The sequence below is a fragment of the Aricia agestis genome, chromosome 9, assembly GCF_905147365.1.
Source record: "Aricia agestis chromosome 9, ilAriAges1.1, whole genome shotgun sequence".
Lineage (NCBI taxonomy): Eukaryota > Metazoa > Arthropoda > Insecta > Lepidoptera > Lycaenidae > Aricia > Aricia agestis.
In genome coordinates this window covers 7,223,096-7,451,509 of record NC_056414.1, presented here as the reverse complement: position 1 = coordinate 7,451,509, position 228,414 = coordinate 7,223,096, and the positions used below count along the sequence as shown (strand labels likewise).

At 36.4% G+C, this 228,414-nt stretch overlaps 12 protein-coding genes and 2 long non-coding RNA genes across 21 annotated transcripts; 7 read left to right on the top strand and 7 right to left on the bottom strand.

The window, feature by feature from the left end:
• The first annotated feature begins 40,930 nt into the window (after positions 1 to 40,930).
• LOC121730323 (rab11 family-interacting protein 2) lies at positions 40,931 to 44,498 on the top strand. The gene has a single exon (XM_042119322.1). It carries the CDS (start codon positions 41,049 to 41,051, stop codon positions 42,489 to 42,491), a length of 1,443 nt encoding a protein of 480 aa, XP_041975256.1. The 5' UTR covers positions 40,931 to 41,048; the 3' UTR covers positions 42,492 to 44,498.
• On the bottom strand, positions 44,497 to 45,489 carry LOC121730326 (keratinocyte-associated protein 2). The gene is made up of 4 exons (XM_042119327.1): positions 45,389 to 45,489; positions 45,163 to 45,317; positions 44,723 to 44,850; positions 44,497 to 44,648 (listed from the first exon to the last, which is right to left on the bottom strand). The coding sequence occupies exons 1-4, from the start codon at positions 45,390 to 45,392 to the stop codon at positions 44,540 to 44,542; spliced, it is 396 nt and encodes a 131-aa protein (XP_041975261.1). The 5' UTR covers positions 45,393 to 45,489; the 3' UTR covers positions 44,497 to 44,539.
• A 5,268-nt stretch (positions 45,490 to 50,757) lies between these two features.
• On the top strand, positions 50,758 to 58,392 carry LOC121730325 (hydroxymethylglutaryl-CoA lyase, mitochondrial). The gene is made up of 6 exons (XM_042119326.1): positions 50,758 to 51,131; positions 51,201 to 51,346; positions 51,421 to 51,544; positions 51,974 to 52,186; positions 52,556 to 52,744; positions 58,070 to 58,392. Exons 1-6 carry the CDS (start codon positions 51,078 to 51,080, stop codon positions 58,340 to 58,342), a joined length of 999 nt encoding a protein of 332 aa, XP_041975260.1. The 5' UTR covers positions 50,758 to 51,077; the 3' UTR covers positions 58,343 to 58,392.
• Positions 58,393 to 58,474: 82 nt separating this feature from the next.
• On the top strand, positions 58,475 to 67,043 carry LOC121730324 (sialic acid synthase). 2 transcript variants are annotated; one of them, XM_042119324.1, is made up of 6 exons: positions 58,475 to 58,723; positions 60,070 to 60,285; positions 60,962 to 61,309; positions 63,589 to 63,739; positions 64,768 to 64,986; positions 67,033 to 67,043. In XM_042119324.1, the coding sequence occupies exons 1-5, from the start codon at positions 58,595 to 58,597 to the stop codon at positions 64,971 to 64,973; spliced, it is 1,050 nt and encodes a 349-aa protein (XP_041975258.1). In that variant the 5' UTR covers positions 58,475 to 58,594; the 3' UTR covers positions 64,974 to 64,986; positions 67,033 to 67,043. The 2 variants fall into 2 exon arrangements, with proteins under 2 accessions (XP_041975258.1, XP_041975257.1); XM_042119323.1 differs by lacking the exon at positions 67,033 to 67,043 and having other exon boundaries at positions 64,768 to 65,176.
• Positions 66,831 to 95,382, top strand: LOC121730319 (nucleoprotein TPR). 5 transcript variants are annotated; one of them, XM_042119316.1, is made up of 43 exons: positions 66,831 to 67,402; positions 72,916 to 72,963; positions 73,769 to 73,878; positions 74,100 to 74,243; positions 75,385 to 75,491; positions 78,004 to 78,073; positions 78,113 to 78,252; positions 78,354 to 78,509; positions 78,585 to 78,839; positions 78,986 to 79,149; positions 79,250 to 79,403; positions 79,519 to 79,698; positions 79,855 to 79,983; positions 81,166 to 81,256; positions 81,652 to 81,779; positions 81,956 to 82,138; positions 82,217 to 82,341; positions 82,421 to 82,568; positions 82,695 to 82,937; positions 83,010 to 83,163; positions 83,257 to 83,580; positions 83,659 to 83,819; positions 83,903 to 84,028; positions 84,196 to 84,420; positions 84,626 to 84,943; positions 85,017 to 85,188; positions 85,277 to 85,403; positions 85,480 to 85,594; positions 85,844 to 86,002; positions 86,290 to 86,511; positions 86,991 to 87,110; positions 87,459 to 87,623; positions 88,297 to 88,452; positions 88,844 to 88,942; positions 89,444 to 89,596; positions 90,214 to 90,351; positions 90,823 to 90,971; positions 91,178 to 91,292; positions 91,933 to 92,033; positions 92,864 to 93,020; positions 93,977 to 94,077; positions 94,811 to 94,943; positions 95,114 to 95,382. In XM_042119316.1, exons 1-43 carry the CDS (start codon positions 67,212 to 67,214, stop codon positions 95,174 to 95,176), a joined length of 6,519 nt encoding a protein of 2,172 aa, XP_041975250.1. In that variant the 5' UTR covers positions 66,831 to 67,211; the 3' UTR covers positions 95,177 to 95,382. The 5 variants fall into 5 exon arrangements, with proteins under 5 accessions (XP_041975250.1, XP_041975249.1, XP_041975251.1 ...); XM_042119315.1 differs by having other exon boundaries at positions 78,004 to 78,252; XM_042119317.1 differs by lacking the exon at positions 72,916 to 72,963 and having other exon boundaries at positions 78,004 to 78,252.
• Positions 95,383 to 95,599: 217 nt separating this feature from the next.
• LOC121730320 (cullin-associated NEDD8-dissociated protein 1) lies at positions 95,600 to 111,532 on the bottom strand. Its single transcript, XM_042119320.1, has 24 exons — positions 111,314 to 111,532; positions 111,051 to 111,220; positions 110,216 to 110,429; positions 109,185 to 109,319; positions 108,458 to 108,615; positions 108,030 to 108,192; positions 107,556 to 107,726; positions 107,278 to 107,386; positions 107,070 to 107,203; positions 106,455 to 106,615; positions 105,697 to 105,902; positions 105,155 to 105,345; positions 104,630 to 104,758; positions 104,297 to 104,428; positions 101,916 to 102,087; positions 101,415 to 101,560; positions 100,570 to 100,727; positions 99,543 to 99,741; positions 98,754 to 98,873; positions 98,358 to 98,495; positions 97,848 to 98,036; positions 97,239 to 97,482; positions 96,671 to 96,817; positions 95,600 to 96,094 (listed from the first exon to the last, which is right to left on the bottom strand). Exons 1-24 carry the CDS (start codon positions 111,350 to 111,352, stop codon positions 95,967 to 95,969), a joined length of 3,753 nt encoding a protein of 1,250 aa, XP_041975254.1. The 5' UTR covers positions 111,353 to 111,532; the 3' UTR covers positions 95,600 to 95,966.
• A 2,845-nt stretch (positions 111,533 to 114,377) lies between these two features.
• Positions 114,378 to 117,044, top strand: LOC121730322 (probable ATP-dependent RNA helicase Dbp73D). The gene is made up of 7 exons (XM_042119321.1): positions 114,378 to 114,499; positions 114,582 to 114,897; positions 114,974 to 115,255; positions 115,416 to 115,593; positions 115,713 to 116,364; positions 116,487 to 116,667; positions 116,788 to 117,044. Exons 1-7 carry the CDS (start codon positions 114,477 to 114,479, stop codon positions 117,016 to 117,018), a joined length of 1,863 nt encoding a protein of 620 aa, XP_041975255.1. The 5' UTR covers positions 114,378 to 114,476; the 3' UTR covers positions 117,019 to 117,044.
• Positions 117,045 to 118,838: 1,794 nt separating this feature from the next.
• Positions 118,839 to 137,108, bottom strand: LOC121730578. The gene is made up of 7 exons (XM_042119686.1): positions 137,103 to 137,108; positions 127,668 to 127,672; positions 122,394 to 122,399; positions 122,159 to 122,294; positions 121,348 to 121,519; positions 121,099 to 121,246; positions 118,839 to 119,585 (listed from the first exon to the last, which is right to left on the bottom strand). Exons 4-7 carry the CDS (start codon positions 122,265 to 122,267, stop codon positions 118,986 to 118,988), a joined length of 1,029 nt encoding a protein of 342 aa, XP_041975620.1. The 5' UTR covers positions 122,268 to 122,294; positions 122,394 to 122,399; positions 127,668 to 127,672; positions 137,103 to 137,108; the 3' UTR covers positions 118,839 to 118,985.
• On the bottom strand, positions 132,028 to 166,161 carry LOC121730576 (histone-lysine N-methyltransferase, H3 lysine-79 specific). Of its 2 annotated transcripts, none has more exons than XM_042119684.1 (17): positions 165,941 to 166,161; positions 164,506 to 164,546; positions 157,063 to 157,201; positions 143,797 to 143,937; positions 142,827 to 143,012; positions 141,694 to 142,122; positions 140,729 to 140,883; positions 139,823 to 139,986; positions 139,380 to 139,534; positions 138,779 to 139,006; positions 138,188 to 138,394; positions 137,232 to 137,728; positions 136,856 to 137,078; positions 136,340 to 136,738; positions 135,784 to 136,024; positions 133,280 to 133,498; positions 132,028 to 132,949 (listed from the first exon to the last, which is right to left on the bottom strand). In XM_042119684.1, exons 1-17 carry the CDS (start codon positions 166,022 to 166,024, stop codon positions 132,639 to 132,641), a joined length of 3,819 nt encoding a protein of 1,272 aa, XP_041975618.1. In that variant the 5' UTR covers positions 166,025 to 166,161; the 3' UTR covers positions 132,028 to 132,638. The 2 variants fall into 2 exon arrangements, with proteins under 2 accessions (XP_041975618.1, XP_041975619.1); XM_042119685.1 differs by having other exon boundaries at positions 135,784 to 135,982.
• LOC121730582 lies at positions 164,308 to 189,857 on the top strand. The gene is made up of 3 exons (XR_006036131.1): positions 164,308 to 164,378; positions 189,598 to 189,602; positions 189,846 to 189,857. It is a non-coding gene; the product is annotated as an uncharacterized LOC121730582 (long non-coding RNA).
• On the top strand, positions 168,427 to 177,766 carry LOC121730580 (ankyrin repeat domain-containing protein 49). 2 transcript variants are annotated; one of them, XM_042119690.1, is made up of 6 exons: positions 168,427 to 168,483; positions 168,632 to 168,873; positions 168,955 to 169,260; positions 169,555 to 169,795; positions 172,264 to 172,273; positions 177,756 to 177,766. In XM_042119690.1, coding segments are annotated over exons 2-5 (705 nt in total). In that variant the 5' UTR covers positions 168,427 to 168,483; positions 168,632 to 168,716; the 3' UTR covers positions 172,265 to 172,273; positions 177,756 to 177,766. The 2 variants fall into 2 exon arrangements, with proteins under 2 accessions (XP_041975624.1, XP_041975622.1); XM_042119688.1 differs by lacking the exons at positions 172,264 to 172,273; positions 177,756 to 177,766 and having other exon boundaries at positions 169,555 to 169,937.
• LOC121730575 lies at positions 170,527 to 176,279 on the bottom strand. The gene is made up of 2 exons (XM_042119683.1): positions 175,431 to 176,279; positions 170,527 to 175,255 (listed from the first exon to the last, which is right to left on the bottom strand). The coding sequence occupies exons 1-2, from the start codon at positions 176,184 to 176,186 to the stop codon at positions 170,567 to 170,569; spliced, it is 5,445 nt and encodes a 1,814-aa protein (XP_041975617.1). The 5' UTR covers positions 176,187 to 176,279; the 3' UTR covers positions 170,527 to 170,566.
• Positions 181,375 to 182,994, bottom strand: LOC121730581. Its single transcript, XR_006036130.1, has 2 exons — positions 182,602 to 182,994; positions 181,375 to 182,432 (listed from the first exon to the last, which is right to left on the bottom strand). It is a non-coding gene; the product is annotated as an uncharacterized LOC121730581 (long non-coding RNA).
• LOC121730579 (carbonic anhydrase 2) lies at positions 183,968 to 216,908 on the bottom strand. Its single transcript, XM_042119687.1, has 5 exons — positions 216,698 to 216,908; positions 193,949 to 194,140; positions 190,044 to 190,261; positions 185,542 to 185,763; positions 183,968 to 184,615 (listed from the first exon to the last, which is right to left on the bottom strand). The coding sequence occupies exons 1-5, from the start codon at positions 216,732 to 216,734 to the stop codon at positions 184,487 to 184,489; spliced, it is 798 nt and encodes a 265-aa protein (XP_041975621.1). The 5' UTR covers positions 216,735 to 216,908; the 3' UTR covers positions 183,968 to 184,486.
• Positions 216,909 to 228,414: the final 11,506 nt, after the last annotated feature.

Sequence of the window (228,414 nt, the reverse complement as noted above, 5' to 3'; positions counted from 1 at the left end):
TAAGAAATGTTTAATAATCAAAATCATAATAACGTAGTTAAAAATATTATGCTAAGCATTCAAAACTACTTAAAGATTTTATCAACCACTTAACAGTAACTGTTTTAATAATCTTTTTTACTTTATTATAAATTTTGTACCTGCTTTAGTTGTAAAAGAATTTAAAGTTGTTATTATTTAACTAGCTGTTGCCCGCAACTTCATCCGCGTGAATGTATGTTATTAAAATCGAGATTTAGAAAATTGAACACCCATCTACGACTATTTTATTTGGATATATATTACATACGAAAAAAGACCCAGGGAACTTGAACCTCAGATAGTTATCGTTTTGAAAAATCCTTTCTTAGAAGACCGCTTGGCGTAGATAGGGGATGGGGCCACAGGACAGAGGAAAGGAACATGTGACGGAGATAAGATGATAGACTATAGAAGACGGGATTTAATGTAGGCATCTATCCCTCTTTAACCTACCTCTTATTCTCAGATTCATAATCTACAATTAAACCACAATTTCGAGGAGATTCTACAATTCCATTACTTATCAAGTCACTGTTTTTAGGGTTCTGTACCCAAAGGGTAAAAACGACCGGGACCCTATTACTAAGACTTCGTTGTCTGTCTGTCTGTCTGTCTCCAGGCTAAATCTCAAGAACAGTTATAGCTAAAGTTCAGATTTTTTTACAGATTATGTATATCTGTTGCCGCTATAACAACAAATACTGAAAACAAAATAAAATCAATATTTAAGGGGGCTCCCATACAACAAACATGATTTTTTTGGCCTTTTTTGCTCGATATCAATAATGACAACAGGCAGGGAGTTGAAATTTTCGCAGAATCCTTAATTATATGTGTACTTTAATAATTAATAATAAAATTAGAATATAAATAAAATTTAAGGGGAGCTCCCATACCAAAACACAATTTTTGGCCTATTTTTTCTCTATAACGGTACGGAACCCTTCGTGCGTGAGTCCGACTCGCACTTGGCCGATTTTATTGTAAATATGGTATCAAATTCGGGCAATCTATACAACAAAAAAAGAATTTTTAAATTCTGACCACAAACAGCAAAGTAAACATTAACTCCTCCTTTTTTGAAAGTCGGTTAAAAAAAAAGTATCTAAGATGTTGACCAGGGAGCTAAGGTATCCTCCTGCCAAATTTCATTGAAATCGGTCCAGCGGATTCAGAGATTAGCCTGTACAAACAGACAAACAGACAAACCGACAAACAGACAGAGAAACAAAAGTTACAAAAACAGTTAAAATGTGTTCTATTACTCTTCTGAAATCCCCCTGACTCGTTTTTTCAAGTTTATTTTCAATGTACAAAAATTTTACCTCTACGATTTTATTATAAGTATAGATAGATATGGTATCAAATTCGGGCAATCTATACAACAAAAAAAGAATTTTTAAATTCTGACCACAAACAGCAAAGTAAACATTAACTACTCCTTTTTTGAAAGTCGGTTAAAAAAAAGTATCTGAGATGTTGACCAGGGAGGTAAGGTATCCTCCTGCCAAATTTCATTGAAATCGGTCCAGCGGATTCAGAGATTAGCCTGTACAAACAGACAAACAGACAAACCGACAAACAGACAGAGAAACAAAAATTACAAAAACAGTTAAAATGTGTTCTATTACTCTTCTGAAATCCCCCTGACTCGTTTTTTCAAGTTTATTTTCAATGTACAAAAATTTTACCTCTACGATTTTATTATAAGTATAGATAAGATTACAAAATAATAAAAACATTTCAATATTGATTAGAAAATACATAAATAACAATGCTTTAATTGTAAAATAATATTTTACTTGTTTCTTGCAGCACCATTCCAATTTGATCCTAAGTATTTTCAAAAATTTTATCAATTACTCATGTCATAGCAAGTAGAAACTGTATTCTAGTTTTAAAGCCAGGAATGCCTTCTCCGCACTAAGCTAGTATTTTACCACAAACAAAATATCACGTAAGTATTTGTTAAATTTTTTATAAAATTGTATCACTTATCCGCGTGATTTTGATCATAGTAGTAACGAAATCGTTTAACGTCCGAACATCAAAGATATTCCATTAGCATGTACGCAATTAAGGCTCAACTCACAGAGTAGAAGCGTCGCGACGAGTCACCATTTTTGCCTATTTTACAGCATATTCATCTCTATTGTTCTAATATAAATATGTGTATATAATGTTCTAATAATAAGGTACAAATTTCTGCTACGAAAATATGGGAACGCGCGTCGACGTACGCTTTCGCATAGCAAATATTTGTACTTCGACTCTGCCCAGTGTGGATTGATTCTTAAGCCACACTCACGTGTAGGAGTCTGGGTTTCTTACCCCTATAGTTTTCGAATGCATCATACCTTCTCTTACATAAATATTGTTACATGCTAGGGTTCGAGGATTTGGAGAGAAAGACCTGCTGACTCTCTTTAAGACTTTATTCACTAAGTCCAGGTCACACAAGCACACACTAGGTCACAACACTTAGCACTAAGTCCAAACCACTAAGAACTATCACTGTCCTAGGTCGTAGCCAAGTCGCAGGTTTCACTAGTTCACTCACTATTGATCACTTGTGTTCACTCCGAAGTCCCCTTGATGATAGCTCGAAACGAACTGAACTGCCGGGCCGTCTACCTGCGGCTTTTTATATGGCGAGACGAATTCCAGAAAGTTCCCGATACACATAAACAAGTAAACAAGTGTGGGAACTTTCTAGGAGGCTCGAGCATGTACCACAATAAACGTAAACAACTAAGCACATAAACACGTAAACAAAATAAACCGGTAAACACGTAAACAAATGTTGGACTTTTCTAGAAGGTTCGAGTATGTATTTGTGCACCTCATGCCATCTAGTATTGAGTAGGGGGTTTATGTTGTCGGTGTTCCCTCGATAAGTTTCGCTGGTTTGACGCTAGATGGCACTATATGTCCGTGACAATATGAAGGACGAAAGAAACAACATGCTTTAGTTCCAGACTAGCATTACTTACAATGTAAAATACTATCTTAGTGCGAACTAGCCATTACAAACGCTCGATTTATACACCCATAGGTACCTAATTGTAAAACAGGATATTTATATAAATGCACTTATTAAAGTGAAGACTGTGATATACTCTAATTAATAGAAACAAATGTACCTAATAGAAAATTTAAATCGCTGAGTTGTTGTTTTTATTTACTCTCCTTTATATTTACTTTTCTTTTTGTGTAAAAGATTGGTTTGTTTCCAGAGCCTAAATTTTGCAAGTTTCGAATAACTTCAAAATTTCACACGAGCGGAAGCCACGACAATAAAACATTTCTAACGTGCCTCAACAAATATGTATCAACAGTAACCAAAGTTTGCGGAACAAGCCTCGCCGAGGATTGTTCAGTAAATTTTCCACCCCACAAACTTCATTTCCGCAGTTAGCGGCGCGGTCACATTGAAAAATCCTCACGATCCAACTAATTAGACCGGCGCAGACCGACCACAACCGCAACTACATTGACTAGCCGCAGCCCGCGACATGCAGCATGTCTATTTATAATGCATAAAAAAATAACAGAATAAAATTTTACAGTAAACGTGCGGCTCAACCCGCTTGAATACAGAATTCCGCGGATATTTCTGCAATTAAAATAAGCCTTTCCGTGTTATATTTTATAGTTGTTTTTGCTCAATTTTATAAAAATTACTTCAGTAGTTTTGGAGCCTATTCGATAGGTTCTTATCTAACCTTATTCTGATGAGGATACGAATAGATTTAAAGCTAGTTTAAGGTCAGAGTAATAATGAAATTATAGAATTAAAATAATTATTCAATAAAGTACACCGACTGTTAGCATCTCTATAAAACTTTCTCTATTTTGCTGTTCCCAATTCCCATTGCCTCCTTATCTGATTCTATAACTATTGGATCGGAATGAAATATAAAATATGGTGCCCAGTCATCCTGAAATTCTATTCTACAAGAATTATTGAAAAAATTTATGGAAAGAAGTTATTGAGTTTTAATTCTTTTATGGGTTGTTTATTATTTTATTTTACTGTATACTTTACTAAATCATCATCATCAGCTCGCTCAGAGCGTACAAAATCGGTAGGGTGATAACTGATTACGTCTCTTGCGATATCTGTGCAACAGTTGTATGTCAGCAGAATATAGGGCTTGATTACACCTACGGACTAGAGTGGCGAGATAGTGCTCTCGGCTAATTTGATTGGACGAGAGCACTACTAGCACTAGCACCGAGTGCTCGGCTGAGGCCACGTTGTCTCGCCACTTTACTCGGTAGGTGTAAACCAGGCCCATACTGTACAATATCTGCGACCGACAAGTCTTTGAATGAACGTGGCGAAAAAAAGGAACTAACGCCGCCATCATACACAAACCCTATTTTTACATGTTTTTGACAGTTCTCCTTTACCAGCAGCGCCCCTGCCCACGTTCATTTAAAGCCTTGTCGGTCTATGCATACAATTTTAAGCAGTGTCAAAGTGTTTGTTTTTCAGTAATAAAACGTTTACGTGCAACAAGTTTAGAGTGCATAATATCTGCTCTCTCAATATTATCTCTCTCCGTAGGGCTGCTGGAAGAGATTTCTTATTAGAAATAAGCAGATCATTTGTGTCGTCTTACTGTGTCTATTCTCATATTGTAATTGTTTCTTGTGCACAATAAATTATTAAATAAATAAATAAAAACATATTATATTACCGACGAGCGAACCCTACTAAATTGTATTGATGTTTGATAACCTGTCCTGGCCGCCATTAGTCAATATTTGGACGTGAAATAGGATTTTATATATGGTACAAATATAGTTTAACCATCAAGTAAATCGTTTCAGTATGTATCGGACAAAAATTAGTACTTCAAACTAGAAGCTGCTTGCAACTTTCTTTGAGCTGATATAATATCGCGCGGTAGTCGTACTATGTTTTTCCGCGTTAAAAACTATCTTATAGTCTTAAATAAATTTTCAGTTTTCACTCAAAAATTGGTTCAGCGCCATAGCGACAAGGGTGACAGTAATAATTTCAGTAATTCTTAATATCAAAAACATTTGAAAATGTGTTTGATTTAGAGTGGGTTGCACCAACTTACTTTAACTAAAACTTTAACTATAAATTTAACTTTAACTACAATAAAAAATGTCAAATCTTTGGTTAAAGTAAAAAATGGACGCCATATTTAACTATAACCTTGAACTCGACAAGGCTTTGAATTAACGTGGCGAAAAAAGGAATTAACGCTTTCATCATACAAAAACGCCATTTTTGACAGACGACAGTTCTCCTTTACCAGCAGCGCCCCCGCCCACGTTCATTTCAAGCCTTGTCGGACCAGCTGTCATCTGTCAAATCCTGTGGTCAAAATTAAGGTTAAAGTTAGCTTTAACTATAACCATAACTTTCACCATAGCTTTAACTTTAACCACACCTTTGGTGAAAAAATTAAAGTAAATTTAGGAAAAAAAATCTGAATTATTACTAGTCAATGTGAAAGTAACAAGGTACAAAATACCCTTTTGAGCCGGGCTCACCGTAGCAATGTATTTCAGTATTCCGTTGAAACTACACAGTTACTGAAATAGACAAAGATTAAAAATTAAAAATGTCTATCTGTACACGGGTTTCAGAGGGAATTTTAAACTGAATTTTTAGTGGAGCACCTCTCGTGCACGTATTTAAATAATTTAATCAAAACCAAGTTCGGAGTTTCGTGCAATCGTGAACTTCTCGTTAAGTGCTTATAAAAATTGTGGAATTTTTTTTTTCCAACTCCTAATCTAGAAACAGTTCCACGAAATAATGAATATTGTGCCGAGTGGCCATAAAACATATTCGCTTACTTAACACCGTACTCATACATACCCTTTAACCCATCAATCCCCAAGCGGCAGCCGGCCGCCGGATAGCAATTGAAAATCTATTGTGTCTGCGATACCCACAATCGAGGCATTAACAGGCATTTTGAAGTTAAGGTACAATTCCGTTAAGGTAAGATACAAGACACGCGTCTGTCCCGGGCCTCGGAAGCGGTGCCATACATTTTCATACACTGACTATTGTCGCGAGCGGCCGACCGAGTAGGCGTACTATCAGGGAAATTGGTTCATAGGCAGATAGGGTTCCTACGTAGTTTAGTCGAGTTATGTCAAGCCTAGCCAAAAGGCAAACGCTAAGACTAACATTAAGCTGTCTAACCCAACCGAAAAACGTAGACCTACGCCATTTTTCTATGCATCCATTTTTTTTGGTGGTACATAATATAGCATATCGAGCGTATCAAAGAGCGTGCCACTTGGCAAAAAATGGAGCCACTTCGGTGTTGAAGTTAATGGGGTTACTTTGTCATGCATGATTTTTTCTACTTGTTTTAATATCCTGAGTTTCGAAATATGTAATTGTATAGCGCAGCAGCCATTTTCTACAAAGTCTATATAAATGCCGTAGAAGTCATACACATGATAAATAAATAATTACTTAACTTTAATTCAATGAAAAGTTTGACAGAAAATGTATGAAGGATAGGAGTATATAATTAACGGATAGTTTAACCAGAGTAGACAGAAGTAGTTATGTCTATTGTGGTTTAACACAGGGGTTCCCAAACTGTGCGCCGCGGCGCCCTGGTGCCCCGTGGAAAGGCAAGAGAGGCGCCGTGAGTCGATCCTCCATCCTTATCCGAAACCACAAATATAAAAAAAATATTTAAAAATATTATAATATTAATTAGGTGAAGCAGGCAAATTATTAAATATTTGTTTATTATAATTTACCTACATATGTAACGTAACTATAATGATTAAAAGGTGTTTATTTATGTACTAGTTATATTAATTTTCTAATAGCTAGGTAGAGTAGGGCGCCATGACAAAATATTGACGTGCAACTGCGCCGCAGGCTGAAAAAGATTCGGAACCCCTGGTTTAACATTTCTAAAAGCAACTGCCTGCCCCTTTATTATATTAAAATAACTTCATAATAAATAATTATTTTAAATCAAGCGTTATACAAATTCAATCAAGCGTCCACGTGTAGAAAGTAAAACAATTATATTTTTAATTGAACGAGATAAAACTTTCGTTGGCTAACGAAGAGTGGAGATTATAATTACATCGTGTAGACCCATTTTATTGAATAACACTAATTAAATCAACTTCTAAAGCTCAGCGCAGACTGACCACAAGCCACCGCGGCTTTACAACTTTGATATTTTAGGGTTAGGGTTAAGGAATTTTAACATTATGCTAAGTACTCACATACGGTTTTGCTCGATAGTTTTACTCCAAATCGAGTCATAATTACTGTGTGGACCCCAAAACTGACAGCTCGAAGGCTCGCATCGAGCCAGTTCGAAGGCTCGCATCGAGCCGGCTCTATGGAATTAAATATATTATCGATTTGGAGTAAAATTATCGAGCAATAATGCATGTGTGGATGAAAGCCCGAGACGTGGTTTTTACTCTACGTGATTGCTCGATCGAGCAAAATCGTATGTGAGTACTTAGCGTTAGGGTTCCGTTGACAAATGGCAAAAAACCGAACTCTTATAGATTCTTCCTGTACATCTGTCTGTCTGTCCGTCCGTATATTACAGCCACTATTCTCCCACCTCGGTAAACCGAATACATCTAAAACCAAAACCGAACGTTGAAAGATTTTCTCACAAAAATAGAAAAAAAAACTGAAACACATATTTTTTCATCAGGTAAAGTTTTTATTTGAAAATGCTATTAATGCGAATAAGACTTTGGCTCCCCGTTTAAAGTATTGACAATTTCATATTTAATAAAAAAACAACAATCCATTTTTAATTTGACAACAGACTTCAACCATAAACAAAAGAGTATAATTTGTATGTATAGGCTGTCATTCAAAAAGATGTAAGTGTGGACATTGTAGTGTGTGTAATGTTTTATTTGTTAATAAAATGTATGATAAAAGCATAATTTCAAAATAATAATAGCTCGATGAACTCCTTCACCATATAAACTATAACTGTGCAAAATTTCATTCGTTCCCGCACTTTTTGTCAAAAGGGATCCAAAGTTTTTCGCTCGCATATAAATATAATATACTAGATGTCCCGCGCAGCTTCGCCCACGTAAATTAGGAATTTTACGTAAACCGTACATTTTCCCATAAAAAATAGCTTTTATGTCCCTACTCCCTCCACTTGGTTTACTCTATATATGTGGCAAATATTGCCATTAAAATTGCCCCAGTAGTTCGTAATTTCTAATACTTCCCCCGTTTTTCCCACATTTTCCTGAGTTTCTTCGGTCGTATAAGTCTTAGCGTGATAATATATAGCCTATAGTCTTACTCGATAAATTAGCTATCTAACACTGAAATAAGTTTTTAAATCGGACCAGTAGTTCCTGAGATTAGCGCGTTCAAGCAAACATACTCTTCAGGTTTATAATATTAAGTATAGATTTTTTTTAAATTATCGCTTGACAAACTCGAGTCTCATAAGTCATAACCATGGGACGATGTATGGTATAATATTATGGTAGTGATGATTATGATGATGATGAATGTAATTTGCATAGTAGCATATGCTTTCCGTTCCTAAAACAACGCCGAAACTCCCAAACTTGTATCTATAAAGAATCAGGAGTTCTCTCAGCACCTTCCGAACCACAGTATACCAGGTGCAAAATCTTACTTGTTGGTAGCATATGCTTAGAATACTTCTCACGAAACCGAAGTCACCACATGTTTCCATATAAAATTTGAGGAGTTCCCTCGATTACTTATGCATCCTTCATCAGATCACCACTTTTGTGAATATAATACCAAATTGGCATGATACCCTATATATCAAAAGAAAAATTTTGAAAATCGGTTTACAAACGGCGGAGTAATCGTTGAACATAAGAAAACGAACATAACACCTCCCCCATTTTGAAAGTCGGTTAAAATTGTAGCCTATGTGTTATTCTGATGTATAAGCTATATTATTGTAAAGTTTCATTAAAATCCGTTCGGTAGTTTTTGCGTGACAGAGTAACAAACATCCATACATCCACACATCCATACATCCAAACAAACTTTCGCCTTTATAATATTAGTAGGAATAGGATAGTAGGATAGATGTTTTTTAACAAACATGTCTTCTACAATTTTGTGATCGCCTATACTTGTCCATCTAAGGCCAATCTAGAGAAGCCAAACAAAGAAAGATTTCCATCTAACGCCTAATATAATAACAAAGCCTTTACTTAAATCCCCAAATTAGACGGGACTGCTAATTTTAGAGGATTAATTTCTTATCAGAAATACGTTGTTGTAATGGAATTAAAATCTTTCTTTGTTCAAATAATTTGATATTTCTAAACTTTGTTGAGTTACTTTAAAACGCATCAGTCTAAAGAAGTTTAGTTAGTCATTCGATTTTAGTTGCTATGTCGCTGCGTTGTTTGCAAACTACACGGTGACATAGCAACTAAAATGCAATGTCTAACTAAACTTCTTCTTTAGAAACATAGCAAACTACGTAGCAATGTCGCGACGTAGCTTGCTACGTTGCTACGCAGTTTGCTAAGTTGCTACGCAGTTTGCTACGTCGTGACGTAGTTTGCTACGTTGCTACGTAGTTTGCTACGAAGTTACGCAGCTTGCTACGTTGCTACGCAGTTTGCTACGAAGCTACGTAGCTTGCTACGTCGCTACGCAGTTTGCTACGAAGCTACGCAGCTTGCTACGTTGCTACGTAGCTTGCTACGTCGCTACGCAGTTTGCTACGAAGCTACGCAGCTTGCTACGTTGCTACGCAGTTTGCTACGAAGCTACGTAGCTTGCTACGTCGCTACGCAGTTTGCTACGAAGCTACGCAGCTTGCTACGTTGCTACGTAGCTTGCTACGTTGCTACGTAGCTTGCTACGTCGCTACGCAGTTTGCTACGAAGCTACGCAGCTTGCTACGTTGCTACGCAGTTTGCTACGAAGCTACGCAGCTTGCTACGTCGCTAAATAATTTGCTACGTTGTTACGTACTTTGTTAGTTTCTAAAGCCCCGCAATTTTTGCATCGAAATCAATCAACCTTGCTTATGCTTATTTTTAATAAGGTTTTACATTTAGAACACAATTATAGACGTTAGAGGAAGAACAGTAAAAAAAATGGTCTTTTTTTTTTTTTTACAGAAGTGGAGGCTTTAGGACCGGAAAAAATATTTGAAAAAAAACAGTCATTGTTTACGAACAATTCAACAAAAACTAATTTTTTTCGTGTTTTAATTTGAATTCGTATGTCATAAATTAATGTTAGTTATTGTGTTCTTCCACTCACGTATTCAATTATTACCTAAATTTCATCCAAAATGGGATTAGTAGGAGGATACACTAGGGCTAGAGAAAAGAAAAACAAGTATTTGTAAAATCTATTGCTATCTCCCTAACCTCAAGCCGCAGAGCGCGATAGAGACATCTGCAGCTTGATCTAATAAAAGAACGAAAAAACAACGATTCGTTGTCCCCTAATTTCTTCTCCAAAACTTAACCGATTTAAGTACTTTTTTATTTAAAAATTAAAGCTAGGCTTGAACTGTGTTCCCATGTTTTTTTTTTTTTTTTGTAAAATCAAGACAAATTTGTTTTCTGGATGTTTGAACACAGCGAAAACCTGGCTGTGGGAATATAAGTGTGGAGGCCGCAAAGGCAGATCTTCCGAGCGAGCGAGTATGCTCGGTCAGGCCGAAGCCCACGGGATGCATTTCAGTTGTCGTATATGTATACCGACGCGCTTAGAAAACTTCGATAGCGCGATGCAGGAATGTTAGGCTAATTGGCCATGTGGCAGTGGGTACTGCCACATGGCCATTTTTTTAGGTTTTTTTAACGTTCATATCTTTTTTAATAATTAAATTATAAAAAAAAAGAAAACATAGGGACATGTTTATAGTGGCTGATATATATTCTACATTACATTATCTATGAGCGGGAGTTGGATGGAGGTTGCCATGGTGATATACTTGTTACTTCACCTTATATAATATTCCTTACAAATAAAGCACTACGATACAAAATGCTATTTTAACTACACAACAGAGTTGGCGACGAGGATGACTACGAACTTGCAGAATTGGAAGAGGATTCGCGCCTCCATACGAGCACAATTTACGAGGTGGGAATCATACTTAAAGAAACATGAGAATCTTGATTACGCGGAGAATCATGTCAGACTACAGAACTTACACGAAGATTTCCAAATAATTCGACAACTACAAGAAAATATAGTATCTGAAGTACCAGATGAAGAACTGGACAATGAGATTGAAACGAGTTACAACATTGAAGAGGAATTTATTTCCATCAAAGTAAAACTACTGGATATGCAAAACCGAGCTCAATCACATGTTAAAACAGAGAACGAATCTACACGCTGCGATATTATAACGGAAGAGTCTGTTAACGAAAGGAGCTTACAAACTACGAATAATAATTTTGAAGATTCGCCTGCACCTTACCTTGAATCTATACTTACGAAGCCGAACATAGTTCAGGACCTGCTACATCCGAACGTACAGAATGAAATTCCTCCAGGCAAAGGACTTATTACACAAAATGAAAACAATTATACAATACATTTCTAGAAGTAAAAAACACGACAATGGACGCTTGGGACAAAAATGATATAGATTGGAACGAGAAGAAAGAAGAAATTACTTTCAAAGAAGGGTTGAAAAGAGAAAATAATAAATACGCTTTTCTGATCACTTTTCAATGCCTTACTGGAATGGAACCGAGATATTTGAGAGAAAAAAAACATAAATTAAATATACATAAGCACAAATGGAAAAACAAAGAAGAAGGCAATAGAAATAAGAGAATTTTTTTTACAATACATACACATTTCTGGATTTTAATAATATGAGATACCTACAAGAAGACAGTCGCTACAGTTACTATTACTACATGCATCGAGTAAGGGAGGAGGAGGCGGCTACCGACTATTTTACGCTGCCTGGGCCTACTATACTACGAGGTCCGCACAGGTTCAGGAACAGCCATTAGAGCGGCTTTTCTCTTTGCCTGACATTCAGGAATAGCGGGGGAGAGATGATATATATTCTACATTACATTATCTATGAGCGGGAGTTGGATGGAGGTTGCCATGGTGATATACTTGTTACTTCACTTCATATAATATTCCTTACAAATAAAGCACTACGATACAAAATGCTATTTTAACTACACAACAGTGGCCATAGATATTCAGGAAAAATTTATAACTCTACCGGCATTATCCAGGGAGGAAACAGAGGGCAAAGTTTGTATGGAAAAACGGCCCTAGTGTCTCCTCTAGGCTGAAAGATGTTTAGCAGGCAGATAGTTACAATTTTGAATGTTAAATATTTTTAACATGCAGTAAGTATGATACATGATTAAATTTACAATAAATCAGCTATATAAAATATATCTTCAGGCTAGTTGGCTGGTCGCCACGCGCCGGTTGTGGGCTTTAACATTATTCATGATTAACTACTACTATACGTATGTTATTATATGGATTAGTTTGAAACTGCATAAAAGCAACGGGTTGCACTCCTAGAGTGCCGACTGAAGTGAAAACAATGCAAGAAGGATCATTCATTTTCTTCGCGCAGTAGAAGGTTAGAAAGAGAAGGTGATATGCCTCTCCTATGCCGCATCTACGGTTCATCAGTCTTACGAATTTTCGGCCATGTTGTTGTATATGTAATTCAATATGTAATAAGCAAGCAAAGTTTTTTTATCCACTCCAAAAAAAATAAGCAGTGGCGTTGCGCTTAAACTTCTTTAGCGCTTAAAATCAGACATAAATCACTTAAATTTTGTTAAGTCTTGCTTATTTTAAAATGTTTCACTTCACAAGCTAGGTATTGTTATGTAAACACAGTAGTGACAACGAATTCATGCGATAAATAAATTCGGAAACAAACGAGCATAAAGTAAACTCACCGATGCGCTTGTACCTTGTATTTGCAGTACGTTCTGTTGTAGACGTATTATATGGTAGACAATATGGCAAATCGAGGCAAAAAGTGGGGACAAAAATGGTTACTTTAACGATCGTTGCCATTTTGACTTTTAAGGCATATGTATATCGTTACGGATACGGACTCACAGTGCCATCTATCGTCAAACCAGCGGAACTTATCGGGGAAACACAGACAACATAAATCGCCTACTCGATACTAGATGGCGTTAGGTGTACGATTACATACGCGTATTTTCTAGAAACGTTCCACCTATGTTTACGCGAGTCAGATACATTCTAGAAACGAATTCTCTGGAATATTCTGGCACTCGTTTCGGCCGCAGTCAGGCGGGCCAGTCAATCAGTGCAGTTTGAGCGATCTTCGAGGCGACTTTGGAATGAAAACAAGTGATCAAGAGTGATACCAATGAAACCTACGACTTGGCTATGACCTAGGAAAGTGTAGTGCTTAGTATTTTGGACCTAGTGCTTCTATCAGTGCTAGTGATTAAAGTCTTCATAAGAGTCAGCAGGTCTTTCTCTCCAATTCCTTCGAACCCTAGCACGTAACAGTATTTTATACCAAATTGAAAGCAAAATGTGAGGAAAAAAAATTGATTTGATATTATTATGACACGTCCTAAGTTATGTGTATCTGTTAGTGGGGCTATGGACCAATAGCCTGCGACGGCCAAACCTTCCTCAGTTTCGTTAAGCTGAAACTTTACCTGTTTGTGGCCTTTACAAAGCAAAAGCAAAAGTACGACCAGCAACTATGGAGTTTCGGTCGCGGTTACTTTAGGAGGTATCCAGTTCTGAAGGTCTACCTGACCTTCAAGAAAGAGTAAACCTTAATTTCATAGCTTCACGGTAAGTGGAGGGATCTCGTCTTGCAGTGCCGAACAATTTTGACAGTTGCTTCCCACTGCTAGATACCCACAAAGTCTAATATTTTAAGAAAGTTTAAGGGTGTCTGGCAGCTGTCAAAAATGTCCGGCTCTGGAAAATGAGATTCCTCCACTTACCGCGAAGAATAATATAAGCCAAAGTATAAGACCTTTCGCGTGCCATACAGATGAGTGTGTTCCAAAACTGTGACACTGCAATTTATCGCGCCATATCCTAAATCTTTAAATCTTCGACATTCTATGATAAAATTCACGTAGAATTTCGTCCACATTGCGCTATGATTGGGGGTTTCAAAAGGAAACCATTATTCCATTCATTCATTTAAATATTGCACCGATTTTCTAGAACATTCTGCAATGCAGATTCGTACGCTCAAAGAAGTTCAAAGTGATAGTTTGCTGATGTCGAAATACATTAGTGACGCATCAAAAATTCCTTATATTATGCTTACTGTAAGAATGTTATAACATTATCTGCATTGGGGAATCATATTTTGCGATTCCAGTTAAAATAAAAATAGGAATTCTAGTGAATAAAACTTTATTGGATGTAGACCAACGCGACTTTAAGATCGGTCTGTGGAACTAGAGAGGGTCGTCTTATAGGCTATCGCTAATCTACCAATATCCTTTCACCTCACCAAAAACACTGCACATTTTTAGGAATGATCGTAAACTTTTTTGCAGTCTAATATTATCTGTGTACTTTCTTGTAATCAGATAAAGGCGAACAGATAATTTCACTTACACTTAAAGGGTAAGAACAAAAGCTCTATTCAGACTTTATTCAATGCATAAGGACGAAATCATTATGCAAAGTGAAACAAAGTAACAAGACCCTTGCGTGTGTGTTTAATGGATTTCACTATATTTCATGTAACCGACCTTAAGCACGAAAAACTTGGCTACAAATAATACAGCTCGGAGCATTTACTACGAAGTAAATTAAACGTGTTATTAATTATTTCTTATCAGGTTTTTCAAACTATTTACTACGCTGCGGTTCAGCTTAGACCACTTTGAAGCAACCTCTAGAGGTTTCCCGAGGTTCATGACCCGAAATAACTTCGATAACTAGTCCGGATATGTGAAATTTATTCACGCGAAGATAATATGACACTTTTCTTAAATATTTTATCGTCGAAGAAAATCGAAAAGTTATAGAATGTTGATGACATATAGACACGCAATGACGAACACAACAATGAAAATATTAAGTTTTAATCACAAAGTTAATATACCTAGTATATGTATTAACTTTATGGTTTTTATCGAGTCAATCTTAATTCTAATAGGCAGGCAGACCAATTATTATAGGTCTACCAGAATGTGATGACAAATTTTCAAAAACTATCCTTGATCATTGGAATATATATTTGTATGTTTCACACACAGTATAAGCCGCTATAAGGAACAAAGGATCAAAATGTTTTATTCCAATTACCCCGGCATTGCCAGAGTCAATTTAATTTCTCATTTTTTGCCATCAGATTCTGGTAGACCTATAGCAAAAATATTAAAGTTTTAAACAATAAAGTGAAAACACATCGTACCATTTATTACAGTCTATAATATAATGTTCTATTTTAAAACATCTTATGCGATTAGAATAATTTTGGGCTAAAACATGTATTTATTAAACCCTAAACAGCTTTAAGCGGCTTAATCGACCGCAGGCGGTTTATTTCATGAACACATTTCTATTGCTCACCGCAGCGTCCAACGCCGCGCCACTGCGCGGTTATTCTTATTATAATATTATTTGTATGAAAACCCTCATATTGGGTAAAAATATATGAAATAATTTCGCCAGATTTGGTTATTATGCTTTTCTCTCGTAAATAATATTTCACGCCCAAGCCGCTGAATCGATTTTTCTGAAATTCGACGGCATGGAGATACCTTGAGACCCAGGACTTAGAACTTTTCATCCCAGAAATGGTACGGTTCCCGCGCGATAAACGAATTTTAGGCAATGGAGTTGCGGGCCTCATCTAGTGTTAAATATTTAATCAACTTTTTAGAATCCCTAAGAAATACGCAAAATTTTACAATATCAAAAACAAATTCATTAATTTCAAAAAATATTATTCATCAAATCGCTTCAAAACATAATATCTAAATGCAATGATATAATAATAAAAAAACTCTAAGCAGATATGTTACTACCGCGCGCGTTGTGAAGCTTCAAATACGACCCAATTGGGTCGTCTCTTATTTAGTCTGTCTCTTTTATGTAAATGGCATTTCGTATCTTTTGTTTCACTTATCTGTCAAATTTGTCAATGTTGTTCGGAAGAGATTTAAGCCGGAAAATAGTATGAACATAACAGATCTGTATAAGTAGAATATCATTGTCTAAATGTTAAAAGAATATGCATTAGCAAACTTTTTTCTGTTACAGGCTAAGTACTCTTAGTGATGTTCTTAGGGTGTTGGCAGTTTTCCAGACGCAAGGTAAGTTTTTGTGTCGAACGCTACATTAGCTGTAGGGCCAAGTACCATTAACCATTATAGTAATGTTAATACTAACAATAGTACTACCATGGCAGTTGAGGCAGATCTGCGGCAGACCTATGTAATTTGGTCGCTAACATACTAGGCCGAAAAAACGCGGCCGAAGTCGGCATGATCACGCCAGCATTATATTTTAAATTGCTGATGACACACCATGCCGAAATTACGTTGCGTTGTATTGTACCTATGCGTAGCGCATTGCAAGCGTAATCATGCCTAACTTCGGCCGCGTATTTTTGGCCTAGTGTGTTTAGACACTAACATTAAATTGGTATATAGCCTGATCAAATGACGTGGGTCTGCCATCTGCCTATGAAATTAATTTCTTCGATGGTACATATAATTATGTTTGCCTTTTACGATCCACTTGATGCTTTTTACATGGCTTATAATTTCGAAAACCATTCGTAGGTATCACGTTTTTCTCAAATATCTTTTTATTTTCTTTATTTTATTTATTTCTGAATCATTACATAACATAACATTTTTACAATATTTTTCAAAAGTAACTTTTGTTTACACACAAGTATCTAGGTAAATTGTTTTATTATACAGTTTTGTTTTAGTTATGTAGTAAGCCATACAAATTACAATGGACCCCAAACTAGGCAGAGCCTGTATCTTGGTGGTCCTTAGTCTTTCCAGTACATAATTTACTGATTAATGCAGCGCTTACGATTTGATCATAATTATTATCCACAGCTAGAATAAAAGTTTTTTTTTTTTTTTTAGTATTCATTTTACAAAAACTACCTACAATCTACACAGTAATACTAGATGCATACAAGGATAATCACTAAGAATGGAAACATATTATACAAATTGAAATTATTTAATTTAATGTGATGTGCTTGCGTGCGCGTGTGTGTTTGTGTGTGTGTGTGTGTGTGTGTGTGTGTGTGTGTGTGTGTGTGCGTGTGTGTGTGTGTGTGTGTGTGTGTGTGTGTGTGTGTGTCTCGCTCACACACATACACACAGTATGTGTGTGAGCGAGAGAGAGAGAGTGAGTGAATGAGTGAGTGTGATACGCCATTTAAGATCGTGTGCTATATTAATCATTGTTAGTATTTGAGATGCTACAATTATTTATGCCCTTTGAACGTACTTCCACTAGTAGCTCTGTTTCCGCATAAGATAGTGATGAAAGCCAGGTTTTTGTTTTGGATGTTATCGACAACCCCGGAGTATTATCGTTAGTGTTTACTTTCTTCATTACCGATCGGGTGACGAATGCATGGATATACGGCGGTAATCGCGACGCGAATACTGATCTTATAGTTGGTAGCACCACCTCGGATGGAAATTCATGACAACGTCTCAAGTATTTCTTTACGCTTTTTAGAACGAACAACTGTCTCACGCTGAGCACGTCAAATTCATGCAACAGTTCTGCAGTCGGGTAGCGACGTGGCTTACCAAGAGCAACTTTAATGACAGCGCGCTGCGCCCGTTCAAGCTCAATCATATAAGACTTTGCCGCACCACCCCATGCTCCGATGCAGTACTGCAACAGAGATTGACAGAGTGCACTGTAGACAAGTTTTTTTATATGAAGACTTGAAGCTGGTCTTAAGGATCTCATTAGGAATATAAGCTTTCGTGTTTTTTTAGCCACATTGGTGATATGTAGTCTGAATGAGAGATTTTGATCAATCTGGATGCCCAGGTATTTTACCGATGCAACTCTGCTTATGTTATCGCAAGGACATCTCTGCAAGAGGGGAAACGATAAAACCGGGCAATTCTTTTGGTGCATTTTTATTTTGTGGACTGTTGGCTTGGTGGCGGCGGTTATGTGAAAACCTACAAAGTTGGATTTTGACACGTTAAGCGTGAGAAGGTTCCGATTTAGCCATTCCTTGATTCGGAAAAGGCCGCTTTCGGCAGCGTGGGAAGCACTTCGCCAGCATTTGCCTTGAAATATTGCGACCGTGTCGTCAGCGTAGCATATAATTTCTGTGTTAGGTATTTCTTGCAGTAAAATGTCGTTCATGTAAATTATAAATAAAGTTGGAGAAATAATGCTACCTTGTGGAACTCCCATTGTGATTTTTTGTTCCTTACTCAAGTGGTTTCCGATTTTTAGCCTTTGCCGTCTATTACTTAAGTAGCTCTTGAACCACGAGCGGGCCTTTCCTCGAATCCCAACACTTTCAAGTTTATTCAAAAGGAGTGGAATGGATACAGTGTCGAAGGCCTTAGCGAGGTCTAAAAATACTCCTATAGACCGTTTACCTTCGTCTAGATTTTTAGAGATAATAGATGTTAGGAGTTCAACTGCGTCTTCGGTAGAGCGACCCTGCCTAAAACCAAACTGACGGTCCGATATCAGTCGATGGCTCTCTAAGAAGTTGACCAGACGCTTGTTTACGACCTTTTCTAGAATTTTCGACAGGGCCGGTAGCAGAGATATTGGTCTGTAGTTTTCAATATCTTTTTTTGAACCTGTTTTGTGTATAGGTCGCACTATAGCGGTTTTCCAGCAGTCTGGAAATTCACCCGTTTCGATACTCAAGTTACAGATGTACGTTAAAGGTAAAGTTATCTCTCTTTTTATGTGTTTTAGGAGGGAAGGTGAGAAGGAGTCTAAGCCAGGAGCGCTGTCAAGTTTCAAGTCTGAGATAAGACTGTCAATTTCGTTCATGTCGGTTGGGTATAAGAAAATAGATTCTTCGTAATGTTTGTCTAGTTGAAGTTTATTGTGTAGGGTCGCCATTGTTTTTGGGGTGTTTTGTTGTATATTCGCGGCTAGTTTAGGGGCTACCTCTGCAAAATACCTATTGAAGGAATCCACGGCCTCATGTGGTGATGTTTGATTTACCAAAAGTTCTGAATTATCCGATTTGGATTGGGGTATATCACATATTTCTTTTATGGTTCTCCATAATTTTTTAGGGTCGTGATGATTTTGGGTTAGTTTTTTATTGTCGTAGTCAGATTTGAGTTTCCGAAATAATTTGTTACAGAAGTTGCGGTATCTCGTATAAGTGACTTTTAGGGTAACGTTATTGGGGTCGTGCTTTACTTTTAGATGGAGGCGGTCTCTATGACGCATGCATCGTATAATACCCGGCGTGATCCAGGGTTTTAAATTGTGTTTATTTCTACTTAGCTTTATTTCAGTAGTAAACTTATTTATCACGGTGGAGAGTGTGTTATTTAGTGACGTGGTGGCAGCGTTAACGGTTTCTACATTAAGAACTTCACTCCAGTCTTTAGTACTTAGTTCTTCCTGTATAGCTCTGTAGTCTGTCTTGAGCCTTGTTCTTCTCTTATTATCTATTCTAGGTATTTTAACACTGTTAAGACAGATACCGGCTAACGTGAGGTTATGGTCGGTGACTGTGCAATTACATACAACACCCAGGGCTGTGTTAGGCGATTTGATAAATATGTGATCGAGACATGAATAGAACCGAGTTGGTAGAGTGATAGCTGGGAGAAAGCCATTTTCAGTCATCACGGATTGATACGCAATAGAAATGCCATCAGAAGAATCGTCTAATAGGTTTATGTTTATATCTCCTGCTAATATTATATTTTTGTCATTTTTTCTACTATCAAGAAGTGTTTCCAGGGATGTAAGGAACGGTTGTGTGCTAGCGGCAGATGGTGATCGGTAAATACCAATCATATTGAATTGGTCCTCAACATTAACCATAAGGCAATTCGCGTCATCAATTGTCGGTTCTTGCACATTTGCCCTCCAGCAATCTCTGATGTAGACAGCAACTCCACCACATTTATTTATGACTTTTCTAGTATGGAATGCGTTGTAGCCTGGTATAGCTGGGATATGCGGTTCAGAGGAGTGAAACCAGCATTCCGAAAAAATAATAGCATCGAAGGGGATGTCTAGGCGTTCTAAGGCAACGAACAGCTCACCTGTGGCTGCTTTGTGTCCCAGGCTTCTTATATTGCAGGAGAGGATTTTAAAATTCAGGTTCACCAATTCACCGTAACAGTCTTCGAGCTGGTCTACATAGCGACATTCGATAGAGATAGTACCATCAATTTCATTGTATAAATCTAAATTATCTATAATTTGAATTGTTATGGGAATTGAAATTATTTAAACAATACTGAAAGGTCGCTCTGTAGACATTAAGCTCTTGTCTGCCAGAAGAAAGTATGAAAATGAAAATTATATAGGGACCACGAAATTTCTTGTCCAAAAAATGAGTCAATTTTGAATAAGAATAAAAATTTTTTGATAACAATAATTTTTTAGGACTGTGTTTTTTGGGACTTTGCAGTGTAATAATGTGCGTGAAATATGAGTGAAATTTGAGTTTAATAAGTCTAAAGAATGTGTAACAATTTTGCAATATAATAATACTATTATTTCTGAATAGTTTAAAGTGATATAAAAGTTTTCTTATTCTGGACAAGTTTAAGATTAACCTGAGAAGAATCTTACTGTTACTATTTTTATTTATTAACTGTATGAGTTGATTTTTGGGAATTTTGGCAAGTTGAGCTAGTATCTTCCTGCTGTTGGCATCCGAGCTTCTCGTCCAGATCTGTTTGGGTACGAATAGGGATTGCTGGATGGTGTTCTGCTTTTCGAACGTAAATAATGCCATTTCGTGTCCAGCAGTATTGAAATCCGTATATTCGGGCACGTGTCCGAGCTTCACGAAATAATAATCTGTTGGCGGAAGTCAGGCGCTCGTTTAAGTAGATTTTGTTTAAGGTGCCGCTGACTATGCCTTCAGAAGAAAGCGGTCGTCTTGATTTTGCGGCTTTAAGAATGTTGTTCCGCGTCATACGTCGGGCGAGCCTCAGAACAATAGACCTAGGTTTACCTGGGTTGGTGTTGCGAGATCCCGCGCGGTAAACCTCGTCGATATCCGCTTCTGACATGTCTATACCAATTTTTTTCGCCACTAACATAGAGACATGGGCTAAATTTTCGTTGTTTTCTTCGTTGATTCCAATAATTTCGATTTCGTTTCTCATATTTCCCTGATCGTAAGTGTGTAATTTGTGATGTAGATCTTTAACTGTGTTTTTTAGTAAAATTATTTCCTTATCCTGTTCTTCAATTTTTTTATTAAGTTGTTCTAGGTTTTGATTAAGAGCCTCAGGAACTTTAGAAAGTTTGAGCCTGATGTCTTCGTTCTGTAATTGTAATTCACACATCTGTTGCCTCAGTAAACGCAACTCAGCCAGAACCAAAGCATTGTCTATCGGAGGCGTTGGCGAGTTTGGGGTCTCTGACTCTTGCAGACATGCGGTGCTAGTGTTGACAGGTGACAGGTCCATTCGAGGGCGCTTCTGGCGAAGTGAAATATTTGTATTGTCAGGCGTACCCAATAATACTCTTTGCAGGTCTGGTTCTGATTGAGTTAACTGGACTGCCATGTCTACAGACTGTGGAGGAGTGCGTATAATGGTCGCCATCCCGAGATTTGTCTTGTGTACACGACGTGACTTTTATAGTTTTTATGATGAAAAGTTACAACGATGTTAAAAAAGTCTGTTTGGCCTCCCGCTGGGCTCGATCCCAGAGCCTTTGGATTCTAACTATGTAAGTCTATGTCCTTGCCAATTGTGTTACTGCGATCACGATAGGAATGGCCAAAAATGGGTATTAGTGCGGATGTGGTTGACGTCAAAACGAGGTGTAGTGGCGTACCGTCCAATTTTGGTTTTTTCTCTACCGCACATTAATTGTAAAAATCGATTTTAAGTATTTTTGGAGAATAATTTTACTGATTTAAGCACTTTTTTCACAAAATTAGCACAAGTGTTATACACCGTTGTGAAGGTATCAGTTTTATAGTTTATTTGTGCACAACATTCACTATAATGAACACTATTTAACACTTTTTAGAATTAAAATTGCAGAGCTAGCGTAAACGTGTATGACTTGTAAGAGTGCAGCGCCAACTATCTTTTTAGTATGTAATTTATGAAATTCGCTTGTCTTTTTGAAAAGTATCTAAGATATTCGTTGTTAATAATTATTATGACATAAACACATAAATAATTTAGTTGTAATAATTTATACTTAATTATAATGCTATTATTACCAGTCTATTGATTATTGATTAAATAAATAAATAAATCTTTATTGCAACCCCACAACAGGTCATATTTTTAAATTACAATAAAATTAACTATTACTTTTTAAATTAAATTTAGAATTATCAAAACTAGACTGAGCATATGAACCACCGCTCAACGATTCATATGCGCAAAGTAGTGACTTTCCGTATATGAATCATCGAACAATGATTCATATACCCAAAGTCACCCTGCGCACCAGAGATGTGCACCGCTTCCGCATGGTTGTATAAAAACAATCCACGCGGGCGTCGGCAAACAACAAAAAGCGGTATTGTACTGTATGCGAAGAGCGTTGTACTGTCGTTGCGTATAATCAACCCACAAGCTACCTATGTAGAAGCTGGTGCAGAAAGCCCTGAATAGGGTTACTTTAACGTCTGTTGTGCAGCACGCGAACCTGCTCGTGATCATATTATTATCTCTCACAGACAACGCTCTTCGCTCTCGTTCTATGTCTACAGCAGCGTTGCCAGACGTCCCGATTTTGGCGGGACGTCTCGATTTTTTCATCAAAATTAAATGTCCCGCGCGGGACAAACTCAGTCCCGCTTTTCGGGGAAAGCCCGAACGTACGTGCAGCGTGCAGAGAAAGAAAGGTGCGTAATGAAGATAAGAGTGTGGGAGGTAAAGGGGTGGATTTTCTTTGGCTACTTTAGCTATCTATTGTCCCGTAAACGTCATTTAACGCAAATAAAAAGATAAAAATTAAAAAAACTTTCGATTTCATACCTTTTTTTTACATTGTCCCGCTTTTGACTGATGAAGCTTTTTCACTCAAAAAGTTCCAAAGTCCCGACTTGGCACAAAAAAATCTGGCAACGCTGGTCTACAGTGTCTTTCAGATCAACGGTTAGCCAGTGTCCAAGATATTTAAATTATTCCAATGATTGCGTGATTATTATTTAAACAAGTTAATATATTTAATTTACTTGGTATTATATAAAGCGTTAGGTTATAGGTAGTAAAGTGTTTAAATAATATGTCAGTTTGCTTTTTGTGATTAATGCAACTGTTATTATTATTGTTTTAAGTAGCTTTATCTTATTGTTTATGTTTTAAAACGACAGTGTAATGCTTAGATTTAATTTCGTTATTTTATTTTCATAAATTGTTTAGTTTGTTTGTATTGTTTAGTTTGTTTGTATTGTTTACCAAATAAAGTTTGTTTCTTTCTTTCTTTCTTTCTTTCTAAACTGCCTTTACTTTATTTTTCCACAAAATATCAGGTTTAAAGAGTAATATTTATTAAACCGTAGCGAAAATAGCGATATTTAATATTAAATATGTGAAATTTATATCAAGAGAATAATACGGAGTCATTACGAATTTCGCTGAGCTTGCCTTTCCAGACATTAAATCAAATGAGAAAATATTTTGCGAAACTTTTTATTCTTGTATAATGTGGTAATAAATTGAACTTTTTGTTTATGTGATTCAGCATATTAATGCTAAAAAGTCGCAATTTACCTGTTATATAATTACCCTAATTTTAAATACCTGTGTACCTTTGAGTATACCGCAGGCCCTCAAGAGTTTGAGAAGATAAAACATGATTTGCAGCCTTGCTTATACATATATCTGGCTACACACAAAATAAAATAAAAAGTGGATTTTTTGTGCAGCAGATGTATGTAAGCCATATTATGATGAAGAAGGTAAGTTACACGTTTTGTTTAAATTATTTGGAAAAGAATTAGTATTAATTCTCCTTCTATTATAAAATGTTACTTATCGACTTCATCTACTGCGGGGCTAAAATAGTCGCTTTGGAGAATCATAATATAATTCATTTTTATTAAATCGCAAAATGGTCACTCTGCTTGCAATTCATGTCTAGTAATTCACTACAAAGTAATTAGACCGTTCATTTTCTGAATTGATTGAGAGGAATTGCTAACTGTAACCAGTTTAGCCCGGCAGTTGTCTTCAATTACCAATTTAAAAAAGTTTTATAATTTCGCATTATTCCGAGAAAAAGAGTAGAATAAAACCTCGAATTACTGCAAAGCCGACTTTATCCCTCAAAGAGATTTTTGCTAACGAACCTCCGTGGTGATATATTACACAATAACCTCCGTAGACAGCGTAAACGGTTATTCTTACTTCCTTCTGCAGTACAATAACCGCAGTCCGTAGCGAAGTTAAAATGCTTATTGTTACTATAACTTTTTTATGCAAACACTAATGTTTTCTTTAGAAAAAGTATTAAGAATCAGCAGTATTATATTTCTGCAAATTAAGCGTAGTTTGCCTTGGCCCCGTATAAAAATTTATTTGGGGGCCCCATTTGAGAGGGGGGGGGGGGGGGTTTTATTATTTTTGCTGACGGACGTGACTTGATACGGCAGATACGGCGGTACTCTACGCCCCTGTCTGCAATATTTTAAATACAAGATATGCGTTTGAACTACGAAATTATAGCTTAAAAGCATCGTAATGCAATTATGACCCGGCTTTAATTTACACATCAGATACTCATTAGTATTATGATAATGTACGATGAGATATTTAAAAATAAAAATTGTACAATCGATCGTATTCTACAGTCAATAATCTCATAAATTACATTAATCTGATATTTTGAACACAGATTTTTTAGGAATTGTGCATTCCTAAAAAAGAGATTTTATGAGTGAAAAAATTCCCGTAGGACATATTATTACTGCATCGTTTTCACACTGGAGGCAGCACCAGCATAGACAGTAAACAAAAAGTTCTGTTCGACGTTTGACAACGTCTATCAATATTCTGATATGACGTGTCCAACATGATTTTGGTCGGATTGTGTACTGTATGTTTTTTTTCAAAGTATATAAGTATTTACCCTCCACCACTGAAGTTTGTCCGGAGTTATGCGCTCTCTGCTTCGACCTTTGCATAATATTTCCTATGGGCATACTTTTCGTAAACCCATTTTCCTTTGTTTCATTCTAAGGAAGTAAAATCGGTTTCTCGCTTCTATTCTACAATAGCTGTAGAATGCGGTCTATTCATCGCTGAACCAACAGGCCCATGGGTACGAAGTTATGCAATGAATAATAGATCGGCTACGGCATAATAAGAACCTGAATAAATATCCGACAGAAGGGCACTGGAAATCGCTTGAACTGAAATCCATTTAAAATACTATATTTTACTACGCTACAAAATGAATAGAAATATTTTTAAAGTACCACTATTATTCTGGCTGTAGTGGACAGAAAATAATTGTTTTTCTTAGGCATGTAATATTTGTAAAGCCAATGTAGATAGTGTCTAATGTATTGTATACTTGTATAGGTTACGATGGCACTGACATATTCACACTGTGAAAAAAGTCTCTTAAATAAAATAAAACAAAAAAAATGTAATAATATACCACTCTCATAGTCGTACTCAATGCCTGCCTTGGCATTACGATTTAAATATTCTCCGTTTTAACGCATTCAGCACCTTAATATGGTATTTGATTAATAATAGTTTTCATTCGCTTTCCGTTGATCAGCTTCACATGAGTTATTAACTTAAGTACGTACTAAATAATCGCATCCCAAGATGATCTTGATCATTATGTATCTTAGCGGCAAGAGCGGTTTATTAATGCGGGCCTTAGCTCTGCACTGTTTGTATTGGTATTTGCAGTTCCCTCTACAGTCTACTCAGTTTGCATTGGCGCTCCTTTACACAGTACAAATGCACTACATCTGTAACTTTAGCGCCCCAAGGTATGCCTAACTTAACATCAAGCTCAGGATTATTAAACCGCTATGATAGAATCAAGACTCCAAGTAGGCACTTCGTAGTATATATTTAGATTCTACTAAATCAAATACTTACATATTATATAGGTGATAACTGCTACGTAGGTAGCCTTGGAAACGAATAAATTCGTCGATGATGAAAAAAAATTTACCATCGACGCTAAATAGGGGGTCATATTAAGTAACTTAGCAAAGTTGGCTTGCAGGAGATGCTTTAAGTGTTGGAAAAGGAAAGATAATAGATAAACGGATTTAGGCAATATAATATCAAGCCTTGAGTTGAAATGAAAAACTGGCTAAGAGTGGTAAACCACGATTTTGTTTCTACCTACCCAGAAAATAATACCTATTGTAGAGCCTGCTCCTTATTGTTATAATTCAAATTTTTCCATTCTTCAATTTCTTCATCGTGAATAAGTTAAATAGTTCCTCCACTAATAGATCCTCAAAGCGTCCTCTGTCAATATTTCAAAAGGGTTAGAGCAGGCCCTCTCAGGGACTGGCGGAAAAATTATCAAAAGGACAGGAAAATTAGAGGAAAAATAGAGGTAAAATAGTTACGTACTTCAGGGTACCTCAGTCGTCAATACGTAGTGATTTATCTGGCATGTATAATACTTTGCTGTAACTATTAATGCTTTGCAATTTGCACAAAACTGTGGTTATAAGCATAATGTTGGGCAAATAAATTTTAAATACATAATATTCTAAGACTTCATGTGTAAATTATGTAATAAGTACTTAAGTACATAAAGTTATTGTTAAACAAAAAATATTAAATACCTACGTTTCATAAAAATTCGTGTCGATTATAACCAATAGCTATGTCCACACTGTGCACTTTCATGTTCAATTTTCGTCATCAACTTTCATATTGGCGCATTCAATTATAGAATGCGTCAAGGAACGCAACGCCAATATTGTCATTTTTGATGTTTTGGATACGTCGCGGGCATGCCTCACGTTTGCTGTTGACTGCGCTATAACGCATGCCCTTGACGAACAGAATAAGGCACAGTGTGGACAAAGCTAATAGGTTAATAACAATATAAATGCAAAAGTGTATCTCTGTTACCTCTTCACGCCTAAACCGCTGAACCGATTTTGCTGGGCATATTGAGTCCCGAGAAAGGACATAGGATACTTTTTATACCGGAAAAATGTCCGGTCCCCGAGCCATAAATAAACTTCGGCCAACGGAGTTTTGGATATCATATAGAAAGATTAATAAAAAGTCGTCATATACTACATTATAATCTATGTATTAAACATTATCTAAAGCTAATTTTAAGCGTAATCTATTAGTGCCTCGTACGCTTATAGCATTAATCATGTGAAGGGTCCTCTAAATATTTTCCATGAGCATGTGCCGTATAATCAAACTATGTTATAACGAGCGCGCCTTAACTTTATTGTTTATAACGCAGGCTGCACTCATTATGATGGTAACTAAGTCTTATATTATGCTTTATAGTAGCTTGATGTTGCTATTATAATGTAACATTGAAATAGCAGAGAATCAGACTTTAAAAGTATTTATACGTGGGAGAGCCATGCTTCGGCACGAATGGGCCGGCTCGACCGGAGAAATACCACGTTCTCAAAGAAAACCGGCGTGAAACAGCGCTAGCGCTGTGTTTCGCCGAGTGAGTGAGTTTACCGGAGGCCCAATCCCCTACCCTATTCCCATCCCTACCCTCCCCTATTACCCTATTCCCTCTTAAAAGGCCGGCAACGCGCCTGCAGCTCTTCTGATGCTGCGAGTGTCCATGGGCGACGGAAGTTGCTTTCCATCAGGTGACCCGTTTGCTCGTTTGCCCCCTTATTTCATAAAAAAAAAATTCAAGAAATTGTTACTTAGAGGTTTGTGTGGAAATGTAGATGTTTTAATATTTTTATTTATGAATACTGGCTACATCAAACTTATAACACCCCTCTTTTTTGTCGGGGGTTAAAAATGGACACGATCAATTTTGGTAAAATTTTTCACAAATATAGAGTCGAGAAGAATGAAAAAATGTACGATTCCTGCTCAATCTCCTTCACCTGTAAATTGTTATCAAACTTGCCACCCCTCTAAAGTCATGTGGTCTTTTAAATCATTATGTACGGTTATTTACGTTTAAATACTTTTTGCACAATTTAACAATTTAGACGTTTAAAAAGCGCCTCATACAAGAACAACCCTCCATGATAAAGCTACACCATTTAAATGCGTGCTTAGCAAAAATCCGACAGTGATTGATACATACAACTTGACGATACATTTTTACTTGTATGCTCCAAATTTCTTTTGATTTATTTCAATTTTTGCATTTTCTAAATGTGCAGTAAAAACAGAATACAGTTTATTTTATTCCATCGTTCTGAAAATCACAGTAGACAACATTTGAGTTTGAATACGGTGTATTTTGTTCTATGTAGAAAACTATATCAGTTGTTATTGTGATTTGTGTTCCTATATAATCTTTACTTAATATTATAAAGCGGAAGAGTTTGTTTGTTTCTTTGAACGCGCTAATCTCAAAAACTAATGGTCCGATTTGAAAAATTATTGCAGTGTTTCGATAACTTATTTATCGAGGAACGCTAAAGGCTATATATTATCACGCTAAGACTAATAGGAGCAAAGAAACGTGATGTTACGTGTATGACGTGGGAGCGCCACGCTTCGGCACGAATGGTCCGGCTCGCCCGGAGAAAAACCACAGGCTCACAGAATACCGGCGTGAAACAGCGCTTGCGCTGCGTTACGCCGAGTGAGTGAGTTTACCGGAGGCCCAATCCACTACCCTTTTCCCTTCCCCTCTCCTATTTCCTTCCCTACCCTCCCCTATTCCCATATTCCCTACTGCTATTACCCTATTCCCTATTATACACTAAAAAAAATATTTAAAAAACGCCATCTATTGACGCCCAGGAATACTAAAAACGCGACGCTGTTTATTTAAAAAACGCCATCTAGTTGACGCACAGGAATACTTACTATCAACGCCCTCTACCCCTAACATGCAGGTACTATCGTTCTGTCTAGCCTTCAGATTTACGCCGAACGCGCGATAAGGAACTTCGTTCCAAATATAAATCCGGCCCTGGTATAGGTAGGTACTTATTTAATTTAAGCATTTCCTGTATTCATAATTATATAATAATATTTATATTGGAAAATAAAGTTCAAACGCGTTAAACAATTTTAAGTCTTCCAAAGTTTCATCAATTAAATCCAATCGCGGATAGAATTCGTTTTGGAGCCTGCACCGATATCTTATGTTCCAGCCGACTAACAATGAAAAGCTTTTGTTTGAACACAATTGAATGTCATTTCAAAGTAGATTTTACCCGGCCTAAACTTAATTAATAAAGTTTCCCACGGGAACGGTACGTTTTTGGAATAAAAGTAGCCTATAAGGTAATCCAGCTTAGATTAAACGCGTTTGCTATATTATGGGAATCCGTAAATATTTAATCGCAGAATTCGCAGACAATACGTGTTTAGTGTTTTAGTGTTAGTGTTACTTTTTAGTATAATTGTATGTATGTTAGTCTATAAGGTATTTATAATATGGGCCAAGATGCCTGAGTTAAGTAAATAAATAAATTTATTTATTTATTTATTTTCTTTGGTTGGCATAGAAATTAATAACTGTAATATTAATACGTGAGCGAAAAACTTTGTGTCCTTTTTTAGGAAAAATGCGGAAACGTGGAGGAGCATGAAATTTTGCACAGTTATAGTTTATATGGAGAAGGAGTGCATCGAGACAATATTGTTTTAAAATTATGCTTTTATCATACATCATTTTAATAAATAAAAGATTACTCACCCTACAATACTTACTCACACTACCATCTCTTTGATTGACAGGCCTATACACACGAATTATACTCTTTTGTTTATGTTTGAAGTATGTTGTCAAATTAAAATGGATTGTCATTTTTTTTAATTCTCAAATAGTCAATATTGTAAACAGGGAGCCAAAAGAAGAAGATACTTAATTAAATTTAAGGTCGAATTTCGACCATTGGCCAATCTCTACTCTCTAGTTTGTGTAAATTACCTCTAAAACAGCGGTTCTGAAGGTACACTCTGTTTGTCAAGACATACGGATGGACAATCAAACGGACAGTGAAATCTTAGAAATAGTTTTTACCCCTTGGGTATGGAACCCTAACCTCCTCCTCCAAAACCGCAAAATGTAATGAATTTGTAACCGCAAAATTGATAACGAAATTTTCGATAATTACTCAACTTTCTGAGATGATCTTGTAAAACAATCTCGGCTTAAAATTAATCAAATATGGAAGTTTTATTCCTAAGTATTTCGGTAATTAGTCCAGGCGGACAAAGTTTACTTTATCGGATCACGTGCCTCAGTAATGACGTTTTAATGACGTCAGCTATCCTGTAGCCTGTACCACAGAATATATATTAGTGGTACCAACCTGTACTACAGAAATGTACACTTACTGATAACTGATAAGGCTTTGTAATTAAGCACGAGAGATGAAAGCGATTTTGTGTAACTGTTTTGTATGGATAATGTGATAGTATTTAATTCCTTTGTCTTGGTATAACACGGAAAAAGAATTTGTTATAAACGTCACAAAATAATAGTCATTGTCATAATACTTATCATAACTACAGGGTGTAGTGAACATAACTAAATGATATTAATTTAGGGTGTGTCCGTGTTCCTTGTAGGGAGTGACTGTGAAAGTAGCAGCGCTGAAAGACCAAATTTTTTTTCACTTTTGCATGGGTAAGCGCCCCAGCGTCAAGTCAAGTTTCCCCATGCAAAAGTTAAAAAAAAATGTTTGTCTTTCAGCGCTGCTACTTTCACAGTGAACTCTCTGCAGGGAACACGTACACACCCTAAAGTATTATCACTTAGTTTTGCACCTAAAGTATTATCATGTGGCGGTACCCACAATTCGCCTAACATTCCTGCATCGCGCTATCGAAGTATTCTGAGCCCGTCGGTATATATACGACAGCTGAGATGTATCACGTGGGCTTCGGCCTGACTGGGCATACCACCTCGCTCGGTCGGAAGATCTTCCTTTGGCCGCCACGCTCATATCCCACAATCACATTGTTACTGTATTATGTATAGCAATCGTCCCAACTTCCAGTCTTTGTTTTTCTGTTGTAAAACAAAATAAGCGATGAAAATAACGAGGACGTGATTCTCTGAAATGGGTGAGGTCGTGTTGTCTAGTGGTAAAGTAAATTAGGTGTTTGGGTACGGTGTCTGCAATGCGAGGTCAGAACTCATTCAGCTTGCATCATCTTCATGTGCGCTGAATGAAAATTGTCAAAACCTTAACATTTAGCCATAATTAATCTGTGGTAAATGAAATCTTCAAAAGCGGTAAAAATGTAGCGCGACCGAAACGAGACCTCGTTTCGCGTGAAATCGTTTAATATGAATGTTCAAAAAATATAAAGCCCTCACCTAATTACCTTCTGCTGTGTTTTTCCCGCTTCCTCAGCTTAAAATTGAAAAAAAAAAACATTTTTGAAAATTTTACCTTTTCATATTATATTATCTTAGTTTTGTTACTGTATTTCTATACTGTACTCGGCGAAACGAGGCGGTAGCGGTCATTGTTCTTTTTAGTTTAGACTCTAGGCGCTAAATGAAAAATGCTCGCACTGTATTTAGAATATTTAAAATAAAATTGACCTCTTATAAAGACACAGATTATTATTACAGATTCATCGGAAAACCTCTTGGTAACTCTTAGAATGATAATCTCCAATTATCATGAGTTCGACCGACCCGAGTACACCTTAATAGTCAATAAACCTAACTGGCAGCCATACCTTTAACAAAAAGTTGAGGGAAAAAACAGACATTGTTTGTAAAATGTATGTATGTTTTGTGGTTCTTATCCTCGTCGCTTGACGTTACAATTTATGCCCTAGCGTCATGTAAAAAAATCATTCGTATCATAATATTATATTGTAGTATTTTCAAGTAAGCCGTATCTAAAATATTTAAAGGCTTTGGGGTTTCAAGTTCGTAAGGCAAAAACGATACCCTTATAATTCCTCCGATTGGTACCTACCTACATCTGACAGAGGCTTACAACCGAATATCTACGCGTTAATTTAATGGAAAACCCTACTAAATAACATGATAATGTCTAAATCCTAGCAAACACTGTAAATATGGATATCAAATAGCAAGTTTCGGCAATCTTTCTTGTTCTATCAGAGAAATCAGTTTATAAGCAGATGGCGGACAAGCGTGATTTGGTCAACTCAATATTAATCGTGATGTGTCGGTTAGATTTGCTAAATAGTAGGTCTACTCAATATAGGTAGAGTGCCTACTTTTTATAAGGCAAAGGGCAACATCTGGAAAAAAACAAAACCCTCCGACTCCTTCACAATTTACACGATTAACAAACTATGGAGAGTCCTCTATTTTTGTCCCGATAAAGCCAGACACAGTCAGGCTCTCTGGTTGCGTGTCCGGCCAAAATTAATAGGTGTCCGGCTTTTGTACAGCTTTGAATCTATAATTTTATATGAAAATCCTACTAATTTTAGAAGGTTTTACACCTCACGAGATATAATATTCAAATCAAAATATCAATCAGATGTTAAATTGTTTAAATAAAACAGAAAATTTAACGTGAAAATGTCCGGCTTTTAGGTTTAACGACCTGGGCCTCTATCATGAGCTCTTAAATCCATTCTCTTTACGTCCTTATACTGACTGTATAAGGACGTAAAGTGAATGGATTTAAGAGCTCATGATAGAGGCCCTGGCAACCCTAACCGTGAATATCCGCAGTGTGCATATCCCTATTAGTACCAACTACCAAGTACCAACTACCAAGTAAAGTTATTTCTCATTACATAAAGATAACGTGAGCTCATTAGTAGTTTCATAATAATAAACAAGAAAAGAACCTTTGTTCCCCGCCGGCTAACTAATGACCCATTTCACTCATTGTTAGCAGCCCGTCTGTTAATTTTAAGTTTCGCTACAGCTACATTTTATAGCGCAATTTTCATAGAAAATATAATACTACGTTTAAAGTTAATTGTGACAGAAAAAACTTCATAAAATTAATGTTATGTAATCGATAAATGTTCCTGAGTAATGTTAATAATAAAATTTTAGTACTTACAGCGACTTTTATGCTCATCGTTGTAGTTACTTCTACTACTAGTTCTTTATATTTCCACCAGTAGTAAGTTTTGCGTTTAGACGCATAGAAAATAAGCTTATCGACTATCGACTGCAATGGTTGAACTTACTATCGGAGAAGTTTATTCATAGACAGATGGCGTTTATGTCAAACCCAGCCAGCGCCCAGCCTACAGATCGTGTACAGATCAAAACATTAAATTGACGTCTGACCAAATGACGTAGGTCCGTCAACTTTACTGTTGTTCTGTGCGGATACTAGACTAGGGATATGTCATATTGCTATACTGTGACTAGACAACGGAAATATATTTAATACTCTTATACTATACATATTATATTTAAGATTTTTATTATATGATACACATATTTAATACACATCCATGACCCAGGAACTTTGAAAACTTTTTGTTCCGTCGGCGGGATTCGAACCCGCGACCCCGGGGGTCGCGCTTGAGCTACCAACAGCCCACCAACTCAGCTGAGCCACAGAGGTCGTCAAATTATTGAACATTGTTCGTCTGGTTGAGCGACAACTTTGCGTTTAGAACATTAGGTACTTACCTACATGTTGGTTACATTTCCATATCGACGTTAGGTAGGTACATAGTGACAAACCTAGGTACGTACCTGACTCGGTCAGGTATGCCATTTGCTGTTAAATCTTGAAACTATCAACTTAGCCACAAAAATCTGTACCTAGCTAATTGATACAATCGTGGTCAACACAAACAATTAGGTACCTATTGGGTCAAAAACGCTCATCCGTGTTTGATCCTGGTGCCCCAAAGCCCGCCGTAGATAAATCCAATGTTCAATCGGCCTCCAATAAATTTAATCCTCAATCAAAATTTCCATTTAGTTCCATTTTAGTTTCCATTTTGCCCGAAGGCACGGTTTACTTTAAATTCCGAATGCTTTGTATTTGTAAAAGCTTTGTCCGGCGAAATTTGTGTGCATATCGTACGCTTCACGTATTTCAATTTTATCATCTTTTTAGGCAGGTTAAAAGTTCGCAATAATCACATATCGACGGTGGAAAGGCAAAAGTTACCAAGCGACATATAGCTATTTTTACAGGAGAGCCGTTTAAAGATTCACTTTTTCTTTAAAAAATCGTAGAAAATTAGCTATTAGAGATATTTTAAAAAATCCAACGGATTTTTAAAGTATTTTAATGCCTTTATTAATTGGTTTATTAAAAAAAAGGTATTTCTGTATACTTAGCGTAGAAGTGGCGTTTGGTTACAATTTACCTAAATTTAGAAGCAGGTAAAAGTTACCAACCGACAAAAACGTTTTATCTTTCAATCTGGTAAAGATATACTAAATATATATTTTTTTCCAAATGGTTCGAAGCAAAAAGGGTTAAGTAGAGATTTTCTTTTATTAATTGAACAAGCAAAGGGGTCTAAATTTCATAATATTCCATTATTATAACAAGCAATGTTTACTATACGACAAATAAAATTCTGTTAGTGTAAGTAATTATTTACCTGCCGCCAAATAAATTTGAGCTAGAACTCAAAAGTTTTTACTTTTTAGAGTCAGTGAGGAAATTTGCTCAGTATAGTTATGCTGCAATCGAAAATAACTGAAGTTAAACTGTTGAAGAAAAACCTGTCAAGTATACAATATTTGAAATATGCCTTTGAATAAATAATTTTCAAACAAATATAATTGAAGCCGAGTTCCTCGGTAAAAACAATATTCAGTATTCCAATGAACCGTAACTTACTTACCGACTTCTAAAATGTATGAAGATTGAGTACAGATAATATAGTTTAGGCTTAGTCCAATCGTAAAAATCGGCCAAGTGTGAGTTTGACTCGTGCACAACTCGAAGGGTTCCGTACCATTATAGAGCAAAAATAGGCTAAAATAGGTTTTTTTGTATGGGATTATTTATCTATTTTATTTTAATTTTATTATTAATAATTATAAAAGTATAAATACAATTGAGTATTTTGTGAACATTTCAAGTGCCCTAGCTGTTGCCATTATTGATACAGATATCAGCAAAAAAGGCCAAAAAATCGGGTTTGTTGTATGGGAAAATTATTTTTTTTAGAATTTGTTGTTACAGCGGCAACGGAAATACACTATCTGTAAAAATTACAGATGTCTAGCTGTAGCCGTTCTTGAGATACAGACTGGAGACAGACAGACAGACATCGAAGTTTTAGTAATAGGGTCCCGTTTTTACCCTTTGTAAGGTAAGGAACCCTAAAAAGGCACTACTATAAAATAAGAATTATGTAACACTTTTTAATTTATTCATAAGAATATTAATTTTGTTTTTGCCAAGGAAGTCAGTTCCAATTTTTTGTTTGAAAATAATTTATTTTTCTCTTTTTTACGGCTAGTCAATAAGGAATATAGTTTCGGTCTGTCCATCTGTCTATCCATCTGTCTGTCCGTCTGTCTGTCCGTCTGTCTGTCCGCGGTTTTTCTCAGAGACTATAAGGCCTACAAACCTGTAATTCGGCATGAATGTACATCTTAATCAAACCGACAAAATGGTAAGTATATAAAACCTTTAATTTTTTTTGTGGTACCTCGTCCACCCCACCGTGTGGAGTGTCGTTGGATAGGTTTTTTAAAAATATTATGAGTATTCAAAGACAATTTTCCGATTTAGGGATCCATTTGTGAAATATGAAGTTTTAAAGTGGAACAAATCGTAAGAGTCTAGTCTAAGATGGTCCCGTGCGAGTTTCTTACGCCGGTTCTTCTCGGCGGGGTAGTTCCCGAACCGGTGGTAGGCGACGTAGTTTCTTCGTTCGACTTTCAAAAAGTGTATCGTGATACACATTTTGAATAAAAAGATATTTTATTTATTTATTTATTTAGTGTCCCCCCCTTCTACCAGCTAAACGGTTGCTTCTGAAAATGTGAAAAAATTCACGGGGGTAAGAAATATGCTGAATTTAAAAGGAAAACTATCACGGCTAAGAAGACATTCATGAGTTATTGAGTAATAGTCGATCAACTAAAAAATTGTATTCGTAGAAGTACAAAGGAAATTTTCGTTCAAACTTCAAATTCCTTTGAATGTAACTGAGATGATGTTGTTAGTAATGTAAAACACATTATAAATGTACATTCATTAACTATACAAAAATTATCAAAAACTAGCGGTACTACGGAACCCTCATCGCCCGATACGCACTTGGCCGGTTTTTTTTTTCGTGTCCATGCCAAACATTTTCATTTCAAAAATCATTTTCCGATTTCGGGGTCCATTTGTGAAATATGTAAAAAGGGGAAAAATAACGAGTCCAGTGCCACCCCAATCTACTGTGGATGTGTCTAATGGAAATGTGAAAAGTTCACGGGAGTAGCAAAGATGCTGCATTTAAAAGGAAAACACTCACGACTAATAAGACTTAACAAGTTATTTATTAATAGTCGATGACATTTTAAACAAAATGTGTGAAAAATATAAAGGAATTTTTCGTTCAAATTCCTTTATATGTTACTGAGATAGTGAAAAATTATCAAAAACTAGCGTTACTACGGAACCCTATATTGCGCGTGGCCCGATACGCACTTGGCCGGTTTTTTTTAGTTATCTAGATGTCTATTACGTATATTGTACGCAGTCAGTGGTGGATAATTTTATCTAAGTGTATATAACTACCACAAAAGTAACTGTACCTGGGTGTATTTAAAAATAATACACATTATTTTAATGTGATTGACCATGAGAAGTACCAATAATAGGGTCATGATTGACGGTGCGTGCAGCGTGGTATAATAACTTTATGGTGATGATGATGACAATTGATATATTGGCATATTATTATGCTTAAATAAGTTGTTTAAATGCTGAAATCCCTGAACATCTATCTATGAGGATTGAAAAATTCTGGAGGGAGGTTAGGGAGGGGACACATTTTACCACTTTGGAAGAGTCTCTCTCGCAAACTATTCAAGTTAGAAAAAAATGATATTAAAAACCTCAATATGGTTTTTAAAGACCTATCCATAGATACCCCACATGCATAGGTTAGATGAAAAAAAATTTTTGTTTCAATTACCTACCTATGGGGACCCCTAAATTTTTTATTTCCATTTTTGTATCAAAATCTTAATGCGGTTCACAGATTACATCTACTTACCAAGTTTCAATAGTATAGCTCCTATAGTTTCGGAGAAAAGTGGCTGTGACATACGGACGGACAGATAGACAGTCAGACAGACAGACAGACATGACGAATCTATAACGGTTCCGTTTTTTGCCATTTGGCTACGGAACCCTAAAAATGGTTATTGCTTATACCTCTAAGTGAAGTTGTGTATTTTTTATTTTTTTTATTTTTGATAAATGTTTTGTATGTATGTAAGTATGTATGTTCGGGTAAAATTTTGCAACTCATTTTTGAAGTAGATATATTTAACCGATTGAGCTGAAATTTTGCATACACGTTTAGTTTAGATGACAATGCACGATATGGTATGTGACATCACTCTAAATCCAATATGGCTGATCATCCAAGATGGCGAAATAATTATTTTCTATGCAGTTCTACAATATGGATATTAAATGGAAGGGCTTTTTGAGAGTAACTCGAAAACTAATGTAATGTCATTGTGCATCCAATATGGCGGCTCATCCAAGATATTTTTATATAATTTTTATATATTTTTATATAATAGTTATTTTTAATGCACTACTGCAATATGGGTATGATATGAAAGGGTTCATTGAGAGTAACATGGAAACGAATGTAATGTCACTCTACATCCAATATGGCGGCTCATCCAAGACACGGGAATAGTTAATTTATATTCTTAAAATGCCCAATTTTAACGAAAAAAAATATAAAAAGTACATGTGATTTTTTTTGGACAATGCCCATTCCCGGGAGCATGGAAGAAAGGTCGACTCGTCCTTATTCCTAAGGGCGGGCGACCACCGGACTGTGCGTCGGCGGTGCGGCCGATTGTGTTGCTGAACGAGGTGGGCAAGGCTTTTGAGCGTATTCTTGCCTTCCGCCTCGTTCAGCTCTTGGAGGAAGGCCCTGGACCCGGACTGTCTGATAATCAGTTTGGGCGGTCGGTAGACCGTCGACGCCATTAGGCTTCTTAAATCGGTGACGAAGAGGCGGAGCGCTGAGGGGAGGTGGTTGTGGCGGTGTCATTCGACATCGCCAACGCCTTCAACAGCCTCCCTCACAGCGTAATACGGGAGGCACTTGAATATTTAACAGCCTCCTCACAGGATATAGAATATTTCGAGGTGCCCCCGTATCTCGAGAGGCTGTTGAACGAGTATCTCTCCGATAGGAAGGTCGAGTACGAGGACGGGTCGGGGTCTCTAAAGAGGCGGAGCGTCGAGTGCGGCATCCCTCAGGGCTCAAATGTGGGCCCGGATTTATGGGACGTCGGCTACGACTGGGTCCTCCGAAGCGGTCTCCTCCCTTGCTATGGTGCTACTCTGCTATTGCGACGACACTTATGCACTATTTCACCACTTTCGAAGAGTCTCTCTCGCAAACTATTCAGGTTAGAAAAAATATATATTAGAACCTACCAATATACAAAAAATCAGCTCGTTAGGGTTCCGTAGTCAACCAAGTTTTGTTGATTGCAGAACCCTAAAACGGAACCCTTACCAGCAGATTTTTTATAAGTATATTGGTAGGTTAATAGTTACATAATTTAAGAGTAACATTGTCCTACAAATAGAACAATCCATATTTTAGGACCATCAAATCAAACTATTAAATCCTTTCTATCTTTGTTAGCTACCACTTTCAAGATTTTTCGCAAATAAAATTGTTGTTCGTCATATTTTGATGTCGATCAAAACGCTAAAAATTCCTCCTATTTTGAGCGTTTTGATCGTTTTTAATTGGTTTTTATATCATCAAATGGAACGCGGGGATAGTTTAGTCTTTGTTAAAAACACGTTTCAAATATTATAGTATTTTAAAGCAAGCAACACTCTTAGTGTTGATGTTGATCATAAAGTCAATACAGCTATGATATTCTATTAAAAAAAAAACAATACGGTATATTATGTATATTAACTTTATGGTTTTGATGTAATATTTTATTTAATACCTACGTGTATTAATTATTAACCTTTACGATTTTATTTTGAAATAAAATCGATTTTATACCTATTCGATTGGTGATGTCATTGTCAGTTTCGTGAGTGTTCGGAAGCCACGATGAATCATTACAGATTTGACAGTTCGTAATTTGTGTCTACGCCAGTGTTGCCAACTATGGGGATTTCCCACTAAATTTAGTGGAAAAAAAATAATTTTGTGGGTTTTTTAGGGAGTAAAATATTTTGGAGATATTTTTGGGGATAAAAATTTTGAAGAATGGAATATTTTTTTAATAACAACCTTAAAGTGGTTTTTTTGTGTGTTTAAAGTGGCTTTAAAGTGGCCAACTTTGCCGCGAGCGACCGCGACGGACGAAAATTCAAACGAAATACCACTTTATGACATAGGCTAAAGGTTTAATTTTACTCAACCACTAGCTTTTACGCCGCCGCCGCGCCGGTGGCAGCATGGGTCGCCACTCGCCACGTAAATGTCAGAAGAAAATGATACCTATATTCTATGTCATAAAGTAGCATTTTATTTGATTTTTTACCGGTCGCGGTCGCTCGTGGCATAGATCCGAAAGCCACCTTAAGCCCGGCAGCACATTGTACGAATTCTGATCAAAAGCAGATGAATCTCGCCGGACCGCCACCCCGCACACTATCTGAAATATCCTTCCGGCGAGTTCGAGCTCACTCGGCTCAGTACAAAATGTAATAGACAACGCGGACGTTCAACTGTTTCTGATCAGAAATTTCGGACAATGTGCGGCCGGGCTTAAGATGGAACTGCCGCACAAAGCACATGTCGTATAGTCTTTTGAGTCGTACCAACTGACAGTAGTAATGGGAATTATTGCTATTTTCTATTAATTTCATTAACATGCTAATTTTGATGTCACAGCATGCTAAGTATTATTGCTTTGCTATTTGCTAAAAACGCGTCATCGTGAATTATCGGTTCGCATCGCACCGCCCGCGTCGAGTATTATTTCGCATCGAGTGAAAAATAGCAATTCATTAACAGTTAACACTGCGGTGCGTAACAGCGCGGACGTGATTTTTATCATGATCGCAGACCATTACTTCGCACGATAATATTAGCAATCGTATTTTTTAGCAAGTACGATTAATTTAATTATTGCTAATGGGCATTTAACAATTAATTATTATTGCTAATGCTATTTTTACCAACACTAGCTGACAGTAGGCTGACAGATTATTATATTTGTTGTCATTGTATGTAATGAAAAAAAGAAAGATTGAAGTATTTAAAAACTGCCGGCCTGTTTGTTTGTTTGGCCTGTTGAAGGCGTATTTCAGCGTTTTTAGCGCTTAGTAGAACATACCGAAAGAAATTTTAAATATTTTGATTTTTTGGGGAGTTTTTATTGAAATTTAGTGGGTTTTGAAGTTGCTTTAGGGGGAAAACGTTTTGAATAGTTAGCAACACTGGTCTACGCCTTGTTTCGGAATTCGGATTTCGGATTTTTGTTTGAGTGTCAGTGTACAATAGTATCTAGTTTTTGTTCATATTTTGCCGTTTAATGTGATTTGTTATTGTTAAATCCTCACAAAATACAGAAAAATATGTGGGATCCAACTCACGTCCAAGTTATTGTCCAAAGAGCTAAAGGATTACTCATAAAAGGTAAAAACGGTACAAATAACTGTTTCGTTACAATATCACTCGGTAAAGATAAATTCCAAACTTCTGTTAAACATAAGGCCACAGAAAACGTAGATTGGTTTGAGGAATGCGAATTGCGGATACCTTCACAGGGAAACACTGCAGAAATCGTTTTGAAAGTATACGATGAAGACTTTGTCAAAGATCATTTACTAGGTCAAGTATCTATTCCGTTAAAAGACCTCGATATATACGAAACACCGAGAAACCGATCGTATCCCTTGCGTGGGAAAACTGGCAAGGAGAATGATAAAAATAGAGGTGAGCTAGAGGTTAAAATAGCATTCACTGTTAAAGAAGGAAGTTTGTCTGACCTCAGCAAGAAAGATAAACACAAGTCGTCTTTGTCGAGCATCGCCCAAAACGTCGGCGGCAGTCTCATGAGCATAGGAAGCATAGAAAAACGTAAGGGCCTCAAAAAGTTTGCTAAAAACCTGGGATCAAAAATCAATCTCAACAAAAAAGATAAGAAAAGTGATTCATCTTCTCTAGGTGGTAGTGTGGGTAACTTAAGAAATTCTGTTCTGTCTACTCCTGACACATCTACACCAAAGAGGTTGCCAACTGATCAAGCAGATCCCGGGGTCATCAGCGAGGATGAGGACGAATTTGCATTTGATGATCTGTCCCACAAAAGTTCAGGCAGCTCTCTGAATGTAAATAACAATTCATTTTTACCAAGAAACGTAAAAAATTATACACCATCTCCTGTAAATGCCTCGCTGGAGAATTTGGGTGGTGGAGAATTTCTCAGAAGATCTACGAGCAGCAATTTGGTGGCCTCAGAGAAACAAGCCCCGCTTAAACCAGTACGATTAAGTCTTGATACATTCACTGCGCCACAACTGCCCGCACAGGCTCTGAATAAAGATGATGAATGGTCACAAAAACTGTATTCCAGAAAATCAATTAGCCAAACTATGATTGACAGAGAAAAGTCATCAAGCCTGGAAAGGAACAAAAAACTTGATAGCCCCAATTCCCTTAAAGAAAAACCGAGCCCTAAGTTTTTCAAAAAATTTGGTAACAGCAAACCTAAGAAGCTCCTCGAAGAACGCATAATAGTTGGAGAAGAGAACATAGTGGAGGAAGATTATGTTAATCCAGCCTTTAACAATTTACCCAAAACGGTTTTACAGCAATTTGAGGATATGTCACGAGAAGATTTAATTGTAACAATTTACAACTTACAAAAAGATGTTGAATCTGAGAAGAAAAAGAACAAGGATCTCGAAAACTATTTAGATGATCTTCTATTGAGAGTTATGGAGACTACTCCAAGAATCTTGCAGAATCCATATGTGAGAAACAATAGTATGCATATTAGAAACAAGCAAGTATAGGTTGTTTATTAGGCCCCAACCTATATTAAGAGTTTAATGTACCTTAAGTATTAAATAAATCAAATTATTTAAATAGATTCATAAGATTGATTTCGTATTAGAAACCAAAAAGGAAGATAATTTATTTATTGATTAAAATTAAATAGTAAATGAATGTCAATTACTCAGTAGAGTGAAGTGTAAAGTGCCTTACTTTGCAACAAAAGATGTGATGAATAATTACTCTCAGATTTAAGCTTAGACAAAAATTGTACTGCTCGTATTATAAATATTTATAGCAGGGCTTTCTGAAGTACATTGTTATTGCATGTCAGATAAACTTAAGTTTGATTCAATTAAGATATAATCAAGAAGAGCTCTGCTAAAGCACTCTGAACCATATTAACAATTCAAAAAATCTTTAACTCTTAAGTGCCAAATTAAAGATGATTATAATTGTTTTTGAGATTTGTACTATGGCTAAAAGTTTATAAAGGCATGTTTTGTTTAAAGTTTACTTTATTGTCCATTATTATTTAAGATAGTGTAACAATATAATATTTTAACAGAATTAAGCAATTCATGAACAAATATGCTACATATTATAGTTAGGTGATATTCCATCCTTTATTTTTATCTTCAATGTGTAAAATTAGTATATGGAAAAATATTTTTAGTCATCACTCATGCCTTCAGAACAAAAGAGGCTGCACTGACTAATTATTATAAATTTTAATAAAATGTATGTATAGTGTGTTCCTTATTATAATAAAGACACACGTTAAAATAATTTAGCCTCTTTTGGACTGTTACTTTTTTAATATTATATAAGAAGAATATAGAGTTCAAATATTTGGAAGCAAAGAAACCTTGTGCAATATCATTATAAGTCAATAGTTAAAACATATTTTTGTACAGGGACTTGTTGAATTTCTCATTTAAAAAAATATTCTAAAGTTATTTTAAAATGTGTAAGATAACAATTAAAATCAGTTGAGTTATAATATTATTCTATTTCATAAACATTATCTTAGATAGGTACTTTGTAGATTGAAATAAGCAATACTTTCAAATGTAGATTAGATAATGGAGTTGTGATTTAAGATATAAATAGTTGGGTTGTCTTTAATATAATCAATAAACAATAATATATTAATAAATTAGAGGCACTGATTCCACGATCATAGAAATCCTGCAGAATGTACAATATAATGATTAATGGCCAAGTGATTTTTGTATAACAAAAAAAAAAAAGAATGTAACATTTGTTTTTACATCCGTCCTTAATATTATAATGACAAAAATATTTTCCTTTCTCTTTTGTTGATGGTTGTATAGAATAAGTTGTACAATATAATACTTATATAAATGCAAAATTATTATAATGCTGAATTCAATATCACACTCATCTTTGTCTACATCAGAGGTTCCCAAACTTATTTTGTATACTGCCCACTTTGAGAACAAATTATGCTACTTGTAGCGCCCCCCATTCTTTGAATTTAAAATGCATTCAGATGAAATTAAGTTACAAATCACCGCCCCAATGCCTCTACCCAATGCCCCCATTTTTATTCTGGGTCCCACACCGCCTTCCTTAGACCTTCAGCGCCCACACAGGGGCATTATCGCCCACTTTGGGAAAGGCTGGTCTACACGTTGAAGAAAATTCCTTAAATGATTGCCTTTAACATTCCTTGCATGTTTGATTACAATGTTTTTGTGGTTCATTTATTTTAAGTATTTCATGGAACTATTGCATGCCTTCTTCATGGAGCATGTAAAGTTATTCAAATGACTTAATTTTTTTTTTTAATTTATAAGGACTACTTACTCTTATGTTTTGTTTGTCTAACAGATAAGAGAAAAGTATGTTTATGTTTAAAAGTGATTTCACTTTTAAGAATTTCATTTAATCATAGGTAAAATATGTTCACCATACACGTGAATATGGTTATTCTGATTATTACTGTACTCATGTTAGAGATACTGTACTGATACTGTACTCATAAATAAAATGTGAAAGTTAATAAGATTTGTTTTATTTATAAAAAGATTATGTATTGAAATTATTTGTGACGTCTGCCTTTGACTTGTACTGGCGCAGCGACTGTGGTGGCATAAGTCTTCTGGGATAACTTATTCATGTAGTATATGGTGATCAGCGAAAAGATTAAGCTGAAAAATACAAAAGTATGTTATAATTTTGAAAACAGAAAATAAAACTCTGCAACAGATCTAAACAAACTTACCAGGTTGTAAAACAAATTCTGTGTACCATTCCAGCAGCTATAAGTGAAATAGCCATAGAAAGGATGATTTCTGGCAACTTCAGTTGGAAATTTTTACCGAACAAGGTGGCTTCTAAATTTCCAACAGCCTGTGGTAGTTTCAGGATATCATTGTGTTATAACAGTGTAAGTAAAAACCACTACAGAGATTTTGTTCTTAAACTAAATAATATACATTTCCTTTCGATCGCGGAAAAACGAGACACAATAGCTTATCTATTGTTACCGCGGCCGGATGTGGCCGGTTGGGGCTTCATGAAACTACAGGTTCCTTTCAAATCACTAATATTTAAATAAGCATGTGGTAAGTTGTAACAGGTTAATTTTTGGGTGTTCTACCTATACTTATCTATAAATTGGCTGTTTAGAAATAAAAGGCATCGCTGGATAATAAAGGATACAGTAACGATAAACATAAACAATAGTGATCCAAGGTATCCTCCAAGTATGATTGTTGCTGGTGAGCTTACTAAAATGGGTTTGTACATCTGCATTCCAGAAAATATTAACAAAGTTAATATGGATGATAACACGAAGGACGTGGCACTGTTTACAGCTGAAATATAACACATAAAGATTAAATTAAGAACTCTCAAGTTCACTTCAAAAGTTAAACTATTTTCCTACCCATTTTAAATATTGAGTGTAGTAATTATAATATAATATAAATATTTATAGCCGGTAAATGGTATTCATCTACAACAACTAACAAGAACAACGCTTTTTTCTTGCTTTTTTCTTTGACAACACAGATTAATTTAAGTTGTTTGACAATTTGCTAATTTGACATTCAGACGACAGACAATTTTCTACTCTGAAATTTGACAACTTGTTTTTTTAATATCCTGAAACGTAAGGTCAAAACAACTATATATTAAGCATAGACTTAATATATACTGTCGTAAAGACCACCTGACAACCCGAAAATGCGTGACTATTTTCGATCTGTCAATGTGTGCGTGTGCTAGTGATGTATATTTTACTATCGAGAGTATAGTATTTTGCTATCGATAGTATAGTCCGTTCGAGTTATTTTACCTGAGTTTCTAGAAATAAATAATATGCAACTTTGACAGATTTGTATTTCAAATTAGGTATCATAAATTTTAATTGGCAAAAAAAGGTGACGATTGAAAAGTAGATACACATTTTCTTTTGGAATGATTTTTCAATCGTCGGATATGTTAAGACGTGAGGTTCTTATAGGGGTAAATAATGTACACATAACACATTATAAAGTTACTTATTTATTACTCAGGTAAAATCTATCTGGTAAATCAGTCCTTATATTGAAAGTAAACGTTGAAAGTAAACAACACACATAGTATATTATATTTTATTCTTAAATTAAATACATATCATAAAATATCATATTTTTTATTATAATTATTTCCAACTGACTTCCAAACAGGAGGAGTCTAGACGTTCGGCTGTGGATATATTTTTTATGTATGTTCAACGATTACTCCGCCGTTTATGAACCGATTTTCAAATTTTTTCTTTTGTTGTACATTGTATTGTTCCGAGTAGGTATTATGTTCACAAAAGTGGTGGTCTGGTGATGGAAACCATGAGAAATCGAGGTGACTCCTTGATATTCAAATGGGAACATATTATGGTCCCAGAAAACGTTCAAAATCTTTCGATTAATAAATTTAAAAAAGTAGTCAAAGAACGTTTTGTGCCAAAGCCTATTATAAGGTCAATGATTTCATAAACGATGGCACATCTTGGGAATGCTGAATTACTGCTTGCAAGGCTACTTCTACATGACTTACAATTATTATGTATCTATCTATGTTTACATTGTATAATTTTTAGTTACAGCATTGTAAATTTTATTTTAAAAGATTATTTTTTTCTCACTTTTTTTGGTAAAAAGTGGGCCCCGTGCGAGTTTCTTACGCCGGTTCTTATCGTCAGCTTAGTTCCCGAACCGGTGGTAGGCACCATGTATTCTGAAAATATATTTTATTTTAGATTTGTTTCTGAACAAATCTAAAATAAAATATATTTTCAGAAATTTTCAGAATAAATTTTCAGAAATTTTCAGAATAAAGCAATTTTGATTTTGATTTTTTAAAACACCAACTGTAGGTATAGAAAACCTTAAGGACAGCTAAAAAGAGTAAAATTATCATTTTTTAAACACAAAATTAAAACCGACTACCAAGTTAATGACAATTCTTATTCTGTACTCAGTATTAATTCTATTCTCAATCTTCATTATTTTGCAATCGGTACCAGCTAACCTAATCGCCAGTTCTCTGACAGAATAGGTATAACTGCAACTTATATACTTAGGACTGGTACCGACTTCAAAATTATGAAGATTGAGTACAGAATAAGGATTATTTAATACTTTTTAGTTCATTTAAGTATAATCTTAAATGAACTAAAAAGCAATAATTGCTTATAATTGCTTATATTTAATAATTGCTTCAGTAACAAGTGCAACAGTATGTCAAACTTACTGGCACAAATAAAGTTGGGATAGCTCCTTTAACCAAAATAGTATTTATTCTACTTTTTCTTTAAAAATTTTCAATGAAATGTTTGCTACATATTGTTGAATTTTTCTTGGGATTCCAACCAACACGCCCAATTAATTTCAGCCATTTTCCTCTTATTAGAGGATCTTGAGGGAATCTGTAAAACAAATGATTATGATATATAAATATAAACCTTCCTCTAGTTTTAGAGTCACTCTATATTATAGTAGTTATATTATATTAGCTATATTATAATATACTATATTATAGTTAAAATAAGATAATATGTCCTTTTTAGTCCGGCCGCACATTTTCCGAATTTGTGATCACTAAAATTCGGACGCCCCGTCCCGCTCATACATAGTATGATGTATGAACAGAGTGCGTTCCGCCGGGCGTCCGAATTTTTCTGATCAGATGTGCGACCGGGCTTAAGGTGATAAATATAAAATTAAATGATTTTTAATTTTAGTTTTATGTTATTGTAAAATATCGATAAGCATATCGATAAATTTGATTCAAGCACTAGCGTATATGTAAATTTTTTTTATGAAAAATGTTTCTTCAAAATTTGTGTAATATAAGAACAATAGTACCTTTAGTTACGCAAAATATGAAAGTAAAAGGGACGATACATAATATTTTATTTGAAATAGAGAACTAAAGACAGAATAGAGCGAAAATAAACACATCGTAGCAATTAGGACTTAGGACATGAAGATTAATTACCTGTGAAACACGGACGTAAGAAAAAGTGAAATGTATATTTTTCAGGATTATTCTTATGATTTACACTGCAAACAATTACAGCACAAGTCAACATTTTTAAATATAATAATATTTATTAAAAATAACAAACAAATTGAACAATATATTGGAAATACCGAAAGGGCATAAAAACGACTGACGACTTTTGACGACCTGTCAAATAAAAGTGGTTACAATTTTCATTAGACTGCCTCTCTCTTTTCATCTTGTTATAATTCCATAAAGGATTTTCTTCTCTCTCGCACTCTTTGTTGGTCTTTAGCATTATAGGTTTATGATATTAAGCGCTTATTCCATTTATCCTAGCTAGGAAGTCCTAGCTAGGACCCTAAAAAATTTAGTCAAGTGGAATAACATTTAGAAAGCTAGGATCCAAAATCGGAAAAAATGTGGCTTCTAAGTGACTAAATCAGTGTCGCCAGATGGTTTCAACCTTTTATCTGTAGTGGGAACTGCAAAATCTGTATTAAAGTCAATTTATATTATGTTATAAGATCTGGAATCCATTCGTAGGTATTTTCTTAAGTCTGCTGGTTCCAAGTAGTTCAGAAAGTTCATAATTCATAATTTTTCGTGGAGCAAAAATTTTTTCAACCATCTTTTTCGCCTTTTGAAATGAATGGATGGACAACATTGAAATGACACTTGACTCTTGACGTAAATAGTTTATCTGCCGATCCACACTCGCGCGCGACAGCACGCCGCGGACCGCGGCCCGCTGTCGCGCGCGAGCTATCCCCCATTATTAGATATAGGAACTAAATTTGACGTAAAAATGACGTTTGGAAGTCGCCATCATGTCGCCATATTGGCGCTGATAGCAGCAGTGGGAGTATTTGGAACTAATACTAGTGATGTACAACTGTCTTTTTATTATCGATGAAATATTTCCAGATTCAGATAATGTAGACCATTAGGACAAAAATATTAAATTGAATAATACAAACGCTACGTATTTGTATTAAATATTACAGACTTCCTCTCCGTAATTTAGATTATAAATTAACAACGATTTCATACGTAGATAACGTGAAGTAGCAGTACCTACCTATCTATAATCCATTTATTTTTACCCGTTAGCACTACGAAAAACTAAAAATAAAACTGAAGATAAGCTTCTAACGAAAACTTTGTTGAATTGTATTTTCTAATTTTATTTCTAATATTATCAAAGTAGTGCTACAGTGTATCGTATTAAAGCTGAACAAAGCTGAATAAGTGTTCTGTGTGATTAGACCCTAACTAATCTCATCATATAACATTATAAAGCGGAAGAGTTTGTTTGTTTAAACGCTCTAATCTCAGGAACTGCTGGTCCAATTTGAACAATTATTTCAGTGTCAGACAGCCCATTTTATATATTTTATTACGCTGAGACTAATAGGAGCTAAGAAATAGAGGAAAATGTGGAAAAAGCGGGGGAATGTATAACGTGAAGGATTATATAGGCTATTTTTTGTGGACCAATTTGTCTGTGTAATTAAATATTCACGTGGGAGAAACCGCGCGGAAAGTCTAGTAATAATATAAAAGTTCCCTATTTAGTTATGGATCTAGCAAGCCAATTTTTATCGATTTACTTTATCTCATTTGATTTTCGCCATTTTGTCGCTGATTGCAGAAGTGTGAGGGAAATTAACTAATTGGATAATGCGATCCATAAATAAATATGGAACGTTTGAATACATTTTTTTATTGGGGTGGAGTAGACCACATAAGGTATTTATAAATAATAAAAATATATGTGCGATACTTTAACATTATATTTTATTAGTTACCGTTACACAGTTACAGTCTGTCAAGAAAGAGTAGACGCTGAAATAAATTTTCCAAACATAATCACGATCAAATGGTAGTTTTGCGCCTTGTATTTTCACAGAGAACGTTTGTAGTTTGTACACTTCAAATAGTAACGGCAAGCGGTAGTAGCAATTATCGGACGCCAACCAGGCTTTTCAATTTTTTTCAACCATAATTCCAGTCTTCCTTCGTCAGACGGAAACCTGTCTGTATAAAAATCGGTTATCGGAGATTTCAATACAATTATTATAGATATCGATAAGTTTTATCGACAGAAAACTCCAACACTATTGAATTTTATTGTTTATCAAAAATCGGTAAAACAAAGGTAAATATGTGGTGAATACGGTATAATAAGATTAGTGCCACATTTTTAAGTGCCTAAAATCACTTACTTGTGAAATGTAACCCCACATCCCTTTTTGTACCGTGTTTTACATAACATACACCCTTTCATTTAACTATGAACTACCACCACTTATATATTTGTGTTTTAAAAGGTTTTACGCGATTAAGTAATATATATAATGTATATACATATATATATATATATATATATATATATATATATATATATATATATATATATATGTTTCGAATGTCACAAAAAAAAAGTGGGTATCATAGATCCAGCGTATACGTAGTATCCCTAAGTAGTCTGTGATCCAGCGTACTTGTATGATGGAGATCAGTGGTGGTTGGACAGAACTTCTGACTTCACACTTCACAGCACTGGCAAATGCCAACTGTAATTTACAAACAAAAAGTAGGTACAGTGCCAAATCCCAAAAAAAAAAAAAAGTAGGTAATAATGTCAGTAGACAGTGACATTTGGTGGAGCAAGCTGCAAGACTGAAAAACGCGGGACTTATAAAAATTAAAATGCACAGTTTGTACCTACCTACCATTTCATGTTTTTCTAGAAAAAAACTGAAGTATCTAATTCCTATTCTAATGAATCAAATCATATAATTAATACATATTATTTAAGGTGGTCAAATTGAGAAATACCAACGTAATTCATATAGCAACCAAAAGCATTGTACTTTATCTGACGCCCAAACAGAAATGATTTCAATTATTTCTTATTGACCTTCTAGACTCTTTTTATACTGATAAGAAATGCAAACTAGTAATGATAAGTGTTTTGTTTAATTTGTGAATCTTCATTGTTATATCTGATCTTTTCGGTTGACTATTACATATACTTAAGTATTATCAGTTATCACTATCTTTAGAAACAAGTGAACAACAAAATGAAATTGTTAGAGAAGAAATTTACGAAACTTATATCCCACACCAGATCAATTGTAAGAAAACTGTTTGTGTAACATTTATAAGGTTAAAGTAATTTTATAAAATTGTGTTTTTCTTTACAGAGTGTAAAAGTACCAGAAATTCGCATTTACGAAGTAGGACCAAGAGATGGTCTTCAAAATGAAGCTAAATTCGTACCAACAGAGATAAAAGTTGAGCTGATCCACAGATTAGCAGATGCAGGTATAAAAGACATAGAGAGTGCCAGGTATGTTATACATATATTTTATTTAAATACAAAAAATACTGTAAAATAGTTTTATTAATTAATGTTTTCTTCAGTTTTGTCAGTCCAAAATGGGTTAAACAAATGAGTGACGGTTTAGATGTAATGAAGACAATTAAGAGGACCCCTGGTGTTAATTATCCTGTATTAATGCCCAATATTAAAGGCTATGAAATCGCTGTAAGTATTATTTGAATGTTTTTATAACCTTGAAATGAGTATGGTAATTGCTTTATGATCTTGGTATTTGCAATAACATATTTTGTTTTAAAATAAGCTAACTAATATGACAAACAACAAAATAATATATAATTATGATAACAGAGTGAAGTTTTATATATGAATAGAATTCTGTGTATTACTAAGTTTATAATGTAACTAGATGACACCTGCAACTCCGTTGCGCCAAAATCGTTTATCGCGCGAGAACCGTACATTTTTCTGGGATCAAAACTATCCTATGTCCTTTCCTAGGACTCAAAGTATCTCCATACCAAATTTCAGCAAAATCGGTTCCGCGGTTTGGACGTGAAGAGGTAACAGACAGACAGACACACTTTTGCATTTGTAATATTAAAGTATAGGTGTTAAAACAAACCTTATTTACAGAAAAAGTGCAATATTGAAGAGATTGCTATATTTCCAGCCGGTTCCGAAGGTTTTTCTCAGAAGAACCTCAATTGTTCTGTAGCAGAAGGACTGAAAAGGTTCAAGGATGTGGCTGATGTAGCAATAAAAGATGGTGTGCGGGTACGAGGGTACGTCTCATGTGTTGTTGGCTGTCCTTATGATGGCCCAATTAGCCCAAAAACCATAGCTAAGGCAAGTTAACATGTTTATTATAATAAAAAAACTCAAGATCTGGTTGGTAAGAAGTGGCCTTCCTACCAACTAAACAAGTTAATACTATAAATTTAGTTAATACGACCTCTGTGGCTCAGTGATGAGCTCATTGGTAGCTCAAGCCAGGGTTCGCGGGTTCGAATACCCCCGACCGAACAAAAAGTTTTCAAAGTTCCTGGGTCATGGATGTGTATTAACCCTGACTGACGTGGTGTGAAGCGTCCATAGATTAAAAAAACCACTTGAACTTTTAAAAGTGTTAGATATACATAGAAATGATTTTTATTATATAAAAATGCCCAATTTTATGTACTAAATTTAAATTAAAAGTATTTTGTATTAAAACAGATAACTGAGGAGTTGCTGTCAATGGGATGCTACGAGATATCCCTGGGTGACACCATTGGTGTGGGTACCGCTGGCTCTGTACAGAAGCTGATGAGGGAAGTTCTCACTGTAACCACTCCTGATAAGTTAGCTTTACACTTCCATGATACGTATGGCCAGGGACTGAGTAACCTACTAGCTGGATTGGAGGTATGTATTTTCCTGCAAAATAATTATAAAAATGGTCATACTGCCGCACTCAGAGTGGAACATTAATTACTTAATTATTGTAATTAATTCAAAATTTTGACATTAGCCCCATACATTATCTGTCAAACTCTTCATTAAATTGAAGGTTAGTCGTAATTAAATGTCTCTGAGTACGGCGGTTAGAGACCTAATTTACTGTCAGGAAATAATATAATATGGTTTGGATGCCCCAAGGGATTCCATGGCCCCTTATAAAACTTGGTGGGCGGTGGCTTCAGGCAATGTTATAATTTTCTTTAATTACCAATCTTCAAATAACAAAGTTTCTGTAGGTTGAGTGAGATTTAATGCTCTAATAATAATCACTTGGATTATATTGTGTGAGTATTCTAATTTTCTTCGATACACTTTCTTACAAAAATAATGTGGTTCATTTTGGACTGATCATATTGGTCAGATGGCAGGCCTATTCAATTTGGCTGGGTTATGTCACTTCAAAATTGGTCGTGATCAGTGATTGACTCTTACGCGAACAAATTACGTAGTACGAACCTACCACTATACATGAATAAATTTCCTTCAGTACAAACATGGTTGTGATGCCTTCAGGTAATCGACTTTCGGGCATCCAGAACCATAGACGTGGGAGAGCCATGCTTCGGCATGAATAGGCGTGAAACAGCGCTTGCGCTGTGTTTCGCCGAGTGAGTGGGTTTACCGGAGGCCCAACCCCCTACCCTATTCCCTTCCCTTACCATCCCTACCCTCCCCTATTACCCTATATTATTTTAAGAGGGTAAAAGGCCGGCAACGCACCTGCAGCTCTTCTGATGCTGCGAGTGTCCATGGGCGACGGAAGTTGCTTTCCATCAAGTGACCCGTTTGCTCGTTTGCCCTTATTTCATTAAAAAAAAACCTACGATTCCTATGCCGTTTCTATTGAAACACGACAAAGTACAGTTTTTAATCTTTACCTTGATTATGCTGGGTCGCTAGACGTTGCGTGTTTTAATCATAAGACTGACTTATTAGTCGACGTCTTATTATGCTGTAATGAGCAATTAAATAACCTTCTTAATTATTGGCTTACTTGGTGTTACATAAGACATCAAGGCTCAAACTAATGTTAGTAATCTTATAAGTACATATTATAAAACAAAGTCGCTTTTTTTCCCTCATGTCCCGTTGTTCCCTTTAATCTTTAAAACTATGCAACGGATTTGAATGATTATATTTTCAGTGTTAGATAGCCCATTTATCGAGAAAGGCTATAGGCTATATTTTATCACGCTAAGACTAATAGGAGCGAAGAAATAGAGGAAAATGTGGAAAAAATATTCGAAAGGGCTAACTTGAAGGCCCTAATCTCAGGAACTACTGGTCCGATTTGAAAAATTATTCCAGTGTTAGATAGCCCATTTATTGAGAAAGGCTATATTTTATCACGTTAAGACTAATAGGAGAATGTGGAAAAAAACGGGGAAAATTATTTGAAAGGGCTTATCTCGCGAACTAGGTACTGGAGCAATTTTTAAGTTATTTGGCACAGATAAGAAGTAGACCACGTGAAGGATCATAGGCTATCGATTTTAATCATTTTTTCAGTGGCTATATATTTTATACCCGTGCAACGCCGGGGCGGGTCGCTAGTTAACTATAAGTAAAAGTCATTGTTTATTTTTTCTCAGGAGAATATTTCGCTTATTAGAAGACTAGTTACTATCCATTTTCACCAACCCTCTTATAACGCTAAAGTGTCCCCTAATAGTATATTAGGGTCATGTAACTCTACAAGCCAAAAAGTTTTTAACAATAATAAGCATTGGATCAAACGCACCCTCTTAGGACCTAAGAGACTCAACTTAAGGGTATAGTACTTGAAAAAATCGGTTTAGAATTTGAAAATACCTTTATAGTATTTGTTAGCCTATAAAGAGTCAAATAATTTGAATCACAAAATTTAGTCAAATGAGTATTAAATATTCATAGTTCAAAAGGCAACTGGAGACTATCCTACGCGGTTTGTCACCTAACATACCTATTTTGCATTCATGGTCAATGGTCATAGGTACTGTGTGAATGGCCCTTATTTTAGAAGGTTCGCGAACGATTACAATGTAAATTGTAAACAACTTCATAATGAAGTGCAAACGAAAGGACATTGACTTCGCTGTCAACAGCGATATCGCAGTAACAGCCCCAAATAAGTACCGTATATTCATTTGCGTAGAAGTTGAAAACAGATATAACCCATCAATCCCCAAGCGGCACCCGGCTGCCGCATGACAATTGAAAATTTAAAAAAAATATAAAATTTGTGCGGTGCGGTATTGTGTCTGCGATTCACATGATCGAGGTATTGATAACTTTTTACCTTTTTGGATTCATTAAAGAATGAATTTGAATAAAATGAATTATGAAACACGTTAAATCAAGGCGAATATTCGTTTATCGCGCGGGAACCGTACATTTTCCGGATTAAAAAGTATCCTATGTCCTTTCCCGGGACTTGAAGTATTTACGGTTTTGGGCGTGAAGAGGTAACAGACCACACAGACAGACAGACACATTTTCGAATTATAATATTAGTATAGAAGTGTGGATGTCTCTCATCAATAATTTTCGAAAATTTATATACCTACTTACAAAGTGGATTTAGGGCCGATTTATACCGGGATGGCAGCGGAGAGGCGAGCACTTTCAGCGTCATATGATTTTAAACTTTATCTTCATTATTGTAATATATAGTATCGCTTGAGAAGTCTACGGCCGCCCGTGGCCGCCCGTGGCCGCTCGTGGCCTTTCTCAAGCGATACTATGTATTACAATAATGAAGATAAAGTTTAAAATCATATGATGCTGAAAGTGCTTGCCTCGCCGCTGCCATTCCGATTTCCGGTGTGAATCGGCCCTTAGAAAGTTAGAACTCCCGTTCTCGTCGTCTGACTTTGTACGCCATTTTCCTCTTAGGAATGTCCCCTTTTGCCCAGTGGCGGATTTACCAATAGGCTAAGTAGGCTGAAGCCTAGGGCGGCAGATTTAGAGGGGCGGCAAATTAAGCCCCATTTTTTTATCTTACAGAAGTAAAAAATCCCACCAAAAACATTTCTTGTAAAATATTGCCGAGACGACCACATATTAAGTTTACGGATTACCCTGTGAAAAAGATAATATGTGATCTCATGTAGAGCCAAGCTTCTGAATCTACACGGCCTAGCTCTACTGACCCTAACTTGAACAAATTCTACATACCAGTAATAATGTATGGCACACAGTAATAAATCAAGATAGAACGGCTAAGCTGGTGGAGTACGCGTGTTTCAATCTTGCACAAGTGAGCAAGATTTATTGAACGTTCATTTAGCCAGCGCGCACGTCTCGACTTGATTACACCGGAGCGGTTGTGCAAAAATGCCTCTTTGTGCAATGTCTAATTATTGTAAAAACAGAAGTACGAAAGTGAATCGGTCAAAAGGAGGTATTTCTTGTCACGGGTAAGTTATTTGTTCTAACTAAAAGCAAAGCAAAAGTTGACACGATCGATTCCATAACAACGCACGCGTGTCGCCGTTCTATCTTGATTTATTTCTGTGGTATGGCATCGCCGCGCCGTTTCGCTACCGCACAGGGTGAAACCTTACGTGGTCGTCTCAGCAAAAATTTTCAAAAAATGTTTTTGGTGGGATATGAATTATGATTGTGAACTAAACTAACGTATTAAATTTCGAAGGTCAGTTATAGGGGCGGCAAAAATTGAACAGCCTACAGGCGGCAAATTTGTAAATCCGCCACTGCTTTTGCCTAATGGTAAACCGTGATACGTGGACCACCAGTGGTCCGCAAGAGCCAAAATGTGATCTGCTAATTATTTAGACTAGGTACTCACTCAACAATATTAGTGTTCTGTATTTAGTTTATGTAGTAGTGTGAAGAAGATGCAAGCAGACATCACGTCATATATTTATCTACATAATATTATACAATACCAGTTTTTTGGTAATTTTTGATGTAGATATTAATTTCTACTGAGTTTTTAGTCAAGTTAAAGATTTAAGTATCATAGTTTATTTTTAATATGCCTTTATCGTGTTCCCCGACAAAGAAAAGGTTGGGATCCCCTGTGCTAGATAGTGCAGGGCTTTCTAAAGTTATAAGATGACTCCACGCAACCCCTGGGTTTTAGGAAACCCTTGTAGTTTAAATAGCGAGTCATCAATAATTTCTTAACTATCCGGATCTGTATAAGATTCTGTATTAGCCCGCATGTCACTCTTCATATTTTCAATTTGCTCAAGCGATTGCTTCTTCCCCTATAGTAGGTACTCTACACCGTACAATCTTTTGTACGATGTTGTTAAAGCTTACTACTTCTGCAGCACTAAAGAATTCATGGGGCCTTCCAAGGAAGACTTTTCTATACCTGTCCTTTATTTCCAAGTGGACGTGACCGTCCTAATTTACCTATGTTGGGTAGGTACTAGGTACTATTGTATTTCGAATTACTAATAAATTGCCTTTGCTGTTGGATTAACATTGTAAACTTTACTCGTATTATATCTGAATAAGAATGAATAATGATGTACAAAGGTCGTCCTTGGTTAACACTTAACACATGTGTATATTCTAGACTCTAGAACTAGTCTGCGACGCGTGACTTGCTCGCATAAATTATAGGCCCCATACGTTTTACGCCTGGCCTTTTCGTGGCAAAAGTGAAAGGTTATAATAGGCAATAGCTGGTCAGGGGTCTCAAACTGGGATCTTTTAAATATTTGCCTATTCATATCATGATTCATGAATTAGGTACTCTTGAGTCTTGACTGCTAGCTGGTAGCTAGGTACTTAAAAATGGGATAGATCAATAATTTGTGTGATAGGTTTACATAGAATAAAAGATAGGTAGATGTTCAAGTCATTAGTATTGCGTCCATGCTCAAAACTTGATTACCTTTGATATAAGTAAAGTTGTTCGTGATTTTAAATACTTACTTATTCATTTTGATATCATTGTTGTTATATACCGATGTTCTCTCTTATGTACGAAAATGTCAAGTGTTTGCGTAATATTATTTGAAGATTGCGCTATCGGATTGAGCAGATAACGGCCAACATAAAAACTAATAAAAATAGATACCATTTCATATCTGCGAACATTTCGAAACGACCTTCACAAAAAATATGCTGGTGCGAATGCGAACACGCCTACAACAGCCGTTAATTGTCGTTGACGTCACAGTCTGTTTAGTTATTTTACCGCTGACAGGACCTTTATATTAACGATTTAAGGACTATATAAACTCCATGATAAATTTATGTTTTTTTTAGTTCGGCGTGAGGACAGTGGACTCATCAATTTCCGGGCTGGGCGGGTGTCCGTACGCGCGGGGAGCGAGCGGGAATCTCGCGACGGAGGACCTCGTCTACTTCCTCTACGGCCTAGGGGTCAACACCGATATAGACTTGCTCAAGCTGGTCGAAGCCGGCCGATTCATTTCCAACTTCCTCGCCAAGCCCCCGGAGTCCCGAGTCAATCGCGCCCTCGGCGACAAGTTCAAGGACAACCGCGCAATCGTCGACACGGCCGCCTGCAACGTTTAAACGACGAGCATGTAAACACTATCGAAAATAAAATGTATGATTAAAGCGTGTTTGTTGTTTTTTATCGGCCGCGCCTTGCGTAAGGTCGTAAGTGCCATACTGGTTTTTATCAAGTGTGGAGCGGGTACGAGCGAGCGGCATTACCGCGCCGCCCGGCGATTACCGCGGACCGAGTATATTCAATTGGCCGTGTTCAGTCCGGCCGGCTAGGTCGATAAACCCCGTGGTACGTGTTCGTATGGCAGAGTGAAAATGGTCGAGGTGAAGATAACCGAGGACATCCGAGTCGGCGGGACCAACCCCTGCTTCATAATCGCCGAAGTCGGCCAGAACCACCAAGGTGACATTGAATTAGCGAAAAAACTAATCAAAGCGGCAAAGGTTAGTATCGTTTGTGTTTTTACGAGAATTTAAGGTTATAAAGCGCTTGTTTTGAAAGGAAGCAAAACAAAGAGTGACGGAAGCGTCGAACTTATTTTAAGTTTGCTTTTGTTTGCTCTGTTTTACATTGAATTGTAGCTCTTGAACAATAAAATAATATAGGAAACATTCACAATGAAAGACACTAACTACCGGTACCTATCTGCTACCAATTCCAATAAGAAACAATATGTAGGTAGTAATAGATAAAGACAAAAACATAATCCTTAATAGGCATTCGGTTTAGTCTTGAAGTACACACGAAAATATGAAATGAAGTTAAATCTTGAGCAAAGGAATCAACACCAAGAATGTTTTTTGCTATTAATAAACAAGCTTGTTATTATTTTGATACAAAGGCCAAGACATTCCAGAATAAATTAAGTATGTATTTCGTAATGTTTGCATACATTTAAATATCCTATTAGAACTATTGCTTATTAAGTTTAAATGTTTATTATTTTTGGTCCTACAGGATCGTGTATAGGTAGTCACTTCTCAGTTCTCTCTATTAGAGAATGACTGCTTTTTATTATTCTACCCCTTAAAGGTAACGAAGTATGGTATAAATATATCCTCAAAGATTATTGTACTTTGTAGTTCAAAACACGCTCTTTAAGGAAAAGTATGTAAAGAGATAAACCTAACACTACATGTCAAAGCACATCATAATGTTTAGTCTTGCCAATAAACGATGAAGACTCCTCCAAAAGCGACTACAATGAAGCAGACTGTTTAAGCAACTTATTTATCGCTGACCTTAATGTTGGCAATTATTTCAAATGAATCGTAAAAGGAGCGTAACAGAGACGCTACAGAATACAGATATCACCGGAGTCAGAATTACATTGTCTAATTAGCTTTTGATAAAACCAAAGCAAATATAAGTGGAGCGTGATCGAACTGTGATCCAAATACAGGACAGAACCAGTATAATTTACTTCATTAAGCTTATCACAAGGTACTGGAAAATCTGGCCAAACAAAAACGATATTTTTGTTGGTTCCATACTCTATGTTAACTAATAGTGGGTCCATAACTTAATAAATTTTGTTTTTTTTTAAGTATTTTTAGTAACGCACCTTTTAATGTAAATTCTTAGTTATTATTGCAGTACTTGCTACTGCAAGTACCTACAATGAATTTAGCTGGATAGCTATGCTTCATTTATTTTGTTTTGTTTCTGAGCTGTGAACAATAATAAAATTTCGCCACTCTTTGTTGCAGCGATGAATCATGAATATACTTAGGTTCTAGAGTATTTTTATACTTCTTCTAAACCACCAAATCGTATATTTATTTTTCAGGAAGCAGGAGCTAGTTGTGTTAAATTTCAGAAGACATGCCTCAAAGAGAAATTCACAAAGAAGTATTTGGAGAGGCCCTACGATAGCTCTAATTCCTGGGGAAAGACGTATGGAGACCACAAACAACATTTGGAATTCTCAGAGAGTCAATACAGAGAACTGTTCAAATATGCGCATGAAGTCGGAATACTGTTTACCGCGTCTGCTATGGACATGGTAAGCTTTTCTTAATCACACAATTTGTCTATAGCATGCACAATCGACGCTGATAATAGGAAATCGTAGATGTTGACGACCAATGTGCTCGTTGATTCATCATGGACTAGCGCGGCAGCTTGGGGAGACTTTTGGACAATAAGTATTAACTCTATCTTGTCAATCGACCAGATTTTTTGGAAATTTTAAAATACATACGCCATTCTGTCATTGACCAGCTGCTGGTAGTAAATTTTTCTTGAATATTCCACTGTATTTACCCCTATAAAGAAAATAAACGAGCGGTTAAGACAAAATAGTAGAGGATAGATTCAAACAGTATCTAAACCTGATTAGCGTAATATTTAATCAAATAAAAATGATTCAGAATTTTTGCAACATAAGCAAAAATGTCCCCTAGAGATTCTAAAAAAGTTGCCAAATATATATAATGCAAACAACGACCACTATAATATTAAAACCTGGTAATAGATGTAAGGCTCGTAGAACAAGTGAAAAGCTTAATGTGCTGTCGACTTTACCTACAATAATTCATACCTACTTTTCTCATATAATATAGAGAATGAGAAAAGTATGAATTATAGTTATAGGTAAAGTCAACTTGCCCCCTCCCCCTGCGCCATCGGCTGGCGACGCCCTTGATAAAATTTATAATAAAAATTCAATTCAATTTCAGGTATCATTCGACTTCCTAGTAAACATGAAGGTGCCATTCATAAAAATCGGATCAGGCGATTCCAACAACCTCCTCTTCCTGAAATACGCCGCATCCAAGAACGTTCCTCTGATCATTTCAACGGGGATGGTCGACAAGCAGGCAGTGAAAACTATCTACGACATAATATCGGCTCAGCACAAGAACTTCTGCCTGCTACATTGCATATCGGCGTACCCTGTGCCATTTGAGGACTGCAATCTGACAGTTCTGCAGGATTACAAAAACACTTTCGATATTCCTGTCGGTTATTCTGGTCAGGAAGTTGGTACGGCGGTGGCTTTGGGCGCAGTGGCTTTGGGTGCTAAGGTAACTGACTCTTTAAAGGATTTTTAAAGGATGTTGTTTCTTTTATAAATATTGTGGAGTCTAGAAGTACGGTACGGTAAGTTACGGTAGAAGAAACGGTTCGTTAGGTAAATACTAAATAATGATCTGACTTCTATTTTAAAGAATTTTCTTTTGTTAGATCTAGTTTGAAGTTTCTTCCATTCAATTCAATTCTCCACACCGACAGGTTTCAAAAAATTGTTGTTCAAAAAATGAGGTCTGATTGGATCAATTTAAAAGTAATCGTCCGTCTTCATTTCGTTATCAAACTTTTATTGACCATACTTATCTTCAATTGCTTTCAATCCGACTCACTGACTCGCAGTAGTTTATCAAAAATGTTATATCTTGTACTTTGCTTGTACGAATTTTTTTCGCTGTTTGAATCATTAACATTTCAAGTTTCAGATACTATAATGAAACCGAAAGTCGTTTTAGCAGACATTTACGCCATAACTGGTTTAGACCAGAAATATTTACTATTCTTTTAAACAAGTTTCTCTACATTTAAAATACTTTTTTAGGGATTTTTATTATTATCAACTCTGGTAACTTCTGAAATATAGTCTGTATGTTAGAATATGTAGTCCTAACTCCTACATAACAATTGATAACAGTTACATATTATAGTTACATAATATAAGATTATAAGAAAATAAGTAGTTTGAAAATAAACAATGGGGGCTTGGTCTGTTGACTAATTATACAAGTCGTCAATACAAATAATTGTTGCTAACAGACAATTTAGTGGCGAAATTGCATCATAGCGCGCTCACGAGTCACGTGACTAGAGTAAAAGGTCTGGCCATGTCCCACATGTATCGCGTTAGGATTGTCACAAGCATACCTTAGATATTCCCACGTTGCTTGTTTTGACAACCCTAATGTTGGTTTAGAACTATTATGAACTGCGCTAGACGGCATTAGAAGAGTTAATTGCTAAAGAATTATAAAGGGCTTATAATTCTTCACCAGAAATAGTAACATTTGACAAACAAAAATAGTTAACGATCACCAAAATACAGACCACCATTTTAATGTAAAATGATAACCAAAGATTTAACATCTTAAAACCAAAAATAGTAAATGGTCACCAAAATAAGTAAATGATCACCAAAATTAGTAAATGATAACCAACATTATACTAGCATTTTAAAGTAAAATGATCACCAAAATTAGTAAATGATCACCAACATTATACTAGCTTTATAATGTAAAATGATCACCTAAGATTTATTATCTCGCTATCCTATTTATGAAAAATGACTCCAAATAAATCATTGTTACTTAAAACTAAAAGTATTAAACGATCACCAACAGTATACGTTAGCATTGTAATGTAAAATTATAAACAAATAAATTTTTATTTAGCAAATATCCTATTAAAGAGAAGAAGACAGAGAGACGGACCCTTTGCCCTTTGGGTACGGAACCCTAAAAACGGGACTCTATTACTGAGACTTCGATGTATGTCCGTCTGTCCGTCCGTCTGTCGGTCTGTCTTTCTCTAGGGCCCAGGCTGTATCTCAAGAACCGCTCCAGCTAGACTTCTAAATATTTCACAGATTGTGTATATCTGTTACCGCTATAACAACAAAATAAGATTATTATTTAAGGGGGCTCCTATACAACAAACGTTATTTTTTTGGCCTTTTTTGCTCGATATCAATAATGGCAACCGGTAGGCACGTTGATATTTTCGCAAAGGCCTTGATTATATTATGTTAACTTCAATAATTAGGTAATAATAATAATAAAATAATTTAAAAAGGGCTCCCATACAAAAACACAATTTTAGGTCTAATTTTGTTCTATAACGGTACGGAACCCTCCATGTCCGACTCACGCTTGGCCGACTATTCTGTTAATAATATGCTTACATGTTTTGTCAATCGTAGTGATTTATTTTGACAGAAATATCGCATTGAGTTGCTCACAAGGATTTGGTGATCATTTATTATACCTATTTGGTGATCATTTACTATATTTAGTGATCATTTACTATATTTGGTGATCATTTACTATATTTGGTGGTCATTTACTATATTTGGTGATCATTTACTTTATTTGGTGATCATTTACTATATTTGGTGTTCGATTACAATTTGAAGTGTTGTCATGACTAAAATAGCTTGTAGTATTGCAATTTTAGACTTTATTTTTTTGGTGCTAATTATCTTTTTTTGGTATATTACTTAATTATATACTACTAATATATACTATAATCATTCATTAAGTTTATCATTTCTGGTTTCCAGGTGTTAGAGAAACACATAACCCTTGACAAAACGATGAAGGGGACGGACCACGTGTGCTCGCTCACGCCGGAGGAGTTCGCTCAGCTGGTGCGCGACGTGCGAGTCATCGAGGCGTCGCTCGGCACGCCCATCAAGAAGGTCGTCACTTCAGGTAATCATTAATTACTAGATAACGCCCGCAACTCCGTTGCGACAGAATTCGTACATAGCGCGGGAACCGCACACTTTTCCGTGATAAAAAGTATCCTGTGTCCTTTCCCGGGACTCAAAGTATCTCCATACCAAATTTCAGCAAAATCGGTTCAACGGTTTGGGCGTGAAGAGGTAACAGACAGATAGACACTTTCACATTTACTTCACACTTTCGCATATATAATATTAGTATGGATTATCAGCAGCCCTGCAGGGCCCGATCTAGCTATTTAGTCGCTCCGGGAAAAAATCATTTCCTTTGCCCTCTACATACACAAAACCATATAAGTCATGAGCTAATTTTTTTGGGGTAAAGTAAAATAGAACATGGGTATAATAATAATCGTCAACCCGTTGCTGTCTATAGCTGAGCGATCCTTTGAAATAAGCGGATTGATTGACATTTGATGATTCTTTAATTCGCTGATTTCTGTTCAATTTGCTGTATGGATTACTATCTACACATATTTTGCCGCCATCACACAATTTGATGTGTTAATGAGATCGAAAGTGTCAGTAACCAATGTCATGCTGTTTGACCAATGCATTGCTTGTGTGCTTATAATTACTCTGAGACGCTGCTGCAAATTTAAATCCTAGTCAAGAAGACTAAGCCCGGGCGCGCACTAGCCTGCCAAGCCGCAGTGGCCTGGCCGCGGCGGCCATCGAGAGAGCTACCTCAGTATAAAGCTGCCATAAACCACGCGCACCTGGCCGCAACGCGGTCAGCAGCCACACCATACTTTCGATGGCCGCTGCGACCAAGCCGCGGCGGCCTGGCCGCTAGTGCGCGCCCGGGCTAAGTAAGAAGTTTTGCAAAGACGGTGCTTCAGTTTTAAAAGCAGCAATATCCTTCTTAAGATAGGATAAGTTATAAAGAGAGAGCTTTGAAGTTTTGATCTGAGTAACATTTTTCCTAATATTTTTCCTCTTCCTTAGCCCTCTAACGTTTTGTACCAAAATTTAACGCCAAAATATTAATTCCAGAAATCCCATGCATCGACAAGCTCCAGAAATCTCTAGTTATGGGCTGCACGAAGAACAAAGGAGAGATTCTGTACCCGGGCGACGTAAAAATAAAAGTGGCCGAGCCTAAAGGACTAAACGCTCTCCATTTCGAAGAGGTTATTTATAAAACGCTGGTATATGATAAAAAGGAGGATGAACCTTTGAACGAAGGAGATTTCTGCTAAGACTGACTTTCTCGTATGAAATTATATCCACATGTATATGATAATAATTGTATGAAAAAAATACATTGTATTTAACAAACGATCAACTTCTCAAACGCTTTATATAACTAAATTGAGATGCTATCATGATATTTCAAATTACACCATTTTACTACTAACATTTATGCAACATTAATGCAGTCCAGTCACTCCAGTCCGTTTACCATCAAGTACAGCTTCTGTCATCCAGCCAAACAGTAAAGGTTGTGATTTAAGTACCCCTTAACTTTTAGATGCGTTTGAGACTGGTGGTAAGTGTTACTAACAAAATACTTAAATAAATATATGTTTTACTATATCTTTATCTCTAAGATACTTCCCTTCGCCTATTTGGCATTTAGCATAATATAACAATGAGGCTGGCTGTAATGCCTGTATATGTTTGTAATTATGTATATTCAAAATATAAGAAATTATATCACAAGATTGCAGGGAAGTAGCATTTATTCTGTACCTATAGTCATTTAACAAAGAATCAAACTTGACAATAGTATCTCTATAAGAAAACTATGCTGTATGGTGATACTAATTTTATTTTCTAAATACATTTAATACAACACAAAAGTGCAATCAAAATTTAGCTATAAGTTCAAGTTGTATTTCTAAATAACATAAAATGAGTTAATGTAAAAAATATTACGCAAGCAACGAATTTATTCAGTAGCTAATAAGACAATACTGTATCTAATACAATATATTAAGAAAGAAACTAAAAATATAAATACTCCTCATACTTATTTATAATTATCGTTGTTTTATTTTTTGTCTTTAAGTTTTAGGATATTTTTTGTAATTAGGTACTAACTGAACTGGCGATGTTAGTTTTAAATGATGTCAAATATTGTCTTCTTTTTCATTATTATTAAGACGAAAGAAAGACATCATGAACTGAATTGTGGTATTACAAATTAAGCAGCAATTGGAGAAATTTGCACTTAGCACAGAATATAGCAACTTTAAAAATATATACCTACTACAGCACTCAACCTAACAAGTACAGCTGTTTCAGAAAAATAATAACTTTAAGTATCGAGTTACTACAGGAATAAAATTAATGATTATAATAAGGAGCCCAATGCACAAGGTATGTAGAGGTGTACTTATTGTAGTAGAGAGTAGAGGTATTGCTGATAGTAGATGGGTGGGTTGCTAGTGGTAGTAAGTAGCTACTCGTAATTTAGTTAATATTTTAAAAATATCCATAACTATATGAATGATCGTTTTTTTAATGAAATAAGGGGGCAAACGAGGAAACGGGTCACCGCAAGCAAACGGATGGTAAGCAACTTCCGTCGCCCATGGACACTCGCAGCATCAGAAGAGCTGCAGGTGCGTTGCCGGCCTATTAAGAGGGAATAGGATAATAGGGGATGGTAGGGAAGGGAAGGGAATAGGGTAGGGGATTGGGCCTCCAGTAAACTCACTCACTCGGCGAAAAACAGCGCAAGCGCTGTTTCACGCCGGTTTTCTGTGAGAACGTGGTATTTCTCCGGTCGAGCCGGCCCATTCGTGCCGAAGCATGGCTCTCCGTCAATCGATCGATACTAGAAAAGTACCATTGGCTCTGAAACTCCCTCTCCGACAGGGGCGACAGCTATGGAAAACCAACAGTTGGTAGTAATTTACGTAAAGCGCTCATTCATAACGTTTGGAATAAGTATCTGAAATGTGACGTTAATATTATTCTCGGAAGTGTATTTACTTTCCGATTTAGATGGGCGAATTATAAAGGCGGGTTAGAGGGTTCGCTGCGTTCGGTTATTTTTATTGCGGACGAGTAGGAGTGTAGGAGCGCGCGCGTTGGCACTCTGCCCGCGCCGTCGCCAGTCCCATAAGAGCCGGCCGACCCGCCGCCTGCGCCGCGAACCAGACCCCACCTACCACCATTAATCAATAATTTTATCCACGTGACGATTAATCACTCACCATAAACAACAGCGAACGAGAGGAGACCCTCGGGACCGCGTGCGAGACTCGTTCATCCGACCCGCGGAATATAGGTCGCCCGGTTCAGTGCAAGCAGCGAGATATTTTTATTGTCGGTGTGCGGTGCAGACTGCGGTCACGTTGCTAGTTTAATTGTTACGCTAACTCATTCCATAAGTCCCCATATCCTGTGAACGCATTTTACGAGCAACGAACTGAAGGCGGCATTTAGATTGACATTTATCGGTTGCATTTGCGAGATCCGGTGCCGAGATGCATCACATGTACCCCGGTCTGGCCAAGGGCGATCCGCTGTGCCCGTTGGGATTCCATCCTCAGGTGCGATGGCCGACTCGCTGTAAGCGCTGCTTCCGTGACTACAAGGAGCACGGAGGTCGCAAGAAAGAGGATGACATAGCTGCCTCCACGCCCACTCTATCCACTTGGAACTCGCCGTCGTCACGGTTAGTTGCTCTTTCGTCTAATCTAGTTGAAAAGTATCCTGTCGAGCCTCTTTCTTAAGTATATAACGAAGCTAGTAAGTCACATAGCTACTATAAACTATAGTAAGTCTAGAGATTTAGATATCTGCCTGTTACTTTAGATTTGCAACAGTAAACATTTGATTCGAAAATATTTTTAGACTATTAAGGCGTAAAGACTAAATAGTATTTTAAAGAAACTAACGGCCGTTCCCAATATTTGATCTATCTCTGGTTTTGCCCTACTAGAGATAGGAATAGCTCACAATTGACATAAAATATATGTCTCTATTGTCTAATGTGAGCTATTCCTATCTCTAGTAGGGCAAAACCAGAGATAGATCAAATATTGGGAACGGCCGTAAGAGAGCAATAATAATTTTATTAGTAACAAAGTTAAGAACAATTAAAAACGTCAATTTGGCTTTTAGCCCAAATCCAAATAATTGAGATCTTATGCGTGTACCGGCTCCTGCCAAATTGCGTAATTAATTTAACAAAATATATACAACTATTATTAGGTGCGTATTTTTAAGTAAGGTAAAGAATAATATACAAAGAATGATTCTCTTTGTTTCAAATTGTAAATGTGTGAACTTAAGAAAAACAAATACCTAACTATTTATTTTATAGTCATTGGTAAAATATTTTATAATTATGAATTCTAAATACGAATGCTTTTATGGAAATCAATTAAATCCTCGATAAAAATATACTTTAATTTCATTATTCTCAAGGAGTAAGCGAGTTTTTAGAACTGATTCAATAATTGGAAGTTAGTAAGGAGATTTGTCAAAATAGGAATATGTTCAGAATATCATTAAGGTTTCATAAGTCTAAACGTGTTGTATGTGGAAATATAAAGCTGCAGTTATTCGAAGAATTTCATAGAAATAGAACTCAATGTTCAATGTTTAGGCGGCAAATGTATATTGTTGATTGAGACTCAAGGTTCACTAGTCTTCCGAGCAATAACTTTTTCATTGCTAGTAATCTAGATGCCGCAAAATTATTGATCATAAAATTATTGAATATTTGTTTGATGCTTTTATATTTTCTTTTTATAGTTTTAGAATAACAGATTTAGAGGAAGGTTTTGCTTGATAAGCCTGTTAATAGCAGTTGCAAATATTTTTAACGAAGATAACCATGATTATAGAAAACTTTTTACATGATCTAATCTCTTTGGAAATTTATCCTTAACCTACTGTAGCTTAGGCTTTTGATTTCATTTTTTCTTTTGTTATCAATTTCGACAAAGTCTTTAGAGTTTAGAGAAACTAAAATATTTTAAGAAAAAATATTTTTATCACAACAAACATCACGCTGATGATGAAGCATTATTAAAAAATGGTAATAACTTAAAATAAGAGGAAACGTTTTAGAGTACTACTGGGATCTACCCAGGGCTGTAGCTAGAGTCAAATTTGAGGTAGGGCAGCGTCGGTTACAGGTCGGAAGCAAAAAAAATCGGTCAAGTGCGAGTCGGATTCGTGCACGAAGGGTTTCGTACCGTTATAGATAAAAAATAGGCCAAAATTGTGTTTTTTGTAATTGAGCCCCCTTTAAATATAAATGTTATTTTAATTGTATTATTAATTAATTAAGTGATTTCGCAAAAATATCCAGTGTCTACGGTTGCCATTAATATCAATATGCAGCAAAAAAGGCCAAAAAACACGAATCCTTAAATATTGATTTTATTTTGTTTTTAGTATTTGTTGTTTTGATTTATCTCTAGGTCAATGATGTATTCAATTCATTCAATAGTTATTCTTAGATACTTAAAAAAATTCTGTGACAAAGCATGAGCACTATATCTAAGAACTACATATTATTAAATCCTCAATTACGAAGAACAAGCGAACAATATTATGGTTAAACTTCTGGATGTAGCGATCCACGTGTGAGTGAGAGTGAGGAAATAATAATTAATTGTTGGGTTGGGTGATACGAGTCAATAGATACGACTAAAAATATATTTAGATTATTATTGTTTCTGCAAACTTATTAAAATAATAATTAATAATAAAATAACATAAAATATTTAAAACAGCTGAATTCTACGATTCGCCATATTCTTAAAAATGCGAAGAACTTCGTTCAGATCAACTTTTTTTGTTCTTTTTTTTTCAAAGGCCAGAAATACCATACCAGCCATTCTTTCGTGACCCATTGACAGTCTTTGAGGCCTATTAATTGCAGTTAAAGTTGAAAACGTGGACTCGCACACTGCAGTACTACATCTTTTTTTTTCATTAAGATTATAATTAAATGGACGCATCGCTTCATGTAATCGTGATTCAAATGCCATCTATACACAGAACAAAGAATTATTATCGACGACTTCTGTGGCCCAATGGTTGGGCGTGTGGCAGCTTAATCCGGGGGACGCGGGTTCGAATCCTGCCAACGGAACAAAAAGTTTTTAAAGGTATAATAAAAATCTTAACTACATTATGTATAGTTTATATAAGAATAAAGTATATTTCTGTTGTCTAATACCTGTAATGCAAGTCCTTTAGGTCTTCCTTTTTAGGTTCCGTACCCAAAGGGTAAAAACGGGACCCTATTACTGAGACTTCGATGTCTGTCCGTCTGTCTGTCTGTTTCCAGGCTGTAACTCAAGAACGGTAATAGTTGGAGAAAAGAAATTTTCACAGATTATGTATTTCTGTTGCCGCTATAACAACAAATACTAAAAACAAAATAAATTAAATATTTAAGGAGGGCTCCCATACAACAAACGTGATTTTTCTAACATTTTTTGCTTAACTATCAATGATGACAGCAGGTAGGCACTTGAAATTTTCACAAAGGCCTTAATAATATATGTAATTTAATAAATAATAATAAAAAAATTAAGGGTTAGGTAGGTAGGTAGGTCCCATACTATTTTTGCTCTATAACGGTACGTGCGCGGTACTCGTATAACCCTTCGTGCGCGGGTCCGACTCGCACTTGGCCGATTATTGGTATTTTTAAGGTAGGGCATTGTGATTTTAAGGTAGGGCATTGCCCCACTATGCCCCCCCCTAGCTACGGCCCTGGATCTACCTTTTTCTTGATGTAGCTAGTTAGCTAAGTAAGTTTTTTACTGACAATCAAAAAAGTAACATCTAAAGAATGGTTGTTCGTGGTGTTTTGTTTTACTAAAGACTTTTTTCGATAATAAAATATGCGTAAACATTCTAACGCTCGTTATTAAAAATGGCATAATAATTAAACTGTAGTAGCAATATAACGTCTCTTTATTGGTCATTAGCTGATTATAAAAGTGAAGTAGAGCAACGATTATCACTACCTACACGTTTTAGTGTTATGAGTTTATGAGTAAACAGACAACAAAGAGATGACGTTCCTGCGTGTATCAAACTATAAAAAGTGTATCATGGCAGCATTCCAAATATCTAAACAATTTCGCGTAATGTTTGCAGCGTGCCGGCAAACATGAATTGACGCAAAACGCCTTCAGTTGGATTTCGCATGTTCGTATGATAAATAACCAACATTTTATAGGCAAACAGAACAACATCCTTGCATACATAGCATTAAATATAGACTAGAATTATTATCCAAGATTCTTGAAACTAGCAAAAGTTATTTTAGGTCTTACTTACCCAGGGCCGTAGCTAGGGGGGGGCATAGTGGGGCAATGCCCTACCTTAAAATCACAATGCCCTACCTTAAAAATACCAATAATCGGCCAAGTGCGAGTCGGACCCGCGCACGAAGGGTTATACCGCGCACGTACCGTTATAGAGCAAAAATAGTATGGGACCTACCTACCTACCTAACCCTTAATTTTTTTTTAACTTTTATTATTATTTATTAAATTACATATATTATTAAGGCCTTTGTGAAAATTTCAAGTGCCTACCTGTTGTCATCATTGATAGTTAAGCAAAAAATGTTAGAAAAATCACGTTTGTTGTATGGGAGCTGAGTTGTTGAGATGTTTTTAGTATTTGTTGTTATAGCGGCAACAGAAATACATAATCTGTGAAAATTTCATTTCTCTAGCTATTACCGTTCTTGAGTTACAGCCTGGAAACAGACGGACAGACGGACAGACATCGAAGTCTCAGTAATAGGGTCCCGTTTTTACCCTTTGGGTACGGAACCCTAAAAAGGAAGATCTAAAGGACTTGCATTACAGGTATTAGACAACAGAAATATACTTTATTCCTATATAAACTATACATTATATAGTTAAGATTTTTTTTATTATACCTTTAAAAACTTTTTGTTCCGTTGGCAGGATTCGAACCCGCGTCCCCCGGATTAAGCTGCCACACGCCCAACCATTGGGCCACAGAAGTCGTCGATAATAATTCCTTGTTCTGTGTATAGATGGCATTTGAATCACGATTACATGAAGCGATGCGTCCATTTAATTATAATCAATGAAAAAAAAAGATGTAGTACTGCAGTGTGCGAGTCCACGTTTTCAACTTTAACTGCAATTAATAGGCCTCAAAGACTGTCAATGGGTCACGAAAGAATGGCTGGTATGGTATTTCTGGCCTTTGAAAAAAAAAGAACAAAAAAGTTGATCTGAACGAAGTTCTTCGCATTTTTAATAATATGGCGAATCGTAGAATTCAGCTGTTTTAAATATTTTATGTTATTTTATTATTAATTATTATTTTAATAAGTTTGCAGAAACAATAATAATCTAAATATATTTTTAGTCGTATCTATTGACTCGTATCACCCAGACCCAACCCAACAATTAATTATTATTTCCTCACTCTCACTCACACGTGGATCGCTACATCCAGAAGTTTAACCATATTGTTCGCTTGTTCTTCGTAATTGAGGATTTAATAATATGTAGTTCTTAGATATAGTGCTCATGCTTTGTCACAGAATTTTTTTAAGTATCTAAGAATAACTATTGAATGAATTGAATACATCATTGACCTAGAGATAAATCAAAACAACAAATACTAAAAACAAAATAAAATCAATATTTAAGGATTCGTGTTTTTTGGCCTTTCTTGCTGCATATTGATATTAATGGCAACAGTAGGCACTGGACATTTTTGCGAAATCACTTAATTAATTAATAATACAATTAAAATAACATTTATATTTAAAGGGGGCTCAATTACAAAAAACACAATTTTGGCCTATTTTTTATCTATAACGGTACGAAACCCTTCCTGCACGAATCCGACTCGCACTTGACCGATTTTTTTTGCTTCCGCCCTACCTGTAACCGACGCTGCCCTACCTCAAATTTGACTCTAGCTACAGCCCTGTACTTACCTAATGTCACTGCGGAGTTTAAGATAATTCTTGACTTAGAAATTTGCTAACTATCTTCTTCAGAAAATATTATGTTGATGGTTTGGTAATAATATAATAGTATAAAGAGGATAGATAGCCTTGCTTTTGGATTAAATAAAAATATTTTAATTATAGTCATAGTCATACTTATTATAATATGAGATACTACAGTGTCATTAGAAATTTTTTGTGATCGCCAGAACCTCATATCACACACCTGTCGTCGAAACTCCGCCTAAACCACAAGTGTAAGGAAGTGTGAAATTGAGCTTTTTTTGTTTCACATAGTTATCTATTAACGCCTTAAGTAACATCTATATTTACTTCTATTATTTGAAAATTTGACTGTGGCATCTGAATTGACTCTAGTTGAAATTCCCTGTCTTTTGTTGCGCACTGTTTTAACTTTTGATCATAATAGCTATAAGTACATTAATTAGTATAGTATTTTCATTTACTGCGATTTATATTTCACAGACTGAAGTAGTTGTGGACTTTGTTCTCTGTTTTAGATCAGCACTGTTTGGTAGGATTATAGAAAAAAATTAAGTCAGTATTGTACTATTGCTGTTACTTTGTTATTATGGGTACGCTTACTGTTTTTAGAACACCGATTAGCTGTTTAAATTGATTTCGCTTGTTTCACGTTATGAGTCATGGTGCACTGTTCTTTTTACTCATGCAATTGATGTATCAGTTTTCAATATTTAGTCATCGGAGCTTTTTAGTTAAAGCTCCCTAGCAATAGCGTTAAACTTAAATAGCTGATAGTCAGCGCCTAGCGGACTTAAACTTTAAAGTTAAATGAAATTGATCTTAAGTTCCATTTAACTTACTTCTATAGCTAGTTAGTAGGTAATCATTACATTCAGTTGAGTAGTTTGTAAATCGCTAGGCTGTTTGTTTATTGTATCAACTTATTTTTATTTTTTTTATATTTACAAATGATTATCATAGGTGTATGTGACAGTCACCTCTGTTGCCTCACAAAAGATCGATACTGGTCATTAACGGACAAGATATGAATATTGCTAATAAACTATTTTGTCACAGGAATCGTGATGAAGATAATGGCACAGTCGGGGATAAGGTAGGGCGCAGTTGGGCTTCCAGTTCCAATCTTAGCACGATAGATCCGTCTAAAAAGGATGTCTTCTCCACAGGTAAGTTTTTGCCAGATTATATTGAGGTAAAACAATTATAACTACTCACAGGATGGGCAAATAAGTAGGCAACATTGGATGTAACGTCTCATGAAGACTGAGTCAAAATTTTAACATAGAAGGTCCTACTCCATTTGTCTGACTTTTTCTGCTTAGTAACAAAAAAGTAGTTAACGCTTGTATGAGGTATATAAATGTATGTACCAGAGATATACTTTTAGGTTTGAGTAATACAAAAACTGCGTGGACGTCGACGCCCGATATAGCGGACGATTCCACAAATGAAATAACAGTAAGCCTTAAGCTACCTAAGAGAAGAAGTACCGGGCCACTGCCATCGTTGGATACGGGGCAAAACAGTACAGGTACTCAATGTGGTGTAGAAGTACATAACATAGTCACTGACTTTAAAACTAATCATAATATTATTCAAAGTACAATAGTAACAAAGAATGGGCAGTTGTAGAGAAGCAATAAAATAAGTATTTTCAGAAAAATAATTCTCAGACAAAGGAAGAGTAAGAATTGGACCAAAATTTTGACCTTTGAGTACACCTGCGAACATTTCTTATCAAAATAATTTATTATAGTGATATTTTTAAATGTAACAATATAAAGTATATAAATCAATCAAATGCAATAGTCGTAAAATGAAGCAATAAAAATCCAATACTCGTCTTTCATAAGAGTCTCTTGACTGGCTGAAAGGAATTTGGTACCAGGTAAGTAGAGCCGAGAAGTCTATAAATTCGGCTCTAAATTCTGATCTTAAATTTAAATGGCAGTCGTCTAGACTCCATACAGTATCCTAATAAATGCTACGTTTAAATTATTGTAATTGTATTTATCGTAATAGATTAGATGTGTGATAGCACTAGAAGAATCAATATTTTTAAAGACCACTCATGTTGCCAATTGCCATCCAAGACATTAATTGGATCATGCATCATTGTAAAACGAAAACAAATCAGTACTTAAAGATTTTATAGAAGTGTGTGATGATTTTAGCAACAATGGATACAACTATTAATTTACTAATTAACTTCATAAAAAGTACGAATTTATTAAATGTGATGAATTTAAATTCAAATGTTTTTTCATTTATTTTTTACATTATCATCTCTTCCATCTCGGGGATATAAATACTAATAATTATTATTATTATTATGTACTAACAGATTAATGGTACTGATAAAATTCAATACATTTCATTTACTTTTTCTAGATATATCTTTAAGGATTCTGACACTGTGAACTCTAGGAAAAGTATCAGAGAATTAGCAAACCTAATAAGATCTTAATAGCAAATTAACTAGGTATAATATTGGTTTCCCCGAATTTAACTTGGGGACTTTTAAGGGAACAGATGAAAACGAGTACCTAGTCTCAGGTCTGGTGGTGGCTTTGGTGAAGATGAAGGCAGAAGGAGGAATCCATTCATCCTAAAAAGGAGGTGGTTCTATGTTCGGCTGTGGTTTTTTTTAACTTTTTTTTTATTGATAACAGGAGCATCAGAGACAGTGACGTTACGACGGCAGTCTCCCTCGCCTCCATCTACCACAGCTTCTATCGTCATCACCAAAAATGACTCTCTCGCCGAAAGAGTAAGAAAGGTAAGGTTTTTTTTATTTTGTTTCTAGACCCTAATGGAGGATTTACAGATGATAGATAGATAGATAGATAAATTGTTTATTTGCTTAGAATGCAGGTACAATAATAAGATAGTACAGTATTTTTCAGAGCCTTATACATTCTGCCTTACGGCATGCAAAATTTTATCATCAATTGTCAAATTATTTAAGGTATTAAACCAGGGCCGTAGCTAGGGGGGGGCATAGTGGGGCAATGCCCTACCTTAAAATCACAATGCCCTACCTTAAAAATACCAATAATCGGCCAAGTGCGAGTCGGACTCGCGCACGAAGGGTTATACCGCGCACGTACCGTTATAGAGCAAAAATAGTATGGGAAATTAAGTTAAAAAAAAAATTAAGGGTTAGGTAGGTAGGTAGGCTACCTACCTAACCCTTAATTTTTTTTTTAACTTTTATTATTATTTATTAAATTACATATATTATTAAGGCCTTTGTGAAAATTTCAAGTGCCTACCTGTTGTCATCATTGATAGTTAAGCAAAAAATGTTAGAAAAATCACGTTTGTTGTATGGGAGCCCTCCTTAAATATTTAATTTATTTTGTTTTTAGTATTTGTTGTTATAGCGGCAACAGAAATACATAATCTGTGAAAATTTCATTTCTCTAGCTATTACCGTTCTTGAGTTACAGCCTGGAAACAGACGGACAGACGGACAGACATCGAAGTCTCAGTAATAGGGTCCCGTTTTTACCCTTTGGGTACGGGACCCTAAAAAGGAAGATCTAAAGGACTTGCATTACAGGTATTAGACAACTGAAATATACTTTATTCTTATATAAACTATACATTATATAGTTAAGATTTTTATTATACCTTTAAAAACTTTTTGTTCCGTTAGCAGGATTCGGACCCGCGTCCCCCGGATTAAGCTGCCACACGCCCAACCATTGGGCCACAGAGGTCGTCGATAATAATTCTTTGTTCTGTGTATATATGGCATTTGAATCACGATTACATGAAGCGATGCGTCCATTTAATTATATTCTTAATGAAAAAAAAAGATGTAGTACTGCAGTGTGCGAGTCCACGTTTTCAACTTTAACTGCAATTAATAGGCCTCAAAGACTGTCAATGGGTCACGACTCACGAAAGAATGGCTGGTATGGTATTTCTGGCCTTTGAAAAAAAAAAGAACAAAAAAAGTTGATCTGAACGAAGTTCTTCGCATTTTTAATAATATGGCGAATCGTAGAATTCAGCTGTTTTAAATATTTTATGTTATTTTATTATTAATTATTATTTTAATAAGTTTGCAGAAACAATAATAATCTAAATATATTTTTAGTCGTATCTATTGACTCGTATCACCCAACCCAACAATTAATTATTATTTCCTCACTCTCACTCACACGTGGATCGCTACATCCAGAAGTTTAACCATAATGTTCGCTTGTTCTTCGTAATTGAGGATTTAATAATATGTAGTTCTTAGATATAGTGCTCATGCTTTGTCATAGAATTTTTTTAAGTATCTAAGAATAACTATTGAATGAATTGAATACATCATTGACCTAGAGATAAATCAAAACAACAAATACTAAAAACAAAATAAAATCAATATTTAAGGATTCGTGTTTTTTGGCCTTTTTTGCTGCATATTGATATTAATGGCAACAGAGGGCACTGGACATTTTTGCGAAATCACTTAATTAATTAATAATACAATTAAAATAACATTTATATTTAAAGGGGGCTCAATTACAAAAAACAAAATTTTGGCCTATTTTTTATCTATAACGGTACGAAACCCTTCGTGCACGAATCCGACTCGCACTTGACCGATTTTTTTTGCTTCCGCCCTACCTGTAACCGACGCTGCCCTACCTCAAATTTGACTCTAGCTACAGCCCTGTATTAAACATATTATTACTTATTATATAAATATCTCTTCATTAGCATACGTAATTAAATAAATTACGGGAATTTATTTAATTACGTATGCAGCTGTAATCCAAGTTTTTGTATGTTTTACATTTTATACCTCGACTATTTAAAATCCGTCTACATTGTCTACAAGACAACATTAATTAGATAACAATTTTTGAAATGAGTACGGAATTCAGAGTAAAAATGTTAAGCTCTTTAAGTGGGTCAGCCTGAAGGAACCGTACGTATATCTTTCAATTCAACGCAACGTTGCGATGCCCAAAATAACCTAAAGGTCGCCATTACAGTTGGCTGGGCCGGTGCGTTAGACATTATAATTAATTAAGGAAATGTTCTATTATTTATTTAAAGCTTTCACAGAATGAATATTACTATTTTCGTTCTGATATAATTTTATGGTACCATAGCAGAGATGCATTTATTACATTGTTTAAAGGAAAAAATATAGTTTCAAGAATGTATGTTTCATAGCAGGGAATAGGGATGCATTTCTTTAAACAAAGACATACATTTTATGTCTTTGTTTAGAGAAAAAAAATATTGTTTCAAGTATTGAAGTGCCTAATATTTATGCTTTTCAGATGCAATTAATAAAGGCACAAAATAGTTTTGAAAAGGAATCCAGTGTCGATAAGGAAAGAGAACGAAGAAGTACTTCACGAAGTAAAGACGAGGATAAACTCAGACGAAGTTCTTCGAGAGGCATCGATGATGAAAAGTTAAGTAAGACACCGGAAGAAAAGCCAAAAGTGAAAGAGAAATTAAAAGATGAAAAGGGTAGCAAAAAAGATGAACGAATTCCAAAAGAAGATGTCACTTTCTTAATACAGGTAAAAAATACGATCGCTATTAATTGATAGTTACATACTTTACCAACCAATCATTACTGGAATATAATTTTGTGTATAAAATAAAACGGTTAATATTTTAGGTTAAAAATAATCGAAGTTCCTCGTATACAAAACCTCCAATACGTGGTGGTCCGAGTCGAGACGAGAAGGAAGCATCAGACGACGAAGCGAGCACCACAGGGACTACAACAGATACCGACACTACCCTGGTTGATCAGAACCTCAAAGAATACCAGGTATATCATAAAATATTTAGTAAATTGCAGAGACTTGTATGAACAAAGTCTTTAAATACTTTATGATATTTTCAGGAACAAATCGAGAGCTTAAAACAAGAACTAGATATTATGAAGAAGCGATGTGAACGGGTAGAAAAAGAAAAGAGTGATATTCTTCTGCGAAGGTTGGCTAATATAGACACGACTTCTAAATATAGTACCGGGCGGTCCTCGGAAGTTCTTAAACTGCAACAAAAAGTTAATGAACTGACATCGCAAAACGAAGACCTAAAAGACGAGAAAAAACATTTATCGCTCAAAATCAAAGAAATGGAAGCTGAAGTTGAGGTACGACAATCTTAATAATAATTTGTTTTAATTATATTGTTTAAAATGGATTTTAAACGTGCATAATTTTTTAGCCATTACATATTTATTTTGTAAAACAGTCTAATATTTTTGGGGTACTTTTTTGAAATAGCATTTATTTTCAGTCACGACCATCAGCTGAATCTCAAACTCGTCAAATTGAACAACTAAGAGCAAAACTATTAGCAGCTGAAACATTATGTGAAGAGCTGATGGATGAAAATGAGGATATGAAGAAAGAGCTTCGTGACCTGGAAGAAGAAATAGAGGAAATGCAAGATAACTTTAGGTTTGTGATCAATTGATCATAAATGAAAAAAATATTGCCTTTCCTTTGCCATGTTTACATTGGAGTATTTTTAGGGGTCTAAACTGTTTCTTCTTTACAGAGAAGATCAAGCTGATGAATATTCATCATTGAGAAGAGAATTAGAACAGACTATTAAGAATTGTCGTGTTTTGTCGTTTAAACTCAAAAAGACTGAGCGTAGAGCCGACCAGCTAGAACAGGAAAAGGCCGATCAAGAGAAAAAACTTTTAGAGGTATGATTTAAGTTACATTGTATTTTTATTGCCACCATTTTTATAAATATTGTGCTTACGTTAAATGAGCATTTTACTTTTAATTATTTTAACTTCTATGTTCTAACTGTTTCAGATTGTCGGCGGAGCGGAGGGTCTTCAACGTGAAAATCGGATAAAGGAATTAGAGAAAGAAGTGTCACGTACTAACGAAGTGGCCCAGAGGCTACAGCGTGAACTAGCGGAGGCTAACTCTAAGCTAGCTTCTGCCACGGGTGCTCCAAATGCCAAAAAACCTACAGAAACAGCTAACAATGTAAGTTTGATTTATTACAAAACTAATGCTATTATCATTAGTACTAAAATGTCTCAAGTTTTTTAAAATACAGTAAAACAGATAATAATGGAAATAAAAATTAAAAACAGCCACCTGATTGATATGCAGTAGATTAATCAAATTTTTATTTTTCAGAAGGTATCACGAGCATCGTTGACTCGGGGTGGTAGTCAAGAGGACCCGGCACAACTGTTACGCGATCTACAAGATTCATTAGAACGCGAAGCGGATCTAAGAGAACAACTACGGAATGCTGAAGAAGAGGTAATTAACTATTTGAGATTATTTAATAATCGAACTAACTTAATATACAGAATGTAATCCAACGTCTTTATCTACGAGTTCATTGCTTATCATTGATGGTTTGTTAGTCTGAGTGCTACTTATTTCATTTTATTGGTAAATTATTGCATGTAATAAATTAGAACCTATTGGCATACGTCCAATCCCGAAGTCAATAAACGTAACGAGAATACTTTTATCTAAAAATAATTCAACGAGAATAAATACGTTCATAATGAGTACTATTTCAAGTATGATAATTTTGAGCTGCCTTAAATATATTACTTTTTAAACAGGCTTATCGGTACCGACAACGCTGTGGTGGCAAAAGGAATCCTTCGAACAATAACCTGTCGGCACCTCAACATCATCTCTCATCCTACCCTACTGCCAATGAATTTGAAAGAAAAACTTTGCAAAAATTGATAGCTAAGCAATTAGATTTAGAAAAGCAATTATCATCTTTTAGCATCACTAGTTTGCAGATAGGTGTTAATGAGATATCGCAATCGCCGCAAGATCATATTTGTTTCTATTCCGAAGGGTGTCAAACTGATACCGTTTTGTGTCACGATGTTAGTACTGACACGCGAAAAATAACATTAGATTCTTGTATACAAGCTCTAAATGAAACGTTAGAAATGTACACGCAAACAGAAACAGCTTTTAGAAAAAATAAAAATATACAAACTGAAAAATATGGTAATAGTTGCTATTCACAAACTGAAAAGTCTAAAACAAGAAATGCTTGTATACAAACTGCACAAAATCTCATCAGTAGGAATGTTGAAACAGATTTTTCTGTAGATAAAACAATTGCATTAACATGGGAAGACAAAAAACATGACGACAGCGGTCTCTCTGAAAACGAAATTTGTTTAGAAAATGGAAAAGCTACGGATGATAAGATGGACAACCACAAAGAATGTCGACAAAAGTCGGATAGTCCTCCTTTATCTTCAGACAGTAAAAATCAGCAAACTAATAAGTTACAATTTCCATTTGCATTATTCAATCCATTGGCAGTAAGGTTGCCTTTTGTAGGTACTTTCTTGCATAATCATAATAGCATAGTGACTTGTTCGTTTATAACATTATTCTAAGATATTTCGTCCTAACAAACAAGCACCAATAAGATTGTATTAAAGGAACTAATATTTTCAGGCAAATAACTTACGTAAAACTGCATCAAGAGTCGAGGACGATAATGAGTCGTTACTACTTCAGCTGAAGAAAATGGCTACCAAGGCCAGAAGTACGTCCACTTGTTATTGAGAATACTCCGTTTGTGTAACTGCAGACCCGTATCGATTCAAACCTGCATCACATTGTGTAACATATTCCATTTCCATTATTCCATGCATAGTCGGTCAGTACCTGAATTCCTTAAAGCCTGAAACTATTGACTTTGTTACTAACCTATTTAGACTAGGCATACAAAGTCTTCATTAGAAGAAAGAACTGTCCTGGCGTTTTACGGTAGCCATTTTCTACAGTTAAAAATGTGTAAATACATTAGTTTATGAATTTCCACGCGCTTTTTATTTTCCTTAACATTATAACCATAACATTGTCTTAGCTTTGTTTTACTAAATATTTTGGTATTGCCACAAGTGAAAAAATATATACTAATTTATTTTGTTTCGTTAGGCAGAAAATTGTCACCAACTCCGCCTACCAACAGGCTGGCAATTGAAGCTCCAAATGAGAAGGACGAAGGAATTTCCGATGAAGAAGACCCAGCAGAACTGCGAATATTATTGGAACTTAATGAGCAAGTAATGCAAAATAGAAATTTGTTATGACCACACACTATCATGAGATTATAATATTTGATTGCACAAAATAGAACAATTCGATTTCACAATGAAAAAATCCTAAAACATTACAAATAACACTGGTTACGACTTAATACAGGTTATGTTCTTATTTCATAATTTTATTACTTTTACAGGAAGCTACGGTCTTGAGGAAAAAAGTAGAAGATTTAGAACAAGATAGAGATTCCTTGAGGAAACAAGTCAAAGAACTTACTGATAAAATTTCAAATGCTACTACTAAAACTACTAGTGCTCCTACTGCAACATTCCGTCGAAATGTAACCAAAACTAACAATTTAGCTGAGGAAAAAGTTAAGGTATTGCTATTACGTACAATGAGTTCTTTATAAAATGTATGTACGAATTTTGTTTACTTTCATTATGATTATTTTTAGGTCTTGGAGGATGAGATTGCTGAGCTAAGGAAAAAATTAATAGAAAAGGAAAGAGATTGTGAAAGGCTACATGCAGAACTTAGTTTGGCACAGAAAAAACCGAAAGCATCACTTATAAAGAGCAAGTAAGTAATTTGTAACTTACATCCAATAAGATAATAATGATTACTAAGATAAACCTCTACAACTTCATTTTCCTTTAAGGTCTTTAGATGCATCAAATGATACACAAAACGTAGACTTGAAACGGCAACTTCAAGTAATAGAACAAGAAGCTAGTGTCCTTAGAGCAAAAACACAAACTCTGGAAGCGGATAATGAAAAACTACAAGCAGAAAATAAAAAATTACAGGTAGCAAAATATGTTCTAGTCCAACTCAAATTTTGGGAAACTTTTATTTACCGAAATACATAGTAGATAAATCAAAAGTTGGTTAGTCCTTAAAGTATTTGATCTTAACCCAAGTTTTTGTTGCAGCTTCTTAAAAATGTTAAAACTCTGAAAACAGACAAATCTCAAGAATTATCTGCCAATAAAATAACAAAATTAGAGACCGAACTCAAAGAAGCTCTGGACAAAATCAAAACATTAGAAAATAGTAGAGACAGGGAAGACAAAACTGAGAAGAAAGTTAGGTTTGGTGCTGATGCTAAAAAAGAAACCGATGCGCTCAAATTAAAACAAGATGAATTAGATAAGCTTAAAATTAATTTCGATAAGGTATGATATAAAACATAAAATTTACAAAATCAAAACCATAGTCAGCAATTGATAAAAACGTTATATTTTTAGCTGGAGAAAGAAAAAGTTAAATTGCAGACAACGCTAAAAGAGTTAAAAGAAGACGCAATCAAGTCATTTAAACCAAGAAAACAGAAAATCGTAACAGACATAACTACAAAATTGCAAATGAAGAAGATGATTGATGACTTAGAAAGTGAAATTGGTAAGTTCTAAATTTTCTTTTATTTAAAATCATTGTTGATTTTCGATAATTTTAACAAAAAAAAATATTACCAATTGCGTTCTTTATTTTTAGGGGAATTGTACGTAATCATGAAAAATGCTCAAGGAGACAACAATGTTAAGAATTCGAAAATTGCGAATGATAAGGAATTGGAAAATCTTAAAGTAAAATTATCCAAAGCAGAAACTGATTTCACTAATGAAAAGAATAAGTTACAAAATGAAATCGGTAAACTTAAAGTCATTAATGCAAAGTTGGAAGCAGATAAAACATCAATATCTAATAAATACAAAACCCTAGAAGACGAAAGTAATAAAAGCATTCTCGAATGTAAAACTTTAAAAGATGAAAATAAGAGCCTGGAAACGCAAATTACTAAATTAAATACCGAAATTAGTAAGTTTTTTTGACATTTCTTAGTATAAAATGTAATTTCAGTATATTTTGTTGTAATCAGGAATGAAAATGTTTTAGAAAAATTCTCCACTCAACAAACTGCAGTGTCAGATTGCATGAAGAAGGTCGAAGACTTGAAAAAAGAAATGGATGCTAAGGACAAGGAAATAGACAAACTGAAAAAACTGGTCGAAAACGTAAATAAGTTAGAGCAAGATAAGAGCAAACTTCTTAAAGAGGTATGGAAATAGAAAAATCTAAATAGATGAAATCTTTACTGTTTAGTTACAAAAGTAAAAGATAACATCATGATATATTTCAGGTAGGAGACAAAACAAAGAAGATAAATGATTTGGAGAAAAAACTTAAGGAAGCTGAAGATAAATGCAAGCGCACAGAAAAACAACTGAGTCTTCGTAAAGACCGAGTGTCTAAGCTTGAAAAAGAGGTACATTTGATTGCAATTAATTCATTTATAAGCTTTTATATAACTCATGTTTGAAGTTCTTTCATCTTTTTATCTTGATCTAACTGTAAGATTGTATAATGTATATGTATAGCAGCATATAATTATTAATTATATTTAAATTTAAACAAATGTTTAATTAATACTAGCTTTCGGAAGAAAAACAGCAAGCTGCAAACTTGGCTAACACAAATAGGAGACTATCTATAGACTTATCTAACGAGAAAGATGAAATACAAACATCTTTGAGTATATCTGAAAGCAAGGTCGCAACACTTGAAGCCAATATTCACCTAATGGAGGCAGACTATAATAATAAGATCACAACTTTGGAGTCAACTATCGCTGCAAAAGATACTCATATAAAGCAGCTGGTATTATGAATTACAAAGTATACAATAGTGACTAATTTAGCAATTCCCACTAATAATATTTGCGCTGTAATAGAAACATTCAACCTGCCAATGAACCTCTTGTTATAATTAATTACAAAACCCCTGTGTGCCAACCTCGCCTAGAAATTGCCCCTGCAGACTCATATACTTACCTATGAAAATTAATCATCACTTAAATTTTCAGGAAGATGCTCTTAGAGAGACATCAAATCAAAAGTACGATGAAGCTATTTCATCCGTAGAGATTGCTCAGCTAAAAGATAAATGTGAGGCCGCATCTAAAGAACTCAAAAAAAAAGAAGATGAACTTTCATCTCTAAAAACAAAACTAAGCAAAACTGAAGAGAGTTTGATCAATTTGCAAAAAGAATATGCTGACGTTAAATCTGTTTCGAGCAAGTTGGAAAGTGAGAAGAAAGATTTAGAAACTAAAATACAAGCTGAAAAGAAAGATGCTACGTATTGGGAAAGCAAGGCGTCAGATCTGGATACAGATTTGCAGGTAAATATAAACAAAATATAAATTTAAATCGGTATTTATAGATGTTGTATTATCATTAATTGTTATTGTTCAGGCTGAAAGGAAAAAAGTTGATCGTATGCGAATCAGCCACGACAAAGACATCAAAAACAAGGAAGCAGAGCTAGCGACCCTCAAAGGCAAACTTAAAGTACTGGAACAAACATCGGGAGCAGGAGCAAAGAGAATAGCTGAACTCAAACAAGACCACGAAGAGAAAGTCAAAAGTACTTACAAAATCTCTATTTAATAATATCAATAACAAAGTAGACATTATTACTTTACATCATTTTGTAAATAAATATTTATTTTCAGAGCTAGAACATTCTCTGGCTGTTGAAAAAGCTGAGTATGAAGAACTAACAGGAAAATACGAGCTTTTAGAAGAAGAGCATGTAGTTACAAAGGCGAGACTAACCGTTGAGAAAGAGAAGGCACAAGCGTAAGCTCTTTATAAATATTTTTATGTAGTTCTTGGTTTTATAACATGTATTTTATCTGATCTTTCTTTCTTTTAGTGACCTGCTGCATATACAACAAGAACTAAATACTACATTAGCAGAAATGAAGAGCCTCCAAAACAATTACGAGAATCAGTCGTCAGGATGGAATAAAGAGAAATCTGAATTACAGGTAAACGATCTAAGGAATTTGCATGAGCCTGCTGTATAAAACCTTTTTTACACGGGGAAATGTTATCCGCATTACCGTCGGATTGGGGATTGGCCGGGGCATATCGGACACCCCAGGCGTTGGGTCTACTCACTAAAAGGCCTTTCACCGTGGTGCTCCACTCCCGCTTAAGGCAATGTTGCGGGTATGGCAATACCCACCGCAAGCTACTCTATCGAGCCTACTAATGTAAATATCAAATTATTTTAGGAACAAATTAGCAGTCTACAGGAGCGTTTGTGCGGTGGTGGTTGGGAAGTAGAGAGGTCGCGAATGTCAGCGAAGATGGAACAGACAGAAAAGGAACTGCGAGACGCAACAGATGAATTGGATGTTTTACGAGACACGCACCAATACACTAAGAAAGAGGTGAGTTTAGGTGTGTTTATTCAAGAAGTGGTTTGACTGTTACACCCAGATAATATAAATTGTTGCTTAAATTTAATGAATAAAGTTATTGAATGAAGACTTTTATGTAAAAATCTATATTAAATAAAGGTTAACTAATCATTAAGTCTCTCCGGATGCAACTTAATATAATAATATGCATCTTCATCTCGTCTTAATAAGTAATAAAGGTTTAAACGATTGCATCAGTTATAATATGGAAGTTAACGGATTAAAAATAATCAATACTCATATTATTCTCCTTTTAGCTGGAAGAGGCTCGCAGAAAACTAGACGATTATGAAAAGGTTACAAAAATACATAGAACTTTGACCGCCGACAACGAAGAACTAGAACGAGAACTTTCGTCACTAAACAAACGTCTAGAACAATCTGAAAAGGCAAGGAAGACTGAAATCGCAGATATCAAATCTCGCTACGAAGGACAAATGGATACAATGAGGGAAGAACTGAAATCATTACACAATCAGGTAAAAATAAAAAAATGAACATTTTTATTATGATAATAAAAACACAATATCCACCCCAGTAATAAAAAATAAGTAAGATGTAAGACTGTAGGTGACAAAGAGATAGTAGATACGCTGAACAAGTAGCTTGACAGGCAAGGGACACAAACAATTTTATAACGTCTTCTAATGCAGAATTTTATCAGTGGGAATAAATATATAATAAACGAGCTTTTGCCCGCGGCTTCGCTCGCGTTAAGTAGTATTATTATATTATACAAACTTTCATCACCTATGTTAACCCCTTGGAGGTGGAATTGATCAAAATCCTTTCTCAGCGGATGCCTATGTCATAATATCTACATGCATGCCAAATTTCAGCCCGATCGGTTCAGTGGTTTGGGTTGTGCGTTGATAGATCACCATGTCAATATATATCTAAGATAGATTAAATATTAATGCACAACAATTATTATACTAACATTAATTTACTGCGTCAGGTATCGAGATTCAGACGGGAGCGAGACAATTACAAACAGATGATGGAGGAAGCGCAGAAATCAGCTAAAGATGAGAGGGGCGGCAAAAAACCACGGCCTTCTATATCAAGCACTGACGAGGTATGATAAGAACTTAATTAAACTATTAAAAAAATGTGAATCGTTAAATATCTAAAAGAAACATAATATAAGAAACACCGATCACTATTGTAAAACTAGAGTTATATGAAATTACTTAATAATTCATATAATTGTAAATTCTGTTGGAGTCTTTAACGTAAATATGAAAAAAATAACATTGTAATTGTATTGTAATTGAAAACAATAATAATATTGTAATTAAAAGTTGTAAGAAGAAGAAGAATACCTTAACCACATGAATTTATAACAAATTACAAAATTAACAATGGTTAATTTTGTAATTTATTTTATAAATTCAGTTTTAAACATACGTCTCTTTACATTTAGGACGAGTACCGCAACAAGGTAGCCGTGCTGGAACAACAGCTAGCTTGCCTCGAGGACGAACTGTGCGAGTCGCGACTGCTGGCGTCCAAGCTCAACACGGAGCTCGTCAGCGAACGATCCGCGGCTGAAGTGCGACTGTCCGAGATGCAGTCCAGGTTGAACGAGGTAATAATAATTGTTAAACCTTTCGAAAGAGTCAAGGTTGCTTGTTATTAGGACTTCGTAAAGTTTGAAGTTTTGCAAGAATCGCGGGACTCTTGATGTTCCCGTAGCTGGTAAGGTAAATGCTGTTGAAGTATCGCCGAGTTTTAGTAAGATGCGTCCACTTACCACCACCGCGGTGGAAATCCCCAATCTTCGGCGGAAAAAAGGAATTCGAAAGTGAAAAAGGAGAAGTTTCGCATCAAAGATAAAATCATAATATCTTATTCTTAAATCAAGTCGCATTTGCGGCATACGCAAAGCTATTTGTTATGACATGATTTGCCACCTATACAGTGTGTAACAAAAATAAGTGATAATACTTTAGGGTGTGTACGTGTTCCATGTAGAGAAATTCACTGTGAAAGTAGCAGCTCTGACAGACGAAAAATGTTTTCACTTTTGTATGGGCAAGGGCCCGAGCGTCACGAGTTTCCCCATACAAAAGAGAAAAAAAAATTTGGTCTTTCAGCGCTGCTACTTGAACTCTCTACAAGGAACACGTACATAGTTAGTTACACACCCTATTAAGTATTATCACTTGTTTTTGTTACACCCTGTATAAAATATAGTTTAGACTGTAGACTATAGATTGTATAGCGTTTTACCAAATCTTATACATAAACTATTCTCGCAGTACGAGGAGGATCGTCTCCTGAATTCCGGTCGGTCGCGCGTGACGGGCATGGCGACGCGCATGGAACTGGCCTGGCACAAGGAGCGCGACGAGCTGCAGCGCCTCGTGCAGGAGACCTCCACGCTGGCCCGGGACCTGCGCCAGACGCTGTTCGAGGTACCATGGAAGAAAAATTCATAGGCAGTTTGCGGACCTACGTCAATTGGTTGGATTATGTCAATTCAATGTAAGTCGTGATCTGTCGGCTGGGCCGGGCTGGGTTTGACATAACTCGACCAAATTACGTAGGTCCGCCATCTGCCTATAAATAAACCTCTCTGATAGTACATGCACATATGCAGGGCCGGTCTTTTCATATTATAGGATGAACTGACCAGCCGCTCAAGGCGCTAACTACCAGAGGATGCTTCAAGTAAGCAAAAGGGCGCCATAATTCGATCTCGGTCCGTCCATGCCTCGGGCGGACGCAATATACCAATTAACCAGCAATCAATACTCTTAACTAATAATTTAATGACTTGTTATATAAAAAGTATATTAAATTTAGGTCGAGCGTGAGAGAGAAAAGGAACGTCTGGACATGAAGAGACGCATCGACCAGCTCAAGAGAACCACTGAAGAAGAGACTGAGGATGCTAAGAAAAAGGTACGTAAAATCAACAACTATGATATCTAATTTTAATGATCAATGATTCATCGGCTACCACATAACAATTGAAAATCTATTGTGTCTGCGATGCCCACGATGGATGTGTTAACATAAGTACTTATAATATGTTGTTTTGTTAAAAGTAAGATACTTTTAACGGTCAAGTTTAACGCACGTAACGTAAAATTAGTTCACCGACGCTGTGAACGGCAAATGAGCGAGATGCAAGATCCCGCATTACTGTTTGTCATGTGACTTGTGAGGCATAAGATCTGCTAACCGCTTTTTTGCAGTTTGCAAAAAAAGCGTAAGACAGAAAAGATATACACCCTGTATAATAAAACAAAGTGATAATACTTTAGGGTGTGTACTGTGTATGCGTCTCTTATATGACAATGAAATTAACAGCGTTTAAAAAAACATTCGGGTAAGTGTTTAAACTTGGTTCAAAATTACTGTAATGAGGAGAAAGCGATATACATCTGTCTCTGTCATCAGGTGACGGAGCTACAGTGCGACCTGCTGGAGTTGCGCGACGCGCACGCCAAGTTGCGTACCGCGAACGAGAAGTTGCGGCGCGACAAGGAGCGACACGACCGCGACCGCGACCAACACAGGCTGCTGGTGTCATCGCTCAAGCGGTCGCAACAGGTTATATGAATTTGTATTATCAAGTATTATATAAAGCGGCAGTTAAGATGGATGGATATTAGCATTTTATTTTCGATGTCGTACAAAGGATATATTATATTTTGTAATTATTTTTTTTTATGAAATAAGGGGGGCAAACGAGCAAACGGGTCACCTGATGGAAAGCAACTTCCGTCGCCCATGGACACTCGCAGCATCAGAAGAGCTGTATGTGCGTTGCCGGCCTTTTAAGAGGGAATAGGGTAGTAGGGGAGGGTAGGGAAGGGAAGGGAATAGGGTAGGGGATTGGGCCTCCGGTAAACTCGGCGAAACACAGCGCAAGCGCTGTTTCACGCCGGTTTTCTGTGAGAACGTGGTATTTATCCGGTCGAGCCGGCCCATTCATGCCGAAGCATGGCTCTTCCACGTATAAATAAACTTTTAAATATTTCCATAGAATGAGGGTGTACTGCTAAACTGTCGATGTATGCGTGTGTGTTGTTAGAAGTTATTGTTCAGTGACTTGTACCTAAACCTTGTACGATTCATCCGATGTCGCTATTTAGACTTGCAGACATATTGTGTCTTTTAAAATACGGGTGAAATAATTTACTTAATTTGTTTCAACATTATTTCAGGACGATGATAACGTAATAACACAGCTACTGGAAACTATAGATGAGATGATGGCCCAGACACCGGAGCTGTTCCCCAAGGACGAGCCCAAACCGCCGGAGAAGCGGCTCATGACACCCACACCGCCCAGACGAAATAGGGTAAGATTTAGGACCTTACTTTTTGGGGAAACGATAAAACCCACCAAAGAAGATTTAGGGTGCCTCTTTCAGAGGGGCTATTTTACAATCACGTAATAAGTTTTAAATTGAAGTCCCCCAGCTGAGGGTCACGTGCGTAGGTTGAAAAACAATGCCTTAGATAAAGGTTATCTTTCAACAATTTGCCCTTAGTGCATTATTGATTTTATGTAACATTTCAGTTTAATTTTCAAACGTTTTTAAATAAGCCTTTGACATAAATAAAGATTAAAGTGTAGTAATAAAATACCATCTACAGTCTGTGAAAAAAGAGTAGACGCTTAACTAAATTTTCTAAGTATCGAACGATGGTTTTTTCGCCTCATATTTTCACTGACAACGTTTTTACACTTCAAATATTATCATTCTGTCAGATTTTATATTTGGTTTGATAAAGTAATTCAATATTTTATGTAATTTAAAATTCTACAGTCATCTGCGTCTCGTTCGCGGTCTACGACGCCGGAGGGCGGGGCTGGGGGAGGGGCGGTGGCGGGCGCGCGGCTGCGGCGCCTGGCGGATGAGCTGCGGGCCTCGCGCATCGGCGAGCGACAACGACGTCATGCTGCCAGCGCTCGCAGGTTTTTACACTACGATTTTAATTTTGTTCTAATCTTACGCTACTACACTGTAGTAGTAGTACACTGACGCTGCGAACTGTGAAACAGCGGCTAACAGATTCATAGTCTTTCTCGTCATGCGACAGTGCGTTATGTCTCTATTAAGTTAGTTGGTGCAACCCACCCTAAGAGGGCGAAAGTATTTAATCTTACTTTTTATTATTTAGGGCGATGTCAACGGAGCCCCGCGAGGCGCTATCCGCGGCGAGCAGTCGACCGGCGCAACGCAACTCCTCGCTCAAGAAACGATCCATATCGCTAGAGCAGACTACCAAAGATCAGGTAATATAAAATAAAATATTTTACTACATATGAAGTTATTTAAAAAAGGTATTCAAAGAGATTTTTTTTATTAAAGATTAAAACAACTGACTTACGGCCGTTCCCAATATCTGATCTATATCTGGTTTTGCCCTACTAGAGATAGGAATAGCTCACATTAGACATTAGAGCCATATATTTTATGTCAATTGTGAGCTATTCCTATCTCTAGTAGGGCAAAACCAGAGATAGATAAAATATTGGGAATGGCCGTTAGCAAAATGTCACTGACGGGCATTTCAAAGTGTTTATTTTGCTACTAGCTGTCCCGGCAATCGTTGTTTTGCCATATAAAAAATTTTTGGTATGAAAAATAGATGTTAGCCGATTCTCAGACCTACTCAATATGCTCACAAAATTTCATGAGAATCGGTCAAGCCGTTTCGGAGGAGTACGGGAACGAACACTGTGACACGAGAATTTTATATAATATATTAGATTTGGCATATTTAAATACTATGTAGGACACACCATTCGTACCATAACCAGACCTTCGTAGACATAACATCTGTATAGAACCGACAAAGTCATATTATAATATGTGTGACCTACCGCCGTGTACTGTAACAGCTCTATTTTAATACTTTCTCGCATATTTCAGAACGCGATTTGGAAGTCAGTGGACGAGAGCAGCGTGTCGTCGATGCAGTCTCTGGACGACGACGCGCGGTTCACCGTGCAGAGAGACGCCAGCCTCGACAGGTTTGTGTGGTGAATCCAAACTAATAATATTTCGATTTGACCTTGACTTCTGTATAACATCGTCCATACAAACCGACTTAATTAATCGGCTAATATATTGAACCAAGAGTCTGCGATGGCCAGACCTTCCTCCGCTTCGTAAAGCTGGCAGGAAAGAAGTTTACCTGTTCGTGGCCTTTACAGAGGTAAGAACGACCAGCAACTATGAAGTTTCGGCCGCGATTACGTCTTTAGGACTTAGGTATCCAGTTCTGAAGATCTCCTTGACCTTCCAGAAAGAGTAAAGCTCAATTTTATAGCTTATATTCTTTGCGGTAAGTAGAGGAATCTCGTCTTCCAGTGCCGGACATTTTTGACAGTTGCTTCCCACTGCTATACACACTTAAAGTCAAGAAAGTTTAAAGGTAGCTGGCAGGTAGAAGGCGAGATTCCTCCACTTACCGCAAAGAATATAAGCTATAAAATTGAGCTTTACTCTTTCTGGAAGGTCAAGGAGACCTTCAGAACTGGACACCTCCTAAAGTAACCGCGACCGAAACTCCATAGTTGCTGGTCGTTTTTACCTTTGTAAAGGCCACAAACAGGTAAAGTTTCAGCTTTACGAAACGGAGGAAGGTCTGGTCATCGCAGACTCTATAGTCTATATTATGACGTCTCTATGAAATGTCTTTTTTTAATAATAATAATCATATAAATATAATCCGTGCCAAAATGTTTCCCTGTAATCGACTATTTGGCGCGACACATATAACACATAAATTAATAAGTATCATCGAACGAAGTAATTAACCTAATCTTGACCTAAATAAAGGCAAATATATTTTTTTCAGCCGCCTATCGGGAGGTTCAGCTGCAAGCGACGTGCTACCCAATGAGAAGAAAAAGAAGAAGGGCTTGTTTGGCAAACTGAAGAAGCTGACCAAGTCGCGATCCATTGATGACCACGTCGACGACGACGGCTTCAGACCCATCGGAACCGTGTCCAGGGTAAACTAAAATCCAAAAGAATATTGGTTCCGGTAACCCTAGAACTTGAAGTGAAGGGTCAAATTGAAATATTATTATTTCACATGAAATAATATGTACTTGTTATTCTGTTGTAACAAAAGCTATTTCTACGCTACCCACTAATTCTAATATTTCTCTTGTGACTACCCCCAATATTTTGTTTTACTTCTTGTGAATTGACAAATTGATAGGGGTAGCCCATTAATTGTTTTTAACTACGAAGTACCAGGAGCGCATAACGTATGAAGAGGTGTTTGCGTTCAATTTTTTCGACCTACCCTATTAGTGTAAGATTTTTCTTGTGACTACCCCCAATATTTTGTTTTACTTCTTGTGAATTGACAAATTGATAGGGGTAGCCCATTAATTGTTTTTAACTACGAAGTACCAGGAGCGCATAACGTATGAAGAGGTGTTTGCGTTCAATTTTTTCTACCTACCCTATTAGTGTAAGATTTTTCTTGTGACTACCCCCAATATTTTGTTTTACTTCTTGTGAATTGACAAATTGATAGGGGTAGCCCATTAATTGTTTTTAACTACGAAGTACCAGGAGTGCATAACGTATGAAGAGGTGTTTGCGTTCAATTTTTCGACCTACCCTATTAGTGTAAGATTTTCTTGTGACTACCCCCAATATTTTGTTTTAATTCTTGTGAATTGACAAATTAAAAGGGGTATTGTTTTTAACTATGAAGTACCAGGATAACGTATGAAGAGATGTTTCTATAAATTTTTTTTGACCCACTCTTTTTTTCCCAAGGTTTTTCCCACTCGAATAAATAAAGTAGGTCATATTGACTTTCGATATACGCTTGATTAACTGAATTCTTAATGTGTGTGTTTAAGGCCGTGCACAGCTTTAAGATCTTTCGCACAGTTTTCGTTGCTACGTTCAGTTCTTAGTATAAAATAATATGGTCGATTGTTTCCAGGGCTCGGACTCTGACATGAGTACGACGGGCAGCCGACGCGACCTGCGCGGCCGACTGTCCGACATGTTCAGCCGACACAAACCTCCGTCGCGAGCCAACAGGTACGTTTTCATTTAGTCTTAAAAAGGTATAGTAATATCAATTCAATATAGTCTGTCAAGAAAGTGAAGAAATTAAAAAGTGGCAACATCGTAGTGTCCCTTTCAAATCAATCTAAGAAAAAAGGGATACACTCCGATGTTGCCACTTTTTAATTTCTTCACTTTCTTGGCGGACTATACTTAAAATTTACGATTATTTAGACAAATACGCTTTTCTCTTTCTTTCGTCAATATGACGGTAGGTAGACAACGTTTGTCTTGTGCGTGCCGCCCACATCGACGTTGCCATTATTTTTATAAAATAGTAATGACCACACTTAACAGTTTTGCGTTTTATACTATGGTCCAAATCTAGGCTAGTCGCAGAATTTTATGCAACATACCATCAATTTTGTGACTCCCTAGTTTTTACCGTGGCCCGCAAAAATCTGCTACACTAGCGTCTTTCACATGTTTCCTGCAACCTAACCGTACGATTTCTTGAGGTACAAGTTGGAAGCCGGCTACATGAAGTTGCAGCAGACGACGTGTCGTCGTGACGATTTTTATGAATAAGTGTCGCTAGCTTCGTGTCGCTGACTGCGGAGGGTGTTTCATAGAAATACATAGAAACCAGTAGTGTCGCTGCGACACGTCGTCTGCGGTTGCTTTATGTCGTCTGCTGCCAACCGGCACCTTAACGTGCATAGCAAGACTTAGTTACAATCTTACGTCTCTTTGTTACGTGTCACAGTAAGGAGCAAAGTCCGGAGCGGGCGTCGAACGCGTCTAACGCTTCGAGTACGTCAGTGAACGCGGCCGGGACACGCCCCATACTGCGCAACGCCAGCACTAGCGCGCTCACAAGGGCCTCACCTGTCAAACCGGTATGTACTGCAGTATAGTAGTAGTAAAGATGTCTGTCGTTTTGTTTCTTAAATAATATTGAGAAAATATTAACGTTCAGAAAATTAGTCGAGAAAATATTTTCGTGCTCAAACTTTCTAACAACAGTATTTTATTAAACATAATTATTTTTATATATAATAATTTTCAGGCTGACTCACCCAGCTCAAGAGCGACAAGCGTCACGCCCGGCATCAAGAGAAAAGGGAAATAACCAAAACAGTTGTGCTTTTTAAAATTGTATTTATCCAACCTTCTACGAATATTCCACATAGCATGTAATATCACAATACATATCAGATATCGAAAGGGAAACTAAAGTCTCGAAATGCTGACCGCTCGAACCGGCCTCAAATGCCACTTATAAATGTTTGTTATATTATGTATTTGTAATTTTTTTATATTAAATCGATAGACGAACTAGATTTTTTTATTTATAGAAATAATAGTTTTACCTCCGATTGATGTTACGACCCTATTACATGTAAAGCTACGAAAAAAATATTTATTAATAAAAATAGTATTTCATCAACTATTATATTATATTGACGGCATATTTTAAATTTACTACACACATATAATTATTTATAGTCTGTCAAGAAAGTGAAGAAATTAATAAGTGGCAACATCGTAGTGTCATCCCTTTTTTCTTAGATTGATTTCGATGACACTACGATGTTGCCTCGCTAAGTAAAATCGATTTCTGTTTCAACAACAAAGAATATAAATTATATTACGAGAACACTATTTTGATAATTTCTAAATGTCCATGTCATTTCAAGTTGTTACTAACGTCTTTTCCTCCGTACCAATAAAGATTTTTATTTTTTACGCATCTATTCAAGCTCCGCTGTCAGTCAAATCACTTCCAATGTGACAGACAAGACAAGGAGATGTGGTATAGACGTGTAAATATTTTTATAAGTAAAGGAGGTTTATGTAATAGGGTGTATGTATGAAATCTAACCAGGGTGTGTCGACGTGGAGACGATGACAGACCGCGGCTAGCTCTGGTCCATCAGGTTGGAGTCGACGGCGCCGGACGAGTCCTTCAGTATCGACTCGAAGATCGGCTGCAGGTCCGGGAACGATTTGATCTGGGTCACGAAGTCCATGAGATGGGGATTCTTTTCTGAAATGAGATTTATTACGTCATATGGTTGTAATAGAGCACGTCCAATGGCCATATTATTATTTATAACATTAGGCATAATATTGTTTTCAACGTGTTTGTATGCCACTAATAAAGTACGGTCGCGTTTTCCATTAGTACAAGACATAAGCGCCATATCGTATTCGAGGGTGAATGAGAGAGACATAATATTGTATGGATCGATTTACGTATTGCATTTCTAAGCGCTCCGCAAACCCGACTTTAGTACAGGAACATATACGGTACATGTACGTATGCGACTTGCGAGGGTGTAAACTGTAAAGGCGTAAAGGCACGTGTATGCGTCGATGAATGTGTGTGTATAGCTCGGTCGCGTTAGGTATGAACACTGAACAACATCGGGGCCATGTCATACCTTCGGTAAGAGAAGGGCACAAATAGTTTTGAAAATGTTTAGCTGCCGGTATATTATATGCTACCCATCGATTAATTCGATTATGTGTGCGTTTTCGCCTGCCTGCGTATGCACTGCAAGTCCGCGTTCGTGTGCACATCTCTGTGTGTAATAATGTGCTTGTATATTGTATATCTCACCAGCGTCAGGTATGTGCAGCAAAGCGGCGGCGGCGCGCAGGGCGGACCGCTTGAGCTCGTCCTGTTTCTCGTACTCCTGCTTCACGGAGTTGGCCTTCACCTTGTGCGTGCACGTCGCGCGCAGCGGCTCCACCAGACTCTCCAACCCTGAGATATTGTCACGTCATTTGTACCAAAAAATAAACTAAATAATACTCTCGAGTATCGAAATTATATTAGCGATAAAAATTAGGATATTGGAGAAGGAAGGATATAAAAGATGTTTAATCTTGAATTCATAAAATGATCCAGGGCATATACAATTCGATATTTTTTATGGGTAAGAACTATAAGACCTAAAAATTGCTTCTTTTAGCGGAAGTCAGGATTGCTAGGACACATTAAAAACAACGATAATCCGCCATTTTCGCAAGCTTCGATAGCGTTTACTCATTTACTGTTTACCACATGTTGGCGTCTATTTTCTCCAAACTCATTTATCAAACATCATTGTGATTCGTTTCACAAAAACAGTTATATATTAATCCAGTACATATTAAACAGATACACAAATCAATACGACACTCACTCTGCAACACCACGGCGGGACACAACTGCGCGAGGCGCGCGCACATAAGATAAGTCAGCATTTTGATATCGTAGTGGTCACGTAAGCCGTCCTCGACATGTCGTAGGAACTCGAACACGTCGATCCGATCGAGGCACGTCCCCAGCAGCGTGTACATACACTCGAACGCCGCTTTGCGAAGATCGAGGCCGTCGTCGACTGAATGCTTGAACGGACCCATCTCGACTTCGCGGATAAGCTCTTTCTGGAATATAATAAATAGATTAAAAGAGTGGCCTGCGCCAGTAATAATATATGCGGACGCGGTCATCTTGCGGCAAGTGGCTACTTTTGTGTTACTTTTTACAACTTATTTGTAGTGTGGTACAACTCGAATGGGGTAGCTGATATTCAACTTGCGCTGACCTAGGTAATGACTGTATGGCATGCAGCAAAGAACGGGAAAGATCCATATTAATATTATAAACGAATTTTGACGCTACGAAGTTGTGGACGTCATCTAGTAACACAATATTAAATCAACAGTAACATTCAGTTTTACATGTTCAAAATCAAACGGTTCTTTATTTGCGTATGTCAATTCAAGTTCAAAGTGCGTAAAACGCTCACCTTAATCTTAGTCTCAGCGTATATAGTGGGCAGCAACTCCGGGAGCAAATCCCGTATGAGCGAGGGTTTGTTGTGTGCGGCCGAGTTGAACGCCACGAGTGCAACGCGACGCACTCCGAGCGCCGGGTCGCGGAGCGGGACTAGCAGCTCCGCCATACACGAGCGGAGCATCACGTCGATTGCTGCGGGCTGGAGAAAAAATAAACTTAGTTTTTTTTTACTTTTTTAAAACAGCGCTAACAAGTAACAACATGGTATAATTCAACTTTTAAAATCTATTTTACACATTTATGCTTTTATGGCACACTTATAAGATTTTTAAGAAAAAGGGGAAGACGAGTAGACGAGGAACAAAATATCTTAATAAATTTTTACATCCTTTGTATTTGTCCTTAGTATCCTCTGAAAAATTTTATAAACTATGAGATACACAGATTGAAACTGAAAACGACATAAGACTTTTTTCAGGGAAAAATTACAACTTTAACCTTTCAATTACAACTTTTTAACCTGGTCTGATATCGTAAACTTGACTGCTGTGACGGCCGTTGTCCTGGTCAGTGGTTCCGAAGATTTCAAGAATTCCTTCAAATGTGGCAACAAATCTTGTGGTTCCAATAAACACAATTTCCCTAAGCACTCAGCAACCTGAAAAAATAAAAATTGTCTTTAAATAAGTTTTAATTTAATACCGTAATGTACGCACTAAATGAACACAATGCGTCGCATACGATGACTGTACTTTGTAAATCAATACGGCCAATTATTTGATATTTCTATTTCATTTGAATATCAAGTAAAAATATTAAATCCCCCTAACTTCACTGTTGCCTGTGTGACAATGTGAAATGTCTTTTAAACAATAACAAACAAAAATATAACAATAACTATTTGGTATTAACATACCACATTACGCGAGCCCTCCTCAGCGCACTGACAGTGTTTGGACAACTGCACCCAAATCTCCGGGATGAAAGGCCTCAACGCTTCCACGCCTTCAGGTGTACACGACTCACAGGCGATGATCTAAGAATAACGTTAAAAATATACAAATTAGCTTTGATATTATTTTTAAATCGTTAAATTGTCGTGTTTTCATACCTTTTTTTCACTGACATTTAATTACGAAAGCACTGTAAAACAGCACACCGTTCTAATTCGCACCCTCGAATTTAAATAAAGCGATTCCCATACATCCACTGAAATTACTACAATGGGCTTCAGTCTTGTTCTGCATGCTACCATTGAGAAATCTCCCATTAATTCTTGGTACCTAACCAACTCAGGGTGAAGCCTAGACAGGCTGACAGTTTTGCAACAAGTGTTGCAGAATATCTGCTATACTTTTGACAGACATATATTGAGTCATTTCTGCTGTCAAATACCTGTCGCATAGATGTCGCAAGATACGTAATCGCATTAAACGCACACCGTACGCGCCGCATTTTAAAACTCGTTGTTTTTAGTTGTTAGTTGTATGAAATGATGTGAAACCTCGCACATTCATCCGCACCGCGCCGCATTTTGTGAACTATGCGGGGCGTTCGGCACGTACGGTGCTGCGAATGTGCGATCAGTCTAAACCATAGCGTAGCAAGGATTGCGCGGTATACGGTATACCACAAACCACCACGTGCAAAACAATACTTATTATTATCTAGTTAACAAAGGTGGAAGTTGATAAGTATTACTCACCTCTCTCAGCGAGTGCAACAGCAGATACTGCCGTTTGGGTTGAGCCTCGATCTCGCCGAGTATGAAGGGCAGGAACTCGGGCAGGTTGCCCACCGCCACGGAGCCGAGCGCGTAGCTCGCTGCCGACTTCACCTCCTCAGATGACGGAGTGAACGAATTCAGCAGGACTTCCTTCAAGTTTGGTATCGAGCTAAGGTCGCTGAAAAAAAAAGATTACATGTGCTGTGACTGAGTCTTTATTGATCATGCTCCTATCATGCTGTTGTCGTGACACTACCTTCCCTGTTCCCATTGGCATGACGGGTCCGTGAGCTTACACTTAACGCGTTAAAGAAGTTTTGCTTCAAAGCGTTAATTTTGTGGGATTATGATTAGAAACACTACACAGATAAAGCCACCATCATGAATAAGTTAGTCCTGTCGTTCTTAACTGCAAGTTTTGCGAAAAACCGAAATTTAGCTTTTTTTTTATGAAATAAGGGGGCAAACGAGCAAACGGGTCACCTGATGGAAAGCAACTTCCATCGCCCATGGACACTCGCAGCATCAGAAGAGCTGCAAGTGCGTTGCCGACCTTTTAAGAGGGAATAGGGTAATAGGGGAGGGTAGGGAAGAGAAGGGAATAGTTGAGGGTAGGGAAGGGAATAGGGTAGGGGTTAGGGGATTGGGCCTCCGGCAAACTCCGGTTAGCTTGACGTAACGTAGACGACACACTCACGATAATCTCAATGACCCGGGTATGGGGTCGGAAAAGATAACTTTTCCTCTCAACGAGCTTAAAAAGTTTCGATTTTAAACGTAAAGACTACTTGAGTTTCTTAAATCTAATCGAACCGAAGAGAATAAAAATATCGAAGTTATTGCCTGTTTCACCACTTCCTGATAAGTTGCGGATAGGCTATCCCCAACTTATCTTACAGATACTCCATACTCTATCTGACAGATAAGTTATAGATAGCGTATCCAGCACTTATTAGGAAGTGGTGAAACAGGCCCTTAGTATCATAAAGAGGATACACAAACTCACAGATGTCGTCCGATCTCGGCTAGCGCGAGTAACGCGAACATGTGGTGCGTGTCGGACGCGGGGTGGGCGGCATCGCGCAGGAACCCGCGCGTGATGTCCAACGCCTCCGCCCCGCCCACCGCCACCGCCGCCACGCACTTCGCCAGTGAGTGGTACGCCTGGAATATATACCTTATTATTACTTGTATAGAATACTGTGGCGTTTTGTTCTTTTGGTCTAGTAAAATAAAACAAAACGTCAACAGAATATATTACAATTTATTTATAATAAGGGGTCGGGGTGCCCGAGAGTGAATGTCAGAACAATGGCGCGCGCAACGGCCCGCTATTGGTCGTTGGCCGGCTACGTGCAGCTACGTAACGACCGCCCGTGGTGCGAGTACAGTGAGCGATAAAAGTGTTTCGCGATAAATTAAATAAAAAATTACTTTTTTTTTAATAAATTAATAAAATATTATAATAATTATTAACAATCATGTACGTGCAATGTTACAATACATTTCCCAATGTCACTCGGCTGGAATGTCGTTTTATTTTCGACTTTATTTGTTACAAAAAAAATTAAAGCTTTCATCATCAGCAGTCACTACTATTTCCGTAGTCCTAAGCCAACATTTAAATGCGTTTGTCAAAATGCATTCGCCAGTTTCCTTAACAAAGTTAGAAAGTAACAAAGTTAGTCGAAAATGTATAGGATTTGACATATCGCATCGCTAAGTATTATGGCGCTTGTGATGCTTTTTATAAAATCCCATACATTTTTAATATCTTTTTTGAAACTGGCAAATGTATTCTGATTTCTGACTAAGCACTCAGGGTTTATGGCCCTGGCCGTGCCCACTTACCTGCTTAATGTGGTGCGCGGTAGCAGTTGTGTCTGCGCGTTGAACCGGCGCCACCAGCAACGCCAACAGCTCGCGTCGAGAGCAGCCCGCCACTTCCGCCGTCACCAGCGCCGATAGCACGCCCAGCATCGCCTTTAACGCGCCGCCTGTACAAAAATAACAATTTCATTCAATCGTCTACTTTTATTCATGTTAGAATTTTATGCAGAAAATGACCGCAACGACCACGTTGGTAAAGTAATACAGATAAGTATTAAATCAAAATAATCGATGATTTCGATTAGCTAACGATAACCGCGGATACCAATCAAAACAACTATTAATTAAACTAGTGTCAACAATTATGTTCAAAGACCATTCAATTGAGTTCTATTAAACCTATAATGAAAATCTCGCCTCGATGACACTTGTATACATAGGTCTCGGCTTTTGCCGAAGGTTGATTGTCCACCACTACGTTTAATTTTTGAATTCAATCGCAGCATAATAAAGATACCATACCCTGCAGTAACGGCGACTTGGCCAGCGCCAGTATATTCGGCGTGAGTGCAGCGCGCGCGTCCGCCGTGAGCGCGGCGGGGCGGCGCAGCGCGGCGTGCTGTACGAGCGTCAGGGCGGTTTGCGCGCAGTGCAGGTCCGCCTCGCACACTAACGCTGGCACTTCCAGCAGCACCTAAACAACATTGACATAAGGATCAGTTCAAAAAGTGACGAGTCGTTACAATGGCCGTGTTCATACTTCATTGCCACAATTTATGGCGCGTGCGCCACAAAACCTTTTATTGCGCATGTCAACATCATGGCATGCCATGGCAATGCCACCAACAAGTTGGTGGCGCATGCGCGCAAAAATATGCCGACGAACACGGCCAATGCAATTTAAATTCAAAATTTGAATAATAACTTTTTTCACCTTCGGTCAGATGAACATGTAAAAAGTTGGTCTTGCGATTGACCTCCCGTTTAAATATTTTTAATAAGTGTTTATTGAATACACTTATTTAGTATTTTTATGTGTATACAGTGTGTAACAAAAATAAGTGATAATACTTTAGGGTGTGTACGTGTTCCTTGTAGAGAGTTCCAGCGACCACATAGCCTCTAGACGCCTAATGCAAGGCGAATACTTTCAGACAATATGTAAGACTTATAAGTCTTACTTTAGATAATGATAGCGAAATCTGTCTTAGTATCGACCACATCCGTGACCCATGTACATCTCGTGCGTTTCATACAAAATATTTTTTTACTGTCAAGAATAAATTTATTCAGAGCTCAAATTACACTGGTCTGAATCCATGACGAAAGCATTTGACATAAGTCATATCCCTTTCTATCAAATACAAATTAGTAATGCTTATCCTTTCTTCCGTTATCGTCACGCGTCACTACTCACTAGTGATGTGATACCAACTATCTTTCAGAGGTGTATTTTTTTTTAATCGAAAATCGAAACAAAGCGTGATATGCTCAAGTCATTTTGAGTAGAACTGTTGTTAAACAACTGATTAATGATTATAATTTATAGCGTATAGCTATACGTGGGAGAGCCGTGCTTCGGCACGAATGGGTCGGCTCGACCGGAGAAATACCACGTTCTCACAGAAAACCGGCGTGAAATAGCGCTTGCGCTGTGTTTCGCCGAGTGAGTGAGTTTACCGGAGGCCCAATGCCCTATTCCCTACCCTACCCTATTCCCTTGCCTTCCCTTTCCATCCCTACCCTTCCCTCTTAAAAGGCCGGCAACGCACCTGCAGCTCTTCTGATGCTGCGAGTGTCCATGGGCGACGGAAGTTGCTTTCCATCAGGTGACCCGTTTGCTCGTTTGCCCCCTTATCTCATAAAAAAAATTGCAATAAAAATTGTCGACGATAACTGAGCTGTTTTTGCCAATTTTAGTAAGAGAAATATGTATAAACCATCCATCTACTAGTACTACTACTATCTACCCATCACAAAGCGTTGTTTTTTGTCGGCGTTGCGAAGTAATCATGAAATCTTATCTTGAAAGCGTAAAGAAAGTAACCAAGTAAAGATTTTTAGTCACTAAAACTTCAAGCAGTTTTTATGGCGAACAACTATTTTTAGAAATAAATTTCCATCAATTTTATTGTGACTTAGAAATCATGTGGCGGAATTAGCAAGTCAAATAATCTATACTAATAATAAATATAAAGCTGAAGTGTTTGTTTGTTGTTTGAACGCGCTGATCTCAGAACCTACTGGACCAATTTAAATTTTTTCTCAGTATTAATCAAGGAAGGCTTTATTATATATCCTATGTAGCCTATATTATATTATCACGCTAAGACCAATAGGAGCGGAGCACCAATGAAGAATGTTTCAAAATCGGGTGATTTTTCCTATTGTGCTGCGTAAACGATAAAAGTTTCGCAAAAATCATATAATGTTACAGAATTTTTGCCCTTTAAAAGTTTAAAAAAAGTATATATATAATTTGTAAAAAAAGTATATTTTTAAATATACTTAGGTAAGTATAGGTACTTTTTTAATATAATTCGAAGACGTTTTTGTATATTTTTAGAAGCTTGCCACAATTAATAAAAGCTTTTCTTCATTCTATACTTTAAAATAAATATGTACTGTGTTTTTTTTATTTCTTTTGACAAGCGCTTCTCGTACTTCCCATCACTAGTTCTGATTTATGAGATGCCGTGAATTTGAATTGGCCAATCGTAATGCATTTCTTAACTCTCCCCTCGCGTCGCTTACCTCAGCACATTGACACAATAATTTGTTAAGAGAAATCAAAACATTAGGCGTCTATTGGGTTATGTGGTCGCTGAGAGAGTTCACTGTGAAAGTATCAGCGCTGAAAGACGATTTTTTTTTTATATTAGATTGTTTTAAAAACATCTTACCTTACTGAGTAATTCTATGCTAATGTCGTCGCTGTAGTTCTGCACCAGAGTGTCTAGCAGAACGAGCGTAGAGAGCTTCAGGGCACGTTGGTTTTTCCTTAAGAATGTGCCAAGGATGGGGACAGCATCAGACTACAATAAAAAAGTTAAATAGATTCACAATTTTATACTGTAAGTATTACAGTTTGTTAGTATCAATACAGGCACCTAGTCGCGAAAACTTATAATAATGTTAGGTATTGATATTCTGCTTAACCAAACTTTAACTAGCTGTAAGTTTTTATTTTTAAACAAAAAATACCTAACAAGAATATATTCTTAGTTTAAACTTACCAAAATCGGTCTCAGATCAATGCGAAGAGGCGACGCAGCTATTTTAGTTAGCGCTTTCACTGTTGTCAGACGAGTGATCTCGTTGCGTAATCGTTCCAAAAATATGGGCAGGCAGACAGATAACTCATTCTGTAAATACAAAAATATACAATTTTGGAAGTGTATCCAATATATTAAGGTGTCGTAAATTATAGTAATACTAAGGGTGAAGCCAAACGAGCGTAATTTTGTGAGTCGTGAGTCGCAGAATTACTGCCGCGTAGATATCTTTTCATACAAATTATGACTCACAAAATTACGCTCGTTTGGCTTCACTCTTAAGCTAAAACCACACTAAGCAACACTACGCGACCTTTCACATTCCATAGAACTAAAGTTTTGTGCCACGTAGCTTTGCTTACTACAATTTCTTACAAATAATTATTAGCCGTGACGTGTGGCGTCGCGTCGCTGCCGCGTAGTATCGCTTAGTTCGTCGAGCGTGCACTCGTACATGGCGGTGATGGCATATGTATGTCAGTGTACCTGCAGGTAGTCACCGAAGTGGCATATGAGCTGTCCGCAGGCGGCGATGGCGCGCTCCTTGACCTCCTGGTCCATGTCGGCGGCGCGCAGGCGCACAAGCGTGCACTCGTACATGGCAGGCACGAACTGTCGCAGCTCCGCCGGCGGGGGCTCCACGTGGATTTCCTCGCCTTCGCGGTTCTCATAGCCGTCTAAGTTATGATTAAGAATTCAAATTAATTTATACATATAAATAGTGACTTTAAACGTAAACAAAAATATGATTTACCAGTTACCACCCCTTCGGTACTTAATATATTTTAATCGTGGCGAAACATATCTAGTGTAATAAACTTACGTGGGTGTGCAATTCCAAGTTTAAATGCGAACTTATTTGCCAAAACTCAAAAATTGTCTTAACAGGACTGTAACAATATCATTTACTCTTTAAGTAGTTTTTGAAGACAATAAACTGATGTAAAAATAAAGTACTTGTTGTCAAATTATGTCGAATAACTCCCATTGAAACTTATAAAACTACCAAAAGTAATCATTTAACTAACCCAGGGGCCGCATGACTTTGACCAGCGTCTGTAGAACTCGGAGCGCCTCAGCGGTGACCTTGTAGAAGGGGTCGTGCACGCTGGCGAGCACTGCGGGCAGTAGGGCGGCGGCGTGCACGCGCATCACCTCGGGCGAGTGACCGCGCACCATCCACACTATGAACACCAGCGTCTCGATCTTCATCGACGAAGCGGTGCCTTTGTCACTGTAAATTACATTAACGTTGATCATAAGATTATTGGGACGTGGCACGCGATGCCAAATCGTGCATAAATAAGTGTTAGCCGCATGCAATTGACTACACGGCTAATAAATTGTTGTGACGTACGTATACGGGGTATACTATACGCACACAGTGTGCGTGTACGTACGTGAGCGGTGCGAGCGCGGATTCTTTTTATAAAACTAATAAAAAGTATGATCTTATTTAGAGCTCCCACATAAAACTACGAATTCGCAACGCATCGCAAAGATCTGCGATAAAAATCATACTAATAGAAATGACATTTCGATGCATTGCGATGCGGGGTGTTTTCCAATAAGAGCACTATAGCGCATTATGCGGCATAATGCTTAACGTTGAATGTTTCAACAACACCACCGCTTCGCACAATCGAGCACTATCGAAAATATTGCTTTCGCTTGATGCGTGCAATGGATACCAACTCTGACAGAAAAGTCGCATTATGCTCTCTAATTGGAAAACTAGGGCGAATTCGCAGTTTTGTGTGGGAGCTCTTAGTGTACGTGTACGTACGTGAGCGGCGGCGTGAGCGCGGGTATGACGCGGGCGGCGTGGTCGGCGAGGCAACCGGGCGCCGCCACCAGCAGCTCTCGCAGCAGGGACAGGGCGCAGGCTCGCGCACGCACACTCCGCCCCCTGATCACGCGCAGCGCGCCACGCACCACGCTCGGGACCTGACATACATGTATTTATATTTCTATCATCCGAAAACTTACAGCTATAATAGTACAAATTAAGAAGACTGTAACGTCAAGAGTCAAGACATTTCAAAGTTTTAAAAAATATCTATTATAAGCAGTGCATAAATTGAGATGAGAGTCCCTTTCATGGTGCAATTTTTATGTCTGTTTAGTAGGGCAAGGAATATGCAAGATTCAGAGTGGGTGTACGCTATTGGTAGATCAGAAATCAGATTTAAAGCTTTTGGTAGCTATTATAATATTATGTTTGATAGAGACTGTACACATGCGCCGATTACCCCCTCTAGTTTACCGTTATGTGAGAGTTTACGTTCATTGGGGTTATGAGCGAGTCGCGAGAATCATAGTTGCTGATGAATGATACTAAATATTCTATGAAGTGGTAACGACTTGTATATTGACATCACAAAACTAGTCGTGAACGTACCCGTTGCAAAAGCAGAGCCTGTGGGGAGTCGTCGGTCGGAGCGATGGGTATTTGTAGTGCGGGGGGCGGTCTTGTAGCCCTCAGTAAAGCGGTGTACGCACTGAGAATGTCACATTTCACATTCTCTTCTCGTTCTGAAAACGATTTACCACATTAATAAAGATAGTTTTAAAATTATGACAATCCCTTGAAATGCACAAAAAATTACCTTTGAATCTCGCAATCAACGCAGGAGACACAGTTTGATACATTTCAGGCAAGAGCTCATGTCTTGTCGATATTACGGATTCCAAGCACTTTGCCGCCGCGCGTCGTACCTAAAAATAAATAATCATGTTTTAAATAACTTTATATTTTAAACAATGAAACTGATAACTAGCAAAATAAAAAATCCCATCGCGTCACAAGCTATTAGTCCCTCATTAGGCAATTGTAAAAAATGTTACATTTATTAAGAAACATCTACTACTACTGTAATTAACTCACCTTCCATGACATATCATCATCATCAGAGTACTCCTCGGAGTCTGACTCTGGCTCTGCATCAGGCTCAAATGACTCATCTTCCATCTCTTCATCCTCACCAACACCATCTTCATCATCTTCGTAATTGTAATTCGGATCATAAGTTATCATTTTGAGGCAGAGATCAATTATCTGTAAAAAGTTACTTCATACAATACAATGTAATAATTTTATGTCATTTGTAGTAATAAGTAATATGAATTTTCTTTATAAACTTCAAATGATATAACCACCATAAATATAATATACCTATAACAGTAGTCAGTAGACTTTTTTCATACTAAAGCCTGCATAAATTCATTATGCGATTTCAGATATCTTGAAGTAGCAAAACATTACACACATAAAACTTGTCTGTGTTAAAAGATTTTGCTTCCAAAGACACATTTGTATTACTCTAATTATTGAAAAATAAATTAAAAAACAAGCACTTACAGTTGGAATATGTGGTTGGACTTCCTTTGGACACTTCAACACAAATGCCTCCAAAGCCTGTAGGCAATGTTCACGTAACTCCTCATCAGCGTCCGTTGAGTGTTTGAGGACTTGAGGAGCCACTCTCCACAGTTGTTCACCAAATCTATGTCCAGCTTGACGACTTTAAAATAAAACAAAAAAACAGTTAATGATATAGACTTATAGGTCCATAATTATATGCAGACATAAATTACAATTTTATGCTAAATTCTAAATTGAACAAAAATTTAAATCATTTATGAAAATGCATTTAGAATTAAAGCACAGAGGTAACAAAACCATTATAGAAATGGTTTTGTTACCCCTGTGCTTTAATTCTAAATGCATTTTCAGTAAAATACTTTATTGCAATAGAACGTGAAGATGTTTGTTGTTAGATTACTCACCAAATAGAAGCTATGCATTGTATGTGCGTGCGGCTGACACTAGAAGATGTAGATGAACTTAATCCTTCTAGCAGGTGGTCAATGAGCTTGTTGTATAGTGCAGCATTACAAGACATCACCAGATGAGACAGAGCCACTATTGTGCGCTTCCTCACCGCCTAAAAATATATAATTATACAATTACAACTGGCATTTTATTACTTTAGTGTCTAAACGCACCATCCGCAGATACGCGGCCGAAGTTCGGCAAGATTACGCCTGCAATGTATTTCAAATTACCGATGACACACCAAGCCGAAATTACGTCGCGTTATAGTGTACAGCCGAACTTCGGTCGAGGGTAATTTCGGTAGCGATTCGGCGGTAATGTTTTTTTCTTCGTCGTCAATTCGGCGGCGTTCGAGACACTGAATACATACTCGTTACGTAACTGAATTTCCGCCGCGTAATTTCGGCTCTTATAGTATGTCATATCAGCCGAATGCGGTGGAACGTAATATCGGCCATGGCCGCGTATTTTCAGCATGGTGTGTTAAGACACTAACAGAAATTCAAATTCAAATTTTCAAATGTATTTGATCATTACATAATAATTACACTTATAATAGGTAAAATTAATACTATTAATAAAGTAACAAGCAAAAAAGCAAAAAAAAACGTACATGCATGTGCACTTTATAAAATATGTAACAAATATACAGTATTTATTAAAAATTTTTTTAATTACCTGACGCGGAGATGCAAGTTGAGGGAGCAACGAATTAAGTAGCATGGGGTGAAATGATATCAGGAGACCACCAAATCGGCTGAGCAAATCTGACAAAATATCTAATGCCTCCAACTGGACAGATACATCTTCTTGCTGGAAATTAGAGCATAATATTGTAGTTAAATTATAATCACAGCAATAATATACACTTTTAATGCACTTGTTCCACTTTTATTAATTTATTTTATTACAATTATTTTTCACACAACCGGTTTCGATAAAAACATCATCTGCCTACCTAGCATACGCCAACGAGATATCTTGGTGGAAATTCAAGTTTCACAGGAATATACAATTTTCATGCACTTGTTCCACTTTTATTAATTTATTTTATTACTATTATGTTTCATACGACCAATTTCGCTAAACCTGATGATGATTTTAATGAAACCGGTTGTGTGAAACATAATTGTAATAAAATAAATTAATAAAAGTGGAACAAGTGCATTAAAAGTGTATATTATTCCTGTGAAATAGATAAACCCTTTATTCACTGACTATTACCATACAAATTTTACAGAAAAACACATTTAGTCAGCTTATCCTTCAACATAGGCCTCGTTTCCTTCCATTTGTCTCTGTCCCTGGCAATTCTCCTCCATCCCTTTAGGACAGCCTTTCCTAAAGTGGGCGATAACGCCACCTTGTGGGCGCTGAAGTTCTAAAGGTGAGGGACCCAGAAAAAAAATGGGGGCATTGTGCAGAGGCTTGGGGGGTAATTTGTAATTTATTTCATCTGGATTCATTTTAAATTGAAAGAATGAAGGGCGCTAAAACATAATTTGTTCTCAAAGTGTTAAATAAATAAAAAAATAAGTTTGGCAACCCCTGCTTTAGGAGGTCATCCTCCCATTGTTTGCAAATCTTAGAACTCAAACTTTATAATGCACTTGAACATAAAAACTTTTAAAGTGCTACTTAAAATATCATACACACTAAAAATACTGTTATTTTGCTAGGTTTTTTTTTTCATTTAATACATAACAAACCTTTTCAATAGCACTGCTAAGTCGTCCAGTGATCTTCTTGCACACATTAGCAGCAAGGGTACTAGATCCCAGTCGTAGCTCAGAGATTACAGTCTTCAGGCCGATGCTGCTGATATCTCTCAGTTGTTCTGTATCTGACAGCATGTTGGCACACAAAGTCTCCACAATCCCCTCAACTTGATACTCTTTGACTTTATTTACTAATGGACCAAGACTGAAATCATATATTGTTGTCAGGACCAAAGTCAATTTTTGAATATAAATAATTCATTTGTGTGATAACTATTAACAATTGGGTAATTTTATGGAAAACTAGACCTTAGTACAATGTGTTGAACACACATAAGTTATTTTACCAGTTCGTGAATAGTTTTCCCTACTTTTTAAGTACCAGAATTAGTTTATATCATTGTTGCGATTGCCAAATCCTCTATGTGTTTTTAGTCTACTTTTCAGGGGTAGACTATAAAATATTTTATTGAATGATTGATGGACTTACCAATAATTTAAAAATTCTTAGTTGATACCGAATAAGATTTGCCACCATACTGCATTTTTAAATTTTTTGATAAGTCCAACTATCATTAAATAAAATAGTTTATTGTTTTAACCTGAAATTTTGATTAAAAAGTAAAACACATAGAGGATTTGGTAAGTGCTACAATGATATTATATTAAAATTAATTTTAATATAATATTGTAAAATTAATTACTTAATAATTTCATGGTAAGATTCCTCTAAGTTGTTTTAAAACTGTTAATGATGCTGCCTTTTTTTGTTAAATCCTTTTCAAAAAGTTCCCTCATATATTTTTATGTGAGGTTGCAGTCTTACCATTTAACAGCTAGATTTTGAACTTCGCCATTTTTATCTTCCAGAAGTCGAAGGAGTGTTTTCACAACTTTTCTTTCCGAATCATCATCGAGCTTGATGCTGTCTTTTTGCAGTTCAGTCATGAGATCGTTTGTAGCCATAAACCTGAAGTCTTTGTCGATTGATGTCATCTGCGAGAGTTCAAAACAAAATTTATCATGATCGACAAATACTGTACATTCAAAGATAATAAAATCTATTGAAGACTTTCATGCACCGGTTACCTTCTCAAGAAGATTCGCGATCTGATATCCACTAGCCATTTTGGTAAGATATTTAGCGGCACTGACAAAAAGTTAATTAAGGAATAGGGATCGTAAGTATTTCATATGATTTTTATTTTACTCGCCCTAAAATTACACAAAATTATCATCTAAAATGATTCTGAAATTGTAGGCGCACCGAAAATACAATGAAAAAGCTTCCACAACCGACAGGCGATAAATCCGTAAATGACATTGACAATTATTAATGTCATTGACGTCAAAAATTTTTTTAATTTACAAGTAGGTACAGTGTGGTCATGGAATTAATATATACTAGTTATAGGTACGTAGTTTAAATTGTATATTAATTCCATGAGTGTGGTACAGACGGTACGGTACAGTTCGACAAGGCTATTTTATTTGAAAGTGGGTGACATTGACATTGACGGGAGCACTGCTGGTAAAGGCACTGATCTCCATTATACATGTATAATGGAGGTCAGTGGGTAAAGGTAAAGGAGAACTGTCAAACACATGTCAAGAATGAAGTTTTTCTAAAGCCGGCGCCAGACATGGGCTTCAAGCTTTGAGCAAACTTTGTACAAATAGGAAAATGCCAGCAATTAATTTGCACAAATAGGCAAATGTCAGTGCCACACTTGGTGAATTTGCGTATTTGATCACATGTCTGGCGCCCGCCTAAGATAGAAGCGTTTAGTTCCTTTTCTCGCCACGTTCAAATAAAGCCTTGTCGAACTGTACAGTTTGACAAGGCTTTGGCAAGGCATGAACGTGGCGAGAAAAGGAACTAAACACTTCTATTCATACAAAACGTCATTTTTGACATGTGTTTGACAGTTCTCCTTTACCAGCAGCGCTCGCCGTCAATGTCACCCACGTTCATAGCCTTATCGAGCTGTAAAAATAATATGAAAAAGTAGGTACGGTAAATGACATAAACCTATATTGCTAAAGACCAACAGAGAGTGCGAGAGAGAAGAAAATCCTTTATGGAATTATAACAAGATGAAAAGAGAGAGGCAGTCTAATGAAAATTGTAACCACTTTCATTTGACAGGTCGTCAAAAGTCGTCAGTCGTTTTTATGCCTTTTCGGTATTTCCAATATATTGTTCAATTGTTTGTTATTTTGAATAAATATTATTATATTTAAAAATTGTGACTTAAGCTGTAAGTATTTGCAGTGTAAATCATAAGAATAATCCTGAAAAATATACATTTCACAGGTACCTAATTAATCTTCATGTCCTAATTGCTACGATGTGTTTATTTTTGCTATATTCTGTCTTTAGTTCTCTATTTCTAATAAAATATTGTGAATCCTCCCTTTTACTTTCATATTTTGCGTAACTAAAGGTACTATTGTTCTTATATTACACAAATTTTGAAGAAACATTTTTCATCAAATTTTTTTACATATACGCTAGTGCTTGAATGAAATTTATCGATATGCTTATCGATATTTTACAATAACATAAAACTAAAATAAAAATCATTTACCTTTATATTTATCACTTTAAGCCCGGCCGCACATTATCCGAAATTTCTGATCAGAAAAATTCGGACGCCCGGCGGAACGCACTCTGTTCATACATTTTGTTGTAGATCCATCATACTCAAAGAATTTCTGACGTGTCAAAATGTATGAGCGGGGCGGGGTGTCCGAATTTTTGTTAATTTTAAATTCGGATAATGTGCGGCCGGACTAAAAGGACATATTATCTTATTTTAACTAATATAATATAATATAGTATAATATAGGTAATATAATATAACTACTATAATATAGAGTGACTCTAAAACTAGAGGAAGGTTTATATTTATATATCATAATCATTTGTTTTACAGATTCCCTCAAGATCCTCTAATAAGAGGAAAATGGCTGAAATTAATTGGGCGTGTTGGTTGGAATCCCAAGAAGGTTATTAATCGAAAGATTTTGAACGTTTTCTGGGACCATATGTTCCCATTTGAATATCAAGGAGTCACCTCGATTTCTCATGGTTTCCATCACCAGACCACCACTTTTGTGAACATGATACCTACTCGAAACAATACAATGTACAACAAAAGAAATATTTTGAAAATCGGTTCATAAACGGCGGAGTAATCGTTGAACCTACATAAAAAATATATCCAGAGCCGAACGTCTAGACTCCTCCTGTTTGGAAGTCGGTTAAAAATAATTGTAATAAAAAATATTATGATAATAAGAATAAAATATAATATACTAGTATAGTGTGTTGTTTACTTTCAACGTTTACTTTCAATGTAAGGGCTGATTTACCAGATAGATTTTACCTGAGTAATAAATAAGTAACTTTATAATGTGTTATGTGTATATTATTTACCCCTATAAGAACCTCATGTCATAACATATCCGACGATTGAAAAATCATTCCAAAAGAAAATGTGTATCTATTTTTCAATCGTCACCTTTTTTTGCCAATTAAAATTTATGATACCTAATTTGAAATACAAATCTGTCAAAGTTGCATATTATTTATTTCTTATAGAAACTCAGGTAAAATAGCTCAAACGGACTATACTATCGATAACAAAATACTATACTATCGATAGTAAAATATACATCACTAGCACACGCACACATTGACAGATCGAAAATGGTCACGCATTTTCGGGTTGTCAGGTGGTCTATACAACAGCATATATTAAGTCTATGGTAAATGACTAGTGATTGAACAGTACCAGTCATTGGACAAGGCACAAAAACACAATATTTAGGTTGCTTTAAAACAACAGGCATATATTGTAGACTAGACGGTCCCAAATTAAATTAAAAAAAACTACAGGCATAGAAGTTATAACGCCTGATTTTAAAGAAAAGCAGGTAGTTTTTATTATACTATTAAACTAGTGTTTTTGTGCGCACTGCGCTGTCCAATGACTAGTACTGTGATAGTACTGTCTAATCACTCGATTTGACTGATTAGAGGTTTTATAATCTGTACCATCCATTGTCTTTATGACATTGACGTTTGACAAAGGAAGAAGTAAAATATTTTGAGGTTATAATTTATAAAGTGTCTATTTGTTTTTAAAATAACACGATTTTTAGTTATTAAATAATACAATATATGTAGATTATAATTACCCTAATTGATGTTTTGTATCTGACACCGTCACTTAGATCAGTCAACATGGATTTGTTCATTATAAACAGGTAAATATTGTAATTATTATTTACCATCTACACTCCAGAGTGTTGTGCTCTTCATTATTTTCTTTTTTTACGTCTATAACAGGTACACTGATGATAATGATGACGAAAAGCAAAAAGATAATGAAAACCTGCATTTGCAAAGGCTTAAACAAAAAATAGAAGAAAGAAGAAAAACTTTTACAGCCACTCGTGTGCAACCAGAAACTATTGTATTGAAGGAGCAAAAAGAAGAAGAAAGTGAGAATAAATTAGAAGAAATAGCCCAGTCATCACCCGACTCTCAGAAACGGACAGAAAATAAAACTGAAAGCAGCATTCTATCTGAGAAAAAGGAAACAAAAAAACCTGCACATGATTTTAAAGTTTTAGGAAGTGATGATTTTGAAAAGAAAGTGCAGGTAATCAGTCGACTTTTAAAAAGCATTATTCCATTATTTCAATTACCACTGATAAATATGTTACATTTGTTTTCAGGTGGAAAGAGTCTTACCCTATTGGCTTTCACATGCATTTAGTGTTTCTAAAAATCTTCAGAAGTTAACATGCTGCGTAGATGATCTAGATTGGTTACATGAAACGTTAAAGTCTATGTTAAAAAGTGAAGGTGTAACACACCTGTTTCCAGTCCAGGAAAAAGTGATTCCTTTCATTCTTCAAGAGCACAAGCACCCTGAGCCATTATTTCCACATGATATTTGTGTCTCTGCTCCTACTGGTAGTGGTAAAACATTATGTTTTGTGCTGCCAATAATTCAGGTAAAGCAAAATGTGATAATAGTTGTCTACAACCTCCTTTTTCATAGAAAAATAATATTATGAATGGGATGTAAAAAAACATAGCTTGAATATATTGTTTTTGTCTTTAAGTTATAAAACGTAATCTATTTACTTTCCAACCATAACTTAAATTTTCCAGATATTGATGAACAGTATTGGTCACCACATAAGAGCGTTAGTTGTGTTACCAGTTCAAGAGTTAGCAGTGCAAGTGGCAAAAGTGTTCAAGAAGTACAGCACCAACACTGGCCTAAAAGTGGCTCTGTTGAGTGGATCCGTACCTCTGCAGAAAGAACAACAACAAATTATAAGATACAGTAAGTACTCAACAACATATTAATTGTTCTGTTTACTACTGTAATATTTTTTTTTAATGCAAAGTAATAAAAAAAATTTAAGCTCTGGTGTAAGTAATCATACATTTTATATATTTCAGCTGAAACAATGGGCTGGATAAGTGAAGTGGACATCATTGTCTGCACAGCTGGGAGACTTGTTGAACATTTGCAAAACACTGAAGGGTTCTCGTTAAAACATTTGAAGTTCCTTGTTATTGATGAAGCTGATAGGATCATGGACAATATACAAAATGACTGGCTGTACTACTTAGAAAAACATATCACTATTGAAAATAGAACAAGAAGCAAAATTCCTCATTTGAATTGGAGCAGTTTAAACAATCTAAAAGCACCTTTACACAAACTGCTGTTCTCGGCAACTTTATCTCCTGATCCGGAGCTCCTAGAGAAATGGGGGCTGTTCCAACCGAAACTCTTCTCTGCTGCTCCCGTCAATGATAGGCCAAATGGGAAATCTGCCAAAAAATATTCAACACCAGATGAATTACAAGAAGAGTTTGTTGTGTGTAATCCAGAGGAGAAACCACTAGTTTTATACCACCTCTTAGTAGAACTCAAGTGGGACAAGGTGTTATGTTTCACAAATTCTGCGCAAGCGGCACACAGGCTGACAGTCCTCATGAGCAGTATGGCTCAAGATAATCTCCGTGTGGCTGAGCTGTCCTCTGCACTTGACAGGACAAGCAGAGAAACTGTTTTAAAGAAGTTTAAACAGTCTGAAATAAATGTGTATGTAATTTTTTGTTGTTTCTAAAAAAGAGAGCACTTTGCAGTAATTATTTCAAATACTCAATAGTGTGTAATATTAGTTCAGAATAGATAAAATATATTAACATGAATTCATTTTACAGGATAATTAGCACAGATGCTTTAGCCAGAGGTATAGATATACCTGAATGTAGCTATGTCATTTCATATGACCCACCCAGAAACATAAAAACTTACATTCATAGAGTTGGCAGAACAGGAAGGGCGGGTAGAAAAGGAAGAGCTGTAACATTCTTAATTCAGAATCAACTTCAAATGTTTAAGGTAATTTCAAACTAGTTTTTGCCTTAGCTGACACCTAAAGATATTATTTGTAATTTGTATGTTGCAACTTGCATTATATAAGTACTAGAATTTTCAACAACCTATATTATTTTTTTACAGGAAATTCTAGAACACGACGAAAACAGTAAAGTGACACAAATGGAAATACAACCTGAGTCATTACAACACTTAGTTGAGAGCTACGAGAGATCAATACATGAAACTAAAATGTTAATAAACAACGAAATTCATACGAAAGTAACAAAATCTAAGGAACTCAAGAGGTCGACAAAGCCTCGCAAAAGAAAACACAGTGAAGGCAAAGTTGAAAATAGTAAAAGTAATAACTAGTTTCAAACATAATTAATTGTAATTTATGTAAAATATTTAATTTATAACTCTGGATTTTATGATCTAGTAAGGGTGAGTCTTCACTTGTGACATGGCAGTCTGAACACAGACTTTTGCAATATAAAATGTCTGTTTGTTAGTTTTGTTACCAAAAGTCAATCGACAGTCGTATCCCAAGGAAGCTAGTGCTTACTAAGGACCTATAATATATTTTACAACCTACATTTGAGACCTTGTTAAATAAATAAAATATGTATTAAATTTTATTTTATTTTAAACACATTTTAAGTCTTGATTTCAACTGATTATTATTATCATTTATCAGTCATCACATAAAAAAAAAACAATTACCATACAAAAAATATACATTTATTGCAAGTATACAAAACTATCATATAAAAATACATTCTATAAATGCCTAATGCAAAATCTCAAATCAAACATCAATATCACATTTAAATGGGCAACAACAGTAATACAAAAGTTGCATTTTACATTCATTCTTTCTATAGTAATAATATGTGTAAACATTGTGTTAAAGTAAATAATAAGCGCCAATGTGAACAAAGTCAGTAGTCAATGTTGGCATTTCCACTAATTAGTTACTGCCAACTTAGCGCACTTATGGTAAATTTTCTTATTTGTGATGATGATGAGATGACCATAGAAATAATGGTCATCTACATACAAATAATTTCTTTCTTACGTATTAAAAGTATCACACAATGCAGTATGTGAATAATATTTTCCTTGATACTTAACAATTTAATTTTATTGGATCTAGCCATTTTCATGACAACCAAGCAACTTAATTTTTCTATTTGCTTTAAAAATAGCACCAATATTGAGTTCGGAAAACTTCTTTCTGTTTTATTAACTGACTTGAAATAAAAATTGGGTTTCCCAATTCAACCGTATGCAGACCGTATGCATTGAGATATAAGTACTACATAGTACTTACTTAATTAAATCTCAATGACCGTATGTATTATTTTTTATGCTTGTCTGTGGATAAGTTCGCTGTTTGTTAACCTATTGTGAAGACTGATGAATAATGATACTTCACATTGAGGGGGATACTTCCCAGGTGGTCCCTACATAAGGTAATACTGTTTGGAGTCGTTTTTTTGTTACAATGACTTGTTATTTATTGATTTACAATTTTCAAATAATTGAGTGAATACCCTTGTTAGGTTTTATACATGAAAAGCAGAAAAGGTCATTATAATGCAACCACTAACCAGGTTTTTTTTTGGAATACTTAAAATTATGAGGCAAGGTGGTAAAACAATCTAAATTAAAATGAGAAATTGTGAAAAAACTGTTGTCACACATGTGTAGTTAGTACACATTTACAAATACTATAATATAAACTCATTATTAACTAAAAACTAGGTCCAATGGTACATACGAGTTATCAGTTACCACTCAAAAGCCCTAATAATAATCACATAGTGATTGTTTTTTTTTTACAAAATCACCATATAACTAGGTTGACTGTAACTTCGTATTTCTTTTTTTTATTTTTATTTATTTAAATCAGGCTACGTAGGCGCTTTCGCGCTGGTACTATATATTTTTGCATTTATGACATTATAAAGGAGTGAGCACACTGAGACGGGCCGTGCCGGGGCACGGTATACAAATTATATGGAGGCAGATTTTTGCAATGAGCCCCGGCACGGCTCGTCTTAGTGTGCTCACTCCTTTAAGGTACATTTTATTTTGTTTTTTAACAAAAGGTACAAGATGGAGAGTCAAACAATAATTGTTATTTTATGTTAACATAACTAGATTAAAACTTAAACATGAATCTAATACTTAATAAAATGTTTGTCATATTTTGGGTAATCTGAAGTTACTAACAAATACCTACTGCATGGACCTTTAGTATTTTATTATATCTATAAAGACTAGCACATCTATTATAAATAAATCTTGGTGGGTAAATAAATTGAATATAAAAACTAAAACTTTATAAGATCTTCAGTTTGATTTTCCACTTCCCCGTCTTTGGTACTCTCTGGACCATTAGACTCTTTGCCTACATTGCATTGTTTAGGTGAAACTTTCCTCCTAGGCGGAATTGGGACTGCACCTAAAATACTCTCTTGTCCAAGAAATTTTCCTTGATCTGTAAATACCTTGTGATCTTCACTCACCTCTCCTCTCCTAAATCTTGGCGACAACTTATTCCGAACGGGGGGGCTCGGTGCTGCTCTAGAGTATTGAGGCCTATTGTCAAATATGGACATATTCACTGTATTAAGACTAGTATTAAATAATGCAGCTGTTTGGCTTTTCTCTAGGGAGTAGTTTTTAACGTCATTTGCCTCATCACTTGTGTTTTTTTCAACATAGAATGACGTGCTGCTTTTCTGTTCACCCCGTAAGTGTTGGTATGCTTGGGCGTCTGACTTGCTTCGTTCAAGAGTGAATGCACCATTGGTGTGAAGATGGCAGACAAAGGAACTTGTGTTGACAGAGCAGGCAGCAGTAGTCGAAAATGGAACTGAGGGAGCCCACAAGCATGCTCCATCATTTCTTGGTACCATCAATAGCGGATCCTGTAAATAAAATTACATGTTATGTGAAAAATAGGTTTTTGGTACTCTCAGTAATATTACTAGGTTCAAATATTTTAACTACACTCTTCACTTAAAACTTTGCTGTCATAGGGGGGTATTACATTATCATTTATATTGGATCATTTCTATGATCATATATAGGATCCAATATATATGATCATTTGATCATATCTGCATATAACATTATCATATTTCATTGATCCTATTTTACGTCATATGTGGTTTCAATAGCCAATGGAGAGCGCTAATGCTGACAGGTATTGACGTCATGGTTACTAGATCTCAGAGAATTCGATTTGTCAAAAGACATCGTCATTTTTTATTATGGCTTGTTTTTTGTTATTTCAGCAAGATTATCCAAGTATATAATTAGAAAAATAATAACATTACATTATTTGAAACATATTAATGAACAAGAAATTAAAAACTCTTTTTTATATTAAATAACTGGCAACACCTATTTCTATGACCGTATTGGATCCAATCTCTCAGCAAATGTCAAAAATCTATGATCAAGGAAGAAATGAATCATATGTCTATATTACATTATCCAATATCATTGACTCAATGATCTCGGATCCAATATATATGATAATCTAATATCCCCCTAAGAACACAATGTATATGTCGCAGCCGACTGGTTTAAATAGCCGTTCAATCAAACAGCTAGCCCTTTGACTGAACAACGCCATTCAATCACACGTCTAGCTTTTATATTGAATATTTTAGTCGCTCAAAACGTTCAACACTACAGCTGATTCAAAAGCCGCCGTCTAATTGAAGTAGTTCAGCGCGCACCGCGTCGCTAGGTGCGTTTTATTTACAATATGGCGTCAACTAGCAGGTGTTTGTTGGTGTTTGTGGTTGTTTTTCGGAAAGAAAGTAGTTAATAAAAGTTACAAGTGTTATTAAAGAGACAAAAATTGTAAAGGCACATATGAGTGAATTAAAAATTCAACAAATATTCGAGGAGAAATTATGGGAAAATGAAATTGATGGACGCAGCCTCCCCTGAAAGTGGGGTTCGGGGGGCACAGCCCCCCGTCAAAACAAAAACAAACACAATCCAGAAAGTCCAAAAGTTGGTTAGGTTAGGTTAGAACTTAGACCACAACACAGAGGGAGCCGAGCGAGCGCAGCGAGCGTGCTGCGGCAGCACCCGACGACCGCCGTCAAATAAAAGGGGGCTAGGGGGGCGCAGCCCCCCGCCAAAACAAAAACAAACCAGTTGGCTAAGCGTCGTCTAGCTGTAGTGTTGAACTTTGTAGTCAACAAGTCGGCTAAACAATGTATAGCCGTGTGATTGAATGGCGTTGTTCAGTCAAAGGGCTAGCTGTTTGATTGAACGGCTATTTAAACCAGTCGGCTGCGACATATATGTAAAGAAGAAATGTCTCAAACGAAATAGAAATTGGGGTCAAAACAATTCTGCTCTAATAACCACAAACCAAAGTTATGTATGTGTGTTCTTTACATTTTTGTTATACCATACCTTGCCAGTGATGGAGTATATTTTTGACTGTAATGTATGCAGTTGGTTTCTCAGGTATTCGTATGTACACTGCCGAAGCTTCATAACCCACTGAACAACATTGTCTTCACACCGGGCAGCAAATATATGCCTTTTTTCAGGTTCATCACTGTAATTTTATTATACAAATTATTAAATAATTATCAATTATAATAATTTCTTACAATCTTTTTGTACAAAAATCCACCATTTTCTGTAACTTTTACTTACATGAATGATATAGAGAATGAGAAAGATATGCTTTGGCCGTGCTCCATTTGTATAGAAGAATTTTCCATGACAAATACACCTGCTGGATTCTTAGTATCAAATTTTCCCATTTCACTTATTTTAAAATAGAACAAGTAATTTTTAATCAGCCGAAACCATCTCTCTTTGAATGCTTAAATGAGAATTTATAAATTAAAATCAAATAATTATAGGACTAAGTGTGAAATGAGGAAGTAGTTTTATTAATAAACTTAGTTATTAGATATATAAAAAAGGACATGTTCACCGAAGCCAGGAAAAGCTTGACCGCAGAAGTGGCAGAGTTTATACGTGGGAGAGCCATGCTTTGGCACGAATGGGCCGGCTCGACCGGAGAAGTACCACATTCTCACAGAAAACCGGTGTAAAACAGCGCTTGCGCTGTGTTTTGCCGAGTGAGTGAGTTTACCGGAGGCCCAATCCCCTACCCTATTCCCTTCCCTACTTTCCCCTATTCCCTTCCCTTCCCATCCCTACTACCCTATTCTCTCTTAAGAGGCCTGCAACGCACATACAGCCCTTCTGATGCTGCGAGTGTCCATGGGCGACGGAAGTTGCTTTCCATCAGGTGACCAGTTTGCTTGTTTGCCCCCTTATTTCATAAAAAACAAAAGTGGTAAAATAGTTAAATTTAAAGTGAAGCAACTAATTTTAGATTTATTTAGCCTTGGCTAGGTCGATCTTTGCTATCATAAGTTCTATGATAGATAAGATAATTTGATAAAAGTGACATTGAATTTAAACAAATAGTTATAGTTACTCTGTCCTCTACCTGCAGGATTTCTGTAGCTTCCATTGTAAACTTTTTTGTAATTTAATCTTCCTTCGATAACACACGGTTGATCGCTCAAAAGAGCAAGTTCTCTGGTATTGCATTTCATTTGAAAAATAGTATTGATGTGATGGAAGTTGGAACTACACAATCACAAATTCCTGTTCATCAAATTAATGATAAACAAAAAGTTCTACTGTTTTGACTTGTGACAAGGTCTTAATTAACACGCAATATCACTCTGTATAAACAGAATTCATCCTTATCCTTGAAATAGATGATTTATTTCCATTTTTAGGTTCGTAGATATTTTAACATTCGCTGTGATTTCAAATGTCATTAATTAATTTTCTTCTTCTTCCTCTTCCGAGTATGTCAAATGATGTCAATTGTCATTTTTTTTTAATAATCTACGATTTTATTATCCGCAACAATGATATTCTACATCCGCAACGAGTTTAAATCAGGGCTTCAAAATTTCAATAAAATTAATGCATATTGTTCAAATATTCAAAGTTCAAACTTCATGAGTTCTTGATTCTCGAATAATGCCCACTGGCCACTGGCCTTGTGATATTTTGTGAATAAGCTGGAGTAAATAAAAATTGCTTCGCGCTCGACTTGCTTGACATTTGTCTTCATACTGGCTGCACAAAAGGAATATGGTCATGTGGGTCAAGTGTGCGCAGCGTCAAGTGTGCGCATAGTAAATATTTCAAAAAATATACGCCGTAATACGGCGGCGGCGGCGTAATACGTCCTTTGACTCGTGCCCCAAAAACCGCTCCGGACGCTGGACGCGAGCGCCGCGAGGGACGAGACTAGGGACGAGGCGAGCCACGAGTGTCTGTTCATACTCGCACCTCGCCTTTCGCCTCGTCCCTCGCGTCGCGACTCGTACGCGAATGTAAATGGGCTATAAGGAACGGCAACGCCCCTCTTCAATAACCCACAGGCCACAGCACGCCCTATATATACTAGTTTATGGGACGCCCTACGAAGCGCTTGACGTGTCCCAACGGCTGCGCCCGCGCCATTTTGGATTAACAGTTAATGAAGATTTTTGCTCAAATATTTACGATATTTTGTAATTTCTAATGCGTAATCATTTGAAGTCATGCATTTTTTTTCTAAATAAGCTTTTTGCTATCGAGTGCAACATAATATCAAGTTTGTTATTTGCCAGTGCTTAGGATATTATGATGATGCAGGAATTATCGATATTCGTATAACCTTGTTCCTATGCTTTGGGTTAAGTGTGCACAGAAGTCTTATCCCTTATGTGGCGAACAGTATTCTGAACCACCGACTGAAGATTGGATTGAATGAAGCTTTTGTGGAGTCTGGTGGCAAAAACAGTCCACCAGCTCGACGACACGACTTTCTTTTGTATTAAGTACCTAGGGACATACTTAATATGCATGACGAAGTAACAAAATATTTCTAAGTGAAAATTGTTCTCATAATATTTTGATTTAAGACGATTTTGTTCATTACTTTAAGTAACTATGAGTAGTTATAAATAAAAACTATAAAAGAATATTCTTTATGTTCTAATATATATATATATATTTTGTCGTTGCGTACACCATAAAGTTAATATACCTAGCGGAATAGAAAAACAAAGGCCTGAGCAAGAGAGATGTCACTATCAGTAACACTGCGTGGTAAAAAGAGACGTGTGATATATGACAGCAGCGCTATTTTTTTGACTTCCAGTCGGCACGTGCCGCACGTTGACAATTTAATCTCATAGAATTCATGTTCAATCATGCTTGTGTAAGTGTATACGTACACATATTTTTCGCACAGATGAAAACCAATTTTGGTTACGTTTGACAGCTCGAGATTGTTGCTCTATTCCGCTAAGTATAGTAACTTTATGGCGTACACTTACCCAAAGTGCTGCGTACACATACCCCGATACTGGGGTAAAAGTGCGCAAATGGAAGGATTATTGTTTTCTAAAGTTTCTTAAAATATAAGCTACTGAAAAATACAATTGTTGTGTTTAACTTGGTCATAATAATATTCTAGTTTTTTAAAGCATCAAAGTATGCGCACACTTAACCCAGAAGACTCTACTTGCTAGTTTTTTTATTTATTTATTATTTGTGTAACCACAGTAGCAGCATTAAGCTGATGCGTGTACGTGCCAAATCGTTTGAAGATTTTATCTCCCAATTGGTCCAATTTGTTTTTAAAGCAGTTCACAGAGGTTGCCATTACAACACTTTCAGGAAGTCTGTTCCAGACCACTTCCACTCGGTTAGGTAAAAAGTGCCTTTTAGGTAACTTCTTGCTGGGATTTTGGCATAATTTTAAAGGATGTCCGTGCTTATTCGTATTCAGGGTGTAAAGTTCTCGGAGACGAGGCACATCATAAATTTCATGCAGTACCTATCTTATAAGTCTCGATGAGACTTCCCCTCTGTCGACGCTGTTCGAGTGTGGTAAGGCCAAGGATTTCGAGTCGCTGTTCGTAAGACTTATTGCGTAATGTGTTTACCATTTTTGTAGCTTTTCTCTGTACGTTTTCAAGTAACTTGACGTCTTTTTTAAAATAAGGATCCCATATTACATACGCATAGTTAGTTGGCGCATTTAAAATCTTCTAAGCTTGGCTTATTTCTGTTTTCTTGTTTTATACCTATTACTTAATACTTAATACCTACTATTACCAGAGAAGACAGAATTATAGTCTATTGTGATTTATTTGTGCTATTACCATTGACGCCTCCGTGGTCTAGTTGTATAGAGCGCGGCTCTTGACTTGGGGTCGTAGGTTCGATTCCCGCGTTGGGAATATGTTAGTTATTTCCAAGTTTGGTTAAGACAATGCAGGCTGATCAGCTGATTGTCTGACAAGTAAGATGATCCATGCGTCGGATGGGCATGTAAAAAGTCGGTCCTGCGCCTGATCTCTCGCCAGTCGTCAGTCGTGTCGGTCTTACGTCCCACTGGGTTATGAGAGTAAAGGAATAGAGAGTGCTCTTGTGTACTGCGCACACATTTGGGCACTATAACATTACTCCTGCGTAGCTGGCCTGGTGGACCGTCACCGAAACCGGTGTGGGAGCTATTATTATTATTACTATTACCATAATGTATAGCTTGAGCGGTCAGTATTCGTAAATAATAACTTGCGACGACAAAAACACACATCGATAGCTAGATATGGAATATAATAGTTGGTCCCAGAACAACCCCAAATAGTGGTTTGCCAACTATAATAGTAAGGTGAGCATTTGAAAAGTTGATGTGCGGCCGAAAAACCGACACCGCCGCCATCCCACGACCATCGCTGGCGCCATCAGCCATCCTACACCACTAGGCACTATGTCCTCCACACGCTGGGCCACCGTGTAGACTGTAGAGGCGCAAAATACTTAAGTTTGCTCATGAGTTTTCTAATGCGATTCTGAACTGTGGGGCGCTTGGTCCGTCACACGATGGTCACATGTCTACACATGCAGTGCACTGTGTGTAAGGGTAGACTAGCGCAGAGTCGAAGCGCATCGAAGCGAATTATCAAAACTGAACGTACCAAATTCAACCTTGACTCTATACCATTAACGCACATATTACTTTTAAGAATTTAAAAAGGCGCGCGCATTGGCGCGAATTCGCTTGACCAACGCTTTTTGATGCGCGTGCATTCTCGCGCATCCATGCGTCTGGCGAATTCGCGCGCACTCGTTGGACTTGTTGCGAATTTGACGCTTCGACGCGCTTCGATTCGCTTAGACTCTGCACAAGTATAAATTGACCCTAAGCGTAGACGAATATTTAATATATTTAAAAATGAGGATAACAATAATTGAATAATCATAGTATATATTTAATCATTTATTTAACTTTTAGTACAAAATAAAACTAGTACACAGGGATGCATCTCAAACCTAGCATTTTCAATGTTGAATAGTCCGAAGCTTACGACAATAAGTCTTCACATTTGTACTATTTTAGACACTAACGTCACACTGATTAGCTTTTTCCCCAATTAAAAATAAAAGTTAGTCAAAACTGAATAACGTTACCGTTCCTTGAGGACCAATTTTATCTAATTTAATACCAATTTAACACTACCTTACTAGTATTTCAAAACCAATTTACAAGCTTACTTTAATTAGTCAATTACATAATTTTGAGGTTTGGAGCGGCATTGGTGAATTCAGGCACAATCAAACCAGTGCTCTCCTATGTTTAGAATACATGAAAGGTGTATAATTATAATTTAGCTAAATACGCATGTGATCCGGGGCAGATCGTGAATTTAGGCCACCGATTCCCTTCCCTTCATGTATTGTAAGCATTAAATCATTATCTCGATCACTGCACAAATTTTACGGTCTCAAATTAATTTCCAATGTTCATGATTACATTCTAATTAAATTATAACCTTGTTACATACCTAACATATAGTGCACCAAGTAGATATGGACCAAACTTCTGATCGATACATATTGAAGTAAACATGCTGATTACTGAAATCAATCATGTCCATACCGACAGATTAAGTAATTCCTTAAAATATTTTTAAATTTTTTAACTAAAATAATATTTAAAAATGAATTCAAAACGGAAGTAACAATATATAACACGCCAAATAAAATATAAAATTCCACATCGTCTGTTGGAAATTTGGAATATACTTTTATAAAATATTTTGCAAACATTTCCGATTTTATAAAAATACTTCGAATTTCAAATAAAAAACTTATAAAATACATTAACTATTTAAGGAACTATAAGGTTATATAAAATATCCTAGTGATTAAAGGATTATTTTGTAAGCCTTATTTCTAGAAGGCGGATATTACTCGTGAGCTAAAATATTAACTGCAAAATTTACAATATCATCTCGTGGCGTGAACAACTGAACACTTACAATAATTTAAGTAGCCTAAGGTTGTGTCAAAATCAGAGACATCCGAAGTATCCAAAAAGGTTCACATGATTTATCAAAGATTCAAAGACAAATTGCAAAAACGTTAACTTTAAATAGACCCTGTTCTAGCAATGACTATCTACAGTATGAGGCTTGCATTCAACAAATCTTATTAAGTATGTAATGTATTATGCATGATTCTTTATTGCTTTACTTATACGAACGTTTTTATTTGTGATGCCCATTAAACGTATTTTTAACTTGTAGTCATGAATTTAGGCGTAGGATCAAATTTGTTGCATCTAGAGATGGGCACGTACCTGGGTATTTACCCATCTACCCGGTATTTACCCTCACGTACCCGGTAAATACCCGTATCTACCCAAAAGGGCGGGTAGATAAAATTCAATACTTAAGTCACAACCACCTCAAGAACGGTAATAGCTAGAGAGTTGAAATTTTCACAGATTGTGTACATCCGTTGCCACTATAAAAACAAATACTAAAAGCAAAATAAAATTAATATTTAAGGGGGGCTCCCATACAACAAACGTGTTTTTTTTGGTCTTTTCTGCTATCTTATCAATAATAGCAAAATGTAGGTACTTGAATTTTTACACAGTCTTTAGATGGATGTTAACTTTAATATTTAATAATAATATTAATATAAAATAAAAAAATTAAGAGGGGCTGCCATACAAAAAACACAAATTTTGTCCTAATTTTTCTCTATAATGGTACGGAACCCTTCGTGCGCGAGTCCGACTCGTACTTGGCTGATTTTTTTTATTTACATTCTATTATTTTATTAATAATTTAAAATATTTGAAAATCCTTTAAAATATTTAAAAAATATATTAGAAAAAATATTAGAAGACCCTTGAAAATTACTTTTAAAATAGACAATGTATAAGTACCTGGTTAAAGAAATTATATAAAAAAATATGTAGGTATAATTTTTTATTATTTATACATATAACACGTCCTATCTTATATAAAATCTGATTTGCTTTGATTTGCTTCTGATTTTTTTAACTTCTCATTCTGCTAGCGATCTGACTTCTAGACATTGAACTAGTCGTTTTGAATTTCTTCTTTGTATGGCACGCATCCATTGATGCGTCTATATATTTACTATTTATCTTTATTTACAGAAGATTTTGTGGGGCTCGTCTTTTTAATCTTTTGAATGTTTGGTTTGGTAGAGTTTTTATCAATTTTTTTGCCAATATATTGGGATGTCATTTTATCCTTTTACAATAGTTTTGAAGGGAGTTTTTAATTTTCTCTTTTACATACTTGATTTTTAGATCATTGTAGGTTTGGCTATTCGTAACATAATATGGGGCTCCAGTTATTGAACGCAGGGTTTTAGATTGGAATCGTTGTAGAATTTCTGTGTTTGAAGTGGAGGTTGTGCCTCACAACTGCATCCCATAGGTCCAGATGGGTTTGAGTATGCTTTTATACAAAATAAGTTTATTTTATCAGCCAGTAAAGCTTTCGTAGCTGCTTGTCTAAAGCCTTTCTTTTGTTCCATATATGTGTTCTCCATGTTAATTGCCTGTCGAGATAAAGTCTAACATCGTTTGACTGTGGTATTTTTATCCGATTAAGTTCTACTTCTGGACATGTTTCGTGTCTTAATGTGAAAGTTACATGGACAGATTTATTCTCGTTGGCTTTTATCCTCCAATCTTTTAACCACTATGATATTTAATTTAAGGTTCTTTGCAATTTTGCCGATGCTCCATGGGCTGTTTGGTCTACTGCGAGGATTGCTGTGTCATCTGCGTATGTATATGTCAGAGCTTCATCAGTACTTGGAAGGTCTAATGTGTTTAGAAGGTAGAGATAAGGGCCCAATATACTGCCTTGCGGCACTCCTGCTTCGATTTCATGGAGACATGTGACACTATCTCCGTACTCAACATAGAAATATCTATTGCTGAGGTATGCGTTTATAAAGAGGTAGAAGTGACTTTTTGTTTATAAAGAGGTAGAGGTGGCTTTTTACGAACTTTATACAACAGTCCAAGATGCCATAATCGATCAAAGGCCTGTGATATGTCCAGAAAAATAGTAAGATTTGCTTTCAAAAGCTTTTTGAATTTCTTCTACCAGTCTGTGTACCTGCTCCACGGTCCCATGCGCTTGGCTTGCCCGAATTGGTGATCGGATAACAGTTTACTCGCTCTGATTTCTGGCATCATGCGTTTCAGGAAGAGTATTTATAAGACCTTGGAGGGCACTGGCAGAAGACTTATAGGCCGGTGAGATTTTTCATCCTATGGATCTTTTCCGGGTTTGGGGATTAATATTATAATCTCTTCTTTACATTGCGGGGGGACAATTTTTTTTTAAATACACGCGGATTTGTGTGAGATATTTGATTCTACTTTCTGGTAGCTCTTTTAGTATTTTTGGTGAAATGTTTATGCCAATTTTCATGCTGGGGAAGATTGTTAAAGTGGTTCCCTTAAACGAGGATATACCATTGGTGACTTTTTTGTGGTGAACGCGCTGACTTGTGTTTTGGTGCGGTTAAATTAGACTGAGTTACGTCTACCCCATTCCACCCCGAGAAATATGCGAGAAGTCACATTATCTGTACTATCATCTGCATAGCAATGAATGCCGTTGGTCTGTAACATGTCATTGATATGCTGTATGAATAGGGTAGGCGATAGCACACAGCCCTGAGGGATACCAGCGTCAACAGATAGAGTATCAGAGCATTCACCATCAACTACGACTGCTAAGAAACTTGTGACCCTCTTGCATTATTTCTTGGATGTATGGAATCTTGGATAATAGTGAAATTGTATATATCCAAACTGACAGCTAATACCCATAGTTTCAATCGCCTGAGCCAACGATGAGTTAGGTACGCCAAGAGAGCCGAGCCGAGCCTTAGTAATCTCTGAGCGTCCAAGTGTCGAAGGGGCTGGCTATTGATGATGGACTCCATCATCTTCGAGAAGGTTATAGCGATTGATCTGCTGTTGGAAGAATTGGAACGGTCACATTTTTTAAGTATCGGGTTCTCAAAAAGCTGTCTTTCAAGAAGCCGAAACTATGTGAGTAGGATAGTTGAGCCAAAAAAGACGCGTAAAGACCGGAGCCAACTCTGGAGCACTCACTGGAGCTACTTGCACTGAGCGCTGATAAAACCGAATATCCGACATGACGCTCATACTTCGTTACCATAACCAACCATACCGGTTGGCGGTTTCCGCCCTCATCATAAAGGGTCGAGTTGGACGACATGAGGACATGTCATAAGATCGGCATTCTCTTTTGCGTGTTGAAGGAAACACAGTGCAAGCGCTGTTTCACGCCGGTTTTTTCGGAGTCGACCCATTCGTCGTTCTCCCACGGTTAAAAGGGATTTTTTTTCTTTTAAGTAACGCACAGGCCAAGAACTTTTTATATTTGATTATTAGTTGTGTTTACACAAAAACAGTTCTCATCTACATAATACATTAATTTGCATGTACATAATATATCACCTATATATCAAGACTGTTAAGGTGCCTCTTCACAATTTACCATACTGGCCCACTACTAGCCATCGCCATTGTGTAAACGGAGTAATGGTGTATGATGGCGGACGATTTTCAGGCGTGGCGAGCAATGGCGTGGCCTGCAGTGGGTCATCGTGACATTGTGTACTGGTTATATAAGAGACAAGATTTTGCACATGTGTTCCTCTAATAAAATAGGCATCCACTATAATTGTATTTCACAAAATTCTTACCTCAAAGAGGTTTTATACCTTAAGGTTGGAATAGTATAGGCTCAAGGTTAGTTAGTGGAACCTTATAATTTCTTAGACACAATTACACAACAATATTTCGTATTAAGTGCCTACAATTACTAACAAATATTGAATTACGAGAACCTATGTATATTAGAATTTTTCAAAGTTTAGCCTAAAGGAGGGATGAATGTTTTGAAATTTCGCACGCGTGTTTCCCTTAACGATGAAGGCGTCCACTAAGACGATTTACTCAATTCCCAAAACTTTATCACCATTAAAAGGCTGTATACTTTAAAGAATATTAATATCACACATACAAAACCAAAATTTAGGAAAAAAGTTCAAAAACACAGCGTGACATGCGGCCGAAATTCATGGTTCAAAACATGGTTTTGTATTGCAAACATACATTAGTTTAAGACTTAAAGGGGCTTATTCGAACAGTTACGAACTAGTGACCAAATTTGCATTATTTAATGGAGGTTTTACTAAGGATTTACTAAAAAAAAATATGTGAAAACGTACGCTGAATTATAAATACCCACCATTTTTGGGTATTTACCCAATCTACCCGGTAAATACCCAATCTACCCGGTAAATACCCAGGTGGGTAGATTGGGTATTTACCCATCGCCCATCTCTAGTTGCATCACATTCATTCACTATTATAACCTACCATATTCAATTGAGAATGCAAGCCTGTTAAGTTCTAAGTATATCCTGAGTTAAATTAGATTTTAATGTTACAAAATTACTACTATTGTCCTACGCGGTTTTTCTCTCGTTTAATATTATTTTTATTAAAGCATCACATAGCTTAACTATTTTCCTGTTGAATTCTCTCACCGACATGCACGTTTTGGCACAAAATGACATTTCCCACTACTACTATTAAGCACATTTTAACAGTGTATACCTATCGGTACCTCCCATTAAGTTTGTATAAAAATAAAATATATCGTCTAGCGTGAATCGCAAAATACAAGTAAAAATAAAAACCCCATATTTACAAAACTTTCGAGTTCGACTATCACATACGACGTGAAGTGCAAGATATAACCAGTATCTTACTTAAATTCATCGTGTTACATAGTAGTAAAATGTATAGACCATTAAGGCAGTGATTACTAATCGATATACTTCCCCATGAAGCGCAATTCATTAATCTGACGTTACAAATCGGATTTCATTTCATCGTTTACTGTTATATATACATACACATGCAACTCTCGATACACGACTTACAACGACGGCCCCAAGGAAACGATACTCATTATTCAGGTGAGCTCTCAGTAACACCGAAAACGAAACACAAAACAACAAACATCCATCGGACGATCCGGCGGAGCGGCGCGCGCCGGCGGCCTGCGTACCTCCACTAAGAGCTAAATGAACACATGAGATACGACACCGCGGCGCCGCGTCGCCCGCCCGTCCGGAGCGACCGCGTTAATCTAGTTTAAATAATTACAGCACTTAACGTAATGTAAACTCAATAATATACATAATTACATATTATTCGAAAAAAAAATAACAAATAAAAAAACCCGCATCGACGAACGACAGATATTATATACGTAATCGTAAGCCACTCTTCGTTCGTAGACGCGAGCCGGTCGAGCCAGTGCGGCCAGGGCGACTCCGTCGAGCCGACGCGTCCCTACGTGGTCCTATGTATAGAAACTAAACGTTTTGCTATATTAATTTGGTCATCGAAGTGTGAATTGACACGATAACGTAAAACGAAACGCTAAAAAACAAAAAACTCTCGACGAGCTACATTTGAATGTGAAACGTTCGCTCGAAGGGCAGGGCGCGGGGCGGTGTCACACGGGCGGGCGCTCCCACTCGACTGCGGGGGGCGGCGCCCCGGCCCACGCGCCGGCGCCGGCCCATCGCTCGCGGCGGAAGAAACGCTTCTTGAAGTGGGCGGGCTGCGGCGAGGGCGCACCGGGCGCCGCGGCCGGCTCCGGCACGCCGTGCCCGATGCCGGAGTCCGGCGACGTGTTGCACGCTTCGTCCGAGCGCCGCCGCTTGTCCTCTATGGCGGTGGACGCGAACGATATTATTTGGTCGAAGCGAAACGCGATCCGGTCCTGCCACTTGCTCTCCTCCACCTCTTCACCGCCCTCTCCTTCTGGAACAATAAACATTACTGTAGTTTACAAATTTATGCAATAATCGTAGCTGTAAACGTATTCTTTTACCTTCGTTGTAATAAACGCTTCTTGAAGAGTTCTATGTTATTCTCAAAATTTATTTATGTTAATCTATTAATATATTTTGACTTGTTACACTGAGTATTAAACATCAGCATTTCACACCAAATATAACGTTTTAAAAATATGATATGAAATTCATTAGTAATAAAAATAGATTACTTTATAAAGTTTATTATTAATTTCATAATTTACCAAAAAACATTCGCATACCTTATAACTAGTCACTACTAGTAACAACACAGTACCTGGTGGGCGCGCGCCGTCGGGTAGCTCATCGACGAGAGGCGTGGACGTGTTGGAGTGCGGGTCGGCGGGCGGCGTGCGCCCCTCCCCCCGCTCCCCGCGCCGCCGCTCCTCCTCGCTCGCCCCCGCCACGCCCGCACCCCCCGCACCGCCCGCGCCGCCCGCTCGCCCCCGCCAGTACTCGGACGCGAGCACGCGCGCTTGCAGGCACGCCGCCAGACCTGTCAAAGTTTTTTTTTAATAAACAGAACTAGGACAAAGTAAACACCCTGAGGAATCTTCCGCGGTTTAAGCGAGTATAAAAATACCAGAATAAACTTTCAGCAATCTATATATATATAAAAATGGATTTTCAAATGTGTTAGTCGCGCTAAAACTCGAAAACGGCTGGACGGATTGGGCTGATTTTAGTTTTAAAATATTCGTAGAAGTCCAGGGAAGGTTTTAAAGTAACACGGAGTTCACCGGGACAGCTAGTGATTAAAAAATTATTTTGAGTTTAATCATATTTCAAAAATGAACACCATGGAAAATTGCTCATTTGGATAGTTTTATATACCAGTGTGTGTGTGTCACAAATACCTGGATAGTTGTGAGCTTTTGGCCTAATCAGAAGCGGGCAACTGGAGATTTAGTTCGAAGGGACCTATGATTTAGACCAGGGTTTACCAACCCGGGAAATGGACCCAGCTTATACAACACACATCTTTTGATAGTATTTGACTTATTAAAGGTTGGCAAACCCTGACCTCGACGGCAATACCTGATTCTAATTTCCTACAGTCCTGTCATCCTGGCAAATCGTGGGACGATTGAAAAACGGTAAGAGAGTGGATTTCTGGATTCTGGACCCTCTAGACGTAGCTTGCGCCCTCCATATTCCATAGCATAACATAGGCTGGTTCACATCACTTTAGTTAAAGAATTGTGTAAAGAATCGCCAAATCGATGGCATACAACTGACTTCGGATCAATATTATTAGGAATATGACAAAGTGACTCATTTATGAATACAATTTTGAAACTCAGTAAAAACTTTAATCGAAAGTGATAATCTGGGCCTGACGTAGTAACGGTTCCAAGTCCAGCATATAGAAATCACACAAGAAAACAACATATTTATTAAATACATGTTAATACACATTTTGCTAGTTGAAATCTAATAATATTATGTAATATTAACTTCTCATGTAAGCATTAACTGCTGCAAAAGCAAGCATGCAAGGACAAACAATATTAATCAAAGAAAGGTTAATATTAATTATTGAAGAAATTTTTTTTTCTTTAATAAGAAACATGACAAAGCAATCGCTACTATTGAAGCTGTATAAATTGCGAAGATTTGATAACCACATTGATGTGGTTACATGACGACGTTTATAACCTTTTTAAAGTCCTTCAAAATTGAGAATAAAATATAGAAACTAATAAAACGATGAGAGTTTTAAGAAACAAACGAACAGATAAAGGTAAGAGAAGACTATTTCCATGTTATAAAGAAGTATCAGATTACCCAAGTTAAAATCCAAAATAAAAAGAATTCCTTATTTACATTTTAATATAACACGACAATTACTACTTAGACTTCTACAAGACAAGTCTTTTGACTACTTGGCAAATGGCATACCTAACAATCAGTTTTCTGTTTTTGTTCCTAAGATAAGATTTCTAAAGCATTACCTCTCTGACGTTGACTAGAAGCTAAACTATAGTTTGTGCGTTTTAAGATGATATGGGTGACACATTATAATTGACAATAGTAGGCAAGTTACCCAAGAAAATTAATCGATAATTTAAAAATATCGAATCACTTCGTAAAGGAATTGCAATCGAAATTATCGATTTCGTACTGACGTTTCAGAGTGGCGCCGGCGATTTAAAATGGCCGCCATTTTTATCGATTTGATTTCGATTCAACAGTGTCAATCTCTATTGGCATAAGTTCCGTTTCATGCATCTGACATTTTTCAAAAATTTTCGTAACAATAATTTTCACACTTAATATTTATAATTTTATATTAATAAGTTAGCATTTAGCAACTTTTCATTTTTATTCATTTACAATTATAGGAAACATTTGTTTTTGTAGATGGAATATAATTTATTACATTTTGATTTTTTTTGTTTTCTTGTAAAAAAACCCGTAGCAAGGAATATGAGAAGTGTCACTCATATCATCTTAAAATGCACAAACTATAGCACATATAAAGATCGCGTCAACGTAGTATTATATACGAGTACATTATACGAATTAGCGTTTTCATATAAAAATTACAATTACAATCGATTCTCGTTGGTTCAGACCTGCGATAATTTGAACCTCTTCATAATAAGAAGTTATAACGACCTCCCTAGAAAATCTCTTTATATTTCGAACTCAATCAATACATTTAAACTTGGTAATTCGAAAACGAGCGAACGGGTTATCTGATGGAAAGCAACGTCACCGACACTCGCAACATCGGAAGAGTATGTGCGTTGCCGGGCTTTAGATAAGAGTACGTACCTTCTAGCGGCTGGTTCGGCTGCGGCTGCGGCTGCGTCTGCGCGGCATTCTGCGGGTGCGGGTGCGTGTCGTGGTATCGCGCGCTCATGTTGACGGTCGCGTTGATGATGCTCTGGTTGGATATCTCGAGGGTGCGCTCGATCTCGCCGTTCACCAGGTCGCCGATGGTCCGCGCCGGCGCCGGCGTCGCGAGTCTCTCCTGTGAGAGGTGACGCCGAAGTGCTAATTTTGCTGGTGACACCTTAACAAGGAAATCGTCCTTATACACGGAGAGATAGAATATTCGATTGTTGATTATATTGGAAATACTTTAGTGGTATCTATATAAAAATGAATGGCTAAATGTATACAGTGCAAGCGCTAATCTCGATAACGGCTAAACCGATTTCGCTAATAATTTTCTTTTGGGGTTGTTAACAAAGTGTTACGGGGAAAAAACTTTAAAATATCCGTGGATAATAAGAACTTCGTGGCTATGAATACGCTACGCTACTGTGAATATTTAAAGTAACATTGAATTAGAATGAACTCAATTAAGTTGACGGGATTCTGTTACCTGCGTGTAATCTGGCTGCGAGGCGTGATGACGTAGCTCCGCGGAGCGCGCGTCCATGTGCGAGTGGGGCCGCGAGTTCCGCTCGTACGCGTACCGCTCGCGGCGGACGTCGCGCATGTCCCGCATGTCACGTGGGTCCCGCATGTCACGCGCGTCCCGCATCTCCCGCACGTCACGCATATCTCGCATGTCACGCGCGTCTCGCATGTCCCGCATGTCACGTGGGTCTCGCATCTCCCGCATATCACGCACGTCCCGCATGGCACGCGCGTACGGCGAAGGCGCGTTGGTGGGGGGTGGGCGCTGCGGGTACGCGTGCGAGGGGTTGACCCCGCCCGCCGGCACGCCCGGCCGCACGTACCCGTTTCCGTACGCGTGATTGGCTACCGGTTGCCTTGGCTAAAAAAATCCAAAAATAATCAATTTCTTTTACAAACGAAGTTATATTCCAAAGTGAAAAAAGGACGACACGTTATTAATTGACAGTAAAGCCCTGGCAATAAACTTAAAATTTACCTCTAGTCGCGACGCCTTTCTTTGCTCCTGGTCTTCGTTCAGCACCGACGTTATTATGCTCTTCAGCCTGTCCTCGAAGTTGATGACTTTCGGCGACTCCTGCACTTTGGCCACAACGTTGAGCGGTTTCTGCGACTTGACCGGCGATTGCCTCGCTAATGGCGACGGTTGGCCGGGCCGCGGGAGTTGACCTTGCGCGCGGTTCATTTGAGCCACTTTTTGTCTGCAAAGAAATGTTAAGAGTTACATATAACACAATAAATAACACCAATGAATAAAAAGCAAAAACAATTTTTAAAACAGTAGTGTTTATCAAAATGTTTTATCCTTTAACAATTACGACAGCATAATAATTGGATCCAGCAAGTAAACTTACCTATAATCCGGATGTCGCTCGTGCTCCCTCGCGTATCCGTTGACGATGACGTTCGGCTTCGATATCTTCCCCGCCTCAATCTGCCGGCCGGTCTCGAGTATTTTTTGTGCGAGTATCTCGGGATTCTGCTCTTCGATCTTGCCCACATCCGGTACGTCGGGCCAGTCCTGCGAGCGAGATCTGTGCTCGCGGGATTTCCGCGGCTTGGAGTTGACGCTGTGCGGCTTAACTGTGGCTACAGGGACCGTGGAGGGGGGTACTTTCTGCTCCCCCGCCCGCTCTATTTGGACGATCTCGCTCTGTAGGTGGCCAACCTGGGCGTGCAGCCTCTTCCGATGCGCCAATGTCGCGGATATCTCCTTCAGTATGCAGTCCTGCGCGATGTTCTGCGTAATCTCCACGTCGGGTGGTATGTGGCCGAGTTGTCTGTACTTCTCCGTTATCTCGAACGTGCGCTGTTTCACGAGTAACGCTTGCTCCGCTTCTATGTTGTTTACCTGCGAATTTTTCAAATTGATATGTATTTTTTTTATTGCAATGACATAAAAAGTTTACCTAAGTCCATACTATTGTTACACAAGACACTTCTAGAAAGTTCGAGCACAGTCTATTCGAGTATGTACTAGCGCACCTAACGCCATCTAGTATATTTATGTTGCCTGTGTTCCCTCGGTAAGTTTTGTTGGTTTGTCGCTAGATGGCACTACGTGTCCGTATACCATGTACCGTAACACTATTTTTCAATGTCAATGAAAGGACACGGTACTACGGAGTTATTGTTGCTAGAGTCATCAAAATCCTCAAGTAGCATTATCTTATTTATACAATACACGAGATAATCTTAGCAATAAGCATAAGCAAGGGTAATCCATGCCACTTATTGACTCAAACAGTAGCAATATTCTAAAAAAATTTAGTTATAATACTTATTTTTATATTGTCATAACAATTATTACCTGTGCCTGCAGTTTGCTCGCTTTGCTCTGCAACTCCTTGTGTCGGCCGACTATTTCCTTGGCCTTCGCCAGCAAGTCGACAGTATTGTTAGCGTGTATCCCGAGCTCACTCATGCGCGCCTTCAGAAGAGCAACGCTGTCACTAATGAGAACGCTGATCTGCTTGTCCAGTTGTGAAGCGCGTGATTTCAACTTCTGATTTCTCTCCTGCAAATATAACCAAAGAAGTTGAGTTATGTTTTCATATAACATTAAAGTTACGAATTTCCTATAACTCTAATGTAAACAGTTCAACGTTAATGACAGATTTCAATTGTTTAGTTTTGGCTGTACACAAATAGTAGAACCAACCTGGTTCTACTTCACATCCACAACTTACATAGTTTTTACTACTAATTAATTTAGCTTAAATAGTAAGTTTTTGCTTACTTAAAAAAACTGACATACTTAATAATACAATATACAATGTCTTTTGGTTTTGTGCATTACCTAACAGATCTCATGGGATTTTTACACATTACCTATTATATATTGAATCATTTTTTTAGCTTGTTACAGCCGTTACGTTATACAAGTAACGCATATATTTACCCGTTCGCGGTGTATCTGCTGTCTCACTTCAGCCGCGTACTCGGGCGTGGGCATACGGGCTATCAGCGCCAGGTACTGGTCTCGCAGCATATCCAGCAGCAGTTGCAGCGAGTAGGGCGCGGCGGGCGCGCGCGGGATGTCCAGCTCCGTGTGGAGACGCTCCGCCGGTTGCAAAGCCCCGAGAGCCGACAGGCGTTGTTCCACGCACCCCGGCGGCGGCGCTGTCACCTGGGTGACACAATTATGTTATTTAAAATTACGACTAATGTATAAAATTGACGAGAGAGGTTACAAATAAAATAATCAGGCATAGGCGTCAAATATTTGACGGAAAATAAACATCAGCTATCGTTATAACTGTAAAATTTTCAGGGCCACCAAGCTACAAAGGACACCCAGACCCATGTAAGAAAATTAACCCTAGAGGCTCCTAAACCTGACACCGGGTTTAACCTCGCTTATGGCAACGCTACTGTCCATTTATGTTAGGGCGGGGGCAGGGGTCTCCCAAATTAAGTTTTGACACGGGATAGCTTCCTTATACTACCACTATTATCCAAAATATTTTAGACTTTGTCATTATACGTTTATTTATACTCACGGAGCCGTTATGCAGCGTGGACGCCAGCGTGGTAGAGTGCAGCAGGTCAAGGCCGGCGATGGGAGCGGGCGGGGCGCGCCGCCGCTTCGTCCGCGCCGCTCGACGCCGCGCGCCGTTCGCGCTCGAGCTACGCTTCGTCGCGCGACGACTGCGATCTGTAGATTTTTGAGTTAATTTGGTCTTATAGTGAATAAGATGTTGCCCATAGTTTTGTCGGCGCAAAAACTCTACAGAAGACCAAAACAAATGCTATTTTTTATCCCAAAAATATTATGTACCGTTTAAGCTGGATTTTCTTGACAAAGCCTAGATGCTGGTATGCATTGACATAATTACTATAGCGGGCGCCAGATACGGGTATGGTATGGAAATATATAATATTATAAAGTTGAAAATGTGCGTACGAAATCATGGTAAAAGTCTAGTGCTATATTGGTGCTCACTGGAGTCAGAGGAGGAAGCCCACGGCGCGCCCCACTCGCGCGGCGCGGGCTCCGGGCCGGGCGGCGGGTCGTCGGTGCCGCTCGACTCCTCGTCGCTGTCGTCGCTCGACCGTCGCGCCGCACGACGCTTCACCGCCGCGCGACGCGTTCGACCATTCTCGCCTCTGTAATATTTCAAAATTAGAATAAACTGCGACGTACTTTCGAAAAAATTGATTCATAGGCAAATGGCGGACCTTAGTTATTTGGTGGTGGTAGGTCAAACCCATCCGACCGATCACAATTCACAACTAAATTTTTTAATATAAACTGACCACATGACGTAAGTCCGTCAACTGCCTAGGAATCAATGTCCTCGAAAGTACATCTAACACTACATATCACAAAATTAGGATAGGTAGGTTGTAGGGCATATTCTTTAGATCTACTGAAACGATTTTTAAAATTCTACTATCCGTGTTAAATTAAATTGTCAATATTTGTACGCCAGGAATACTATTTCCCACTGGCGAAACCGCGTATGAAAGCTAGTTTATGTATGTATTATAAAAAAAACTTTGTCATCGTTGTCACGTCAGTCCAGTAATTAATGCCATCTATGTCAATTTCCTGAATATTGACCCAGATCGTTTATACCTACTAAATGGGAGCAAAGTTCAATAACTTTTAAAAATATTAGTAGCAGCATTTATTATTCAGATATTTTGTAATCATTGCTATCGTTCATTCACCTATATAGGCGTCATATACATATATCTATCTACACAGGCGATAATTCCAAATAACAAGTTACTTTTTTGGAACAAGAGTCGACTTATTATGCCGAGTTATTTATTTCAAGCAACATTAGAAACAGATTGATTTAGTAAATCTGTTATATCTGCACCATAGAACATGATATATTACCTGATGGGTCTCGCGGTTCTCGCAACCTTGCGGCGTCGCTCGGGCAGCGAGCCGGTGCTGTGGTTGCTATTGCCGTTCAGCAGGTCCGGGGTCGGCTGACGCGTCGGCGGCGCGCTCAAATTCCGCTTACTGCCCTCACCCTCCTCCTGACAACCCTGCGAACATCGTCAATACTACAACGGTATAGCGATAGCCCCGTGAACAGGTGACAACCCTAAATCACTATTTATAAGAACACTTTCTTATTTTAAAAAATTGACAGACATTTATTAAAATTAGAAATTGGAATTGCAACTTATCCATACACAACTCTACAGTTTAAACTTTTTTTGACAGCTAAATTTATGCCTGTATATATGGTGTATGCTTTAAATGTTTTTAAAAAGCAAAAAAATAAAATAGTACAGAACAGTTCCAAATTAATAATGCGCATGGAAATCTTCGCTAATTGTCGTAATCACGAAAACACCCGAATCTATGAAACTTGCATTTTGCGCCTTGTTCAAATGAAATAGAAGTAAATATCATATTATAGCCGGTGGCTGTCCGCTGTCGCTGTCTCACCGGGAAGCCATCGCGGCGTTACCATGGTAACGTTCAAGCAACGTCAGTCGCCTCTACGTCGTTGCAAAGCGCTGTTTTTCTTAAAGTTAAGTTTAAAACAGCGCTTGCAGCGACGTCTTCCGACGCTCGGGAAATACGATCGTTGCCGAAAAATTACGATATTTTCTATGAGCACTATCACTTTGGGAGCACTGTACTTAAAAACATACGCGTGCTTGTAATCGGAATATGGATACGAGATAGCCATATCAATAAAATATGTAAATATATGACGTAAAGATAGCCTCAGATTATCGGTAGTTACCCGTGCAGTCGGCATACCAGAACCATCTATGTACATAGTTGTTGATATCCATGACGGGATGAGGATGTATCAATAGCAAACGTAACTGGAAACAGACCCTTTTGCTGACCTTGAGTTTCGGATTTTTCAGTCTTTGAAAGTATCTCTCCAATTTAGTCCTATCTATAATGTGCAGGTAGTAGGAGACGGGTTTCCCCGTCCAGCTGACGGAGCCCTTGAGGGGTGACATCTCGCTGACGTGCATGATGGTGCCTATATCGCTGAGGTTGCGGTCGGTGATGCGGAAGTTGAGCGGGCAGAAGCTCTTGGACGAGACAATCTTGGCGCCGTCCTTGAGGTCAGCGAATCGCTCTTTGAGCTGGTGGTCTACGTGGGGCCCGAACGCGAAGTTGTTGACGAACACTATCGTCGCCGAGTTGATCTTCTCCCTATGCTCGTCCATTAGGAAGTCCCCCTTTATCAGTTTATACTCGCCGTACTTTTTGCCGTACCACCTCATCCACATACGGAAGTGCAAATCCATGCTCTGCGGAAAATGATATGAGCGATTAGTTGAGGTAATGACACCACAAAGGAGAAACTGGACTAAAATGAAGCAAAACGTAAGTTTTAAACTTTGAGGGCATTTTCTTCTACATATTTTACAATTCAGTCTGTTATGATAAAAAACCTACATAATATAAAACACATTGCAAATTAAATATACAACAACTTAGGAGGACCTCTAGTAAAATAATTAAAAGTGTAAACAAAAACTATTGTTTATTGTACCGATTTAGAATATTGTAAAATAATTGAATATTAACGTGAATAATATTTATTATGATACAATATAACATGTTACTTACAATGATGTGGTTTACAGATAAATTCATCCTCCGTTTATCAATAAAAACACAGTCAGTGTAGGAAACAACTCTATACAATATACACAGTTTTTATTAATAATTTTAGATAAGAATAATCCACCTTAACAAAATTAAGCGTTCTTTAATTATAATGAGAATGAAATATTTAAATATTGCCTGTTGTTAAGGGATAACTCATTATGTAACACATGTATAACCATTACAGCAACCAGTATAATTATTATTCCATTACGTATATCATGTACCACTTTGGTCGCGGAGTACATCAGGACTAAACTTAATAATTGGCAGCAATTTCTAGCTTATCAATCATCTAGATATATCCAAATTTTAGTAACAGACAAGACAAAATACGACCCACCTCAGCATATCTGCTTGGCACCTCCGCTTTCTCCACACCGAAGCAGACCCGGCACGGAGTAGCGGCTGCCATCTGGAGCACAACCTGGCCCACTCCGGAGCCGAGGTCCACGAACACATCCTCAGCCCCTATGTCTATCTGGTCTATCATTTGGCATACCAGCTCGTAAGATGTTTCACCGTACACCTGAAATATGGAGACACAACATTAATAAAAGTTTGTTAAGTAAGTAAAGTATTAGTATGTAATATTTTTACATTACTTTTTGTATTATTCAATAATAAATTTCATCTATTCGTTTATGCAAAAAATACAGGTTTCACATTGTGCGATATTCTTTTTGCATATTATAAAATTATTCATCATCTATGACAAACATTCAAAATTTACTATCTGCTGTTATGAATAATCAAATCCATTGAGTAACGAACAGAACTTTGGTTGTTGATAACATTGTGCATGTTTTTACATAACCAGTATTATCTTGGATGCGTTGTATTAGTGGAGATTAAGTTGCATGTCGGGGTCAAACATCAGCTGCCCGGTGAATGTAATAGCTGATAGCGACTAACATTACTAAGTGGTGTTAACCCCACTGAGGATATAGTAGAGAGTTCTACAAGTCTTATATGGGCTTACTAGGCGAAACCAACACAAGCGCACTGGTTTAATGTGGTAGTATTTCTTCCGAACACCGCTCTTTCCCCCCTAATATTAAAATTATGTTTTCACCAAACGCGTTTAGTGTCCCCTGGTAGTCTTTTAGGGTCAAGCATCTCTTAGGAAAAAAACATTTTTGCCAAGCCTTATATTATGTCACCCTAAGAACTCAAATGACATAATATGAAAATTAGTAGAATCTTATGAAACATTCCTTTAGTGGGCGCAAGTGTTAAGTGTTTAACTTAACGATTAGTTTGCAGGGGATGAAAACGGGCATCACATTATTTATACTAGGAGTAAAAATTACCTCAGGCGAAAAGGGCTCGTACTGGTTCAGCTTGTCGGGGTCAGAAACGGCCTGGTTGTAGGTCTGCTGCAGTATGTGCTTCAACAGACCCCGCGACGGATACTTGTTCAAGCGTGCAGCTGGCAGTGACGTTCCTTTTTCCTGTAACAAGTGCAAAATGGAATATTTAGTTTGTGGATGGACAATGAAGTGTAGAATTTAGCTTACCTACTTAGATTGTAGTGGGTGGGACGGTGGGGCAAGATAGGGTACCTAAAGTTGTTGACAGATTCATTAATGACACTTTAATTTTTATCAAAAGTTTATAAAGGTCCCTCTTAACGTTGCATTGGGTCATGATGGATAAACGTGATTGCCATCATCATCGCGAAGTTGTGTTTAGCATGCACAATCGACGTCGATCATGTGCAATCATAGAGGAATATGTCCTCTGTACTTTCATATTTCCATGTATTGTGCAATAACAAGCCAACAACAAGTATGAGAGTGATATCCCATAAAAAGTTCCTACAAATCTTCATATATCAGTAGCATCTTTTTAATAAGCAGCTGATGATTAAAATGAATACAGAGTAATATTTTGATTTATCTGGCTGAGCTCACTGCTCAACATACATAATATCAACTGACGGCCAAAACCATTAACATTCAAGTTCAACCGAATGTGCCGTTATTGCACTGATTGGTGCCGCGAGCCGCCGGCAGCATTCAGATATCACTTCTCAATCAGTGTAACCTTGACATTGGCGATTTAAAAACCGATAATTTATAGCTCCGAGAATAATCCAGTTAGCCTTGTCTTCGATTACGTACGATAATAGTCCAACAATGGGTCCTTTGCTTCTGAATGTTTGTTTGTTTTGCTTACAAATTGAATATTAAACATCAACCGGGGTCAGACTGGTCAAGAACGTCACAGCTCGTAATTGGCACGACAATGTCATTATGTCTACACAAAGTTATCAGCTCGGCCGAAATCAATACTGATTACGGCGCGTCCATCAAAGGTACGCCATTGTTTATGTTGGCATTGATAGCAGCTATGCGGGGACTGTACATAGCATGACCTGTCCATTGTAGCATCACTACATAGTACTAGCCACTAGGTGATACTAATACATATATAGCAAAATCGCAATAGATAGAGCCTTCAGCTCTACATTCCCTGTTCTTATCATAAGTTATCAAATGAGTATGATATAACTTCAAATGTACGTAAAGCGAGATAACCTGATAAGAATCTTCATAAGGGCAAAGAAGATTCTTCAGTGTAATGTACCGTAATCCCCCAGATCATACGCTTGATAATAATGAATGGCGAAGGCACGAGGAAGGTAATACCATGCATTGCAATGCGAGAATACTATAAAAACTATTTCCTCAATAAGCAGTCCGCGGGCCGCAGCAGCTAAAAACCGATTTCAAGAACGAATCATATTCAATTGCGTCATTTTAATGTAGATCTTAATAAGATACTGTGGAAGTAAAAACCATACAATGTAGTCGGCCCACCTACGGACAGGGCAGTGGGCGCGTGCCCTATTGCGTTGTTTACGTTCCGAGAGCGTTCATTCAGTGTGTTTTGCATCGAGCATCGCCATAATAAAAAAAAGTTAACTTTTTCTCGTTGTGGTACAGACTACAGCGGGGCTAAAATGGTCGCTTTGAAGAATCATGATATGAATCATAATATGATTCATTTTTCTAAAATCGCAAAATATGATTCATTTTTCTAAAATCGCAAAATGCAACTCTGCTTGCAATTCATTTCTGCCAGTTGTGTCAGTTTGCCAGTTTTGAAAATTCATTTGCTGAATTATTGAGAGGAATTGCTAAATGTGACCATTGTAGCCCCGCTGGCTATACTACTGAAATGTCATTTTTCAAGACGATACAGCATGGCACACAAAGCGGTATTCTAAACTGGACACACGATCTAGAAATACATGACATTTACTGTAAACACAGGTGGAGCTTGGCATTTTAGTTGTTCGTGGTTTGAATGGTTTAATAAGAAAACTTTGTTTTATAAATAATAATCAAACTTTAAAATCTTAATATTTTAAGACATAGATATGTCATATTTCCATGCAAGAATCAAAACTACGCAATTTAATTTTCCGAGGAGTTAGTCGGTGTTGATCAAAAAAAGGTCATTAACACTACGTGAGACATTCGCGCTGACTCAATATCGCGGTCAACGCCCCTCAAATTCGACCCGTAATAACATCTATCACGATTCACGATTTGCGTTAGCGTTCAATTTGTATGCACATATACTGATATTTTCGATTCATTTTACGAATTTCGAATGATTAATTTATCAAGCCATTAATCATAGGTAAAATAAGTGTAATTGAACAATGAATGGTAGTGATCAGCTAGTGTCCGGGCGAGTGCGGCGAGGTGAGGCCCGAGGTCAATAAACTCGAAGATCGACACTAACGTCGTTGACTGAGAGTTTGTTATTCATAAACTTTCACAAGCATTGATAATAATGCATACTTATGGCGTATACTTTCTAATGGACGCTGCGCAGTTATTGTTATTTGTACATAATATTATATTATGTTAATAAACCGTTTGTTGTTTATTTAACATTAACAAATGAATATTATTTATTTATTTTTTGTAGATCACAATATTAGAAATTTAATTTCGCAGTGGATCAACCTCGATTCCAGGTAGGTATTTCTATGTCTACAAACCTGTAGCGATTGGGATATTTTTGGATGCCAAAAGCGCATAGCTGATGCTACGTGTAATAAATTTATTATAGCCTATGACGTTGAAACATTTTGACTGTGCAATGTGCATATTCACAGATAATCTGAATTTGCTGAAAAATGTTAGAGCGACTATCGTTTTTAGGGTTCCGTACCCAAAGGGTAAAAACGGGACCCTATTACTAAGACTTCGTTGTCTGTCCGTCTGTCTGTCTCCAGGCTGTAACTCAAGAACCGCTATAGCTAGACTCCTGAAATTTTCACAGATTATGTATATCTGTTGCCGCTATAACAACAAATACTAAAAACAAAATATTATTAATATTTAAGGGGGGCTCCCATACAACAAACGTTATTTTTTTGGCCTTTATTGCTCGTAATCAATAACGATAAAAGGAAGGCACTTGAAATTTTCACAAATGCCTTATATTATATGTGTACTTAATATTTAAATAAAATAATTAAGGGGGCTCCCATATAAAAACACAATTTTTGGCCTATTTTTTCTCTATAACGGTACGGAACCCTTCGTGCGCGAGTCCGACTTGCACTTGGCCGATTTTTCTTAGATTAATTTGAAAGGGATGACACTACGATGTTGCCACTTTTTAATTTCTTCACTTTTATGCCAGACTATACGTGCTCACTTTCGGCTAATATCTTCCCAATCACAGAAAGACTGATTGAATTAAGCAGTATTCCAGAACTAGACAGAGGTTTAAATTTAAAATATTATCTTTTGGCAAAATAGTTCAATTTTAGAAATGTTGGTAGAGCACCGCCAAAACGATAGTGCCTAGGACAATATGAACTCCAGACACCTCCAAGGTCAGGGAGACATGAACTCCAAGTCGACTGGAATTCCAGGGGTCGTCAACTCGGGCTAGAGACAAGGGCAATGTTGGTTTAATCAGACGACTGTCACCTTGTATAGAGGCCGCTAACTCTATCACGAATATTCATCATCAAAAAATGACTAACAAATTAGAAAATTTTTAGGAATTTTACAAGTATCGTTGAAAAATTGCTACTTGGCAATAAACTTAAATACTTGGCAAAATCTATACTTCTATACTAATACTATAAAGCGTAAGAGTTTGTTTGTTTAAACGCGCTAATCTCAGGAACTACTGGTCCGAGTTGAAAAATTCTTTCAGTGTTAGATAGCCCATTTATTGAGGAATATTTTATTACGCTAAGACTAATAGGAGCGAAGAAATAGAGGAAAATGTGGAAAAAACGGGGGGAAATTATTTGAAAGGGCTTATCTCACGAACTACCGGAGCAATTTTTCTGTTATAAATTTGGCACAAATAAGAAGTAGACCACGTGAAGGATCATATTAGGCTATTTTTGTGGACTAATTTGTCTGTGAAATATCTAATTTACGCAGGCGAAGCCGCGCGGAACGTCTAGTTTATAATAATTTAGGAAATAAACCTAAAATATTTTTTATTATTATCATGTCATAATGTAAGCATATTGTATTAGTTAGAATAAACATGGTAACGTAACTACGAGTTTCACTTGTTAGTTTCGTAACAATCAATTTCCTTACCGCGATGCACTTTTATTATGACTGAAATAAACGGAATATCACTGGAATTCTTTTCCATCTAAAGTCTAAAGTCGGCCGAAAGCAGTTTTTTTTAATTATTATCTAGATAAGGTCAATCTCATGATAATTAATCTGTCGATCGTGGAAAAACGAGACACAATAGAATTTCTATTGTGTCTCGGTCACCGGTGACCGTATGGGGCTTGATGAATTAATTTAAAGTTAAGCAAAGACAAGACCACTGACTAGATCTATTAAAACGGTTATTTATACAGAATTTATGTAGAGTCAGGCTTCTGACCTTAACATACTTACACTTAAACTCTATAAGTTTCATAAACTCTACCCTCTTAGAGCCTAGAACTCTATATCTACACCTTAGTCCTAAATCTAAAATACTTAATACACATGTTATTAATAATCTGTTGTACAATTAGCTGTTCGTGTACTTAGTAGATTTACTTATCAGCCTATTGAATAATACCAACGTAAACAAAATACATCCAGAATTTGCGAAAGATACTCCTAAGGGTCAATTGAGACCGCAACGCGACGCTTACCTGTAATAGGTATGCATTTCTAAATTTTTACTGTATTGACAGATTTCAATTGCGTGAGACGTCGCCAAATCTGTTTAATCCATACTTTAGACAAACATCTACGCGTCGCGTTGCGGTCTAAATTGACCCTAAATCCCAAGCAACATTGACCGAATACTCGATCGTCATAATATTATTACATATTTATCTGAACATTTATATCTGCACCATATATTATACGTTTGAATAGTGCAGTCGTAGTTGGGATCAGGGATGTTGCGAATATCCGCATCCGCATCCGCAAATGCGGAGCATCCGCATATATTTGGACATCCGCATCTGCATCCGCATTAAATCGATGCGGATTTTTATGCGGATGCGAATGTCATACGAGTTGCGACAAGAAAAAAAAAGCGGCGGGGTCTGTGAATGGCGCGTGCCGTTTGCGCGTGACAAATGACCATTGAGAGCGAAAAAGACGGCCTAGTGCGTATCGGCAACGCATAATAGAGTGTACCGTAGTACCGCCAGTTTTTGATAAGTTTTGTATCGTCAATGAATGTACAATTATAACATGTTTTGCGCTACTAACAACATCATCTCAGTTACATTCAAAGGAATTTGAATGAAAAATTCCTTTGTACTTCTTAATAACTTATAAAGTCTTCTTAGCCGTGATAATTTTCTCTTTAAATTTAGCATATTTCCTACTCCCGTGAATTTTTCCACATATTTTTCAGAATCAACCGTTTAGCTAATAGCTGGTAAAAGGGGGAGACATTGGACACTAACGATTTCTTCCACTTTAAAACTTTGCATATTTCTTCGAATAATAATACTTGTAATATTTTTAAAAAACCATATCCAACGATACCACACACGGTGGACTGGACGCAAAATAAAAAGACTTATCCCCGCTTGGTGTGTAAGGGAGGTCCCATAAAATTTTTTAAAGGTTTTATATAACATTTTGTCGACACCGTTTATACGTATGTGCATTCATGCCGAATTTCGGCTTCGTAGGCTATTCTCTGAGCGAAACCGCGGAGAAACAGACAGACGGACAGATGGACTGAAAATATAAGGGTTCCTTGTTGATTACGGAACCCTAAAAACGGTCACATGATCCGACGGGTTTATTGTGGTGCATTAATTACTGTCTTGTGTAAATTAATCACTACGTGTTTGTTTGTGCTTCTTACTTAATAAAAAGCGGCATTATTACTATTAAATAATTTAAGTATATTTAATAGTAATAATGCCGCTATGCTTTATGCTCCTATTTATAAATTCATGTATATACTAACAAAAAAGTGGTAGAGATTAATACAGGGGAATTAATGTAATTTTCATTTACAAATTATTATCTCTTTAATACAAAAATATTATTATAGTACAGGTTCCCTAGAACAATTTTTTTTATTACTATCAAGGTAATTTTTTGTAAGCAGTTTCATTTTGATAAAAGGAACAACAATTTGCGACAGTGGTAGCTAACAAAGATAAATATGATTTAATATTTCGATTTGATGGTCTTTAAATATGGATTGTTCTATTCAAAATGCGTTTCAAAATGAAGCTACTCACAAAAAATTAGCTTGTTGTTCTAGGGAACCTGTACTATTATTTTGTAACACATTAATTAAAAATTAAAATAATACTTTTTCATTTTATAATCTATATTTATGTAGGTTCCGAAACATCTGCATCCGCATCCGCATCCGCGGATGTGAACCTCTAAAAATCCGCATCTGCATTCGCATCCACGGATGTGAAAAAATCGGGATCCGCAACATTCCTGGTTGGGATTAACGTATTGTCACGTGCACGTAGTTCCTAGTTCCTACATCGTGAGCATATTGTACAAGGTTACGGACGTGTTACTATGCGCCCATCATCGATCCGTGACATCATGCCAACAGTCAACACGTTACATACATATAAAAATATTTAACAATACAATGAGAAGATAGGAAACGATCTGAAAATACACCGAAAGGCGTATCAAATACCCCGTAAAATGTCAAGAGTCAAGAGTAAAGACACTATAATATAGGTAGAGTTAAGTTTCAACTCTACAAGTCTTCTAATTTCTCCAATGTCGTCTGCTCTACTGGTATTGCTTGGTGTTTTTTTACCAAGTACCCAGATTCTAATAGTTTAGGGATTTCCATGACCTAATTTTAAAAGTATACCAATTCTATTTTAAATTTTAATGCTTAGATCAGGGGTTCCCAATCTTTTTAGGGTTCCGTAGCCAAATGGCAAAAAACGGAACCCTTATAGATTCGTCATGTCTGTCTATCTGTCTGTCCGTCCGTCTGTATGTCACAGCCACTTTTTTCCTAAACTATAAGAGCTCCGAATCTATAGAAACTTGGTTAGTACATGTAGTCTGTGAACCGCATTAAGATTTTTTTACAAAAATGGAAAAAATATTAAACATTTTAGGGGCCCCCTTCAATTTTAGGTACAACTGAAACAATTTTTTTTTTCATCTAACCTATGCGTGTGGAATATCTATAGCCTATAGGTCTTCAAAAATCATATTGAGGTTTCTAGTATATTTTTTTTTCTAACTTGAATATTTTGCGAAAGAGACTCTTCCAAAGTCGTAAAATGTGTGTGTCCCCCCTCTAACTTCTAAAGTAGGGCCATGATAAGTCTAAAAAATATATATGATGTACATTACTACAAAAACGACCAACGAAAATTGGTTTGAGATTTATCAAGTAGTTTTTTTTAAATAAGTACGTGTTAAATGGTAAACCTCAATTTAACATTTAATTAAATCAACTGAAATATATAAAAATAAATCAAAAACCTTCTAATTTCATTAAAAAAACCTTATTGCTGCTGCGGAACCCTTAATGGGCGAGTCGAACTCGCACTTGGCAGGTTTTTCAGCCTGCGGCGCACACGTAAAATGTTTTGTCACGGCGCCCAACTATACCTATTTATTAGAAAAAGAATACATAAATAAATACCTTTCATAATTATAGTTAGGTTAAGCAGGTAAATAGTAATAAACAAAATATATTTCATCTACCTGATTTACTAGATTAATATTATAATTTTATTTTATAATATTTGTGGTTTCGGATAATGATAAGAGGATCGACTCACGGCGCCCCTCTTGCCTTTCCGCGGCGCACAGTTTGGGAACCCCTGGCTTAGATTAATGATCAATGATCATTTGAGTGCATCATTAATGCAGTGCCAGTTTCCTTGTATGATCCAGTCATTTTCCAATCTTTCAGAATTGTATTCTTATCAAACCAACGACATTAACACTTCATGATTATAAATTACTAGCTGTTGCCCGCGACTTCGTCCGCGTGGACTTCAGTTTATAGCGCGCGATGTCAACAAAATTGGTGTCAAAAGCTTTTATAAAAAAAAACCCTGGTACCCCTTAAATCAAAACAGCTATGCAGTGTGCACATAATATTTCCTTTTTTAAAACTAAACTTTATATTTTATGCCAAATTTTAAAGCTTATTTAGCCCCCCAATTACACAACCTCACCAATAAACTATTTATCATTGGTAGGTTTAAGGTTACGTCACTGTATATAATATAAAGTACTGACTTATTAAATAACGTAAAAAAGAAATAACAATCGAAAAAAATCGGAACTCAAATGTATGATGATACCACCTCTTATAGAAAGATGTTGGGCAAGCGTTAGCGCGATGTAAGAGACGCACGGCGCCATCTAGTATGAATTTTGCGATGCGAGACAGACAGACAGAGATACTTTCGCATTTATAATATTAGTATAGATAGTATAGATAATACCATTATTAGAACTAAGCATTTACAATATTCTGCAGCGCAATATTTCTGTCTAGGTACTCTGTAGAGAAGTATAACAACAATATTTAGGTCACAGTCATACGAGTGTTGTCGCCACGTTGAAACTCAGATACAAATCAAAATACTTATCAGTTCACATGTCAATCGCAATTTAAACCTATACAGCCGAAATAAAAGCGGTTCGGTCATGTGTCATCATGTGTTATCTTACGCACGTGATTTTTTGGCTCAGCGGGGGATGACTGTAAAATTAAAGTGTATTTTTAACCGACTTCCAAAAAGGAGGAGGTCTATGTTGGACTATGGTTTTTTTTTCAGAATTCAGAGTAACGAAACTATATTAGTAGTAAATGTTAGTAAACTATGCGTATGTAGTATGTACGTTCTGCCCCGGTGATCTCCACGCTAAATTAATACACATATTGACTCTTGTTCCTCGTTATGTACATGCGTCGAATATCCATAATTATTTAATGTTACTTGTGAGTTAATACAATATCAGACGCTGACGTCATAACATAATTAAAATGTAATTAATGCCGCTTCCGTATTTATTAAGCGGCGATGAAAAGAGGGAGATAAAATGATTGTTTAAACATGGAGCGAACAATAACAGAGCGAGCGCGGGTCACGTCTGTGTGCGGCCCCATCGTTCATATTATGCTGATTTGAGTGAACTTGGCTTGTTGCTCAGCCAGCCTCGGTCACGCTAAACTAGGGCAACCTCCTTTACGTTTACATTACATTTATAGAGCGCACTACTTGTTAAAGTATTTCTCTCAAATAAAATGGAGCACGCTTTTTCTACACGGCAACGAGCTCCATGCAAAATATGAATTTTATTTATTTAGTTCGGGGTTTCACGGCACATACTGCCGCTTCCTGGCGGCATGGCAGTGTATTTTAAGAATATCTTTGTACAAAAATAGGACTTAGTCCTAATCCTCACTCCAGTACTTAAATAATTTCATTTGAATGGCCACTGGCCAGTCGCAACCTGGTATTTATTATGTATTTAATTTCAGATTTGACTGGTTTCTAAAATTCGTTTCCAATAGTACGATAATTTGTAATGGATCTCAAATCAAAGTATAATTCGAAACGCATACTGTATAAGATTCTATTGCGTCTTACATTTCTCGCTTATATTTCTTATCTAACTAGGAAGTAGAGCTGCAACTTGCAAGTTATTAATAAAATATCAACGCGAACGTGTCTTTTCTATGCGTCTATAAACTCAAAGGACACATAAATAAACATTGCATAAGGTTGGTCGTATAAGGCATTGCCGCATTACAATACGGGCATGTGCGGGCAATCGGGCATCGTCCACGACGCGCTGTGAAATGGTATGTAACGCGTATAAATAGAGTGGCCCCGCGCGATGTCTGGTGCGGCGCGGCCATCGATCGTTGCCTCCGCACGCCGCCATCTTGGGCCTCGCGTTTCCCTCTTGCAGTCCGCGCTCCGCCCTCCTCCCACCGTTTCCCCTCACTGCCCCACATTCGCGTTTCTTTTAGCACATGCTGTAATAACGTCATGTCTCTCGTTTTCTAAAACTATTGTTTAAATAGCAATTTCGATTTAAATACATCCTTGGACGCATATTATTTAAGCCGATACTTTCTAAATTCGTATAAACTTCGATGGATTATTCGAAGAAAACGCAGCCGCATATCGCGTACAGTTTACATAAACGTAGCGTGAAAAATGTTTTATTTTTCAGTAAATTTTTTAAAAGGAAGGTAAAAATAAACCGAGATGGCATTGAAGATATTTCCGCGATCTGAAGCTAAAACTATGCCAAGTGTAGTGCTTACGTTGGAGGCTGGGAAAATATTGTCTTTATTTAAATGTATGTAGAAAGTCTAACTGGAAACGGCAACTAAATGGAAACTTTAAAAATATACCTACAATTCCATACAGTTGGCTAATATTTAGGAGCTCCTTGGTAAGATCAGTAAGATCCTAGTGATGAGACAACATAAATCTCTTAAGTCTTAACTTCCTTAAATATTGACGGTTAACAGTACCTATCTCAGTGAACTAATAAAAAATTCCTATAGAATAAAGTCTCTACACATTTTGAAGGTACAAAGTACAGTGTAAAGTACCAGATAAATATAACAACTCACTTTTGCCGTCAGCGCGGATAGCCGATAGCGCGGAAGTAAAGTCGCACCACATCACACATGCGAGTGTGTCGACCTTCACACGAAGCAAATTAATGTTTACTTACTACTAGCGCTATAAACAGATCAACATTAGCGAATGAGGTGTAAATTATTGATATTTTATACAATTTAGGTCAATCTTACACTGAAAAACGATGGTAGAGCAGCTATACAACATAAAAGGTAGAGTTTTAGACCATACAGTGTACATCATCTATTTTTAACATTTGAACTGTCATCGTCATATGGATGGATGGACATGACATATCGTCAATGCCAATCATTATAACAGCAGGCACGCTGTCTAAAATAAAAAGGGTTTTTCCATTATGTTTGATTGAGGCAGCTCATTACATTCAGTAAGCAAACGCGCTATGTCATGGAGTCCAGGAGCCAGTTATAGACTGTACTCTGTGGTGAAGTCTGAGACTAGAGGTTAGACCTTCAATATGCCTCATGAGTCATGGCTCCAATCAAGACACGAGGACTGATTTACGTTTTATGCAACGCGTTTTGAAAAGTCAAAACGGTAAGTTCAGAATAATAACTTTTTTGTGTTTGATAGGATCTGCTGCATCAAAGCTGTACGAATGGCGTAATAAAATAAATAATTGGGGATACTCGTATAATATTGTTTGCATGAATGAACCGACAAACACTTGTAGACAATAAGGTTGGTGTCAACATAGAGTTACGAAGTCTGAAGGTGAACATCGGAAGATAATTGACCTTCCTCAGATAACATAATAGCGCTAATGACACACATGGTACATGTGGCATAACTTTACATACCAGCCAGTTCTTAGCAAATCAAAATATCTAGATATAGACTTATATACTCAGTCACAACTTGCAATAGGTACTCCACGTTGATCCAAACGAAAACAAAGCTTTTAGTATGTTCTATGGGTGGCTAGATTGCTACCAATTTAAAGTCACAGAGCAAATTAATTTGGTCTACTGAGACTTTACACGTTTTCTTCTGTATCATGCAATGTATTGATTTATTATAGATGATTGAAACTAAGAGTTGTAGTATGATTCTAGCAATTAACCCATCAAGCTCCATAAGCTCACCGGTGAGCGAGACACAATAGAATAACAATAGATTTCCAAGAATCCACCGACAAGATCGAAGGATTAAATTGTAGAGATTGTAAAGATCATAAAAAGCCTTTATGCCTAGGGTGAATTTATGAATGAACAAATGAAATTGTGAATGAATTTTCTGGTAGCTCCGGTTGATTGGAATTGACCACAATCCGCGTGGATTCCAGCTTCACGTTCGGGTCAAATAAAAATAACTCGTACAATGTTTTCGCGCGCTGATTTCATTCAATTTACAACTGGTTTTAAAAATCGCAAGTACGTCTGGAGTTTTCGACGTGCTTATTTTATTAATACCGTTTTATAATCGTGGTGTCCTAACTCCAAAGGTATTTTGACATTAAGTATAATCTTTTTTCTTCTTCAACAAAGTGACTGGTGACTACGGTTCATTGCAGATCAAAAAATCAATTACATTATACAATCGATGCAACAGGTTTTTTTATTATTGTCAAGCGTACTGACTAGAGAAACAAGGGTTGGACCGTACAATGCAGCGACCTTTCTACGCTTTTGCTTATAATAGCACAAATAATATCGATCGCACAAAGGGCGTAGCCCTTATGAATAGACGCAAAGGACGTAGGTACTTTATTGCCAGCTAAAGTTGGTAGTAAACGCCAAACGGGCGACCTTAGCTTCTACTCTTTTTGTTTTCACACGCTGTTGGGTAGTTTTATGATGTGTTTATTTAGAAAAGTGCAATAAATTGTTTTCAAAACAAACATTTCAATGTCGGCGCTTTTGCACCGAAGCTGGAAGCTTTCTATTGTTTGTATTGCGCAAACGTTGTTTTGCTTTATTGGTTTGTTTTAGCTTTTTACGGGTACCATGCAATGAGTAATAACTTGTGTAGGCAGCCCATATAGTCTATTTTTGTCTTTAAAATCGTTGAATTGAACATTTTTGGTAAACTTGTTAGCATCTGGCTAGCTGTCAACAAATCTGGCACCTGGTAAAAAGCGATTCGAGGCCACATTGTGTGCTAAATCCCTAACTACTAATTTCTCTCTAAGAATTTCGAGAAATTAGAAACATAACATTCAAAGCGGTATGCTGTGATTTTTTATTAATTAGGCTTTGAGGAAGGACATGGGCTACTGCCTACTCTATATAATATTATGATTTAAATGTATATTGCGGGCTGCGGCAAACGTAATAACTCATAACAATCAGACTCACAGACAGATTAAGGGTTAATTAATTAAGATTTAAGGGTTTATAATGTTGTTTTTAATTAGAGTTCTCTAAGGTTTCGTTCGAGTTTCGAAGAGACACGTGAGATAAAGGTCACAATACGAGTAGAACATCCAATCTGTAGTCTGTAGTCAAAGATAACTTACCAGAGCGACGACGGAGTCTATGGCGCGGTTGAAACGGTCGCAGAGGGCCCGCATGCTTTCGTAAGAATGGGTGTCGTAATCGCTCAGGATGTTTTTTTCTAACGCCCCTTTCATCTCCGGCAGGTCGTCGCACACCCATCTGTGAACAAGCGCAATACATCAGGTATTATTTTTTGTACTCGAGACTCGAGAGTAATCGACGGGCAATCGTCGTACTATGTACGTTTTTGTAGAACTTATGCCTTGGGAACAAATGCAACATGTAATAAACTTAGAAGATTTCACATTTTGAAACACATCTTTAAATTATGCCATACCTAATTATATCTGCACAATGTGTTAAAAAAATTCTACAAAGACACGTGTTTTATGCTTTTTGACAGTTTATCTATTCAACTGGTTAGTTACGTTAGCCAATTCAAAGCGCTAACCAATAGATAAACTTCAGTCTAAAAAAAGATGGAAACCGGACATTAGAATCTTAGTTTAGCGCTCACACAAAACTCCTTTGCACCTCAAAGCTTGTTAACAAAAAACTGTACATATAACTGGTAATTAGCATTCTGCAGGGGCGTGAGTTATCTCGAGACTGCGCCTTTCCCACGGCCATCCTACACAGACCACAGTGCAGTCGATATTCACGAATTGCATCATTCAACATTTGCATTTGTAGTCTACTTTAGGCAACCAACATTTAAATGTTTGCTGGTGAAGGAGTGCATCGAGCGATCTCTAGTTTAAATTATATTGTCTTCAATGTAAAATATTATGGAAAGCTGTAATGGCTGCATGATAATCGATAATTTCACTCTGAAATCTGAATACAGACATGAACAGACTTTATAAAATTATATGACGTCACAAGTCAGATAGGGCATGCCCACAGTAGCCATATAGTGGAACCGCGCTTGATTATACACTTGTACAGTTAGTCATGCTGGGCTTTATTTATGATCGCTGTCGAGATAACAACAGCTGATCCGGAGTTTTATATAATATGTTGGGTGATCGTGTCTCGTTAAATTAAACAACGTTTTAAATTTATTGATAAAGACGTGTATTCGACGTCTTTCCGAAATCATACTGAATATTATTTATTTAAAAGGCGAAAGTTTGTGAGTTTGTAATTTGTATGTTACTTCTTGTCTAAACGACTGGAGCGAATGTAGCAACTCCATCGTGGGTATGCCAGACGGCCGCCGCATAACAATAGAAAATCTATTGTGTCTGCGATGCCCTCGATGGAGGTGTTAATAAATTTCAGTATGGAGTTAGTCGATACCCTGTATTAACACGTCATAATATACAGGGTGTAACAAAAACAAGTGATAATACTTTAGGGTGTGTACGTGTTCCTTGTAGAGAGTTCACTGTGAAAGTAGCAGCGCTGAAAGACCGAAATTTTTTTTCATTTTTGTATAGGGAAACTCGTGACGCTCGGGCCCTTGCCCATACAAAAGTGAAAAAAAATGTTCATCTTTCAGAGCTGCCACTTTCACAGTGAACTCTCTACAAGGAACATGTACACACCCTAAAGTATTATCACTAGTTTTTGTTACACACTGTATAGGCTAGTTTTCACTGCAGGAAAATATCACAATTAATTTTCCCTAATAAACCACGGGGCATCGCTACTTATCTATCTATATTCTATAATCTATATTATGTTACATACTACGGTATAAATAGGGCAAAAGACGCAAGTTCTAACTTCTACATTAGGCTTGGCGGGAAGAAATGCCTATTTCCTATTCAATTATAACATCCCGTATCACCTTTGATTAAGTCACCCATAGTTTCCGAAGCACCTGCGCTTCGCTATTCAATCGTACACAACTGCCTAACCTTTATGCACCTAATGGCAGGTGTTTTGAACTCGTAGAATAGCCATTATCCACACCTGTTGCTGTCATAAGCTGAGTGGCATTGGCAGGATCGTTAGTCCACGCGGTTCCGTTTCTAGTCTAAGCCATTAGCCAATAAATTGTTTTCAATTTGCTTAAAATGGTGAAGATAATAATTAATTGATGAATAAGTTAAGTAAGCGTAGCCCGCAACTTGTTTTGGGCAGAAATTCGTCCCAATTTGGAAATTAAGAGGTCTACATTAAAAAATAGGAAGATTTTTCCAAAGCCTTGAAGTACCTAATATTTATGCAATATGCATGTTGCATAATATAAACTTCTGTGTCAACTGTCAGTTTAAAAATTTGCATGCTCGAGTTTCTAGACATCAACACATTACACAAATCGCTGTGTAATTTGCGATCGCTAATCGGTCAATGATAACTTTCTACGATAGCATTTTTCTACTTTTACAATATCATTTTTATTTCTTTATAATTTTTCCTCACTAGTTGCAGTTGCCACTTGCTATGATCTTGCACTTGCTTGCTAAGTACGAGGCTAGTCACAAAATTTCATACAGGTTTTGACCTAGAACAAATTTTTTAAATCCTCCCTCAACTGGGACTTAGCTTCCATTGTGCGACCTTCAAAAGGCTAACAATTCAAGAGAAGCATAGTCTTTTTAAACGATCTTCGGGTTTGATAGGAGTGCTAGGATTATGCTAGTGCAAGTGTAGGCCGAGCCCACCCCGCCCCCGATAAACACGCCAATGTTTCCAAACAAACAATCAATGTTCATGAACTCCAACTGATAATGAAGTAATAAAAGCTCGTCAAACAAACAAAATCTATCAAAGGTATCCATACTATACAATACTATACAATATTATAAATGCGAAAGTGTGTCTGTCTGTTACCTCTTCACCCTCAAACCGCTGAACTGTTTTTACTGAAATTTGGTATGCAGATACTTTGAGTCCCGGGCAAGGACATAGGATATTACCTTTACATTATTACCGAAAAATGTACGGTTCCCGTGCGATTAACGAATTTTGGCGCAACGGAGTTGCGGGCGTCATCTAGTGAAGTAATAAAGGCTCATCAAACAAAATCTATCAAAGATAATATGAAGTAATAAAGGCACAATAGGAATTAAGGCCGTCAAGGCCAGGAGCGCGTCCGGTCGGGAGGAGGTCACCTCGGCCCTGCCGGGACTCGGCGCCAGCCAAACTAGTTCTTTTAGTTCCACCGAAACAGGTGGCCCACACAGATTAGCGCTCGTATTCGTATCACTTTCATATACGATTTATGGCATGCCGAACGCCACTTGTCGCTTATTCAATCTAAATACATCTAAAGTAAGTGTCTAAACACACTTTGCCGAATTTCCGCTTGATTCCGCCTGCAATGTATTTTAAATTACCGATGACACACCATGTCGAAATTCCGTCGCGTATTGTATGCGTTTGACATTGCTGACGTACCTAATCATGCGGAATTTACGCCGCGGAACTTCGGCATGGTGTGTTTAGACACTAAGGGCCTGTTTCACCACTTCCTGATAAGGCTATCCATCACTTAACTTGACAGATGAAGTATGGAGAATCTGTCAAAAAAGCTGTGAATAGCCTATTCGGCACTTTATCAGAAAGTCTTGAAACAGGCCCTTAAGAGCCCATATGACCCTAACTTGACTACATACTTTAACCTAGACCTCAAAATTGTAAGGTCTAGAAAACTGATTTTCTGACACAAGTAACTTCAGTTCATAAAGATTAAATGCTCAAGACGAAAACACGATTACTCAAAAAATGCTCGATAGTTTCTTTTTAACAAAAAAACCTTGTTTTAGACACATTTTTGCTTGGATCTTCGAAGTTTGCTGTCTTTTCTTTAATATTTTTTAATATCTAAAAAGGTATTGATAAAACCTAAATTTGCTCAAAACACTCTTTTATTGAAGTAAAACTAACTCGGCGATGATTCCGCGCCGTCCCTTTTCATCTGGCATACGAAAGACGGGCGTGAGTGTGAAGAGAGAAGGACGATGTTTGATTTTTAGAGTCAGGTGAGCTCTTAAAGTTTCTTTCTAAAGTGGTATTATATAGACAAATTGATTGAAAATATTAAATCTTTCAGCTTGTCTCTAGTGTTTCTATTCTTTGGCATTTCTACTGCTGCAGCAGTCCTAACTCCCAAGGATGTTGTAGGCGGTACGACTATCGCAGTTTCATTCTATGAAATGATCAAATGATAGATTGGGGATATCAAATAGACTGATGATCATCAATAATTATTATTAATCAATTAAATCACTCTTTGAACCTAGTTGAACTCACACATGCTCACACGCTATTAGGAGGCGTCCATAAATTACGTGAGGCGTTTTTTAGGGTTCCGTACCCAAAGGGTAAAAACGGGACCCTATTACTTAGACTTCGATGTCTGTCCGTCTGTCCGTCTATCTCCAGGCTGTAACTCAAGAACGGTAATAGCTAGAGTTGACATTTTTACAGATTATGTATTTCTGTTGCCGCTACAAGAATCTCATACAAGAAACGTGATTTTTCAAACAATTTTTGCTCGATATCAATGATGACAACAGGTAGGCACTTGAAATTTTCACAAAAGCCTTAATTATATATGGGTACTTTAATAATTTATAATAATACTTAAATAAAATAAAAATTTAAAGGGGGCCCCATATCCCATACAAAAAACACAATTTTTGGCCTATTTTTGCTCTATAACGGTACGGAACCCTTCGTGCGCGAGTCCGACTCGCACTTGGCGATTATTTTATTATTTTCTGACCCTCCCTTTCCCCTGGTGAGATTTTGTTTACAATCCCCGTAAAAAATTTCTATAGATTCAGATTTTGCCTACTAGGGACCATCCATTAAGTACGTCACGCAATTTTCGTGATTTTTATACCATCTCCCCTTATCATAGGTGGTCACGTTGTGTGACGTTAAAAATTAATTGCAATTTTAGATCTTATTAAAAATTATAACCACCTTCATAGTTAAAATTTGGCTATTCAATTTATTACACACCATATCGCGACCCCCTCCCCCCTCTTTAGGTGTGCCGTGTGGCATACTTTATGGACGGTCCCCTAAACGGTATGTACCCATTTTCGATATTATACATCATATTCATGCAACGTTTTATTTAAATATCGAGCTTTACGAGATCAGTGGAGCCAACTTAATAGAGTGAAGCGTCAAGCGAATTAGCGAACTGTGGTCTGTGACCTGGAATAACTGGTTGGCGAATACCACAAAACAACGTAACGAAAACATGTTTATTAATGGATGAATTGGCTAGAATTTAGGAAACTAGTATATTATTATCAAAGCGCGCGAAACCGTTTCGTTCGGTCATCGCCCCAACGTCCTTCGCGGCAACGAGCACATACGCAACTGATATCCACTAGACCTGCACCGCGCGATGTCATCAAACATTTCTATTCATAACATCAAATCAATTTACTGTGTACTGCGTATTAATGTTGTATACTCCATTTCAATACATTTTGATTAAAAAAATATATAACTCGAATAAAATAATGTGCCATTGTTGCAAGCATTGTACTCGACTATTTCGCGTAACATTTAAATTGGCGTCATTATAGCCGTATACGCATTGTTTACAGTTACATTAAAATGAGTTGAAACAGAGTGTACACAAAATAAAAATAGCTAATATGTTATACGAACGACCTCTGTGGCTCAGTGGTGATAGTGCGGCGAATTGTGTCAGGGGTTGCGACTTACGAGTTCAAATACCGCCAAATAGTTTTTATGTCACTGGGTCAACAATTTAAATTGAGTATATAGTCACTAAATGCGTGTTTTTTTGTACCTAATTAAAATAAGCTTAATTAAGGTAACATGTGTTACGTCATGTAAAGTTTTTTATATGAATTAGTTACAAGTAAAAAAAACTTTTTTTCTTTAATATAAAAAAATAATAATGTCATTATTAAACATCAAGGTACAAAAGTTTTACATTTGTTTGACTAAAGTTTACCTACATTATAAAAATTTGGTAAAAAACAGCAAAGCCGTTTCGGATGAGTACAGTAACTAACATTGTGACACAAGAATTTTATATTAGATATTTCATACTGACTTCACGGAAACGGGGTTGAACGGAATAAAAAGTTATCCTATGTCCGTTTCCTGGTTCTAAGCTACCTGGAGAATGTTACCAGGTATGCCAAATTACTTGAAATTTTGTCACAGTAAAGCCTGTGTGTATACAAATACACTAGTTTTTGTTGCAGTCAAAAATACCTAGTAGTTTTGATTTTATAGGGATTCAAAGTTTCGAAAAATATCGATTCCCGCTAACAGTACCGCGACCGCTTGTGACGTCATAGCACAATTCTGCCGCGCGGGCCCCATACAATAAACGTGATTTTTTGCTCTATCTCAACAACGGCAACAGGTAGGCACTTGAAATTTTCACCAAGGTCTTAATTATATGTGTACTTTAATAATTAATAATAATATTATAATAAAATAAAAAGTAAAGGGGGGCTCCCATACAAAAATCACAATTTTTGGCCTATTTTGCTCTATAAACTATATTCTCTATTTAAGACGTCGTCTATTTTAGACGTGGGAGAGCCATGCTTCGGCACGAATGGGCCGGCTCGACCGGAGAAATTTTTATTTTATTTTAATATTATTATTAAATATTAAAGTACACATATAATAGTGTCATCATATAGTAGTGCGCCAGTCCGACTCGCACTTGGCCGATTATTTATTTGTATTTTTTTACTAATCGGACTCGCTCATGAATACACATACCGTTATAGAGCAAAATAGGCCAAAAATTGTGATTTTTGTATGGGAGCCACCCTTAATTTTTTATTTTACTATAATATTATTATTAATTATTAAAGTACACATATAAGTAAGGCCTTGATGAAAGTTTGAAGTGCCTACCTGTTGTCGTTTTTGAGATAGAGCAAAAAATCACTTTTATTGTATGGGGCCTGCGTGGCGGAATTGTGCTATAACGTCACACCGTTACCGGGCGCCCGCGTCATGTAGTTACAACTTGTTATGCTTATAAATCGGAAACTTATTAACATATCCATGTAATTCTTTCACTAATATTCTTTATTTTTGACAGAGAATGTGGACTGCTAATAATCAAAATTAGGTAACATTCTCCATTATTATCAGCCAAATCAGTTCATTCATTCATGAGTTTTAAGTAGTAAGTAGTGTAACTAACACCACTTTCTTTTTAAATATATATAGATATTTTAAATAAGACTACTAATAATAGACAGGTGTATGATCCAAATTCCTAATTATAGAATAATGCATATTATTTCACATTAATTGGGACTTTATTTTGGACATGCCACTGACAGGACTTGAACAGGTTTTATGAAGTTAAGCCTGGAACATTGAGTGTTCAGAAGATAAAACTCGAATTTGCTGTGTAATTTGCAATTTGGTGTTATAAACACATTTATACATTTAGAACCGGTTCAGTGTGCACTGAACATGTTCCATTTTTTTGGTGAAATCGCTCCTTAGTAGAGTTATAATAATAAAAACTGGCTTACCTTATTGTCTCTACTATTTCTATGGCTCCGTCGTGTTTGTCCTGAAACAATAAATTAAGTTTGTAAATATTGATTTTGTTTTTTAATTATACCAGTATAAAAGTAGTCAAATTAGTAAAATTATACATAATGAAAACATGTTTCACACTCAAAGGGCATACAAAGAATAAAAATATTGTATCAAATTACTTTCAAAATATTATGTATTAATATTATGTATGTCATTACTGAAATAAATGTTACTTTCATAATATACACTCAATACTACACCACAGTAATACTAAATAATAGTAGTAAGCAAATAGCAAATCTGGTGCAGATTTTCAAATCAGATTTTTTAAATACTTTTATGATTCAATGTTTTTTAGATTAAATGTCTTGCCATGTATTTCGATCTTATCATTTATAATCATATAATTTTTGACAAACAAATAACGATAACAGACTTAGGTGATTGGGACTGAGAGCCCTATAGATAGTCTAATTCTGTATTATATTATAATCTAATTTAATTAATGTTAGTATGGAAGGTATTTATAATATTATGGGCCAAGATGCCTGAATTCAATAATAAATAAATAAGTACCGTATTTCACTTCATAAAATCAAACAGTGTATATTGTAATATATAGGTTACCTGTCAAAACAACAATATCAGTGATAACTGATAACATTAGCTAATTGTTTTTTTGTAAACTTTATTATACCTATTTTCTATTCTGTGCACTTAAAATAATTCAATCATTTATAATTACATTACTTGACTTCTATGAGCGTTATCAAAGAGAGTGATATAGACAAAATTTAAGCAAATTTGGACTTGAAAAACCTATGTTTTTTTAAAGATTGATTTAAATATAATGATGATAAACATGTTCCATTTGATATTAATTAGTGCACCTTTATTAGTGTGTACTTGAAAGTACTATACAATATACATATAGGCAGGTACCTATAGTATCTATAAGACATTGGTCTTATCACAACAACAAAACATCTAAAAAACACAAAATTTAAAATTAATTTGATAAAAATAATACGCAACGGTGTGTACATATCTAAAAAAAGCCGACACCTTGACAAAACACGAGGTCAATACACTCCATAACACAAGAACCATGTGATGAGCTACAAAATTACAAATCTACTGGTTTATTTTGATATTTTCTACGTACATTTTTTTGGCATATTTTTAATCTACAGTGGCCCTTTAGACCGACGAATAGATGTACCGCAACTAAACTTGATGCATAACATCTAGGTATAGTGGAGGTATAGTGTATCTAATTATTCTAACAACTATGACAGGAGTTTCGATGTTATTATAAGGGAAAGTTCAGGCAATTTAAAGTAAATATTATGCTTTAGATATTCCTTTATGCCTTTGTTCTAATGCTATTGCGATCTAACGCTAAATATAAAATAGTTTTCTTACCGAGCCATGACCTGATGTGAGGGGCCATGTATAAACAACAGGTTCTGCGCCTGCAGGAGAATGCAAGCGTAAATCCAAAGCCATGATAAAGTAATCGCTGCATTAATGCACACTTTTATCACTTATTCACTAAATTTAACACTAAAATCACTTGATACAATACATAATTTCACTACACTTTCACACACACACACTCTGAACCAGGCTGAGCGCCATGTTGAAAATAATACCAAACTAAATCATGGCCGACATTTAGTGTAGCCATTTAAGAAAAATACTTTTAAATATTATAAAATTTTATCATTATCTTAAAATAATTAAATATAAATTTAGCCTTGATTTGCGGTTGCAGCTACGGTATAAAATTATCTAAACTCTAAAGATAGGAAAATTTTAATACGAGACAGCGAGACGGAAATATTGACGCCAGTCGTGACTCGTGAGACTCGTGAGTCGAGTCGCCACTCGCCAGTCGCCACTCGCCACTCGCCAGTCGCCACTCGCCATCATAGCAGGGCTTCAAATACCGGTGTTTTTTCATAACGTTATTGCTTCAAGGGCATAGATAACGGTATGAAAATTTACCCGATACTAGAAATAACGGTAAAAATTGGAATTAATACCGGTAAATGTTATAACGGTAAATAGGATTTATAACGGTAAATATATGTTCTTTGATAACGTTACCTTTTGTAAAATAAGTACTTAATTTAATCAGTCAATTCAGTATGCAGTATGCACAAAATTAAACTAGATGTGTCTGGTGACCAGTAGGTATATATTATAGGAAAAATGACGTCTAATGAGAATGACATGGTCAGTACTCAGTAGTTCAGTGCATAATATCTTTGTTCAAATATTACTAATTTATGGTTTGTATAGTTAATCATTGTTTTGTCAGCACGTGCACCGTGCGCTGGCTGCCGGGCGGACTCTGTTGTTTTGCAGATGACGGGGCGAGGCGGGCTTTTTGTCCACGAAGGAATAAAGACCGCGTCTGTCCGTCGGTGCCTGCAGCTGCCCTCGCCGCGTAGGTACACAAAACACATGACGAGTGGAGGCAGTCAGTTCAGGACGTTCATTCTAGTGGAGATAGAGAGAATAGAGCTAGCAGCCCCCTCGCGCCGCCGCGCCGTCTGCGTTACTGCATGTAAACTGGTATGTGTGATCCACGGCGGGCAGCCACGGACATGCCGCTCTGCCAGAGCCCGCCGGGAACCTGCGGAGCGGTCTTTCAGCCCTTGGTCCGGTTGGTAATACATATTGTAGGATTCCCTTTGTGCTATCGTTCGCGGTGAAATTGACCGGTCCGCCCAGCCCCGTCATGTGCAAAGCGCCCCTGATCCGACGGGCTACGCTCCTTAAAATATTCTCCGTGTAATACCTAGATATTTTGTAAATGCTATCATATAACTTTGTGCTTCCTTTTTTAAATGTTTTGTTATTTTTAACTACAGCCTACAAAATATATATGTATTAAACTTATAATTCTAGTAATAAATACTAACACATACAAATAATTATCCATATTTTGCCCATCCCCCGCATTCGCCACAATTAAAACAAGTAAATAAATACGGACATAGGTACCTTGCATAAATGCAGAAAGCATTCATTGACTAAACAAATTGCAGCACCATCTTAACTTGTTATTTAATGAAAATAAGGGGGCAAACGAGCAAACGGGTCACCTGATGGGGAGCAACTTCCGTCACCCATGACACTCGCAGCATCAGAAGAGCTGCAGGTGCGTTGCCGGCCTTTTAAGAGGGAATAGGGTAATAGGGGAGGGTAGGGAAGAGAAGGGAAGGGAATAGGGGAGGGGATCGGGCCTCCGGTAAACTCACTCACTCGGTGAAACACAGCGCAAGCGCTATTTCACGCCGGTTTTCTGTGAGAACGTGGTATTTCTCCGGTCGAGCCGGCCCATTCGTGCCGAAGCATGGCTTTCCCACGTATGTAAAAACTGTTGCTTGGAATTCGGAAGTTGAGGTTAGATTTGGTGCACGACGCATACCGCATACCTGATACCAGAAAATATCGTTATATTTACCGGTATTTTTATAACGATATTTTTTGGTTATGTTACTAGATATCGATAAAAAAAACCGTTATCTGGCTACCGTTATGAAAATACCGGTATGTAACGAAATTTTTCGGGTATTCGATAACGATATGAACCCCTGCATCATAGTCGCCCATCGCCATTGACGCCACATCATCCAAAAGCTGCGGCCTCTAAAGTTTAACTTGTAAATTTATAATCAAGTCTCCTCCAGGCTGTGTTCAGGCTCCAGAAGGTAAAGGAGTGACAGCCGAGTGCCGAGTGCCGACTGCCGACAGGTTGATTTTATTTTTCTGATGATGATGATATTTTTCTTTTTGTGCACTAACTGTTTAGTAAAAAACAAATCTTGTCAAAGTCAATTCAATGGTTGTCAATTGTCATATCAAACTTCAAAACATTAAAAAATACAAGAAACACAGATTACTAGTATTTGCATAAGACAAATAGTCAAAACATAGTAAAAAGAAAGGAAAAAGTAAATATTTTTGCAGTAATACGATATAACTATTGTACAAAATAAAATACCGTTTGATTTGAGAGCTATCTTCCTTACTCAAGTCACAAGTGTGTAGATAATAAGTTGAGAGCGCTGCACTGGTAAAACAGGTACTGTTTATTTTCAGGAAACTTCGGTGCCTGCCAACTAAATCAATAATCTAGGTAGGCAACTAAATTTATCTCGTTACCAATTAACTGAAAATCAGCAAAATGTCTGACTCTGAAGATGATGATATATTCAAGAGGGACTTTAATGATATCGCCGATGAAATTGATAGGTGTAAAAAAAATCCAGAAACCTCTGGAATGTTTGTTTCTGGCTGGGATGACGCCGATGCTGATGTCAATGTTGTGAAAAATCCTAAAGGTATTTTGCACTAAAGATTAAATTGGATTTTCTTATTGCAATAATTCTGAAACTGACACTTGATGTTTGTTTGGGTTTTAGATAATCCTGTAGATTACATTCTGTGGGCTGCTGAAAATGGTAAACTAGACATAATAAAGGAATTGTTGAAAACCCAGCCTGGACTAGTACATGCAAGAGACGCAGATGGATACAGTCCACTACATAGAGCCGCATACAGCAATCACGTGCATGTCATATCATACTTGCTGAGTAAAGGTGCTAATATCCTGGCCAAAACCGAACTGGGTTGGACACCGTTACATTCTGCATGCAATTGGAATAATTATGCTGCTGCTGCTCGACTATTGGCCGGTGGTGCAGATCCGGCTGCCCTCTCAGAAGGAGGTAAAGAAAAATTTAAAATGCTTAAAGTTGATTACCAATAAACTAAAATTACCATTGTCCATTTGCACCAATCTGCTTACAGGTAACCCTTGGTTAAATGTGTAATCTTTCTCTTAAGTATAAAAGAGATAACATGATATTTAACACTTCGGCCCAGATTTGTTAAATGGATTAATATTGAATATTTATAGTGGATATTGCTTTTCGGAGACATACACTTAGGAGTTTTGAACTAATCTTTCATAACTTGTTTTGGCCATTTGCTCTACTAATGTATATTTTTGTCATTTACAGAACAAACTCCACTGCACCTAGCAGCAGCCATAAGCCATTGCAAGTCAACTCTGCTCATATTATTCTTACGAGAAGATATTGTAAAAATTGCTAAGAGACCTAACAATTCTGATGAAACACCAGAACAGTTGGCGAGAGGGCATGGAATATATGCTCCCCTGTTTGAAATGGTCTTACCGGCTGCATCATACATTAAATCTATGGCATTTACTTCTAATCCTTATATGAAAGTGGAAGATTAATCACTAGCAAGGTATAAATTTATAATGTCAAAAATCTAAATTATAATGTCTATCACTAGATTTAAATGTTTTGTTTAAAGTTTATGTTGTGTTTAAAAAGTGAACTCTCTTTGCATTTTTACTACTGTATACTATCAGAAATAAAAAAAATTAGAATAAAAATAATGTATTTATTGTAGAAAAAATTAAATTAAATTTATTATACATCAATATATAAAACTAAAAAGGTATAAGTATATAATATTTTATCATATACAAGGTGTAATAAAACATGGTAATAATACTTTAGGGTGTGCATGAGTCCCTTGTTGTGATAGGGATGTTCATGAAGTCTATATACTTCACTTGAAAGTAACAGGACTGAAAGAGTAACTTTTTTTACTTTTGTATGGACAAACTCATGACCATGGTGCACTTGCCCATACATATTAAAAACATGCTGCTACTTTCACAGTGAACTCTGTATAATGGACACATTCACACCAAATGTTATCACTTTGTTTTGTTACACTATTTTTAATTCCTAATACATACAATAGACCAATGAAAAATATTGAATTGACAACCTCTCGTTGTATTTCTGTAATAAGGTAAAAGAAAGCCATATTTTATTCTTAAACTAATATTTTATCACCATGCAACAAGCCAGTTTTGCACCAGTTCTTAGCTCGATTTCAATGTTACGCTAATATTATTTTATTGCTTTCATATAAGCAATCAAAAGCATAATAATATTATGCTTTTAGAATCCTATTACATAATTATTTACATCATTTTCTGTGTACTTTGGACGTCAAATTTTCTAAAACATACATTGCCCCTGATACCAAGTAACTTTCTGTGTGTAAATTCTTTAGAGCAATGATTAAGTTCCTTTTATCAATTTTATTTAACTCCACCAATGATTGTCTCGCTTGGGACGTCATGTATGGAAGAATTAAGCACCCGAGACCTAGATTTTTACACCTGACACAATTTTTCCAGATTTCAATTAGATCCTCATCTTTTATCACGGGACAAATTGGTAAGAGATTCAAAGCATTTAGACACTTGGCCTTTTGACGATCAGTGATAGGGTAATCGGCTTGTTGAAAAGGGCTCAATATAACAACACGCCATGCTGTATAAATCAACTTGTCTGGTGGGTACAAGGTTTTCAATAATAGGGGGATCATCTCTTCATAGACGCCATGACGAAGCATCAATGGAATCATCTCTCTTATAATTTGTGCATTACCAAATCTATGAGCCATTTCGGATGCTATTTTCAGAGATTCCAAATTACCACTGGACGTTTGCAAAAGTTGACTTATAGCAAGTTGCTTGTTTTGAGTGTAAGTGGATATCACCCAGGGCATATCTATTTTCTCAATGTGCACAATGTATAATAGATCTAATAATGACGACCAAAGCTCGTCACGTTTACGATTTGTTACTTTCACAGCATTTTCAGGATCTATCACGCTCAGGAGACACTGGAGTGCTCTTAACTTCTTGCATTTGTTGTATTCAGTGTCCTCATCAAAGGCTATTCTAGAAAGATATATGGCGCCCATTTTGGGATGAGTGGCTTTGAGAATATATTTTGCAATTATCAAGTCTGTGGTGGCTAAACCGGGTGAGAACTTTTGATCTTTTTTTGTTTTGTTTAAAATATTCTCAAGGATTTGAATTCTAATAGAGCTTATGTTTATAGCGTTTTTATCGGCTATTTCATTAGCTACACGATTTATGTCATGTCGGCCGATCTTATCAATGAAACTGGGATGGCTGTATAGAGTGTGGATAAGCTGAGTCGGCTCGGACACAAGTTTGAGTAAATCTTCGCACGCCCATTCTATTTTATGGAGGGCGTGGCGCGTCGAAAGCGTCGAGTGTAAGCGTTCCATCTGTCTAACTGCACGATTTCCCGGCTGCAGCGAGGCCCAGCGTTGAGAAAATTGGTAACAAAGTTGCGCTGCAGCTACTTGATCCGCTCCTCTTGCACAGCCTTGAAGCACATAGAAAAGACATGCCCCTGCCCATTCCATGTTAGCGATATGTCGGACACACCTGTGGGCGGTGCGAAGCAGAGGCTCTTCACGTGTGGTCAAACGCCAGGGTTCGCTATCCTTTGATTCGGCTTCAGTACTATCAGTTCTTTTACGATTCGTCATTGTTTGTTTAACGGCGTTACTGCAAATCATGTCCTTAGCAGTTTGTAAATCAGGATCCAACGAGAGCAGAGAAACGACAGGTAACCAGGATTCATATGTTTCTAATGTGATTTCCGATTTCAAATTGGACCACATATCCTCGCGCATAAATAGGTGGAACGGTAGGCGATAGTGGCCAATTTCTGGAAATATGCCCTTTTCAGAAAACAGTTCGAATTCATATTGTTTTGGAGGACTCTTTCGTTTATACTGGCTAAGAAAATGAAGTAAATAGTACTCTTTCATATTTCGGGACTCAGTAGATGAAGCATATAATAATTGGTAAATACATAGAAACACTTCATAATAGTAAGGATTGACTGAGACAAGACAACCATGTATTATCACCTCACCACTTTTCCAGAAGTCTGTCAGTATATCTCTCACAAAATCCTTATTTTCTATGTTTTGCCAAATAACATTACATTTTGTGGCCAGCTCTTGTTCATGATTTTCTATGTGTATATTCCTGTACCCAACATCATTAACTACTATTTTATATTTAAGTTCCCAATTGCTCAATAATGATATCAGGTACAAGGAAAGGCCGTCACTTTCAGAAATATTTAATGTATGGCACAAGTCTATTATTTTTTCAAAAGGCATATTGGGAACATTTCTCAGGATATAGAATAATAAAACCTTAACATCCCAAGTCTCCTCATTACTTTCAGGAAGAGTAATTTCATCTAAATTGATACTGAATTTCAATTTTAATATGTACTGTGGTGGATATGACATAATGTTCCGTGGCAAAATGCCTTCTAATGAGAATGTTTTTCGTATCACTGGCAAGGAGAGGTAGTTTATAATTAGAGGAGAGAATGAATCTGATTGACCACGAAGCAAGTCTAAAATCCACATTTGGTCCTCAACAGCAATTGTATTTTCTAATAGCAATAATAGGGATGTTAGCAAAATAAAGTCAATTTCCTGAGAAGAAATTAGTTTTATAATAATTTTCCTTGTGAACTTTTCTAGCATATTGATTGTTTGCACCAAAGATTTTGAATCCTCTAAAATGGGTGGTAAGACTCTAAATGGAATGAAATCATTTGTATTGAAAATATTAGCCAACTCAACCTCAGTTGTATCTTCTATAGGTGTTTTACTATAAAAATGAATCAATTCATTTAATGCACTAATTGATGTCATAGGAAGGAAAACATACTGATATTTCCAAGCCACTGAAAGGTCTTTAAGTATAAAGTGAGCATTTTTAAGAGAATTAAGCATAGATAAACTCTGCAATAAGAAGTGCATGGTCTCTTCTTTGCAGTGAATAACTATTTCGCATAAAATATCATATGAGCTTAACAATAGCTCCGAATTCTGTCCATCAATAAATAAAGATAGTACAGATTTTTTCTTATTGCCATCTGAATCAGAAAATATTAGGTCTTCAATTATTTTTCGGATTTCTTGACTTGTAGCTGCCCTTTTTAATAATTTTGTAATTTCCGAGTGCTGCGAAAAGTGTTCATCAACAAGTTGTGTAATGCATCTGCCACTGCTGGAGCTAATAATATTACCCTTTTCAGTTTTCCAAGTATTCAGTAAACTTTGGCAACTATTTTCAGAGCACATATTGTTTAAGCTGGTCTTCAATTCATACGAATTTTTTAGGTGATACAAATTTTCAAGATATTTTACTTTATCTTTATGTAATAAATTACTTCCTTTCAAAAAATCCAGATAGTTTCTCTCTATTATGGGGTTGCTTGTAACGCCGTTAATTACTTGTTCATATTTAATTTCAATAGTTTTAATGAGGACTCTTTTGTTGCAATTTGATAGGTCTTTAAAATAGTCCAGTGCCATCCTTGTTTCACAATCATGCAGACATCGACTAATATACAAAGTGTTTGCATAGTGAGTGTACGAAGTCATTATATTTGCAATTACCTTTAAATCTTCTAAATTGACTTCAGACACATTAACTATTTTATGAATAACTAACATGTAGTCCGTACATGTTAGGGGAAAGTTATATTTTTTTAAAACTACCTTAATTTTTGCAAAATTTAGTTCAGTGTATATTTCCTGAGCTATGAATTTATCTGATTCAGATATTGTAAAATCAGTATTGGCCAAAAGAGCGGCTTCAGTCGCAATGTTCAGAACAGTAGGATTCCAAGGAACATCTAATACTTTCAGAACTTGCAACAAACAGTCCAACTTATTGCTAGGTGAATGAAAGGCATTAAGCAAAATTTCTAACCGTTGGCCATCCACACTTCCGCCACTGCTAGCCGTTTCACTTTCTATAAAGGACCTCAGTGCATCATCCATTTCAAATGAATTACGGGAAGCATAGCTAGTCAAGTTTTCTTGTAAGAAAGCTGCCAAATCTTCTGTGTAACATCGCCTTAGCATTATTAGAGCAATTTCCATGGGACTCAAGGAACTGAATTCATTTAACAGCATGTTAATTCTATATTTTTCTTTTAAATCCGAAATGTAATTTATGTGGCTTTTTAAGGAATCCAAATCATCTATTGAGATAAGTCTTATGTTAACAGTTTTAATTGATTTTTCTAGTATTTCTACTATTGCTGTTATAAATTTCAGTCCTATCTTTGGCCAGTATGATGATTGTTCTAGGAGAAAAACTCTTTCTGTTGTCCATTTGACAAATAAGTCAATATGGAATGGATTTTGTTCAAGCAGTGTAGGAGCAAAATTTCTCAACCATATCACGAGTGCACTCATTTTGATATTATGTGGAATGGCATTTAATATATTAACTATGTCTTCGTGACTAATGTCTTGCTTAATCTCCGAATACTTCAGCCAACATATAGAAGCCAAATCCATATCTGACTTGGATATAAACAGAGAACATAATTCTATAAAAGATTTTTCAAATATGTTTAAATACTCATACCCATTTCTTTTAAAATAAATGTATTCTAGAAGATCCACTTTTATCATGATGTCGCACAATAGGTCTTTATATTGGTTACAGCTGTTTTCAAAGATTCTCTTTTGAAGTTGGTACAATACAATTTTGCATGCAATATTGTGGTGGCATAATTGCGTAGCTATGTTTATGAGAAATTCGATATCTTGTATCTCAGTGAAATATATCTTGAGCTTGTTAAATACTTCAGTGTGAGGCAGTTTTTCTGAAATTATTTTACTAACCAATGATTTTAATTCCCTTACTAACAAATCCTGACTTGTAGACTTTTGTTGAGGGTAAAATACACCTGTTGAAAGCTGGTTTTCATCTTGAGATATGCTGGCACAGCAAATTTGAATCTGTAAATTGCATGAAAAATATAGCAAATATATTGCATGTATATATATATAATATAAATTTGAGATCAGATGCAAAAATTAAATAGCATAATATGTAAGCATCAGATGTAAAAAAATTGATAAAACTCAAAATAAAATATATTTAAGCAAGAAAAAATGCAGCATGGAAACCTACCTCTTTATCATACCAATTTAAATAGTAAAATGTGTTTTCATGAGCTGCTAATGGTAAAAATTTTCCATTATTTTCATCAAAGGCAAAAAGTGTGTTATAAGTTTTAGCATCAATAAGCCACATTTTTTTGAGACTAGCCAAGACCATCATGTTGCTCCATAATCGTAGATACTGGATCTCCACATTCAGGGACAAAATTTCCCAGAGCCCGGTGACTGGACACTGAATTTTTATGTTACCAGAACACAATTGATACATAATTCCATTAGACCAAATTTTCATTTCATCCTTTTTAACTCTTGGTATGTGCACCTTTTCATATGACATAGACAAACTTGCAGTTCCATTATTTAGGTTACTTTTTATGTCTTTTGGAGATACAGATGTCGTTAGGTATTCACCGCTTTCAGTGAGGATATAAAGTTGATTATTGTACTGTACAAATTGGTGGATTATGTACGTAGAATAGCCAGTATTTTCTAGTTTCAGAATAGAGTTGTTGTGAGGATTAGCTACAACAACTTCCCCAGATTTAAATGCGAGCCATAGCATGTTATCATAAGCCATATAATCAATAATTTTAGTTTCAAAGTTTTGTACATAATTTTGGCAAGAATTATCTTCACTTACTGAATCCAAAATACGAATAAGTTTATCTTCAATTACCACTATTTTTGGATAAAAGAACTCTGCTTGTATTTTGAAACTCGTTTCTTCAATTGGGACGGTTTTAATACAGGTTTGTCGTAAAGACATTATTGCTTTATCCGTAACTTAAACAGCAGTAAACTTCTTTTTAACTCTTTTGGTAGATACAAAATAATACTATAATATTTAATAAAAGAAATAGGCTACAAATAGTTTCATTTTAAAATTTTTGTACCGTTAAAATTTCAAACTCAGTACCTACTCTGTGCCTGTCTCCTTGTTGACACTTGGTTGACACTTGACAGTGACATGTTTTTTTTTATTTTTTTTTATAGTGTTTTTAATACGTAGGCCAAAGTCATTATTCGCTAGGGCCTGGGCCATTATATTATATACCAATACACTACCTACATAATATTATTATTTGTAAATCTTGTATCGGTATTATATTTGGTATTATAGTATGGAACAATAGCTAAGGTCAACTTGGGTAAGACCGGCATACTATATTTGAAGTTGGCTATGAGCTGCCTGGTGCCCCTATTTCTTTTATAATGACTCTAGAAAGACGGTGTACACAGCTGTTATAGATGACAAAGTAATCATTTTATACCTAATACAGACGTTAGATGTCCCCACGTATTAATTGTGTGGCAAAGTTGATATTTCAAAGAAACATCTTGTAGAAGTTGTAGAGATGTGTTTGCCCCCTACCCCTATCTGGTTACGCTCATGGTTATAGGCATGAAGCTAATATAGAGAGGAGGTGTCGTAATCGAATTTCCTTAAGAAACGACGCGTGACAATTTGCGGGGTGAGGGGGTGTCAAGCTCCGCCCACTTTTCAATATTTCATCTATCGGCTAAAAGCAAAACTACTAGCTTAGATCGATGTTGATGTTACTACGTAGTTCAGCTATCTAACACTAGATGTCAAAATTCTTGAATATTATGGGACGTACTCAGAACTTTAAAAAATGTATATTATTAATTATAATAAGTTCAATTAATAAAATGAGGGTTAGTATTTTTACCGATTTTTTAATGCAAAATAATGGGACAAACGAGTAAACGAGTCACCTGATAAACTCAAACTTTTTTATTCAGAATAAATTTTTGCAAATGTTCTCTGAACGTCTACATGATGCCTACCACCGGTGATAGAAAGCAACTTCCGTCGCCCATGGACACTCGCAACATCAGCAGAGCTACAAGTGCAATGCCGGCCTTTTAAGAGGTAATGGGGGGGAGGGGGGGGCGGCGGCCTATAGGCTGTGAATCAATTTCTTCGATGATAAGTACATGAAAGATGATAATCCACGCGCGATCAGAATGGGATCGCAATGATAGTTTTGCAAATTTTTCTAATGGCATTAATTTATAGGTAATCGACCAATTCTGTAGATTAAGACTGGGTTGCACCAACTAACTTTAACTACAATGCAAAATGTCAAATCTTTGGTTAAAGTTAAAAATTGACGCCCTCAAGACGCCATATTTAACCATGACCATAGAGTTCGACAAGGTTTTAAATGCGCGTGGCGAAAAAAGGAACTAACGCTGTCATCATACAGAAAACGCCATTTTTGTCAGTTCTCCTTTACCAGCAGCGCCCCCGCCCACGTTCATTTATAAGCTTGTTGGACCAGCTGTCATTTGTCAATTTATCCGGTCAAAGTTAAGGTTAAAGTTAAATTTACCTTAACTATAACCATAACTTTAACTTTAACCACGCCTCTGGTGCAACCCAACCTTAAGGTATTACCTTGTTTTTGGTCAACCCCGTGGCAGCTTCAACTCTTTCAGTTAAGTAGGTACCTACTTTTTTTTTTTTTTGAGCGAATCCAAAATTTTCATGAAAAAGATTTGTGGTACTATTTTATCAATGAATGTGATTATTTGAATGAATGAATTACCTATTATTATCACAAAAAAATTAAAACAAAAACTTAAAAGAAATGTCCGCAAATAAAAACGTTTTTGTTTGTCGACCCTACGGCTGGCCAAGTATCAGCCGCGCACGTCAACAATCAACATTAGCAAACAAACTGTCATTGTGATACTTAATAAAAATACAACCTCCTCGTTTTTTGAAAGTCGGTTAATAATTTAATTCTAAATACGGCCCTGGATATTTGTTACGTTCATAATAGTTATCCAAGATGACAACAGATGGCGCTTTATAAGTAATATGATAATAAAAGCTATATAAGTACGGTTTTAGCTATTAAATGTGTTTAAGACAAAGTGTATCACGGTTTTAAGTATTCAAGTATGATTATTGCAATAAACTTATGCAAAATTATAAGCATTTACCTCTGTATTATCTTTCAAAGTTCTGGCCATCTAGTGTCAAGTAGTATAATTAACGCTGAAAGCTAAAATGTTCTAGAACTTTTATATTTAAAATTATTTACAAATGAAATGTGATGGTATTTATATTATCAGAACGTCTGTCTGAATGTTTTCGACATTGTAAAACACAGTACTTTATCCTTTCCTTGTTAAAAACGCAAAAAACACCAATTTATTGGGAGTCTCGTTACGTGTGCACTGTGCACCTGACAAACGCTGAAATTGTACTGACTTAAGCCCCGCCCACAATGATGACGTCAGGACCTAGTTGAAAATCACAGTGCACAGTTGCTTAGGCCATCTCCTCTCTATGATAGCTTCATGGTTATAGGCCAAGGCCTAGTGGCGGCAGCATTCATACCTAGATTAAGTATAATATTTAATTTATTATTATTTCGAAACCTAGATTTGGCAGGTAAAGTAGTCTGCAGAAAAATCCTATGGTCTTCTCCAATGAAACGTTAAGATTAGGGAATGCAATCCCGCCAGATAATTTCAATCCTGGTATTTGCGGGACTGAACCATCACAATCCCGCGGGATCCCGGTATTTGCGGGATCCCGCAGAGTAGACTTAAACTTTCAAAATAAATGGATATAATGACTTTAGTTGATAGACCCCGTTTTATTCTTAGAATTCAAATGAAACTAACTATGTAAAAAATAACTAATCATTTTTTGGAAATGGCTACGTAATAATAATAATAATAGTTAAAATAAACTAAAAAACCCACGCCTATTTCTTTTCATGTTTTATTAAAAAAATCGAAATATAGAGAAAATTGTGCTAAAAGATTCCATTACATACATACCGCCCAAGCTTATAAAAGTTATAATATGTATTAATTTTGTCGCTTCCCAAACGGCTCCTGATATTCGACACAAAGTAGCCAGCAGCTGAAAAAGTTCGCTCAGCTTCCAAGCTGGTTGGTACAATTATTATCATTTAAAGTGAAATATAGGTGAATTGACTGTAAATTGTTTAGTGGGCTGCCTGTAGCCAGTTCTCGCAGCCCCTCGCGCAGAGTTACACGTATGAATCACGCTTCTTTGTAATCCCGCCAGTCCCGCGGGATCCCGCAAAATTTTCGAACGGGATTAGTCCCGCAAAATACATGCGGGATCCCGGTATCCCGGTATTGCATTCCCTAGTTAAGACGTATCGAAACATAGGAAATCCATTTTGTTATTCTAATTTAATTCATACACACAGACCTCTAGATATTGCTCCATGGAGTTGTTGAGCGGGTCATTAAAGCCTAATGTGGGTAATCGATTTTCAAGCTCCCCACATTGTAGGCCGCGTGTTATTATCGGTCGATAATATCGCATGCGGTATTGCGATAATGCGTCCCGTGACCGGGACCGTCCCGTCACACCATTCACTATCCTGCATAGTGTATAAGCCGGCAGACGGCAAGGCGGCCTGCCGTGAATGGGCCCCTTTAGAGTAAAGCTACGCGTGCACTGGATCGAAATCGGAGCGTACGGAGCGTACGGATTTTTTGCTTTGTATTGTTTTGTATGGTAGGTACTGCGTGCACTGGATCGGCATTTCTGCGCCTGAGATCGGAATTTATGCCGATGACGTCATCCGCAGCCGCGTCTATGAGTCAATTTATATATTTAGTGCAGAGTCAAAGCGCATCGAAACAAAGTATCAAAACTGAACATAGCAAATCCAACCTTAACTTCAAAGCGTTAACGCACACATTTCATATATACATTAATAACTAAATTACCGATGCGGAATCCGAATGCAGTGGACGCACCCCATCGGCATTTTGTCGGCATACGCTCCGTACGCTCCGATTCCGATGCAGTGGACGCGCAGCACAACCATTTAGGCGCAATTTTTAAATTTTAGGAATAATACTACAATTTGTCAAGAGATGGCGCTGATAGGGCAATTTTAATATTGAATAGAAAGTAAGAATTTACATATAGGTACGTTACTAAAATATGATCGTTCATAAAACATTGTATAATATTATTAAGCTTAGGCCAAACCTACGCGAACAGGCGTAGTCTGCGAAGCGGAGCGTCAAGTTGTCAATTAATGTGTTTTTTGTACTTATACAAAACACACATTTGGCGACTTGACGCTCCGCTTCGCAGACGCTTGTTCGCGTAGGTTTGGCCTAAGCTTAAAGCCGGCGCCAGACATGTGTTCAAATACGCAAATACCTACAAATACAATAGACTACAAATTCGCCAAGTGTGGCACTGACATTTGCCCATTTGTGCAAAGTTTGAACACAGTTTGCCATCATGAGTCTGTTATTCTGCGCACATCAAAGTAAACAAATTTCAAATGATGATGGGCAAAAATGTATGGGCTCTGGTATACCGTATAGGGCTCAACAGGAATGGATTGTATATTTTTTAGGAAAGTAAGTATACTGTATACCCATGTACATTAATGACCAATAGGGCGCTTGTCAAGATTCGTTGTACTTTTTAAGTAAAGCCATGTCACAGTTTAGCAATATTAGATAATATGTCATATTTCTTTACTGTGGCCATATACATTTCATGCTGATATCATCACGTTACATTATAGCATGATTATTTTTAGGGTTCCGTAGTCAACAAAGAACCCTTATATTATAGTTTCGGTCTGTCCGTCCGTCCATCCGTCTGTCCGTCTATCCGTCTATCCGTCTATCCGTCTATCCGTCCGTCCGTCCGTCCATCCGTCCGTCTGTCTGACCGCGGTTTTTCTTAGAGACTATAGGACCTACAAAGCTGTAATTCGTCACGAATGCACATATTAATGATGCCGACAAAATGATTTATAAGATCTTTAAAATATATATTTTTTTAAGGTACGTCTCCCCTACACATCAAACGGGGATGATTTTTTTTTATAATGTTCTTGTGCCTGATTTTAAGTTGAGGGATGTTCTTCTGATGCAAAAAGGAAATTTATTAAAACACATCATACATTAACATTAACGTTTATTGTTTATACTTCATATTCTTATTATTATAATGGACTCATTTTAATATAAAAATATCCGTCACTTAAGTATAAGTAAAATAGTTCCAATTTAACCAGTTTTAACAGAAATTAGTAATATTTTGTTGGCCTAAAAATACAGCTGATATCCTATACCCACCTATAAGTTGCGTAGGCAAAGCTGTTATAATATAGGCTAGGTAAGGCCGCCCTAAGGACTTTATAGGCATTATTTTTTGACAATGTGGTGTTTTAAAAATCGAGGTGCCAATAACTTGCCTTGCTTAAATAAAAAAATCACATCTGCATTTAAGATATTTTAGAAAGTTGTATGATAACTATTTTTATTTTTTAACAAACAACACAAAATATATCATAGAAATAGTTAATATAACTACGTATATATTCGAGATAAATATATTATAGTTTGCATTTTATGCTAAATATTTGATATAGCCCCATATAATAACGACAAATTACATATCCTTTCTACTTGACTTACTTGATACTCTTGCCTCATGTCTTCTAACTACAGAATTTGATCTTACATATTTTGATTCTTAAGTATTATGAGGATAATATCTATGTGATAACTGATATATAATATGAGATCTTATAGCGAACATAAGTCCGATCTATATGACTATGTCAAACTGATGCTGACTGTAATATACTAGAAGTGCTATGTGGCTGCCTTGTGTGATGAAAAAACTATGCTAAAATTATTTTATAAAAAAGATAAGTAATTTAGCATAGACTAACATTACATTGAGGTCAATCAGACAACATTAAGATCAGAAAACTGATCGTTGCCAATTCATATACTTAATATGTATTGCATTTCAAACGTACGGCTACAAGGTCCTCAAAATAACTGTAAACTTTTTTAATTTTTATGCTCGACAGGACCTCTATGCAAGGACACAAAGATCTTTCTTAATAGCTCCGAGATAAAATAAGTTTAAATAGACAATGTAATTATTAATTACGTTTAAGGCATCTCTTTACGTTGGGTTATGATGAAAAACCATGATAAGATACTATCAGAAAAGTTGATTCATAGGACCTACGTAAGTTGGTGGCGTAATATAATAATATCAAACTCAGCAGACAAAATATCGCGACTTAACATAACTCAACCAAATGATCCGCCAGCTGCTTATGAATATTAACTACGAATAATAAAACTAAATATGAATTTTCTTTGACGGTACCTAACAGCGGACACTGTATGCACAATAGAACCAAGTGGAATCAAAGTCAATAATAAATGCCTACTGCAGATTCATGATCTCCTGCGTATATGTTCATAATGGACCTACGTAAAGAGGCTGTGCATAATATCAAAAATATTACGAATATGGAACTAACAGTAATGTTGAGATTACCAAAACACCGTAATATTATATAGCACACTATACCGATACACACAAATATGTAAAGCACACAATGTAAAGCTCCTACCTCTTATTAATAAAAATATAGACCTAGGGGTCACCAATTAGTTTAGCTCAGGGTCCATTTTAAGAAATGAAAATATGACCTACGCGGTCCACACTTTTTACAAAAAATAAAAAAATAATCAAAGTAGAGTACGCTATTTATTTACATATCAATGAGAAAGTTACAATTTTTGTTGCTTCTTTGGCGTAAAATTGGTGCAAGCTATTGATATTAAATGCTGGAGATGTTCATCAGTAAGTCGAGACCGAAATTTACTTTTAACGAAGTTCATCTTCTAAAATGCTTGGTCTGCACATAGGTCGGCGGTCCGGATGCGGACCGCGTTTCGCCATTTGGTGACCCCTGTTATAGACCATGTAAAACTCTTAGGTCCCTTACTAATAAAAATATTTACGCAGCTAATAACTTTACTATGTGCTTGTCTGTCTAGCATATTATAAAAGCCATTTGACTAAAAAAGAGAGTGGTTTTGAATACTTAGTCGCGTAAATATAATATTTATTAGTAAGGGGGTTATAAGAAAAGGCTCAACCAATAAGGCACTCGTTAGGTAAGGCTGATTTCACATTGTCATGTACGTATTCAACTATGATAAAACATTGAATAAGTACTTAAGGCATTCATAAATAGTAAATACGTATAATGTTTAGTTATATACGCTCGAATTTCTTTTTTTTTTGTTTTCCAGTTACTTTCTACGTGTACAGTCCCTAGATATAATTATCATGTATATTATAATACCTGTACACCAACATTTAAACTAGTATTTAAAACATACAACTTTAAATGTTGAGTAGTATAAAAGTGTCTACGATCTAGGCGTAATAAATAAAGTAGCTACATACTAAAATTATGTAAGCAAAGATCTTTTACGTTCTAAACTAATGAAGCTTACTGCTTATATGTAGTCTAATGTAGAGCTGAAAATTATTACGCATAAAAAATCTTTTAACAAACTTTAACAAGATAAAACTTAACTCTCTCTAATCTCTCTCAACACAACAAAAAAACCTAATTCTTGATGTAGTTTACTTACTTCTCATCAACAAATACGATTTGTATGCGTAATAATTCTGTCATATAAATAATAAAGTATATGCCCGTGATTTGTTTTCAGCGCGTTGGTGATCACCCTGTATGCATAGGGTTGCTTTCCACTGTGTCTGTACTTGTTTTAGACACCCTGTATGATGTATCCTTTCCATGCTTCATGCTAAGTGTACAGAGTTTTCACACTGTGTGTCATTATCCTCAGAGTACTATGATCTTCAGGGGACGATGGTCTTAGCCTACAGTGTTAGTAGCTGCTATTTTATACGTATTTTGCACATCGCATACGGGCCATTTCTTCAACATACTGGTTACTTAGGTTGTTTACTGTTCATTTATGCCCTGTACAGTACATATTTATTTCGGAAACATCGTGTTAACAGCAGTTTTAAGTATTCGTTGCTGCATTGTAGATATACTGAAGCTATTATATTATACAGGGTGTTAACGGCATTTTCACAGAGTTTCTCCAACATACAGGGTGTTTGCATTACATCGCTCTGTATACACCTTTCTATGTGGTGAATGGTGTTGGACTGTATACACTATTTCTCTTAGTGTAAGGTCTTAATGTAAGGTGTTAGTTGCCACCATAGTCTCTGAGCTCGCGGTTGCCGAGGGGTAGGGTGGGGCGGTAGTTGTGGAGGAGTTCCATGGCCTCCTCTCCGCAGGATGCCTCGCCGCATCGGAGCTTTCTCATCAGCGCCAACTGGAAGTATGATGGAAGTTTGTGTTAGTTACTTATAAGGTAAAACCAGGTTTAAATGCCCATTTTCACCACCCGCCCGCTGCGTTTCCACCAGAGCTGAGCGGAGCTGTGTTGCGAGGAATATGTTTTTGAAAACCAATAGAATCGCTTCTTTGACATGACTTTGCCATGACATCGCTCAGCGCGGCGATGCTAATATTGGTTCTCAATAACACATTTCTCGCAACACAGCTTCGCTCAGCTCTGGTGGAAACGCAGCCTAACGCTAAGTATCCCCTAGCGGCCCTTTTTGCGGCCGCGTTTTTGAAAACCCTTATGTTTTGCCAAAATTCTTAGGGCGTAGGACTAAATTTCATGAAAATCGTTGGAGCCGATTCCGAGATTCCGATTATATATTTATATATATACAAGAATTGCTCGTTTAAAGATATAAGATTATATCTTGAAAGATAGGTACATATTTTAATGGCCGCTAGGGGACACTTAGGCGCGTTAGGAGGTGGTTGGTGAAAACGAGCATAAGAATTTTAAGTTAGCAATAACAAACTTAAAGGCTGTAGGGGCTGTAGAACGTTTAATAAATTTAAAACTGAGTTGAATTATGAGTAAAGTTGAGAGTCGAGAATCTAGATACCTTATTGCCCGCAACTTTGGTGCGTTCAAATTCGTATTAAGTATTTGACTTCGCGGGAACTGTACATAAACTATTTTATTGTATGCATATAAATTCGTTGTAAATGGCGATAATTTCCTATTATGGTAAGGGAAGATTTTCAAATATTTTCTCCTTTGTAGAGTACCTATAATTTATTTGTCTAGCTATGTCGACTGGCATAAGGCAATAGTAAATTGCTTCATTTGATTTTGTCTAGCTCTGACTCTCTGGTATAGATCAATAGTAAATTGCCAGTATAGTTAGGTATTACCTGTTCGCCGGACACCTCAACGGGCTGCTTAAACAGTATCCAAGTGACGGACTCGGTGCATGGCGGCGTGGTGAGGGAGCCGGGGTAGGTCCAGTAGCCGGGGTTGGCGGGCAGCAGGTTGGCGGGGTCCAGCGGCTGCGACATCGTCACCTTGTCGCCCTTGTGCTGGATGAACGGCAGCAGCCGGACCACCTTCTCCAGCTCGGGGTGACTGGCGCCAACCTGGAATGGATAGATACAACATGTTTAAAAGTAAAAGTTTGAAAAGGCGAGCAAAGTACTTATAAGTAGGGGAAGCTTAGAATTTTCTTGCGTTGGCAAGCATTTTAGATTTAGATTTAGGCAAGACGTCTTTGCGTCTTTGTTAAGCATTCGGATGGGCATGAAGTCGGTCCTGTGCCTCATCTCTCGCCAGTCGTGTCGGTCTTCCGTCCCACTGGGTTATGAGAGTAAAGGAATAGAGAGTGCTCTTGTGTACTGCGAACACACTTGGACACTATAAAATTACTCCTGCGTATCGATTTTCGAACCTGCCCCCGTAGACAAGTGGCAAAACGCTAACGCTAACGCTAGCGCTACAAAATGTATGGATTTGACATTAGTATTCGCTAGCGAAACGATGACTTATGTCAAATCGCATACATTTTGTAGCGCTATCGCTAGCGTTAGCGTTAGCGTTTTGCCACTTGTCTACGGGGGCTGGTTCGAAAATCGATAGGCTTAACAAATATTAATAACCGGTGTCGTAGTTATTAGTATTTGTTAAGCCTTTCGATTGGGGAAATTTGTAATTTTTCGTACATGTGCAATAGAGATTCGTGCGTCTTTCTTAAGTCTTTGCATATCTTCGGACTCATCTACTGATGTCATCTGCATCTCTCATTTGCTGATGTGAAGACGGGGCATCAGTAGAAGCGTTCCTGTACCTACTAAGAGTTTGACTTTGAAGTTTGGCTTTAGAAATACTAAGTAGGTAGACTACAGTTAATTGTTAGGTACCACGATTCAGTCGATAACTCCAAAGAAATTCCACTACAGTTTTTCTATTAAGAGGATTCCACACCGCCATTTTTTCCATACAAACGTTGTCCCCTGTTTCCTCCCTGGATAATGCTAGTAGAGTTATAATTTTTTTCCTGAATATCTACGGCCACTAATACAATGTCCCTATGTTTTCTTTTTTTTCATAATTTAATTATTAAATAAGATATGAACGTTCAAAAACCCAAAAAAATGGCCAGATTTTCCACTGTGTTCAAACGTCCAGAAAACAGATTTGGATAGATTATACAAAAAAAGCAAAACATAGGAACACAGCTCAAGCCTTTTTTTAATCTTTAATGAAAAAAGTACTTAAATCGGTTAAGTTTTGGAGAAGGAATCAGGGGACAACGAATCGTTGATTTTCTGGATTTTCTGCAGTTGTCTCTATCGCGTTCTGCGGTATAGGCTTGAGGTAAGCGAGACAGCTATAGATATTACACGTACTTTTTTTTCATTTCTCTAGCCGCTGTGGTATCCTCTTAAAAGTAACATTTCTTTATATTTCATCTACTCTGTACTTTAGACTCTTTGACAATTTACACAAGTTATTTCCGTATCAACTTTCTATCGCATATGCTTATTCTGTGCAAACAGATTAGCAAGTGTGCGTTGCTTTGATAAGTAACTTAATGTTTGTGTTGATACGCTATCAGCGTCACGGCGATCTACACCATGTAGCTAAGATGAATAACTGACATAGATAACTCCATTATCTAACATATTTTAATGTAATTAATATTTATAAATAGGATTTATAGTCACTTATGCAGAGTGTCTTTGCGTTTTTACACATTACCTACTTATTTTTATACACACACAAATATTAATGCGGAAGAATGTGCCGTGCTGAAACCGCTCAATCCTTCAGCCTCGGGAAACAACAAAATATGATTGCTTTTGTCTCAGCAAAATGTACGATTCTATAAAAAATCTGCACCAACAAACTGCGAGCAATATAATGTAGATTAAAAAAATACTTTATATTCAAAATATCTGCCTAAGCTGGAAGACCTACAAGGTGTATGTTGCGCGAAGCCTTGCAAATCAATCCTTTTATTGTGCAACTCGTTATGGCGACCTTTCTACTCATCTGTTATCTTATTTTACGGCATCTACTTTAAATTCCTTCGCTTATATCCTTACACGTGTAAGAAAATGAAAAGCCTAAAAACTGAAAATACTGAAGCTATGAATGTCTCAGTAAAGTCTGCAGAGTTTAGAAAAATCAGTTACAATACGGCATCGAGCATACGTCCTAATCCGATGGGCACATATTATTTTACGGTATACGTAATTTCTGCAGGGTGTCAAAACTGACAAACTTCAAAGAGATACCCGCCGAAGCAGTTTCGTCATTTAAGAAATCAAACAATAGTGTTTTTTTTTTTATGAAAGAAGGGGGCAAACGAGCAAACGGGTCACCTAATGGAAAGCAACGCACTCGCAGCATCAGAAGAGCCGCAGGCGCGTCGCCGGCCTTTTAAGAGGGAATAGGGTAATAGGGGAGGGTAGGGATGGGAAGGGAAAGGAATAGGGGAGGATAGGAAAGGGAATTGGGCCTCCGGTAAACTCACTCACTCAGCGAAACACAGCGCAAGCGCTGTTTCACGCCGGTTTTCTGTGAGAACGTGGTATTTCTCCGGTCGAGCCGGCCCATTCGTGCCGAAGCATGGCTCTCCCACGTATAAACGTTTACTTTGTAAAAATAAATAAATTAGCTATCTAGTTTTTTATTACATATCTACTAATTAATTCATAATAATTAGTAATTATAAACTTCAAATGACGTCACGCGTATAAAAAACTACGCTACGTCGTCCGAATCTAATACCGAAATTCGTTATGGCTGTGACGTTACGTACTTTGTTACAATTTAGGTACTACTCATTACACTCGAGTCAAGTACCAGCGTGATTTCCTACATTTGTGGAAACGCGATGATTCATCACACAGAAATATATAATTTTGCGTAAATTTCTACCGAACCTCTTACCCTCAAGTACACCTTATCGTAGATACTAAAAATAAATATTTAGGATGCTTTCAAGTTTATCACTACATTTAACAATTATTTGCATTATGAAGTAGACAATTAAAGGCAACTAAAGTCTTCTTCATATGCTATTAAAATAATTGTAGGGCTTGCTCAAATTAAATGAGTGTGACATTTAACAGAGAACAGCTGGATCATAAGATAGAGTTTGCTTTATAATTTATATTTTGAGCATTTGAATGGTATAAACTTAACGAACAAACTCTGATTCATCATTCATCAAACTCAAGAATAAGCACGAGAATTAGGGTTCTGTCTTGTGTTTTCCCCGTGGAGGGAGCTAATGCAACCACACAACTCAAACGCGCTGCTCCGAACGGATGCTCTCAATCAAACAATTCTCGCCGAGGGTTCATTAATCAATATATTTAAAACTAAAGCGATGCGCGTTCAAACCAGTTCTATGTGCAGTTGACATGTCTCACTGCAGTTAGAACTTGGAAGAATAAACTCAATCGTAGCATAACATGTACCTATGTACTTTAACGGTAAAAGTAGAATCTGCTCTTATTTTATCACACTTTAACCTTATTATGAAATATCGATTTGTTGTTATAGTAAATCTCACTACTAGAGCATTATCCCTAAAGAAATGGGAGTATAATTTATATTACTTATTTATTATCACCAAGCCAGGCAATCCTAATTCATATTCCAAAATACTTATAATGAATATTTTAACCACTTCCAGTTTTCACATACGATATAACGTAAGCGTAGTAGGTACAGTCTTTTAGAAATGATTACATTTCTGACTGTGTGATCTATGGCTAGGATCTGACTAATCTGAGTATCCTGCGTTAAAGGTGTTAGTGACGATGACAGACAGATGGACAGTTTACGTGTATGATCGCGTGTTTCCCATCCCATTTACATAACATACTGTTATGTGTGATGAGGAAATTGATGAGACGCGCATTTTTATTTACCACAGATTTATAGTATCATTTACCTCTTAGGAACAGTACTAAAAATCTTAAGTTTGAACATGAATTTATCCATAAGATTGGTCAAAATATTATATTAATAAAACACTACGAAGTAAGAGACCTATCAAAATTTAAAAACACTAAAGTACTAGGTAGTAGGTAATTACTGTCTTCATACATCGCAGTTTGTATGCATATTATTGTCTCTATCAACCAAGTACTAGCATAATAAGTGCATAATATAGTGTCATTCATACTTTAAATCTTAATTACTGTAGAGTGTAGTTTTACCAGTGTCAATGTTTTGGATCAATCGCTCTTTAGCCAATCACTCTGGACTAGAGATAGGCAAAATATCCATAATATGCGTAAGTCCATAGATTCCCAAAACACTCAACCATTTTCACATCCGTATAGATGAAAATGCCCAGTCGTCTATCTATCCATAAGCTGGTCTATTCAATGAATATATTTACCGTCAGTAAAACGCCAAGCACAGCTAATCCATCAGGCTGTCCCGCCGCCTCTCCGAAGCTGTGGTACTTGGTGGTGTTCCAGTGTACTAAATGCAGCTCTCCGGAGTATGCCTTGCCGTCGACAGTGTGTTCAGAGCCCTCCCCGTCCCTCGCCCCCCAGTGGCAATGCCACTGCTGTAGCTTGTATACGTCGTTGCCAAGTGGACCGCCGCGGAGTTCTGAAACGTTATTAAGCGGAAGTTAGAGATTTTTCATTGATTATATATTGATGAATAAGATAACGAACTTCGTTCCAATAACATAATTTTACGATTTAAATCATTCATTTAAAGGCCCTTCTTACAAGTAACACCTGTAGCTCTAGCATGGCCACCAGTAGAAATGCGAATGTATGGACAAACTGTGGACATAAACTTAAGGTGCCGTTCCAATCTTTACCGCGGCTAATCGTATCCGACAAAAATTCAATTAAAATGCCACTTTTTGACAGACTATAGTATATGTCTTAAAGTAGGATATTATTTGAATTTTTAGGACTATAGTCTGTCATAAAGTGGCATTTTAATTGAATTTTTCTAAACGAAAAAAGATCGTAACGGCACCTTAAGTTTATCTCCACAGTTTGTCTAAACTTTCGCATTTCTACTGGTGGCCATGCTAGAGCTACAGACGTAAACAGAAGTTTCTGTGCTCACTTGTCTGTCCGTGTCAATGCCTAATAATTGTATCACTTCATCGTAGCCTTGTCTACTATTTATTACGGGTGTCCCTTATAACGGATGTGGTCCATCCATCTAGTAGTTTTTCATTTGAAAGCAGACGTGGTTCGACAGTGTCGCTACATAAAATTCATCAACATCATCTCTCATTTACGATGAACTAGGCTACCTTGTAAATTTTACGTTTGGAATGATTTTTGGGGTAGTTCGAAGCGGCAGCGGACTGACACACTTAAATCTATTTCATCTCCTGATGCGCTTAAGTGACAGGAAATAAAAATGACTAACTCAAGTCATGCAATTCCGGCGTTTATCTTTACGGAAGTGTTAGCAGTTAGCACCTTGATATCGTCTTATCGAACAAATCAAAATGTCAGCTCATAACATACATTTAATACACGATAGAGAAGCCTAACATATTATATCCGACATGACATAGCGAGATTAATACTTGTGTATGCTAAGTGAAAGAGAAAATTAATCTGATCTCTGTGCAATTATGTAAGTGAAGTGTGTTCACATGGTAGAGAATCAACGAACTAGAGTTGAAAGATAATGAGAATGATGTTCAGTGATTTAAAAGATAATAAAGCCCATAGTTGGTTGTACAGGATATTTGAATACTATAATATCTAGCCTACCGTTTTTCTATCAGTCCACTGACCTCTATAATACACTGGACAGGTTATGCCGTACAAAATGACACCTATTTCTTATGCCGATTCGAAGCGCCGCGGTGAGCGTACTGTGAACTAATTACATAGAAAATTACAACCGCCATTTGCAAAATAGTAGTTCCAAGTACACTCACTACTGCTTTCACATAGCAATCAGCGCCAATATGGCGACTTTCAAATAGGAACATTTTATTGATAGCGATCGCCTGTCCAGTGTATTATAGAGGTCAGTGTATCAGTCCCATCATAAATGAGTTCATTAGTAGTTCAATGAGTTTTTGAGGATGGTAATGATAATAATTATTGTGATCATCAAAAACACATAGAACTATCGCGAATTTAATGTTAAGTATATAATAATTTATTCCTGTTATAATATGCTTTCTCTTTCCACTTTCATACGAAGAACGACAGAAATTACAAATAACAAGTAATAATAATTGGTCGCAGTTAAGCTGTTAAGCATTAGTGTCCTAACCCACAATTCTTTATGTTGTTAAATTTTGAATGCAGTCTTGTTCTAAAGCATCTAAATAACATAATTGCATTCATAACTCAATAAATATTTTTTGTGGGTTAGTACACGAATGCTTAAAGAGTCCAATTATGATTTACCAATTTATTTAAACCCAGACTGCCGCGTGCAGTCCTTATAGTTTTTACAGTAATAGTGACTTCGATAATGAAGCAATCTCACAGTCTGCAAAAAATGTTCAATATTAACTACACTTTACCGAAAGTTCTAGAGTCTGAATGACCTACAGATGTGGGGTCATAGACATCGTACAATACGGTCTGTAGTCTAACGGTTACATGAGGTACATCCTTACAAGGTACAACTCGATTTTACTCGAACAGATGGGAACTAAATAAATGAAGACGTCATATTTTCTAATAATCTCAAAGATATCAAAACTAGTACTAAGTTAATGTATATATGTATGTTATTAACTTAAATTTAGAAACATTTATTCCGTTTTCTCATACAAAGTTCCTGTATTTTTTGGATATAGACTGTCTGTTTCACAAAGTGAAACATTATGTTTTCATTTCCAGATATAACAGGTACCTAGTTACTTTTTACCTGTTAGACTCTACTATATTATCTACGTACAGATTAACAATACATATATAATTATTATCATATTTAAGTACCTACAGTTCATCGCCACTTTAAGGCGAGGATAAACCCCAATTTGTTATTCCGTGACTCCCGGTTTACCTAGTTCCAATATAATAACGAAGTGTTAAAAAATATGAGATATAAAACACAATATTCAAAATACCTTAAACCATAAACATTTTAATAAAACGTAATACTTTGGCTGTAATTAATTTACAAACTCACCTCCGAAAAAACTCTATTTCATCGAAATATAAGTATTAACTAGGATAATTATTCATTTTATTTGAATAAATTGTTAGTAAATGTATATTAAAATTTCTTTAACCGAACAATTTTGTTTCTTAATATTTATTTCCAAAGATATTTAAAAAAAACATGAAAAATAGAGAAGATCCGCCCTTGTTGTTACAATTTTATGCTAAACTAAAATGAATCTTATTGCGATGCGTATACGCTTGGTCTTTGGTTGTGTGCAAGGTTATCGTTTTTGATTGAGATTGATCCCCGCCTTAAGATTAAATACATAAGTACAATAAAGATAGTGAAAACTACACACAAAAAATTAATTACCAAAAGTAATGTTTTTAAATATTTTGTTAGAGGAATCTCTAGTTAGTTTTATATAAACGAATAGGTTTTTAAGAAGTCAAAGTACCTATATCCGCCATTTTATAGGTACAATTATTTAATGAAATGACTAAGATCGTCACCCCAAACCACCCTGTTAATGGCAAATTGCAAATGCCGAGGGTGTGAGTCACATTCACACGTCGGCACTCGAAATTAATGATGTGTATCGCAAATTGACACGTCCACTTAACGAAATTCTGTCTCCACGTACATTGTTTCAAGCAAATGGTTAATTTCGTTTGTTTCTCAATCGCCTTGTAAGTTTTAAGTGACGAATAACCTATTCGGTACTTTTGCTGTTTCATAGTTCATACTTTATATCGAGTGACAGAGACAAACTTCCAGATAGGCTATTGCCACTCTTAGGGCCTGTTTCACCCCTTTCTGATAAAGTGTCGAATAGGCTATTCATAACTTTTTTGACAGATCCTCCATACTTGATCTGTCAAGTGGATAGCCTTTTCGTCATTTATCAGGAAGTGGTGAAACAGGCCCTTAGCAGACACTTTATATTACCTAATACCTTTCGTAGCATACAAAATAAGATACTTATTATAATAGACATGTCATATTGTGTCTGTTCTAAAGCTTACAAAATAAATTTTAAAGGCACGTCAACTAGAATCTTTAGATTACACTTAAACACAATTAGTGCCAAAAATCGTGGTGATTTTATTCCTGCCTATGTAACAGTTGCTACCAGCCATTGAACTTATTTATCTTATTGAAGTTATGTTGGAACTTGGAGTATACCTGAATTATAGCCATTTTCATCGACTCTCCAGCAGTACCCCGGGTTGACGACGGAGCGGGGGTGGTTGACGGAGTACTGCCACTCCAGCGGCGGCGCGCACCCGCGGTTGCAGGCGCGCGTCGTGTCGATGTCCACCGGGCTCTGCCGCGCGCCTCGGGCTTCCGGGAACTTCTCGATCCATGTTGATGGGCCTAGAAAGTAAAAGGAGATTGTTAATAATATGAGAGAAGAAGAGAAAATGGAGGCTTCTAAGTTTTGATGTTAAAATCTGGCCGTAGAAACGCTGGTCAAAGAAGTAGAGAAACTAAACAGTAAATATCGAGAAATTGTATGTTTCCATAAAGCAACATTGTATATTATTATTTTTCTTTAACAGCTCTAGCTAACTCTATGCTACGACCTACGGTAATTGTTTGTGAGAAACTAATCTATCGAAAATCTAACTTCATACAAAACATTGTAGTAGGTTTCCCAAAAAAACATTAAGGCCGTCCCCCGAGCAAACGACCTTGGCGTTAACGAGATCGCACCAAAAACCCTATTTTTTTTACTTATCTTACTTCAAAATTGACCTAAAAACAATTTAAAACGGGGAATATGTAGTTTATGATATTGTCGATCTATTGGCGTGTGTTTCAAATAAAAGTAATTTGTAAATTACTAAGGAGATGCTGCATGTATGCTTGAATTTTAATAAATTGGCTTTACTTTGGAAGCTGATATCATGAGTATAATAAACGAAAATAGAAAATTTAAAACGTGGAAAGGAATGTTAAGATACTGAAGATTATTGCTGTATTTTTGTTATAACTCTGTAGCTTTCAAATTATGAGTTTATAAGGCTCTAAATACGGTAAATTACGGATTCTACGTGGCTTCGATTCTAAGGCTACGTGTGTTTTAGCTTTATATTAAGTGTCGTTGTTAACTTATTTTAGACAATGTTAATAGTAGCTTATTAATAAATAAAAATATTTATCAAACGTTATCAATATTGTTACACTATAACACACCGAAATAAACTAGATGCCTCATTCTAAGAAAACTCTAGGAAGCAAGTGCAAAAGTGCAAGTGCATGGGCGTACCGAGGGGGGGGCAAGGGGGGGCAAGTGCAAGTGCAAAGTTAATTTCTGCGTATTGTAAGAATGCTCGTTCGTATTCAAGTGCACATAGAGTTCGGCCCACATGTTCCAAGTTCAAACGTTCGAAGGTCGACAGCCGACACTCCCTCTTCCCAAATAAGACAATAACATTCATTCTTTATTGTTTCTGGATATACACTGCTGAATATATGGCCAATGAAGCGAATTCTCTGTATTGGTACTTGTACTAAGTGCTTAATATGTATTCTGTGGTATTGGATGATAATATAAGATGCGTAACTCTACGTTACACTATAATTTATATTTGCAAGTACATGACATACCTATGCTTCGTATCATTTATAAATTATAAGTTAAAAATTAATATTAAACTTAAAAATATGTTTTTAATTTTAATAAGTACTAATTTTTTTTTCATACAGCGGGTTATGAAATAAACCAGTTCAATTTATTTAAATGTCTCTATCAATATGTATTCCAATGAGCTTGAAGTTGCAGCGATTTTATAAGTACACGGATAAGCAGCTCTCAAACCAGTTTTATTTGGAACACTTAACTCATATGGTCTTAAATACAAGATCCATACGAGTCATATTCGATTGTGTGCCCTCTGTGAAAGTCAATCTCGAGAACTTATCTTAAATACGAATCTACGCAAAAATTAAATAATATTAATTTCTGCGACAGATGTACACAAAATTATGCAAAAATATGTTGACTTTTTAAGTGGCATATTATGTGTTTATTGCTTCGCGACTTTGGCGATAATAAAAATCCTTTCTACCTCAAAAAATTAAAACGAATCGAAATCTCTTATCGATTCGTTTAATGTGCTTAGCTTATTCATTTTTCTACCTATCTTCTAACGAAAATGTAGTAAAAAGTAAGATAATGTTATCAAATAGTGATTAAAATATTGACAAACATGAATGGCACGAGTTAAAGTAGATACATAATAAGATATAGTATGAAAATAGCATATAATAAGATAAGTAACGTGACATCAATGTTGTATATTGTAGAAGACTGACAATGTCCTATTACCTAACACAATAAATGCCACATAATATGTTATTATTGCCTGAATTCAATTGTTTCTTTTAAAGTGACAAGAGCATTCTAAAGTTGAATACGCAATAATATAATTTATTTTAGTATTGCTTCGGCCTGGGCTACATATTATTATTAATTTACTAGATGTCCCGCGCGGCTTCGCCCGCGTAAATTAGAAATTTTACAGAATCCGTAGGTACATTTTCCCATAAAAATATTTCCCCCGTTTTTTCCACATTTTCCTGAGTTTCTTCTGTCGTATTAGTCTTAGAGTAATAATATAATATAACCTTCTCGATAAATGATGAGTCTTACTCGATAAATGATCTATCTAACACTGAGATAAGTTTTTAAATCGGACCTGTAGTTTCTGAGATTGACGCGTTCAAGCAAACATACTCTTCAGGTTTATAATATTAGGTAGATATAGATTTTTTTTAATTATCGCTTGACAAACTCGAGTCTCGATCTAAAAGACTATGATATGGTAGTGATGATGATGATGATGATGATGAAGAATGTAATTTGCATAGTAGCATATGCTTTCTGTTCTTAAAACAACGCCGAAACTCCCAAACTTGTATCTATAAAGAATCAGGAATTCTCTCAGCACCTTCCGAACCACAGTATACCAGGTATATCTCGGTGCAAAATCTTACTTGTTGGTAGCATATGCTTAGAATACTTCTCACGAAACCGAAGTCACCATATGTTTCCCTATAAGTTTTGAGGAGTTCCCTCGATTACTTATGGATCCTTCATCAGATCATCACTTTTCTGAATATAATACCAAATTGGGATGATACCCTATATACCAAAAGAAAAATTTTGAAAATCGGTTAACCAACGGCGGAGTAATCGTTGAATATAAGAAAACGAACATAACACCTCCCCCATTTTGAAAGTCGGTTAAAATTGTAGCCTATGTGTTATTTATTTAATATTTTAATCAGCACATGAATTGAATAACAAAATTTTTTTCAAATTAATCGTAGCACCATCTGTCAGGACAAACTAAAATTGAAATAGAATAATATTGAATGCGATGATAGCGCCGTCCGCCGGATCTAATGTAAAACATTCCAAAATCAACAACTCCTTATAAATAAGAAATTAATTGAAAAAACATTTTCCAGTAGACCAAACTGTAAATCTAAACCATTCTCGAATCTCCACGAACACACACAAAAAATTTCATCAAAATTGGCCAAGATAAGATAAATCCGTTCAGCCGTTCTCGAGTTTTAGCGAGACTAACGAACAGCAATTGATTTTTATATATATAGATTTATCTTTCGATTTCTATATAGTCTTATTAAAAAAATAATCGGACAGAGTAACAACTTAAGTTAGCTAAAATAAAAAAATAATCGGACAGAGTAACAACTGAAGTTAGCTAAAATTGTGTTTATTTATGTACTATGTATTTTGAGACTATGCAATTTTGTCGCGTTCGCGATTCACTTTCACTTTTGTTGAGTTTCAGAACGCGATATTAGGTCCTCCAACGCGCACGCGAATTTGAACTTTATGCAGCGGTAATAAATTACAAATTGACTCTCCATTTTATTTAGAAAACGTTTGTATGGGAAATAGAAAAATGCTGTTTTGAGGATTTTCCCGGCAATTATTCGAATTTTTCTCACCTTTAAAACCTTCCCTAGACCTCCACGAATAATTCTAGACCAAGATAAGATAAATCCGTTCAGCCGTTCTCGAGTTTTAGCGAGACTAACGAACAGCAATTGATTTTTATATATATAGATTATCAAGAGGATCATAATTAGTGTATAAAATTGGTATTTATACTTCACCAGTTTGAGATTTGACTCATGAAAAAATATTTACTCATCCTACCCGTACCTAATAATTTTGAAAAGAATCAGGTTCTCACATTTTTTACAAATATTAGCTCATATTAGTGAGTGACATACATTCATTATGTACACCTAGAGTATGTTTAGTGTAACCGTCATACTGTATAAACAATGTCACAGCTTCCGCCCATCACATTTTGACTGTTTGTTAGTAAAATAATCACAGAATCAAGATAAAACACCACCATAAAACAGTTGTTTTTTTCAAACATACTATCAAAGAAACAAATTAACAGATAATATGTAGAGCAGGAACCTTATTCTGGAAGCTCGAATAAATTCGATTAACGAAACTGATCCGATGTTGATGTGTTTAGTACTCCCGAACAAACTCGAATTGTAGTTGAAATCCCGTTAGATCGTGTGAGAAGTTCTCGATTCTGATAAACTGCGAATATAGCTGCACGATCGTGATCGTAGGTGTCAGGACTCCGGAGCGTCCAAAGCTATATGCGATGATCACACCTACCAAGTAAAGAAGCGAGACATTGAACTCAGTCAAGCACTCGGTATGTTTATTATGAATGTGCTCGGCCGAGGTTACTGTCTCGCCACTCTACTAGGAAGGCGCAGGCCCATAGAGATCGAGTTGTTAATTCTCGTAAAAGCGTCGGTAGATAATATTTCTGAATAAAAAATTAAACGTTTTCAGAATTATTGAGGTACAATACTATAAAATATGCAAAACTCAATAACTTCTATTTAATCAGTTTAAATAGAATTCTTTGGCAAAACTATATCTAAGGTATAGTATAAGGGGTATGAGATGACTCTGTATTTGGGTATATTCGTTTATCACGCGGGAACTGTACTTTTCCCGGGACTGAAAGTATCTCCACGGTTTTCACGTTCACGGTTTGAGCGTGAAGAGGTACCAGACAGACAGACAGACAGACAGGCACACTTTCGCATTTAAAATATTAGTATGAACACAGAATACATATTAGTTTAACAAGTATGAATAGTTTTTCCCCTTTAGATTTAGGTCGGTATTGAATCGGATTATCAGTCTACACCTACGTCTACACACTGAGTGTTAATGCTATGGCCGTGATAAACTGAAACGTTTTCCTGTAGGAAACAGGACGCATTCGGTAATCGCTTATCGACGTAAGTGTAGTTACTACATTTGCAATAATAAATTACATTATGATAGTTTATAATAAATCCATATTAACTTAGAAATATAACTGCCGCTATCAGAGATGAATAATAATAATTTTTACATAAGCCCCATACATTATTTATTTCCTTTGGATTCTTGGAAATCTATTGTTATTCTATTGTGTCCCGCTCACCGGTGAGCTTATGGGGCTTGATGGGATTAATTCAAGTTTAATCATCATTGATTATCTCTGAGTACGGCTGTAACAATGATTAAAAGAAAGGTCTTAAACAATACAAGCATCGCGCCTAACCTACTCATTATAAAACTTCTAATTACCATGTTCAAAGTGCAAAGGTTCAAAGAACTTAAAACAATACATAATACATAATTATATTATGTTTAGTGGTTATTTTTATCTGACAGTTCACTTCTGCAATCTATTGACATAAAGGTTGGCAACGCAACTGTATGTCCTCTGGTGCGATATGCATGTGTCAATAAGCGACAGTAGGTATATTATATTTTGTTCAAAGATAGTTTATGTGTTGGTTCTTGAATCTTTTATCATCCACTAAAGCCTGCTAATATTGCTAAAGCTATCCCCAACCCGCGGCCCGCCGCCGCCGCCGGGACTTTTTTGTGGCCCGCGTCTGCCCGCGTGATGTTAAACCATTTTGAAATTCACGCCCACCGGCAAAATAGTGTAGTTGTCGTGAAAGCCGTGAATTTTTTTTCACGTTTAAAATCGTTAATTTTGAAGAAACGTTATTTTTTAACCCTAAAAATTTTTGTTGCAGCCCGAGACACCAAGACCAAATCATGTTTGTGGCCCGCATGAAAAAAAATTTGGGGACTAGATGAATTGGTAAGCTTAATCGTAATTAATAAACCTTACTTGGACTTCCACGATTAAGTATTTAAAGATTATTTGAAGACTACAATTTGCCAAATCTAACCGTTCCCGAATGGTGAAAGAATTTTTAAAATAGGTCTAGTACTTTTTGAGCCTATTTATTACAATTAAACAAACAAACAAACAAACAAACAAAGTTTACCTCTTTATAATATTAAGTATAGATAAATCTATAGATTGTATATAGATTGTATAAAAAATTATCTCTAAAGTAATCGTTGATGAATAAGTAACAAAAACTGTAAGCTGGTATCTGCTTAAGTTTTTAAGTAAGTTCAATCGTTTTATTTTGCAGGTTTGCATAGCAAATTTGATAATAATGGTGTAATTTAAGTAATGACAGGTTTTAAGTTCAAATCGCCGTTTAACAATTTAAATTAAATCCCCGCTGAATAGTTAAATTGTTTTTGTCAGCTACCAAAACTGAATAAAATATGACGTTTCATTTAGTAGAGTAACTTGTAAAAATAATATTACTTATTTAACAATTTTATGTACTGTTTCTCTTTTTTAACTTAGTAAAAAACAATTATAATATACTATGGAACTGCGATGCAATAGTTTTTATGATTAGCATTGCAAATACTAACATACTTTTTCTAATCGTAAAATGATAGCGATTGGTTTCTAATTACTTCTACATATCTTAGTTGTTCTCCATAATTATGTATGAAAGAAATAACATGATCAGTTTAGAGAATCTACCTAAATCTTTGCATGTTAGGAACCAAGGGCGTCGCCAGCCGATGGCGCAGGGGGGGGGGGGGGGGGGGGGGCAAGTTGACGTTGGCTAAGGTTCAGAAACCTTCCCCAATTGTTTGGTGCACACATGGATTGAGCAAGGATGTTTTGGGTCAGAAAAACCTCCTGGTGCCACTTCCACCACCGGAAACCCCCTATTTAGGAGAAATTTACATTTGAAATTTTCGTAATGTTGTTCGATAAGGTCATCTGTTTTCTGGTGTTTATGTGTTACTTACTTACTAGGGAGTGCCTCCGTACCTACGGAAGCGGGGTGCCAAAGGCCGGGTTCGGGGGACACAGCCCCCCGCCAAAACAAAAAGAAACACAATCCAAAAAGTCCAAAAGTTGGTGAGGTTAGGTTAGTTAGATCACAACACAGAGGGAGCCGAGCGCAGCGAGCGTGCTGCGGAAACAGCCGGCGACCGTCATCAAATAAAAGGGGGGCTCGGGGGGCGCAAAACAAAAACAAACACAATCCAGAAAGTCTAAAAGTAGGTTAGGTTAGAACTGTGCTGCGGCAGCAGCGGGCGACCGCCGGCGACCGTCACAAACACGCCTCAGAATTTCAAAGGTGAGTAGCTCCAAAACTGGGGTTTCTCAGTGTGGATCTGGTACGGGGGAGGGGTGTTTACCCCTCCTCCCCACTCCCCCCTCACCTCCGCTCCCCATCAATCTTAGGGTAGGTTTCCTAACCTTTAGCACTTTGGCTAATATTCTGCGACAGTAAAGGGTCCAATGTGTAAAGCTACACGAGCACGAGCTCTTGACTATGCAATAAAAAACTTGTAAATAAGTTACACTAACATTTATGAGAAAAACAGAATAAAAAGGAGTTTGTATTTGAATAAGTGTACAGCGTATTTTTTTAATTACCAAAATTTAATATTATAGTGGTCGTTGTTTGCATTAAATTTGGCAATTTTTTTTAGAATCTCTAGGGGGGGCAGCTGCCCCTCCCTGCCCCCCCTTGGCGACGCCCTTGTTAGGAACCAATACCGAAATTCAGTAGAGTTAATTAAAACATTTTGCATTTAAAGTTTCACAGCCATTTTATTTTACAATCGGGGTCACCTGACCTTGCCGCATGACCAGCTTGTAATTTGTCGTTAAATAGATCGTGGTCGTCGTCGTCGAATTAATGATATAGCTTAATTATCGATGAGTTTTTTTTTTATGAAATAAGGGTGGCAAACGAGCAAACGGGTCACCTGATGGAAAGCAACTTCCGTCGCCCATGGACACTCGCAGCATCAGAAGAGCTGCAGGTGCGTTGCCGGCCTTTAAGAGGGAATAGGGTAGGGAGTTTTTCGATACATAGTAACAAAAGTCCTCGTAGCAATAGAAAGGTAGAGTTCACGAGTTCTCTACTCTACTAACTTTAAAATAAAAAGTTTTTAGGGATTGTACAGATATTAACATTTAAAACACATCCAAATTCGGTGGGGTAGGTGATCTTTGTATTGGATTTCAAAATATTGGATATCGAAGTACTTACTACTAAAAAATATTCTGTCGGATAACTTTCACCATTCCTTGTTTAAAAATTTTTTTTTTATAATTCTTTAACGTTTTTGAACATATAATAAAAATCTTATGTGTATGTATAGTATAAAGTATATATTTCCCTTGTCTGGTACCTGTAACACAAGTCCTTCAGGTAGTTACCACGGGGCCAGACAGACGTGCGTCCATAGATATTATTATTATTATTATATTTCATGGATGTCTTGCAGTATACAATCCTATTGTTATTATAAAGTTCATTAGTTATCTGCGAAACACCGAGTCACATATTTGGCAAGCGTGCAATCGTGACTCCACAAAAGCCGATCTTTATACTTTCCTGTCGCGAAGCATATAATTAACTTCCAGAGACCAGAACAGTTATAAATAGCTTGTCGATAAAGTTTTTTTTGTACTATAAAGAATCGCCATGTTATGGAAGACAGAAGGACCATTTGGAGCCTGTCTTAAATATTTTTTTAAGTTTTTAGTTCTTTTGATGGTATTACCCACACTTAAATATAGTTAATTACCGAACTTAATAAACTGTTTTTATTAAGTTTGATTTCTAATACGTATATTTTCGATGACAAAAACAATCCTTTTCATGCCTCTAAAAACTGTTAGGCTTATGCTTACGTAATACATGTTCGATATTATTATATCCTAAAATATTATTTTAGTGTGGAAAATTGATGAAAGCTTCTGTCAACTATAAGCCTATAAATTGATCAATGGATCTCTCAGGGCGGATGCGATGCTCATCAATCACTCAAAATAATATTTGATCAACGTAAACCAATTGACGCCAGACGAAAATAATTATATATTTTAGTACCTAGCCCTTATAGAATTTATGATTCTCTAGATAACGCCCTCAACTCCGTTGCGCCAAAACTCGTTTATCGCGCGGGAACCGTACATTTTTTCGGAACAAAAAGGTATCCTATGTCCTTTCCCGGGACTCAAAAAATCTCTATGCCAAATTTCAGCAAAATCGGTTCGGCAGTTTGGGCGTGAACAGGTAACAGACAGACAGACAGACACATTTTCGCATTTATAATATTAGTATGGATTATCATAACTATCATTGTTTATTTATATTCTTTTGTATTATTTTTAAATTCAGATACAATAATAATCATGCCTGCTGCAATTAGAATTTCAACTTTTTCAGCGGTCAAAGTTTGAAGGTAGCGCACGTTGTCAAGTGGAAACAACCGCTAAATTGATTAAGACCAAATTAATTGCGTAAATTCTACAAGACAAATGTTAGTTTCTTCAGTAAAAAAACTCCAGCGACAAGAAAATTTCGGCGCGGTTATATAGAGATGAAAACTGAAAGTTTATCAGTAAGTACTGTTATAACTTTTAAGTTTGTTTAAAATATTTTTCAGTGTTTCTCCTTAAAATTATTTTTGTTTTGACATGGTTTACACAAGTCATTGACCTGGATTTGGATGAAGGAAATCCGAAGTAGTAAGATTACAAATACGCTATTTCTGTTCTGGACTATTTCGAGAGGATATTCAGCAGATGGAGACTAGTTTATCCTAAATAAATATTCACCTGATTTAGTAGGTAAAAAAATGTAAATACAGACTGATAAATTTTACCCCTTGCTCTAAACTAAAAGTTTCGAATATATGGCGGCGAAACGAACTTCTGTCGCCCTAGTTCCACCCTTTATAATGTTATATTTATCATACTCCAAGCATTTTTTAGCAATTTATATACGTCTACCTGTTTAGTTTTGACCGTGTTTATTTAATGTAGTTTAATAAAGTTATTTTTATTATTTACTATTTTATCATAAGATGATACACAATAGTCCATTAAATCTTTATTGAATGCAAATGAGACCTCATTAAACGTTGCACTTAGATGGTGAACGAAAAGAAAATACGACTTTTTATTATTATTTATTAGGCCATGTATTTCTCAGACTATACAAGTTTTAAGATTTAATCATCTGATTGTAGTTGCACTCGGCTAAACGAGTCCAAAACCTTGCAAAAATTGTTTCTATGTTTTTAACCACGTTTACACTGAAAAGTGTCAGTCAAAAAGTATACAGTACTAATTGTACTACGTAAATAAAAAAAAGTTTATCTTCGCAATTAATCAATTGTTGATTACATCTAACTGTGTTATCAATTATTACTTCTATTCGATAGCAGCAATTATTCAATGTAATCCTACGTAAGTCGCTCTAACCCTGACACTCGCCAGTTCCTCGCAACGTTCACCAGTTGACAAACGGAGGCAAAAAAGTTAGACAAATGACGTTTTGACTTTACTACCGTTTTATAATATTATGTTTACTGTGCTATGGCCTATGACTATTGCAATTTGCATTGAATAGATAGAGCAAACAAGATTATGTTAGCAGTTTTTTATATAGAAGTATGGGGCAAACGAGAAAACGGGTCACGGGTCACCTGATGGAAAGCAACTACCGTCGTCCATGGACACTCGCATCATCAGAAGAGTTGCAAGTGCATTGCCAGCGTTTACTTCAAATAAAGGGTTTGAAACAAATGAAATCGACACAATTCTCGAAACGGACCTTTTAATATAATTTCTGTTTTTATTACTTCTAAGTAAAAATCAGGATCACACGAATGACTTATATCATGGAGAGTTAGTTAGGTAACATCACCATGTTCCGCCTCAGTTGATAAAGAGAAACAGTCCTCTGTAATCTCCTGTCAACATATACCTGCACGAAATACCATATTATTGAACGAGAAATTTCATCAGAGTTGCCAGATTTTTTTTGTGCCAAGTCGTGATTTTGGAACTTTTTCAGTCAAAAGCGTGACAAAGTAAAAAAAAAAGGTATAAAATAAAAAGTTTTTTTGAATTTTTATCTTTTTATTTGCGTTAAAATAACGTTTACGTGACATTATATAGCAAAAGTAGCCAAAGAAAGTCCACCCCTTTACCTCCCACACTCTCATCTTCATTACGCTTCTTTCCTTCTCAGCACGCTGCATGTAATATGTTCGGACTTTCCCCGAAAAGCGGGAATGTGCCTGTTCCGCGCGGGACGTTTAATTTTGATGAAAAAATCGGGACATCCCGCCAAAATTGGGGCGCCTGGCAACGCTGAATTTCATCCATACTAATATGATAATTGCGAATGTCTGTTACCTGTACACCGATTTTGCTGGGTATAGAGATACTTTGAGTCCCGGAAAAGGACATGGGACAGTTTTCACCACAGAAAAATGGACAGCTCTTACGCGATAAACGAATTTTGGCGCAATGGAGCTGCGTGCGTCATCTAGTAAGTTATAGCTTATAAAGTACGTAGCTGTTAGATCTACCAAAATTCTATGACCTATTCTATGACCATTGACCAATCTAAATGATAATCAACTTAAAGTACGCCTAGGTGATTGTTGTGTGTTTCACGGAAATCATCAACCAAACAATCAAGCTTATTTTTTAGTCAGTTACTCTTCCATAGTATGGTATTTCGATGACTGCGCGTAATCTCTGTCTGGTTAGTGGTTAGGCAGCGTAATCAGCTGTTCGCATGTTTGATACTAGCACTACTCGAGCACGTGGTCGAGTTGACTGTACGGGAGAGGAAACATGTGCATAGATACTTCTGTAATTATTTCGCGATAGTGAAACATCTGCTCATAAGTCATAATACTACCGAATTATGACGAAGACGCACCTTATTTCCCTGGTTGTGCTATATTTAACCTAGTTGTGCTATAGTTATACCTTAATATAAGTAAACTACTTTTATATATACAATACATTGTGAATTTGCAATCACTACAAAGAGCTTACTTCTGCTTCCTTTTTTTTTGATGCGCAGGGGAAACCCATCATGGGTGCCCCGGGTTGGGTATGTGCCTCAGTTAGCTGAAGCACCCCGGGGGTATGTGGGACTCTTACCCACTAAAACCACCTGCGGTTTGCCTTCAGCCGTATACGGAGGAATGTCCTGGATCTGTCTAACACAGGACTTCCTCCACGACCGGCCGGCCTACCTTCAAAGGGACCGGACTTCCACCAAAGTAAGGGAATGCTCTGGCAAACTGAAGCGTTCCCCTCAGCGCCGGGACTAGCTAAGCCGGGCAGATTCCCATCCTTGCCCGGAGCCTGAGCGGTGAGTAACTGTGTAAGGCGTTACTTCTGCTTCCTTCCCAATGACTTCTATTCTTTGCCAACGGACTTTGTAATGCATTATACAAAGTAAGACTTGGATAAAAGACACCACAGCTTTTTAATTGCCACGATATAATTAAAAATAGTATTATTTTTAATTTGGAATGGCACAGCTGACGTGTGATGTAGTAGGGCACAATTGGCGATTCAATTCTTTGTGCACATCAATAGGTTATTGAGGCAATTGATACGACCTGCTATGGCATACATTTTCCACACCTAAATATGAGTTAAAATGTGTAATTTTTCGAGGGTTTTAAAATTTTTGGGTATTGAATAGCTTAATATAGCCGCCCTCTACGCTTCCATCATCACCAACATAGATAGGCCGTTAAATTGTAGAAAACATTAAATATGAGTACGTCATCAATAATAAACAGTACTTACTAATAATTCTGTGAGTGTAAGAGAACTATACTATTTTTCAAAGGTCGTACCTCTGAAGTCGGCTAAACTGACATTGATAACCGATAAAGTTAGCGACTAACCGCCTGACCTTACCGGCTATTGCCAATGTCTAATTAAATTGATCATAAAATGTTTTATGTTATCGAACAAAAAAGTATCTAAATTAGTATGTCAATGCTATTAAAGGTTCGCGCCAAAAAAGATAAAATTACTAATTTATTCATGCAAAATAAAACGATTGGAACGTTAGCCAATCAAAGGCTTATGTCAAAACCCCCAAAAATCAGGCAGAAGTTATAACTTATAGGTCTACCAGGATCTGATGGCAAATTTTGATGGCAGATTTTCAAAAAATATTCTGGATCATTGGATAAATTTTTACATTTTCCACACAGAATCAGCCGCTTTAAAGAAAAAAGGTATCAAATGTTTTATTCTAATTACCCCGGTATTGCTAGAGTCAAATTTTTTCTCACTTTTTGCCATCAGATACTGGTAGACCTATAGCTAATTTGCTAAGTTGTAATGTTACTTAATTTAGTTATATAAACGTAGATGTATAAATTAGGTTTTACTAAACATTGTTAGTTAATATCGCGTAACTTTCTCTTTGTGAAATTTGCATCGGCGAATGTGGTTTTTTGTCCGTGTGGTACAGACTAGTCATTTGACTACGCTTATGGTCGGTTAACCTTATTCCAATGCAGTAATCCAATCCAGTGCTAGATTGTATCACTAGATGACGTGGTAGAGCCATGCTTCGGCACATTCGTGCCGGCTCGACCGGAGAAATACCTCGGGCTCACAGAAAACCGGCGTGGCTTCGCCGAGAGAGTGAGTTTACCGGAGGCCCAATCCCCTACCCTATTCCCTTCCCTACCCTCCCATATTCCCTTCCCTCCCCTATTTCCTTTCCTTGCCTGCCCTACCCTCCCCTATTACCCTATTCCCTCTTAAAAGGCCGTCAACGCACCTGCAGCTCTTCTGATGCTGCGAGTGTCCATGGGCGACGGAAGTTGCTTTCCATCAGGTGACTCGTTTGCTCGTTTGCCACCTTATTTCATAAAAAAAAAAATAGATTGGAATAATTTGAACCTGCTATTAAGCTACAATATCGCTCAATTCAATCTAATATATAAAATTCTCGTGTCACGGTGTGCGTCGTTGAACTCCTCTGAATGGCTCGACACCTCTTTCAATGTGTTCTGTGTTTATATTGATAAGTGCATTTGTTGAATAAATAACAGTAAATTATTACAATTCGAGACTGATGGCGACCATTGTTTGTGCGACGGGATAGCGATGGACGTTACCATGGTGACATACTTATTTAGTCACTTCAATAAAATAATATGGCCGAAATACTTTATATGGCAGAACAACGTTTGCTGGAACAGCTAGTAAGAAGTATAAAATGCTGAGCTCCTAGCGTTTTTTGTGAGGAGTTCTTTTTATAGAATAGTTATTAAAGTTATTTCAAATCAAATCAAATGTCTTTATTGCCAGAATGTTGTACATATACAGTATACGTACAACATTCAGATATATATCTGGCATTCTGGCATATAAGGAATATAAGTAAATCATATTCCTTAATTAAACCTTAGTGCACGCTGACCAAAATATAAAGGCAGTTAAAAAACAAATCCTATCAAAAGACTTAATAATCCGGAGATTATTTTTTTAGAATCTACATTATCGAGAACTCTACAGTCAGATATAGATGCAGGTACGGTAGACCGTACCTGCATCTATACTTATAATATTATTCATGCGAAACTGTGTCTGTCTGTTACCTCTTAACGCCTAAACCGCTGAACCGATTTTGCTAAAATTTGGTATGAAGATACTTTGAGTCCCGGGAAAGGAAATAGGAAACTTTTTATCCCGGAAAAATGTACGGTTCCCGCGCGATAAACTAATTTTGGCGTAACGGAGTTGCGGGCGTCATCTAGTTTATAATATTCTATCAATACGAGAACATGAACAGCAACAATTATAGTCAATAAGGAAACTATTAACAATTCTAAATCTTATGAAACTATTGCAATGTCCGGACGTGACCTCAAGTATGGAAATGGTTGTTAAAACGACCGGAAGTGGGGACAGTAAGGTTAACTCATAGAGAACTTGCTCACTGGTCACTGGTTGACCTACCAGTGACCAGTGTACAGTACAGTACCTAAAATCACTTTTTCCTCTACGAAATAGGTCATACACCTATTTCGTAGAGGAAAAAGTGATTTTTGACTATACTTAGATATAGCATGGTACGCAATTTCAATTGAGGATAACCATTGAAGTTATTCTACAGTTAAACTTTGTTATGTTTTGATCGGTTTTCATTGGCCAAAAGGTTAATTGTTTATGTAAATATGGCTTGTGAAAAACAAAAACCGTAATACACTACCCAGAAAGAAATAGTTATTTACTAGATTCCTAAGGATATTTGAAAATCCTAACCCTGTACGTACTTTCGTATGAGTTTCTCTACATCCTGGTAGAGTTTTTAGATCACATCCTAATATGGCCGAGAACTGCACTAGTCTACTTCACAGTGTCGAGGTCGTTGTCACATTATTCGTGCATTTGATCAACGTAACCCACGCGATTTTTCAAAAATTAAAAATATTGCAGTTTTAGTGTTTTTAAAGAAAATCCGAATGATAATAGATTTACGATTTTTAAGGCTCATCTGTACTTACTTTAAGTTATCTTTCGTTCCGACAATTTTTGGATACTACTGTATATTATTAAACGTGTTTATTAAATAATTTGAATATAAAATAATTGAACTTGGATTAAACCGTCAGAGGTTAATTATAATTAAAAGGGGTTTTTTGTGAATGTGAAATGCACAAACTTAATTTATATAAACTTTTCCCGCTTCTTACACAACTCCTGACACGACACACTGGCCCTCGGTGATATGAAAGGCCAAAAAACATGTTATTTTGGATTTAACTTGAGATAAACCTTTTTGACTTGACGATAAGTACTAAATGTCAATGTCAAGAAATTATATGGAAACGAGAGGTTAATGTAAATATTTTTTCTTGATAGTGTAAGTGCACCTCATTAAAAAGAACAAATTATAGTCACAATGATATAATTTTGTTTAATGTAAAGTTTAATCATAAAAAAACAATGTATTTTATTGCTGTTGTTTCACGCCTCTGTTTACAGTTAGCTGTTTCTTCTACCAACTATTTTGGTTCTAGATATTATAGAAACAATTTTTTTCTCGAAGAACAGACATCGTTATTTAGGAACACATTTTTAACTATCGCGTCTGTTCAATTCAAAGTTTTTCATCCAAACGACTAAAGGACTTGACTAATTAACTAACATAGCCTGGGTGTTTTAGTTTTAGAATGACACAGAAAAATCTACGATTTCCTAGATGTGAAGGCATATTCTTACTACGTGTACAAAGTCACGGGCAAGTGGCAACACAAACCCAGTCTGATTCTTTGCAACTGTAAAAAGTGATTCGGTCGACCTACAGCCTAAAGCTACTGGAATCGTCACACCGGTTTTTGTGTTCTACAAACACATTTTAGCACTACATTGTGCAACTGGCTCGTTTCTTCGAAACCGGTATCCTCAATCATTTTGGCTAGGCCATTGAAATTTCTAGGACATTTTTTTGAATTTAGAATCGCAAATCGCTGCCTTCACTACTACGGTGAGACTACGAGGGACAGATTATTATGAAACAAACAAGTTTACTGCCGCACTCAGAGTGGAACATTAATTACTTAAATGTAATTAATTCAACATTTTGACATAATCCCCATACATTATCTGTCAAACTCTTCATTAAATTGAAGGTTAATCGTAATTAAATGTCTCTGAGTACGGCGGTTAGTAATGCATACGAAAGGAGTTAGAAAGTTAGTCAAAATTAAAAATTGGAATAAAGAACAAATAGATAATATTCGCTCTTTTAATATTCTACTTTGTATTCTACACTTATTATACTTACAAGAACTTTACGTCTTCCATAAATTTATGTTGTTTACATTGAAAACTGTTAACTTTCCCAGCAGAAGTAAATATTTAGACGTACGCAGATCTATTGTATGAGGTTTACTCTTTTATTTTAAACTCACATAATAATACTATATATTTTTGTTCAGTACGCAATGACTTATGTAGGAAATGAAAATGAAAATTTCGACTGAACACTAACGTGTTTTAGGTTTGTGCGCAAAAATTCGTTTATCGAGTGGGAATAAAACATTTTTCCCTCTTTTCCCAGGACTTAAGTGTTTCCATTCCAAATTTTATCAAATCCGTTCTGCGTCCATCAAACATTTTTATTGAGTTGCTGACTTTGTAATTACTTAGTAATTTTACTGTATTTTGTTACAATAACAAAATAATTGAAATCGCTCATAAGTCATAGGCAATAATAATAATTAATTGCAGTATAATAAATTGGGCTTTGACTACCTAGATAGTACCTAGGTTACACGAATCAATGTAGTGACTCGTAGACCTTACTGCATTGTTTAATTGTTAGGTAATTAGTTACACATACAAAATTTGACATATTTTACTACGAAGTTTTATGACTCGGCTCGTGGTTTGGACTGAAGTAATAATTATTGTAGGGATTTCATAAATACAATAATTAATTGCTTTTTGTTTTACGTCATAAAACTCAGATATTGTCAACCATTTAGTATGACGTTGTCTACATTGTTCAAAGACTTGATTACATTTTGTATTTTGTGCAGAAAACGTCATTTTGAAATTAATATATCTGGCTAATGATCTAATGTTTGTTGTTTATTTGATACACCTGCAAATATCTTAAGAAATGCTTATCTAGATGCATAAATTCCCTAATATAAATCGCGTTTAGTATTCCTATTTTTAACTTTAATAAATATATAACTAAGCGAAAGTAATTTATGAATAAAAAGTATTTAACGTCCATTTCGTAGACATGGCTACTACGAAATCTACGACTCGTAGGCAATCTTGTAGACGTAATCCAGATGACATAATTAATTAGTACTAGCTGTCCCGGTGAACTTCGTGTCACTTTAAAACCTTCCCTGGATTTCTACGAATATTTTAAGACTAAAATTAGCCCAATCCGTTTAGCCGTTTTTGAAAATCCATTTATATATATATATATATATATATATATATATATATATATATATATATATATATATATATATAAATGGATTTTCAAAATATTAGATATATATATATATATATATATATATATATATATATATATATATATATATATATATATATATCTATGATATTATAGGCTATTCTGGATAAGTTCGTACCTCCTTGTGAGTATGGTATTCGTTGGTTCGGACACGCTACGGGAAAAGTCTGGATAATTTTTGATTTTTCTCTACCTCCGTGCAGAGTGGTTCCACGTAAAAAAATAGCCGATTGAACTCACCCTGTTTCGGTAAACAATTACAATATTTTTAAATAATTAACAATTCTCTTAAATTATATTCTTTAAACTAGATTACCCGTGAACTTCGTATATGGCTTACTCCTTTTTCTCACCGTGTTAAACCTTCAAAACGGTTCAGGCGTTCCCAAGTTAAAGCTAACAAAATTGAAAATGACTATAGAAATACCTATAGAACAATTACCACCACAAGAATTATAAAGTCAGAAATGAAGGTCAATTTAATAAAATTGTTGAAATAAATTAGTTTCGTGGGAAACTGTTCTATCTTGTTTTTATAGACTATAGTACAGGTTAATTATTATTATTAGATATTACTAGCTATCCCGGCAAACGTTTCTTTGCCATTTAAAGTATTTCACCCGTATTATTTTATGTCACCATGGCAATGTCCATCGCTATCCCGTCGCACAAACAATGGTCGCCGTCAGTCTCGAGTTGTAATAATTTACTATTATTTATTAAACAAATGCACTTATCAATTTAAAAAGTACCCACTAGCCGATTCTCAGACCCTCTGAATATGCACATAAAATTTGGTTAAAATCAGTAAAGCCGTTTCGGAGGAGTACGGTGACTAACATTGTGACACGAGAATTTTATATATAAGATTGTAATAGTGAAGATGTTTACTTATTAATAAGTATTCAGCTAAAACAAAAATTTTGAAAATCGGTTCACAAGCAGCGGAGTAATCGTTGAACATACACAAAAAAAAACCACAGCCGAACATATAACTTCCTCCTTTTTGGAAGTCGGTTAAAAAGTAGGAATTTATCTAACGCTAGTTGTAACTTGTATCTATAGTTTATTGTAGAGTTCTAGAGCCGTAGAAAACTTAGAACCCTTCTTTCTAATTTTTGAATCTTCTGATAATATCTATTTTGCTATTGGTGTTATGCAATTCTGGGATATTCTCCACATTGGGCCATGCTGGATAACCATGACGTCGATCATGGGCAAACATAGACAAATATAGCTTCTCTACAAAATCAAAATCGCTCCATCCATCATAGGCCAAAGTGGAGTGGCTGGATCATTCTAAGTAGGTTATATTTCCATAGAAAACTAAAGATTCTTGCGCACCATTACTACAATGTTTTGCTGTACATACTTATGATGTTGTTCCAAATTTAAAACAAGTATGTTTCTGGAATACTTGACCGACATCGACTCATACTAAAATAAACACTTGGGATATCGTCCTCATATTTTAACATAATATTTAAGCTAAAAATACGATTTTAAAAGGATCTTGTTTACGCCTGAATCATAATTTGAAAGGGTTAATAGTTAATACATACTATAATGTAACATACTATATAATACTAGATGTCCCGCGCGGCTTCGCCCGCGTAAATTAGAAATTTTACAGAATCCGTAGCTACATTTTCCCATAAAAAATATTTCCCCCGTTTTCCCACATTTTCCTGAGTTTCTTCTGTCGTATTAGTCTTAGAGTAATAATATAATATAACCTTCTCGATAAGTGATGAGTCTTACTCGATAAATGATCTATCTAACACTGAGATAAGTTTTTAAATCGGACCTGTAGTTTCTGAGATTGACGCGTTCAAGCAAACATACTCTTCAGGTTTATAATATTAGGTAGATATAGATTTTTTTTAATTATCGCTTGACAAACTCGAGTCTCGATCTAAAAGACTATGAAATGGTATAATATGGTAGTGATGATGATGATGATGATGAAGAATGTAATTTGCATAGTAGCATATGCTTTCTGTTCTTAAAACAACGCCGAAACTCCCAAACTTGTATCTATAAAGAATCAGGAATTCTCTCAGCACCTTCCGAACCACGGTATACCAGGTATATCTCGGTGCAAAATCTTACTTGTCGGTAGCATATGCTTAGAATACTTCTCACGAAACCGAAGTCACCATATGTTTCCCTATAAGTTTTGAGGAGTTCCCTCGATTACTTATGGATCCTTCATCAGATCACCACTTTTCTGAATATAATACCAAATTGGGATGATAGCCTATATACCAAAAGAAAAATTTTGAAAATCGGTTAACAAACGGCGGAGTAATCGTTGAATATAAGAAAACAAAAACATAACACCTCCCCCATTTTGAAAGTCGGTTAAAATTGTAGCCTATGTGTTATTTATTTAATATTTTAATCAGCACATGAATTGAATAACAAAATTTTTTTCAAATTAATCGTAGCACCATCTGTCAGGACAAACTAAAATTGAAATAGAATAATATTGAATGCGATGATAGCGCCGTCCGCCGGATCTAATGTAAAACATTCCAAAATCAACAACTCCTTATAAATAAGAAATTAATTGAAAAAACATTTTACACAGTAGACCAAACTGTAAATCTAAACCATTCTCGAATCTCCACGAACACACACAAAAAATTTCATCAAAATTGGTCCAGTCGTTTAGGAGGAGTTCAGTCACATACACACGCACACAAGAAATATATATATTAAGATAGGCTGGTCCATTGTATCTATAAATATATATGGATTGCGATGTCTGGCCATGACCACTTCTGAACTGGTCATTGTCCATCAGTTGACCACTTCTGCCCTTTGTGATTTTTAATGAACAATCATTAAACTTACACAAAAAATATTATAACATTCAACTTTATTCAAGTTACCAAAATATAAGAAAAAAAATTTACATGTGACTTTGTTTACGACAGTTGATTTTAAAACAATTTTAATATGGGATTAATCAACAACTTGATAAACATCCCTAAAAAGTTTAAAAATTTTATGTGCTATCCTGCAGACTAACTTCATTTACGTAAAAATATTTTAGATGAATAGACTAGTACTCGTACCTACTTATTTTGTATCGAACAATATTTAAAAAATACATATTTTATTTTAACTTATGAATTATTATAAATTTCAAAATCTGAAAGCTTTGTCGGAAGAGGTAGAGACGAGAGAGCTATGTGATACAAAATTTTATGACACTTCTTTCTTTCTTTAAAACTTTTTAACATATTAATCTACCTGCGAAAAAATAATTTTAGCGCGTCGCAAAACGCTCGCTCGTCTGAAATTTCTGAAACTATACATTTTCATGTGTTTTAGCTTATTGGCCTTTATATTAATTATTGTTTCTTGTTACACATGTCTACGTACAGTTAATATTAAAATGTTTGAATTTGAGCAGAATACAGTATAAGTACATACGTTAAAAGTAAGTTTTTAGTGCAGTCGCGAAAATCTCTATCTTAGCATTTATATTGCTGGAATAAAATCATTAAAAACGACGAACTTTCCTTCAGCGTTATCATTAAGAAGGAAAATTCATTGGTATTTAAGTTAAGTATGTCAATACGGCTGGCTAAAAATTGAAACGACTTATATATTTTCATATTAATATCTTTGTTCTCAGTTACAGTATTGAAATGTTGTTTTTTTTTTATGAAATAAGGGGGCAAACGAGCAAATGGGTCACCTGATGGAAAGCAACTTCCGTCGCCCATGGACACTCGCAGCATTAGAAGAGCTGCAGGTGCGTTGCCAGCCTTTTAAGAGGGAATAGGGTAATTGGGGAGGGTAGGGATGGGAAGGGAAGGGAATAGGGGAGGGTAGGGAAGGGAATAGGGTAGGGGATTGGGCCTCCGGTAAACTCACTCACTCGGCGAAACACAGCGCAAGCACTGTTTCACGCCGTTTTTCTGTGAGAACGCGGTATTTCTCCAGAGAGCCGGCCCATTCGTGCCGATGGCTCTCCCACGTCTATATTATGTGTGACTTTATTTGCTGACATATTATATCATGAATTTACTACTAACTTTGTAACTTATAATACGTAACTTTATCATAATAATATTATCTGTGCACAACCTATATTAAGATACTGACGTTAGTACGTGTAGGTTAAAATCATCTGTGGAACTAATTAACGAAGTAAATAAAAATCTAAGTCCCTCTTATATTATAATTTTTTGTTGATTCTGCGGACTAAACCACGAGTCGAGGCACATAACTTCATACCTAGTTAATGTCAAAATTTGTTTGAAATTTTGTTACTCGTCTTCTGGTTTGAACCATAGGAAGGAAAATTTAAAGGTATGGAAATACATGTTTGTTTATATTAACATTAGGTAATTGAATATTTTAACAGCTGAAACTTTACAGTCAGCAAATAATATATTATTTACAAAAGAGGATTCACGACTTTATTATCACGTGCGAATTGTGATTCATTCATAATAATAATTTTATTATCAAGGTTATAGGTAATTCTGAATAATCCGATGCAATGACCGCAATATTCATTTCCATATTTTATGCAATTTATTTACAATTTTTCTGTTGTATTTACATAGGTCACGTGCTGTAAACAAACCGGTATTTCCATTCGTAATACTCGTACAATAGACTGACCGTTTTCGTGCGTGTAACCCCACTCTTGATTCGCCATTGCACTTGTTCACTGATTAAAAAAAGGAAAGCCGAGTTAAATTTGAAAAAAAGAATGTGAAAGGATAGTCGGATGTCGAGGCGCGCGAGAGACTGCGTGTGAGTGGACCGTGCGGCGGTATATAGCGGTGTCGCGGCGTCGCGGGGCTCGGGCGGGCGCGTGCGCGGCGGCGGAGCGCGGAGTGAGGCCCGAGTGCCGCGCGACACTCGCGCACCGCGACCTGTGCCTCATCCGTTAGGGCTGCCGAACGTCAAGATATTTCATTTTCTAAATTTTTTTGGATGGTGGAGCAACAGGTGCCTATGGATCACTCTAGTCAGTGTTAAACTGAATCACTGCAGTATTGTCGACAAGAGCTATAATTAAAACATTGTGACTTGACAAAGCCTCCCAAGTATTGGTCGTTATGTAGCGACTATCGAAAATATGCAACGTATGCTTTCTTTTCATAAAGCGTTGTAAATTAAATTTGCTGTTAATTAAGTAAACGAGGATTTTTAGAGCTCTATATTCCAATCAGCAGCTTGCGCAGACAATCGAAGTCGACCATGGTATTATTATCGCAGGATTGCAAGCTTAGATACTGAGGTTATGTTTGCCTCTTCGTTAGCTATTTTATAAAAACAACTACAACTTGAGTATTACAGACAGAATAATTTATTTAATTATGCGTTAATCTAATACTCGTATATCCTTGCGACAGCCCTGGCGCGTCACGGCGCGACTGTAGCGCGCCCCTCCACGCTTTCTAATCTATTGTAATTACACTATTTACACAACAAATGTGTATCAAATGTCAATGACGACCGACGCCGGCGGACGTGCATTTCCTCGGAGAAAAACCAAAATTATACCAAAAACAACCCGTAAATTATGATAAAAACCTCCAGCCTTATTTGTACAAAAAGATAACTGATAATATTTTATTAGATGATTGAGGAAGTCTCTATAGTTAAATGACGCTTCAAATCAAATAATGAAAATCACAGGCCCCGTTATAATAAGCACGAAATAATGACATGGTGTTATCATAAAGCATTGAACATATTTTTTATCAAAACAAGAACTTGCGTTCCGTTCGGTCGCTTCGCTACGCATTTTTAGAATGTTTGTTGTGATAAAATTACTTTTAATCTAAAAAAAATTCGTAACTTACGTAACCGTAAGATTGTTATAATAATTATGTCTTCATTTTATGTTATTACTAGCGACCCGCCCCGGCGTCGCACGGGTATAAAATGATTAACTACTGAAAAAATGATTAAAATCGATAGCCTTCACGAGGTCTACTTCTTATCTGTGCCAAATAACATAAAAATTGCTCCAGTAGTTCGCGAGATAAGCCCTTTCAAATAATTTGCTCGGTTTTTTCCACGTTCTCCTATTAGTCTTAGCGTAATAAAATATGGCCTATAGAATCATCAAAATCCGTTGCGTAGTTTTAAAAATTAAAGGCAACAAAGGGACATGAGGGAAAAAAGGCGACTTTGTTTAATCTATACAATATAATAATATTGTATAGATTTACTGCAGAATTAACAATATGTAGTTTGAAATGTTGAGTATACGTACAGTCGTAATGTGTCTCTTCGTATAGAAACCGGCAATAAACTATCACCAAAAATAAATGAATCCAATAAACCTTTGAACTTCTAAAAATAATATTTTATACCCCAATATTTTTCAAAGATTTTATTGTAGCAATCGGAATGTAAGGCGCCGTAAAAATATAAATACGCGCCGAAGAAAGATATACGACAAAAAGACATCAACGCTTTCGAAAAACACTACATTTTCGAAATTGCAGGTTGTTTCAGGAGTTCAATTTGGTGTTTTTTTTAAGTTTTTCATATTTTTATGACCTATACGTGTACGTTTATTGCATTATTTTATTTTTATTATTTAAGTATTTTATATTAAGTATATATTTTTTACATACTTCTATATTTTTTTACATATATTTAAATTTTTTATATTATACTAGCTGTCCCGGCAAGCGTTTCTTTGCCATATAAAGTATTTCGCCCGTATTATTTTATTGAAGTGACTAAATAAGCATGTCACCATGGCAACGTCCATCGCTACCCCGTCGCACAAACAATGGTCGCCGTCATAATTTACTATTATTTATTCAACAAATCAATATAATAAATACCCAGTAGCCGATTCTCAGACCTACTGAATATGCATATAAAATTTGGTTAAAAACAGTAAAGCCTTTTCGGAGGAGTACGGTGACTAACATTGTGATACGAGAATTTTATATATTTAAAGATTAATATTATATTTTACGCTGTTTCTTGAAGTTATACCTTTGCTTTCATGAAATGAAATAAGTATTATTATTATACGTGGGAGAGCCATGCTTCGGCACGAATGGGCCCGCTCGACCGGAAAAATAGAAAACCGGCGTGAAACAGCGCTGGCGCTGTGTTTTGCCGAATGAGTGAGTTTACCGGAGGCCCAATTCCCTTCCCTATGGCCCCCTATTCCCTTCCCATCCCTACCCTCTCCTATTACCCTATTCCCTTTTAAAAGGCCGGCAACGCACCTGCGGCTCCTCTGATGCTGCGAGTGTCCATGGGCGACGGAAGTTGCTTTCCATCAGGTGACCCGTTTGCTCGTTTGCCCCCTTCTTTCATAAAAAAAGTATTAGATGTGTTTATAATTAAAAATTAGGTACGTTTTTCTAGCATGGATACAGATAAGGAGTTTTTTAACGGAATATAAGACAAAATGACATATTAAATTAGGGATATCTGTATTTTGTTTAATATATAATGTAGTGATCAGCGGTAGTGATTCTATTCTCGCGCATTTCTACCGTTGCCGTGACCTCTCCGTTGTGAGTATAGCTTGCCAAAAAAAAGTAGACGGTGTACACAATTTTGGAATCACATAAAAAATATGAAAACCTTATTAAATCGAGAGAAAAATGTGCTAGGTGATAATATTTAAAGTGTAAAAGCGTACTCTGTGGAAATATAAAGAGAAAAAAAACCCCCGCCCAACAACTTTAAAAAGTAATGAAATAATATATTTTACTGACTTTAAGTTTAAATAATTCCTAAGTGTAAAGGGACCGCCAACAGTTTTGCATTTTCATTATTTTGCATTTTGTATCGCCATGTCACTGATTGTCTCGATTCGGTTCGCTGTGAACTGACCCTTAAACTATAATGGTAAGTGAAATCAAACATCTACATTAGCGGTCCCCCGACACACCGTGACAACAATTATAGACTAAAATATCACTTTACACTTAGGAATTATTTAAACTTAAAGTCAGTAAAATATATTATTTCATTACTTTTTAAAGTTGTTTGGCGGGGTTTTTTTAAATTTTTTAATTTAATTTTATTTCATTATTTTTAAACTTGTGTTGGTTATAGTGCAGAATAATTCCTATCAACAGGATGTGACCGTCCGTCAATATGAGCCCAAACATGAAACCTCCACTTTGGGTTCATAATATATGGAACTCGGCTCCTATAGAATCCAGGTGATGCTGCAGCAGCAGCATGCAAAAATTTATTGGTTATCTACGTCTTACTAGTTGTCGCAATTCATTTGAGTCCAAACACGAAACCGTTGCTCTAAGCTGGTGAGGAGTTGGGTATCCTATTGATTACCAGGTGATGCTGCAGCACCAGGTCAACTTTCCATTAATGTGTGAATATTCATAAATGTCACGAACTAGAATGCAATAAAGCCCACCAAACGACTGCAAGTTGCTAATCGGCCCTTCACGAACCAGATGAACCGCGATTTTTCAGCACGGAGCAGGCCGATGATGATGAACTATAGCTAAGAACACTCTCAATGAAGTCAGCTTTCTAACAAAAAAAAACTAGATCGATATCGGTCCACCCGTTTGGATGCTACGATGCCACAGACAGACAGACATACAGACATACAGACAGACAGACAGACAGACAGACAGACAGACAGACCGACAGACAGACACGTCAAACTTATAACACCCCTCTTTTTTGTCGGGGGTTAAAAAGTAAAAACAAAAACGTGATTACGCTTAGAAAATTTTCTACTACGTCTACTCTTTCTTGACAGACTGTAAATCTGAGAACTGGTCTTAGGATAGGTATGCAGCAAAACGTTGATTGGTGTTATTATTTCTTGTTTTAAAATGAGTTATACAAATGAATTGGTACTGGTTCATTGCACTGAGATAGCAGCCGGTCCTTCAGAGATAAAATCCTCATTAGCACCCAAGATTTCCACTTCCACTATTAATAGTATACAGATAATAACAATAAATAATAATATGCTGTCAATAATTATGATGTATAATGACCAAAATATTGATATCTTATCTTCTGTATACAGGAGTCAAGCATTTGAGACAATATCTAATTCAAATGTTAACTCTTTGTAATCCATACTAATATTATAAATGCGAAAGTATCTCTGTCTGTCTGTCTGTCTGTCTGTCTGTCTGTCTGTCTTGCTTTCACGCCAAAACTACTGAACCGATTGCAATGAAATTTTGTATACAGTTATTCTAGAGTCTGAGAAAGGACATAGGCTACATTTTGATGTGGGAAAATATCTTATTTCCATGAAAATTTCGATGAAAATGAATTCGCATTGCGCGTGGCCAGCGCTCATCCCGGGGGTCCTGGGTTCGAGTCCCGCAGGCGGAACAAAAAGTTTTCAATTTTCCTGGGTCTTGGATGTGTATTAAAATAAAATTTCAAAAATCTTAAACATATTTTATGTATAATATTATAAAAAATCCAGAAATATATCGATGGAATGAACATTTTAGTTCTAATACGATTCAACAGATGGCGTTTAATTTTTTACTTTATTGTAACATAGAACTAATCATACTTATTAGTTAGATTGTTTTTGTTTATAGTTTTTAATACGTTAGAATATGATGTTTAATCCATACTAATATTATAAATGCGAAAGTATCTCTGTCTGTCTGTCTGTCTGTCTGTCTGTCTGTCTGTCTGTCTGTCTGTCTGTCTGTCTGTCTGTCTGTCTGTCTGTCTGTCTGTCTGTCTGTCTGTCTTGCTTTCACGCCAAAACTACTGAACCGATTGCAATGAAACTTTGTATACAGTTATTCTAGAGTCTGAGAAAGGACATAGGCTACATTTTGATGTGGGAAAATATCTTATTTCCATGAAAATGAATTCGCATTGCGCGTGGCCAGCGCTCATCCCGGGGGTCCTGGGTTCGAGTCCCGCAGGCGGAACAAAAAGTTTTCAATTTTCCTGGGTCTTGGATGTGTATTAAAATAAAATTTCAAAAATCTTAAACATATTTTATGTATAATATTATAAAAAATCCAGAAATATATCGATGGAATGAACATTTTAGTTCTAATACGATTCAACAGATGGCGTTTTATTTTTTACTTTATTGTAACATAGAACTAATCATACTTATTAGTTAGTATGTTTTTGTTTATAGTTTTTAATACGTTAGAATATGATGTTTAATCCATACTAATATTATAAATGCGAAAGTATCTCTGTCTGTCTGTCTGTCTGTCTGTCTGTCTGTCTGTCTTGCTTTCACGCCAAAACTACTGAACCGATTGCAATGAAATTTTGTATACAGTTATTCTAGAGTCTGAGAAAGGACATAGGCTACATTTTGATGTGGGAAAATATCTTATTTCCATGAAAATTTCGATGAAAATGAATTCGCATTGCGCGTGGCCAGCGCTCATCCCGGGGGTCCTGGGTTCGAGTCCCGCAGGCGGAACAAAAAGTTTTCAATTTTCCTGGGTCTTGGATGTGTATTAAAATAAAATTTCAAAAATCTTAAACATATTTTATGTATAATATTATAAAAAATCCAGAAATATATCGATGGAATGAACATTTTAGTTCTAATACGATTCAACAGATGGCGTTTTATTTTTTACTTTATTGTAACATAGAACTAATCATACTTATTAGTTAGTATGTTTTTGTTTATAGTTTTTAATACGTTAGAATATGATGTTTAATGCATACTAATATTATAAATGCGAAAGTATCTCTGTCTGTCTGTCTGTCTTCTGTCTGTCTGTCTGTCTTGCTTTCACGCCAAAACTACTGAACCGATTGCAATGAAATTTTGTATACAGTTATTCTAGAATCTGAGAAAGGACATAGGCTACATTTTGATGTGGGAAAATATCTTATTTCCATGAAAATTTCGATGAAAATGAATTTGCATTGCGCGTGGCCAGCGCTCTTCCCGGGGGTCCTGGGTTCGAGTCCCGCAGGCGGAACAAAAAGTTTTAAATTTTCCTGGGTCTTGGATGTGTATTAAAATGAAATTTCAAAAATCTTAAACATATTTTATGTATAATATTATAAAAAATCCAGAAATATATCGATGGAATGAACATTTTAGTTCTAATACGATTCAACAGATGGCGTTTTATTTTTTACTTTATTGTAACATAGAACTAATCATACTTATTAGTTAGTATGTTTTTGTTTATAGTTTTTAATACGTTAGAATATTATCTATACTAATATTATAAATGCGAAAGTATATCTGTCTGTCTGTCTCGCTTTCACGCCAAAACTACTGAACCGATAGTAATGAAATTTTGTACACAGATAGTCTAAAGCCTGAGAAAGGACATAGGCTACTTTTTAACTGGAAAAAGGGGTTGTAAGGGGGTGAAAATGCGTAAATTTGGTCAAATTAACTTAGTTTCAAAAACTTAAAACAGATGGCGCCAAGAGTCCCCTAGATCGCGCTATTGCTTGCTCATACGTATTTCTATAAGAGGTGGTACCATATCGAGGTAGATTTTTCGATTCTTTCGATTGTTATACACGTTATTAACTAATAACTCACCTACCAACTTAGACATCAAATTCAAAAACAACAGCGCCAAAACTACTGAACCGATTGTAATGAAATTTTGTACACAGATAGTCTAAAGCTTGAGAAAGGACATAGGCTACTTTTTAACTGGAAAAAGGGGTTGTAAGGGGGTGAAAATGCGTAAATTTGGTTAAATTAACTTAGTTCCAAAAAACTCAAAACAGATGGCGCCAAGAGTCCCCTAGATCGCGCTATTGCTTGCTCATGCGTATTTCTATAAGAGGTGGTACCATGTTGAGGTAGGTTTTACGATTCTTTCGATTGTTATACACGTTAATATTAACTAACTAGCTGTTGCCCGCGACTTCGTCCGCGTGGTCTTTAGTTTATAGCGCGCGGTGTCAACAAAATTTGTGTCAAATTTAAAAACTTTTTAATACCCTGGTAAGTGGTACCCCTCTTAGGGCCGCGTTACACCGGAATGGCAGCGCTGAAAGTGCTCGCCTCGCCGCTGCCATTCTGGTGTAGCGCGGCCCTTAATTAATCAAAATACCCAAAAACAGCTGTGCAGTGTGCACATAATCTATACTAATATTATAAATGCGAAAGTATCTTTGTCTGTCTGTCTGTCTGTCTGTCTCGCTTTCACGCCAAACGCCAAAAGTATCTCTGTCTGTCTGTCTGTCTGTCAGTCTCGCTTTCACGCCAAACGCCAAAACTACCGAACCGATGGTAATGAAATTTTGTATACAGATAGTCTAAAGCCTGAGAAAGGACATAGGCTACTTTTTTACTGGAAAAAAGGGTTGTAAGGGGGTGAAAATGCGTAAATTTGTTCAAATTAAGTTAGTTCCAACAATTCATAATAGATGGCGCCGTGCGTCTTCTACATCGCGCTGACGCTTGCTCAAAAGTCTTCCTTTAAGACGTGGTATCATCTTACATTTAAGTTTCGATTTTTTTCGATTGTTATATCTATTCTACGGTATTAAATAACTCAGTACTTTATCTGTGCAGTGACGTAACCTTAAATCTATCAATGATAAATAGTTTATGGGTAAAGTTGTGTAATCGGAGGGCTAAATAAGCTTTAAAATTTGGCATAAAATATAAAGTTTAATATAAAAAAATGAAATACTTATTGTGTGCACACTGCACAGCTGTATTGATTTAAGGGGTACCAGGGTTTTTTTATAAAAGCTTTTGACACCAATTTTGTTGACATCGCGCGCTATAAAGTACTATAAACTGAAGTCCACGCGGACGAAGTCGCGGGCAACAGCTAGTAATTATAATATGTACTAAATGATGCCCGCAACTCCGTTGCGCCAAAACGTTTATTGCGCGGAAACCGTACATTTTTCTGGGACAAAAAGTATCCTATGTTCTTTCCCGGGACTCAAAGTATCTCCATGCCAAACTTCAGCAAAATCGGTTCTGCGGTTTGGGCGTGAAGAGGTAACAGACAGACAGAAAGACAGACGGACAGACAGACAGACAGACACACTTTCGCATTTATAATATTAGTATGGATTACGCAGAAGTAAATTGTAATAACATTTTGGTCATCAATTATCAAATCTTATTGATATTTTAATAGTTTTTTTTATTGCACTAACCATTTAATGCCGAAAGTAGATACTTGATGCTAATTGCGATTATTCATGATCACTTTATGGTCTACTTTACGCCAGTCGTATGACAGGACCTCTAGACGTCGAGATAAAAAAATAATAGTAAACAGACATGAAACAGATATATATTATAATATTTCTTGACGTTTAAAATCACGTGATTATTGTTATTTTCCCTGTTGTTGACTATTACTCATAAACACAAATACTAGTTGTTTTATCTATATCCAAGCTTCTTACGGATTAGCTATCAAACAAAGTTTACGAGGCAAACATCAAATTCGCATGATACAGTTTTTCCTCCACATGCGGTTGTTACAGCATCAATTAAGCCCGTCCTCAAGGTCTATGCCAGTTCGACCGCAGTCACAACCGCGGAGTATTATTATCCTATTGTTATGTAATTGTTCCAACACCTATTCTCAAGCAATCTTGATCTTACTCATGCGCTTAAGTGACACTTTAATAACGTGTGTTCTGAAATTGATTTTTGATTTTAGAACGGCGTACAATCAGAAAATTAGTAAATGCTAGTTTTCGTTCGCGTAGGACAAAGTATGTTGAACTATAGGTAGGTAGGACATATTTATCCAATGATCAAGGATCTTTTTTGAAAATCTGCCGTCAAAATTTGCCATCAGATTCTGGTAGACCTATATGTAGTTGATGCCCGCAACTGCGTTGCACCAATATTCATTTATCACGCGGGAATTAGACTTTTTTTTTATCAGGACAAAAAGTAGCGTATGTCCTTTCCCTAGACTCAGAATATCTTCATACAAAATTTTCGCAAAATCGGTTCAGCGGGTTGGGCGTAAAGAAGTAACAGACAGACAGACACACTTTCGCATTTATAATATTAGTATGCATATTATGGGTAACTAAATAACTACAGGATAATCTGCTATCAAAAGCTGAAATTCGATACTTGTAGCTCCATAAATACCTAGCGGAATAGAGCAACAATCTCGAGCTGTCAAACGAAACCGAAATTGGTTTTCAATTGTGTCAAAAATATGTGTACGTATACACTTACACAAGCATGATTGAACATGATCTCTATGAGATTAAATTGTCAACGTGCGGCACGTGCCGACTGGACGTCAAAAAAAGAGTGCTGCTGTCATGTATCACACGTCTCTTTTTACCACGCAGTGTTACTGATAGTGACATCTCGCTTGCTCAGGCCTTTGTTTCTCTATTGCGCTAGGTATACTAACTTTATGTGCAGCTCAATGTAATGACACAATTCTACGTATAGAAATCTTACTAAACTATTCAGTAATCTAAAATTAGCGAGCTCATACAAACAGATTATTTTTCCACTTAATTTTACTGGATTTTATAATATAACACGATGGTAACTGAATGCTAATAAGTAAAGCAAAACCCGTACTAAAATAAAAAAATTAGAGACAATAATTTTAACGTTATACAACTGTTTTCTCACATAAATATAGCCAACATGTAGTCACATGCTAGCTGTAAACTATGTGAAATTCACAACATGAACATTTTTTTCTCAGGTTACGTAGGAGGAAAATGAAAAATTTAACTTGTGATTTTATTTTATTGTTTACATCGTCGATATAATAAATAAATATAATCTTTTCAACTTTAATGAAACGTTAGGAAGTAATTGTTAAATATAAAGTTATGATGTAAAAAGCCAGTAAAATGCCTATTAACTTTTTTTAGGAAAACTGTTCGTTTACGATCATGGGGATTCATTATCGAGTTTGATAAAAAAATATCTATTGAACGAAACTGAATAAAGAACATGAACTTTAGGAATACCCATTATTATTGATGATCGAATTACAAATATCATTTTAACAAGATCGTAGGACAATATTGTCAAGATTTAACACAATATGATATTCCGAATCCATACTAATATTATGTAATTTTGTATATATTCGAAAGTGTGTCTGTCTGTCTATTACCTCTTCACGGCCAAAACGCTGAACTGATTTTGCTGAAATTTGGTATGAAGACTTTGAGAATAGATATAGGATATTTTTTATCCCAGAAAAATTTACGATTCCCACGCGATAAACGAATCTTGGCGCAAAGGAGTTGCGGATGTCATTGCTCATAATAAAAAACCTAAAATTTTGAAAAAAGAATATCCACAGCCGAACATAGAACCTCTACCTTGGAAGTCGGTGAAAAGAAAAAGTTTGACGACCTCTGTGGCTCAGTGGTGAGCGCGTTGGTAGCTCAAGCCGGGGGTCGCGGGTTCGAATCCCGCCGACGGAACAAAAAGTTTTCAATGTTCCTGGGTCTGGATGTGTATTAAATATGTGTATGATATAATAAAAATCTTAAATATATGTATAGTATAAAAGTATTAAATATATTTCCGTTGTCTGGTACCTGTAACACAAGTCCTTTAGGTACTTAGCACGGGGCCAGACTGACGTGGTGTGAAGCGTCCATAGATATTATATTATTATTATTATTAAAGTAACGCCGTTGAATGTCGTATTCAAATAGACCCTTAAGGCGCTCCCCCTACGGAGATGCCGTAATTTACCATTTTTAGAGTAACTCATAATTTGATAGCTCTACAAAATTATTATAAAAATACAGCAATAATCTTCAGTATATGAACATTCCTTTTTCTGTTATTAACATTTTCCTATTTTTGTTTATTACTAAATTAAAAAGTAATACCAATTTATTTAAATTCAAGCATACATTCCGCTACTCCCTATACTCCACTTGGGCTAACTTGTCGCTAGCGGTAATTGACTCCCTGTCAAAAACTTGTCATTTTCCATATAAAACTACGATTGACAATATCTGACACTTCATTGTCAATTGGTTTATATGGAAAATGAAAAGTTTTTGACAGGGAGACAACGACCGCTAGCGACAAGTTAGCCCGAGTGGAGTATAGTATTTACAAATTACATTTATTTGAAACACAAGCCACTTGAACTAAGATAAGTAAAAAAAATAGGATTTTGGTGCGATCTCGGCAACTCGACCAATGTATGGTCAAGGTCGTTTGCTCAGGGGATGGTCTTAAAACACCAAACCGGATCGTTTGTATACACTTTTTGCTTCAGAAAGCATTATCTATTGTATTTTATATCCCTAACAGAATTTCTAGTGCAACTATGAAACTAGTAAGTAGTACGGCAGTCATTAGTGCATCAGGGCGATGATGGGCCGCAATCACTACTCAAACTTCGCAACATGCTACCGTGTACCAGTTAACGAGGTGAAGT

Coding starts and splice junctions, on each gene's coding strand:
- LOC121730323 (XM_042119322.1), top strand. CDS start 41,049: ATGTGGGATCCAACTCACGTCCAAGTTATTGTCCAAAGAGCTAAAGGA.
- LOC121730326 (XM_042119327.1), bottom strand. Junction 44,851..45,162: donor TGTTTATGTTTATCGTTACT/GTATCCTTTATT, acceptor AAACTACCACAG/GCTGTTGGAAATTTAGAAGC. Junction 44,649..44,722: donor AGAATTTGTTTTACAACCTG/GTAAGTTTGTTT, acceptor TGTATTTTTCAG/CTTAATCTTTTCGCTGATCA.
- LOC121730325 (XM_042119326.1), top strand. CDS start 51,078: ATGAAATTGTTAGAGAAGAAATTTACGAAACTTATATCCCACACCAGA. Junction 51,545..51,973: donor TTAAAGGCTATGAAATCGCT/GTAAGTATTATT, acceptor CCTTATTTACAG/AAAAAGTGCAATATTGAAGA. Junction 52,187..52,555: donor GCCCAAAAACCATAGCTAAG/GCAAGTTAACAT, acceptor GTATTAAAACAG/ATAACTGAGGAGTTGCTGTC.
- LOC121730324 (XM_042119324.1), top strand. CDS start 58,595: ATGGTCGAGGTGAAGATAACCGAGGACATCCGAGTCGGCGGGACCAAC. Junction 58,724..60,069: donor AACTAATCAAAGCGGCAAAG/GTTAGTATCGTT, acceptor TTTATTTTTCAG/GAAGCAGGAGCTAGTTGTGT. Junction 60,286..60,961: donor CCGCGTCTGCTATGGACATG/GTAAGCTTTTCT, acceptor ATTCAATTTCAG/GTATCATTCGACTTCCTAGT.
- LOC121730319 (XM_042119315.1), top strand. CDS start 67,212: ATGCATCACATGTACCCCGGTCTGGCCAAGGGCGATCCGCTGTGCCCG. Junction 73,879..74,099: donor AAAGGATGTCTTCTCCACAG/GTAAGTTTTTGC, acceptor ATATACTTTTAG/GTTTGAGTAATACAAAAACT. Junction 85,189..85,276: donor CCACGAAGAGAAAGTCAAAA/GTACTTACAAAA, acceptor ATTTATTTTCAG/AGCTAGAACATTCTCTGGCT.
- LOC121730320 (XM_042119320.1), bottom strand. CDS start 111,352: ATGGCTAGTGGATATCAGATCGCGAATCTTCTTGAGAAG. Junction 109,320..110,215: donor TTAGCAGTGCTATTGAAAAG/GTTTGTTATGTA, acceptor TCTAATTTCCAG/CAAGAAGATGTATCTGTCCA. Junction 106,616..107,069: donor AGGCTCTGCTTTTGCAACGG/GTACGTTCACGA, acceptor CATGTATGTCAG/GTCCCGAGCGTGGTGCGTGG.
- LOC121730322 (XM_042119321.1), top strand. CDS start 114,477: ATGGATTTGTTCATTATAAACAG. Junction 115,256..115,415: donor TTGTGCTGCCAATAATTCAG/GTAAAGCAAAAT, acceptor TAAATTTTCCAG/ATATTGATGAACAGTATTGG. Junction 115,594..115,712: donor ACAACAAATTATAAGATACA/GTAAGTACTCAA, acceptor TATATATTTCAG/CTGAAACAATGGGCTGGATA.
- LOC121730578 (XM_042119686.1), bottom strand. CDS start 122,267: ATGAAATGCAATACCAGAGAACTTGCTCTTTTGAGCGATCAACCGTGT. Junction 121,520..122,158: donor AAGCTACAGAAATCCTGCAG/GTAGAGGACAGA, acceptor TTCTCATTTAAG/CATTCAAAGAGAGATGGTTT. Junction 121,247..121,347: donor TCATTCTCTATATCATTCAT/GTAAGTAAAAGT, acceptor ATAAAATTACAG/TGATGAACCTGAAAAAAGGC.
- LOC121730576 (XM_042119684.1), bottom strand. CDS start 166,024: ATGGCTTTGGATTTACGCTTGCATTCTCCTGCAGGCGCAGAACCTGTT. Junction 143,938..157,062: donor TAGACTCCGTCGTCGCTCTG/GTAAGTTATCTT, acceptor CACTTGTTACAG/GAAAAAGGAACGTCACTGCC. Junction 143,013..143,796: donor ACGAGCCCTTTTCGCCTGAG/GTAATTTTTACT, acceptor TCCATATTTCAG/GTGTACGGTGAAACATCTTA.
- LOC121730580 (XM_042119690.1), top strand. CDS start 168,717: ATGTCTGACTCTGAAGATGATGATATATTCAAGAGGGACTTTAATGAT. Junction 168,874..168,954: donor TGTTGTGAAAAATCCTAAAG/GTATTTTGCACT, acceptor TTTGGGTTTTAG/ATAATCCTGTAGATTACATT. Junction 169,261..169,554: donor GGCTGCCCTCTCAGAAGGAG/GTAAAGAAAAAT, acceptor TGTCATTTACAG/AACAAACTCCACTGCACCTA.
- LOC121730575 (XM_042119683.1), bottom strand. CDS start 176,186: ATGTCTTTACGACAAACCTGTATTAAAACCGTCCCAATTGAAGAAACG. Junction 175,256..175,430: donor TAAATTGGTATGATAAAGAG/GTAGGTTTCCAT, acceptor TGCAATTTACAG/ATTCAAATTTGCTGTGCCAG.
- LOC121730579 (XM_042119687.1), bottom strand. CDS start 216,734: ATGGCGAATCAAGAGTGGGGTTACACGCACGAAAACG. Junction 194,141..216,697: donor GGGTTACACGCACGAAAACG/GTCAGTCTATTG, acceptor TTTACTTTCTAG/GCCCATCAACATGGATCGAG. Junction 185,764..190,043: donor TGCTTGGCGTTTTACTGACG/GTAAATATATTC, acceptor TATCCATTCCAG/GTTGGCGCCAGTCACCCCGA.